Source organism: Caloenas nicobarica, chromosome 1 (genome assembly GCF_036013445.1).
Source record: "Caloenas nicobarica isolate bCalNic1 chromosome 1, bCalNic1.hap1, whole genome shotgun sequence".
Classification (NCBI taxonomy): Eukaryota; Metazoa; Chordata; class Aves; order Columbiformes; family Columbidae; genus Caloenas; species Caloenas nicobarica.
This window is the reverse complement of record NC_088245.1, coordinates 37,196,646-37,485,003: the sequence shown is the minus strand read 5'-3', so window position 1 is coordinate 37,485,003 and position 288,358 is coordinate 37,196,646. Positions and strand designations below refer to the sequence as shown.

Sequence of the window (288,358 nt, the reverse complement as noted above, 5' to 3'; positions counted from 1 at the left end):
GAGAGAATCTATCTCTATAAAATAGGGAATCCATTTTAGTAGGTTGACTGAGCTAGTTGGCTGGTCCTCCCATTGGAGCAATTTGCTAACAGCAGGAGTGTATCCAGCAAAATGTAGTACTTCAAACAGACCTCCCAAGTTGTCCCATCTCTCCATCAGAGAAACTTTTGTGGGGCCTGGGGAAGGGAGAGTTCTTATGTGAAAATAAAAATAAAAATGCCATGTCTAGGTGGAACCTTGGAAAAATTCCACAGAAGAAAATCTCATTATGAACCCTTTCCCTACACACTGTATGGCTAATCTGAAATTATTAAAGAGGAAGACAAAGTATTAGTGGCTAAGGAAGAAAGGCTGGGAGTAAGGGGGATCTGGATTTTTTTTCTTTCTCTTGTTCAGGCTTTCCAGGAGATCTTGGGTGAGAGACGCATCTGCTGCACCGCACCTTCTCCTTGGAAAGTAAAAATTGATTAATGCTACCAGTGTCCCTCTGACTACGATCTGGAGAGATTATTTACTAGGGTTTATAAACATGTCATAAGGAGGAACAACCTGTTTTTTAAACAAACAAAGTAAGTGTGGCACATACTTCAAATGGCTAGTGCAACGCACAGGACAAGAATTAACCTGCAAGCTTAGCTCTAACAGATTTATTATGCATGATGTACAGTGTTCCATCCTGAGATGCTGTCTTGCTGTCTCCATATTTTCTTCAACATACATACACTATAAAATCTCTCTTAGATCAGCTGACTGAGCTATTTATTGGCAGGAACTGAATGTGTTTGGTTGGCAATTGTTTTAAAGGTTTCTAAACCTTGGTAGTTCCCCCAGAGAACTGCATTTACTTTAGTCAATCCTTAAAGCTAACAAGAAGAGAGGTACACAAAGGCAGATTTGATGCTGTTAAAACAGTTATATTGGATTGTGCATCTGACTTGGCTTCCAGGAAAATAAAATGGTTTATATGGGCGTGGGGAGGAGAATAACTTAAAAGTGCAAGTTATGCACCTGGACTATTAAGCTGTTTGTGTTTCTTAATACCTGTTTTCTGTCTCCAAAAATGCACACAGGAGTATTTTCAGATGAAGGACATGTTATAGTCCCTCATCAGTTATACAAGTGGGGCTGAAAAATACCAGGTTCTCTCTATTTCTTTGCTCTAATGCCTGTTTCAATAGAGATATGAGTTCTGGGAGCACTGTATGACTTCATGCATTTTTTTTTCCAAAAGTAATGATAAAGAAGTAACATGAAAGACCAGCCCAAACAAAATCTTTGAACTGGAAGATGAACTAGATAACTTAGATATATATTTTCCTATTCATTTCTATTTGTGCTTGCAAATTTTTGGCAGAGCAAGTGCTCCCCTGAGCTCCCATATGCCCCATTCAATTGGAAATCTCAAAGGCACAACCTTTATGGGCAATTTTTCAAGAACAAAGGAAATGGGAAAACAGCAGCCTGTTTGGCTCTGAAGCTGTAGAGTACCTATGGATCAGCATCACTGAGTGCAAGCAGCTTTTAAATTAATTTTGGTTTATATTTAAGAAAAACATTTGCATACAAACTTGCCAGGATGTGTCTTAGTCAAAATGTGTTGTGGTCCCCTAGAAAGAACCAGAGAGGGAGAATATGAACTGCAACATTCCCTGGGATTCTGCAATATTGCAGCTGCTCTCAATTAAAGTGAGCGGTGGTTTCTAGGGACCGTATCTACGATATTTATCTTCCAACCATTTCTTTATTATTTTGCAATGATTTCATGAATTGCAATTGCAGCTTAATAAAGGAGTGTTACAGTAGTGGCCATATTGTCTGCATATTTCTTCCGTTGAGAATCTCAATACACATTATGTTACTGTCAGAGATTTAAGGTACAGCTATCTATAAAGTACCAGAACATGAACAAGGCTTAAATAATTAAATCCACTACATCCACAGAAAGCACCCTCTATTGAGGGACAAGAGGAGAGAAATACATGAGCTTCCAAGAGCCTAGAGAAAGATACCTGGCACACCACATCACAAGGTTATGCACAGTTGAAAACAGATACAGACAAGTCTTGTATTTAAAACCATATGTAATTGATGGGTTTTCATCCTGCTGCATCATTTTTTCCATCCCTCTTCCTCTGAAGTCAATGGAGGACTTCCATGCTACTTGGTGACCAGCTCAAGCATTAACATGCAAGGGTTTAAAAGGGACATTTTGCACAGGATAAAATTCACTAATCAATTCTAATTCAATCCCAAACAGTTCCTAAAAGTGGGTTTATTAATATTTGTCTGGTTTTTATTTGCCACCTGAAATCACTGGTTGAGGCATATGATGAGCTGTCAGAAGACATGTCTTATAGTATGTCTCTGCTTTGGGCTTCTTCCCTGACTCTGGGTGATTTTTGTAACATTTACCAGCTCTGTGTGAAAGGGATGGTCCCAGCCAAAATTCCTTCCCTCTGCCCTTTCTCTCCACAGCACTGGCAAATCATTACCTCTCCCGTCTGGAGGTACAGTACAACCAGCTAGCACTGTCAGCTGCTGAATAAGGTGAAAATAGCCACCATATGCTTATGATATAGAGTAAAACGGAGGCTCATAACTAAGTATTAAGAGTTCTGTTATCCACACACCTTCAGCCCACATTGCCAGATATTATCCTCTCAGGTATTATTATCCTGCAGCTCAAAGCATCCACAGAGTGGATATCTACTACCTCTCTAGGCTATAGCATGCTCAGCCCCATGCACAGAAACTAGACTATATGCACAGAAACTAGACTATATGAACAGAAACTAGGCTCTATGACCAGAAACTAGACAACAGCAGTACTTGCAGACTTCGTAGAACATGGGTACTTCTGCTGAAGTGACTTTTCCAGGTAGACATGAGGGGTCACAATGAGCATGGTTGGTGAGTCCGAGTTTGACAGACAGCTCACCTTGCTCCTTGGACAACACTACAGGTATGTCCCAAGAATCTAATCAGGCTAATCCCCTGCCAGGACTACAATATTTGTTACAGAATATAAAACATAAAAATCAAAGCCTGTAGTAGGTGCAATCATACAGGAAAAAACAAACAAAACCACCAAAAACCCCCAAACTTTCAGTTTTGAACTGCTTTTAAGGAACAGCCTTGCCAGCAAAACTGCAGAAATGTCAACAAGCCCATAATTTGACCAACGTGAGCTTTGTAAAACTGTACTGGTTTGGTTCACAGAGCTTTAAAGAAAAGGGTTAGTCCAGAAATGTTTCCCCAATAGAAATATAAATTAGCCAGAATACTTGGTCAGAAGACATGCCCATATAATCAGTTATTCCCATTTTTGAATGGTTGAAAACACTCTCTTTTCATATAGCAGCCTCTACAGAAAAAAAGGTAGTGACCACAGGTTACCAGTGAATGAGAGTACTTTTTCTAAACCTAGCAGCCCAAGGTGACTATTGCTAGCCAACTTAATATGGAAAAGATCACTTTTTATGCCTGCGTGATACATTATTCTATATTATCATTGAAACAATAACTTCTAATTACAGCACAGCATATTACAGTTGCTACTCTGCTGTAACGAAAATATTTTGGAAGATGGAGTAGTTGAAAATTTCCCTATTCCGGAGAAAGGGCCAAGCATCAGGACCAGGGAAGGCAGCAGTCTGTGGATCCAGAGAGCTCTGTCCATTCCTCTCATAAGAACTTAACACACTTGCAGCCAGCCCTTGTTAACAAAACACCAGCCCTGAGAGTACGGTTGACTGCTAAAGTGATGTCACAGAGAAAAGCATCAGCATCTCCAAAGCAGCTGAAGTGGTGAAAAGAAAGAAAGAAAGAAAGAAAACAAAAACAAAACCAAAACCCCCCAAAAACCCCCCAAACCAAAACCAAACAAAAAACAAACACAGAGATAAATTTGTGTCAACAGATGTGTTTTACCACTAATGATCATGAAGCCGTGATACAGTTTTAATTACCCAGACTTCCCTTTATTATAATGGCCTCATAAAATGCTGACTGAATAAAAAATAACATCAATATACATAAGATGGAAAGCAGATGGCTGAGATTTTTGAACTAGAAGCCACTGCTGGAAAAGAACAATTGCTTTTGAAAGTCAGTCGCCTATTTGGCTAGATACATTCTTTTAAAATGTTTTACTACATTATTAGAAGTTTTGAAAGAGTCAGATGCCTGAGGAGTGTGCTAACAGATACAAAAACATGAAAGAGTGACTTCCCTTTAAAAATACTGGCCCAGATGCTGTCCTCTACCAGAAGGCACAGACAAGGAGAAGGCAAACTCAGACACAGCCTTGCATACTTTCTAGTGCACCGGAACAAAATTTTGTGCTAGTGAGACTTGATAACAGCATATTTATGAACATAAACTTAATGATAGCTACCACCAATATAGGATTTTTGTACCACGTTTGTTATGGCTTTTTTCTTCAGACCCCTGTCTCACATGGTGCTCCACACTGTCTAGCTATCCAGCCTGACTTTCTGACTCCTGCAAGATGGCTCCAGGATTCCCAGCTCACTTGTTCCACAGTACAACACCCAAAGCACACAATAGAATCAGTTATCATAGTGAAAAATGTTAAAAAAGGATAAAATGCTTCCAAGAAATTCCAGTGTGGCAAGACAAAAACTCGGTCCTGGTTGTCTGGCTGCAGCTGAAAATTGAATTATGTGAGGTTCTGAGCAAATGAAATGTTCCGCTGCAAGACCATCTGCAGAACTCTGTGGAGAAGAGGAACATAGCCGTTTACTTCTCTGAGTGCTATAGTCCTTAATAGGGGCTACTCGCTGATTAAAGCAGACACTATGGAATGCATGATACATGCAGATATTTTTGCTAGAAATACCAATTGTAAACAAAAGAGGAAAACAGGGACAGGAAATAAAAAAGATGAAGCCTCAATTCTTTGGTGCCTCCTTCAAAAGTAAGGTTGGAATTCCATGGATACCAAGCTCCTAGAGCCTTTTTCGTAAGAGACCATAAGTTCTCCAAGAGAGAAGAAAATGAAATGTGGTGACTATCAAGCACTCTCTGTGAAGTGTCTCCACAAACATACTAAGGGATTAGAGATCCACTGGCTTTGAAGAAAACAAAGAAGCCCAGCAGAAGAACAGTACCCCATGGACTAGACCACAGACTCCCCTGGGGATATCAAGGAGAGAAGTATTATTTCTACTTCATGATTGCATCTGAGTTGAAGGAAAAATTCAGATAAGTATACAGGAAATCCATGGTGTCCAATGAAGAAGGGCTTGATTTGATGAAGGTTTGTCTCCTATAAAGCTTGAGCTTATATTTTTTTTACTTGCTCCCAGTGACAGCCCATTCCTCCATGAGTTGAACCTCTCAGGATTCTCTACATATGATTGGCAAGTGTGGAACATGGGAACTAACATTTTCCTCTTGATGCTGTACGTTTCTGCAACAACCACAATGAAGAATATTAAAGAATACTTCCATAACATCACACCCACCTAACCAAATGTAGATACGTACAACAAGGAAGCTTAACTGATTTAATAGTTGAGACTGCTTTATTAGTCAATGGAAAGAAAGTATAAATAATCTTGTTCTAAAGTAAACAGCACAAATAATATTGAGGAATTGTGGTCTAAAAGTATTTCTTTCTCTCCTAAAAAGGAGGGCACCACTACAGGCATATAAAAATAGTTGAGATGAATCCCAAACCTGCGTTTAATGCATGTGCCCAATGCTGACACAATAAACAAAGAGCAACAGGGAAGGCTCTAAATACTGCTGATGAGTTTTCCTGTATAGATAAGCACCCTTGTAAGTTTGTATTTTTGATACAATTACTGAAATTGAGTAGGACTAGTGGTATTTTTCACTCTGATATAGAAATTTAAAACACTGGCATTAGATCTAAACTTCAAACCTTTGCTGCCAGGTACTAAATATACTCCTGTGTGAATGACAGACGTGGAAGAACAAGTCTATCTCAGGAAAGTTGTCAGGGCAGTGTCTGCACCAGGGTGAAGAGAACAGAAAGAATAAACATTGCTGAGGTCTCAGAAAGAGCACAACTTTCTATCAGCATGGATAATTCTCTACCACTCTTAAAACTGGGGCAAAATAAAAGCTTCCCTATACAAACCATGTTTTGGCAAACCTGGCTTAAGGAAAAGAGAAATTAAGCCAGAGGAACTTTCATAACACGAGAGTGACTAACTGAGGATGACCTTTGCAAGGCAACAAAGTTTTAAAAAAACTGTCCCAGGGAAGTGTTGGCATGATTGACTTCTGCCATATGTACAGTACAGTGCAAAAAAAGAACAGGAGAAGCAAAAAGGAGCAAAGAGAGGGAAATTAAGAACAGTCCACCTGTCTACAGATTGAAAACAAAGAAAGGTGGTTCTCCACATGCTGTAGTCACACTGTGGAATTGCATGCCCTGGAATACTGTGGATGGTAAAAGTTTATCACAAAAATTAATAGGGAAAGGAAGCCACTGAGGGCTTTTAAACACAAAGATACAACCCTCGACACAGGAAATCCACAAACTGCAAGTTACTGGAGGCGAGAAGACATGTCTTTCCTCTTATATTCTTCCCTGTGCATTTGCTTTGGCTGCTGTTGGGGGCAGGACACTGAGCCAGATAGACCTTCGGTCTGAGCTGGAATGGCTGCTCCAGTGACTTATCAATGTATTTTTATAGCTACCATTCCACTAAAGTAAGTGTGATTCATGGGATTTTTTTTAAAGCAGAAATTGTATTTTGTCTTAGTTTTGATATTAACAAGCTTTATTTGTGGATGCAGACACCTTTTGTTTGGTGTATTAGAGGTATTGAAGTATAAGATAATTCAAAGATTTAAGTATCTGAATGACATTTAGTGTTGTCTTCTATACTACTACTACTATTCCAAAGAGATGCTTTCAATTTTTATTTTTAAATAGGCTGTTTAAAAGCTTAAGATATATGGCTAATTTTCTACCTCCTGCTGATGGACAAACACACTTAGATCATCACTGGTGTCCCCGTAAGCAAGGCCAAAGACACAGGCATAGTGGAGGGTGAACAATCATGTTCCCTGCAGAGCAAGGTGGGAATATATTGGCAGCTTATTGGTGAAATGATGTCTGCAGCTGCTGCCTATGTTGTGCATGTTCTAAGGATAAGCAGGTTGGTTCAGTTTTGAATATTTGTCAGTCTTTTTATCTTTCATAAGTCTCTCTCTCTTATGGAGAATCATTTAAAACCATTAATAGCTCCAGAAATTCCTTTAAAGAGCTCAGATTTTCCCTGGAATAATAGGGGATTCAAATATTTGGGAAATACAGTTTATCCAAAGGTGGATAATTTTTTTTATTCCAGCTCTGAAATACTATTTAATACATTTCAACAAAGCTAGACAGGTGTTACTAAAAGTACAGAAAAGAATAAACCCAAGCAATTCTCAAGGATTTCATTCCTTGTTCATTTTCTCTGCATTAAGTTACCCAACTCACTTTTAACATACATATTAGAACAGACTGTCTTAAAGTTCACTTGGAATGGAAAAGACCTAAAGATAAAAACATGAACTAGTATAGGAGAAGAGATAGATATGGCTTGGGCCTTTCTAGTATTCTGAACTACCACGTAGCAGCTATCTGGCTTATTTCCTAAGCAAAGAACCCTGCTCAGACAGCAACCTTACAGACATAACCGGTATCATTGCCATCAATTCCCCAGTTACAATCTGTCTCCTATAATCTGAGCAAAGCAACATGACAAATTATCACTAACTCGTTCTTTTTCGCTTGTCAAAAAATAAAAACAAAAAAACCAACCAACCAACCAACAAACAAAATCAATTACTAAATATGCTTTTCATGGCAACCAGATAATTTCTCTCAAGACTCTGAACGTGCTTCTACCAATCTGTAAAGAGTGGTCCTATACTGCAATTGGCCATCAACAGAAAGCAAAATGGGAGGCAATTCAGCAACTTCTAGAGCACCAGTTTAACTAATTGAATAAATTTTCTCATCGGGCCCAGTCATTCAAGAACCTAATGGTAATCAATCCTTGGTGTCAACAGAATTTAAGGAGAATAAGCACTGTGAAGGGCAAATCCTTAAGACGAAAATTAATTCAGGAGCAGTTCCTAAAAAAACCTTCACGAAGACCCATGAAGATCTTGTAAATATTTGGCAAAATGTGAAGCGCTTGGGAAGATTTACATGAGCACTGTAAATGTTTCTTGTCACGGTGAAAGAGCCACCCATTCACATTTAAAGTATTCAACAATTTTGCTGTTTCTTTGCTGTATTGAGATTTTAGCTGTTTCAAGTGGGTGCCTCAACTTGCAGATTTCTAGAATTAGTGGATTTACTAAAATTCTAGCCCCATAATCTTTCCAGTTTCTATTTATTTTGTAAAAATGACAGCAGCCAGACAGTGACATAGTTCTAAGTGTCGTAGATTTACTGAATCTTAATCTTTTATGTTCTTCTTCATACTCTAGTAATTGACATATCTGGAATTTATCCCACTTTTCCACAGAGACAAGAGACTGCTTGGTCCAGACAGACAAACTTTTTAAAGGCAATAAACCAGATCATATTAATTTAAGAATCTCTCTTCCACTTGAGAGTTTCATGCAATTAGAAAAAAAAAAAGTGCCCCTGAAATCTACACACTTAATGTGTTCCACAAAACCCACCAACAATAAACTTCTTTATAAACAATCTAAATCAGTGGCTTCACTTTAACTAGTTAACATATCCTAGTGGTAGGGTAGAACCTCAAACAACAAACATGTTTGCAAGATTTTTCTCATGGATTATACCAAAGTGTCTACTTATATACAGATGTGCTCAGGCACAGTAACAGCCTGCAGCTCACAGCCAATGATCAGAAAGAAAAAAGTTATTTTGTCTTTCTTCTTACAGAATGTATTACGATAGTCTTATCTTTTCAGATTTCTTCATATTCACTTAAAAAATGCTAGCCTATATTTACATGGATAATGAGTTATTATCGTTACGAATGCACTAGTAGCTGCCAACTACCACCTGCATTTCTCTATGACTCTGCTTTCAAAAACTCTTCTAATGGAGAGCTCTAACTACCCTTTAAAACCCAGGAAAAAAAAAAGTATCGAGTCAGTGAGACGCCAGTTACTGAATTCAGAACTCTATCTCACTTTTTGAGTCTCTAAAGGAAAAAGTGGGATAACAGTCCCACTAAGTCAAAACAGGGTCTGAGATCCCAGGTTATTCACTGCTCCGCAGTAGCTCTTTTAGTTGTTTACTGTATGAAAAACTGATGTTGATCAGTTTGCTAAGTTTTGGGAAAATAAGCACCAGAGAGTTCTGGCAGGAATGACACTCTTTTCACTGTCTACACACATGTATTCATGGAAAAGACTACAACCAACAGCTTCTCCTAATGCCATTCCTTCTCCACCCTTTATTCATCTTCCAGCTTCCAACTCTGCCCTTCCAGTTTCTCATGGCCATTCTCTCCAAGCCATCAGAGCAACCTGGCAGCCACCTGAGTATGCTGACCCTTATTTTCTGCTCATTTCTTTTGAAAGCATACCCTTCATTTCTTTAGCAGTGAACAAGAACAGGCAGCTTTCTTAAAAAGACAGTTGCTGTAGCAAGAAGAAAAAGTAACCCGTTGTAAGCGTTCAGCTGTACACAGGCTGTGGAGCAATGTTAAACTGCACCATTTGTGGCTTTTGTTTGAGTAGAGTTTCACAAGGGCCTGAGAAGGGGACTAGAATTACTACTGAAAGGCGTAGCATGAAAAATTAGAATAACAGGTGCATGTTATAGTAGTATTAAGCAGCAACACCTGTAACTGATAGACCAGAGTATGGGACTTCTAATAAATGGACACTGCCCCTCTCTATACTTACATGCTGGAAAATGTCTTTCTAAAATCTGTAATAAATGACTATAGCATGGAAGGCATGCTGGCACCTTTCCAGTCACAGAGTTCTTACCCTCATTTCAGAGTTTGCCCAAAGGACCTGCATTAGATAAGCAAAAGATTAGGGTGGATACAAGTGGACAGAATCTGAATGGGGATGGAAAACAGACTGCTTGTGTGTCTGGAACAACATTGCTGTGGGAGCAACTGTGGTTCCCACACACTAGCAAAGAGTATAAAGGCTGAAAACGCATTGAGAAAATGAGGGAGAGGGATCTTCTGAGGATGGAGCATGGGAGAGAATCTGTGCAAGGGAGACAATGGGAGTGTAGGATTAGAAAGACCAGTACGAAACAAGAAATAGAGGTGTAGCAATCGCAAGGGTAATTTCGCTTGAGAGTAAGCAGGTGTGAGGGTAAATGTCTAGAAGCAGTCTCTGCACTAGGGTTCAGAATGTTGAGGAAGGAGGAAGCAATGCAAAGCCATATTAAAACTGAATAGAAGAGCAGTATAGGATACTTCTGAGTAATTCCATTAAAACACAGGATTTTCTCCCATCCCACAGAGGTTTAGCTGCCTGTCACACTGCATATCATTCTACATCAGGCTTCCAAGTAAGTACAAATTAATCTCTGCATATTTTCAAGAACATTGGTTTGGCCATTTTAGAAGTTGGAAGCCAATAGTGGTGTGAGAGCTGTTTTGTAGATGAAAACTAGCTGGTTTTTGTTTATAAAACCAGTCCATAATGATGATTAGCCTTTTCTAAAACCATTTTTGTAATAGCAGTTGGGAAGTTTGATATTTTCAAATTGGCTACTAAACATATATAATATTTTCATATATAAAAAATGTTGTGGGTGAATCTGGTGCATATAAAGGCAAAGCAAAAACCGCACTGGCCTGAGTCAAGAACTGCAGGCAGATACTGTTCAGAGTTTCACATACAGATCTCAGTGCATCCAAGTTCTTATCTGCAACACTTCAATGTGAGGCTTGGGCAAAGTCCTTGCAAATGGTGACACCTGACACAATGGTTCTGCTCTTTCCTCTCTCTTCTCCCTTGACTATTCCCACTGCCGTCGGTCAATCCAGTCAGCCTGCTCAGCGTCATAAGAGTCAAAATAATAAATATATTCCTTCCTCTACAACATAATCAAAAAATCCCAGCTAACAGAGCTGTAAAAAGTATGGATACTTAGAATCAAGCAATGTCAACTTATTTCATTTTTATTATTGTTCTGAAAGATTTTTGCCTACCACTTCTTCCCTCAGCTATTTCACCCTGTCATTTGTGTTAAACACCTGCTCCTCTCTCTGGGCAGCTATGCCCATACCACAATGATGAAGCCACCAGTAGAAGAACAGCCAGTGGGACTCAGAACAAATTTAAACGCAATTAAAACTGATACCTGAGGAGGCAAAATTAGCCATTGCCATTGACTATTACCAGCGTGCCCTATCCTTCCTAGTATTTTGCATTATCTTTCTCACATACCCCAATATACAGTCAGCTAGACCATATCAGATATTCCTCTGTGCTAGAGTCATAGATCGTGCTACTGTGCTGTAAAGAGTAGAGTTTGCAAGACCAGACAGGGATGTTCATTTGAGTTCAGATCTTCCAGGGAACACACATGACTTGTAACATTCTAATCCCTGGCACAAGCTGGTACAGTCACAAATAGCCACCTTGGCACTCATCTGGCATGGAAAGATCCCTTTGTGGCCACCTTCATAGCCTCTTTGGTGTTTCTCAGGCATCCTTAAGAGATCTCAGCTCATCAGTTAATGAAACCCATGGTCTAATTCACACACCTAACAAGACAAAATTATGCAACTCTCACATGTAAATAAGTGGTTCTCAGGTGAAAGAACTGCCCCCAGACTCAGGCTCTCCAGTTAATCAGAAGTGATGCAAATACCAGCATTCTGAATTGACATTGAAAACCAAATCCAGCAACCTGCAAATGCTGGTGTTTATACTGACTGAAAACCTAGTTATGTCCCTCATTTTTGTTACACCTGTAAATCACATGATTATGTCTGGAGTTGATGGAAAACATTGCAGTGATGTATTCTGATACCGTGAATAAGTTTTCAGGAGAAAAATTCATTTCAGTAAGAGTTTTAACATCTTATCCCTGCTCTTGATGGAAACACACGTGAAAGCATTGGAGTTTCCTGCTGAATTAATTTTTCCTTCTCCAATCTATATGACACATTTCCATTTTAGAATGTCAAGTATTTTATTGTTTTATGAATTTGAATTGGTAAGTTAAAGACTATTCATTCAACACTATTCAAGACTATTCCCTCTCACTCTGAGACGCGCAATAAACCTTGGTGATGTACTGGTTGCAGGTTCTGCTCTTCCTTATAGTCCTTGTTGTCTGCTGTCCACAGGTGTACCAGACATCCAAAGAGGCATCCAACTCAGACAGACAGAGATGCTATCAGCCTGACGTTAGTAAACACTAGCTCAGATCCCTTGATATGTTTCCATCTAAATCAATCTTTCTCAAGAAAGTTAGACCTCATCTTACAATATTTTTAACCTGTAGTTAAAAATATATCTCTGTTCTTTCTGGGTCCTGCTACAGACAGCCCATGACACTTTGCTCAGATTGTATAAATTTGGTTTCTGCGCCTATAAAATTAGAATTTTATCTATTTGTTGGACATACGTTACGACTAAGTTGTCTGTAGGGGCTGTGATTTCCAGTAAGACAAAGGCTTACCGCAGATTTGACATACTGTACCCAGATAGCTCGGTACAGATGTCATAAAACATTACTAGCTTTCTTAAGATTTCCCCAACGCATGACGGAATGACTTCAATACTTGAAAGTGCCATCACATGATCATTTAAGCTACCTGTGAAAAACAGAAGCTATTCAAGTCTTTCTTAGTGCTTTTATTGGTCAGTGGCAGCAATAAGTTCAGAAAACCTCTGTTGACACTGTAACATGGCACCTGAGTGCTACCAGTGCTTCACAAATTGCCCTATAAAAGAGGGCAATTTTAGTAGGTGTGATTTTGCTAAACTTTCAGCATGTGCATGTGCTAGGGTAGCTTGTCAGGCTAATAAAATTGCACTGAATTGAATTAAAACTGAACACTGACTGACCTGCAAGAAGTGTGCACACCAGCTATCTGGTGCTTCCTGTAGCTTAATAGCTAGACAAATGATCCACCATGCAATAAACTATTTTTCCAGCTTCTCAAAGCTGACAATGTTAAGCAAAATGCAATGCAATGCAGCCTCAGGTCTCAAGACCACTGCTGGAGATTGAAACCAAGGAAAAAAATTATCCTACAGGTGTGATCTGGCTCTTATTTCTTCAGAAGATATCTGATATCCAGTGACAGTAACACCTCTTTCAGAGTCTGATCATACAGTTGCCATTCCACACTCTCCAATTCACAACAGTTCTGGAAGCTCAAGAAACTCAAGGAAAAATATCTCTTGTATTTGACAGGAAAAGTAACATATTTTATTTCTGAGTTGATTTGAGTAATTTCTTCTGAGCAAAGAAGTTTAGGAAAGGATCCCTTCAGCAGACACGTCTTCCTCTCCTTGCTCAAAAGGAGATCTCTGCCATAGCAGTTTCACTGCATAGATGTTCCCTCACATGTGCTATTACTCCGTCTGTACCTAGGACTTCCAGCAAACACTGTTTAACTGAAGCAGCAATGCACAGGAAGGCAGAACAGCAGTCATTCCTACGAACAGCTCTTACATACAAGAGGAGTTTCCTACCCTGTAAATCTTGGCAATCTGCAGACAAGGTCAGAAAGAAAAAGGGAATTCAAAATTCACATTTCCACCCACAAATCCCTCTCTCCAAAACCAACAATTCCAGGAAAACATGCAGCAAAATTTCACTAACCTTTCTCCTCAAGTCTTGGAGTAAGCTTTCCGTGTGAGGAGGCTGTATGACTTCCTGATAATGCCAGGATATATACCAGAGCCCCAGTTTTGGTACTAAGTGCTCAAAAGACAAGTGGAAGATACATCTAACATCACGAATAGCAGGACAGAGATCTACCAGCTACAGTTGAGGCACCTCAGGAATATACATGAGTCTTTCCAAAACGAATTCAAACATGGTTTTGTTAATTCAGTTCAAATTCGAATTGCTTTGGACAACAGCACATAACAAAGCTTTCTGCTAAAATTGCTGAATTTAGACCAAACCAGAATCCTTTTAGAAAGTTACCATCATAAAAGAAGATGTGAGTATGAAGGACAGTGGTTCAAGAGGAAAGTAAGATATTGTTGGATGGTAAATAAAATTTAAAGCTTACTTCAGGCCTTCAGAAACTTCAGAAACCCAACACTCCTACACATTTTGAAGATAACCCGTTCAGCTCTAAGACTCTTTTTTTTTTTTTTTCAACTGGCATTCTACTATGTCCCAGTGTTGACTTCTGACTATATTTGTTGTGATCAAAATTACAGTTGTCTACAATGGAAGAGAGCACTCGGTGGTCCCAAAGAAGGATTTGGATCTCCCCAGATGCAAAGCCAAGTCTCCCTCTCCATCTCTCTGCATATACACACCAGTACAGAATCATACCTGAGACCTGCTAAGTCCAGGAAGCTGTGTCAACTGGTGGCACCAGATACCTCAGAGTTAGCTGCTAGAAATCCTTTCTAGGTAGCTGCAGGATAGTCTGCCACCATGAAATTGCATTCTAGCCCCTAAAAAGTTGTCTTAAATTGTGAGCCATAATGAACTACGAAGCATCAGGTTTTATTCTCTGCGCAAACTACGCATCTTTTAAACCATAAACTATAACAGGGGATGTTCTTGTTATCATGTTTACCTCACTTGGAATACTTTGCTATGTTCTTCAGTGTGAGGTGTTGGTGAGGTCTCTAGTGCCACAGTCAATACTTCCTTTTACGAGAAAATATTTTCTTGGGCTGGTTTTCAGTTTGCCATCTTTCACTAGAAATGCCTCTTGTAAAAGATGGCTCCCACTCAAATCCAATATTATATTTAGTTATTTTTTTATTAGAAACTCTCTTATTTGTCTTCTGAGTGGATTATTTCCAGTCCTTTCAGTCTTACTTCAGTCTTCTCATGCTCCAGCCCTTCCGTCACATCTCTGTAATGGCAGTCTCCTTTTGTAAATGGCATGACTAGAACCACATGCAATATTCTCATTGAAGAAAATTAAGTTGCTGATTTTTCTAATGGTATTAAACATTTTCTGTATTGTCCTGCAGACCATTCTTTACTCAACCTACACAGTCCCCACCTTGAAGACTTTACAGCCTAATTAGAAACAAGCCCTTTCCCTGTCAAACACACATGGAAGGTAGGAAGGAAAAATGTGATGTTCAAGCAAAGTCATTAAGATGACAAATTCTAATGTTATGTTAGTTCTGTAATTTTCTTTAACAGAATTGCTTTATTTATACTGGAAATGCTTAGGGAATGATTCTCCATCACCTTTGTACCGTAATAGGGCAGCTGGGCATTCCCTGATGTAGGAAATCCCTGCACAAAATAAGGCAGTGTAGGAGGCCTTCATAGGTGGCCAAGGCGGAAAGGAGCAAGTGGCATAGGATAGGCCCTTGGGAACTGTTCTAACTAGTGTAATTTAGAGCATTCCTGCTCTCAGTTATGCCAGGGGCCACTTTGGCATCAAGTCAACCTAGAATCCAGGGAGATGAAAAATGGCTTAGAGCCACTTTCCCCCTCCCTATACCCTGGGCCTGCACCATGTGTGGTTTGGCTGGCTCCGAGGATCTGGCCCCTACATTTTTAAATAGAGCATTTTAAGTTGAAGTTGAAAAGTGAAGGAGAATGGAATATGGAGAGTAAAAGGAGTAGAAAAGTGCTAAAGGGAGAGATTAAAAAAAAAAAAAAACAGGAGGGAAACAGAATAGGTGGTATTTGTAAGTGTGAAGCAGAGCTCATGTTTAGCAAACTGAAGGAGCACTGAGGAGGTCTGGGTTCACTTCCCAGCTATGCCAGAGACTTTTGAATGTCCAGACTAGTCTATTAGGGTCACTTTCAAGGTGACTATTTAGCTTATTTCCTGAGAACTAACCAGCACCGTCACAGAGCCTGAGGTCAGAAGTGCCTTTTAGCCCTAATTATCTCTAATAGGAACATGTCTGGAAAGAAAGACACCACTGTCTTGAGAAAATCCACAAGACACATGCATGGGATAGCTTTGGTGCAAGGCTGTGTGCATGGTACTCAGGAAAAGATGCTCTGCACTGTAGCTTCTCCTCTGTCATGCGACATCTGACATCCCACTGTATCACTCCATGGTAACAGAGAGCTCAGATCCCACTGTAAGTCTGCATTTAGTGTAGACAAGGGAGGGAGTAGGAAGTGCTTTTACAGCTGGGGGACTCTGAGCTTTCACCTCAAAATGTGCACGTTCATCAAGATTTACTTGGAGTCTCTCTTTGACTTGGTTTCTCATCTGGGATTACTACTTCCTTGCCAACTGTAGTGTGTGTGGTAAGGATGAACTGAGACAGAAAATGAGGTATGTCTGAACTCAATAGCAACAAGGAAAATGGGAAAAAACCCTGAACTGGTGGAACTTCAAACTCGAATTTAAGCTAATCTTGACAAATAGACGAAGGGCAGGTGTCACTAGCATTATAATTCAGAATGTATCCAAGTATTAAAATGTTGCTAAAACTTTCAAATTCTTAGCCTTAAAAAGTGGATGATCTTACTGGAACCTTACAATATCCATGATACTCAGCTTGTGCCACACTCGGCACCACCCTGTGCCAATCGGCCCTCTTGTGCCCCTTCCTCTCCTTTCTTTCAAGCCCTCTTGATATTAGTCATGTACCTTTTACATCCTAATGATGGGGCAGAGAAGATGTCCTTTCTCTTCCCTATTTGAGCTAAGGTGTTTCTCCTTACTCTCTGCAAAGTGCTAGAGCAGGAATGCTGGGCATATGGTTGGAGGTAGGTGGGTTCAAAGACTGATTTCCAGCACCTTCAGTATACCTTGTCCTGTATCCTTTACCATAGGATTAAGGCTCCCTGGGATAAATCCTTCTCTTCCAGCAAGACTCTAACAAAGGAGGAATGGAAGAAGGGAAAGGGAGAAAGAGAGCTAGAGAGGAAGTTTATTTCCCACTTACAGCCCCTGAAATCTTACTGGCAATGCCTAAAATGCTTAGTAGTATCACACTAGTGGTAGGTGATGGAATCTGTTTCTGCAGTGGGTTTGTAGAAGATCCATATGGCATGCCCACCACTACTGCTTGTCCTGCCTAATGGTGGGAGATGATATTCAGCAGCCCTGAAAGCGTTTCTTATCACCTTACCATGTTCCTAAATATTCCTTACTCAGAGATCCTCAAACCCCAAGTTTGAAGTGGTCATCAAACCTCAACCTCTTGTACCTTTCGCAAAACACTTCCCAGCTTAATGGAATACTACCCCAAACTTCCCCTGGGCTCGAGGCCCCTTCAAATCCCAGCACAATTCTCCGTATCAACCCAGCCTAGGGCATTCTGTCTCCTAAGTACGATCCTCCAAACTGCACCAAGATGGTCCACTTTGTGGCCCCACGTTGCTGCCATTGCTTTGCTTGCCTTTCCCCCTGTGCTCTGTTACCACCCCCTCATTAGATACCACACAGGACCAAGCCCATCCCTTGTCTAGTTCTCCCTGCAGCAAAACAAAGCAGAAAGAAGGAGAAAAAAAGAAAAGAAAAAAACCCAAAAACCAAAAAACCCCAGTTCCCACTGGGGCAGCAATTTTAGAACACAGAGTGCAATTATGAAAAGGTTGCCCAGATGGCACCCAGAGGGCGGGTGAGGGGAAGGAGAGCTGTCATCCAAGGGGAAAAAATCAGATGTATGGTAGCCCTATTCCTAGAATATGATTCCTATTCCATGTGCAAATGTACAATGCAACGATAGTTCTCTTAGCCAGCATGGGCTGGGTTAATTGGATGTAAGGAATTTTTTAAAAAATAACCCATTCATTTGATAAAAATCCAATCCCACTGATCACACCAAGTACAAGTATTTCACTAAAAGGCTTGTTCGTAATTGACTGAGGTTCCTGGCTACTTTTAACTCTCTACCATAGGACACTGAAAAAAAACAATCCTGTTGAGAATATGGTTACAATGGAAAACAATTGGCAAATGCTTTTGGTATTTTCAGTTTTTCTTCGTATTTAAACAGAGACGAATAATTTTTTTTCTGAAATAGCTCCTGAAAAATTCACTCTGGGAAAGAAAACAGAAAATTACAATGTAAAGTATGAATAACTGGAAGGCTGCAATCAGCTGAATGGAAATGGGCTTTATAATGTCCTAGCACAAGCACAGAGTGTTGCTATAAGCTCCACCTGTATTATGTGGCCACACATAATATGTAACCATTTTACTACTGCAACACTTGAAGCTGACCATTGCTGACCGTACAAGTGGTTGAAAGGTTATTATGTATGTGGAGCATGCTAAATTATTGTTACTTATTAAAAATAATAGTATCTTTAATTAAGTACTTATCACGAAAACTCTGAGAATGCCTAAAACCCTGTTCTTAGTGTAACACAACTGACACCTCAGGTACTAGAGATGCCAAACTGACTTGCAGTTATCTTTCCACCAAATTCTGAAATCTCTAATTTTGCATATTTAGCTAAGAGAAAAGAAATAGTACGCCACACAATGTATTTAAATGTTTAATCAAGGCATATCAGTAGGCAGTATAAAAAACCAAAATCATTGATCACATTAAGGTTAAATTCAACTTTCTCACAGTAGTAAAAAGTTCAAGATAGAGTGATAGACAGGAGGGGGTGTATCTAGAGCTGATTGTGTGCAGTTTTCTGATGTCTTATCCTGAATATTTTATTTAGAAAATGTAATGAACCATGGTTAAAAATAGTTAGATGCTTTCTCTAGCCTATCAAAATGATGTTCTAATGCAACGTACTTCAGTGAAAGAGCACATTTCCATGACTTCAGATACATCTTCCTAGATGTAGTTTTCACATGTTGGCAGATATGATGGAAGTCCCAGCCACAGCTGGCTCTGAATGGCAGATGTCCACAGCATGGTTATGTATTGTCTTGGCATAATTCGTGCTCCCCCCTCCCACCACTGCTAAAACTGCATGCCATAGTAGATTGCTTGGTACTACACACTACGGAGAACAACCCTCAGCTGGTGTCAAGCAGCTATTTTTTTTATTTCTATAGTAATTTACACTGTAAGCTGTATAGCCCTAAAATCGACCTAGAGAGAAGAAAAAAAAAAAAAGAGGCGAACTACTATTCTATATGTAACTAGAATGCAGCTATTTACACAAGACAGGAGAGACAGAAAAAGTGCAGTCAAGAGCTTGTGTGTTTGACTTGGGCACATTAACGCCCCCAACTCTTTTCCCTCGCTCTCTCCTTCTCACTCTTTCCACAAAGTCTGCATTTTATTTATCGATTGGTTGTACTTTAGAGATCGGAGGGCTCTTTCCCTCACCCCCAGCCCATGCAACCCCCGCTCCTGAAGGAGGAGGAGTAAGAGGGGGAGGAGGCAAAGTGGGTGCATTACGAGCTGATTGTGCTCTTGCCCCGACCTCCAACAGCCTGATCTGCCTTTGAAGTTTTCCACCCCTCGACTTGAAGTGAGATCGATTACAGAAGAACAACAGGGACAAAGAATCTGCTGCTTTACGTGCAGCCACTTTCCCACGATCGGGGCAGCCAGCTCGACAGCAGCAAGAGATCACCACTTTCCCTATGCTCCTCCTTGCCACCATTCAGAAAACACGCAGCCCCCGCCCCAAGCCCTCCGCCTCGCCTAGGAAAGCCGGGGGAGAGTGGGGGGAGAAGGTTACAAAAATGAGTCCTGTTGTTTAAGAGCGAGGGGACTAAGGGGCGGCGAACACGGTCTCGAGGTCTAAAAGGAAACATGAAAAAACACCGATGCAGAGTATTCGGGGCGGGGGGGGGGGGGGGGGGGGGCGGCACATTTAAAGCGCTGATACATTAAAAAACACGGCTAAGTGGCAAGTTTAGTGCAGATGCAAAGCAAGCACGCCCTGCCCGGGTTGCCGCTCCGTTCGGGGCTCCGCTCCGCGCACAGCGGCACACGGACGGTATCACGGAGCCCCCCCGGCGGAACCGGGCACCTGCGCCGGGGACAGGGCAGCAGCCAGAGCCGCCCCCGGGAGCGGGACAAACCTTTTACCTTTGTGTCTGGTAAACATCTTTGTGCGTGTGTGTGTCACTGCCGCTGAGACAGCCTATAAACCGGGAGGGGAAGGAAGGCGGGGGCGCCGGGGGAGTTAAAAGGGCAAAACGTCGTAAATGCCCTACCGAGGCGAGTGGAGCCGGCTCCTTCCAGCCCAGGGCCGGAGGTCCTACACCTTGCCTCGGCCCGCGGGGATCCCCCTCCCCGGGCACCGTGAGGGACCCCCCCCCCCCGTCCCCGAAACTCCTCCATCCGGCCTCGCGGCCCTTATGTCGGTTCCACCTTTACCCGCCACCCGCCGGGCTTGGAGCCTCCCGGCCACCGAGACTCGCCACCTCGCCCAGCCCGAGCAGCCTCCGGGCAGCGCTCACCGCCCTCCCCCGCCTCAGGGGACAGCGGGACCTGCCGGCCCGGCCGGCGGCGGGGGTGGCGGGCACCGGCAGCCGCCGGTGCCACGGGAACGGGGTCGGACACCTCTTGCTTCCCCGGCCCGCCCTGAGCGGGGAGAGCTGTTGCTGAAACTCGGTTTGAACCCATCGAACGCCGGCTGGCTTTTTCCAATGACAAGAAAAAGCGGTTAACGTGTCACTGGGCATCCAGTCCATTCATAAAAAAAAAAAAAAAAAAGGAAAAAGGGAAACGGCGGCCCGGCGCAGGGACCCCCAAAGAAGGAGGCTGCGGAGGGGGGTTTCCTCCCCTTCCCCGCCCGGCCGGGCTCCTCCTCCCCAGACTGCGCGGCGTCGGGGCGGCGAGCGAACGGGACGAGGACAATCAATAGCCCTGGTCACAAATTACTGCAGGAAGTGTTAGCTGCGCACCAGCTCCTAAACAAGATCGATTGCCTTCCACCGCCGCAGACCCAGAGAGGGTTCCCCCCTCCCTCCCCCGCCGGGCCGGGCGGGGGGATTCCGCCCCGCTCACGGAACGCGATGGGGGCGGCGGGGCCGGGCGGCCGCGGTGTCACACACAAACTCGCCTGGGGGAGGACCGGGCCCGCGCCCAGGTGGCGAGGGGGGAGGCCGCCCCTCCGCCCGGCGGGCCCCGGGCTGGGTCGGAAGCCACCCGCGCCCCCGGCTTCGTGGACGGTGACTAAGGCCGCGTCCGCCCCGCGGCTTGTTCCGCGGGGGAGGGCCGCCGCGCCCCCCCGGGCCGCACCCGCGGTGCCGCCGGCTGACACAGGAAGCACTGACTCAGCCCCCGCCGGCGGGGCTGCCCCGGGCCCGCCGCCCCTCGCCCCGGCTGGGCGGAGGAGCGGCGGAGCTGCCCCGGCCGTGCGGGCCGCCGCGGTGCCGCACTCCCCGCGGCCCCGCTCCCGGTCACCCGGCGCGTCTGACCGAGGGGCCGGCACCAGAAAGGCGGCAGCGCCGGAGGTGTTCGTGAAAGGAACCGGGATGGGGGCGACGGCGAGATAAACACATAACGAGCCGTGTTGGTGCCGCAGGCAGCGGTGCAGGCGGGCAGACGGCGATTTCTATCAATGCTCCGGTCCTGCAAAACCCTTCAGTTGCTACTTCCAGTTATTTCACGAGGCGACCGAGATTCGGACCGCCGTGTGCCGGTCCTGCAGGGAACGGGGCTGCCTGAGCTCTCCCTGCTGCTCCTGGTGCTGCTCCCCGAGCACTTGGAGCACTTGTGATGGCTTGAGGAAAAAGCTGCAATTAAAAAAGCAACTATATACCTTCTGGTTGTAAAAATACTCTTTTTACATGGTGGGAAATTCTTTGTTCGCTTTTAGGGTTTGGGGTTTTTGTTGACTATTTCAACATTTGAAATGTTAAGGCAGGTTTAATTTGGTAATGTCTCTATTACTAAAAACGGTAGTTTCATGTCGATAATTACATTAGCTAGGTAAATAAGAGTCCTGCTTTAAATGCGTGCATTTATATAAGCATAATTATACCTCCACTATACATGTATACACTCGTACATCTGTGTATATGTCATGACAGGTAACCAAGTTGCTCACAATATTCATTGTTATGTTGGTTTAGATGAAGATTCATTCTCCCTATGGCGATTAAATTGCAAGTAAGGTATAATATACAATATGCATTATATACATATATTACTGAAGAGAGAAGTACTATAATTTAATCAATTTGTAAAGTCAGGCATACAGTTTGGAAAATACCTAAGTTAAGGGTGCCAGCTTAATCCCAATGCATCTTCCATCTGGGTGGTGGTCTTTTAATTAAACACTTAACATGCTTTGTTTTCTACTGCACCTTCTTGCAATGCATAGGATATTTTTTTGTTAAGCGCTTCAATAGCTTTTTTAATCTTCTTAAGTCTGTGACTTCCTGTATTGATAACTACATGCTATTCAAACCTCACACATGAGATTTTTATGTTATTCTTTCATCATAATATCTTATTGTTAGGTGCATATTAATAAAATCATCTATGCAACATTCTTATGGACTGAGATTTCTGATTGATACTGAACCATCCCAAGACCCAAAGTGCAACTAAATCACCTTAGTGCTCAGAAATTTGTATCCTTCTCCCTCAATGAAATTCCTCATTCTCTTCAAAGGAAGATTCAGAATTTGTCCTCAGTGCTTTTGTGCTGCAGAGATGTGAGGTGTACATCAGCGCAGTTCAGGGACTGGTGTTAATTTACCAGCTCAGGTGTTGCTAGTAGTAATATCACAGCAGCACATTGCTCAGCATAGATTAACCACCCAAGGTAGCACCTTACCCAGCCTGAAGCAAGTTCTACAGCCCATGCTGAGCTGCTTGCTGCTATGTGCCTCCTGCCACAACTCAACACTACCTCACTTAAGGTAGCTCAGCCATCTGTAAGAGCTTTGCTCATGATGTAAACATATATCATATATCTTCATTCTCAATTTTTTTCACACACTATTCCTCTTCTCTGTGGCCAATGTAGCTGTTTCACTTGACCAACTTTCCTATTGCTTCTTCTTCACTTATTCTGCAGCTATTTTTTCAAAATGACACATACACAAAAAGATAATAAAAATATGTTTTCTCATTTTAACAGCAGTGTGGTCATTTTAGATTGATGAAGAAAGCTTGGGCCAAAAAATACAAACACACCTATTACCTGTTTTGCATCATAAGGTTGTCATCCCTGACCTCTGTCATTAGTTTCCACACATAAATATACACATGGTAATACATACAGTAATCAGGAAAAACAAAGCTGATAAAGCCTACTTTAAAAAAAGTGATATTAAAGGCATTCAATGTACAGAACTTTACTACAAGACTTGAACTTGCTGTCACCACGGCACCATTAGTCTACATCCTTAATGTATGTCCCTTAACATACATCTGTACTCAATGTACCTTGTAATTACCTCATTATGGTTAACTACTGCTGACCCCTGTGTGGAACATGTTACCATACAGAGCAACTGTGAAATAGTTAGGGAAAAGCAAGGGGAGATTTTTCAGAACTATCTTACAACTCCATTTACATGGTCTGTGCCACAGAGTTCCATTATCACAGACTTTTCTTCCATGTTTAAGTCAGTGCTATTTCATAAATATTTAATCAACGAACCAAACAAACAGCTATAACATGACAGAGTAAGCAAGTCAGAAGAACTTATCATAATACAAGGACCAGGTGGTGATCAGGCGTGGTCCTACAACTCAAAATTAAGTCCCTGCAATAATACATCAGAACTGTGTTTACTTGCTCAAACAGAGTTCTTTACAGCACTGTTATAAGACATGATTAGCAAACTGTGCCTTACCACAGAGACATCACTTTCTGCTTTTTTTCCCACCCCTGCTCAGTCCAAATCCCAGGGCAGTGTTGCTGTGCACAGTCCTGCAACCTTGGGGAAGGATAACTTATTTCTGCCTCAGTTCCTGTATCCTACAGCCACAGTTCCAGCTCCTAACTTTACCCATAGCACTGACAGAGGGAGCTGGAAACTCAGGCACTGTTAACAATGGACTACAATTATTCACACCACACCCCCAGGAATTCCTCCAGCTCCTACACAAAAACATAATTATGCACTCCTGTCTTCTATGAATATGGGTTAATTTTTGTGTGCAAAATTCCTTCATCCCTGCAGCCTCCAAAATTAATTATCCACCTCTCCTTCCTCTAAACACGATTTGCCTACCAGCATTCGTTAGCTGAGCAGCTATCTTAGCTACCACTATTTCTGCAGCTCTTCTTATCATATGCCTCCTGTTATCGCAGCCCCTCTCTTGTGAAGCGGTGAGCAGGAGAATAGGGCACCTGGAAAGCAAAGCCCTAGGCACCTGGTCCTTCAAAGGGGTGCAGCTGGAGCACCTCTGGGTGACTCTTTTGCCAGGAGGCAGGTAAGAGAAAGGGAACAACCAGCTAGAGGAGCTGCTCCTACAGATCCACTTTATCCCTCCAAAACCTTAAGAGGGTCTGAAATTCTCCAGCCTATGAGGAAAACCATAAGAGCTGGCAACTGTGCTAATGGTTCTCAGTTGCTCGGCTTTCACTCTCATGGCTCTTGTAATGCCATTGTTTCCCCTTGTTCACCGGTTGCCAGGGAGATTTCCAAGCCAGACAACACCTGAATTTCTAATGCTAAAAGAAAAATATCATTTCGGGATTTCTTTATGCGTCATAAAGAAGCACCGAAGGCCACACGCCACTCAGACATGCTGTAGTGCTGGCAGCTGGCGAGCCAAGGCAATGCTGGCTCTGATCAGCAGCAGCTTCTCCATGGGGAGGCTTCCCAGGCTGCTCACTGCTCTTGCCCTACTGCACGACCACTGCTTGGGGAAAGAGAGAAACCAAGGAACATTCCAACCCCTGCTCTTACGGAGACAAATCTCCTTCCTTCTCCTGTGAAAAACCATTCTCTCTCTGGCTCCATTGTTCTTTGCTTCCACAAAATGGTACCAGCCCAGTTTTGATCCCGGTAATGCCAGAGAAAACTGGGGACAAAAGGTCTCTACAGGTGTAACACACCTTTGGCTGCTTGGAAAGATGTGGGAACTAAACCTGGCTCAAATTTAGGAGCTGGGAGCCGGGGCAGCCCCGTTTTCAGCCCCTTCCTCCCTTCCCAGCAGTTGCTGGGAGCAGAGGCCAGAACACAGCCTCCTGGCGAAGGGAGTCGCTGCAGGTTCAGCTGGAGGAATGGGAAGGCATGGGCTGGGCTGGACCAGCATCAGTCACCAGGAATTTCTACATTGAGGAAAAGCTGCGAGTTCTCAACTGTATCACATAGCACATGATTTCTGTGCTGTGTTTCTTTTTTACAAGAGCTTTCCAGAGGAGGTCACCGTTACTTTGCTCACTATAAATTTGTGGACGGTAGTAAGGCCATAATTGTCATATGTGCATCTTGCAGAAGGGGAGGAGGTGTTAAAACATAAAGGTAGGCTCAAAGAAAAGGCTCTAAATGACCACATTTAAAAATTTTCCATCTCACAACTTTCTTGGAGTCTGACTCCTAATGTTTTTATTTGTTGGGAGGGCACTTAGCAGTTCTGAGCATAGTGTTTGAAATAAACAATTTGATACCTCCAGCAGCAGTTCCCAAACAAAGTCATGACCAGAAGTGGGGTCACAGAAGTTACAAGTGGAGTCAGGAGCTTGACAGAAATGAAATTGTTTCCAGCAGCATCTAGGATTGGGAGCCCATCAGAAGTGAAACTGCAATGTTTAGTATTTGCCCATCTCCACTAACATATTTTTTCTGAAGCTCCAGCTCCAGAGCCCAATGATCTTCTATTTTTATGCAGAGGTCAGGGAGCACAAGATCTCTTTCTATGTTGTGGGGAAAAAAAGCATGAAAATGTGGAAGAAATGTGTCCTAATGACTTGAAAGAAATCACCCAGGGTGGAAAGGTTGTGTTGGTTTTGGTTTTGTTTAATTTTTAATGACATGATGTTTCTTAATACATTCAGTACTGACAACCAGTGCTTAGCGTTTCTACCATGTGGAAATGCTCCTCCCAGGACAGATACCACCTTGCACTTTGTAACCTGCACAACTTTGACACCTCGTAATACATTACTCTGTCCGCTTTCAAGATTAAAGCTCAAATGTTCTAGGGTGACAACACATCCATTTTTATTATGGTAAATAATTCACTGCAGAGACAAAAACCTTGTCTCTGCAGTCTCAAAGGTGATATGGCACATATTTATTGCAGTACTTTTCTAAATCATAATGAAAATAATGAAATGAATTTGTCTTCCATTTTTTTCTGCTGCAAAGGGAAGGAGACACATATCTATATCTGAAGAAAGAGGTGATGTCTGGAAGAAAGAAGTTAGTGAATTAGTGACAATGGGACTTGTATCATCTTATGCCATTAGTTTCTTTATCAAACTGAATCTCTTTGGCCTTTGGTTTCCTCATAAGCCAAATGGGAATAATTTATGCTTTACCTGACAGCAACTCTGAAATAATTAGAGTTTGTAAATGCTTTCAAAATCCCATGTGGGAAGTGGAATATCAAAAGAATACAATATATTGATGGTGTCTGAAAGTATAGATACAGATAGAAAGTATAGATACAGAAAATAATTGTGTTATTCTACTACTAGTTTTTGTTAGAACTTTTACTGATAAAATATAATCTTTGCATCAAATTACATGGTTTGGTAGTAGTTTTTTTCAACTCTCTTCCCGTTTTTCAAGGGATACTGTATGTCTAGTTTTGCCCCAGAGCAAATGCTTACGGGTGAATGATGAAATCCTTGGAAATAGAACTTTTTAATGGAAACTATGAGACAGTATGAGCTACCATAGCATCTCCATATATGTAACGTTTTGTGATGTGTGTGTATGTGGGTATTTCCTTAGACTCCAGAATGACTAGTTATTATGCCCAAAATAGCCTTTGTACTTCATTCATTTTTTTTTCTCGACAGTCACACTGAGTCTTTGCAGTCAAAATTTCCTAGCCAGTCATGCAATCGAGAACAAATCAACTGTGTTCACATAGCCAAACACAACTTGTGCCACAAAGGCTCTACAGCTTAGCTATTTCTCACAACTTCCTAAAAACAGCTTCATAAAGGAGGCTTTAGGTAGATGTTTTGGCTGTTACCAAGCCCACACTTCTCAGTCATCTGACCTGCCCATCCCTGGAAAGCCGACCACGGAGGGCTTATCTGGTTATCTGATTGCCTTTGGGGGTGAAGGGGGAGACCTCCAGATGCTAAGACTTCTCATCACCCATCATTACTTTCCCAGGTGGGCTGTGCAAACCTCTCTCTCCATCCAAAACAAGCAACCTACCAATGCCCAAAGCAAGAACTCCTACTTCGCCATGATGCTCTGGCAAAAAGTGGTGCTTTGGCCCCACTTTTTTTTTTTTTTTGAGAAGCTGGGGCTTGCTTCTCCCATGTGTCAGGCTGGGAAAACTGCTAGTGAGTCTTTGGCAGAGACACTGAGCATGGCTCCAGCCTCTTGAAAGCTGATGATTTGCTTTGGGGAGCTGCAGAGGAAACTGGCATGTGCCCCATCACCGGGAGCCGGGAAATGGGAGCTGGGTGGGCAGCACCGTGCCCACCCGCATCCAGGAGGTGCCTCCGGGCAGAGCAAAGGAGGACCAGAGCTGCTGAGAAAACCAACTTTCTTTGTGCCTTTCTTTTGGTGATAGTAGATGCGTAGGAATTAGACAGCCAGACAGCGAAAGGCCAGCCCTGCTTGGCTTTACCACAGGGAGTTGGTGCCCCAATCAATACAGCCCCCTGAACAAGAAAAGAGCGGTTTGCTAATTATTAGACTTTCCACAAACAGTATTTATTTGCCTTGAAACAAAACACATTCCATTCAAAATCCCAAACTGCTTAGATTTTTTTGTAAAGAAAATAATAAAACCCAAAATGGATATTATTCCTATTTGGAAGTGAGTGGTTCTAGAAGTCACCTTTCAAACAAAGGAAACACTGGTGTGTTATACAGCATTAACTGGAAAAAGTTACTGATAGTCCTGGTGGCCGTTCAGGGGTGTGGGTGGGTGAGGGGGATGTTTAAATATAGAAATAGCCATAATTATCATGACTTCTAAAATTAAAAAGAAAAATGAGCACAAACAAAAATTTACAGTGTCAGTGAAATTATTTCACTGGAAAGTGAGGATAATCCATGCTCATAAAAAGCAGAAAATAACTTCACACAGTTGACAGTTTTATTATAGGAACATAGGAAAATGGTGACAGAAAATGATATTTTGATACCGATTGTTTTATTTGTGCCTCTTTCTGCATGTTTTCTTTTCACAGGTCTGAGCTTTTAATATACCCTGACTGTCAAGTAATAAGCAAATGGAATGGTGTGAATTAATTATCTCTTTCATTTAAATGTACATTTTAATTAAGTTTATTGGAGGGAGAATTGACATCTTGAAATGTTCTTTACATTTAAGAGATGTTAAAATAACAAAATCGCTGAAGCTTAAAGAACATCAAGTAGGAATGGCATTTGTTTTCCTTAACTGACTGGGAGGCATAGAAGACTTATCCCATTGATTTTTAAAAGACCTGAAAAATAAAAGAAATTAAAATAGTTACAGAATTCAACTTTAAACATTTAAAATATAATTTTGTTAAGCACTGAGTTTGTAATTAAAAGCAAAAAGCCGAAGTGGTAACTGTAATTAAAAGTGTATTCCCTAAGGGGAATTACAGCTTTCTATACCTAAAAGAAGAAAACTTTTAAAGAAGAGTTAATGGAAGGAATGGTTTATTATTTTTGAGGGTGAAAGGAGCCTTGGTCACTGATTATAATTTTATTTTTACTTGGTTTTAAATAGAACCCTGTAAATATTTTTCACACCTATAGCTACACTGGTAACATGGAGATATTTTCTAGCTTTACAAAAGATCAAAACGATTGACTTTTCCTCTAGCACAGCTTCATCATTAGTAAAAACAAAACAAAACAGAAAGCTGTTATTTCACCAGCTTGGGTTTGGTAAGTGCCTGTTGTGTATCACAGCGGAGAGAGGGAAAAGGTCAAAGTTTAAATTGAGCTGGCTGCTTTGCGGGGTCTCTGAATTCTGCACGCGGGGCTTGCGCCGACCGTTCCTTGCATGCCCCTCGCCCCGGCCACCTTGCTGCCCGCTCCCGCTCCCTTAGCCCTGCCAAAAGAGGAGAGGGGAGCAGGTTTGGCCCCAGCGTAAGTGGGACTCTGTGCCACAGTGGGAATTTGCCGGGGAGAAAATATGCTGCTGGGGGATGGGGTGGGTGGGGGGCAGTGCGGAAGGGAAGCAAAATTGAAGGGAAATGAGTTCTTGCAAATTAAAAGTTCAGTGTCTTAAACTGTAATAAATAAAATACACTTTCTCTAGTTACAGAGAAAAAACCACACCAACACAGCGGATAGCAGGGGAGCTATGGAAATAAGGATTAAACCATTAAAAGGAGAGGAGGAGAAAGAAAGAGGGGAATATAAGAAAGCCTCCAAAGATTCCCTCTTTTCAAGAGGAGAGCAAAAGGCGGTGACAGACATGAGCACAGCATCTTCCCCTATGTGCTTCGTATTCCACTCCCAGGATCTGGGTTTCCTGAGTTTCTCATTTTGAGCCATTTGGGGCCAGAGGGAGCATGTGGGAAAGGGGAGGCAGCAGAGCTGCTGCTGCAGGCTACCCAACTGGTGCCTGCTTGGGGCTGTGGTGACATCCCTCCATGCTGACATCTGCGGAGGTGTGCGGGTCCCAGCCACGCGGCCAAAAGGCAAATTAAAGCAGCTGCTCCTCAGGAGGGCTCTGCCCGGCCGGCACACACGTACCAGATGCCTGCCGGACCAGGCTTCTCACAGATGCCATTTGCACCACAGAGGAGGGGGAAGGTATAAAAGTCTCATAGGCTTGAGGCAGCAGAGCACCATGTTCTGGTCCCCATCTCTAGAAGCATTTACTTATTTTCAGTTGACTGGCTAGTGCATAACACATAGAATCATGGAAAAGTTTGGGTTGGAAGGGACCCTGCAATGAGCAGGGACATCTTCAACTAGATCAGGTTGCTCAGAGCCCTGTCCAGCCTGGCCCTGAATGTTTCCAGGGATGGGGCATCGACCACCTCTCTGGGCAACCTGGGCCAGTGTTTCACCACCCTCATCGTAAAAAATTTCTTCCTTATTTCTAGCCTGAATCTTCCTTCTTTTAGTTTAAAACCATCACCCCTTGTCATATCAGAGCTGACCCCAGTTGGTAACCAGGAATCTGCCTTTCCAGCGGTGAGGAAGCCCAAGTCTTTCCCTGGTGGCTGCTGATCTGGACTAGGCTGCAGGCTGGGTAGCAGGAGGTGGGTGTAAGGCCCCCCCACAGTGAGGAACCTAACTCTCCCAGCCTGGGTAAAAGATCTAACCTCCACTCTGTTAACCACAACAGGACAGCGTATTGGCACCATGGGTTAGTAACCAGCCTCCTGGAGAGAAGCTGAGGGCTCCAGCTGAAGGGAGGCCTTCCTTGTGTTGCTGGAGAAAGCGGGAGGGGAGAGCAGCCTCCCCGGGGTTACGGAGCTCCGTGCTGGCCTCGGGCAGGTCCCCCCGGGGCTGGTGGCCTGTGCGGAGTCCCCGGGGGAGACACCGGGGAGCAGAGGCAGCGACAGGCACTGGGCTCGAGACCTGTATTGCATTGCACTCTGGAGTCAGGGGCTTGAAAACAAAACACTGCACCATGCAACTCTCGGGTGCCTTTTTTTTTTTTTTTTTTTTCTTTTGGCTCTGGACCCATGTCTGCGATTTTGAAAAGGCTTTTGAAGTGGGCTCACTCCTGTTTTAATCAACAGATTTTTAAACAAACCTTTGTACTTTGTATCCATGGTGAAAAATTATTAAAATCACGCTAGTTAGTTGTGATTACACATAGGTCTGACCACGATTACCTAAACTGAACATGATGTAAGGCTGCGAGAAGTTGCTCCTGCAATTAAAACTTTAGCTTTTCATTTAATCAGTTGCTGTTTATCTTGCTGATAATGATGTCTTGGTATCAGCAGAAGGAGTGCAACTCTTATTTCTATTTTTGTAAGACAAATGCCTGCTTCAGCTGAGCTATAGGGCAGGAAAGTAGCTGGTTTGCAATCCTCTTGGTGGCACAGACAATTTCTTCTGTGTCCGGTATTGTTTAAGCACAAAAATTAAACTCGTTGACTTAGTAAACAGGGTATGTGGGAGGGTTTTAGTCATTTATATTCGTGGTAAGGCACGGTTGGAGACTCAGTGCCTTGGATGTGGGGTGGAGTCAAGCAAAGACTAAGGCACAGGTTCTTCCCTCCTCCTGACCTTGGCAGGTTTTGAACCTCAGGGACCTCAGGCCTGTTTTCTTGCCCCTGAAACCAATTCTGCCAGTGTAGACATCTTTAGGTTGCATCACAAGTGTTGTTATATTATTATGCATTAATTAAATCAGGTTTTCATTACTTGTCCCGTAGCTGTTTTGTACAGATAAGCAATGGACTTGTACCTGTGACCTTTAACATCATCGTGTGTCAGGATCTGGATTTGTAATGGCTCAAATGGCTCCTCTTTTAGTAAAAGCAGTGGCGTCTGTAATGTTTTTAGCTTCAGGGGACCCCCAAATAAAATTTTGTTGCAGATTAGCCTGTGCATATGCACATGCACAAATATAAAGCAGAGGTGGGCAATGTCTAATCACTCACATCAGCAGGACCTGCTCTTCAGAGGGGAAACCAAAAGACCACATTTTAATTGCAGTCATTCCCTTTGCTAGAGATGGAAAGGGAGAAGGAGATGTGGGCTCTTGTAGGGCTGCGTTAGAAACCTGCAAAAAGTGTACATTGAGCACCTCTGAATATGAGTCTCATACTTCTTGCTTTTATGATTTTTAAATCCAGTTCAGTGAGCTTCATCCATGAAGTTAAATCGAATGAATCCACAAAGTCTCAGTACTGTGTTTAAGGAGTTAAGACATCTTGCTTTTCCTTATTTTCAAATGCTTTCTATAAATCTGTGTCATGGTCCCCACCTTGGACAGGCAAGCAGCTGGTGGGCAGGGAGAGGCCGTGTTGAATCTGAAGTCACTCTGCAAAGCAGTGACAGCACCTGAGAGCAGGATCTCGGCTCTGCTGGCGCCTGGTCTGCAGCAAGCTGATGAAATACCACGCAGTCCTCAGCTTCTGGCACCCACGGCTGTGCTGAAGCACATTTACCCCTCAGGTTTGCCAGTACAATCATACAACAGCCCCAAGTCTCTGTCTTGACAGAGACTGCCTTTCATTTTTAAGTCTTTTGCACTCTTCTTGCATGACGTATGGCAAATAGTTTAACCTTTTCTTGCTCCATTTTCCTTATCTACCAAGCGGGGATAACACTCACCTCTGAGGACCGTAGGAGACTAAATTCATTAGTGATGGCAGGATGCTCTGAGGTGTATGGGTGGCAAGTCCCATGTAAGTCCAAAGCACATTTAAAATTGAAGAAATCTTTGATTCCATCTCCAGCTGTTTGCCGTGGCTTCCCTGACTCATTAAAAATGTCATCATAGAGGCTCCAAAAGCTGCTGCCTGTGGCCCTTGCTTTTTTCACCAGTCTCCTTTCTTCATTGCATAGCTCACAGTTACGCCTTTTCCTCAAGCAGCTTTCCTCTAGCAAAGCACAGATTTCTCTTCCACTCCTCTACACATGAAGAAAGAATGCCTTTCATTTGCTTGCATGTGAGTTTTCTGGATTTTGGTTTTAGTTTTAATGTAACAGTTTTAAATTGAATAGATGCCTTTTATTAAACCATTATTACATTTTTATATTTTACCATAATCCTGAAGTGGTTACAAAAGGCATTTCAAGTACAATAAAAATCCAGAAGGATTCAACAGTTTCATTCACCTTCCTAAAAAAATTATCACATATGACAGTCATGTTATTTTCCACAATGTTTGTTAGTAAGAAAAGATAATTATTCTTTAAAGAAGATAAAGTTAAAAAATCACAACATTTATAGGGCATGAGCTTTCCTTTTATTTTTGTAAACGCACTTTCAACAGAGCTCAATCTATTTGTAATTACTCAACACTACAGAATCTCTCCTTGGGCAGAAGATTAGATAATAAAGTGTCTACGACAAGCACCAATCTTTAAAAGGGCCAGAGAAACGGCACCTAAGATATCAGTAAGAGCAAAAATTCTACTTGAAAGAATACACTGGTGTTTCTATTTACTAACTTATCAGCTTTGCTTAAATTAACTATGACTGAAGTATGCTCTACCCTTTTCCTCAATTAACTTTTCATTCATTCACCAATTCGTTGGGCCTCACCCTGGAATGAGACCCTTCATTCTTCAAAGAGCCGGGGTGACCTGCTACAGTTAACAACAAAAAAAGGCTGAAATTAAACCCCGAGGAAGCCAGGCTATCTTGGAATTCACTTGCAAGAATAAACATTGTCACTTACAACAAGCAGATCTGCAGATATTTAACAAACCCCTGGGTGCTCTATATAGTGAAGATTTCCACATTTGATGGTCATCTTCTCCACCAGAGGAGTTTTCTTAGGACTTTATCTAGTCAAGAAGTTAGCTGGTCTGTTAGACAAAATAAACCTTTCAGCACACTTATAAGGCTTTAGACAACCCTCTATGTCCCTATCCATTGCAGTCAGCTCTGATATTTTGTTTCATAAAAATCACATTAAAATAATAATTCAAACAAAATTGGGAATCATAATATATGTGTGTGATGGGTCAACTTATGTGTGACCTTTATGTTTTGTAAGAAAAAAAGAAACACACTTAAAATTTATTGTAGTTAATGCTACCATTTCTGAACAAGCCTTGCAATAACTTAGCATTAATTATCCTTTTACAGAAAATATTTTTTCAGATGTCTTTTCAGTAGCAAGAGTGGGGTTTGTGCACTGACTGAATGCTTAGAGCTAAATTGATATCAGCATTACAGATATCCTTACGAAATTAAAATGTGGCTCTAGAGCCAGAAAGTTGGTGAGATTTAAGAAGAAAATTATTTGATCTGCTGGGCTGCTGGGATGTCCCAGTGCTGTTGACTGTGGGTTTTATTTTATGCAGCGGAATGTTCAGTTCAGTTTAGACGATGCAGAGCTGTCTGGAAGGTGCCTGTTGAAAACAGTCTGTCAAAGAAAGATCTCAAAAGAGTAAAATTATCAACAAACAATTTTGGGTAAACTTCCTAATATAGTGTTTCATGTTGCGTGCCTTTGAAAGCTGTTCCTGATGTGTTCTCCTTGGAGGTGCAAGGTATGGATGGTAAATATATTCTCATAACTACTGCGTTCATACAAGGAAGGAGATAAAGCAAGGGAGCAGGAAACTTGAAACAAAATGTGCTAACCATGCATGACATATGTCATGAAAAATGAAAACAGGACAAAAGGAGTGGTCAGATCAATGGGTTTCATGCCAGAATCGTCACAACACACCTAAACCGTGTTCATTGCCAGCGATTACTTTCACGCCCTTTAATGGTAAGACATTTCTTGCTATTGCCTTCGCTGTATTCTGGAGAAGCCATGGAAGATTAATTCTTCAGTAAACTGGAAAACAGAGATGGAGAAAATTGACAGGCTTCCTTAGACAGAAAGGTTCATGTGCCCCAGCCTGTTCTGGGATGTTTAGATACAGATTAAGAGAAAAGTCCACAGTGTGTGATTGCTTGCGTAAGTGTGTGGTAGCTTTTGTTTTAAGACTTTCCCTTTACAGGACAAAACCAATCCATCTATCTATCTATCTATCTATCTATCTATCTATCTGTCTATCTATCTATCTACCCACTTACCTCCCTGCCTGTGTATAATACTGTTGAGGCAGTGGATAAGAACGTAAGCAATGTTCTTACAAGTTCTGTAGAGTGAGCTAGTGCCTTTTATTTTGTGGTGTTTTGTTGCTGTTTTTTAAAACCAACCAATATGGCTAAAACAAAAGAGATAAGTGGGATACAAAGAGTCTCCTTCAAGTCAGACGGCTGCTGGTGGTGGATTGAGCCCTGCCAGCAGCCCTTGTCTGCAGTGGGTTGCCTAAACTCTCCGGCAGAACAGGGGTGTGCGGAACAGATGGTGGGAAGTGTGAAGCAGCCAGAGATGGTGGATTCTTTGGTCAGCACAATTGGATCTGAAAGCAGATGTCTGCCCACCACCTTCGCCGCACAGAGAAAATGAAAAATACAGCAGCACTGGGACCGAAGCAGATTACTTGCCTTCCATTTTAGCACGGCTTGGGTAGACACAATAAGATTTCAAATGGCAGTTTGACAGTGAGCTTTGTTCCTTAAAACACAACACAAACAAGCCAGGAAGGGAAAGTAAAAGGGTTTCTTTTACCCTCTTGCTCCCCAGAACAGCAGTGTAGGGCCAGATCTCATGTGCAGGTCTAACTCTGCTCCCACTAATTTAATAGTCTATACTGTAGTGGCAGTATTAATAGGCCCCGGGGGAACAAATAAGGACTACTGTGCTGAGTAAGAGTTTGCACAGGCTGTGTGCTTTTTATGATATATGTCTACATTTGGGAGGAAGAGTAACAGGCTTGTTGCCTCTGCACAGGCAGAAAACGTTTCAGACTGCACATTTTCACGGCTGACTTGCAAACTGGTTTCAAGAGTGCACTAGCACAGACGTATTAAACACACTCTTGTTTGAGCTCTTTATCCTTTCTTGTTTAAAATTTTATTAAAGAATTAAAATGGCTTTATTTTGATTTCGATTAACCTAGTTACCCCGTATTTCTCCATACAGGTTGCAGAAAACACTATTTTATGATCAATTCAAACTATGCATGAAGAGTCTGTTAACAAATACATAGTGCCAAATTCTTAGATACACAGGACCACTGCAGTAAAAACAAAGGGATTGCACGGGTGGGAATGAGAATAGATTTGGCAAGGAATATGTGGATTCCCAAAGGAAGTGCTATCTTTCATAAACTCTTGAAAACCCATTTTCCATACTCGCCACTCTCACCACCTTCTTCTTATAGACTGGGCTGTTCTGTAAAACCTTAGTTTTCCAGCCTGCTGTGCTGTGCTATTATGGCTGAACGAGTGGAGTGAAAAACAGGCCTGTGAAATTTTCACAGCGCAGCACACACCAACACAAAGTCTTGCCTCGGTTTCAAATTTCTTTACCAATCCAAAACCCAGACAAGCTTCATTGAAAGGTTTGTTAAGGTTCACGAACCGCAGGATGAGTTTGGGGGTGTGCCAAGAAAAAGAAAGGTCTGGAAGAGCGAGTAGAAACTGGGAGCAGATCTACTTTGGGCTGTGCCATGGGCTGGCTGTGGGTTTCGGGCAGGTCGTCCTCCTTTTTTCCCATCTCTCCAGTGCCATGGTGTAACTGCCCGTGTCTCAGGAGTGTTGCGAGGACGAATGGCTGAGAAGCCCTTTAAATAGGTGCAGTCTTATACTAGGACTAGAGTGGACTATGGAGACTGGCCCCCAGTACGAGTAACTGTGCAAAGCCCTCACCAGAAACTGTGACACTGTCAGTCTGCGCTATAGGGACCTTCTCACTAGACTCATTGCAGCAAAGCTCCAGCAGAGACCCAGCTGGAGAGTCCTTTTCCTCATTTGCAGAAGTCATCCTGAGGACAATACATGACACTTTCCTGAAGACAATTTCTTTTACTTCTAACACACACCTTCTCATGGATTTTGCCAGCATGCCTGTGGCCACTAGTCCACTTCCTCTAAGGCAAAGGAAATAATTGTAAAATGCAGTTTACCAAGTGGGACATTGGAAGGACAGAACTTTGGGCTCGCCATGAAGAAGTAGGCACAGGGGGAAGCTCTGCTCCCATGTTCACGGGCAGACCAGTGTGTTTATGTGCATGGGGGCAGGTTCCCATCAGTCTTGCTATAGCTCCTTACAAATCACCATGAAGTCACAAACTGGAATTAGTCTGTTAGGAAAATTCTCAGCCTGGGTTCAGTTTTATTAGGATCATTTAAGTATTTTAGCAATTGCTTTACCAAGGATGTAAGAAAAGATGCTGAGAAAGAAAGAAAAATGAAAAGGCACACATGAAAAACACAGTTAATACTTTGAGGGGGGAAAAAAGAAAGACGAAAAAACCCCACCACACACACACACGAAACAAAAAAACCCCAAATCAACAAACCAAACAACCAACCAAAAAACCAAATGAACAAAAAACCCAACAACCCAAACACACATATACACAAAAGTCCAAATACCGATGTTTTCTTTCAGGTAAGATTCTGTTGCTCTGGATCACAGCTCTACAATTCCATGAAAAATGGGGTGGCATGAAAAGAGACAGTCATCACTCCACTGACTTCAGAGAAAAATTTATTTTAAAGCTGAGTAAATGCACTGATCTCTTTGCTAATCTATACTGCTTTTTGGAGAAATGCAACTATTTATAGTCATGAGATTCCGTGTTAAAAGTATTCAGGTGCATTACAAGTAATTGTGTATAATGAAGTATTCACAGAATCACAGAATCACAGAATGGTTGGGGTTGGAAGGGACCTCTGGAGATCATCTAGTCCAACCCACCTGCTAAAGCAGGTTCACCTAGAGCAGATTTCACAGGAATGCATCCAGGTGGGTTTTGAATGTCTCCAGAAAAGGAGACTCCACAACCTGAGTCCAGGAAGGAATGGGTCAGATCTGCCTGGGGGAACGCTGGGACAGCCTAGTGCCCAAATCGCTGCTGATGGAGCCATCCCTGTGCAGGTCCAAACCATGGTGCCACAAAGCAATTCAGCTCCATGGAAATAAAACTGAAGTACTGCCGGACCTGAGCCTTCTGAAACTGAGGAAGGCCAGCATGAGACAGACTTTTACATCCTAAAAGTTTAAGAATACATAGGGATTTCTACATTACATTTTCCACTCCTTTGCGGCAGCGCTACTCATTACTTCCAAGTGTGAACAGTTATTGCAGTGGAGGCACATACCCCATAAAGCAAATTTCTGACAATGCTGACAAGGACCTTAAAGTACTATGTGGACACTGAGAGGCATACAGATGAAGCTGATACTAATGCCTAGTTCTTTCCTCTAGCACCCTTCTCCATAAACATTTCTTTTTATCCCCTTGGAGACTGAAATCTGGGTGTATCCACCAGAGGTTTGGAGCTGGGGGTCTCTCCAGGAGAAGTCGTCATGAAAAAAAAGGCAACAGACCGGACAGACTAGTTTTCACAGCCATGTGTGTCCAGAATTTGAATACTCCTGCCAAACAACACTTCTGCTGGGTCAATCTCAATTGATTTGGCCTTCACCTTATGTGCGTTAAAGCAACAGGTACAGCATCTGGCCATTTTAGTCCCTGCACAAATCTTTGATATATCTTCAAGGCTTTGATTCATTCTTTCTGCTTTCCCTGATGATTGAGAGTGGTACAGAGCATGCAGCTCTTGCTCTATTCCTGTTTCTTAGTTGTAGGCCTACGTACATCTTGGGTAGTGGCTTTTTTCAGTCATCTGCTATCTTCCTGCCCTCTCCTAGCAGAAAAAAAATCCTAAATACCTTACCTTTTCTTTACAAAACTGTAAGTTATTATTCTCCTTAGGGCAATCTACTAATGTTCCTTCTCATGACTGTTATCTGTCACGCTAAGCTCAGCAGCTACCCCTTTAATCACAAAAGCCAGCAAAAGCATCTCCCTTCAGCCAGATAGCCAAAGCATATCTACCCAGGCCAGCGAACCAGAACACCAACACCTGGACATTGAGCAAGCAAGAGCCATGCTCCCCATGACCAGCCAGCAAGACAGCGTCTACCTGGCCAGACAAGAATCCCAAACCACGCTCTTGTAAACAGCCAGTACAGGCCACACTCTCCTCTGCCGACCAGGAATAGCATCTCCTGACAACTGGCCTGCCAGAGACATGATTGGCAGCCACCAGCAAGACTTGCTCTCCAAAACCGGCCACCCATAGTCTCTGTCTGTGGCATACTAGACGTGTGCTCACCCCCAGCCTGGCCAGCCAGAACCAAGTCAACCAACTGCCGCTTACCCAGGCTTTCCTAGGTTTCTCATTTCCAATGGGAGTTTGGCAGTTGCTCTTTGACCTCCAAGGCAATTCCAGCATCTGTGTCCCAGGAGAAAATGAGGCTGAGGCAATCACATGGCAGTGGCACTTTTCCAGAACTTTAGCCCTTCTCTTTCAGTGTGAATGTTCTTTATGGAGGTGGAAAAGGCCAAAGATCCTGAGGAGCTGTAAAGGATGAGTATGTTCACATAGGATGACACTGGAGGCTACTTGAAGGCTACAGTCCCACCAATGAAACAGGGAAATTGAGCTCTGACAGACCAAAGGGTGTTTCACGATGGGCACAGCCATGGGAGGGGAAGTGAGCGTGTGCCTATAAGCAGCTCGTTGTCCCCCCAGATCTGCAGCCCTCGGCAGCAAGAAGGGCTCCAGGAGGGGAAGCTGGGCTGTGGGAGCACCAAGTAGCCATGGAGGAGGAGGAGGATTTCCCCTCCCAGCCATGCCCAGGAGAGCCCTGGCAGGTGGGTGAGCTCCTGTGCTGACTCCCAGGGAGAAGTGCTGTCAGCTCCCAGGACCTGCCAGAGCTGGACTCTCCCACCCAACTTTGCCCCCGACCGAGGAGCGAGGGCAGGTGGGAACCTGAGTTACACAGGGGTGAACACAGAGCTCCCCAAACTTCCTTCACCACAAAATTCTTGCCTGATTCATCAGCAGCTGAGCATGGAAGACACAGACTGATCAGAAACATGTTCTTGGGAAGGGTGTGTCCAATGCAGATGAAGACGTCTCATTATCCATACACTTGTCTGGACCCAGAGTGTCACCAGCCTCTGGTTTGTCCTTCTAGTCATCCTGCTTCCTCTCCTTCTCCACACTGCTAGCGCTTCCCTGCTGGCTGCTGCTCTCAGAGCCAACACTCGTCCACCTGGGCGGCCAGTAGAGCCCAAAGAGCACAAGCAAGGCATCAGCAGAGACCGAAACCCACCAGTACTGGCTCACAGTGATGAGCACACCTTCCTGGGCAAGGCCATCTTCCTGGGCAAGCCCTTGCAAACCCTGGCTCCTCCACTCCATCTCCTCCATCAGCCAAGCCATCATCTGACTCTGCTTCTCCACATGCTGCTGCAGGGGGTCTTCCACAGCTGTGTCAGTCCAGTCACCCACCCTCACCACATATTGCATGATGCTCAGCACGGTCAGGACATGGGTCATGCTCACAGCCATGGTCTGGAGGTGGAGAAGGGAGAGAAGGGATTCAGTGGGGCTGGGTAGGAGGGAGATGGCAGCTGGGGCAAGAGACACAAGGGTTTGGGAACAGGTAGGAGGTGGGGCGAGATAGCTCAGAGGCAGCAAGGGGAAGATTGGTGAGCACTGTGGGCATGGGGGGCACATCCCCACAGCCTCCTGGGCACTCGCCATGGCTGGCAGCCCTGGGGCACCTCTGCATCAGCCCAAAGTGCAGCACCTGCCCTGCATCCTCACTCACTGCTGGCTCCAGTCCAACTGCAGCAGAGGCTCTGCCAGCTGGTGTCCTTGGTGTCACCCCTTTGTGACTTGTCCTCTGTGCTGTCATGGGCGACAGAGCCCCACAGCGACATCCCATCTGGCAACCATGGCCATTCCCCCCGGCTCTCCAACCCTGCAACAAACAAAGCACAAACCCCCCAGGCCCCAAAACCTCCCCAGAAACAGCAGTGGGGGTGGCACAAGGTCTCCTCTGGCCTCACACTGAGCTCCACGCCCAGCTGAAGCCCCCTATGACTCTATATTTAGTCAAGCACCTTATTTTGCTGTTTAAATTCCATGATTGCCTTTAAGAGGAGCCATGTGGTTTTTGACCACGTTATTATAAGTGTTTAATGTATCTTGTTGTTTTGTCTATAAGCTTCATTTAAATACTGAGAGTCTGCAAAGCCCTACCCACAAATTCCTCAATACCAGGGGGAAGAGAGCTTTTTCATGTCTGTAAAATAATTTTATTGGGTATTAAGATTACTTGCTGCAACCACATTCATTGTGGGTTGATGAAATCAGAGGCTTTGTGACAATCCCATAACAGACACAGCGGAGTGTCAAGATATTGATTACACTGAGCAATTTTGGGCAAATTTCATTTTGCAGCAACCACACCAAGTGGTGTCCAATACATTCAAAAAAGGATTTTCTGCTGTGTATGTCTAGACATATGGTCTAGAGAGGATAGAGAAATACTGGATACAATATTTGCAGCCACTCAATGGGAAACAGGGAATTCTCTGTTATCTTTACTTCATATGGGATGAAGTGAGTCTGTCGCAAATTAAGGTTGTCGAATTACAGTAGATATTGTTCTGATACAGGGCTACATAACATAAAAATTATATTTTTTAAAAGGGTGCAGCAATCAAGAATATCAGCTGCATATTGTTCCAAATGAGGGGTACCTCCAACTTTTTGATACATTCCTGTGATTCTCAGCATTTCTGCAGGGAATAATTCGTTCCAAAATGCATGAGCAGAAGCAGAAAGGTGTGCATGAAGGGGTTTATTTTCATGGGAATTAGACTTGGCCCAGACAAATGAATTCTTCCTGCCTAAGATAAGAACTATGTGACAATCATGGTGAAATGTAAAGCTCATATATTGAACTAGTCCTGCTCACTAGAAGCTTCAGACACCACCTCCATGTTACTGGCTTATGTACATGTGCACATGGGCACATCTGCTTACACACATTCAAACACACCTCCACTTTTCCTGCAGAAAAAAAAACCCACAAGACATCACTATTGTAACTTTCAGGTCTAAATGTCTGGACACGAATAATCATTAAGGCTGTAATGTACATGCAGGGTAGTTCGCAAAAATGAAAGGTTTGCTGTCAGCAGATCCATTAGACACTATAGCTTCACCCTCCAACTTTATACTTTCTTTGTTCCTATTACCAATAAATGCCTTGTAAAACAAAAGAAATTGAAACATAATATTACTTCCAATATCTGTATGATACCAGTTAGGAATAAGTTGCTGTTTATGCCACTTTGCATTTCAGAATAGTTGATATACGCTGATTAAATATGACAACCTATGCAAAACTTGTCAACTCAAATTAGGTACATCAAGTATATTGTTTTACAGAAGATTTTTAGGATACATTACATCATACTTCCTTATCACTTTCTGAAAATACAAGTGTGTTTTCCAAATTCATACATTTTGTCTCACAATAGATCTGTTATGAAGATGAGTATTGCGGATTTATCCCCTATGTAGTGATAAGAAAGCTGAGACACGGGCCTAGATGTTTTCTGTTGTAATTTTTCTCCTGCAATCTAACCAAGTCCTATGTGTAGAAAAATCAATGCCATCCATTTATTCTCTGCACTGTTTTAGACAACATATTTAATGAATTAGCTAGTCTATTTTTACGACGAATAGTCACTGTATGTTATTGGAAGTATGGGGTGTCTGATTCCTCTCTTCCATCTAATATCCTAAACGTTGTAGTCTCATCTGGGAATGTACTGGTTTTGGAGGGTACTTGAAGTGTCTCCTAAGGTTCCCATGGAAAAGACATATATGGAAGTATCTTATAAACTTAAGAAACCACTGAGTGTGGTTTTGTAAGAGTTGTAGAAATCTTCTAGAGCTGTGACATAGCTGTGACCCCTTGAAGCCATAACATGCCATCCTCTGTCATGTGTCATGGGTTCTCTGGGTGTGATAATCACGTTAAATACTCAGTTAACTTCCTAACCAGCAACCACTGCCCAGACACCAGCATGTGCGTGTCTCCCTGACAAAGCTCCCGCAGAAGAGAGGAGCAGAAAGGCAGGATTATGACTGCCACTGCTGATGATTGCTTTCCAAATAAGTCTGTGGTCATTGACTGGGCAAGGCTGGAAAACTTCCAGCACAGTTGTTTAGACTGTTTGACTGGGTGATATATAGGGACTTCTTTCTACAGTGCTGTTAGTGTCTTCATGCTAACGTGGAATAGGATTCAATAAAAATACTTTCACTGGGGGCTATTGAAGCTAGTACTTCATTTTAGCTGAGAGAAACACGAAAAGTTTTTTGGTCTGATTTATTGGTGACTGAAATTCGCCGTCGGGGGCGGGGGGCTGTGCTGAGCTGCTCGGCTCGACCCCCGGCTGCAGAGGGGGCTCCCGTGGGACGCTGCCGGAGCACGGGGCGGCCAGCGCTCACCCTCCCTTTAGATCTCCAGGAGCCTCCCGAGCATTAGGGGGGACCTCACCCCGCAGCCCCCCGGGGTTGGGGTGAGAGCTCCTGAAGCGGCCGCCGGGGGTCACTTGGGGAGCGAGGTGCGAGCTGGCGGAGCCCCCCGGGGCCAGCCCCGGCCTGAGGGCGGGCAGCTCCTCACCGGCAGCACAGCTAGGAGCGCTGGGGAGGGCTCTGGCTGGCACAGCCCCTAACCCCGGGCAGGATTTGGCTGGCGTGCCCCCCCAACCCGGGCCGCCCCGCATCGCCGCGCCGCTCGGCGCCGCCGCCGGGGCCCGATCCCCCCCTAGCGGCCCGCGGGGGCAGCGGGGCCGGGGGCGCTGCGCTGCCGGGGTGCGGGGAGGGCTCCGCCGGGCCGGCTGCAAGGTGAGAGGGGGGGTTCGGTGTACGGCGTCACTTGGTGAAACCCCCGTGGGCCTCAAAAGCAGAAGTCGCGCTTGCTCGTTCTGCCGTCTGTGTGAACTGCACGGGCGTCTCAGGCCGGTGCTCGCTGGAGACAAGAGAATACCGTAGAAATAGAGGGACGTTTTAGTGGAAACTGAAGAACCTAATTTTGAAAAACACATTTCCAATTCACCCTCCATCGCGGGCTCGAACCTGCACGTCCTACCCACTCACGTTCAGATTTTGTTTAAGACAGACTGCAATGAGGCAGAAACGGCTTGAGAGAAAACGTCCATTTGAGAGTGCAGGAGTGCTTATGTACCAGGAAAAGGAGACGTTACATTTGATCCTACATATGTTTTTATGTGCACAAATAAGGCATGCTGATGGCATATGGATTTCCTATATTTTCCATCTATAAACCAAAACACAAAATAAAGGCACACAAACACACAAAAATAGACAAAAAAGAGTGTATGGATAGAACCCACAGTGCTGGGCAGCTGAGGGTCTTGTCATGTAAGTATAACACAAATATTAAAAAGTAACCATAGCCTCTTCTTTGCTTTAATAAACACAACAGATATAAACAAACACATGAACTGAGAAGCCTACAAAATACAAGATAAAATTTTTGGGAAAAAGGCATTTGTGAAAGTTGTCAACAACATAACAAATTCCCCACAGATACTGAAAGATTTGCAAGACCGTGAATGTCATAAAGCTGCCTCATTTCCTAATTTGCTTGTTTTTATCCCTGTCACAAAAATGCTATTTTAAAGCTGTTCTACAAAGACTGTTATAGCTTGTCACAACTTTTTTTTTTTTTTTTTTCAGTTGTAGATACCAAAAATGATCTCTGGGGAAGCCCACCATGCTTTGCAAACAAGCAAATATAGTAGTGGCAAACTTATACGTATATCTCTTTTCCAGTAGAAAGAATGCTTCCCTCTCCATCAAATCTTTCCTGGAGGAGTTGAGTTCACTGTATCAAGAGATTTGCAGAATTTGTAGAATTCTGGATTAATCTTATCTGGAGAGTATACCAATCTCCCCCTTTGTTCTTTGTACTCATTCTCTTGACTTCTTTGCCTGACAGCTGCAGCGCTAATAATTTATCGGCACAGTCACCTCCCTCATACTGATTGAGCTGAGTCTTCTTCAAAGCCAAAGGAGTGAGCCGTTGTATGGCATGTGATACGGGCAGCACGCTAACAAGGGGGATGCGGGTGAGCTTCAACTTCTCTTTGGTCATGAGTTCATGAGCCTTGTAAAGCTGCTGGGCAGGGTAACCAGCTAAAGTGGAGATTTAAAAACAATACAAAAACCAAACCAAACCCACAAAAACCAAACTTTGAAACGAGGCCAGAACATCTTTGATCTAAGGCAAATTTGCACTGCTCTGTTACCCTAAGCTTGCACTAAAACAGACTTAGCTGGCAGCAGGAGAGTGGGCGGAGGAGTTGCCTGAGCGGTGTTGGGTGGCAGAGGTGTGTTGCTTGCTACCATCTCAGTGCAAATCTCATTATAAAAGGGATGAGTCTGAAGGCATTTTGGCATCTCCATGATCCAGGTGCAGTAGCAACCCCTTGGAAATACCAAGCATCGGCATAAATGACAGCAGCCTCGAAGCTGCTCCAAGACTGCTCCGTATTTGGGGCAACAGAAAGGTCATTGGGTTGTACGCTGGGCTTGTAAGTGAAAGCAAAGTTTGAGACCAAACTGTGTTATCAGACAAATATACAAACTCGATTCACTCACATCTGGAAGTAGCAGACAGCCAAATATATTCAGTATCAAACATTTGGGATGGGATAGTTTCCTCTGAGTGTCCATGACCCAGGCTACTAGTGATAAAAGGAAATTCACTGTATGTGAGCTAGAAGTTATTCTGGTGCCAAATTCCACCCCCTACTGTTCCCCCTCCTCTTCTGTGCTTCTGCCCGGCTTCATGTGAAGGCTATTCAGTGCTGAGCCAAGCTTCCTTTTTCCCATTTGTTTTGCTGTTCACCTTAATGTTTTCCTTTCTCTTTGCATCTCTTTCAAAGGCTGAACGATGTTGTATATGCAAACACACTCAGTCTTCCAGCCACTGGTGAGAAGACCTCAACACATTTCCATTTTGGTCTCTAGCCAGGCAAGACTCCAAGACAGCAAACTCATCATAGGGGAGCAAGAGGTGGGCATTAACATGACGTCTGGTGCCCTCTTAGACCCACCATGGTATCCACACAACAGCCCAGGGCTTGCAGCTATGGCAGAGAACTTAAATCAGACCTGTGTCTTTTCATAATCACATCTAGAGACTAGAGGAAACACCTTAGGTATCTGAAGAAGCAGCAGATGCCACAGGGAGGCAAGCTCCCAGCTTGTCTGTTTACCCCTGTGCTGGTGTAAATCAGAGTAACTGCACTGCCTTCACAGAAGGTTTGAGCCCCTAGTTTTGATCTTCTTTTTAAATTATTCTCCCAAATTAGACCTGACCCAAGCTCAGAGTCGAATCAGCTGAGCCTATCATACATTTTCAACTGAAGCTGGCCAATTATGTAAAGGTTTCGTTGCAACCACAGTTTTTAGTTAGACAATGACCATTCTTGAGAGCATTTTCCCATTTTTCAATAGAAATTTTGACAATCAACAATATCAAAAAATGTGGCCATCTCAAACCCAGTGCTTCTCTTTGAATAGGAATTTTAAAACACTGGGTTTCACTTTAATCTGAAGAGTCACCTTTTCTCTTTTGCTATTTCCAAACCAAAACATTGGTCGAAATGTGCCCTGTGTGTAAAAATGTCCCACATTATGATGTTTTGTTTGCTTTTTAAGAGAAAAGATCTGTTCTGTAGCAGTGCGATCACTAAATCCAGTGGCTTACCAGGGACCTGCTCACATAATGGTTCCCTGGTGATGTGCAAGCCGCTTTGAAGGGAGGGCTGCAAACAGCTTCCAGCAGTGTTAAGTGGAGATAATTTCCTAAGTTCTGGCATGAGGGTATTCACACTCTGGTTGTCGTGCATCCAGTAGTGGATCATCAACACCTTGTTGACTGAGTGCCAGCATCTGCATCTCCTGGTAAGACATAAAAGCAGGGCAGGGCAATAAGAGAAGAGTGCAAGGTGGGAGGTGATGGAAGGATGCAGACTGAGATGTCTGACTGGGTGAACAGGGATGAACAGGGATGAACAGGGTGAACAGACTGGGTGAACCAAGTGGAGGATGCGAGGGCCTGGGTCATGGTTTGATGAGATGGGGAAGAACAGTGTTGGATCCCAGACTGAATCTAGTGACGAAGCAGAGAAAACACCAAGTCTACTCAAGCCCATATGGATGAGCTGCCATGGGACCAAGAGCTGCTACTGCCAGGGATGCCTTGTGGCTCTTGGTGTGTATGTAAACTACATTTGGAAACACAGGTTAGACAATCCCTAAGTTTTTTTAACTCATCTTCTTAACAGAAGAGAAACAAACTATACTGCATTTCTCATGGAGCAAAGGAGATGATTTGTTCATCTGCTTGTGCTTACCGAGTACCATGTGTTGGTAAAGACTACATATTCATGCCATGGTTTTAATTTCCTCAATAAACAATTTCTACCAGAGGACAAAAATAGCTTTATAAACCTTGTCCCTGTGTTAATGTGGGCAAACTGAGGTGCGGAACTGTTGAGACCTGAGGTTTTCCAAGAGACAGAAAGGAGTTGGGCACCCAGCTTTGCCTGGTTTCCCCGGGAGCTGTGCAGCTCAGCCTCCTTGGAAATTCCAGCCTAAGCAATTTGCCCCAGGGTCAGGCAGTGAGTCAGTGTGTGACGTGGGAACAGAGCCAAGCTATCCTGACTCTCTGTTTCCTATCCTAACGACTGGACTACTCACAGGATATTTGGTCATGCAGATCTCATTGCACAATATCTTGTCAGCAATGTTTTGCCATGAAAAAAATGTCATCCCTAATGGCACATGGGATGCCTTGAAGATAGAAATAGTAAACCCAAGCCATTCAATGTATTCAATACTACAGATGACGCATCCCACGGTCAGATCTTATTACAATCAAACATTTGTGGTGAAAGGACCAAGATGAAATGATGCAGTCCTGATAAAATGGCGATTAAAGACCAGATGTATGCACCTGGAAAATGAGACACACTGCATTAAGTATCAGGCCACAAGTATCCCATTTCCTATTTGAGGTCAGATCTAAAGTCAAATGAGATCAGTTCTCATGCTGAGAAGACTCTTCTCAGTCTTAAAAATTAACATAAAATATGAAATAATGCAAGTCTGGTATTCATATAGGTTCACCTAACCCAAAGAAAAACATGCTACATTTGTGTATGTAAGCTCAGTTAGCCAGTGAAATAAATACAGAAGTGCAGCCAGAAGAAGAGTTTGAGACTATAGATGAAACTGTCTCTAGTATACAGAAATTAGGAAGTTTTAGTCAGCTATCTGTTCGGTTATATATATATGAATTTTAAAAATATTATTTCAGCCCTTGCCCACTCAATTATTGCACTGAAATAAGGAATTGTTATGGATACCCTTAAACTGCAGGTTCAGCTTTATAAATTATTTTAAATTTAAAATGAATGATATAAATACAATGTGTCATTTTCATTCTATGGGAAAATAAGAATCCAGAGAATTAGTTAATAGTACAATACAGTTCTGTTCTTGATCCAGCAGTAAATAAATACAACCGGAATTTAGAAAACAGTTCTCTTGGTATTCTATACAAAGACTGAACTTGATGGAAGCTTTGCAGTGGGATGTCCATTAAGCGAGGATATAATCTATCACCTTTCCATTACAGTGTCTTTAGCTGGAACACAAGACCAAGAAAAACACCATTTTGTCTTAAAAATAGCCACAGTCTCCTTCAGAAGCAGATTACACTGAGCTACAACAGACTCTCTGGATGGGGAAAATGTTCCTCATTTCCGTGTGCCCATAGCCTGTTAGCATTATTTACACCATGTGACTTCCTAGATACTCGGAGGAGTGGAGCTCATTCTGCTTAGTGCTGTGGAACATGTCATGAAAAAAATAGTACCTGCCTGCAGATATATGTTTTACGCTTACACTGCGCTCCTCTGTACTGTTTTGACAGTGCAAATCTGTTCCAGCTGCCATTTTCCAATACATTTACAATGCCATAGTTTGCTCCAGGGTACACGAAAAACTATAATGTGCCTTTTAATCATCATGTACCACCAAAGATGGGAAAGTGGAGCAGCCAGCCAGTCTTGTCTTTGCATTCAAGTGGGTAGAAGACACTGCTAGATCATACCTTTGCGTGCATTTGTGCCTACCAGAGTGTTTAACAGCTTCATTGTCAAGTGAGTCGAACTACAAGAGCCATCCTTCCATTCAGCAAATTCTGTTCACAAAGAAAGGTAAAGCCCTCCAGTGTAGCTGAAGCCCCATGATAGAGAAGGGCAAGGGGCCTCTAAACATGCTGGGAATGTGAGCAGCCGGCTCTGAGGAGAAAGGCTTAGGGCAAGCGCTGATATCTCAGTGTTGATGTCTTTGTTGCTAAAATTACAACTCAGGAAATAAGCATATTTGGACACTAACACAGATGAAAAATGCTTCTAGGCAGTTCACCATTTCTTGGTAAGCTTGCCTCTTCGCCAGGCTGCCAGCTCTGTTTTGAACACGTGTTGCTTCTCGTCTACGGCCTTCTCGCCTCCCTGGAAGTCAAGTTTCAGCCAGTGGTGGCACAAACCTAAGTACAAGTGGGCTGTATGAAGGAAACAGTCATGCCTTCAGATGCAGATATCCCTGAGCAGTACTGCTGAGCGTGGTCATACCAGCTTTAGTGAGCTTTACATCCAGCCACCCCCCAGAACTTTGTTCTCATTCCCATTGCATTTGGATTTGAATTGTCAAAACCATTTGAAAAGCTTTCAGTAACCTAGCTCCTGCTGAGGAGAGTTGCCAGGGAGGTAGGCCAAGCTGGCAATGAGCTTGCATGTTAGACATCTGTGGCCACTGATCAGGACAGACCAGAGAGTCTGCTGAGGGACATGCAGTGGCAAGAACTGACCGCCAACCATCTCCAGAGTTGAGGGTGTGAAGGCTGTAATTGCTTTTCCTTCCACAAGCACCCCGAACAGGGTGGCCTGCCCTGTGATTGCACCTCTCCGTTACCTGGTTTTGACAGGAGACCTGAAGGTCAGAGGTCCTCACAGGATCTGCCAGCTGCTATCCAGAGCAGATGCTGGCCCAGACCTGCTGCAGGGGAACCTCTCTTGGGAGACCTCAGTTTCTCCTAAATGGGAGATGACAAAAACTCATGAGGAAGACCAAAACCTCAAGCTGGGTAAGGCTGGTGGTACTTTGATGTTTGTGTCCACCCTGTCTGGGCTGGGTTATCGTAGATGCTATTTGTGTCTGGATCAACAATGCAAATAAATCTGCTTTGGTCAGCGGAGCAGGTTAGTGTGAACCTCCATTTTTCTGCTCTCTACCCCTCCGCTGATTTGTTGCGCACTTTGTTCTCTGCTTCCAGCTTTTACTTCAGATTTTCAAAAGACTCTAAGGTTGACTTAGGACCCACTTGAGTCACATCACCACCATGATATCACCACCCTGACTCACCCGGTTCAGCTGTATTCTATGAAGATAACAGAGCTTACAAAGCCTCAGATGAATCAAGTAAACAGAAAACATTTTATGAAAGGGATTTCAAATGAGATTTCAAAGATAGCTTTAATGCTGTATGACTGGCGCTTGGGCATGTGATAACAGCTTACTTTTTACAAAGCATTTTTTCTCAGAAATAGCATGATGATGGTACAGGTGATTAAAATGTTTCCTACTGCCTTGACCAGAGACAGAAAATCTCTCCTGGTAGTCCCTATGAAATATATAGATCTCATTTACCTCAGTAGCATTTCAACATCCTAGAAAGTATTCTATAAAATCCCTAAGAAATCCTTCGCCTGCAGTAGTAAGTGGAGTAATTTCATTTAACCTCAGCCAATGCTGGCTCTGGGTTTGCTGAAGGTGTGGACAAAAATAAATACACCAAACACAATACACATGGCTAAAACTCAGTTGAAGGCAAGTAGGTAAAAAAAAAAAGAGTTGTCCCACTTTCTTCTGACAGGTTGGGGCAAATCTCACGTGGGTATGTATATCTGATTTGTAATCCAGTCCTTAGTTTGGCTTATTCATTGAGAATGACCTGTTTTTTCTTAATTTTATCCCCCCCTGAAATGAGGGGTTTGTGTAACAGCTACACAGAACAGCTGCTTGGACTATGCATAGGCCAGTTTACATTACCCCGGTTTTTCTTGAGAAAGTCATAGTTTAAACAAATGGTTATGTCTATTTTAATCATTTTTGTCTTCTTTTGAAGTGTTTTTTTCAAACATTAGCTTTTTTTTCCTTCAAAATCAAGTTTAGCTTTATAAATTGGTCTGCTCTGTCATGTCCCATTTAAACACAGCTGTTACTACAATGTAAACATAGGTTTAAAAATGTAGATAAACAGTTACAAGAAAGAGGGCTTCAAGTGTTTTTAACACATGGTCAGCTCTTGCTTACTTGATTTTCCTTGGTTTAAAATTAGAATTCAAAATACACGCTGTATTTCACAGATGTCAACCCTTCAATAATAACACTTACATAGTGCTTTACATTTGCAAAGTGATGAACAGAGAGATACCAACTACTAATAATCCAAATGCCCCCATGGAAGAAGTGAGCATTATTTTATAGGTGGCGAAATGGAGTTACGTTGGTTAGAGTAGGAAACATTTGCAACATTTTCCTACCCTTGCAAACAGCTCCAGTCCTGTCAGCGATAAGAGCTGTTGGAGTCCCGCTAGTGCTGCAATTACTATATAGTACTTCTTTATGTAGCAGCAGCTTGTTGGAGCACAAGGCAGGGACCAGGGCTTACTCAGTGGAACTAAACAGTTGGTCACTGTTCCAAAAAACACAGAAAATAAAATTAGTGGCGAAAATTCCCAGTGTCGTTATACTGGTAGACCCCGTGCTGCCACAAGAGACCAGTCAAAAATAACCAACAACATTTTAGAAATGAAATGGCAGGGCCAAGGTCACCACCAAGGAACGCAGTGGCTGAAGTTCAGAGTGGGATTTAAAAACTTCTCTTCTGAGACCGTAGGCAAATGTCCTCTCTGGGCAATATCACCTCTCTTTAACAGAGCTATTCTCTTTTCTGAAAATTTTGCCATTATGTTCAGCAGCTGGCCTTGCTGGGACATTACCACCCTGTTAAAAGAACGTCGGTCATGTAATGACAGAGTGCACACGATTTTAATGTGAATACTTCTGTGAATGAGGGAACGGGCTTGGGGATCATAAATCTGAAGTGAATGTTTTCCTTTTAATGAATTGAGAATGACTTCAAACTTAGGAAGTACTAAAATAAAGTGAAATTATGAATGAGCTCTCCCTTCATGGTTATCTCTAACAACCAAAAGTAAAGTGTATGGTATTTGTGCTGCATTTATATCAGACAAGTGGGAATGCCTACAAAGCCATTAAAAGTCTAGCATAAAATATTATACTGTTCATTTTTTCTACAAGACTGCATACTGGTTCCCCCAGATGTAGTTACACGTGTGCTTTCATCCTGAAAGCTCATTTTCAGATACTTAGAACTATGTTAAAACATCACCTTTTTGGAATGCATGTTTCCAGTGTTGGACTGAACTGCTTCAAGAAAAATTAGATAGGCCTTTTGAGAAAATGGGGAGTGAAATATTTTGTTTGGGGCACTATAAAAACGACTTGTTTTGCTTTTTTAAAATTGAGAACAGTTGCTTCTTAGGAAACAGAACTTCTAATTTGCCCTGAGTGATAGGACTCAGCGTCAGATGTCATCCTCTGTGGGAGCTAAGTACCAAGATCCTTCTTGAGGCCATGGTCCTCAGGTTGTAGCTTAGGTCCTCTGAGACGATCAGTTGTGAGCTGGCCGAGTCCAGAACAACATGTTTTTGGGTGCACAGTAGATTTTGTCACATAATGGGCTATTGATGTAGGAAGGACTTTTTTTTTGTAGTTTAGGCACTAAAACATGGAAAGACACAAAAGATTAAGACTCATTTCACTTCAGCCATATTATAAAAAGGTACCTAAGTTCAGACAGTCTGTGGTCAATGGCAAGTGACAGGACACCACTAAGGGAAAGTTTATCTTAAAAAAGTGTTTCAAAGGCAGAGGAGGTGAATCACTCCTTAGACGTAGCCTTGGTGAAATAGAGAGCCAAAATAGTTAGCTTTTAGTCAGCTAAAACTCCTGAGATAAAAACTACTTTCATACCAAATACTTATCAGCAAAATAAAAATAAACCTTATTTCTTCACACACCCTGCAGTCCCTGCGGCACATCCTTTGTTTGGAGTATCTATAGTGTGTAATATGGAAAGAGGGAAGAGGAGGTCACTCTTATACATAATACAGAGCATAAATAATATCAGTTTTCTGATATTTCATGCCAGCATGTGAACCGAAGGGAAATTTCTACCCAGTAGTTGCTCTGCTGTTAGTTTATTTATAGTCCAGTGCCAGAGCAAGCAGTAGAAAATGGACTTTCATTTTTAATTAGTGGATGCTTTAGAACAACCTCGCACCTCCCCTCCTTTTTTTGTGATATGAAAGAACATGGATTTGTAAAAGCTGTATCAAAGGAGAGAGTGCCAAAAGTAGGCCTTCTGCTGCGTACCTTGTTTACAGTCATTTTTTAGAAAAGCCTTCCTTTACTGAGCATGAAAGTTGTGCCGACTGGACCACTGAACTGCTATCTAGCAAGTAAAGGAATCCCTTGCTTGATTTATTTTATTACATACATCTAAGTAATTCAATACCATTCACTGTCAGGCCAAAAAAAAAGACAAAAAAAGGGGAAAAAAAAAAAAAGGAGGGAAAAAAGGGGAAAGAGGAGGGGAGAGGAGGGGAGAGGAGAGGAGAGGAGAGGAGAGGAGAGGAAAAAAAAGAAAAAAGAAAAAGGAAGGGAAAGGGATGAACAGCTGGATATTGAGCCACCTGCCTCTGAAGACATCAAAAGCAGCTGCCCATTCATCCATATCTTTGCCCTACCACAACAAAGGCTTTTATTGCAAGGCCATATGTTTTCCAAGTCTCACCCACAACACACTTTCTTTCAATATGATGCTCAGCACCTTTGTTGATGGGGCCATAGAACCAACCCCAAAGTGACCCTTGCCGCTTTGGACTAGTGGACACATATCGTACAGATGTTTCCCTGGTTCCCAGCCATACCATGGCCATGATCTGACCCAGGGTCATTCTTTCAATTTGTAAAAGAAACACACGTGTCACACATATCTTCTGCACTGTCATGAAAGCAGCTCCTCTGTGCACCAGGGTACACAGGCTCTTTGGTAAAGAATAAGGCAAGAAATTTCATGTGTTAAGTTATACACCAGAGGGAGTCCCATGAATGTAGTACAAACATCCTGATATTACCAAAGAAAAGTCAATTTTAAAATGACAGGTCTTGAGTACTGTGGTCCATATTTCACACTGTAGATCCTCCATTCTGCAAAAATTCACATCCACCCAGCTTCATTTACCCTGCACTTTCCATAAGCTGCCAAACTCAGGGGCTGTTGAAAGTGAAATTGCTCCTTACATTTTTTTTCCAGGATGGATCCTCATCTATTTCTCATCGAGAAAACCATGTTAAACTAATTTCATGTAGGTAATATTAGATAGTAGGTTCCATCTAGGTTTGCATGAAACAAACACAGTTCTCACATTTAGAACTACTTCAAGAAAATATCTGAGATTTCCCAACCAGTTGGCCCTATAGGATGTGTATGATGAGGAAGAGCCCTCCTCCTCTTCGTGTTCACCCCATACATTAACATGCAGTTTTAATGTCAGCCTGTTTGCTGAAAGGGTTCAATTTAATAATTTGTCTCCTATTTTCCTCTATCATAATTCCTTTCCCCCTGCCCCTCTGGAAATGTTACAAATTTCATTACGGAAGACCAGCCAGTCCCTGCCTTTTCACCTGTAATCAAGTCGGAGTTTTTCAGCTTCTCCCTACAGAAATTACATCCAGAAACCTGCCATTTACTTTCTTAATGACTTTGGGAATTTAATTCAAATCAAGGCTTTGAACTGTGGAGGAGGTGCAACAGGTCAAATGCAGTTCCTGACATTTTGGCAGGTCTTCTTTCCCACTTTTTTACCTTTTTTTTTACTTTTTTTTTACTTTTTTTTTTTTTTTCAGTTGTATAGATTTTGGTTTGTCTTTTGCATTTCATCAGACTATTTATAGAATAGATCCCACGATGCAGCTGAATTTTTTTTTCTTTCAGTAACATAATGTAAAAAAAGGTAGTGCCCTCATCGGAGGCAACTCTGTTAATTAGAGGAAAGGCTTGTATTGTGTGAACATTTGATAACTCTGGCTGTGGGCTGAGTTGCTGCTGCTCTTTGTCTGAGAAATTCAGAATCCATTAGGCTGATAGCCACTGTTCTTCTGAGGAAACTACAGCCCTTGTGGCCCTTCCTGTTTCCTTTCAACATTCCTAATGTGATAGTGGAAGAGGATATCCTAAGGTCAGACATTAAAATGTAAAGTTGTGAGGTGATGATTAAATGGGAACACAGTGAAAACTTCACTCTTCATTATTTTAATATAGTCCAGCCTGTGCTGATATAATCATTTCCAGCAGATATTTAAGGTAGTTATAGAAATGATGAAAAGAAAGGCCTTTCATTTATTATCTTAATTATATTTTGTATGTTGCTTTTTTTAAATTTTATTTTTCTTTTCCCAGAGACCAACATTAAGTGTCTGGGTTTAAGTCTTACAAGCCCATTTTAAAAGACAGTAATATATTTTCAGCTCTGTATTGCTCTTTGATCTTTTGAAGTACAATGCCTCACAAAGTGTTATAGCAGTGGCCATTTCAGTTGAGATTCATAAACATTTTCCATCATAATTCCATTGTTCCATGGCCTTGTAACCTTCTGAAAAATCTCTTTTGGGCTGAAACTGTCCATTCGCATTCACTGCCTGATGGCAATTAGTTTTAAAATTGGGGAATGATCTGCCTAGCTTTTTTTACTTATGGGAAGGGTAAAGAAAAAGAAGCAACATGTTTCCCTTGATAAGTGTTTCTCTGAACACTGCTACAGCAAAACCAGCTGAAATATTAATCTTGAACTTCTTCCCATGGATTGACTGCCATTAGTTTCTTTACAGTGCATTATTCTTCTATATCAAACCATACAGGTAGGACAAGTGACAGCTGCCAGGTGCAAGGTGCTGGTGGACGTGATCTCCCAGCTTGCAGGGAAGTTATGATTCAGCAACGAGAGAGTTCAGCAGGACTGCTCCTGGGCTTGAAGACAGACACATGCTCACATAACTTCTGAAAACAGGTTGTAGTTAAAGGGCAAACCCAAACAACCAAGGCAAGCTCCCACATTAAAAACAGCAGAATAAAATAAAGCATTGTGCCCTACATGGTGGACGGGGGACACTTGGGCTGTGGCAGTCTTTGCTTCTCAGCTGCAAGGGAGGGGAAGGCAGAAGAGGCGTGCAGGTCACATTGGCTAAAGTCATATGCCCTGCGTGCTAGCTTTACACTTTCAAGAACATTAACTCAGCCACACAGGGAGAGCTTTCTGTTCCTGGTTTCATAATTTAAATGCCCAAAGTATTAATTATTTGCATTTTTTTTAAACAGAGACTCTTAAATATAGAGGATGAGCAGATAAATTACAGTTTGTGGTTGGAACCTTACTTTTGTGTTTCCCGACATTTTGTAATTATAACCATTCATCTGTAGCAAAGCATCAGTCCAGGCTTTTTCCCTCCATTTAATTTTAGAGTGAGTACAGAGTGAGTACAATAACCTTGGTAAATTAAAATGTCACATGATTTCCTTTCTGTGAGCTGAGCGGATGTGTCTGCACAGCTCTAATGAAGGAGAATTAGTACAAGAATGGAGAGCTTGCGCTCCAAGCACATCAAAGCCTTTCAGTGTTTGTAGAGTTAATGTGCAAAAAACACAAATGCTATGTGAAATTCCAATTCAAGTGATGCATTTAGACGAGTTGTGGTCCTCTCCTATCTGCTATTAGGTCTTCATCTGGAAAGAAAGCACAGTGGAAGGGGATGGAAAAAGCTTAGACAGTAAAGATGTGCTAAGATTAGGCACATCAGTAAAAGCTTTGAGACTGGTCTCTAAGTTGTTACACCTGGCTGGGATTGCAGTCCTTTGCCAATTCATGTCCGGCACTTACTTGGAGCATGAGCTAACTGTGGGTTTGTGCAAGAGGTCATGAATTCGTTCAGTTTTAACTTCAAGTCTGGTATTTTTGCTTTTCCTTTAGTATCTTTAGGGCTGTCACTACATCACCTCAAGGAGAGGGAACAGACTCGTGGCATTTTGAAGAGACATAGGGGACAGTTGTTGGCGAAGGCTGACCTCTTTCAAGTCCCATTACATAGAGTCAAAAGCTCGCAGCACTTCCCAGGAAGCGTTCAGCAATTTGCACGAATGGATTCTCAGGATCTAGGTCACCTAATGAATTTTAACAGAGCGGAATCACATTATGAATGGAAAGCACAAAATAGCAGATACTTTTCTTTATTTAAACTGGCTGCCTGTAATTTCTGAAGTACAATTGACTTCTTTCAGTCCCAGCCCTGTTGCAGAATTGTGTGGGGATGACAGAAGGATTTGGATAGTCGAATGCGCAATTCTACTCCAAAAACTGGCTTCAAAATGGCATTATGTATTAATGATTCCCAGAACAAATTTGTTCAGTTCACAAGTGAAAAGCTGAGGGGTTTTATATCTGCCAACTCTGCAAATTCCCCCTGGGACGTGAAGGTCAAGCTTGCGCTATTTCCTTCTCACACATCATCATCACCGTCATCATCAGTAATAAAGGTTATGAGGACCAAACTGTGCCTCAGTTACGCCTGTGTAAGCTCCAGTGTGTTTCACGGGGTTACACAGATGTAAGGAATTGTCCTCCTGTGGTTGCAGAGCCGTGCTGCATGGCCAGCATTGCCCAGGGACCTGCGTGTGGAAGGGGCTCCAGCCCCTTCTCCCATGTCCCACAGCACAGGGGGGTCTGGCCCTGCAGCATTGCCTCTCGTTCACCCAGGTGAGCCCTGCAGGGATTTGTGGATAGAGTCAGGCACCATGCAGGCAACCTTGCCCATACGAGTGGGGAAGGTCTGCTTGTCAACGCCATGGTTGGATCCAGCGTGGCAGCCAGGCCCCAGTGCAGGTGCCCAGGACCCAGTCCTCAGCTACGCAAAGGCGTTAGACCTCGTGTTTGCCATCCCAATGCCTGAGGATGCCCTCTGGACCACAGGGCTCAGACCACAGGCTCTCTTTTACCTTGGTCTCATGCCTGTGTTGCAGAGCAGCTCCTATAGCGCCAGTCAAATGGATGCATAAAGGAGCTAAATGACTTCCCACAATTTTCTGAAAAGAAAGGCAATATTGGAATGAGATTTAACTCAATTCATAAAACAGTGCCTAATAGGGAGCAGAGCTTCTGGGGAAAGAAGTGGGTTTTTTCCTGAGAAATGCTATTTTTGCCACTCCTCAGAAGAAGGCTGTACTTCAAACCCATCTCAGTGTGATGGGAGCGACTGAAAATAAAAGCTGGCCCGAGACACAGCGTCCCTTTTCCATCGGAAGAACCAGAGTATGCTCCAACATTTTGTAAGGGTGTCCCAGCCGACACTTCTCTGTGGAGAGACAGCGCTGGACAAGGCTGAGCAGCCAGGCTTCCTGTATAGGATTTCAGGATTCAACTCTACGTGAGTTCAAAGTCTTTCCATAACACAAGTGCAATGATGCAAGTGAGAAAGCAGGTGGCTTTGTGTGCTTGGAGAGTAAGTTCAGGGGCATTTTCAACTATGTAATGGCTTTGTCTTTTTATGTTGCTTTGTATTTGCTGTCTACCTGATGCAGACTGTGCTTGGGAGTAACTCCAAAGGCCTCATTGCAGCCACACAGGAAGCAGTAAAAGAGGAGAACTAGACCATATATTTGTGAAATGCTGGGCTTTGGGGGGATATTTTAAATTTATTGCTTCCCTGGTTTATTTTTTGAATATTGCAGGTGCTTGGATAGTAAGACCCATCTTCTAAGCAGCACAGTCCACAGCTGACAAAAGCTTTTCTGCCGTGCTGTCTCTGTACCCTTTTGCCGCTGGGCTGCTCTGGGGACAGCAGAGTTAAGCTGGCATAATTTACATGGCACCAGGTGTGTTCCTAAAGAGTGGTAGCAGCTTTCCCAGTGGATGCAAGGGGTTGAGAGGCTACCAAAATCCTCACAGCTGTGGGCCCCTTCTCTTTACACCCTTGCCATCACCTCCTTTCTCTCTAGTGTGCCCTTGGCACTGATGCTCCCACAGGATTGTCTCTGTGCTGCCTGACCCAGAACAACTCTTTCCCAAGCCAGTCAGATCCCCTTTGCTCTAAGTGCTTTTGTATGAAAGGATTGGAGCAGAGGTGGGAATTTCATTTTTGTACTAAGGCGTAATCTTGTCCTCAACTTTTCTTTCATTCGTCAAGCTTCTACCTGTGTGAACTACGCAGGCGTTTGTGAACAGACACCCTGCTTATCTACTCAGGGTCAAATTACTCTGTTTGTATCATGAGATGCCAACAAGATCACCATGAATTGTACAATACAGTGGGAACACAGAGCCTCTGCTGGGAGAAGCTTGTGTTTACAGACAAATTGACAACTGTGGGAGAAAACAGCCATAGAAAGGCGAGGGGACTTACTACGCAGCTTACCCAAGGCTGCACAGTAAATAACTGTAAAAGCTGAGAGTAGAATCCAGTTTTGCTTCTGTACTGGTATCCCACTCGCTGAAGATAAGGATCAGGAACCTCTTTACAAATTACAGCGTTTTTCTATATAGATCGCCTTTTTGCTTTGTAATAAATGAAAACGTGAAACATATACTAAGGTTTAGGGTTGATCATGACCATCTCATATTCTTCTTGGTCTCAAAGAGGTGTGCAAGATTTAGGTGTAGCATATATACATTGTTATCATTATTTGTGTATATACACACAGCACGTGTGAGCTATGGCTCATGGAAGCCCATATCTTCCTCATAATTTTACACTGCAGACAACAAGCTTATGCAAGGGTAATAAATGCACCTTTTTTTGATAGCTTTTGGCCACCAAAAGCACTTTGAGTTTCTTGAAGTCTGCAGCTGGGGACAGAGAGGATGTTGTCCAGCTTCTTCAAGCACATTTTTTATTTCACACATCCTTGGTGGTTATGAAACAACCAGCCAGGCTGCCCAGGTAGCCAGGGGCACTGTGACTTAGTTCCACAGGGATGATAGGTGTTACCTTGCTGTCAAGGAAGGAAAGCATGCAGGAGAGTGAGGTGGTGTTGTTTACGTGCCACAGGGACCAAAGATCAGGTTTTCAGAAGGGAAGTCAAGCAGCAGAGTGAAGAATGCAAAGATACCTGCCATGTACTCCTCACAACCTCTCATTAGTAGTTCTCCCCGCAACAAACTTGCCCCTTGCTCTCAACAGATACCCACTTACAGTGGTTTACAGCCAGATAACTTACAACACCATGTTTCCATCTGATGCTTAATCTTGCACAAGATCATGTGATAAGCAGGCACTTTATAACATCATTGAAATCCCCTACAGAGTAAACAAAGGGACTTTGGTCCAGCTGCTTGCACCTGACGTGACAAGAGCCTTTTCTTTAACAATATTTTTTTTAAAAAGGCAAAAAATCCTTTACTAAGAGTCTGTGTTAGTCTCATTTGCTTGTTTAAATTTCTGCGGAAGCCTCTATTTCTACTTGTAGCCTTTAGTGTTATGCCCAGGTAAGACTTGGGTTACTATTTTCTTATACAGTAGGTTTCACTCTTACATTATCTGATCAAAGCATCTGGTAATTGTTAACACCAAGCATCTAATGACTGCTAGGAAGCAATTCTGGGTTAAGATTTATTTTCCTCTGGGAAGTGCTCTACAGATAAGATTTTGTGATTATTGTCATTATTAGAGGTGTAAACAATATCACAGTGGTCCTGGGTTCCATAGTGTGCTTTAGAAAATCACCTACCTTTGCACTGTTTCTGATATGCTGGTACCATGGGTACCCTTGATGTAAGCATTGATGTACCAAGACAGATATTTATACTCTCTTGTTGTCTCCACTTCCTTTGAACAATGCTAGATGATGTTAACAAGGCTTGTGTCCTCTTCACACCCTTGCACCTGTCTACAGCAATCCCTTCTGGCAGCATTCTGCTAGATCTAACTTGTGTCATGTTGGGTGCTTCACTGAAAATTCAGAGAATTATAGGGCTTGCATGGAACTCAAAGGATCCTACACCCCAGAAATGGCCAAATGGGGGCCCAGAGGACAGATCCAGCCCACCAGAAGAGCCAGATCATATCACTACTCACCTCACCTCAGGGGAGTCTTCAAGACATAAGCAAGGGCTGGGGGGCTGGATAAGCTGTCAAACCAACCCACAGTCACTGCCTTTGGGATTCCTCACTATGTGACCAGACAGGCATCCCTCAACTCTCCTTTCAAAATAAGATCCATGTATCAACTTGTATCCTTCACAGATTTTCACCTACAGGCAGCGACTGACTGGACTACATTTGCATGACCACATTCTGCTACACCTTTTCTCATGTCATTCATTCCCTCACTAGTGAAAAGGAACATAAATTACCCTGAGTTTTCTGTCAGTTGTTTCATAGACCATGCACTGCTGCCTTCTGCAACTTTGTGGTCTACAACCAAGTTGGTCTTTAGCAATGATCATTCTAGAAGTGAATGTAGATACGGCCTTATTCAGTTATTATTTTAATCTAGGACTGTAATTGCAATCCTTTTCTGTGTAGAATAAAGTCTCTAATTCAAGCAGAAGACAGAACCATCATTTACTCAGTATATTTTGTGGATTTCACATTTCTGTCATTACAGTTCCTAACAAGCCAACGGTTTACTTGGCTTTTTTTGTTTGTTGATTTTGAGAAGACTGGAATTAATCCATACACACACATTTATTTATATGTATATATCCATATATGTAACTATATATAAAAATGTGTGCAATTTTTACATGCAGTATTACAGCATGCATGGTTCCCTGATAGTTCACTGTTAGGCCTTTTAATTGTTAGATGAACATCCCCTCCAATGTTTCTGACTGCTTGGTCATTACCTATTTTTTATTAGACAAGGCTGCATTCAAGCATCGCTTTATATGATGAGTACTGACTTCTACTCCCTGGGAAAGAAATGCCTCAGCAAGCAGGAACCTCCTCAGTGTGAAAACAAACCTCATGCCAGCTTGAGGCAAAGCTTCTGCAGTCCCTCCAGCAGCCCAGCTGGCTGCTTCCCACCACTTCTCCAAAAGCTACCAGCCACTTTTGTCTCCTGCTGCTTCAGAACTCCTCATTCCTTCTCTCTGTGGCTATGAGTATGGTGCCTGTGAAGAGATGCTCTGGACTTCAGTGGGGAGGGAGGGAGGGCAGAGATGGAAAAGGACTGACCTGGTCTTGTCAGGTCCAGGTCTGCACACCTCCACTTCCTCCTGGCACGTCATGTGGCTGATGTCAGGTAGACTGGAGAACCCTGGTTCCTCTAGCATGGTCCCAGCATTGCTGGGCAAGGGAGGGATGCCATTTGGAAGAGTTTGTGCTGCCCCATGCACTGTGGACAAGTTTCTGCATGTGGCAGAGGAGCATCCTGGTCTTGCTGGGCACCAGGGATGGCTGCAGATCCCAACTGCCCATGCGTTGAGGTGGTTTCCAGAGCTTCCTCTGTGGTTCTCCTCCTCTTCCTGTTCCATGTGTGTTTCACAAGCTCCTTGCAGAAAAGGTGGGGAGAGGCCAGACATCATGGAGTCTCTGACCCTGGCGCAATTAGCCCTAGGGGTCAAGGGGCCACCAACTGACATCTTCTTTGTCTTGCTGTCCTTGTCAGGATCCCTGGCTGAGGCAGGAAAGCAGGGGTTATATAAGCAAAGCATAAAAGCCATTGTTTTCTGGGTAATGAACAGATCAGGTGAAGGCTGTTTCCTTTCTCCCATCTGCTGCATTGTAGACCCTTTTAGACAGGACAAGGGACTGCACAAAAACCAGGGACCAGCTACCTGTTTCAGTATTGTGTGGGTCTAATTCTTTAATCCTATGCCATTCTTACTAAGTGATCAGTGACTGACTGAAATGAAAAATCACAAAGTATAGATTTTAAAAGAGCAAAACTGGAATCACTTGAACCATGGCTGATTAAAAAGGAGGAGACTAGACCTTCAACAACAAATGGATCAAATTTAGCCGGTTGTAGGACTGACATGTCTCCGGTGTCGACTGCAACAAGAACCAAATGTTAATTGCCTGACACTATTAAACACCTCATCAACTGTGACTTAAGGCTCTCCCCATGCATGACTTTGGAAAAACAAGGCTTCCTTTATGCTTATCCCAGTTTCATGATTTTCAGTGAACCTATTTTCCAGTGCTAACAGAGTGAATATACTTTGTTGGTACCATTTTGCAGCCTGCTTCTGATGAAGCACAGAGAGGAAGCTTTCGCACAGTCTGGATTCACTAACTGGAAAAAGACTTGAGACAAAGCTAAATGGCACCATGTTTTCCCAGGTCATCATGGAGCTCTTGATACTCTTCAAGAGACCACAAGGAATGGTGGTAACATACTTTGTTTTCAGAACTCTCAGAGGAAGGGAGAGAACAAGAAAATTCTGAGAAAAATGCTAAGTACAATATATTATCTTGCCCACAAGAACTTGTCCTATGAAGTCATTATTCAGAACAAGATGAAAATACGAAGAATTTGACTGCAGCCGTTTTCAACTGGTTTTGTTGGTTTTGTTTTTGTTTGGTTGGGATTGTTTTGTTTTGTTTTTTTTCTTAAGCCAGAATATTATCCCAGGACTTTGAAATGGCTGAGAAAAAGTCAAGTCAAATTCGCAGATTCTGTTGCGCTGCTTGAGTAGTAAAGTATATTTCTAGGAAGTTCCTAGGAAAGTGGCACGCTGCTGTGTTAAATAAAAACCCGACTTATCCAATGAGGGGCAATTCTATTTCTATCTGCAGTATGGAGGTGACACAAAGGCTTGTGAAGGGTTTGCTGCAAGACAGCCTGTACACTGGCAGAGATAATTATATCTGCAATTAGAGTAATTTCCAAATCTGAATATTGACTGCTATTGTGGGTCATGCTCTACTGGGGTTTTTTTGGCAATCTGAAATTGTTAAGAATAACCACAACTCATCAATATATGTTGTCATGGGCAGGCTATGACCTTGCCAAGTATGCAATGTGATGTGAAATTAGAGCTCAGCAAGGGTTGATATGGCAACTCAGATGGGAAAATGCAAAGGAACAGATACTGATAGAATTCAGAAAGTCTGAACTATTGAGCAGAAAATGCATGGATCATATGTTACAGTCACAGAAGTTCTATAGCCTGGAAAATAACTTTTTACTTCTGTTCATGCACCAGATCAGACAAAAATTATTCAAGGAACAAATCCATGAGAAATTTGGGAGTGAAATGACTAGCTGAATTTTAAAGGTGAATAAAGTTTCCGTGAAGATATCAAGACAAAGAGGAACTCAAACACCTATGCTGAGAAAATAAACTTTACAGATGCAGCAACTCAGAAAAAATTAATTGTACCTATATTCAACCAAGATGTGGTGATAAGGTTTACATCATTGTTTAAAATGATGAGCTTCTCAAAATAACTCAAACTGTAAAATAAATAAGTGTTCGATGAGGTATGTTTCTTATTTCAATCAAAATCAATTGATTATTTTTGCTTACCCTCTTGCAAAATAACTAGAAATTTCCCAAAAGATAAATGGAGATATTCCAGATACAGGTCGGAGTTTGTGCTCTTGAGAAACTAAGTTCCAGGGAGACTGAAGCTGGATGAAATAAAGATAAGAAGTTAAAACTTAATCCACAGATTACATTAAATCCCTGCATCGACATCATTATTTCGAAGGGATTCTACCTTTACTTAATACAATTTTAATATTTTACCATACTGATTTTAACTTTGCTTTATATAGATATGTTCTATGTTTAGCCAGAATGCATACCGTCTGTTTTCAGTGCAGATGATTAGAATTATTTTGGTGGGACCCACTGCAAAGGACAATTCTAGTGCTCAGCATGGAAGGAAAAGGTGGTTTCGGTTTGGTGTAGGACAGTCATGGCTCAATTACTGCATGATTTTATAAGTCTACCAGGACAAAACTGATGACCTATAGCTTACAGCTGCTGTAGGAGAATTGTTTTCAAGAAATAACACAATCAATCATGTGCTAGAACTTTTTTAAGATTTATAACTCATGTATTTTATTAATACTGAAAAGCATAGTATTTCAAACAGTAGTTTTTTAACACGAGTAGTCTGTTTTTGACAAAGTGAGATAATCTCATTCTCTTCCATACTTGGCCTCCCCTTTATAAATAGAATCCCTAAATATTGAGGAAGATAGTAAATCTATTGTCCCAGTCCCTGTGTCCTGTGTCCTGCATTTGTATCTGGAAATACAAAGTGAAACTAAAGAAAATAAAAATATTTCCTCATCTGTATGGCTCTCATTCAGCTATTCTCAGTCAAGACTATTGGGTGATGCTGTTAAATGTGCATTTCACAAGCAGCGATGTTTTAAAACACTAAACTCAACTGTTTCTTGGTATTACGGGTGAATTGAAAAGAATATTTGGAAAGAAATGGGTATGGTCTTGTGAGCGCCAAGCACTACAACCTCTCACAAAGCTATTTGCAAAAAGCGAAGCTGACTTTGATTTTTACTATCCAGAATAAAATAAGAAATACAGGGGAGAAAAAAATAAAGATTAAAAGAAAGACACAATGGGTAATGGCATGTGCACTGGATTTGTAAAGTGCTTTCTTTTTACCAGGATGTTATCTGCCATGTGAATAAAGAGTTGTGAGTACAAACTTTACTTTTATGTGCAATAAGTCAATTGATTTGTACCATTTCTTCAGCTTGCACAATTGTTCTACATCAGAGAAAATACACCCCCCTCTAGTTGGGCAGTAACTGCAGCCAGCACCTCTCTCATTCCAATCACATACCTTTTTTTAGGCAATATGTTGCATACAAAGAAAGCATTGTACTTTCATTCCTGCCAAATGTGATACAGCTTACAGGAGACAAAAGAGCAGAATGGTTCCTTTTAATAGATCTTGAACCTCCAAGTAAATATATGGAGGTTGCTCAAGCGCTAACCTCTGAAAACTGAACCCTGCAGCTTTGAATGTAGTAGCCCAAACAAACCAAACTCTGCAGAGCTTGCCCAGCGGTAATTGCAATAAACGACATACAAGAGCTCCCAAATATTGGTCAACCAAGCATGGTGTTGGCCACCCACCAGACATCTGACAGCCACTTCTGATCTGCATACAATGGCGTGCAACCAGCCTGTGGCTGGTGGGGAGGAATGGTGGCAGCCCAAGGGACAAAGGTGGCTTTCCTCAGCTGGCTGCATGGGTCATCAGCAGAGAGGAGCCACTGGGGGAATGGTGGACATCTGTGGATCACATTTGGCCTCTAGACCTCCCCTGGTGCTCATACATAAGGAGTCAAGGAATAATATATACACAAGTCACGGAGAGCAGTAATATAATGGAGCACAACCATTGTATCCAAAATAAACAAGACTAACAGCACTTTCCATTCAGAGAGGTGCTACTCATAGCAATAGGAAGCCTTTTATTATATTTAGAGCAAAATAGCATAGGGAGAATATGGCACATGGAGAAGAAAACCATTTCTGTAGAGAAGGGTCTGCTCCCATTCACATTGAAGTCACTGACAAAACTACCACTGAGCCTTCCCAGGAGGCTGGTTTGCCCCAACATCAGCAGTGACTCTTGCAAGTAATAAGCTTGTGCATCATCACGGCAAAGCTCGAGTGAATCACTGATGGTGAAGGGGGTAATTCTCAGCAGAGAGGTCGATGTACAACTTCCCAAGTACCGGGGAGCAATTCCCCTGTTGCCTCCACTCTGTGCTGTGCTCCACTGCCTTCCCCATAAAATGTGTTTGAGCACATAAAGCTGAGCTCCACATGTGGAGAAAGGTTCAGAGGAAAAACAAAAGCTGAGTTTTCTTTCAGGATTGCCAATATGGGCAATATCACTTATTTGTAGCTATTACTCTGGTTGACAGGAGGCTAGGGGGAAATAATACCGGCAGAAATACCATACCCGATGAGAGAACCCCAGCTAGAAGGCAGTAACGAAGAGACCAGGCAATGACGGTATATAAATTAATCATGAGTGCATGACGGGATGCTTTGTGCAAAAAAGCAAATTGTTATTTTTGGACACATTCCGAGGGAACCTGAGTAAATCAGTGACATAAAGCATTCCCCTTTTCACAGCTCAGGACTCAGGCATGAGACCCTGGCTCATGTTGGTGAGCACTTACTCACACCAGCAGTCCCACTGACTCCAAGAGCATAACTTATAGTCTGTTTTGTTCTGGGCCCCTTGGTTCAGAAGAGCTAGTGATAAACTAGGGCAGCCTAAAACCCATTGACACAATTGATAAAAAGGTCAGGGGCCATGACCTACATGACAAAAGCAGGTAGACTTTGCTCAGGCTGGAAAAGAGGTGACAGTGGGCATATGCTTTTTGTCAGGAGATGATGCAGGTGTTAGTGAATGATTTAAAAAAAACCCAGAAAACCAAAACCAAAACCAAACCAAAACAAAACAAAACCCACTCTCAAACAATAATCCCCCACCCACACCATACAAACAATAAAACCCAGACAAACCCACAAAAAAAACCCAACCCCAAAACCAAAACACAACACTCTAGAAAAAAAGTTCCATGAAAGGGAGAAAAGAAGGTGCAATAATACCATTATAGTAAAACTCACAAGTGCAACTGTATCAGAAGGTCTTTAAAGATATATTCAGTCAGGCAAGAATGAGTATACCTTGAGAAATCACCAAGGTATATACAGTCCTGCCTGAACAGGAGCAAGACAAAGCCAGACCTAATACTAAGGAGTGTATGTTAAACAAATGTAGCATTGAACTAACGGTATTAAAAAGTGCTACAAACTTGTCCCATCCAAAACCAGGAAGGCACTCAGTCACGGTTCCCACACTGATTTTGTCATAATTAAACGACTCTTGCATGTCAAAAAAATGCCAAAGCGGTTGTATAAATAAAAACAATACAAATAAATTATTAAACAGCAACAGCAATTGTAACAATTTCATCACCAAGAAAGAAAAAAACCACATTTTAATACTTTCTTGATGTAAGAGGGAGGCACAACAAGCTAGATTTCAGAAAGAGGAAATCACATGCTATATTACTGATATGCTGAAGGGCTTGTGACTGCAAAACCTACTAAATGGTGGTCAAGTTGATTCACAAACCTGAATATAACCAGGCTACTTTTAGACTGGAGATTTACACAGCATTAAGACTCACATAAGTTTCACTGTGTCTTAAAAGGTACCCACTATTAAAAAAAAAGGCACTATTAGACTGAATATTGTCACAGGGCAGGCAGAACTTGAGTACTGTAAATAAGTTATAAGCCAGCAGAAGAAAGGTATAAAAATCCAGTCTCAGGGCCATGCTTCTCCAAGTTGTCACGAGATAAATGGGGGAATTACTTAAGCACATAGCTGGAAATCACTTTTTAACTCTATAGCCAACTCAAGGCTTTCCAAGTGCAAGGAGATATTAAAAACGATGCCAGTATTATTAACCTGATTCACAGTCTCCAGATAAGTCCATTCTAGCCAAGAAGACAGTATATCCAGTAACAATATTTCTGTCTTTCCAAAGTTGAGGACAAGACACCCCTAATGCAGCCAAAAAGCAATAACGTTCAGACATTCCTCCATAGCTTAGACTGAACTTGCAGTGTCCACATGAAATACAAAACGAGTATTGTCAATAGACTCTACCTTGTATTCTATAATGATCTCCCCAGCTGGCTATACTTTAGGAACATAGACAGCAAAGCTGACCCATATTTCAGAGTCCTCAGTGACAAGTCCAAGCAGCCATCACCAAGAGTGTATTCCAGCACTCTGAAAGGACAGGAACCACCGGAGAGCAGCTTCAATTAAAACTGCAATATCCCTGGCTGCTGAAGCAACCCTCGGTGATCGGATATATCACTAGCTGCCAAGAGGTCCAACACAAGCAAAGTAGCTTGGAGATTTTGATCTTACGTAAGCAGGAAACAATTTACAGCTTCTCATGCATGACATTGACTCCAAAGACCAAATGACGGAAGAGCATCTGAACCAACATCCCTTGAGGTGGAAGAATCACTGTCTTTCTTCAAAAAGGGAGTTTTAAGATGGGCTGCAGCTGGCAAGTACTCCATAAGAAGAAGTGATTTCTTGAGGTCTGAGTAAAATGTCCATGTGTTTTAAAATAGTTGGTGTTTTGCCTTCAGTAAACAATGTGTTAATAATGACTGTGCCTTTGCACTTGCCTTAAGTAACTGTAACAAATGGCTGTTCTCAGGGTATGAGAATGTAGGAGCTGGCCCTACCAGAAGTTGACCTGAACCCAAATGCATAACAACAGTCCACGGAAAACCCAAGCTCCTGGTTAAAAGAAAAAGCTTGCTAAAAGCCAATTGATAGTTTCCAAAATGAATGTTAACAAAATATTCAGAACACTTTATAGAAGGTAGCTGTAGAAAGTGATACACAACGTAATGCTATGGCCACTTTCATGTCCCATCAGATTCCAAGATGCTTTTCAGCCATTTCCTCTCCAGGCTGTAATCCAAGTGTTCCACATCCCCCTTAAATGCCAGTTGCTTATCAGAAACTGGGAGGCAACCGAGTATGGTGTAGAGTTCATGAGTCAAAAGTTTCCCTTATGAATGGATCATGGCTACTGATGAGCCACTTTCCTACCTAGATGAATAAGTTCCGTCCATTTGTCAGTAGAATCAAGCACTGGGAGAGGTTGTCCAGAGAAGGTGCAAATTCTCTGTAGCTGGAAGTTTTCAAGACCTAATGGGACAGAGCCCTAAGCAACCAGGTCTGAATTCTGTGGTGACCTAGGTTTAAACGGGAGGTTGGACTAGGTGACCTGCTGAGGTCCTTTCCTGTCTGAATTATTTCTGTGACTTGCACTAGTATGAAAGTTACTAAAATGAAATTGATCTGTTGTGCTTGTAAAGCCATACTGAAAGACCTTGATGACAGCATTAAGAGCAAGGAAGAAGACTTGCCTTGTCATGGATGAAGTGGCACTTCAGAGAAGATCTCAGAATCAATGGCCTCCATACCATGAGTTGAAGCCTGATGGGCAACCCCACAGCTGCTCACAAATACCATGGGTACAAAGCTTGAATTAAATCCACAGGGCACTGGTTGCCACAGAGGGAATCTAAGTTGTGCAGAAATCCCTTAAGGATTACCAATGCCACCAGATCCCCAGGATCATCTGAAAATTTGTCCTGTGCATCTCATGGTCGTTTCAAAGGTAAAACTGTCAGTTTTTGGTCTCTCCCCCATCAAAAAAAAAATGGCCGAACACTTCTTGCCTTGGAGGCTAGCAACCTCTAATGCTGTGTGTCTATTTGCCTCTCCCATGCTCTGCCAGACTGCTAAATCACCATTTGGAACAATAGGCACTGCTATAATGTTGTGAGGCGAGAGGTGTGTCACATGCAGATCCAAAAATATGTGGGTAATCTGCAGTGCTATTTGTAGCTGTTATACGTTCTCATGTTAGCATGTTTGGGTCTATTCAATATTTAATTTTTGAATTCCTCTAGGCTAATACCACTGCTTTGAAATGAGACTATGACTTGCCTAATACCATTAATTTTTTTTTACTTCAGCAAGCTTACAGACTTGAGGAGACAATTTGAAAAGTCAATTGAAACAACAAGAAAATAATTTATTTTTTTGTCAATTTAAGATTCCTTGCCAAAAGTTTGAGAAAGAATCCGGAACATTGCTCATTTTCTTGAACAGATTTTTCTTTATTTTTTTGGCTCATAGACAGAATTCTAATTTCAAAATATTTTACCATAACCATGAAAAGCAGGAACATTTTTAAACAAATGCATTTTCCATTAAAAATAATGTGAAACAGGTGAAAACTCTGAGAAAAAAAAATAATTTTGACAAAAACATTTTTTCATACCAACATCTCAACACTTCCTTGGTGAGAATTCTTTGTGTCTGGAATTTACTTCTGATATACACGGTGTAGGAGAGGGAAGAATGAAGCTCTGGTGTGTATAGCACTGTCAGACATATTGGAATAACCTCAAAGGCCTATGAATGAAAATCCCAGTCAGACTGTCTCTACAGGAAACAGTCCATTCAAGGTCTGGATTCCTTTCAGAGAATTTGCTAGCAATATATATCAGCGTTTATCAGTAAGCATTAAACAAGTCTTACAGGTATGTTACTGGCTGTTTGTTAACGACTAGTACAAGACTTTTTCCAGGGTCACTGGCTCCTGGTTTGACTTTCATGAGAGCAGAGCCAGTCAATCTCTGGGGCATGATAATGCTTCATCTCCTGCAAAAGATACCGATTTATCACTCAGCTCTCCAAGGGAGTTGCAGCATGCTTGGATTGCGACAGTTACTTTCTGATGTCTAGAATTTAATGTGTGATAAGTTACTGTTTGCATTTACGATTGGAGGTGGCTTTTTTGGTTTTCTTACCTAAGTTAATCTTTGATTTGTCACCTGAAGGCTGGTTTTATTTTCCAGGTCCATTTGGAAATATGTGGAGCCCAAAAATATTAAAGAATTCCTAAGTCTGGGTTCGTTCCTCTAGGAAAAAGTGCTTCTAAAAGCAAGCAAGCAAACAGGAGGCTGGAAAACCATCCTGTCCTTCACACAGAACTAGGGGCCAAGAATCCCTCAGCTCCAGCTCTCACACCCAGGTACCTTTGCAGTCTTGGACAAGCCACGTCAGTACAAATGAGTGTTGTTTACATATGCACACAGGAGAGTAAGTGGGTAGAGACCCTTCTGACTCCTGATTACTACAGGCAGCAATCTGTTTGTTTTTCTCGCTCTTCAGGGTGAGCAGGTTGTATCTTTACAAGGATCCATTCTCATCTTCCCTTTAGTCTCCCTAAATAAAGACATTTCTGATTTTGTTTGGCATAATGCTAATGCCAGCACATTTCTTCAGTACTCCCTTTCATCAGTGTCCTCAGCTGCAGGCAAGAGCTGTGATTAACCAGAGAAAATACTTTGGCAGTGCCCAAAAATGCATACTATTTACTAGACCCTATTTTGGTATCTACGCAGAAGAATAGTTAGGATTTCCATTATTTGAAACAAATTATTTATTGAATTATGAAGATTTCAGTGTCTGACTGGTATCAGTTATTACACTGCTGATGTAACCTAAAGAAAAATCAGAATATTCAGCCATGACAATTTTTCTACCCCTGTCCTGCATTTGTTGCTTAAGAGTAGGAGAACTGCTGCAGTGCATCACACTGCTGAACGTCTTACCTGGCAATGGCCATCAAAGAGTACTTCATCACATCGTAAGAAATGAAACCTCTGCAGTTTCAGGCAGTGGCTGAGGGACACCTTTATCTGCAGGTTTCACAGGATCTCAGAATGGTTTGTGTTGGAAGGGACCTTTAAAGGTCCTCTAGTCCAATCCCCCTGCAATGAGCAGGGACATTTTCGACTAGATCAGTTTGCCCAGGGCCCCGTCCAGCTTGGCCTTGAACGTCCACCTGGACAGTCATTGTGAAGTAGCCATCAACAGACTCCAAAAGATTTGTTATAATCCTGGTGTTAACCCATGTATACGTTCAGTAGCCACAACATCCTTGCGGCAGCAAACTGCACAATGGCATGAAGAGATTTATTTGGTTCAATCTGGTTCTTTCCAGTCAGTTCATTGAAGGCCTCCTGGTTTTGGTTCGTGGGGAGAAACAAATAATAATATCCCACATACCCCTCTCCATGTTTGTTTTGTGTGTGTATGTTTGTCATATCTACCTTCAGCTGCATCTTTTTCTAGTTGAAGGCTCTCAATCTGTTTAGTTGTTATTGGTATGTTTGTGGTCTTGTGGCTGCTTATGTGATGCTGCGTTTCTTTGTAATGTTTCTGTTTCTCATATGCTGCTGTTGAGATGGCTGCTCTATCCCGCAGGTGCATTCAGCATGGATTTATCCAGAGACACAGCTCTCTGGCTGTTCCTCTTGAGTGATTCTCACCAGTCTGCTTGTTTTCCTGGCTCCCCAGGAGGCAGATTCCTTATTTTCTTTGCAGATCGAGAAAAACTTAATATTTAGTGGCCTGGAGATGCACTTGATTTCAGCCCAGAATACAACCGCCTCTTCTCTGCTCACTGTAACCTCCCAACAGGAACCTTTGTGTCGGTCAGAAAGGAAGACTAGCAGGCACAGAGTACACTTTATTAAACATATCAGAGTTGATTGGCAGGTTTTTGCTTTACGGTTCCTACAACATTAACAAAATGAGCCGAAGGAGCAGAATCAAACAGCCTGTAAAGGATGAATCATCTGTTGGCAGGCAGCATTTGATTGTATTTGCCACAGTGTGAGCAAAGCATACAGGCTGTGAAGCTTCGGAGAAGGTTGAATTGCATATGGTCACCGCTGGGCCAAAACTGGTCTCTGCAGCGCTTGCTAACTGTATCACATTCATCTCTTGTCTTTGGAAATTCTATTAATCCTTGAAGCACCAAAGAAAGTACAAAAGGTTTTCATTACATATAGGTGAGTGTATTTCCTTAAGAAGGTTCTTGGCATCCTGTGGGAAGTAAATGAATCACTGGCTCCTGTGACTGCTGCATAACTACTTATTGTTTTATTGAACAAGAGAGTAAAAAGTCACATAAAGCCTTGCATACTATAAATGGCCAGGGTATAATTCAGACCTGCCCATGTGCACATTAATTTACGCATTGGTCTTTTTGGAAAAAATGTCTACTGAATAAATATAGCTTAGGCTGAACACTTGAACCTTGAACCACGAATGACTTTTTTTTTTCTTCTTTTTGTTAAATTCCAGTTGCCTTTCCCCCTCCTCCTTTTTTTTGGCTTGTGAGTTTTTCAAGTGTAGAATGAAACCATTTGCTAACAAGGGGAGAGAGAGCTAAGACTACAGAAAAAGTGCATACATTTTCCAAAGTCATTAAGAGCAACTTTTGGCACTTTCCATATATGGGACATAAAGCTCTATGAACCTAATCCTTTATCTCCAGGTTCTCTAACTGATTTATGTGTTTACTTATGGTATTGTGTGTTTTCTCCAAAGAGCACAGTCTGGTCTCTTAAAATTCATACGCAGGAGACCTTTTTTACATCAACAGAATGTTGTGAATGTCAAGAAACTGCTACAAGCTCCTTAATACTTCAGCATTCCCGGAGCCTCAGTTGCATATATATTTTTTGGAAAAGCCGGATTTTTGTTTCTTCCACAGAAGTACATGTATCCTACAGCTTTTCGTGGACTTTTCTGGAGCGTCTTCCAGGGTCCAATCCCCTATGCACCAGCTGTGAAGCACTAATTGCCCTGAGCGATGTTGAGCACCTGCAACATCCTCCGAAGTTAATGGAAATAGCACGTGCTCAACATTTCTCCAGAGGGTGGCTAAGAGAGACGGGGAGTACCCTGGCACTGGTAAATAAACTGCAAGCGGAGGGAGGCTCTGAAGGAAAGAAAATGAGCTGAAGTTCCCCTACATCCTACTTCTTTACAAGTCCTTGTTGAAGCAACAGGGAGCCTTTGTGCTCTGTGTGGCTGTGCTCCTGAAAAACCTTCCGCACTCCCGAAAACCAGGCTGCCCTCAGGACTGGCACTTAAGGGAAGAGAGATTAAACAGGCAGAGAGGTGCCTGCCAGCAGTCACCTCAGCAGCCTGGAACATCCCCTGCACTGCATCCCTGCACAGCATTGCATCCAAAGCCGCCTCAGGGCTCCCTGCTGAACAGCTTTCTGCGAAATATTTCAGGAGGTGTTGAAGATATTTCAAGTTAGAGGTATATCTACCCACTTCTTATTGGCCAGAAAGCAAAGGAGAAGCTGACTGTATTCTTTAAATAGCTAATTTCATTACGCCAGCACAGCTGTGGTGGTCCAGGCAGCTGAGAGCACCTTGGAAGCACAAGCTCTCTCAGTATGATCTCCACAGACTTCTTTCATGAAGAAGACATCTATCATTCCTTGGATGATGACCCATTGGTACTCTATGCAAAGGATACAGACACATTGCCCTATACAAAAGTGCTGACTCCCCAGAAATAACAAAGGGAAAGAGCTAGGAAAAACATAGCACGTATTAAGTGTACTTACCAGCTGGCTGGGAAAGAGTGAGAAATGGCAGCAACCAAAAGCAAAATAGTCACTTCAGGGCCACAGCTTCACATCTGTGTCAAATATTAAGGGCTAGCTTTACAACAGCATGAGCAAAGCATAGTGGGAAAAGATCTTTATAGAAATACTTCCTATAAAGATGCAGTAAGACTCAGGCAGTAATTGCGTGCCAGGCTGTTGCTGGCTGGTAAAGTGATGGTATACTCGATATGTACATGTTTCACATAGGCAATATATAACGACATGAACAGCCTATATAGCTTACTTGCTGCTTGTGGCCCATTAAAGAGAAAAAAACCCAGCCACCTGTGCATTGTGCTGTTCCACACATATGCCATAGGCATGTTTTCTTCATGAGTCTCTCTCTCAAAAAAAAAAAAAAAATTGCAGGGGCACCACCTTTCAGATGATTTTGTCAGGTTCTACTTTTCAGAAAAAACTGCAGGAGGAGTTCTTGGTCCTGGAGATGAAATTTGTACAGGGAGACTGGTTTGCTGCTTGATCACTGTCTTCTATGAAGAGGCTATTGAAGTAATTTATAATGTGCTAGAGACAAGTAGGTTGAAACTCATGTCACTTAATTGTAAATGTCTGGTTTGCTGACTGCTGGACTAACTGGTAAGTACTTGAGAGTGCAGCTATGTTAACATTTCAAACTGGATCTGAATAGTACTTCTGAAGTGAATCTCCTCATTTCCATCATTTTTCACACTTTGTTTGCATTGTGGAGTCCTCCCAGAGTGTGAACACTGGATTCCTTTTGGATGAAAGCTAAGCCAGGAAATTATCTCCAGAGAACCATCAAATACGGTCCAACTGCTAATGGGCATTCAGGTCACAGGAGCAGACAAGAGCTAGTCCAAAATAAAAGCTCCAAATGTGGATGTCAGGTACTTTACACCAGCTGTTTCACACTACAGAGCTGCTCCTACTGCTCCTGTGATGCCTGATGTAGACATAGCCTGACATTCTCTTTGTAGTCAGTGGAAAGAAATGGGTATGGTATGAGGTTTTTGATCTGTGTTACATATGTGCTTTAGAATGAGTTAAATTATACTGTGGAAGTGTCTCTTTCACTTCATCCACCATAAAGGGAATCCAGTTGACACACTCAGTTGTGGGTGAGTAATGTATAAAAGAAAACATTTTTTCAACTGAATATTAGCTCTAGAGTGTTTGAGTAGATGTCTTTTGCCACATTTGTGTTTTAATGATTTAAAGAATAAATACATTAAATTACAGACTCTGAAATTTAGGGGTGCCACTTTGTAATTTTGGAAGATGCATGCAGGTGCTTTTGGAAAAAAAAATCATAGCAGGTTTTTATAGCTGTAAAATCATCTTTACTGGCATTACAGTCATTTCTGTAGCTGAATTGTCTCAGTTGTAGAATGCTTTTATAATAACCATTTCATCTGCCTTTCATCTTATCTCCAATTTATCTTCCCTTTCCTGTATGTGAATGAACTAGAAAGGTAATAACAAAGCAGGAATGACCAAGGCTATGCTGACATACAGTTAACGCTCAGCTTCTGTCATGAGTGTAAAGATATGCTCTCAATCTTATAACATAAGATTGCAAATAATATTTCTTACATTTCACTGCAACTGGTTTCCAATAAGCAGGAGAAACTGCTTTCCAGTAACTAACCAGCAGGACAATTTGATTCACATGGGGCCCATTAGAGCTAAAGAAATCACCTTCCCAGAGCAATCTTGTACTGCAGGTGGATGAAAGTCTCTCTACCATTTGATAGTTATCAGGCTCTATGAATAAAGTGCATTGGTGTCTCCTCCTTCCAGATCTGTAGGGGATCTCCATGAACCTGGTAAAAGAGGTACCAACACCATGTGCACAAGTTTCTCCCCTTCCCATTGCAGAGCTCAAGCTGATTACAATATCTTTCCTTCAGGGCTCTTTGACAAACTTTTAACTCTGTGTGTGAAAACTAAGTGCATGACATCAACTACAATCTACGTAAAAGAAGAGAGATGTCATATAATATGTACTAAAGTGTGATTCAGGTCACATTCTACAGGCTCAGCAGAGACATGAAAAGATTTCTCCACAGTCTCCATTGCCCATACCTTACTTGAACCACACTGGCAGCACGTCTCCTTTTACTTGCAGCCATTTTAGGATGTTGCAGGTAATGGTATGATTATTTGGTTCTTCCAAAATAAATTATTCAATGGAAGGTTTGCCTCTCTTCATAAAGATTTGCATCAGCTCTTTATTTTGCAGTTTTCTATGTTCTCTATGTCTATGCCTTCTGAGGTATTTGATATCCTGAGATATTTTGTTTTTTGAGTCAGTGAAGGTACTTTTAGCTCCATCAAGTGACAATGGCGATATTCCCCATGCTTTGCTCATGATGCATACAAAAAGCACTGGGGAATCAGGTTCCCCAGGTTATCAACACAAATACTAAGATTACATACTGAAACCCTTTCTGCCTTTGATCCAGATCTGAGCCAGAAAACCTTTCCATCTGTTAAGAAATACATACTCCATTTTTATAGTGCTACATGTGAACTGCTGCCATTTCCATGACAATACTGCGGTACTGTGAGCAATGGCAGTATTTGTGAAGAGGACAGCATTCCCCGTGGGAATTTTAATTTCTCTCTTTAGATTTACTTCAGTAAACAGATTTTCCTCCATGTATCTCTGGAGCAAGAAATCAGTGAGGTTTTTCCCACGTTTATTTACAAAAATGTTGGCTCCATTCAGTCTAAACTTCTCCTTGCCACCCTCAAAAGCTGTAATGCTTTTCACCAGTTTTGAGTGAGCGCTGGAGTCCTGAACAACTCACTGCTCTCCTAGGTATCATGGGTGCTCTGGTCACTCAGCACTGAAGCTGAAAGCTCAGCTTGGCTTTACACAGCTATGAGCACCAAGGGAGAAGAAAAGAAAGATCATGTTCTGTGCAGCATTTGGCTAAATCAGCCATGTGGAGGGGATGAAACTGGGAGAGCTGCTGGAGAGATTCCTCATTTTCATTAAAGAATGGAAACGTGAACAGGTGGAGCCCAGAGAGATGCATCTGAGAGTAGGGCACAATTGGAAGGAGTGACTAGAGTTTTTATTGATAATATAAAAATTTTTGCTTCTCTTCTTGTAGAACAGAAAGAACACCTCATCTTCATCAGGAATAATCCACTTCCCTCACTGAGAAAAATTACTCAGACCTCTTCCTCATGGTTTATTCCCTTGCAAACCCAATTATTGCCTTGGAAAACAGAGCGTGTCCTCCCATTGTCTCTTTAGCGACAGAATAACATCACTGCACGTACAGAAAACTCATCTTAGTCCAGCTAAGTTCAGTTGGAGAACAACTGGCTTAGATCTGCTCCTACTATTAAGGGAGGAATGCCTTTATTTGTATTACATATGATGATTAGTTCCAATTATCTCTGCAGAGCTTTAAATAAACAGGGACTTTGGTGTCTGATTAAAGAAATAATGAGCTCTGAGTTATTTATTTCATGTGAGTGGAATTTAGGGAAATTCCAGATTTGAACCAAACCCCAAGAAGACACGGTCCTCCCCCTTTATAAGGCATGTATGCAGTTTCTCCAGGCCCTACCTGGTCTTTCTCATATGGTGTAAACCAAGACAGCTTTGGTGGCATTAGTGAAGCAATGCAAGTTTCCACCAAATGAAGCTCTAGATCTGTTTTTCCTGCCTGCCCGTAAGAGTTCTTTTTGCAAATGGGCTCTTGCCATGATTGTGCTTCCCAAAAAGGACACAGCAATGCACTCATGTGCATTTTGCTGCCACCCTGAGAAGTATTTTGCCTTCCTGAGGAAAAGGCTCTATGCCAAAGCTTCACTGTTCCGTGATACAGAAGAGTTATTTCCATACCCTTCATATTTTTTACTGTCAGATGGATTCCCTGCAGTAAACAGGAGACATGCATATGCACACAATCAAGGCTGAGCTTCAACCCCTCAGAGAATCAACAGCAGCCTTTTCATGGACTTCCAAGAGCTTTGGATGAGCAGAAGCAGTTAGACATTTCCTTTACTGCTTTCAGTCTGCAGCAGAAAGATGTTTGGGGAAGACTGGAAAGACATTGGCACAGCAAAGGAGTAGAAGCACTATGGTTGCAATCTAGACAGACTCAGTGGCAAGATTAAGATTTTGGTATTGACCACCAGAGAGACTAAACCAACTTAACAGCACAAGGAACTGAAGAAGTATGCTAGGTATTTCCCCAAAGATTAGCTACCCACGTTGCCATTGTAAGGGAAGGAAGGAAGCTTCATGCTCTCTAACAAAGCTAGAAATGGATCGTTAGAAGCAAGCAAACCTCAGAAACCTTGACCTGCCTGAGACACCAAGAATTTCCATGCGAAAGAGAAGAATGTGCTAAGGGAATGCACCAATGTTACCTCAAATTTCCTCAGAAATTCCTCAGGAAAAGGAAGCCTCAATGTGTAACTAAAAAGAGATAGTAAAACTCACATAAAATATCCACTGGGGAGAAAGGTGGAAGGAAGCTAGTACGCATGGCCAAGAGCTAAGGGGAGAGACACAAAACCCAGCCACTTCATCTGGCTGTGCAGAGGCGGTCTATGTCAACATACTATTCCCTAGTTGAAAGAGGAGCTTTGACCCATTCTGGAGGTTCCCCAGAATCATAAAGGAGCTGAGAAAGGAGAAGAAAAAGCTCTCTAGAGTCTTCTCTCCTGAGCTATATCTTACAGCTGCTCTGTAGGAGGTTGCAGCCTGCCCAGGACAGCCAGTGGATAAACCACACAAGTGCTGCTCTGGTTACTGAGGAGAAGGTCTGGCTCAACATGCCATCATTTAGGTATGAGGCATATGGGGTATGCACAGGAACAGCTGAATCCTAAATTTTAGCCTCAAAGATATTTTAGTCTCTGAGACCAGTCTCACCAGAAATCAGAGGAACTCATTTCCTGAGTCACTTTGAGTTCAACTTTTACCTCATACAGACATTTTCCGAATGTTTAACCATCTCTCGATCTTTAAAGTGCATGCAAATCTCACCTGTTTGCTGTGCCTTTTGGATACCAGGGAGATTATGGCAAACGTTGGGGAATTTAATGTCTATTTTCATCTTTTTGGTGAAGTGTATGTTTGTGTGAGTGGAACTAAGGAGATGTAGCTGGTAAGATTCTTCTATTCCAATATGATTAGAACAAGAGACCTATGAAAGGTTTTAGTTAGTATATAATTTAAAATTTTAAATGGACGTTTTCCCTCCAAGGATCTAAAAGTTAACAGACTGCAGAAAGAAACTTCTCAGGAGTGCAAATAAAATTACATTTTGACATCCTGAGGAGCAGGTCTGACCAGGGCAGGTCCCTTTCTACTGTGGGAAGTGGAGGAGAAGGAGGGGGCACAGACAGGATGGTGAAGAGCCCTGGAGGGCCAGTATTATTGCCGCTATGGTACATGAAAAAGTTTTGGCAATTTTGGGAATTTTTGCACTGAATAAAGTCAGGTCTAGGCAGGTCATGGCCACTTTTACCTCCTCTCTACTTTATTGCTACAAGCAGCTTCTCCGTTTGTGATGCGCCAGCACAGAGAGACAGCACTCAAACCATGGCACAGTAGGTTAGAACAGAAGATGATCAAAGACAACGTTCTTCTCTTTTCCAAAGAGAAGAAGAGGAAGCAAGGTTATCAAAGATGAGGTGCACAGCACAGCCCTTGCAACATTCACTTTGCTTCCTGATTTCCTTAACCTAGGAGCAATGGGCCAGCAGGGTGAATGAAATCAGTGAAAGCTCTTCTTGAAGACCTGAAGTGAAAAACTGTGTCACATCAGGTTCCATGGAATATCACCCTATGCCGTGTAGTGAATTGTCTGCATGTGCTGCGGACTTCAGACTAGAAAGAGCCCCGTGACTTTCCTCTGCTTTTAATCTGCAAAATTATAATTCACACACCTGGTAGCTCTTTCGAGGAGATGAAATTTGTTCCACCTTTCATGCAATTCCCCCTTTCACACTTAGAAGAAGTAATTTGCTCTCCCACCAGTGATGTAGTTCTTGTGAAATCTGAATCTCAACCTTACTTTTACCCACTGTTGATGAAAGCCAACAGCAATCTGTTATTTCTGCATATTATCTAATGAGATGCATGAATGCACTTACCGTTTGTATAGTACTCTACCTCTTCTGAAATACACTGTGATTACACACAAATAACTCATGTGCTGCTCACATGAGATGGAGCCTAGAAACCTAAACACATCTAATAGGTCTTCTTCTGTGCAGGGGCACAGGTCCTTTCTTCTAATTTTTCTGCGGAGCACAATGGTTTGGCATTCAGAATGTGGACTGTGCAAGACAAATGAAAAGCCACAGTTTAGCATTAGCTTTCTCTTACGTTCTAAGGAGTAAAGGTATTTGCCCCAGATTCAACACCACTGTTCTGGGTGGTGATAGGGGAGGACAGCATGGGGATGCTGCTCTTTCCCTCCACTCCCTACTGTGTAGCCAAAGCTTGGCAGTCCTACGGCCCACACGTTTAGAGAAAAGCTGTGGTACAGAGGTGGAAGGACCGACACAGCTGTGGTATGGTGGAGGCTGACCAAGGAACGGCTCGGTGCAGGGGCCAGGACGTCTTTTTCCCCATGCCTCCCTCCTTCCCTGAGAAGGAAGCAGGAAGCCAGAGTAGGGGCGAGAGGCTGAAGTGAGGACAGGCAGCCAGGGAGGGGGAGAGCAGAGGAAAGGGTGCTTGGCAGAAGGAGTGGAGTGAAGACCAGACAGAAAACAGAGAAAGCGAGGATTTCCATGTCTCCCTCTGACACACCAGCACAGTTCATGAGAAAGACAAGCTTTTGATAAGGAAAATATTTTATTTTCTTTGTTAACTTAAACATTTGCAGACCTCTGAGATCAGAGAAACAATTTGGGATGCAATCACACACTCAGACAGCCATCACATTAAAGGCAGGAATAAGCACAGCAATATTACCTCAGAATTATTTTAGCCATGAGCGAACAGGGTAGTCACCATACTGAGGACTGGGGGATTACAGATGGGATCAAGTGGTGGCTCATAAGGCAATCTTGTCCTTGAGAGCAATTTCACACCCTGTAAGCGCTTGAGCTCATCTGCAGGAGATCCGTCCCCCACAGGCCTCGCTGCTATACCTCCACCAGATGTGACGGCCCATGGGCAGCATCTGGCACTGCACAACTCCAAAAGCGAGTGCACCAACGTGACGTGAAAATCCACATCACACACTGCGCACAGTAAGTGAAAGCAGAGTGCCGCAGGAGAGGTGCAACATCAAAAAGCAGGCTGCCAAAAAGTGTAATCTTCCTTCAGGAAATTTATTGCCTGGAGGCCTTTGTGCTATTGCCACATGAAGATGTTTGCTGCTGGGGAAGCCACTGGCTTGCCCCAGGTGCAGCGGGCATGGTTAGGGTGCCAGGACACTCCACAAGCAGACAGGGGCAAAGCAGAGGCATCTGCTTCTCCTTCCCCAGGAAGCACAAGCGACTGCACACCTGTGTATGGAGACACCCCACTGACACTACAAGCCCCACCACCCTGGTAGTCCTTTTCTTGCTTTAGCTTCTCTTTAAGGACTCCATGGGTACATCTCCACGGTGGGCCACCCCTGCAAAGTGGGACAAGAGCTTTTGCTTCGTGCCCATGGAGAGGGTGCAGGGGGGTTAGGGGTGCAGCTGGGGTGCTGGCGGGACAAGTCCTCTGGTCTCTGTCCCCTACTGAGTACCACCACACAAAGGGTACTTGTCCAATGAAAATGAAAAGGCAGCCCCCCCACCAGCTGGGGACCAGCTCCAGGTGGCTCAGAAATGCTAACGGCATATAGCCTTGCTTCTGTCTTTCTCATTTCTGTTTTTACTAACCTCACACACACAAAAGCTATTTTTAACCTCCAAAAATAAGTTTGTAGGAAATTTTTTCCTATTGGCTAAAAGCTGTGGTGAAATGACTTCATATATTGACTAGAGTTTGGCTCCAAACATGTTGAAATATTTGTGTGAGGTTTGTGTATTGGGACCCAGCAGAGTGCCGTACAGGTTGATGCAAGTGATACACTGGTTGCCACGATACTGCAAACGTTGGGATCTTTTGACCGGCCCAAGCTTGCCTCAGTGCACAAAGCACTTCTTATACCTGGCCCCGAGCAGCCCAACCTCACACTAACGAAGGCTGAGAGTTCGTTTAGCTCATTGCAATCTGTGGATCCCAAACATTTTACAGCAGATGTGCAAACCCCTTTAGAAATGTCACATGCATAGATGGCTGTGCAGTGCATATGAACTTGCTTTGCTTCATCACTTTTTACACACTTCTCACAAACCCTTGGCTCCCAGGCCGAAAAAATACAGATTTCAGTTGCATGCATCATTTCGGCTTTTTAATGGCTCCTCTTTGCTTCACTGACCATGCTCGACCAAAGGAAATGTGGCTTGTACTTAAACTCAGACAGAGGAGAGTTTATTTGCTTCTCCTTCCAATTTCAGGTGACAGAGGAGATGCCTACTGTGCCACAGAGCCTGCTGTGAAGTTTTTAAGCTGAGATTACCCCTGGATGGTTGGTGCTGCCAGAGCCAGCTTGGGTGTCAGAGATGTCTGGAGGGCACGCTGAAGATCATCCAACCTGCGGGGCTTGGGGCTGCCCCATGTGGCTGGACCATCTGTCCCCAGCACGCATGGGGTGACATGGGCCACCCTGTGCCAGCCTGGCTGTTTGAAGGCTGGGACACATCCGTGGTGCCGCAAGGCAGGGGAAGGTTGGGAAGTGTCTTTGGGAAAGTGGTTGCCTCCGGAGCCATCCCCTTTGCACGGTGGTGGAAGGGATTGGTGCCACGTGGATAGACCTTGGCACCAAGTGTGTGTCCATCCTCTTGGCCAAACCATCCACATTGCCAGGCTCAGGCCAGTCTGTGGGTCTGTGCTCGCAGTGACACGGAGGCTGTTGGCTGGACTGGTCCTTGCACTGCCAGGAGTGTCGCACGATGGCTGGGAATAACCATGAATGATCCTTTTGTCCCCTTTATACTCCTCCCCTTCCTCACACCACCACATACATATCCTCAGGTGGCCAAGGACCAGGGTATAAATTTGCTTCTCCTCAGTCAAAACTTCCACTAATTTGATCATGGTTTTGCCAAGGAAGGAGTAAATATGGAGCAGGGGCTTTGGGGATTTAAGCCATAGAAGTGAGAGTTGGAGAAGCCGAGGCTGAAGAAAATTTTTGAAGCAAGCGGTCAGATCCAGGCATCCTGGCTCCTTCCTATACGTACTTCTGGCTGAACCTCCACACCCCCACCTCGACATCCCCTCCTGCACAGAGCGCAAATTACCAAGTGCCGGTGGGGAGACCATGGGGCCAGGATGCTCACAACATCCTGAGTTTCATGAGGGCCAAGTCAGCTCTAGGTCAGGCCAAGCAGCAAGGGTTGAGAACCAGCTTTCTACTTATGACCCCATACACTGTGCTGTGCACAGCTCTTGGTCCCAAACCTCTGCAACACACAGAGTATGCCCTTATTGAGGCAAGCTGGAAATTTCACACTTCTGAATGCAAAAGGGGTCACTTCATACAATTCCCCCATTTGTGCAGGTCTATTTAGTGTTGGTGCCAGCATACACATATTACCAGGTACAACCTACATCCTTATCTTGTGAAAATTCAGACGCTTCTTGTCTACCGCCTGAAAACTTGAGATTTGTCTTTTCCATATAAGATTTAATGTCCTGTCTAGGAGCAGTTTAAATACCCAAAGGACTGGGGTTAAAACCAGCTGAATGACCCCCAATGCAGTCTTAAAAATGAATTTCCTGTTCCCTCAGGTGGAGGAGTCCTTTTCCTGCATCTGGGCCAATGAATTGGGCACCTTATTTCTCTCTCTCCTCATTTCCCCATTAGCCGGCATGTAATAAAGCACCACAGGCATCAAGCATGATTTAAATCACCACTTCTACCCCGGCTCGATGTGCATTTCTGTGTAAGACGCTTTTTTTTCCTTGCTCTCTTTTCTGTTTCAATTCATCTCCCTCACTCAGGAGTATGCTAGTGAACACAACGGCTTCAGACTGCAAAGATCTGAGACTAATTTTCTTATTCTGTTTGAATAAATGGCTGCTGGCTCTTACAGGAGCAGGTTAGCCGTCTCATGTGGTTGTAATCTCCTTAATTCTCAGCCACAGAGCTCCTAATGCCTGTTGTATAAATAATCCGCCTTTCATATATGGCTGTGTTTGTCCTTGTTTAATTCTTTTTTTCTGCATATTTGTCTCTAAAAATGCTGACCCTGGGAGGGTCCCCTTGTAAATGTGTTTTTCTAAGTGTTCTAGTTCTCTTTGCTCAGGTAGCTTTTACTGCTCCCCCTATGTCCTACCACCAAAGAGGAAGGGAAGCCTACAATACCATAGGAAAAGAATAAATTTCTTGCTGTAGGAAGCAGGGTCCCTATGGCCATGAGTGAATTTTGGCACACACCCTGCACCGGCCAAGGGAGAGACTGGAGAATGAGATCCCAGTTTGATGCTAGCCTCTTCTGCAGTTCAGGATATATCATCTCCCATGCCTTGCTCCTCCTGTTGTCCTTAGGATTCTTGGGATAGCACGCAGTGAGTGCTGCGGAAATCTTTCAGGTGTCCCCAGGGATGTATGGCTACCAGGGAAGCTAAACATGTAGAGCTCCAACAAAATTTACAACCTGTTGTGGTGTCTTTCCATCCCAGTAAGCTAGGCACTGTGGTTATTCACAATAAACCTGGTGGCACCCAAAACATTTTTGACTTCTGTCATGGTTATTATGGTTATTCTCTATCAATATCCAGGAATTAATCAAGTCCGTTGCTCCATTTCACACATTTCCATAAGGTGGAGTGGCTGATTTCTCTCTCTGTCTGGATACGGTTTCTAGAAAGTGAAGTGTTGAGTCCTAAGGATGGAAGTTCACAGTCGCCTTAAATCTTCTAGCATAAGGCGATGCTGCCGTCAGAGTGGGAGCCATACCCCAGGTCCCTGCTCTTGGGACCAGCCCTCTGCCAGCACCTGCCCTCACCAGCCAGGCGGCTCAGCAGCTTCGGCTGGTGCAAAACAACTGTGAAACCACACGGCAGGGTTTAAGTGCTGCTCTGATGGTCTCTCCATAGGCAATCCTGACAGTCTGTTAGGGTTTCTTGGACGAGAAGTAGATGATTTTTTTACAGCCAAATACTACTTGTGGATGTGAGCCAGCCAGTGGGTTATGCATTCACATTCAATAAGGCATTTTCAGGTGAGGCATCAGCGTTTCTCAGTGTAAATCCATGTATTTGAACACAGCTAGTGAGATCTAAGGGTCTCCCCAAATGCCTACTACAATTGCCTCTGTAGAAAAACCTGTCTCTGTTTGGAGAAGTACAGATGACACCCTGAAGTATAAAATGAAGCTGCTCCTATATTTATTTCTTTTCAGTCGTTATAGAGATACAAAGAAAACAAGATGTGTAAATATTCTGCCTCTGAAACATCATAGGAAATTGCTGCCTGTCAGCTATATCATCTTTTGATTCATGGAGTGACAGTCACCTAATTTCACCAAGTCACCTGCATGGTATGGATGTTGCTGAGATGATTGAGCCTCCAGGTTGTGCATCCTCTACAGGGACGGGTTGCTGCGGCCAGGATGTGGCCTCCCGCATCTTGGGAAAAGGTTTCAGGGAGATGTCCCCTCCTTCGGTTACACATGTCAGAGGCATCCATGGAGAACGGCAGGAGAGACGTTGAAGAGCATCGTTTCAGTGGTCACAGACCCTGCCATCTTTAGGCCTAGGTGAAAGCTGAGAAATAAACTTTGGAAATGACAGTTTGAGATTTAAATCCCTAGTGGAGTTAGGGTAAAAATTTCACATTCAAATGCTTTTGTGGATCTAACACCCAGATCTTTGAAGGTCTAAATGCAGCACACTTGATAACTGTACTTGGCAATTCGTTACAGTGTTGAGAACCAGCTATGTACAATAAAATACCTATCATATTCTATGAATGATAGGGATTTTATGTATAATTTTAGCACTTGGGATGAAAAACCATGAGCACGAGGAAAACTGATGGCTATCCACCATGTCCTTTTCATGACACCATTCTGTCAAGCATAAATTGGCAACACATTTCAATTTACTTACTGTCCTGTCTCAACTGTAAACATTCTGAATGGCTTTAAACACTCCAATCTTGCCACGACATTGCAAATCTAAGCCACAATAATGACAAGTGCAAGTATTTTGCAAGCTGAACAGCATTAGGGTTGTTCATAGGCAAAAGATACGTAGCAGAAATTAAAACTTGGTAAAGTAAACTTTGAAGGACAACATACTTCTCCTTTTAATATTTATTGTTAACTCAAAGGCTTCAGGTTAATTTAATTTCCTCCCAGCACACGAATCAACAGTTTGACTTTTCTAGATGCACAGTTCTGTTCCTCTGAATCCTAAAAGCATATTGTTTACATGACATAATCAGCAAGTGAAAATGATCTTGTTCATGGAGGGTCTGGTTCCCACAAAATATCCACACCCTTCCTTGCTCATGAATTATGGATGTCTGGGGTCTGCGCTCTACCAGAAACTTGGCTGGGCTATGTAAAACCATTTTCTGGAGAGTGCGTTTTATTTTGAATGAAGCAAGCAGGCAAGAGGCCAGTAGGATTAAAATGGATTCTTTATTTAAAACAACTCACGAAACACAGCAGCTCCTACCATTTTGTCAGTCTCCCCTATTTCTCTCCAGATCCCTTTTCCAGGCTTCGGCTGGTGCTCTCCAGTACAGTCTGCATCTCTCAGGGGTATCAGGGGGTGGCTGCTACCCACGGCTGGTTGCCACCCAAGAGCCGGTGGACATGAGAACAAGGAGACTCTTGTGGGAGCCCCAGCCGCCGAGTCACTGGATTCGTTATCCCAACCCTAGCACGAGGAAGGGACATCCATCTTTCTGCTCCTTCAGCTTATGGGAAATAATTCCTCCAGGTATAATTCGGAAATACTGTGAAGTTTTAATTCTGTACCTTCATAACAAAGAGCTCTCAGATTCCCTGATGAAAAAGGGAATGCTCTATATCTGTCTAATAGTACATTGCATCCAAGGCTCCCCGAATTTATCACAACAGTATCAACAGAAGTTTATTGAATACAGGCAAAATAGTCAATGAGCCCCATCCACAAGAGCTGGAATAACATGAGGTACTCTGGCAGTGCTGAGAACCGTCCTGCTTGACCAAGCACAATGCAGTCACCTTCTCCATTCTTGGCAAAATCTACATGCGTGATCTCCTTTAAGTCACTGCAACATTCTTCTACTGGTTGACTTTCTCTGGTGCAAACTAGAGAAAATAGCCAAACCTGAAACAAGATGTATGGACCTCCTTTGCCAAAGAAGAGGTAATCTGACAGCAACAAACAAACAAACTCAAGTGACATGAAAGATATTTAACTGAGTATTGTACAAAATACCTCTAGCTACTATGAAATTTAAAACTGCCAAATCATTTAGCTATGACCTCTGACAGGAGAAATTAAGTCTGTGGCTCAGAGTCCCACTCCAGTTAGTGTTTAAATGCCAGCTGTCCATCTGCTGCCAGACCTGGTCAGTGCCAGATCCTGCCCTGTGCGCATGTTAGCAGAGCTGAAGTGTTGCTGAGCTCAACCAATAGCTACCCTTAAACCCCTGTGAAGGTGCCTGCTCCTACCTGCTGCCCATTGGGTCCTCACCATACAGGATGCCTTCCAAGGCCCCTGCCCTGAAAGAAGAGACCGTCCTTTTGCCCCCCAGAGAGCCAAGAAATTACCTCTCCCAGACCAAAACCTCTTTCATTCCTTGTGGCACTCTCATTACAAAAGTGGCCTTTCCACCTCGTCAATCACTGCCTCTTTTTTCTTATTTTGTCTTGCCATATTCATTGCTTATTGGTTTACTCAGCTTTGAGTTTTACTTGGACTTTGAGTTTTACAGGTTGTCAACACTGTAGGTACCACCTCTTGCAGAGCGCCCCGCGTCATGGGAACCACATTTGCTGCCACTCTGTGCCACTCCCCATCCCGAAACTGCCTCTTTCCTGTGCTGTATCCCACAGCTGGGGCTTGGATGAGCAGACGCAAGCCCTTCTGGGCTGGGACAAATGATTCTTAAAATGAGGGGGAGAAAAGGAGAAAAAAAAGCAAGAGCCCTGTTAGCTGCAATTGGCAGCCACTGTGCATATAGGAGGACCTAGACAGCTCCAGAAAGAAAGCATTTCTCTGTGTGCTTTCCAAGATTTGTTTTGAAAAGATGCCAGGCAGAGCTCTGCAGAGCTAAGTGGAAGTAGCAAGCATGATGGTGACATCTTTAAACCTGGCCGGATACCAATGGGCTTTTACAGGGCCAGAGCGATAAGGCTGGTAGAAGATTATTTTCTTGTTGTTGTGAAATCACATAGTCCTTGTTCTTGATAGCTGTGTAGGTATTTATCCAAGAATATGTGTTAAAGAAATACCTATGTCGCTGAGACAAGAGCAGCCACCATAATTTATATGAGAAGGCTGACATTGCAGCATTAAGTGAAAAAAAAGTCATGACTTTTGCCGTTTTTAAATCACCTCTGGGCAAGATATCCAGTCAGACATTACCACAGCCCAATTAACCTGATAAGAGGAGGGACAGCAGTTGACATCCAAAAATACACAACCCTCTCCCCTTCCCTTGTGGGGAAAGAAAAAATAATGAGAGTGGGATTATAAATTCGTTATCATGTCTATTAATAATCAGCCCAAGGGCATGCAGAAGAGACCTTTTGACAAAGCAGAAATTAATAAGGAGTAGTTTAGGGAGATGCGCTTAGAGTAGACTAGAATTATCTTTGAAAATGTTTCCCCCCTCCCCATAAGATGCTTGGAATTGCAGTATCATCTGAGGGGGAAATATGGCAAAGACTGCCAAAAAAGCATCGGAAGAAAATTAATACAGAGAGGAAAGGCTGAGACAAGATGGTTTTCCAAAAGTCACAGGCTTAGTGTTCAGAATTTCTCTAGTTCAGCCTTTGTCCTACCAACAAAAGGTGCTGAGTAAAAATAAACTATCTTCTTTTTCTACTTGCAGATATTACTGAATTGTATGTAGTAACTTATTTCCTACATTACATACTTTTTTGGCTTATAAGTGAACTAACATTGAGCAATCCACCATAGCACAAAAAAGTATGTCCAAAAGGGTCATGTCTCCTACTTCTTTTATTTCTGCTCTAAGTGATGAAGAAAATTCTTTTGGCATGCAGGACAGAAGGGCCAGCTTGAAGCCTGTGGAAGTTAATGATGCTTCAAATCAGAGGGAAGAAGGGAAGGAATATTTCGGAAAATAAGTACATGCAAAAAATCAAAGGTACTAGAAGTCACCACTAGACACGGGAGTGAGAACTGGGAGTTAAGGGTGTCCAGTGCTCCAAACAAGTGAGAAATGGAGCCAGGGAAGGAGAGGAGGAACAGGGCAATACTTTCAGTGGCAAATTACATCCTGGAGGTATATAAATATCCTTAGACAGACATGGTCAAGAAAAGGCAGCAGACAAGAAGAAGACCTACCCAAGAAGACAAGCAGTAAGACATGCTGATGAAATGATGTATTTTCCTGGTGTAATGCCACTGCTGCATATCCTGTTTCCTTCTGGTCAGTTAGGTATGTAAAAACCAAACAAAACAAAGCAAAATTCACTAGTGCCTTTTGTACTTCAAAGTGGAAAGAGAGGAAACAGAAAAAGACATGCTGGTTCCAAGGGTACACAATAAATCAAATTGTGTAGAAAAACGGAGGCTTATGAGGGTCTATTACTGAAATAAATTCTCTGTGCATGACAAAGCTTCCTAGCTTAACGCTGTCACTGATAAAAGGTACCTTCTCCCATGTACATTAAATCCCATCAGAAGCAGTCTTGTAATCACACCACTTAAGTTATTGCTTCCTTTCCAAGCACAGGGTAATCAGGAGAGTGAAGTGCTCCTGCCCATCATATCGTAGCAGCAAGGGTGGCATTACACAAAAGAATGGCTTCCAAACCGTCTACAGAAAACATGCTCAAGGGACTATACCTGACAGCTGAACACAAGTATCAGCTTGCTGTTTCTTTAGGCAGAGCATCAAATGGGGTGAGTCACCCTGGAAAGGTGGGAATAGATTTTAAGGAACCTGGCAGGCATCCCCTGGTGAACTGCACAGCAGCTTAAGACATAGGAGTCCTTGTGCTGCTGCCTTCCCTCTCCCCTGGAGAAGACCATACCCACAGCAGGGACTGTGTGCCCACACTGAACCCCAGTGAAGGAGACTGCTCTGCAAGCCGTACTGCCTGTGGTTCACCGTGCGCAGAGCCACAGCAGGGCTGCTAGCTGTGAGCCAGGGCTGAAGCACACCGAGCGGGGCTACCGCCTTTCTGGTAGTCTCTTGCAGCAGTGTCAAGGCTGCAGGACTCTTCTGAGATGTTGCTGGCTGCAAGGGCAAACAAGGCGTGTGGGCAGCCTGAGCCCAACCAGCATGGATGCCCAGAGCCGATGGCCCAGAGGCAGCTACATGACCACAGCAGGCTGAAGCCTGCTCCCTGGTCCGGTACCTCACGGTCAGAACACACATATACTCTAATTCAGGAGCGACAGCAGCTTTTTGTGATTTAGCTTACACTGTGTGGGACAGGGTTATCATGTCTGCTGGTTGAAATGTATTTCAGTACATGCTTCAGTGTACATGATTAAAGACAAGTCCTTAGTGTGAAGTAGCAGCGCTTGTTTGTTTTGTTTGTTTTGTTCATTTTGTTTGTTTTTTCCCCAGGACTCAAAGCACTACTATTTTTTCCTATGATATTTGATGAGATAAGACTAATGTGAAGTAAAATAATTGCCTTACAAGAAGACCCTAAGTAAGAACGTTTATGTACAATTGCATGTGATAGGCTCATTCTTTAAAAAAACCAAAAAACAAAAACCCAAAACAAAACCAAAACCAAAACCAAACAAAAAACCAAAACACAAAAAACCAAAACCCACACCAAACACCCATAAACCAAACAAACTAAAAAAGAAGGCTTAAGTGCATGGGAGTAATCATTTACATGAGGAAGGGAAAGGTGGGCCACCTTTAGTTTCTGCAGTGTGAAATTCTGTGTCTTTTCCTGTGTCTGTGGAATTTAACACATATTATCACTCAAACTGTGACAGATATGTTTTAGCACAGCAGTAAAGAAAGTCTTCCCCTTTCTATCTGCTCTCCAAGATACTGTGGTAACACAAACCATTCCTCTCTCCATCTGTCTGCAGAGCTCCTCATTATTAACTGTAATTCCCAAGGTTCAGGAGTGTCTTCAGTAACCTTGGAAAGTCTTGTTTTCAAACTCAAAATGTGGTTTCTTCCCTGATCCTTCTTACATCCCCCTCTTTAAAATGAAAGGCTTCCATTCATAATTACCCTTTCTTTCCTCCTCTTTTGCCAGTTTTCAGTCCAATATGCTCATTGTCCTTCTATTCCATGACTTCAGACCTTAGACATTTTAACCAACAGTGGAGAATGTTGTCAAATGCTTTCTGAAAAACGGAGTCTATAATATCCTTTCCCCTTCCTTAGCAGGGCAGTAATTTCCTCAAAGAATTCCAACAAATTAGTTAGGCATGATCTCCTTTCCCTGAATTGATGTTAGCTGTCTTTAATCAAGCTCTGCTTTTCCAAGTGTTCCCTATTTGATTCCTTAAAGGAGTTTCGAAGTCTTTCCCCTCAGTGCAGTCAAACTGACAAGTCTGATTTTTCCCAGTGTATGGGGAAGCTGTCTTCTTAAGAAAAAGAGGATGAAAAATAAATGTCCAGTAATTTCAGCAGGCTCCCACCTAAAGACACTTATTCCCTCAAATTTTTAAGCACAGCTTTAGCTATCAAGTCGGGGGATGCATACTAAGAAGGTGAGGGTGAGAATGGAGAGGCACAACACCACAGATGACAACTTTGTATAACTGGGTTGTGTATTTTGAAAGCTGGGAACCAAATAACAAGTATTTCTGATGAAGTCTGAGCTTTGCATGGATAAAACTCGTGTCCAAGTCCTCTTGCAGGCAAACAACACTGGGACCCACACCAGCCTGCAGCACTTCCCCGTGGACTTTGCTGGGGAACATCTGTTGGGATGTGAGGTGTTTGTGTTAAAGCCTTCAGTGCATTTGTGTATTTATTGAGGCTTTGCAAGCTGTCCCCCAAACCAGGCTTTCACTTCAGGTGTGAGTAAACTGGGGAGAGGGGATGTGGGAGATTATCCCCCTGCTGGCATCAGCATTGCCAGCCTGCGTGTGGCTCTGCACACGCGTATGCTGTGGTGCATGATCTGGCTTCACGGTGGCACGAGCCTCTCCCCACGCACTGTTGAGAGCAACTGCCTCTGTGTTGACACCATTTATGTGCCACACAGCGCCATAGCCTGTTTCCCGCTCTCGGTGTACATTTGCTGGCCATGGCCAGTAACCTCTGATGGCACTCGGGACCAGCCCTGAGGGGCAGGCAGACCACAGCAAGGTAGGAGGCAGCACCCCCACATTGGGACCTTCTCTGCCCAGCCTCACCTGCAGTGCCCCAGGGCAGGGTAGCATGGGGACCCTGGCACAGGGCACTTGCCATACCCTGCCACTCTCAGGTCTGTGTTTGGCTGCTTCTGTGGGCAGGTTTCACCATAATCTCTCCATAAATCACACCTTTCTGCAGAGGCAAGCTTAATTCCCACTGTTCTCCAGGGACAGAGCTGGCCCAAATGCGGTAGGAAAGCTGCCCCAGGGAAGGAGACAAAGGCAAGACCATGCATGGTGGCCTTGCACCTGGCCATTGCAAAATGCCCCACACATGTAATCGTATCTGAGAAAAAAACCCCAGGGGTTTTCACCACCACCACTGGTAAGAAAAAGGAAAATAAAAGAACATCAAAGAAAAGAAGGAAGTTCTGCTTCTTGTGAAGTAAGAGATCTGCTCCAAGTCATGGCAAAAAGCACATCCCATGATACTTTACATTTAGATACAAATTTGAATTGTATGCACTACACGTTTCTTAGATTCCTATCTCTGCAAGTGATACTGTATTGATCTAAGTTTAGCAATAAGAAATCTCTGTATCAGTAGGTTTCTTCCCAGAGTGAAGACAATTGCTGGATTCCCCTCATTTCTAAAACAAAACATTAACACAGGCTGTTCTGAGAACACATCATTTAGTGCCCGAAAGGAAGAGATTCTGGTGGCTGCACCTTTCACAGGTAAAGAATACACAGAAATCAGTAATTAACAGTTTTAGTCATTGTGTTTTAAACACAAGATAGCCCTTAAAGTTGTTCCTTATGTTTGAGAGAACAATATCCACTACCTAGTTCTGACTTTTTGTCCTCTTATTTCCTTTTTGTCACCAAGCACTAGTTATAAAACATCCTGAAGAGAGACTCCTGGATCACTAGTTCTAATCTGCCAGCATCATAGGCAATTGCACTAAGTAATCCATTTCATAAACTCTCTCTTAAAATCCTCTTCCTCTTCAAACAAAGAAACAAACAAACCAACAAACCCCTCCCCCTTGAAATAAAAAGACAGGTTATTTGCTCCTGGTATTCCTACAAAAGACTACTCAGAAGTTCATCTCTCTGCTATTCTGATTTTCCTTCTTGTTTCTAGACTGCATTTTTCATGACCCGTTAATGTCCATTTGTCTTTGTGCTAAAATTTTCCTTTGACTTAAATATATCGTCTTGTTTCCTGAAGGCCTCCTTTCCTTCTTACTTTCTCTTTTTACTGTTCTCCTTCATTTCTTGCTTCTGCTCTCTCTTTTGCAAAGTCTTATCTCATTCATGACAGATTGTCTAGAAAAAATGTTGATGGATCAGGCACCAAATTTCTTCCACTGGGCTGAAAGACTCTATAATTAGTTTTGAGACATTAGGAGGGATGTGACTCAGATACATCAGCTGAACCTCAGGTAACTGACCTTAGCTTGTGGCACATGTCAGGTAAATCATACCACTTCAAAACTCAGCGGAAGGGATTAAGACTAATATTTGAGACATGTTAGGAGCATAAGCATGGTCATTCAGTTGTGTCGCTTAGACCTGTTCTGGAACAAAATACAGCAGATATCCCAGCTTCTGTAAATCTTATTCTAATTTCGGGGTTTCTTCATTGCAGAAGTGATAACAATTAACAAACTGAAAAAGGCAGCAGCCACTCCTACCTTAAAGTGCATCTCCTGGGGCCAGTACAGGGCCTGGCATAACAAAAAGGGCGAAAGTGTCAGCCCGACACTGAACACTTGCTCACATAGTCAGAGGACAGGGAAATCAGGGGAGTGGGAACCGCAGCTGGCCGCTGGTGATTCCCAGCACAGCTCCCTCCCCAGCCCTGGCTGGAGACCGGGAGGGAGGGGGCAGCTGAAAGTGAATTTCATGGCATTACCTGGGAGACCAGACCATATTAATCTTATTATTAATTCCTGCAGTGCTAATGAAGGACAAACCTGCATGACTGGTGATGCAACAGAATAAGGGCACTTTTAATTATATTTATTTACTAGTTGGAAAATATATCATGTATTGTCCTGGTTTCATGCAACAGCCAAATAACCCTCTCCTTTTATAACTGGCAGCTTTTCACCACAGTGGCTGCACTGTGCTCCAAGGACGCCCAGTGCATCATAGGGAACCCAAAAGAGGAGGAGACCCACTTAACCTCTGACATTTCAGCCCCATGACAGCTCCAACATGCAGCATTAACTCCATTACTAAATCTCAGCCCAACTTAGAAGGTGCTTCCAGATCTCCTCCAGAAACAACAAAACATTGCTTTTAGAAAGCCAGGAATGCTGGTGTTTTGATGGGCCGTTAAAAGACACGTACTGCTACAATTGAATCATTTGCCTGTCTTACCAAGACCTACAGCAGCTTCTTCCTTCTATCAGGTTTGACATTTTCTGATAGATTCCTGATCGACCTCGCATTACTGCACCTGAAAAATGTATCCTTGCTACATATCTGACATCTTATTAAGATCCACATTCACTCTCTGTTAAATACCATGATTCAGCTGATTTAAAACACTCTGGGTTTGCCTTGAAAACAGGCCTTCAGTTAAAAACATGCCTCCTTTTCCAATTTCTTTTCACAGCCTGCTTTCCAATGCTGACTGCTAGCCTGGCTCTCGGTAGGCCACTCCACGCCACCCTCTCCTAGTCCTTACTGGGACTCCACATGAGCGTGGATGTGAGGACAAGGACCTGGTTATGCCTCTTTGATTCCCACTGTGTCCCTTGTCCTGACTCAGCATCCTGGTGAGAGCAACGTGATGGCTGCCGTCACTGTCGCTCACCCATCTGGCGAGGTTTCCCTCGCAGTTATTTGCCTTTGGTAGCTTCAAAGAGCACCAACACCACCTCCCTGGGGTCTACCAGATGCAGGTTAGTGGCTCCCTGCTTTGTACTACGTGCCCATTGCAAAAGGTCTTTTGGAAGGAAACCACAGAGAAATGAACTGTAAGTGTATACTGTCATCCTTCTTTGGTGGGCTCAGGCTCACAGCACTGTGAGCCTGCCTCAATGAAAAGTGATTTCTTAGCTGACATTCGGGCATGTGGAAGGCTAATAAGTGCTTGCACTGCTTTTCAGCCAACGAACAAAAATCAATTGTGGTTTATATCTAGTCTTTACCTCCATATGCACCGAGGAAATAGTCACTGGTATTGTCCATTGAAGTCATCTGCATTTTTTCCATGTCCAGTCAACTCTCAATTTTATTCTCAATAGACTAATATGGAACATATGTAAATTGGACTGTAAGAACATATTTAGTGCGTTTAGTTTTGAAAAATGAAGTTATGACGAACAATGAACATCAAGGGGGAGGGGGAGAAGATGTCTGGGAATATTTTTATCAGGGCACAGCTAATCCACAACCTGGATGCGCTGCTCCCAGGTGACCAAGATCTGACTGGGTTTCAATCACAAATGTGGCTCCTTTCATTTCTGCTTTAAACCAAAGTGAGCTTGAATTCTCTGGGCTAACCTACATCTTTTTCTCATTGCAGAACTTGGCACTATGCAGTACAAACAGCATGCCTTGCTCGAGGAACTGCAAGAGTAATGAAGGCTGGGGTTTTTTGAGCCATGCCTGAGATGCATTAGCAAAGCTGTGGGGCAGTTCTCGCAGCACCTGCCCGCGCTGTTCCTGGCGGCACTGGGAGCTGTTGGGTTTTCCTTTTCCTGATCCCCAGATGAAAACAACTTTTCAAGAGGCGGTTCTGATTGCATGTTTGATTTTGGCAAGTAATGGCTGATGCTTAGGTGGGAAGAAAAATCATCCTTCTCTTTTCATTGCGACCTCTCTACCTTAGTTTCACTCCACATCTGGTCCTCTTAGCCCATGCCTCTGCCTCTGATACACCTTTTCTTCTCTTCATTTCTCTCTCTTTATAACTTATCCCCCTCTTATGTTACCACCTTTCGGAACCATAATAGCCTAACGTGATGTTTCCTGCTATCATTCCCTCTTGACCTCACCTGTGGTCCTGGTTGCAGCCATAATCTCTTTGGGAAATGGACTTTCCACTTCCTCCTTTTTGCATCTGCTGGACGTGGGCTCCAGCCCCGGTTGTTCTGTAGGCTAATAAACGTGACTAAAAGTAGTGATAACAAGTAGCAAGTTCACTCCTCACCTAAGTAGTTCCTACATATGTCAAGTATTTTGCTTCTTTAGAAATTGCATATCCAATAGCAGAAAATGGGAACTAATCTAGAATATTATATGCTGTCAATCCAAGGGACAGAAGTCACCTCACCTGAGTTGCGCTGCTGGCCTGACGCAAAATTAATTTTGAATTTAAGAAGAATGAATTTTTCATGAACCGTTCGAAGATGAAATTACTGAAGAAATGAGTGAAATTTTTTGCATAACAATCAACAACAAGGAAGTCCTGAACTGATCCTGAAGAGTTTGCAAGTCAAAAAAGTGCTGAACTTCATCCAATAAATTATTCACTGTGAATTGTTCGCACAGCTGTGCTCTACTTACAAGGGAAGTTCAGGGGGTCTAATAATCCCACTTCATGCAGAATATTTTGTTACATGGGGAAAACAGTAATTCAGAGGATGCTCAATTTTCACACTCTTGTAATAAATTAAGAAAATGTTTGATTCTGGCATTTGTGAGAGAAACAGTTTATTTTTCTTCAGTGCCATGAACTATCTCAGAATAGTTGTTTAATGGAAATTATCAGCATGGTTGCCATTAAAAATCAGCGTTGGTCCAGCAATTACTACACAATCCCAAATGATGTAGTAGAGGAAAATACATTTATCCCAGAGACAGTGTGTGGTAACTTATGGTAAAAGTTGCTTCTTTAGGAGCAGCTACCACAACTCCATCTGTTTTAGCTAAAATAACTGTCCAAGTGACCCCAATTTCAACTTTATGAGACTCATATTAATAGGGAATCTGAAGAAAATGAGCCAGAGTTTAGCTTCATGTCACTACTCACATTTTCAAGCTCTTTATCAAGTATCTCTTAAAAGTGTCCTGTATGCTAGAGCTCCAAATGCCTGTCTGTAAGTGATGGACTCGTCTTTAAAGAAACAGGTCCACTTAATGTGTCCAGCTACAAACATGAGCCTATTGGTGCATATGAACTAACATGTCACCCTGTGATTGATGTTTCCCTATTACTCTGCCAAAGTACATTAAGTTAAGCTCCTTTTCATCTCCACAAATAGTAGGGACTACAGATGGCTCTCATTTGTAATCCTCAGGAACCAGCACAACCGAGCGATGCAAGAGGGTGCTGGTACCCATTGCCTGCCTGAAACAGATTAAGGAGGTTTCTGTATGGAGCAGTGTTACAAGAATAAAGTAACATAGCAAGTAATAATGGAAAGGAAGAGATGCTGACAGTGGCTGTGGGTATTAGCAAACTGTGCAGACAACAATACTTTCTGAGCAGATGCTTGTATTTGGTGGTGAGTATTTTAGCAGCGTGCATAACTCAAATCTGCATGCTCTTTGCCACTCATCTCCCATGTGCCATGATCAATGTGCACCAGGGGAAGCAACATCCACTGCTTTGGTGGCATCCTGGTCCTGCTGAAGCCCATGGCTAACTTACTGACAACAGTCATGGTCAGAATTTCATCATGGACTGGAGCTTGTCGAGGTCCTGGGTGAGAAGCAGCAAAGGGAGTCTAACAATTGCTGAGCACCTCTCAAAGTGTTGTGTTTTGTTTTGGTTTTTTTTCTCTGCAATGTTTGTATAGGGAGCTTGGGTGACTTGGGGGCTGGCCAGACACCTACTTCTTAAGCTCACACCAAAAAAATCGCCTGAGGCTTTGCACTCAGGCTGTTAGCTGGAGGCTCCCGGAGTAGTAGTCATGGCTGCAGTTTGTCAGGGGAGCTGCACTCTGCCAGTTCTGGGAAGAGGAGCCCTGAGGCGGGCTGCAAGGCTGTACCAGTTCGGGCAATGCAAAAAGGCCAGGAAACCAAATATTTGGGAAACTGAGTGCTGAAAATACTTTCCTCAGGTGGAGATAATACCAGCCCTCGCAGGACACCTCCATGGCATACCTTCTCAAAGGGCTACACTGTGTCAGCAGAGAGAGAAGAAAGGTCCTGCACTACCTTCACTGGGATGGAGGGATGGGGACAGGCAGGACCCAGGCTGCTGGACTCTTTGCTTAGGGTTGTACACACAACACCGATTGAAGCCCGTTTTGGACACGCCATATGTGTGTCTGCTCGCCAACAGACATGTCCTCTTGCTGTCCTGAGAGCACAAGCCTGCAGGGTCCACATGGGCCAGCCCTCAGCTCTGGAGCCTGCCAGGGCTTCTGTGGGAAGAGCAGGGGCTGGGAGGGGGACGCGGATCCCCCTCTCCCATGGGTATCATTTTACGTCACGTCAAAGCTATTTCCATCTCTCATGTAGAGGGAGCGTGTTGTAACGCAGATGGTCATCGCTTGACGTGTATTACAAGAGTGAATTTATGTCGCTTCGCTTTTTAAAAGAAGAGAAAAAAAGTGAAGAAAGCAAACGTGATGGTAGTTTTTGGTGAGGGATTTGCGAGGTGGGAGGTGAGCTCTCGACCCGACAGTGGCAGCCGTGGCTGTGAGCAGACGGTGCCGAGCGAGGCTCGGAGGCAAGACAGGAAGGGAGCCCCAGCCTCCAGACGGCACGAGAGATAACCACCATCTTTCCAGACATCCTTATCTGCTCCGGCGAAATGCTGGGACTGGCTGACGGACCTTCTCCAGGGAAAGCCGCATGAAACTCCTCGGAGGTCCACGCTTAGCTGGGAGAATGAGGCTGGTGTGGATCTGCGCTCAGAAACTGCAGAGACGGGGATATCTGCATCTTCTGCAGGGCTGCCTCTTGCAGCCACCCAGGAGTCTGGCTGGGCTGGATTCTGGCCGTGTGACAGATGAACCGATACCATTCTTCCACATTTTCACATGGTGTAGTCTGTCCTGACCGAGGCTGAGAACAGCAAGGTCCTTCTGGAGCTGGTGCTGACCTCTGGTGCTGCCTCAGTTTCCCTTCTGCACCACTCACTGCCAGCCCCATCAGTGCGATGTGCTGCAGCTGGCCCCCAAAACCCAATATTTCTGCCATGAAAGTCACCATACAATATGAACTCCAGGTCTGGCTGTTCATCCTGGGTATTGCCATGGCGACATGCCTCCCAACATCCCTCCTTTCATCATGTTGGTGGTCATCACCTTGCATGTTCCTCACTCCTTTCTTGCCTCTCTGTGCAGAAAGAGATGCACCAATGCCTGGGATAACTCAAGAACATCCCAGCCTTCCTCTTCCCATGTCTCACCCTGAGCAGGCACACACAGCCTCTCTGTGTGTCCCCAAGGACAGGGAGCAGATTCATGGCATCTTGCAGCCCTGGGTGGATTTCTCCTCATCCTGCACCCGCCTAGGATGCCCAAGGAACTCAGCATCATGGTCATGGTTGACAGCTTCCCACCACCCTTCACCACTCATGTTTCTCTCTCTCCTGCCCCCACCACAAAGAGTCTCGAGACCGGCTTTCAGGGAAGACAGGAGAGTTTGGAAGCTCTCTCTGAGACAGTGGGGGAAGAAGGAATGGTGAGCAGGGGAGGGGAGAAGATGAAGTGGTGGGAGAATCCGGAGGCTGGGAGCACAGTCTGGGCAGAGGGTGACTCTGAGGTAAAGGGCTCTTCCCCGCTTCATGCTAAATTGCAAGTAGCTTTTTCTTTCCATTAAATAGCAAACTTCATAGAATTACATAAACTTTCTTGTCAGAGATCCAGTCTTGGATGTTGCATTCAATTTACTGACATATCTTTATCTTAATCCAGTTGAATTTAGATAAGACTTTTTTCGTTATCTCTGCAGATCCGAGTGTCTCATCCCAGAGCCAACTGGATTTTCCTTTAGAATAAAGCAGTTTGTGTAGTAAAATACATTTTTCAACAATCATATTTATAGATTCCAATTAGGACAAGGTTGAAAATAATGATACAGTGAAAAGATAAATACACTTGGGTGGTAACTAAGTATTGAATACACAACAGCAAAATACACCAGCGATGACACAGGCATGTAATTATGCAAGCAAAATATCCATATTCGGATTATTGACAGAGTGTTATATTTGTGTGCATAAAAGCATGCTTCCTTCTCTTATCTGGAAAGGCTATAGGTTGAACTTATGCATCTGCTTTTCAAAACAAAAAAAGGCTCCTGAAATGGAACTCATTAGTGCAGGATGGTCTATATTTCCAGGATATCTGAAAAGGTAGTAAAACCAGAATTACTCCCTTCTCTTAAAATTTAAGTTTTGCAGATACTTGGATGTTTCATATCTACAGAAAGAATGTTCCCTTTTTGATACATATAGCTTGGTCCTGCAGCCACTCCGTAACCATATGGAATGAAATTGAAAACAAAAGCCATTTTCATATCTGCTGTCAGTCTTCATTTAAAAGGTGGAGCTGAGTAAACCTTCCTGTTCACTTTCTCAAGAATATTCCTGTGAATAAAATTTTGTTTGCCATGGAGTCAAACAATTGTAGGCTTTCACATGGGCACAGTTGGTACTTATGTGGCCATGTTCACTCTCTGGGTTTAGAAGGCTTGCATGGAGAATCAAGTGTTTTAAGCTCTCCCTCAGCAAAGAGGGAGGTAGTAGGTACCTTACCGAAGAGAAGGACGAGACTCTTGGAGAGGAACTACACAATATATTCCCAAAAAGAAACCAAAATGTGTGGTCTGTGCTGGTATTATATGCAGTACTGAAGGAACTCGAAGGAACCACGCGGGAAAACTTTTATTAATATTTTTAAATCTGATTAACTCACTTCATTTATTGTATCTTCTATGAGAAAAAAAGGTGGGTCTTGCCCCCGGTATTCCTTTGTGTTAGACAGAAGATGCAATCCTGCTTTTCTAAACAGAAAGAATATCACAAAAAAGGATCTGCTTTCTCGTTAATCTCCTCAGAGGGCTTAGCTCCTGTGGTGCCACAGGATTCAAGGGCACAGGATTCAAGGGCATCCTGGAAGGCGTCTGGGCCAAGGAGTTCAACCACGGTTAATTCTGGAGAGCAAGGGACAAAAACTCCTGCAAAGCACCGGGGGTATGTAGAGGCTGATGTTATTGGACTAGTAAGTGGTTTGCCATAAATCGAGTCGGACTTTTCTCATCACAATTTTTGTTCTGCTGAAAGAACCTGAAAAAAATATAAAACTATGTCATTTCCAATGGCACATGCAACTTCCACTTTTTATCAGCCAGTAGGTAACCTTTGCAACATTGTATGTTCACTGTGTGTCACTGTAGGAAAACAAACTCACATTTGCAAATAGTGTTTTTAAAAGAAGTGGAGACAAGCAGTTCACTACAAAGTTATTGTAGCTCTATAAAGAGTTCAGCTTTCCCCCTTACTCTCTCTCTCTCTGCTGAAATCTGTTCTAGTTCAATGCATTTAAATGGAGTCTGAATTTTTCTCTCCCAAGTCTCTGTTTATAAATCTCAAATGCTGACATGAGCCCACAGTTTTTTCTCTTACCAAACATGCCCTTTCCGTAGGATGCGGGTTTTTTTCCAGGGGCTAATGCAGGATTTCACACAAACGAGCCAGCCTTCTGCATCCCAGTGCCTTATTCAATTTCTGGATCATCTGCTCGGCAGCAGCATTTGAGCTGTTCATGGAGTTTTCTAGCATCCTGCAACCTCCGTTGGGTGCACCGAGGCTTTTATTCCACTGCTGGTTTCCCTGCTATGCTGCCAATGGCTGACGGCACACATATTCCCCCCGAGAGTGTGATGGACTGTGTATAGTTCACCAGGGACATCCTGGAAGTTTGTGAACCGATGCAGGAAATATTGTCAACTATGTGTTAGTGATATATCCCAGCTCTTCTCATGACTCATATCTTTAAAGGTTTCTTGTTTGTTTTATTTTTTTTTTCTTTTCTATTCCAGCAATTGGTGATGACTGGAGCAAACCAAATCTGGTCATTAACCAATAAGGATTTAGTTTAAAAATATCTTAACTAACCAATTTACTTTCAGAGGACCAATTGAGAAGTCATTTATTTAGTCCGTATGATCATATTCTAACAGGATACTTAATTTACAGCTGATTCATCATCGTGCATCTTTAGAAAGGTGATGCCCCAAGGAGTTCAGCTGCACAAGGCAAGATGAAAATCAGCCATGAGGAGCCGTAGGAGGAGGAAGAGAGGGAGCGAGTGGCAGCACTGCCTGGGGAAGGTGCTTCTCCCACACCATGGGGCAGCTTGGCCTCCCTGAGCTCCCCAGCCCAGCCCTGCGCCTGGTCCTGGCTGCGGTTGGATGTGTGTTGCAGACAAATGCATCTTGCATGCTTACATGTACAAAAACGTCTGTCCCCAGCCTCCCTGCAGGTGTGGTATCAGGCCGTTCTTCAACACCTCCAAGAGAAAGACCTGACAGTGAAAGGAAGGACCTTTGTCTCCTGCAAATCTTCTCCTTGGCATGTTTGGAGGCAGTGCAGTGGGACAAAGAACACTAATTAATTTCTTCTAATCAATCAGCCTTTGCTAATGAAGTGTGAGCAGCTTTCTCTCTCCATGTCACTAAGGAAAAATGTGATTTATCCGCAGCTGATTTTACTGTTGCTTTACCAGACATGACAAAACAAATCAGGCAAATAGATGTGACTGTTGAGCAGTTGTCCATCGCCAATGGGTGGGGAAACAAAAGCAGAAGCAGAACCTCTGGCTTCAGCCTGGGGCAGCATCACCTACACCAGCAGCCCTTTGAGCCCGTGGGTGCAGCAGGGCACTACTTGGTACCATTTTTATGAAATGTTGTGCTTTCCTGATCCCATATATCTATCTGCAGCAGGGAAGAGGGGCTGCCTACACAGCCCAGATGTCTCTGGGCACAGGAACGAAGCTACTTATAAAGGAGCCCAGATTGCTAAAGATGTTTTGGTTGTATTTTAATTGACACTGACTTCAGTGCAGTTAAGCAGCCAACTATCTGGAGGAATTTGGTTCATTCCATCCTGGCTATGAGATATTCGCCCACTTTTCCACCAGTCCACTCCTGGATTGCAGCACTGTGGTGCAGGATCACCTCCGCCTTTCACCCTCAGACACATGGTGTGAACTGTGGGACTGTCATATGCAGGGACAGGAATTGAACTCGATGATCCTCGTGGGTCCCTTCCAACTCAAAACATTCTATGATTCTATTTAATTTAATTAATGATTCTATGCGCAGGCAGCGTGGGACCTCAGGCTGGGCTGAGGACTCGGAGTGTACCCACAGCACAGGAAAAGGAGGGTCTATTGCTGTTAGAAACACACTGCTTTAAAAACAGCCAGCTGCTTGCTGATACCTGGAGACAGCCACCAGCTCTTCAGTGGCAATTTGATGTATTTATGATGGTTTCATCCAAATTATTAGTGAATCAGGATGAACAATACATGAAAAGATATCCCATAAACTTGGTGACGAGCTAAAGAGACTGACCACCTTCTCACTCTCTTTCTAGCTTCTGGATAAGTCCTATTGTCTGGACAAAAAAGGTGAATTTGGGCTTTTGACAGATACTATACCTTATTTTGTAAGCACAGATATTCTGTAAAAGGAGTCATTTACCAGGACACAATAAATCTGTTACAACTTGTTTGCTGGAATTCAAACTGACAGGCAGTGTAGCTAACTGCAACTTCCCAGCTACGCACACAGTATCCCAGATCAGAGAAAAATCCACAAACCGTGGAGAAGTGGTTAAAGCTATGATAATTGCTACAGTCATGTATTTTCTACCGGCAATGAAATCAGCCTATAACTCCTGTATGGAAAGAATTATTCCGTACTACTGCCCATTGTTCTGCATCATTACCAGGAAACAGGGTTATTACAAGATCAGGTCTCTTCTGTTAACCCTGGCAAAGAAAAGAGATACATTTTGTTTTTAAAATATATTAAAGAAAGAAGAAAGTAAACCTTTTCTGATCTGGTAAATTGCTACTGTACACATTCATCAAAAAGGAAAAAGTCTTTTTAAAGGACATCACAGGCACAGCATGAACCAAGCAAAACCAAGGAAAATCAAAGTTAAGGCAGGCACTGTGTGCTCAGCTAAACCAGGGATAGTATATTAAATCTTTTCAAGAACACCAGAGCAGAGCTGCTCTGTGTAGCTCTGCTAGGGAGCAGCCACATCCATTATGGACTTTTAGCAACCACCAAGCGCAACCCCAGCCACAGCTCAGTGAGCTCCTACTCCGCTGCTGCTGTGGATGTCCCCTCTCTCCAGCTTTGATGGTGGCCTCCAACCCGTGGTATTTTTGTGCCATGAAGCTCAGCACCTGTGCTAAAAACATCTCCGTAGCTCAGGAACCAGAGTTCCCTCCTGCAGGACACACCTGCAGCTAGAGCTGGGGTCTCTGCGGCTTTCCCAGCACTGGGTCAGGACTGCTGTAATATGTTGTTCTGATACATTAACATTTGGGAAGTTTGGGTTCATGTTTTTACATTTAGATGAATTATACCAGTAAATAACAGTGAACACATGCTGTAGATTTTGCTGTAGTATGCACTTATACACCATTTGTTGTATTATAAAAAATAAAACAAGTAAGTCAAGGTGACAGTCATTACACATGCTTTATTTTATAGAAGTGGAAGGATGACATTAAAAGGAGACAACAAAGAGGTCATTTTCAGCATCATTAGCTCCCCGTGTGACATTCTTTCTGGGGCATGGGAGGAGATGGAGCTGTTTCCAGTCTATTCCATATAACGTTTTTTTTTTAATCTGCTCTAGTCATCATTTTCAGATGCTTTTTGTTGTTTGCTGCATGGGAAGTAGATTTTCTCTCTACTGCCACAAAACCATAAAAAGGAAAGACTGCAAGATGAGTAGACAAAAGCTTCCAGCCTCTCTCACTGAAGTGAGAGGCAGGGCAAGAATGGGCAGACAGGTTTTCACCACATGGACGAAACTGCCCTGGCCTGTGTGGGGGCAAGAGGAGGTGCAGCAGGTCCGGGGGTTGCCCACCCTGCCTGCATGTACCTGAGTACCGCGGGTGGACTTTGGAGACGCTGTGCTCAATTGCCCTCTCCCGGGAGCCCCGCTGCTCCTCAGCCAGGTGCCATGGGCTCTCCTGCACCAGCACGGGGCATCCTGCCCACGTCTGTGGCTTGGCCCCAGGGCTCATAGCTGGAAAATGGGTTATCCTGGGCAGTGGAAACACCCTTCTGGGCACAGTACTCAAAAAGCTTGTATCCCACCTGGCAGGCTCGCACAGTCAGCCAAATTTGCACATGTACACCCAGCAAACATGCTCTTTTAACGCCTCCTTTCCTCTCGCCAACTCCCCTGCCACCCCCATTGCCTGTGACTGTCTGTAGTTACTTGGATGTCGAATTAGAAACATTTAATATACTCTTTGATCCTTCACTAGAAATGGTAGCCCAACACATTTGGCTGTTGGCAGATTGTGGGGACTGTATGTACAGGCCTCTAAAGCAAATATCTTTGGTTTAGTATAGAAACCCAGCTGTGCTCGCACACGTGCCATGGCGCATACTGCATTGAAGTGTGATGACAATTGCAACTGAAAACACAAGATGCTTTGAAGGCCTTGTAATTGAAGCAAAAGAAGAAAAGCCTGGGCTTAAAGCCCATAGTGATCAGTACCAGGCCACGCACTCAGCAGAAAACTGCCTTGTAACCGGCGGCATTTTACAGACTTTCTAATTGGCTTCCAGGGCTGGTGGCTGTTGCTTGTGCAGATTTGGAAATCAGAGCCATGTGGGGACAACCGAGCTGCTGAGGTCTGTGCTGCCTGGGTCTGCCTGCAGCCGAGTGGCAGCAGAGGCGTCCCCCAAGGGAGGCGAAGCAGGGGAAGGAGGGCTGGAAAGGGCAGGCCACTATCTGCTGCTGCTTGGGAAGGTGCCTTGCCACACCAGTGCTCTGCATCTTGGCCAAGGGAATGGTGTTTTCTGCTGGTAGCGATGGTTTCATGACATTCCTATGCCTTTTTGGGGTGGGAGACTTTTAACAGAAATTCAAGAGGCCGGTCCTGCTGCTGAAGCTGCCTGCGAGCCCCCGGCAGCCTTGGCTGGGATGTAATTGCCGTGCCACCGGCCAGCACAGGCCTGTGTAATGGGGATTTTGTGTTTCTTATCTTGCCTTATTTGGCTTTCCACAGATGAGTTTACTCTTGCCCTCTCCCTGTCTTTCTCTCTTTCTCTAAATACATGCCTGTACATACCCTATAAGTATATGTAGACCAAAACACACTCATTTATATAGTGTACTTGTGGTAGTGTTGGCTTATTTCCCTAGATTAAAGGACTACATGCTAAAGATGCCCATATATGCTTGAATATTTACGCGATCCTTTGGCAATTATTTACTGGCAGTCTGATGGGCTGAATTTTATTTCTTGCTGGTAAAATTTGGTGTCACCAACTTAAACTTGCTGTCCAGAGACCTGGGAAACTAAATGTCGCATGTCAAGGAGCAGGAAGGACTAACCTCTGTGCTTACCAGAGCTTACCAGGGCTTAAATAAAAGAGGTTTACAAGAAGAGCTGAAACAGAGAAGGGAAACACAATAAAGCAACAGCTTGGAAAATCTTGTGAATCTGCCCAGACTCAGAGAAAACTATGGAGAAAGTTGCTCTTCTTCACCTGAAATATGTGTGGATTCAGGGAAGGCTGCAGTATATTCCAAGCAAAGTAATCGCACCCTTATGGCTTGGCAGAAAGGCCTGAGATATCTGTGCTAGTATTTTTATTAGATTCAGACTAACACTATCTTGCCAGATACTTACTGCTATCAGTATTCTTCTTCTCCTCCACCACTTCTTCGCCACCACCCCCTCTCTGTCCAAAAATGCTCCAAAGTACTCCAGCCTTTCCAAAATAAGGAGTAGGAACACGACGGTGTCTCTTAGAGACATATCTGGGTAGTCAGATATTCCTTCCCAGAAACCCTCCCCATTTCCTCATGTTAACTGAGCCCAAATCTTGCTTTTCTTCCTACCTCTGCTGGCCCCTGGGGCTTCTGGAACACAAGTACTCCATTTCTCTCAATTTTTAAATGCAAATATTTTTCACCAAAAGAAAATTCCAAATTTGGTTGCAACTGGCAAAGAAATTCCAGCTGGTGCAGTCAGCTCCTTGTGTTCCTCCACCTCTGGCGAGGGTCTGTCTGGAGCTCTCCCAGACCAGTTGCCCTTCTGTCTGTCCTGTCAACAGCTACCAGCACTGAGCTCTTGCCTTTTTAAGGCTTCCAACCCCCGGATTGTTCATATGAATGTGGGGAAAAAAAAAAAAAAAATATATATATATATATACACACACATACATGCATGCAGGGAGCCCATGGGAAAAGGGAAGGAAACAGAGAATCCTCTGACTCCCCACCCACCCACGGATGCCCTGAATTCAAGAACCAGTATCATCACTTGAAGTATGCCAATAATAATTTTAAAAGACTAAATGAGGGACATCGCACAGAGCCTGTGCACTGTAAACTAAAGGCACCCATGCCATGGATGGTCTCCAGGGAATCTCCACATTGAGATGAGACTCATTTTGAAGGCATGGCCAAGCTATGCCATCTCTGAGGTTCAAGACCTGTCCAGAGAAACCCTCGCTGGCCCCAAGTTTGAAAAGAAGTCTGCTAGCAAGAGGTCTACTAAGCTGTGTCTTTGTTAGCTGGCCTGTAGCAGAAACCACAAGGCTATGACAATTCTGACTGTTCAGTCACTGGAAAATTATACAGGACCAATTTTTTCCTACTATGTTTTCAACCCCTTTGTCAGAATAGCTTGAGGTCATGTGCCCGGTTTCATTGTTTCCCTTAAAAATACTAGTTCTATATAACAATATCAGTCTTGACTTGTCTCCATTTTCATAGAGCTTTTTTTTATAATTAACAAGAACATTAAATCAAGAGAACACTTGTTCAACATTTCAACACATTTTTGTCTGAAGTGATTCACTCAGCTTGTTTTCCTGGAAAAGGTGTTTTCTGGGCCTGTAATCCCCTAGGTATGTGTTTCATCTTCCAATATTGAGCTGGTATGGACACATGGAAATAAAATCTTATCTTCTTGAATAATATCTAATACCCTTTCCAGAAAAAACAATAATGATTTGGCACCTCTCCAGCTATTAATGCTTTATGAGTAACTCCTCAATATGCAGAGTTTTCATCCTTCTTCAGTACAGGAACAAAAAGTCCCAGGCACACGAGGCAGGAACAAAAAGTCCCAGGCACACCAACCCATTTGCCAAGTTTCTCAAGCACCACATCATCATGTATTCCATAGGTGCTCATTGTCATAACAAAGATCATGGTATATTCCTTGATATTTATGTGGCTATCTCATGTAATTCATGAGCTTGCTTGCTTTTTCCTTCTCTCTTTGGATTTTTACTTCAACAACAGGTATGAACTCTATGCATAATACAGGGAAGGTATTTAATACACAACCGTTGCTCTATCACATGCAAGTGGTTCCTATAAAGAAACCATCCATCACTGCTATATAGTAAGCCACGTCTTTTTCTGAATGGTCTGTCCTTGTGAACTGACAAATGTGCAGACAAAGAATATCCACTGCAAAACAGGGAATGTGCAAATACTGAAGTTACTCCTGGAAGAGTTATTAATTTGAGATAAAACTATTGAAAGTGCCCAGAGAGCCTATGCATCTAAATCCCCTTTTCAAAAGCAGATGATGTCTAGAACAGTGAAAAGATGTAGATGTCTAACCAAGATGTAGATGTCTAACCAACACAAATAACCTAAACCCTAATGTGGTTGCCCCAGACCATGTTTTAGATCTTCAGCCCTTCTGTCCCATACGAGCTGCATATTCATGCTTCCATTAGTGACATCCCCTGGGCTCGTATATATCGATAGGATCACCTCAGAGCTTTTGAAGCTCACTCTTATTTCCCGCACAGGTTAATCTCTTTGATATAGCTCCCTTCTCCCACTGGCGACTGGTATGAGAACAACTATGGTGTCCAAGACCCATAAAGTTCTTCACTGCCCAACAAACCAACATGGCTCCTAACTAGTCAGGAATTGGAAATTGATTAATGGTGGTACATCAAAAAAATATGTTTAATGAAAATATTTTTGATTCTGGAAACTTTTGCCATCCCCAGACTGAAGCTTTCTTGGCAGTCTTGCAGGTTGGTTGTCCCTTGGCAGAACCTGCTAGGCAGCAAAGCTCTGGGTCAAGACTGGTGGCTCCCAGGGTCTGCTGCACAGCTGGGCATGTGGCAGGTCTGGAGGGACAAGAAAGAATGGGACTGAGGAGCTTCAATCCACCATACATCCCAGGAGCAGTCCAAGGGATGCTGCAGAGATGCCTCTGACACCTTTGCACTTCAGACTTGGCAGCCATCTGCGAAGACACCACCCCCCTGGTGAGCATGTCTGCTGCATTTGGCTTCAGAAGAAGTGGAAAACAATCTTTTGAGCTTCCCAGAACAAAATATTTTCAGAATTTCATTTCCACAGAAAAGGTAAAACTTTTTTAGGCTTTGTTCCAATCCAGAACGAAAACCATCTGGAAATGTCAGGATTTCCCACAGAAATAAAATGCCAAGTTTTCACTCACACTAGCCTTAAGTCACTATTTTTAAAACCATTTTTAAAATTTAATAATTCATTCCCAAAGCATGGGAATATTGCTAAACATTCTGTGGAAACTGTAGCTTCAAAGGCCTTGTTCCATATGAGGATATTTCAAATTTCTGCACCCACATTCTTCACCTGGAAGTCATCTCATCCGTGTGTGTCTCCCCATGATTGTGTGTTACACTACTGTGTTGTGGGGCATTTCTGTCCAAGTGTGGAACTATGACAAGAAAGGGAATGTCACCCTATCTGTTCAAACTAGAATTAAATGAAATTTCAATGAGCAATGTGTTACAAAAACATAATAATTTGCAAACAGAAAGGATGTGTGTTTCTCTGGACACCAGAGGGAATTTGCCACACTTTTCCTGATAATATAGAAGGATGATGTACAGTCAGGTCCTTTTGTATGCATGGGTTTCTTAATTTTTCCTTGCACAGATGTGATGGGCTGACCCTGGCTGGATACCAGGTGCCCACCAAAGCTGCTCTGTCACTCCCCTCCTCAGCTGGACAGGGGATATAAATAAAAGCTCATGGATCAAGAGAAGGATGGGGAGAGATCACTCAGTGATTACCATCATAGGCAAAATGGACTCAGTTTGGGGAAAATTAATTTAATTTATTACCAATCAAATTAGAGAAGGATAATAGAAAACAAAACAAAACAAAATCTTAAAAAACCTTCCCCTCACCCCTCCCTTCTTCTTGGGCTCAGCCTCACTCCCAAATTCTCTACCTCCACCCCCCGAGAGGTACAGGGGAATGGGGAATGGGAGTTGTGGTCAGTTTGTCACATGTTGTCTTTGCTGCTCCTTCCTCTTTATGGGGAGGGCTCCTCACACTCTTCCCTTGCTCCAGCATGGGGTCCCTCCCATGGGAAGTAGTTCTCCATGAACTTTTCCAACATAAGTCCTCATAAGCTGCAGTTCTTGATGAACTACTCTAGCATGGGTCCCCCACAGGGTGACAAGTCCTGCCAGCAAACCTGTTACACTGTGGGCTCCTCTCTCCACAAGCCCACAGGTCCTGCCAGGAGCCTGCTCCAGCACAGGCGTCCCATGGGGTCACAGCCTCCTTCAGCATCCACCTTCTCCAGAGTGGGGTCCTCCATGGTCCGCAGGTGGGTATCTGTTCCAGCTTGGACCTCCACGGGCTGCAGGGGGACAGTGGTCCTCACCATGGTCTGCACCACAGGCTGCAGGGAATCTCTGCTCTGGCGCATGGAGCACCTCCTGCCCTCCTTCTCCACTGGCCTTGGTGTCTGCAGAGTTGTTGCTCTCACATATTCTCACTCCTCCCTTTCAGCTGCTGTTTCACAGCAGTTTTTCTCCTTCTTAACTATGTTATTCCAGAGGTGCTACCATCATCACTGATTGACTCAGCCTTGGCCAATGGCGGGTCTGTCTTGAAGCTGCCTGGCATTGGCTTTATTGGACACAGGAGAAGCTTCTAGCAACTTCTCACAGAAGCCACCACTGTAGCCCCCGAGCTACCACAACTTTGCCACACAAACCCAATACAACAGAGTGTGGCTCCTGAGCTATTGGTGCAGGACCTGAACCCCTCCTACATGCTTGGGGGCTCTCACTTGCTCCCATGTAAAGCGGCCCTATGATGTTACGACAGCTGCATGTGGACATTTTATATCCACTTGCTTCCTTCACATGCAAAGTGACCCTGCTGGCCTGCTCAGAATGGCTGATGAGAAGTTAGAGAGTGGCCAGAAAGCTGGAAGTATTAATTTCTAATGCTCTGAAAAACCACCAATTCTCATAAACATAGAAGGCTAGAAAGAATCAAGATGTTGCAAGCAAGTAAAATCCTTTCCCTTTCAATAATTTTGCCTGAAATTTCGTACATTGTCCTTCAAGATGGCAAAAAGCCCTGGCGTCTCCTGCCCTCCTTCTGCGTGAGAGGAAGGAACCTGGCCCTGCAGAGGACAACCTCCTCCACGGGGATCCAGCGGTCAGTGAGCTTCGCTTCCCACTGGCCAGCGGGGTCTCCAAATGTCTCCTTTCCACCTCAGCTACATTCTCCACACTCCTTGTTCTGAATTGCTATGTTGTGGCCTGCACAGGTAAGAATCTGGATATATAAACGCAGAATAGGGCTGAAGCTACAAAGTTTTTCTTTCTCCTTAATTCAGGAAACTAGATATTGCAGTGGACGACATGAGTCTCACGTATTTATCATTGCTGTCTGGACATAATCACATGCTTTTGCTAAAGAAGATCCAGATTCTTTTGTGGACCTTCTTAACATGCCTTAACTACCAGCTTCTTGATACCTGCAAGTGAGTAATTCTGCTTGCAATAAAAAGTAATCTCCCAAGAGGCCCTCTGATCTTAAAACAAATGCTGTTTAATTCACCACTCATTAGGAGTGCATCTAGATTGATTTATTGAGCACTTCTGACCCCAAATCTTTTGAACAGCATTCCTTCATGATTAAACAGGCAGTGGATTTGGGCAACACTTCTGGCAGGCAGACTGGAAGAACACAAGTGATTCTTAAAAACATTCATATCATGTAACTTAATGAAAATATACTACATGTTGGCATGCACTTGGCCCAGACCAGAATGGATATGTTTTCTAGCCAAGGCTCAAGTAACTTCTATAGTAAATATGGCCAGAACAATTCATTACTTATACATTTGTGGTTGTCCCATCTTTGTGTATTTTGGAAATATGCAGTCACATTCAATCAATCAGAAAAATGGCAATATCTTTGGGTCCAAAGGAAATCAATGTTTTTGGTAAGTAAATGAGTCTGTGGCAGCAGAAAGTATTATATCCTCTAGAGGAATCAGTTTCTACTTGCCGCTTAATATTCAAATAACAGAGAAATGGAAAAAACTATCCCGAAAGTCTTTTATAAGTGACTGGCTACAGACAAATGCTTTCTAGATGAGAAAAACAAACTCTTTTGCTAGTCGTACCCAAGTAATTACAAGCATGAAGAGACTTGGCCTCTGTTCTTTGAGCATGTAAACAAAAAACTTTGAACCTTGTAATAAGAACCAAGAGCACAAAATATAACCTCCTGCCATATGCCTTGCCATTCTCATTTGGCTGCAAAAGCAGGAGGAATCCATGGTTGCTGCATGGAATAGGCTGTTGGCTGCCTGCCTTGTTTGGCCAACAAAGGCATATGCAGTAAATCTGGTATGTGCCTTCTCTTCTGGCTTCTGCTTAACAGTAGAGTGCAGTATCTGGCTTGTCTCTCCCTGCAGAGATCCAAGAGCAGAGAATTTGCCAGAATATTTGCATCTACGTAAATCATTAAGAACAAATGTTGCTTTAGGTGCCACTCAAATGCTAAGCAATGCCGTCAGTTCTCATGACTTCATCAGAACATTCCTCCCAAAAAGTGAGCTATTATCTTTAATCAGATCTCCTGTTTGCAGGAGATTAAGAAATTGGTGACAGGCTTGGTTAGTGATTTTTGAGGATGTAGACTGGGTTTATTGCAATCAACTTTATGCACCAAATTTCCAAAATCGGGTGTCTATTTCCAGTGGGCTTCCTCTGTGCATAGTGGAGAGCAAGGGCTCCCTCAGACAGTGAACTAGGAGACAGCAGGAGCTTACAGTGATTAAGGTCCTGAAGTAGATGCCTGTTGCTTGGAGTTAGTAAGAACTGAGCAGAAAAGACCTACAATGTTGAACACGTGTCAACAGTAAGGATCTGACGGCACAAATAGAGGATTTTGCTGTGCAGTGTAGGCAGGTTGCTGTGAGCATGCTTCATCTGGGACATGCAGAATCAAAGTTTGGGCTGGCTCCTCCAGCTGTTGCATCGGGTGTCAGAAGGGTCAGAGAGGAGCATCCCTTGCTCTGTGAGCATTCACGTGGGTGGGAAGGGTGAGCTAGTTGGACAGGTACACACATCTCCCCAGGCTTCCCTGCACACAGGCTCCTGAAATGGAGTCAGGTTATCCTCATCAAAGCATTGGTCCCAGGAGAGCTGACCCCTCCACAGGCAGCTCCCCAGAGCATCTCCCATATGATGAAGTTGGGCATGGCCCCAGCTGCTTGCGGGGGTGGGTGCCATGAGGGGCAGCCCATGTTTCTGTAGTGGCCAGAGTGGGTGGCTCCGAAGCTGGCCATGCTTCCAGTCCTGCTGTGGCATGCCCTGCTCCGGTACGGTCGGCAGGCTCTCTCCTGAGACACGAGCAGAGGGGAATGGCAGAGAGGAATGGAAACTGCCCATCTCCACACGCTGTCCCGCCCAGGGAACAGGACTTCTCTGTAGTGCAGGCTGGGGAGGAATCCTTCACTCAGTAGGACCTCCACACCCGAGCGTGACACAAAGCCATTAATTACCTTGCACTGCTAACAACAGGTGACAGAAAAAGCTTTATATCTTACACCTGCTCGCTGAAAGCACACGGAAAGTTTGTTCACTCTTCTGAGACCTTTCCAAGGGGCCACACAAGTGGTGAGCTGAATAAAGCCAGTTTCAGCCAGATCTGCCTTTCGCTTGGGCCTTCTGGATGAAAAAATATGTGGTACATGAAAGAGCTCTTTGAAGTGACTGATGTTGATGCTGCAGCACATTTGGGCGAGCGCAGAGAATACCACAGCTGATGGTGTTAGGAATCAGGGGGGCTCTTCCTCCTCACACAGGGAGAAGCTGAGGATATCCGAGAGCTCTTTCTAATATACTATATGTCTATATTTAAAGGACCGGGTAGATTTAGCTTCTGCTGAAAAAGGAGATGGGTTCATGACACGGGGCTGAGGGAAGAACAGCATCTGCTGCTTTGCAGTGGTGCTGTGTCCTGTCTCTCAGCGTGGCTGCGTCGTTGAGCCCACCTTTCCCTGGGTGGCTGCTACAAATTATTCTGATGGTGGGGTAGTTTTCTGACATTGGAAAATGTTCTTCACAGATGTCAGTGAGTGGATTTATTTTTAACCTAAAGAAAATTGGTGATGTAGGGTCTCCAGAATAAAACATACAAGCACCTACAGTAGATGATAATTTTAACAGCAACTCAAAGAGCTGCCAAATGACATTTCTTCTCTTGGTGGTGAAATAATTAATTGTGCTACAGATGGAGTCTTCCCTGTAGATTCGTTGTAAGGTAATTTGAAAGAAAGGGAAAAAGAGCATCATGAAAAAATAATAAAGAGAAGAACATCAGCTTTGTGTCATATCCAGAGCCACTGGAAAATCCACATCATAAAACAGACTGAAAGTTTGTGCAGTTGATAGAGCTTTCTTCGTATTAGGAGATATTTTAAGTGTTATTTAGAAAACAAATGTTTAGTGTCTCAGGCCAAAGGTGTAACCAAGAAGAAAATCCAGTCTGCCTCCTCCCATCAGACCAACAGGCAACCACCCCACCACCCTGCCCCAGCTGAACTCCTCCCGGAATGGCTCTGCTGGCTTTAGGACAAGCAGGTAGAGGTGATCAGTGGCACTTTCTTCTGGGAAAGCAAAGGGTGCAGAGGATGGGAGCTGGGTGACCTGGCAAGGTACTGGCAAAGGAGCAGGATGGGGCTTGTGCGCGAAGAAGCAGCAGGAAAGCTGAAGAGTGAAGAAGATGCATGAGGTCACCTTCGAGCCCTTTATCCCTGTCACCCCTTTAAAAAGGGAAACTCTGGGGCATAAAGGAACCCAAAGATGAATCCAATCTGTTCAGCTGGAAGCGTTTCTCCATTCATAAAGTCACGAATACTTCTCAAATATTTCTGTGTGATTAAAAAGCGCAAATGCAAATACAGCATAAGCTTTGGGATATGTGATTAGGACTGTAATAGTTTTACTTGGCTTTTTAAAAAATGGGCCTGATCCTGTCCCAGTGAACATGATGGGAGGTCAGTTATCAAGCCACAGCGGGGAAGATAAAGCTCTATTTGAGTTGCTATTTTTTACTCTTAAAGTTACTCTTATTGGGCCCAGCCCAACTTCATCTGAAGTCAGTGAAAAGACTCCTGCTGACTTTAATGGGAGTTAGATTGGCCCTATTGTCCTTTGTTGAGTAAAGTAATTTTAAAAGGTCAAGAGGTGAATTAAAACAAAAAGAAACAACTACATCGATAAGCTTTATTCAATGTGCTCACCTTATAGAGAAGAAGTGTTGTCTTAGCTGGTGAAAGTAGTTCAAACTAGTCCTTGTAGACTCCGACAAGGATAACAAAGTATGGTCTTACTCAAAAAGACAAGTGGAAATGAAAATTGCTGAGTTCTGATTTAGCAATCTCCCAGTGGCTTCTATCTGCTCAATTTACAAATAAAACAGACACCAGAGTTAGAGCCTAATCTCAATGAAACCAACCTTGTGCTGATGAATTTCCACTGACTTTAATGGACTTCTCCTTGATACTTGAATGGATTTATTTTTGATTGACGCTGATGTGAGAGCTAAAATAAGATGCTGTGTTTATAATCACTATGGCTAGGGTTCAACTTAAACTATGGACGTCTTGCTCTGCTTTCAGTGTGGTCACTTCTCCACTTGCAGCTAAAGAACCTAGTAGCCAAAGTGGCAACAGAAAAATGCTGAAGGAGGATTAGTTAATAAACCTGTTGATAGTGTAAAAATGAGCACAGGCGCAGCTCATTTTCCAAAAGCTGCCTTGACTCTGAAGGACTAAGAAGATAAAAAGGAGAGAAACCTACAGCATGTTTTCCAGTTATGCTGTGTGAACCTTCTGGGTTTTGATTTGTGCTCTGGTCCCCCTCCAGCTCTACAAAAGCAGATCACAGGTTTTATCACCACATAGCAGATAAAACTATCAAATGAAAAGTTGCTATTTTTACACAATACCTTTTCAGAGTCAGTAGCATTGTAAATTATAGACCAATCTCCCTCAGAACAGCTCTCGTGCACCCGCTGTCGGAAGATGCTGTTGGCAATCAGCTCCACAAAATTTTTCTTTTCCAGAGTATCTCTCTTCCAGGATGCATTTTAGGATCCAAAGAGCATAAAACATGCTGAATTTCCTGGGAAACAGCTGAAGGAGTTTGGTTTTGATTTCTTTGCATTGTCCTTCTAAATGTTTCATGCTGTGAAATTCAGATTGTCTTCTCTGATATAGGCAGTAGCAATAGGAAAATTAAAGTGTACCCTTCCCCCATAATTTATTGCCATTTTATATATTAAAGAAAATCTCTAGCAAGCTGAGATGAATCAGAGCCATCTTTCCAGCAGATGGTTAAATTGAAGGGAGAGAAGGACGGCTTCATTGGGCTAATCCAGGAAAGGGAAAAGCCCTCTGAGCAGTTCCCTTTCCAGGCAGGTTAACAGCCCTGAGCTCAGCAGGTTCTGACCATCAATAAACTAACCCTTTCCTCCAACCTCACCTCCTGCTGGGCAGGAATTCAATGCATGAGCAGAGGTCAGTGTTAATGCCATCTTGCTAAAGGCATCCAGCTTTCATTCACAAAACAAACCACTTTACTGGGTTCAGAGGGAAAAGGAAGCAACCTAGAAGAAAAAAAAAATGCGCAAAGATTTTCTATTAAGTGAGAATCAGTTTACCGTATAATACCAGTCTCAAAAGGGTTGAATCAAACATTGATATAATATATCGTTAAAGCATCTTCTTAAGTGAGAATCAAGGAAAGATTATTTTGCCCATGTCTAAGCTTAATGGCACACTTACACAAATAAGATGAGAAACTACAGCTGCAGTGAACACTTGCGCTGCCCGCTGCAGTTTACAGAACAAACATTTGGGATCTATCTGGCTAATCATGATATATTTTTCATGTGATCATCTGTTTATGCTTCTTTGGTTTATATTTCTTGGGACTGGGCTGTGTGCCAAGGGGCTGGAGTCGGCAAACACCCCCTCAGCCCCGTGGGACCCTCGGTGGGACCCTCGGCCACAGCTGCTCCAGCCCCACATGGGAACAGGCCCCCTCCACGCTCCTCCTGCCCCCGGCAGCCCATCCCTGAGGATGCAGTGCTGCTGGGAGCCACGCAGCTTAACCCCTTCTTTTCTTCCCACAGCCCCTCTTGCGCTGGAGCCATGGACTGGGCATGCATATGTCAGGACATCCGCATATGCTGTTTAGTGCACATTTTAAGCAAAAAATCGCACGGTGCCCTGGGGTAGCTCGATTAGGAGGCGAGACCAGCGATGGAGGCACACGTTTCTACACTTCTTTCAAAAAAATCCTTTTTTTCCTATGTGGTTTGTGCTCACCAATCCCCACTGGTCAGCAGTAGCGTGGGGGACTTGCCGGGGTCGCTCACCATGTCCCCAGAGGCTCTGTACTGCGGTCTCTGCACCAGACCACCCTCTCAATGCATACATGACTCCCACGGCTGCTGTGCCAGGCGGAAACCTCCATCTTTCAGCCATGTGCATCTGCAGAGGCTGCGCTTTCCACCCCGGCTATCTGCCCTGTGCCTCCCCGTCCGCAGTCCCACAGCCTGCTCATGCCCCAGGGTCAGGGGCTGATTTCTGCCCTCCTGGACCGCAGCCAGCAGGACCAGACTGTCCTGGTCAGACGGTGGCCCAGATCAAGTCACTGGAGGTGCTGCTGTGCCCATCTCAGCCCCCGTGGCCTCCATAGACTGGACTCAGTGTGTGCTCCTCCCTAAAGAACAGGTGCAGCAGCAACCTGTTGCTACTTCGACAATCAGATCGCCAAAGCTGGAGAAACAAAATCAGGGTGAAATTTTGGCTAAGGACTCTGGAAAGAGGCCAGCTGCATGTGAAAACTTCTGTTTCTCTCCCATAGAGGGAGCACAGCTTGTCCAGAAAATGCTGAAGCAGATGCAGTTCTGTAGCGATTGCAAAATTAAGAAGTTAAAGGAACCAGAAATTAGTCAAATAACGGCCTATGCCTCCAGCTCAAGGTAAAGATGTTTTTTAGAAGTGTTGCTGCTGGTGGTCTGGCCTCCAGCTGTGATGCAGCGCAAGTGGGGTCTCCTCAACATCACAGCACTCCTGCCAGGTGGGTTCGGACCAGGACCTTAGGATGGTTCTAGTTTTGGCAAAGAACTAAACGACTTTGAGCCCCTGCCCAGAGTGGCTGGGATCATTCTGTACCTTTGCAGGTTACGGCACTTCCCTGCAAGCACAGCTCTGTGTGTGGAGCCAAAGAAAGTACAACAAGGAGAAGAAAATACAGAATGAACCTGGACAAGGCCACAAACATACAGCTCCATAACAATGACACACACTGTATCTGGTTACTCTGCTGATGGTCACTGAAGCTATCCACTTTCTTGATTAACAGCCAAATAAATAATACCTTGTTGCTTCTTTCTTCTCCTTCAAGTAATTGTCACACAGCAGCCATGCAGCCGCAAGCCGCAAGCTCATACAGCAGATCTGGGTCCAGTCCCATGAGGAGCAGCGCCAGCTTTCACCTCCAGACACAGCAGCCCCGAGCCACCTCAAGCTCCTCACAGCTCTTTCTGAGTCGGAGAACCAGGGTCCCATCCAACCTAGAAAGCAGTCAGGCTGCACTTCAGCTTAGCAGAAGCTCTGTGTTTTTTCCACTGTTCAGTTCCATTTCCCAGCTATGACTGTGTTTAAGCAATGGTCCTGAAAGACTTCTGCTGCTTGGAGTAGGTCTATGAGGTAAGAGGAAGCTGGGAAGACCTTGAAGGCACACACTAGGTACCCCTGCCCATTTCCAGCCTGCAACCACCTCCTCTTGAGCTGCAACCTTGGTAGCTCTCCCAGCAGAAGCAGAGGACCTCAGGCAAGATGCTGGGGCAGAGACATGGGGGCTGTGGTGTGTTCGTGCCATGCATCCTGCGGAGGTACTCACCCCAGCTCAGCCAGGCTGGGGGCTTGTGGGGTTGTCACCTCTCCCAAACGAAACTTCAGCTGGGACCATGCCCTTTGCTGTGACAGTGGCCGGAGACCTCATGGGTCCTTCTGTGCACACGGACACCGTGACTCTGGGGGTCTGGCATATACGAATGGGGGCTGTTATGCCCTGCCTGCTCTCCCAGCACTGCAGGATTTTGTGGGATGGACATCATCTTGGCACCCAGAGAGCTGTAAGCAGAAGCTGTCTCATCTACTCTCACTCCTGGCAGAATCCAAGCCATCGCAGGCAGAAAACAGCTCCTCCCCACATCCATCACCAGGGGAAAGACAGCCAAAGTCGCCCTACAGAGCAGCCTACTCATCTGGAGAGAAATGTGTGTGTACTTTTCAGGTGGCTCAGACCTAAGATTCACGGGGCTCTGCAACCTCGGTGGCTCCCGGCAATGGCCGAAAGAGCAGTGCTGCACGTGGGACTGTCATGCAAAGCAGAAGAACGTTAAATTCCTGGTTCAAAAGGGTGAGTGAGCATTTTCTGTGCGGTCTCTACCTCCCTGAAGATGTTTGCTTTGCTCCTTGTGCTTCCCCTGTATTTCCTTCCTCTCCATTTCACACCATTAATACGTTAGGCATAGACTAGCGATGAAACTGAAGAAATGAAAATGCAGTCTCGGCAGCAACAGCTCTCAGACTGTGCTAGGAGAAGAACAAGGTAAGATGGGTGGTTGAGAGAAGGGAGCAGTGCGCCTGTCTGGTTCGTGGTCTCCTACAGGGAAGCCCAAGTGCAATGGGCTCTTCCTTACGCCCCCATGGTGGAACACTTAGGTCTGTGAGAACACCTTGCAGGTGCAGCAGATCGGAACCATGCAGATTCACCATGCACAATCAACTGCCATCAAAATTACTGGTATGCGTCCGAAGTACTACATAGTATGGCCAAGGAGTAAGACACGGAAGCACAGTGAGGGGCTGTCAGGAGGAAGTCACTGTCTCAGGCTGGGATGTCCCAGCTCACACACTTTTCTAGAGAACTTATTTTTCATCTTGTCTAGAGATGGTTACATAGTGTAAATCCTCTTCCTTGTTGTTCACCAGCATCACTGAGTCTTTCAGGGCCTGGAGGCCTTTTCCCTGTGATGAACGTGGTAAGTCCCATGCAGGTGGCGGGGATGGCTGAACAAGAACACAGTTGGTTGCCAGAGAGGCTGGTGGTTGCTGCCTTGGCAATTTTTCCCTTCCCCAGCCATTTTTAGGCAAGCCAGGATGTTCCCTTCTCTCAAATCTCTACCTAAAAACACAAGCCCCAGATTGCTTAATGTTCTGGGTGTTGAGGGAATTTCAGTTCCCTGCAGTGGGACATATGTCTACAGAAACTCTTTGTAGTATTTGAGACTTTCTGTAATATTCAAATTTTCTCTCTCTTTCTACAATAGCAACACGAGAAAGTGCAAAGCCTCACATATCTGATGATTGCACAAGTGGGATTTTGGGGGGTGGAAATTATTTCAGTCTGATCTTTCTCCATTATTTTTTATTTAACTCTACATTCCTCAGTTCAGCTCTGCTTAAACGAAAAGTAGAAACAATGATGTGGCCCTTGTGTGAGGAACAGACTTGGAAGAGACAGTCCCTGGGAGAGCGCAGGTGCTGGTGGCCTCGTTTTATAACAAGGGGACTGATATCCACCAGTGTCTGGAAACGCCAAGTACATTCATACAAAAAATAAATCTCATGTGAAATACAGGCTTTTATGGATCATCTAGTAAAGATGAATGGTTTTTGTATCATATTGCTTACTAGGAAATAAAAAGCAAAGTGCACTGACAGGGTGCATTGACAGTGCCTTTTCTTCAGCAGATTTTTATGTGTTTTCCAGAGTCTTTAATTCTCTTACTTCAGAGTCCCTCTCACTGTGGATTTATGACATGTTTCCTGCCTCCCTCCTCCTCGTCTGTTCCCCCATCTCTCTTACTTGAACTACTTTAAAGTGACACGTTGACGCATATCCATGTGATGAAAGTGAGCACATAGCTCCAGACCCAACAGAGCATGTTTCTCTGCGGCTCGGTGACCCCGGACCAGCCAACACACCCTGACAACGTCTGAGCCCAAATGCAGCAGACAGGCAGAGAGACACCCACCTGGCAAGGAAAGGCCGCGAACCGGGAGATGGAAAGGCTTGGCCCGCGTGGAGCAGTCAAGATATTGCCTCTTTCAGCCCCTCGGATGCCTCCTTGGGGCTGCTGGGTGAGAAGTAAAACTTTTACTGCTGTTAAGTCACAGCACATGATGGCAGCAGTTTGATGGTCCCCTCTGGAATAATTACCTTCTGGTAACTTCTGTTACCCACTACAGAAGTACTCACCTTAAAAACCCAAAGCCACCCCACCACCCACCAGCGCTGTCACCAGTGACACACATTGACCCCTCCACAACCTCCCTCCTCGCCCTTCCTCTAAGCTCAGGCTACACCTACTTGATCAAACCTCGAGTAAGGGGGACACACGGCCAGCATCCAGAGTCAAGAGCAGAGGGTGTCCCCTGCATGCCCATGCGTGCCTGGGGACTAAAGCAAGGACGGCAAGTTAAAGATTCCCTGCTCTCAGCATTACTGCCTGACTGACCTCAGATGGTTCATAACTGCTTTCGTGCCTTAGTTTCCTCCTACATAAACACTATGAGTCTATCTGTTTCCATGGCTTTTAATTTTCTTCCTTTCTCCCTGTGTTCCTTCCCCATTCTTACAGATTCAGCTCAATGCCCAAGAGCATCTGCATTTGCTAATGTTTTGAGGTGAAATTATTTGAAACGTCTTTTGAAGTCCTTCTGCTTCTCAGTGCACCGCATCTCATAGAGATGTGAGATCTTAGCGCCAGGCCCAGATCCACAAGTTAGGCACACCAAATGCTGTAGGAGATCGCTTCCCTCTCCCCACCAGTGCACATCCCTGTACCCTGCCTAACCCAGGGGATCCCCTTCCTCACTAAGACACGCTTATCCTTAGGGCAGCCTCACAACTCCGCAAAAAGTGAAATGCCGAACACCTTTACAAACACAGTGTTTGTTAGTAGCTCTTCTCAGGACGCCTGTTCCCAGGCAGCCTTTCCAAAGGATGTATTGAGCAGCAGTGATCATTCATCCCACAGAAACAGCAACACACAGCAACTTGCTGCCTTTGCCTTCTGCTGGACTGAGGCTTTTGAGAGATTTGCAGTTTCAAGGGCTATGCTCATTTACCTTTGAAACAATATGGCTGCTTCCTGCAGCTTTAAAGAGGCTGCACATAGCCTGGCTACGTCGTCATAGGGAAATTTCTTGTTCCTGGTCAGTACAACCAGAAGTTAAATCTCAGACGTTCTCTCTATAAATGCTGAATCCAGAAAAACTTTATGGTGTCAGAGCCTGGAGTTTCTCTGTCCCATAATCACCACATGGAGGATGCCAATGCTATGTAATGTTACAGCTATTAAAGCACTTTTCCCTACCACTAGAGTAAAAAAAAAATATATAGTATTTTCACCATAATGCTTTCAAGCATTAGAAGGAGTTTGCTAGCTATTTATATACATGGTGAAAGAGCAGTAAAGTTACATGCTACAGCACAGCAACTTGTCACCCCCATTAGGAGTGACACGTTGTCCCCACTGTCCCTTCTTCCAGTCCTCCCAGTCCTTGCTTCTCTTTCCCTCTGCACTTGGCTACTGGATCAAGTGCTCACCTCACTCTGTTGTCAGTTCACATCACCAGACCAAGTGACCTGCTTCTTTTTGGCTGAGTTAGTCTTCTGTGGCTTCAGAAAGCTAAACCACATCAGCACTGCTACAAAAGCACCAGCGTGAGGGAATAGCAGGAGTGGGGGGACAGGGGCAGAAGGAGGGCGTGCAGGACCAGCATCACCCAGCAACAAGCAGCCAGTGATGGGCCAGAGACACACTCTTGTTCCACCCACCGTCATTCCCATTCCCCTTTCTTCTCATCTTCTCTCTTACAGAGTCACGGAGCACACAGCACTGCGAGGGGTTTGGCAGGATAAGGCCCTCACGCCACGAGAAGTGATGTTTTTGCCACATGCAGCTGAGCAGTCTCAAACAAACGTGCTCTGCAACATCGCTCACACAAATGGCACAGGGCTGCGGAGGCACAGAGGAACCATTTCTGCAATATGCTGTCAGCTGGTGAGAAACTCAGCAGGAAAGAAAGTCCACAGCAGCTCCCAGCTGCCCTGGGCTGCAGGCGTCAAACCTACAGGCAGCCCTGCTGACACGATACAATTGTCCACAAGTAGAGTAGCCTGAATGGCACCCTTTGAATCACAGACTTTCAGGTCTCTGGCAAATGGAAAAGCAGACATCGATAGATGATGAATATAGTGAGGATTGTATTCTAATTGGAAAGAAGACGTATATTACCTTGTACTGGATCAAATAACACGAAGGATTAAAATGGCTGTGCTGAATAATTGAGATCCCAGTTGTATAATTTTTCCTATCATTTTAAAGTCATGCCACGGAACCAGCAATATTCCACTAATAAAAAAAAAAAAGTTACTCATAAAAAGGAAAAATATCAAAGAGCCATCAGTGAATAGGAACATTAGAGAGAGAAGCAGAATTTTCCCACTCTTCACCTTTTCATGTCTGCAAGTACTACTCTATAGGCTTTGATTCTTTTATAAAATTACAAACACAAAGAAATTAATGATGAGCAGCTAGTGTACTCATACAAGCACATCGGATTTATGGTGATGCTGGTGACTTTCTCTTTACCTTTCCATCCCCATGATGCTGCGTGCACTTGAGGTGCTGTGCTGCAATACAGAATTAGCAAGAATTGACAAGGCTCGACTTGATAACCAGAGAAACAGCTATATCCAGTTGTAAATCTGGGGGTTCAAACCAGAAATATTTGTGGGGTTTGGGCCAACTCCATCTGAAGGGATTGCTTTCTAGATCTAGGTGTGAGTAAACAAATTCCTTCATACTGGGGCTGCTTGTCCCCAGTACCACACAAAGCAAGGGGCTGTAACCATAGGCACATTCAAAGCCTCTGTGTCATACTACTAGTAGCTTGAAATTCAGACTACAGCCTCTTTTAAAAGATAGTATTTTTCCAGAAATGTTTATTTTAAGTTTAGAGCTGTTATTGTTATTTCTTCTCAGTGGTGTAAAAGTCCAGTTGGAAGAGTTTTCTTTCCTCTGCATTGAGGTTGAAAATTCCTGGAAAGCCATGACAATATTCAGCATTCATGATTACACAGACAGACATATTTCATGAAAATTGCATAGGCCTTTAATACAGGATTATGAATGAGCTCTAATGTTGAAATTATATTAGATTGAATTTCAGAACGTATTTAACATATTTCCATACAGCAACCTTGGGATGTCTTTTCAGTAACAGTGATTATTACAGGCAGGCTGTTTTTTATGAAAACATTTGTTCAGGGTGGACAAGGCTTCCTGAAAAATGTTGTACATCTTTATGGCTGACGTTTTAGTTGTTTTGAACTAACTTTTTTCACAGCCAGAATGAAATGTTTCACCATATAATTCTTCATGCATGTCTTCAAACACACCCGGAGACTTTGCTGTGAATTTTCTGAACTGTAACACCATCTCAGGCATGAAAACGCTTTGTGGCTGGAGGTGAGCATTTTGTCCCAAGTTATCCTATTACTCTCAAAATATAAATATTCTTAGCTAACGTCTGGCTTTTAAAAGCAGTTGTTGCCTCAGCTGATTTGAAGACATCTCTAAGTATCATCTTGTTAACAATCCCAGGCTTAGTCTTACTCTTGTACAGGCCTCCTACAGGTGACTGCCCAGCCCGTGGATCTTGATAAGGACAAGCTGTTTGATTGAGTGGACTGGAGTTCAGATTTTTCTTTGCATAATGGCAAACACACTGAGATTGCACATCGCCCAGGACAGCGCCTGCATTTGGAAAGCAGAAGTTGACAACTCACCTTTGGGACCTGCCTGTGAGAGCAGTTTTCCCGTCTGTCCCCATGGCGCGGCTCAAAGATGCTCCCCTGGAGCAGCGGCTCAGATCTGCCATTTTGTCCTTTTTACCTCCCTTACGAAAAAACATCGGAGTTAGTATTCCTTTTTTTGGAATGTCAGTGGTTTAAAATGTAGTTAATTCAGAAACATGTTTACTTGGTAAGGCGATTTACCAGATTCTCTGCTGGCGTTGCTGGACTTCTTCTCCATATTCACTCCCTGCCATGACGAGCACCAGGACTACTGCATTACCTTCATGCTGCATCCTGTCACACGGGTGTCAATCGGAAGTAACCCTACAGAAAACACTTTAATTTTAACAGTGCGAGGCACTGAAAGGCTTTCCCTCAGTCATTAGCAAGTTCGATAGCTCTCATTAGTCCAGTTTAGTCACTGGAGAAGTGAGATGTGTTTCCTACACTGGTGGCATAAACGCTCCCCTCACTTTTATACTGCTGGAAGAAATGTGTATTTTCAGGGCTAAAACAGTAATCCATTCACAGTATGCTTCTAAAACCGACCCTATTTTATTCACCTCTCTTAAATGGTCAAAACTGTGTAACTGGATGCCACAGGCTCTATACTCCTAACACCTAATAGAGATTCTTTGAAGAGATGTTTTGAAGACATTTGAAATAGGAAGCTCTGTGCCCTATCCTCACTGCTGTTGTGAAACTCTAGGTGAGTCCACATAGAAGTGGATTTTTATTGCAGTTTAACATTTCTAAACACCATTTTGCTGGTTAAGAATGGACTGAATCATCTAAAACTGACTTTTATTTTTGCCCTCTAACTTGACCCACAGAATGTATCTACTAATTAAATGTCAACAGGAAACAAATGTCTTCAAGGAGGGAAAGTAGTTATCTGTGGCAATTTTGGTTTGCGATGAAAAAAAAATCCACATACAGAAAGTCACATACATTTTAAACTGTTATATACTCAGGCATGGCCACTCAGCTAGGGATGGAAATGGCAGGAGACACACGGTTCCTCCAAAGCAGATTCAATAAGGTCTAGGAGACCTTTTCAGCTGAGCTGTCCTCAAATATGACAAGTTCTGTGGGCTTGGCCACTTAGCAAGGAATTGTGCATCCTGCTCCATCAGCCTCAGCCCTGCAACACAATTGAAAAGGGAAGCAAAACTGTTATATAAAAGTGCTTCTATTTGTATTAACAGTAGGAACCTTTCACACTGTTGTTTTTCTTGCTACTCAACTTCTCAAAGATTCATTTCTTCTGTTTTTCCAATAATGACCTAGAAGGAAATCTGACATGGAGAAATCTCTGTAGCCTGAACGGTTGAACTAACTGAAAGATGAAACAAAATACCCAAAGGGAAGAGGAAAACCTACCACCCCACTGGCATCTGGGTGTAGGAAAAGTGCTGCTCCATTATGACCAAAACGCTTTCAGATGCAACTCACTACTGGGCACTGTCTCAGCCTTTCAAGAAACCACTTTCCACTGTGAACATTGACTGCAGTCAATGCAAAATATTTATTCCTCTCATCTGAGGATCTCCCACATTTGAGTTTATAAGTGAGAATACCAAATATCATTCCTGTTGCATGTACGTCAGTCAGCCCTTGGACAGTCTCCCTCTATGTCATGGTGTCAGTAAGGATGAGTGAAGCTGCCCTTTGGCCAGACAGCTGTTTGGTTTAAAACGTTAGATTGGAGTGTTGCTAAAAGCACCTCCCACCGCTGCTGTCCTTGTTTTCCAAAGTAAACAGCCTCTGGCGTCTTGTGACCTGAACAGCCCCAAGTGTCTGACCTTGAGAAACAAAAAATATTTTATTTTAAAAGAAAAACCTGCAGTCTAAATGATTTGGGGCTCTGCTTTCCTTCCTCAGCAGGATGCTGGAATGCCCAAGCTTTGGTAGGAGCTGCTTACACACCACAGACATACACAGGAGCATATTTGCCCTCTAATGACATATTAGGCAATGGTTTTGAGTTGGCAAGCTACTAAAAGCCCTAGCCAAACAAAGATAAAATTGTAATTTATCAACACAGAATACTGAATTCATTGTCACTGGTGACTGCTGGGACTGGTGGCAGCCCACAGAGCTGAGGTTGGCAACATGGAGACAACAAATTCTAGAGATGGCTTAGAATTTTCTCACCTTTGGAAAAAATTGTTTGGATTTTTTTCCTAGAAATTGTTCAAACTAGGAACAAGACCAAATTACCACCTTTCTCAAAATCCTGTACAACAGGGCTGAAGCAGCAAAGGCGTATGGAAACACAGTGACTGCAAGGATCTTCTGCGGCACATAAAGGAATGTGTGAAAACAAGGGCAGTAAGGATGCAGGCACAGAGGCAGCCGGGGACTGTCTAACGAGGGGTCAGCAGTGCTCTGCTTTAGCTGGTACAGACCTTTCTTTCGAGACCTTGGTCCACAGTTTTTAGGATTCCTATTCTCTGTACTAGTTATGTGGAGGAGTAGAGTTTTCCAAAGGCATCCTATTCCTATGAAAGATTTTAACGAGTCTTGAAAATATTTTAAGTATGTTGAGGAATCTTTCTCAGTAGACCTTTGTCCTTTCCATCCCTGCAGATTCAGAGTAGCTTTGTTTCACTGAAGTCAGTGGTGTTAGACAGATACCGGGATGAGGTTAAGAACTGAGACCTATTTTAACAGGGGTTCAGAAGCCTGTGTTATTTTAATTGTCCTGAGTCAGGTGTGATCTCACAGTGCAATGATGGAAACCCATGTAATTTAAGACGAACGGGAGGGGCAAACAGCAAGGGGGAAAATGCAAATTCCTCTTTCCCCTTCCCCACCCTCCACCTACCCTTCCATCTCTTGACTGCTCCCAGGATAGAAACTGACTGCTCTTACAGCGAGGAATCCAATCTCCTCACCCCGTGCAGCATCACCGAGGCTCTCAGGGATACTGACACAGTGTTTTCTGTGAACCAGTACCCGCATCAACTGATCTCACAAAAAACCAGCAAACAGCTGAGAAACCACCAGGGATGCGGGCTGTTACCGACCCAGGCCATGTGAAGTGGTGTTCTGGAGGCAAAAGGATCTCTATGCCATTACAGACCTTCTAAGTTTCCCAGTCCCAGGGGTGTACTTTCATGGGAAGAAAAACCTGTTTCAGATCATGCCAGATATTTTCTGCACTGCCCAGCAGTTATACCTGAGGATGTTCTCCAGATGTTCGTGTTTGTATGAAACATACAATAATAAAGTTGTAAACTGGAGGAGACAATACCCAGACTGCAAGAAGAAGGGCTTTAGGGCGGCCTGGAAAAACATGAAAATTAACTAGCCCACACACAAAATCAACTTGTCTGCTTTAATAGGATGATAAAGACATATTTTGTTTGCTTTTCCAAAGAACTGCTACTTTTCCCAGCAAGTGGGCGTACACAATTTGTCACAGTTATTATATTGCCAGTAGGTGATTGCTTGTTTTTTGGGGAATAGATGTTCCTTCCACCTGGGCAGACAAGAAGTGAGAAGTACAGGGTCTAAGTCAAGGTGAAGCCACAGTTCAGACAGTTTTTAGGCTACAGTGAAGAAAACAAAACAAAACAAAACACCACAACATTGTCTTCAATGACAGCTATTGAAAAAAACAAATAAGAAGAAAATCCTTGTGGCAACTGAAAATGGAGGGGATGGAAACAGATCCATTGCATTAGGGCAGTAAAATTTCCTGGCTAAAAGAAGTCGGACTCCAGGTATCATCTGTACTGAAACTATAAAGAGCACCAAATGAGAATGTGCTGGCTAAGACACCTGCGGAGTGAAATGTCTTCAGTGTTTGAAAGCTGTCTAACAAGAGGTGAATAAAACTGGAGTTTGACACTGGAAGCTTCTTCTCTCTTCTTTTCTGGAACCACTCCTCATTTTCTGTTGGCTAAGCGAAAGGTCTGAGAAGGCTGGCTACAAGTCCTCGATCTCTGGGGAAGGTTTCTGAGTGTACTATTTCTGCTTAATTTGGGCTGCTCAAGCAGGTCCTGATCCCAAAAACATGTGGACATAACTGAGACCTTTCTGCTTAGTGCTTTTAATATTACACCGGTGGCTCATACAAGGATTTCAGAACGTCACGTGCCTAAACTGCTCAGAGTTTGTCTTTTTCAGAGATTTCACTGATTGAGGTGCATTTGGAAGTATTATCGCACATTTTTTAAAAAAGTGACTGTAAAACCAACATAGTTGCTGACTGCTGTCATGGCTTTGATCTGAAAAGCATAATCAGGCTCTGTGGTGTATGACTTCTCTTTATAACAAAGCAGGAGCAAGCCAGACTGGAATGCGGCTCTTTGAATACACAGGACTAAACATTTTTGCAGGTTTATTGTGGGACCTGTAGATGGCCTCACTTTAATAGTCAATAAACCGAGAAGTATTAGTTCAGATTGTCAATGAGCTAAGCAATGTTTTGTCTTATTCTACTGAATTTGGCAGCTGAAGAAGTAGCTTCTAGTGCCAATTAATACTCTGTCTTTTGTCCTGTACACAAGTGGGTACAGAGCACGCTGATTTTAATTCTGTTTTATTTTCATCTTTATATTTCTTCAAGGGTGGGAAGAAAGAGGGCATGATTTTGAAACGATTTTGAGTTAGGATCAGTAAAGTAGCCTGTATCATGTATTTCACATCCCCCCACCAGACCACGGGTGAAGGAGCAGAGGACTGCTGGCCACTCACTGACATTAACCGCAGACATTTTATAACATACTGAACAACAAGAAAAATTAATATACATCACATATTCTGTTAGAGAAGGTCTAACTTCATGGCTTACCAAGTTTGGCTGGGAAAATGGACTGCGAAACAAGGCTAAGTGAATTAAGACTAAGACTTTTCAGTACAATCAACAGACTACCAACATCCACATCCCCACGTGGCATCATGTTTGTGACAATGTGTTCTTCAGTGTCACCCCAATAGAAAAGCTGACTGATGATGTTCTCTTATTTAACTGAGCCATTTAGGGGGTGAGGAAGAAGAGGAAATACAAATAGTGCCACAGAAAGCTCCACCTTTGTCAGCTGTTGAGAGGGCAATAAGCTCTCACATCTCACGCCAGTACCTTAGGCAGGTCCTATCATGTGGGCCATTAGTATCACTACCTGGTGTTGGGCAAAGTTGCGTGCTTCAGTTCCATCTTGTTTTTTATCCTGAGAGACGCCAGAGCCTTCGGACACCACTTACCTGTGAGTACAAAGAAGAGGCCAATGCATTACTTCACAACAAGCTCCCTCTCCTTTCTTGGAGTGATGTCTTTGCTGCATAAATCCAGATGGCAGCCCACCACCATCCATGTGGGGAACATGCTATAGCTACTGTCGTAAGACCCCGGTTTTCGCCAGTTCACTTACACACACTTTATTTTTTTTTAGTGTATGAGAGCTGATACAGCTTGTGAAAAGGCTTACTGTTAAGGTGCTTTTAATATATGGAAGCCATCTAGCTACGATGATAAGAGAATCACAAAGCGTTTCATTAACTGGCCTCACATCGCTGATTGTGCTGCCACTGCTTCTCCCACCCTGCGGCACCCAGGGGAACAGCAGGAGTGGCAGGGAGAGCGTCTCTTACCAGAAATTTCCCTGTTGTTTGAAGCGGTGGGGTGTACACTTGTCTTAGGCACAACCGCACACCAAGCACTGCAAAGTGCAGCCTGCCCTGAGCCGGACTGGAGCATGGAGCTGCCCGTCATGTCTGCTGCCAGGCCAGCGGCAGCAAGAGGACCGCACACCTCCGAAGGTCTGCCCTGGCACAGCACCTCTGGGTGCTGACAGACCGGCCGCCTTCTGCTGGGGGTGCAGGGCAAAGCCACCGCGGGGCATCCAGCCGCATCTCATTTTAGTGGGTACCAGTTAGTCGCTTGTTTCAGAAATACCCAACTGTTACAGTTCTGAGAGGGAACTACAGTGGGTGGGTGGGAGGGCGAGGGCTACGAGGGATTAATTTTTGGATTAAAAGGGATTATACTAAATTTGTAAGACAAGTGTTCAGTGTGTCATCTGTCCTAGGACCCTCTGCAATGTTTGAGAACAATTCGCAACTAATTTTGATGTCACACTCTGGTTCCCACAAACATGAAAGCTGGTTTGAAAAGAGCCTGCGATCTCCCTCACCGCTCTCTTTTGAAAGCTTCTGTAGAGCTGATACACCAAGCAGCATTAACCTGCTGCCCATGGGGCATTCCAAAGCTGTATCCTTGGAGATGAAACCTTGACAGAAACCAGCTTTCCACCCAAATTCCTCCACTCCAGACTGAGCCCGGGCAACATAGGGCTCCTACAGCACACCTGTGACTCACTGCATCCCACACTGTGGCTTTCGGAAGCGGTGAAAACTTCTACCAAGTAAAAGTTGAGTCTTCTCTAAGCATTTACCCTCTCTGTTGGGCCTGGGTGCTTGCGATGTTCTCCTGAAAGCAGGTAAGTGCAGTGACACATGGTACCTGGCAGTGCTGTGTCCCTGCCAGAAACCTGCTGGCTACATAATATGCACAGCAAGTTAAGGGAAAGAAAAGTCAAAGCAGTTCCCTAAGGCATGCTGCAGCTAGGGGCGCAAAAACCTGCCATAAGGAAGGAGAACAGACCTCTTTATAAATAAATTTATTTTATATTTGCGTACAACAAATATATGAAAACAAATTTAATTTGAAAAATGTATACTCGATTTCTTAAAAGTATTGAACTCTCTTAAGGAAAGGTTTTAGTTATTAAAAAGGTACCGAAGGCTAAAATTACACTTGGATAATATATGTGTGTGTACGTATATATATATAAAAAACATGTGCAGTTTTATATATATATAGTATATATAAATAACATGTGTGACTTACATGATATTTTAAGGTATGCTATTTAAACATCTGAGTAACAATAGAGATATTATAAAATATAGTTTGCTATTTCTACGCAGTTTGCATTCAATTTTTATAAGCATCTAGACAGTGCAAAATTTAAACATACAGAAATATTCTCCTATTATTCTATACATTGTGTTCAGCTCCCAAGTTTCCTTTGTCATGATGATAACCAGACTGAACCAAACTTGGAGGGTTCAATATTAGCCCTTACTAGCACCTTCTAAGAGCAATAAAAGGAAATCTGTCTTACCTTGCACTGTGCTGTGGTACAGTTTGCGCACAAGACAGAACAATGCATTTCCTATGTTAAATGGTCTAACTCCCAGAGATCACATACACCTCACCATATTGACTCATTTCACTGCACTCCATATCCTGCAAAAATAAATCTCTTGTAGGACAGCATACATTACTGTGTACTGAAGTTTAAGTAGTATATTTCTTTAACATAAGGCAGGAATATACTGAAATTTGATAACACTTAAATCCAACAGCAATCTGGAATTAAACCACATTTATGTACCACATTTTTATAGATGCTGCCTTTTTAATGTTTATGTCAGAAAATGTGGTAGAGAAAATCTACTTTTCTTTAAATAAAAGCAAGGGATAAAAGCAGTCCTTCTAGAAGAAATTGCTAAAAAACCATGGGAACGGGAGAAACTCAACTGCCTCAAAACACCAAAGGTCAGTCTGCACAACCTTTCCTGCAGCTGATGAGCAACTCCTTGCGTGATATCTAGGGGAATACTCATCTGAGTAGGTGCTCACTACAGCAAAGCCTGAGTGTTTTAGCTCTAAATATTTATCATCCTTATTGGCATCTATTTGATGTTAAGGTATTGTATGCTTTTTTCATGTCTCTAACGTGTTGCTAAAAAAGGCAATTCTGACCATTCCGTATGCTTTTACGATAGCTGTATTTTAACCGAAGGATGTTTGTACTTTAGATAGCATGTTTATTATCACTGACATAAAAACCTCAATCCTGCTTTCATAAAAATCAGTGGTTGCTCTGCTCCTACTAGAAATAAAATTGGATCCAAATATGTTAGTCACAAAGTTTGCTAATAAAAGTGAATACTATATTCATTAAATCTCTCGATGCTTAAAGGCAAAGTGGTGTTAGCAAATACCGTACAGTCTATCTTAAAGAACAGCATTATGCACAATTCTAGACAAACGATTACTCAAAAAAATCTAAAAACAGCAGTGAAAAACGTCTGATGGGACAGCAAATTTTGATGTGAAAATTTCTGGAGCTCTGACAAGCTTTTTTTCAAATCCATTTCTTAAACCAATCCCCTCACACATGTCCTACGCTGCAAATGCACAAATTAAAGGCTGTGGCCTTGTAGGCAGTGTGCATCCAGACCAGCTAATCTTTAAAACTGGATACTTCAGGAGGATCTCCCTCTTTCTGCTGCATTCATTCCTAAACTTCCTTTTAGCAGAAACTGTTGTGTTTCCAAATTCTTGTGGCAACCGACAAGATAAAGAGCCCAGTGTCATCCCTCATCTACTTCACTCCTCAAGTTTATCTCTGCACTTGTCCATATAATTACCCCCTGCAGATTTCAATTTTAATTCAGATTTGAGTTACAGTTGCTGAACACGCCTCACAAAAAGACAAAGCCTCATTAGTAGCTCACAAAAACGAGCCTTACTAGTGAAAATCTTGACTTAAATGCCAAACAAAGGGGAAAAATAGATGCTGAGACAATGTTTACATCCTTTCAACCACACCCTTGGAATTTTGGCAGTAAATTAGCCAAATGATGGGCTTTACATCTCATCCATCTCTCTGAGTTGGGAAGGACAGCCATAACTACAAGTTTTTGCAGGGTGCGGCTGATGCAGGGAGATGGCTGGATACACATGACCAAAGGCTGCATGCCTCGCAAGTCAGAACAAAGCAGAGATGTGCTAGGAATTCAGGATTTTCTTATGCCCAGAAGTTTCCTACAGACTGGAGATAAACACAAGTCCCATCTCCCACACAAAAAGGAATAGTGTTCAAACCTACAGTAAAACAGCACCAAGAAGAAACTAATAACTAATTATGCCAAAGCCTCTCGATTTAAGGATTCTCCGAAGCAATCTCAAATAAAAGAAAGGAAAAGAAAACCTGTGGAGTCAGTCAACACATTTTTCAATCCAATTATATAGCAAATGCACTGGCAGGCAAGGCCTCAGTTCCGAAAAGGTGAGGAAGAAGAAGGATGGTGCAAAATGCTTTCATAAATTTAAACATTCTTAGGATATTAGAAAGCAGGCAACTTAGAAAACATTCCTTGTAAGCTGTGTGGGATCAGCGCAGTTTTCAGCAGGCTTCGCTTCATCCTACAGCTCAGCTTTGCCTGTTTGGGCAGGACTGGCACTACCGCTGCCTTCTCCAGCGTTGTTCTTGTCTGCTGGCTTGAAAGATAAGGAAGCAGAGTTTGTGCAGTACCGTTTGCCAGTTGGGCGAGGTCCATCGTCAAAAATATGCCCCAGGTGAGCACCACACTGAAACAAAACACAACAGAGCATCACTGTGTCTCTGTGCAGCTCAATGGCATCACTGTGATGTTAAGCAACGACGAGCAGCTGCTTCCAAGGAAGCACCCTGGTGCCTATATCGCCCTTTCAAGTGGGATTTACAACCTACATTTATTGGCAAGAGTGATCCAAGAAGATGATCTTCTGAGATACCACGGGCGCCTAACACTTCAAGCTCAAATTTCCTGGGTGTTTCCCGTCGTACCACTGCGTATGTTTGCCTGGGCCACTATTTCTGAGAAGCCGCTTGTCTCTGTAATGATCTCATGGCAGGAGCTCAGCTAAAAACACGGTGGTGAGAGCAGCACTGTCCACGTTTCACTTACTGCTGTAAGGACAGCTGTGTAAGAAAAGGGGCAGCCCGAGCTCTGGGCCCTCCTCAGCCTGCAGCCATCTGTAAGCCCTCAGTAAGAAAACACTAAACCTCTCAGTGATATCGGCAAGGACCTAAAGCAGTGAAGATATTCTTTGGAGTACGCCCTCGTACTCTTTTTTTTTTTTTTTTTTTACTTTCCACAGCCTGGCACTCTTCTGAGCATCAGGGTCCTGGGTGCACTGCTCCTCACCCCTGAAGGGGATGAAGCTCATCCACTACTCATCTCATACTACTTTCTGTAGTACGGAGGAGATAGGGACAGGTGACCAAAAAAGACCTGTAGTGAAGATATGTAAAATACTTCTGAATGAATAATCTTTAGCTGAGAGTAGTTATAAATAGGAATTATGTTGAATTTGCTTTTTGTAAGGAATATGAAACCACAGGTGGCCGGTTGACACTTTTGTTCTGCATGAATCAGCCTCAGATACTTGCAGTGGTCGTCAGAGTGAACACTACTGCTCCTGTCTGTGAAAAAGGTAATCGTCCCTTGCTTTAAAGAGTACAATATTTTGAAGAAGCTGATCCAATTGATTCTTATTCAAAAATTAGTATTGCTATCACTGCGCATTATGGCTGACAACTTATCTGGATAATAAGAACTTCTTGTAATTAGTCACTTAAATTCCACAAGTTCATTTTTACAACCTGCCATGAGAAATAAAAAAATAAAACCTTGCACTAGAGAAATATTTATCTTGAACAGGAAAGTCATGCTGCTTTACCGAAGAGCCTTGGTCTTTCAAGTCAATAGCCTATCCCAGTGAGAGCAGAATGGTGTAACTGAGATCACAGGGCTGCTTGTGGGCTCGCAGTCAGACAGCAGAAATTAAAGACTGCAAATTATTCTTAACATTTAATTAATTCATAGTAAACCAAATGCATAGAGGCAATACTGATTATTCCAAACTGTGAATGAGTTAGTGATGGCAAATCTCTACCCTGCAGTTAATGTGTTGCTAATGTTCTCCTGCTGTTATGGCCTTTAATTCACCAAAGCAGTAGGAAGGGTGTCTGTAGAAGCAGGTAAAGTCTTTGGCTTCAGGTTAAACTCTCTCAGAAGACTGAAAGGCTGGGGGAGGCTCTCATGCCAGCTGGGAGGGACAGAAACTCTTCTTGTTTAATGACAGCTGAACCAATAATCCTCACTGATGCCAGGAGCAGGACAGGTGGGCATGGGAAGCCTCAGTGCTCCAGCCCATCCATCCCACCTGCGCAGCCCCATCCCAGGGCTCCCTGCTCCCAGAAAAGTGTCACTAAAACAGCCCTGGCAGTCCAGCGAGGACCCCAGTAACAAATGCGGGGGCTTCTAGGCTGTGATATCAGCAGGACGAGCTCCCAGAGGTGGTGGGAAAAGGCATGGGTGACTTCGGGTTAAGCAGCAGCTGCTTGGCTTTGTGAGGAAGGAAGACAACACATGGCAAATAAGGAAAAGGCAAAGGAAAGTTGCACGGGAGCTAAAGAAGACAAAGCTTCAAGTCTTGTTCCTGAAAGACTGCTGTCTTGCCACCCTCTCCTCCATTCTCCACTGCTTATTTTATTTCATTTCCCTTTAGACTGAAGACCTTTCTTAGGCAGTTTGAGCAGAAAACCTGAGCTGTTTCTCAGAGTGGGGTCTCTAACAATGAGGCGCTTCACCTGATTATAAAGCTTTTCCATCCCTTGGGGGAAAAAACAAACAAACAAACAAACAAAAAACCCCCAAACACACAACCACAACCAAACCAAACAAAACAAAACAAAAAACCAACAAAAACCTAAAAATCTTAAGTGTTCCAGAGAGAGTATTTTTCTAAATGCTCAGCATCCTAATTAAATCATCTAATCTCAACTAAGAATGCTTCAAACCCTCCTGGCTAGAAGTGTCAATCTTTTCCAGATTAACATTTAACCAAAGATAAATCATTGCCTCTCCACTGGACAGAAACAGAACAAGAGAAACCATAGAGAGAAATGATCTGCAGGGCTAATATACTCACATGCAGACTAAAAAGACAATCTATCAAAAAGGTTTTCCTCACAAAACCAGAGAAACTGTGTGAGAGTCCAAGGTAGTCTCATTACACTTTCGTGTGATGGCAGAATCACACCAGGATTGGATTACTGCAAAATTTGTTACCTTTTGAGATTACCTCTCACCAAAAATTTATGTGACGATTCTCTCCGTAGAGGACTCTACAACTTATCTGCCCTGAAAAGAAACGTAATTCAATCCTTTGTATCACAGTATAAGAAACCTGGCCCTCAGCTGAGAGTACAAAGGATGAATTGATTTTGCTGTCCTCCCCACATGTAATAGGTGACGACCATTTTTCTAGGACATATATACATGTCTGCAAAGCCTCCCAAAAAGAAACAATCATCTGTTGCGGCCTTGCACATAAATATATTGGGCAGAATGCACTGAGATGGTGAAACGGTTAGGGTAAAGCATTTGAAGTATGTGTTTGGGAGCAGCAAAGGGGGGTCACTGTGAACTGTCAGTATGCTTGGATCTCCCAAGCCTCCTGGTTCTAATATGCCGCTGGGAGGCACGGAAAGCAGCTTGCAGTCAGCTGCTGTAGCAGAGTCCCAGCTATCCATGTGCAAACAGTACTTCTGTGACTACAGAATTTTATTGATATGTACGGGTACAAATAATAGCTAGGGAGACCTCAGGGGAAGGGACTCCTGAGCAGGAAAGAGAAAAAAAGCGAGACGCAACCCATTTTACAGTATTCCTCAAATGCATTTGTAATTAACTTCTATCTGTCACTAATCATTGACCTTTTAAATATACCGAGGTGATGCATTTCCAAAAAACTGTAGAAGTTATTTCTAGGATAATGTCATGAATGTCTTTGATTAATATTACAGCAACTCCCCCGCAGTGTTTGCTTTCTATAATGGGGAACATTAAAAGAGAAGTTTTTTATTCTCTCAGACAGGTGGAAGGACCTTTAAAGAAAAATCAACTACTTTTTCACCTGCAAAAGATTAATAAGGTTTTGGGTGTGGGAGAGGGTATTTCCCTCCAGTTCTACCAAGGCCTGCCATATCAATCCCGCTGCTTTCCAGGCTGCAGTAAAACTGCTTGGGTTTTTTTTGTAGCTGCATGTGCACATTCCTAGGGCTCCGAGGAGGCGAGGAAATAGTTTTGTTATGGATACACAATGCGGCGGTATTAACTGAGCTGAGCGATGGCTGCAAAGACGCTCACCACTCCTCAAGCTATTTTCCTGCATGACTTGATCATCTGCGGGGTTATTGCCCCAGGAAGCTGGAGTAGCTGGTAGGAAGTTGCCATTGGATTATATAGCAACCTTGGTCGTATTTTTTTCTTAATGCTTTAAATTCAGCTTTTGGTTTTGCTTTACTTTTATGGTGTCTGCGTGTGACTGCTGCGAATACTGCTGGCCTCAGGCCTGCTAACGCTATTTTGTTTGGCAACAGGCAAACGACATTCCCAGACTCCTTGGCCTGACCACAGGCTGCCTTGGGCTTCTCTCGGGTGAAACCAGGAGCTCTGGCCATCTCTTGAAAGGTGTCAGCAGATACAGGCTGAGGAGGTTGGCAATACGCTGATTTTAGCACTACTCAGGCCTACTAAGCAGAGCTGAAGAGAGTGGGTTGCATTTTTTACTATGCCAGTAATCACTGGTGAAGCATGAGATCCCTACTCTGCAGTCCTATCGCTACCTCGCTAGGGAATTTAGGGACATGGATGTTCCCAAAAAGTGTTAAATGGATCTTTTAAAGCGTATCATCAATGTAAACACTACAGAATTAGGTAGTACACGTGATATATTAGCAGACACACTGATTTGGCCATTAACATGTCGGGCCAAACCCTCTACCCAGACTGAAGTTAATAGATTCTCCATAAAGATAATCTTGCCTCTTTTTGAGAAGCTTCTTCACTCACCCTGAGCATTTATACACGAAGACTGCCTGACTAGTAAGGATGCATATTGTCAAGGATTAAATCAGTTATCCTGCCACCAATACTGTCTGGAAAGAGAGCAGCAAATTATCACTTCCCAAATATAGCTGCTGCTTCTCTCAGGAGTTGGAGCACGTGGAGCTGGAGGACTCCAAGCTGCTGGGGATGTCTGCCGAACGCCAATGCAGCAGCTTCTCCCTTTGCTAGGTAACGATAATGCCATTCCCTTCACAAAGCGGAGGGCAGCACAAAGGATGAAAGTAGAACGAGACAGATAACGGAAAATTTGGGCACATCTTAAATGACTATTGACTTCATTATTACGGCAGATGGGATTGTTTGAGGCAGCCATTAGGACTGCGCTGGGAATGAGTGTTGGGAATGAGTTAGCACGGCTGCACAGTAATGCGCAGTGACGGAATCAGCACACAGACAGTTGCTCCACTGCTTTCGACTTCCCTCTCAACTGCTCACGTGTGGAGCCAGTCAGGCTCAGGAGCTCCTTTGGAGGGACCCTCTTCAGGAAGACAACTTGTGTAGACTCAGCATCAAGTCCAACCATTTATATCTGCTCCGTTAAATCTCACACGAGACAACGATGTGCATTCCAACGAGCCCTTTGTGCCTTCAGCTCGTTCCACCCAGCTGTTATACCTACGACCCATTGTGCTCTCTCACAATGATTACTGTTTAATGGAACTGAAAGGTTTGCAAATCTTAGGAAAAGTACAGCACACGGTAATGATTTTTGCAGCCTTTGCCATCGGAATGGTCCGTGTGTGCTATAAACTAACCTGACTGCAGGATATTTCAATCCGATGCATCCCATAGGAGAAATCATCATTGAAAGTAATTGCATCAGGACTGATCACATCATAGAAGGAAGGCCAACCTGGAAAAGAGGAACGAGATAAGTAAGAAAAGGGGGCGCTTTCATGGCAGATGGCATTGTAAAAAGCAAGACATAATCACGCTTTGAAAAACGTTTAACTCACTCCACGGCCTGGAAACAACTGAAATGGAGATTTTGGATCGGAAATCACTTAGATACTTTGGAAAATTCCCCCCCTAAATACAAAATTGTTTACAGGCAAGGACTAAGCTGCCACTAGCTGTCCATCTTCCATCTCAAGAGAGATTCCTGCACTCCACCGCAAGAAGACGTAGTAGCGTAGTTCAGGCATGAAGGTGGTTGCTCAGGTAAGCCAGACTCAGGCTCACCATCTGTTTAAAAAAATCACAAATTCCGCCCTGAAGACAAACAGCGAGACATTATGGAACACAGGTGGTTTTGCTCTTGCAGTGTAAAGGTACTTTCAAAAAGAGTTGGTAAGTTGCAATTTTAGAGCCCCAAAACCTGCCTTAACCTTTGCCTTCACCAAGGCATGGTCACACCCAGAAGGATGCGCTCAGACGCTGACCCATCACACATCAGAAGCTGTGAGATGACTACTGTTACGTCTAATTTCAAGACAGTAATGAGTGCTTCAGATCAGCCATGGGCAGGTGGAGTCATAACTATGCCATATGCCTACCGGTAGATGGTCTGCATGTGATCTGCATCCAGGACAAAACAATCGCACTCACTGACACACATGTTCAACACAGCTGCTAGCTGGGATGGAGCAGCATGACCTGACACCAGATGATGATGAGGTGTACACCTGATCTACCAGTAATGGCCACTTATCATCCAAATAATGACCTTCCACTCTTTAACTGTTTCATGCCAAGTCTCCCCCTCTCTACAACACAGGCAAAAACCAACACAGATCTGTTCGGTGTCCCAGCAGATACCCATTACACAGCTGTAAGTTTTCAGCCACCTCTCAATAACCTGTCATCATATGCTCCATTTCCTGAAGCTGGGTTCCCACATAAGAATCTGATAGGCTTCAAGGTCATGTCAACATCTACCAGTGCCCATCTGAAATCCCACCACCTATCTGTCCTTCTCATTCAGTCTCTCGTCAAATATAACATGCACAGGCAGCTCTTGCTCTCTGTGTATTACACACACGTCCATGTATACAGAACTTCCTTGTTTCTTCTAATATCTGTTAAGCATTTGCTATTGATGATTTCATAAAATGACTTGCAATAAGCTAATAAGAAACATAGCAGCAGCTGTGAATCACTGCATGTAGATGAATAAAGGATGTATATGGCTTCCCATAAGTAAAGTGAGTAAAATTTCCTATACAGTAAAAGGAGGTGTAGAAGCTATCACATTTTCTGAATGTAGATAAAGGAAGTGCGTAAACTGGAAAAAAATCCACCTGTCTTCAGTTGTATCTTAAACCACTAAATATGGAAGAACACTTATCAAGATGCAAATATAACAGGCCTATTTTTTTAAAAAAATAAAAGCTCAGAAATGTATTTCTTTTCCTTTTGGGAACACCTGTATAGTAACATTCCTAAGCCTGCGACCTGATGGCGTTGCAAGCCTCAAGTCCTGTGCTCCCAAGGTGCCTACTACCATCACAAGTGTTTCCATCTTTTTTTTTTTTTTTTTCCCAAAAAAGTGCTGGAAATGGAAGAGTTGCAGACACCAGACAGACTGAGGAGCAAAAACTCCGAACAGGGAAAATATCCCATAAGACAGGAACTCAAAACAGTGCAGCAATCACAACTGTAAAAAAAAAAAATATATATTTTTTTATATAAATTCTTGCTCTCATGCAAAATATCCCTTCCAAACAAATACCTTCACAAACAGAAAAGGAATAAATGTATGACAAATTTTGCAAAAGGGGCTATCCTGTTGACAGAAAAATTGATGTCTCCTAAGTGGTGCCCCCTTTCCAACACTAGTTGTCATCTTCTTAGCTGGGCCTCTGTCTAATGAAAATTGAGCCTGTCAGAATATTTGTAATGAAGCCTTTTTAGTTTTTTAATTTAGTTTTGCAAAACAGACATATTATTTTGCCCTTGTGTGATGGCAGAGAAGTTCCTAAGAGGGAGCTCTTTGGAGTAACCAACTATCTGATTGTGTGAAAGCCTTTGGAGGAGGAACACTTCAGTGCTGCAGAAATTCTCAAAGACAACCCTGCCTCCTCCGTAACAGCAATAAGGGGGAAGCTTCAAAGGCTGCTACACAGAGATTGAAGCAATCTGTGTCTTGCTGAGAAAATTATCCTGTGAGAAGGGTTTGGAGGAGACATGTTTATGTCAGCTTTGACATTAAAGAAAGGCCATCCATCCTCCTTTCTCCAGACTTTTCATTTTGGACTTCCCATTCACCACAGAAAAATTATTTGCTTTGGATGCACTCCATGCACTTTTATAAAATGAAGTCATCTGAAACCTATATAAACAGGCAAGCTCCTCCTAAAGTAGCCTTTGTACCCAACTGGAGTGACTTCAGTTTTAGGCTGTCAGTTCATGCTACACGTGACACGTGTTCCGAAGGCTCCACCACTGCCACATACAGTCCCCAAGACAGGGGCTTTGCCTCCACAGTGTGGACTTTTAACTCTCAGTCAAGCCATCTCTATTTGAGTGACACGGCGGGCCAGGCACTAGAATTACTGTGACGACCCAGTAATTCCATGGGAGTCGACTGAAAACTGTGCAAACTCTGCAACAGAAAAGGTCCTGAAGGGCACAGTGAGACACGCTGTCACTCTGTTGACCTTGAGAGGAAGACAAGTGAACTGCTCATTGAGTTGATGAGCCAAATTCACCAGGAAAATCAATCCCCTTCTGCTGCCTCATTTCCTCTCCCGAGCTAAGGTGGAAAACCCATTTGATAGTTTGCTAAGCCTTCTCTGGCCATTTTCTCTACTTCAAAACCTGCCAGGAACAAGCTGCAGAAGCCGTCTGCTTGCCTGAACCTCAGGCAACTCCCAGTGATGTAGAAAGCCAACCAGATCCCTGTGAATTCTTCATACAGTCTTTCTGTCTTTCTAAGTGAATGACCCAGCAGTGGCCTTGACTTTGCAAGCCCCAGGCAACTTCTGCTGTCTCACTGGCTGCCGCTCCTCCAGTCCTGTCCCCCTGCGCACCCACCTCTGTCCTGCCGTAAGGCTGCGAAATGGCCAACTCGCTCTGCATTTTAGACAGCTCAGCCTGCCTTCGGAGGCTATCTGGCTGCTTGGAAAGGGCACGCTCCTGCAGGAATCGGGGGGAAGAAGCCCAGGTTGCACCTCTTCTGCTGAGCTGAGAGGGAGAAAGAGTCACCTTTGGCAGGGCAGCGGCTGAGCGCTGGAAGGAGACCCTCTGCAAATGCTGGTGCCGAGACGCAGCCCTCCGCGGGTGATGGCTTTCTGTCAGGTCTGGCTCAACACGTCTGATGGAGCCACTGTCTTTGGAAGGATGGTAAAACATAACAGCTAGGAAGAAATAGCTGCTGGAGGAAAGGGGCAAAGGGTAATTGTGGGAGACAAGACGGGGGTGGGGGGAGCCTCTCAGCTGAGTGAACAACTTCAAATGACATTTGTGCTTTTTTGTGTGCGTGTGTGAACAGCAGCTAAAGTTTGTGAATACATTTATCCTCGAATGTAAAGTTTAGTTCGAGGGAGAGTATGACACAGTAACAGTCAGCAATTTTTATCACATTGAAGACATTTAAAATGGGCTCATTCTCATCTTCACTATCACCCTGCAATCGCACTGGCAATATAAAATTGCTTTAATATAAAATGGCCTGTTTTGTTTGTGCTCACCCTTTACGTGGGAGTCAGGCAACTATGTCATAAGGGCTAGTTTGTGGTACATTAATAAGCTAGCCAGGGAGATGAGTAGTTTTCAGATATATAGCAAGTATCCTTTCTTGGATCTAAAATACACTAAATAAAGCAATGAAACTTTCTTCTGCCAAGTACTTAAGTGAAAACCATGTGTAAACTGGACACTACGCTCCATCCTTTATGAGTAATAGAAAGGATCTTACACTGCTGGGTGTCACACACACTGAGTCATGTCCCGTTCTTCTGGGACATCCCCCAAATATTTTGTAAAAGCTGCAAGGCATTTCTAAAATTCACCCCACGCCCCCTCACTAAAACCTAACCTCTTATTTTTCATGATGGTCCCTGCTCTGGCAAAGAGGAGACAGCAGTTCTTGCCTCTTTGTCTAAGATGCTTTCTTCAGCACAGAGACGGCCTGGAACTGCCCAGGGCAGCCACAGTGAAGAACGAGGAGGAAGGGAAATGTTGGCTCTGTAACCTGTGCTGGATGCTGCTTTTGCAGCCCTGAGCACAGGGTTTCAAATCATTCAAAAGAGGCACCTTCTTTCTCACTTTCAGACCTCCTGTTCTAAGTACCTGATGGAGTCTGTATTACTAATGAGCTGCATTAAGGCAGGTGCCTATACAGGCAGTGGGCACAAGGTGGGTATGACAACAACACAGGCAGCCAGCACACAGCAGTCCCTGAAAGCTGACAAACAGAACAGGTCTCCTCCTTAAACTGAGATGCCAAAGTAGTTGTAATGCCTGAGTAAGGCAGCAAGAGCAAACAGCATGCCCACAGTCCAGCCTGCTTCGGGCATTCCTGGTAGAGACATGAAAGCCCAGGAGGAGGAGATAGATTATTTCTTTCACATTAACCCAGGATGCTCTAAAGCACTTCATCTCATGGGCTCCTCCAGGACTCATTCTTGGGGCAATGCTGACCTCATACAAAAAAAAGAAACATTTTGTTCCCATAAACTTTTGGAAAGCAGACCAGCTGTTGACTGATTGATCAATTTTAGAAGCATCTCCAACCTCCTTCCAGTTTTGGAAGTTTGCACACATTTTGTTGTAGTTAGTTCTCCAACTTCCTAATAAATGGATGCAAGCACTTAGACATCTAACCATTAAAATATGAGTCTATAATTATTTGCAGAAGCAAAACGGCAGGCTGCTCTTGAAAATCAGCCCTGCTAGACTATTTTTTCTTCCTCTCCTGAACCAATACTCCTTTTGACATTTTTTTGAACAGCACAATTGCAACCTCAAAACATTTAATGCTCTGGCATTATTCTCATTTCATACACCTGCCGACTTGAGACCTCCACAGTTTTTCAATAATCGTGATGTCTGTAGTTATGTTTTTCATTTTAGATACCAACGAGATTAAGTTCAACCTGCATTTTATCATTCTTTGCTGTAATTATTCCAAGCATTTACTTCAGTGAGTTATTTACAGATGGAGAAGTAGGGGGAGATGGAAGATGTTAGAACTACCAAATGGCACCAGATGGAAAAGAGGATCTTGACCTGAAAAATACCCTGTTTCTCTGATGTGCTGTATTTTTAGAATTCTGATTCCCTTTTAACCCTATGTGGATTAATGAAAACCCAAAGGCTTTTTAAGGTAGAGTCTCATCATTTATCTTCACTGAGAAGCCATATCTGTGTAAAAACATGAAGCGTATAGGATTTAAAAAAAAGGTAATAAAGCTTCTGCTTTGAAATTGTTGTAAAGCTGAAGGGCCTTCACTTTTTTCTTTCTCACAGGTTTATTGAAACAGAATCTGAAAGACACAGGCATCCACAGCTGTAACTTCTCACATACAAGTTTAATGTAGAACTACGAAGTGACATATTGCTATTATGTAGAATGCCTGCGCAAATATAGGGCATTTTTTTGCCAAACATCCTGGGTTATTTTTCATACTATCTCCATGACAATGAATGCACAATAAATATTCTTACTTACAAATATTTTACCATCAGGTAACACTACTTTCAGTGAGGTTCATTTAATTTACCCAAGTGTAGCTAGAAACAGAATCAGGCACAGAAACATTTTTGTTCACCAGCAAATGACTTTACATTAGACACGTATTCCACTGCAAAGAAAACAGTCGGTCCTTTCCAGCACCATCCAGATACAAGAAGGATGAGATGGTCCTGTCTTTCAGCAGAACATGCAGAGTGGTGGAGTGGTAAACAGGTGGGGGGTGGGACAGGGGGAAACAAAGACAAAATGAAGCTTAATTTTGGAAGGCAAAGTAAAGAGAGGGCTTATATCTAACACGCTGTCTCTAACAGCAAAGTTGGGTTACCGCAGCAGGCAAATACCACTCTGACAGAACAGTGTGGGAAGGGAATTTTACAAAACAACCGAACTTCTAACAGCAGCTTTTATGAGACAATCGTCATCTGTTTTTTTCTTTATGTTTCTCACTTGGGAAATAAAAAAGTGAAAGCCATAAATAAAGGTGGTATTTGTTTTCTTCCACTACGGCACTCTGAGCATCAAAACAGCTTACTATGAAACGGCATGTGCAATCCAGATTTATTTCTTTGTTACTGTGAGGAGGATTTATATTTGTTTAAAATGATTGTTAAGGGAGATCTGAAACTTTGCATCTACAATTTCATTTGACATCTGAATTTTTCAGAACAAGAGTGCCCCTGATGTCTCCTGAGCATGAAAGCAATTAATAACTGTACCAAAACACTGCTATTGCCCCAGCTGCTTCCTTAGTCCTTTCACTGTGCTCTAAATACTGCTAAACACAAGCCGACTCTTCTAGAGCTTTCGTCTATAACAGTCCCAACATCTCCAATGTCTGGGCTGCTGCTAAAATCAACAGGTAGGCAGGAGCTGGGATGTTCCTCAAGTCTTCTTACAAAGATTGAGTTACTAATGGTTTCTTTCTTGGTTCAGGTTCAACAAAACTACTGAACCCAACTCACTTCCTCCCAAAGGATGGGTCTCTCCCCTCATCTGAACAGTGTCTCTTGTTACTTTAAATCATGGCTAATGTTTTTAAAAATATATCTTACACATAAGTCAGCTGTAGATCTTCAGCATCAAAGGAACCAAACAGAATCATGTGAAGCAGTGTAACCTTGAGCTATAATTTTAAAATGCCATCAAGAAATGTCTCAAATAGTTCTTAAAATTTACTGTTGACCTAGTAACCTCAGTCCAAAGCATTTAACTTTGAATAAATGTTTTTGTTTTCCTTCCATAAGCAGTATTGGTAAAACAAATGTGTGTATTGCAAAACATCTTGCAATCAGTATATCTATGAGTTATCTGTGCAATTCACTAAAATAACTAAAGCTTTCATATAGGATGAGTAAATCAGGATAGCAGTAGAGCTGGCAGACCTTACGATGGAAGTGATTTGACAAAATTGGAATCCTAATGCAGTGTGTTCACAGAGAAAGTAAAAACCCAGCGAATGCAACCTTGTAATAATCAGCATCTGGCACTGAAATGAACAGCAGTCACAGATGAAGTACATATTTGAAAAATTTGTCATGGGTGTTTCAAGTAATGAACATCCACAATTTGTTTGCTGAAATATTTTCCTGTAGTATTGTTATGCATGTCTGGGAAATAGTTTGTAAAGAACAGCCTGAACTCAGTTACACACTAAAACTGAAACTACAGAGGTGGAATTCTGACAGAACTATTTTTAACTCAATAAAAAAGCTGTCTGTACTGTCTTCCTTTTGCAGTTATATTCCTTCTACTGAGCAACATGTCTCCAGCACCGAGTGCTCTGGCAGACAAGCACCCTCCTCATTACAGCTGGACAAACAGGCTCTTTACATTGCAGTTATAAAGTTCTGGAACAAGGGAAAGAGTTATTACACTGATTAAAACAAAAAATAAGACAAGGCCCCCTTACTTGTGTTTACTTTAGATACTGAATAAGATGTCTTGGTGAGGGAATGTAGTCACAAATACCTAAGAAGGGACATAATTTTCTTGGCCATCAAGGAAAGCTTTTGTCAGGATTTGGGCCAAGACTGGGGCAGTTTGCAGATGGCAACATCTGCCCAAGGTCGACAGAATAGAGTACTGAACAGCAAGGTGAAGACAGAGCCACAAACCACCAGGTTTGCTGTAAGGGCCATTTGGCCACAGGACAAGACTCCGCAGGAAGGTGGGGTTTGGCTCCTTCTGTTGCCATCATGAAGAGGTGGAGAACACCCCCTCCCCGCCCTTTGCCTAACATAACAGTTTATCCACTGAGCCAGTCTGTAAAACAGATACATTTCCAGAGCAGAATTTTCATCCCAGTGCAGGAACATCTCATCATGAGCTACAGGCTCGTCAAACCCCGTAAAGAACCTTGCCATGAAGCCCTCCTTCACCTGGAAAGTGCAGAAGCTACTCACTGCAGCTTCATGCAAAGACTTCTGAGGTACTTCTGTCACCTCGGACACGGTACCCAGGGTAGCTTTACATTGCCCTTTGCCTAAGACTTTGTCTCTACAACACATGGCTGAACAACGCACTGCCATGAACAAAAGCATGCGACAGCTGTAGGCACTGCAGAAAATCCTGAAAGAAGAAAAAAATTAATTATTTGTAGGGTTAGATTGTTTTGAGTTAGTGTTGGGCTGGTGGGGGGGGTGTTTAAATCTTTATAACAACCTCTTATGCAAACAAAAGGAGGTAGGTAATAATGCTGACTAGAAAATAAAGACCTTTCTTCACAGAAGAGCCTGACAAAAACGATATACATGTGCACACACACTCCCCCACACTCCTTTTCCTTTAAGTCTTCTGTGGAAAACTTCAGCTGTACTTTGAAAACTTCTGAAAATTGAAACTATCGAAATGGAAAAGTCCATATTTCAGATTATAACGTTCACCTTCTGTTTTGCTTTCTGTTGCAGTTTCTAAAGTAAAGCATGCCCTTTCTGCTAAACCCCATATTTTCTTTCAAGAAAGATTTCAAAGGAAAACTTTTCATAGCCATACTACGGAGCCAGTGACACAGTCCAAGGAAAGAAACAGCAAAGTGCTTAAAAACAATCTCATGAGGACCTGTTCTCCTTTAGTGCTCTGCTGGGGGAATCACCCAAAGCCTGAGCAAGCACTAACACGGCTGCTGCGCAGACCAGCTCAGCACAGGTCTCTTATTTGCTCAGGTGCCCGCGCCACTCCTTACATGGGCACCACTTAGATTTCTTCTGGATTAGCCTTCTAGTATATTTTTTACTTGAACAAATAATTTAAACAAAACAAACATACCATATACAAACTGCCCAAGGCATGGAAGTCATTTTCAACCTAAGCTAAGAGCATTTCTAATTAGGCACAGTAGGAATGGTCACAGTGGAAATTGATTATACTCACTAGATGTTTTTGCAGACAAATAATATTGGTTTATAAACACCCAACTCACTTCAGGGTCTTGTTTTCTTTTATGCTATGCTAGGTAAAGAAATACATAAAAAGGAGTAATGGGCTTGGAAAAGAAACCTGATGCAATAAGCAAGAGGAGAAATAAGAGAAGACTTAGAAAGAGTCAGCAAAAAGGAAACTGGCCAATGTGCAGGAGAAAATTGGAGAGGGGCAAAATGCTGGGAGTGGGCATGCAGTCCTCTGACAGAAGCCTTCAGCATCTCAAGGAAAACACTCCATCCCCGTGGGGGTTTGTCTCCATCACACGGTGCGTCCCACAGCACCAGGCCAAACGCAGTCCACATCATCAGCTGTGGACACTCTTCGGGTAACACTGAGCGCTGTGCCGCGTTTGTGTGTCCCTGGGCTGTCTCCCCTGGGCCATGCAGATGTCCCGCAGCCCCGGTGGAGCAGACGTCCCCACCACCCTGCCGGGCCACAGCCCATGGATGGGGGGGTCCCTGCAGCCCGGGCACCGCCAGCCCGACCTGCAGCCCCGCGGGCGGGCACGGCGGCTGCTCGGACCCCCGGAACACCTCAGGTGAGAAGATGCTGTGTCACGTCCCGCTGTTCCCCCGCTCCAGCTGCCGCCCGAAGGGCTGTTTGCGGCGCGGGGGGGCAGGAGCTCCGGCCGCGGGGAGCGGCTGGGCCCGCGGGGAAAGCCCGGCCCGCCCGGGGGTCGCGGGTCCCCAGCCCCGCCCGGGGGTCGCGGGTCCCCCGGCCCGCCCGGGGGTCGCGGGTCCCCCGTCCCGCCCGGGGGCTGCTCAGCGCCGGCGGCCGCCGCTCGGTGGGGGAGAGCGGCAGGGCCCGCGGGCAGGGCGGGAGCGGCGGCAGCGCATTGCCTTGTCCTTGTCTCCACCTGCTGATTTTATAAGCAAATATACTCGGGGAAAGTAACCATACAAATAAATACATTTGCCGGTTGTGGGGAAGCTGCGTTTCAGGGCACATATCTAGGACCTCCAGCCGCAGCCAAGCCCTGCGATCTGGGAGAGTTGAAAAGACTAAAAACATAACGGGTAACCAGTTTGGTTGTTTTGGTTTGGTTTGTTTTCTGCTTTTTCACGCAGACTTCAGGAAAACAAGCATGGTGCCATTCTGCCGCCTGCTTCCTCCAGTTCAAAGACGTTCAAAGGCACCAGCGAGCGTCGAAACGGAGGCAGATGAAGCTCTTGTGCAAGCAGGCGAGCTGGCACCACAATCAGTCGATACATTTCTGGAGCTCACATGTCAAAAAGCATCACCTCCAATTCACTGAACCCTTCAAAGAAGCACACACCAGGGCCCCAGCCTAACCTGGCACTCGCCCTCCTCAGAAAGGACTAAAAAAAGGCAGGGAAGGGATATACAAAGGCATTTCTCATCAACTGCTAAATGGTCCAATATACTCGTAACCTTAGCTCTGTGCTTTATAGCAAGTGAGTGATGAAAACCTGATGGGACAGGCGAGCAGGCTGCACTCTGAGCCACGACGGTGCATTTTTGGAATTGGACAAAAATATTCTGGACACCTGGAAAGGGCATGGGCAGCAAGGGCACATACTTGGGGGAAAGGAAGAGTTTAAAAAGATTAAGAAAAATTTCTGATTAAGATTTTAAGAGGTGAAGTTTTGGCACGGATCAGGTTTCCTGAGAAGCATGAATCAGGCTCTGAGCTGGCTCCTCAGATGCTATTTGGAGACCTCAAAAGCAGAATAATTTAGAAAGAAACTTCTTCAAGGAGTCCAGCTAAAACTACAAAGACATAAAATTCCAGTCAGACACAGGAAATTCTTAGGGGAATACAAGAATTTTATGAGTCAGAAGATAAAAATCCCTCTGAATACCTAACTAAACTAATCTAGTGAAGTAGTCATCAAGAAAGGAGTGTGATGAATCTGTATGTCAGGAAGGACAAATTTAAACAAACAGGAAATTGAACAACCTGAAGCTGTTTTCAGTTTTATTCCCTGTGCCCGCTCGTTTTCTTCTTTAAAGGTGCATACCAAGTCAACGGCTGCAGAAGCTGCCGTGTGGGTCCGACAGGACTATTTCATTTTAGACGAAGTTTGCATTTAAAAGAAATAAAATTGCCTGGCTTCCTTTTGCAAAGTTGGGAAGTAATTTATTTATGATTCATTATTTGCGCTGCTGTAGACCCTACAGGCCACAGTACAATCAACCCACTAATCATTACAAAAGAATACAGGGAAAGACAGTCCTTGATATAAAGTTTATAATCCAAAATTTAGCTTCCTCTCTGGCATGCAGAAGTGAGGCTAAATGCTTCCTATTAGATATTTTACCAATGCTGGTAGCTAGAGAGAGGCTTCAGTCCTAAATGGTACAGCTAGCTCCGGTCCAGCTTCGCGCTGGGGCACATGCTTAGCTTTTGACATGGAGAAGTTGTCAGAGAGGCTTCCAGAAAGATCATCACATCCATAAGGGTCTTGACTTTAGGTACAGAGAATTTCAAGACCAGCTGTGTGAAGCAATTTTATACAGAATGCTGTCTCCTCTACATTACGGAGCCAGGCGGCAGCTACACTTAAAAAAGAAGGGGTTTATGTATGTGCAGTATTGCGTCTTGGATGCCTTTTACAAGGAGTGAGGAGCTTTTTCAATTTATAACCTTTTTATTACAAATTCTCTCATTTAGGAAATAAATTTTAGCAAATTGCAACTCCTAAAACTTCAAAGAGTGCTACTTTTCTAACAATGTTGCTTCTATACTAAAATTAAGTTTGCATTAAAGCTCTTCTGTTACTTCATATTTACTTCAGCTTGAAAGAAATAAACTTGTACAGAAGACAGATTTGTTTGTTTGTTTGTTTCAGTGAGTGTTGTGATTTCAAATGTCTTCATTCCACAGTGGACAAAAAGAAAAAGGAAAATTCTCTTTACACAAGGTTTCCTCCAAAACTAGTCTTGGGTTAATTGTTTCATTATACAAAAAAATCATTATAAGAAAACAAAAATACTTTATTCTAATTTTGATTTTTGTATGTGTGTGTAGTATTGCATCTTGCATGCCTTTTTCATGCTAAAAATTTCTGAGAAAAAGTTGTGCTAAAATAATTTTGAGACGAAAACAAAAGCTTTCATCCCAAAAAGACAAGCCACCGGCACAGCCTAATGTGCTGCTGTAGACAGTAAGTCAGGCATATACTGAACTGACTTCAAACTACTTTTTTATAAATTAGGGCACTGCTTAGTTTCCTATCTGAACTGCCTGTCTAGATCCTCCTATTTGGGGTTGATTCTGGACTCCACTTAAAATACTAATTGTTTATATTAAACAGACAAGAGAATGTGTGATGTATTTGAACTGTCAAAAGTGTTGTGAACAGCAGCAGCTGGAAGAGGAATGTTTAATTCACTCAGTTACCCCCAAGCCTTTTAGAATCCTGTATCAGCAGCTAAATCTTAGTCTTGCAGGCAAGAAAAACAGGGTATGAAGGGGTAGCACAGCAAAGCTGCTTCTACAGCAAAAAAAGGAGGGATATGCAAAAGCCATAGCATTGCCATTTTTCAGTCAAAATAGAGCATCACTAAATCTACAACAACATTGATACATCCGTGAAAGCTGTGCATGTTTTTGTGTGGAAAAGCTCACATTTCATGGCTTCTTTCTTGTGCTGTTTCCTCACAGTTAGCTTATGCCTGAGATGTGATGCAGGTAGCGACGGGAGATATCACTTGAACCATTTGCTATACGATACCCTTAAAAAAAGGAATCTTGATGCTATCAGTTACTGTAATACTCTTAAATGTTCTGGACAAGAGGTCAGAGGCTTGTGTAGAGCTGTGAGTAAGGGTAGGTTTCCTCCCCTGCACAATTTATTCTCACAGGGCACCTCAGACACATGCTCCGGACACCTCCCCCACAATAACTGTTGCAGCATAACCTGGTGCTGGGACCCGCAACAAGGGTAAGAGTTGTTACTTAAGAGAAATTAATAAAGGCATTGCTAAAGAACAGGACCAAGTTGTTTTCAACATTTATAAAAGCTTCACATTTTCAAAAGTAGAAAAAACATCCAACCACAATGATACTATTTTGCGGATTTCCTTGAGGAAATCTTCTGAGTAAACCAGCAAATTAGCTGCACACAAACAAATGATCATTCTAATGTCAAGGGAAAGGAGGGTCTGAAACACTAAATGAAGAGATACACAAGCCTGTGCAAACTGCTGTAGTGCAGGTTTTCCTTGGGAGGCCTGACTTCAGCCATGTGATTTTGGGTCTTTTTTTTTTTTTTTTTTTAATGCCACATTTACAGAACGGTTTTGGCACGCTCAGGAAAGGAACGCTGTTTTTGTTCATCCTATCCATCTTTTCCTTGTCCAATTGCCACTACTGTATTTGTGGAAAAAATAGACCCGACAAGGTGTAGAATAATGCTCCGCATTCAATGACAGCGCTGTACCTCATTTCACTTTAATATTTACTTCAAAAGTAAACTCTGCTGAAACCTTGCATAAATAGCGCCGAATGAGTTTGCAAGGTATTCTGAACTTACTGAAGCAAATTCGATTCACACATCTAACACACAGTTGCTTATTTGGTTCCTTACTGCCAAGACATTTTGCCAAGAGAGCCCTGGGATGAAGCAAGTGGGGAGACAGAAGCAGGTGAGGCTTGACTGGAATAAGAATTGTTAACAAAACAGAAGTTAGCCAGCAGAAACATAGTCCACACCAACTGACAGTAAGCAAGAATAGCAAAGCTGAAAAGTAGCTGCAGGCATAGATTTTAATTTGATTAAATTGTTACTACCGTATGTGTCCAAATTCTCATTTTCAGCCTTTCCACTTTCTTCTGTTCATTATTTTTTCCTTATGCTGCAGGAGATCTTTCTTTTCTTTTTCACTCAAAAAGGCAGCAAACTGGGTGTCTGAGCTTCCTCTCAGGCAGTGTGTGTTTGGGAGTGTGAGGTCAAGGAACCGTAGCCCTGATTAGACTGGATTCTGGAAGGAGCTGCACAGAGATTTTGTTTAGGTTTGAAAGATGAGTTTGTGGCTCATTCTAAAAGTAAAGTCTTACAGAGACCTTCACCAGAGAAGGCAAAACACAAAATCTTGACAAGGGGTCAGCAGGAAGTCTTCCATAAAAACAGGTTTTCAAACAAAAGAAACATGAAATGCTTGCTTGCTGGAATCAAATGTTTTCATAGGGATGTCTCTGCTTCACCAAAGACCCACTCAACCCAGAACAGCCAGTAACTTGCTGGTCGGGAGGTCCAATGGGAGATGCACGGGAGGCTTCTGTTCTAATCAACTTCTAATATTTTGTATGCAAAATGGAGAAGCTTTAGCAAGGCTGACTTAAGGGAAAGTGTCATAAGATGGTTGAAGCAATCAATCAGCTTCCTGCCCTTCTCCTGCCACTGCTCTCAGTTGTCCTGGTTCTGCTGCTTCCTCGCCATTCACTGGCTCTGGTGTCCATTTGTGGGGAGAAAGTTCAGTTCACTAAACCAGCAGAAAATTATTCAGCTGTTTTTCTGTGCTAGCTAGCTGAAACAGTTAACTTAGAGAGGTTAAACAACCACTGGAGGCAATGCAAGGCCAGGGCAAGGAGTGTAAGGATGACAGAAATACTGCTGTGATGACTTACTGCAGTGTCCCCGATTGACAGAAACTCTACAGTTAGAATAAGGTAAACCTCTGAGTTCAGCACTGACACTACATCTTCACACTAATATCACAGAAACATGACTGTAAGCTGACTACATGAACAACAGATTTGACTGAAAGTCTGCTTGAGGTCAGTGCCTTTATAATTAAAATAAGCCTGTAATCCCTCTGTTCCAAAGATCTCTGTCTCAGCATTACAAAAGGCAAAGTATGCAAATTTAGAATTTAAAATACATTATCTGGGTTATTATCTGGGCTAAATCTTTTCTCAGAGAGCAGGTAGCAGAGGATGTGCTTTCCAGGAAAGGGACTGAAACATACTGTACTTTTCATTCTCTAAGCATGTTGTGAGCATTTAAAACAGATCACTCAAGAAAAGCTACACTATGGCAGTTCCCAACCCTATCTTGAATATGACAAAATGTAACCTTTGACACCAAGCTACACCAGTACTGATCCAACTCTATTCAACAAACTCAGACCTTTTTTTAAATGCTGCATAACTCCCCACAAGTACAATGCCTGTTTACTTAAGTTCTGAGTGGGCAAAGCGGATTTAGCAGCATTGCAACAATGGAAGTTGCAGGGATGGGGAAGGACTGGAATGCTGGGTTGCTGGGTTTTCCTTCTCTACCCTTCACACATTCATCAGATTGCAACCAAAATAATGCACATTCTGGCTATGGAGCAGGGGAGGTCTGCTTTGGGTCACATAAAAGGGACTGTTCGAAGCAGAAACCTCCACTGAAATTTAAAGGGCATCTAGTACCCTGAACAGTTTGCAGTCAACCCAGAAGCCTTCGTGTGCTCCTTAACTTCTTCCCAGCTCCCCAGGAAGCTGAGGCACATCCACGGTTTTAAGTACTCATGCTGTAATGCTATCACTCCAGGTGTTCTCAATAGGATTCCTTCCTATGAAACAACTAAAGAAGTAAAATATGGTCCAAATCTCTGCAGGAAAAGAACAGAGCCAACAGCGCAATCTGATTCTGAAAAATGACTTGGTTCCCATGCCACAAGCAACAGTCCATAAAGCATCTCACAGAAAACCCAAACAAGCCTTGGAGCTTCTGGCTTTAGAGCAAGAACTGGAGGATCTGGGGACCTCCGACCCACATTCCAAAATGGACCTTAAAAACAGACTTCCCTCCCTTGTAGGCAGCTTAATGACCTGCAGATTTTCAGTACAGGCCCTATCTGACATCAGCTTCAGAGCTTCACCTTCCGTCAGAATAAAACAGTTGTACATTTTAATGTGAAACGGGATGGTGTTTCATTTGCACGAGGCACCATCTCATTGATCTGTTGTATTTTTGAGAGAGGAGGTGGAGTGGGGAGGAGGAAGAATTCCTACTTTGTTGTATCCAAAACAGCCTCAGTAGCAAAACTTTCAGTGTTCGACCTTTACACTTCAGCGTCCAGCACAGGTATCACCACGTTTAATATTGGTTTCATGCTGTTAGTCCAAGCGACCCATTTTTTTAATCTACACCCTAAGACATGTTAAGTCTAAAATAGTTGCAAAACTATGAATAGTTTTCTAGAAAGACCTGAATCAAAGTGATCACCCTTTGGAGAGCTGTGAGTGCAATGACTGATCATCTCTATTGTTGGCATTCCCAGACGTCACTGAGGGGGTTCAGCTGCATTGTATCAGGGCAGCACCGAAAAGAAAGGCCATCACAGCCGGCTGATTGTGCAATCTAGGAGACCAACCTGTGGGTACCAGTAATTAAGCATCCAATTAATTTGGGCCTGAGTTTTGAGTTGATGGCAGGTTTGGGATTTTTTTTTTTTTTTAGTTTATTTCTAAATAATAAAACTGCCTTAAACAGCAGTCTCTAAGGGTCTAGAAAAATTTTTGAAAATTTCTCAAATTTTGTAAAAAATTTCGACTGGAAAAATGGGATAATTTGGACAAAATTCAAATAGCTCAACTGTTTTTGACTCTTCGTTTTGAAAGCATATAGTTCAAGCCTTTGTTTGAAATGTTTCCTTTCCAATTATCAATTTTTGCTAAAAAAATCTGAGGGGTATACACCCTGCTCCAGTTCGATACATTGAAAAAAACGAAATCTTTTATTTCTGCTTGCCAGCTTAAAGAAAACTTCCCTGGACCTACAAGTCCCCCACCTTGTTTCCATGTACAGGTTTGGTCCCCAAATAAAAAGTCTGACTGTTCTCACAGTTCTAGCTGTGGCTGCCCCAGCCTCTAGGACTAACTTTAGCCCCCTCTATTTGAACATTTTACCACTATCTACAGTAAAAATGTATAGCAAAGGCCACACATCCATACAGATATGTAAACTGGGTGAGCAGGGCAAACAATAATTTTATTTGCAGCTTTGTACTAGCATCTTTCTGCTGCCCCTGTGTTTAACAATTGACTTTTCTATGTCCATCCCATGAGATTAGTCTTCTTATTTTTTTCTTCACTGATCTTTATTAGATCATTTCAATATTTACCCAGGCTTCAGTAAGTATCGGTTCTTTTCCTGAGAGTGTAGCATTCTTCACTCTTCCTTTCAATGTGTTTTAAATACCTGCTATCACTGCTGTAACTCTAATTCCTCATCATTCATTAGTTTTAAAACAGACTTGCACAAATAAACCACAACATTGAGCTAATGAGATATGGGTGGGAAGTTTCTGTAAATACAGCCTGAATTAAAGGTAGAATGTCTGCATAACTTAGATAATCTTATTCTTTACATTGCACTGAAGATGACCCTGAATGCCCTTCATTTATTAATCTTTATTAATTTGAAGAACACCCTGCCTTACTCTTTCAGCTTCTTTAGCAGACCACCTTTATGCTTTCAAATATGAAGTAACATGCTCCTATCCAAATGCTAAAGTAGAACTGCAGGCTGTAATATGTTTGATTACTTAGGCATTTTAATGTTATTGTCCACTTCCATCTGTGCAAGGTTTAAGCCTGGCACTGGCCAATACAGTTTATGAAAATTTTAAAAAATATGCAAGAACTATTGGCAGAGGAACAAAAGAAATATACTGTTACTGCTCATACAAATTATGAGAAATTCATTAGAGCTCAATCATTTGTGGATAAGTAAAAACATTCTTAGAGGCAAAATGCCCACGGAAGTCCCATGGGTTTCAGCTTCTGAAGTTTCCCAATAACCCCCTTCACTGTGGGAAGATGAAGATGGGAATGGATGGACAGAGTCTCTGTATGGTCCACCCCTTTGTTCTGATGAAGGAAGATCAGATCACCTTAAGGCCAAGGGCATTTAGATGAAGGTCTGCGTCTTCACTCTCACCCAGACACAGTCAAGTGTGACAACGTGGGTCTCAGACTTGGACTTGTGCATAGTCTTCACAGGAGGTGGGGAGGTGGTCAGGAACTCATTCCCTCCTCCACAAACAAGAGCCCAGGAGACGGCATGTCCCACTGGGAAGTCTCCTGGTCTGTGACATGTCCTGGCCAGGAGAAGGTCCTTTGGGCACAGACCTTCCTTGTGTGAGAAAGCAAAGGGGAACATGAAAACCTATGTTAACGTATCATTAAAGAAATTACTTCTACAGAGGCTAGAGCAAGGGAGTTAAGATTACAGTTCTGCTTTGTACATTTCTCTGCTTTTTTAGGAGTGGGACTTACTTTTTATATGGTCTATACTGGGACACCTGGAACCAAAGGAATAAAAGCAGCTGCCAGCATGGGTTTCAGGATCATGCTGTTCTTCAACAGTAAAATGCAGCCCTGTTTAATCACACTGTCACAATGACACAGATCCGGGTACACTTGAGATATGCCATCGTTGTGGGGCAAAGGAAGAGTCTCAAACATGCAGACAGTAAAGAAAACAGAATTATTTAAGGTGAGAGCTCCTATAATTCTGTTCTCGAGAAAAGCCAGTTAACTGGGTAAGTGATGGCCAATGTAACTTCAATTTGCCACAGTCTAACACTAACTCATGACCTAAAGCCCAGCTTTGACAGTTCTCTTCTAATCAGGGATTTCTTTCTATCCTTGGAAGCAGGGAGAGGTGAAATTTCAGTGAAATACTGTATCTTTCCCTCTTGCCTTTTAAACTTGTTTCCAGAGCCCTAATGCCCTCAACACAATATTTTATGCAGGAGATTTTTCATTCGCCCACACATGTTTTCCACCACTCTTCAACCTAAATATGTCTTAATCAGTTTCCAGATATTCGATCAGCACTGACAATTGACATTCAAAATCCCACCCCTCTGCAAACCTGTATTCCTGGGACTCCATTTAAATCCCTTAAATATAAAGTGTGTAGCAGGGCAAAAAAAAAATCACTGACTCAAAGGGAGAGAATAGTATGGAAGTGAATATATGAGCACTTGGAAACACCAGAAATCTTATGGGTAGACACTTTTAAAATGAGAACATAAACAAGGGAATTTTGTTCTCATGACTAACTCCTTGAAAAGTAAGAGGCAGAAACAGAACACTTGTATTTCTAAATTTTAATGTTTTAAAAATATACCTTTCAGTTTTTGCATCTGCATTTATTGTGTCAGGTGTCCTTAACTTGGTTAGAATGGTTAACACAGACTCAAAGACTTCAACTTTCTAAATGCTCAAGAATCGCAACATAAAAGCAGCAAAATCTCTGCCTACTGAGCTTTTGGAAAATTCCACATGCTTTCTGAAACATGAAAAAGACCAGCTTAATATTTGGACCCTAACTGAAGCTAAATTTAATACATCTCCAACATTTTTTATTCACTCTCGTTACCACCTCTCTTTCAGTTACATATTTCTCTTCCTGCCCATGAATGGATGAACAGTGGTGAATGATCTATTTAAAAACCACATTCTGTCAGCTTTTTCACATCTGACAATTCTTAGTCATAACTCAGGAGGAAGAGCTGAAAATTGCTACAGTTCTCTGGGGTAACAATAACTGGAGACACATAAGCAGATTTGGTGTTTACAAAGAAAGGTAAGAAAAGAGAAAAAAAGAAAGGAAAATGGGAAGGGAAAGGAAGGGAAGGGAAGGGAAGGGAAGGGAAGGGAAGGGATGGGAAGGAATGGGAAGGGATGGGAAGGGATGGGAAGGGGAAATGAAAAGGCATACGAGTAACAGAACTAAAATAATCACAGGTAAATTAATCCTTCCCATAAATAGACTGCACCCAACCTCTGTGTACAGGTGTTTTACTGACATCCAGCAGAAGAACTTGAAAGTAATTGGGTAGCTCTCCTCTTAAATTTATTAATTTCTCCCACTACACCTCCACGGTGACAGCTGTGGAAAGTGACTTGGGGATCACACCCACTCATCCCCAGCTCTCTGCACATCCATTCCAGATGGAGATGATCTCTCCCAACTTTAACCATAACAGTTCCATGCCCAACTCTAAAGGTGATGGGCACTCACAAGGGTGACTCAGTGCACCCCAAGACGGACTTCTCCAGCAGAAGGGATGAACCCCTCTGAGGATGTTTATATCTTCCAACTGACCCTGGACGAAGCTCAGAGGAATATGTTAAGGTAGATGGTTACAGTTAAATATGATGATCCTGCTCCCCCTGATATGGCAATCGCTTGTACAAAACATCCCTCCAAATGCAATGCTGCCATTTCTCCAGACACACAAGGACTGTGTGAAAGCTGGACACAGAGATAACCTGAAAAGGTTATTATGCAAATAATCAAAGCACATCAGTTGCTACAGCTAGTAAAGAAGAGCAAAGACTAGTGCTAAGTTAGATGCACCAGGGTTTATTCAGCACAACCAATTGCTGAGAATCTGGATTTTGTGATCTTGATAAGCATGGTATTTGGAGAAGGGCACACAGATCTAAGGTTGTTCAGACACCCGAACCATGGCTGATGACAAAGCTGGGACGACTTACTCTGTAAAGAACAATAGGCAGGCATGACAGTGCTATACCAAAGAATAGAGAACGGTAGTTCAGCCTCTGATGGAAAACAAGGTTGCCAAGACTCCGGATCAGATCACATGGGGATGCAATTCTTTCCTTGCAGAAATACTTGTAACTTAATTCACTGTTGTCTGGCTTAAGACCTGATTGTGCTGTCCTTACTTGCATAAAACTCAGTGCAAATTGTGTCTGACTTAAACTGGCAGCATTAGACCTCATTGGTGTTTTGACTTAGAAATTAATCCTAAGCAGATGGGTGTTCACATGTACAATGGCAGCTGCAATGGTATGACACAAACTTGTCTACCATTACATGTTAAAGGCTGTCGTTGCCACTAAATTAAGTCAACAAAAGACAAATTAATGTTCTTTGCTTCATACTCAGATCAACACTGTAAAGATTTTGATGGTGATCACTGAACATGCCAGCTTGATTAAAAGCAGCTTGTATTTATGCCTTTACTTTTAGCAGTACAAAACCTGAAATCAGTTCTGATAAAAGACTAAGATGTGAAATAGTAAAAGCTGACATATCTTTCATATGGTTAAACTTACAGCTCTATATCAATGAAAGAAAAACATGAAATATTTTAATCTTTATTGAATCTTCTGTTGTTAAAAATTATCACTTGGCTAGTCTGCACAGTCTAATGACATGAAACAGGTATTTTTTTTCAAATAAGAGATTTCTTCCAGTTTCAGCTAATACTGGATGATATCATTCTCATCATCTTGTATAGAAAAGATGTTAAGGTTTTTTTTTTTACCTTTGACAAATCCAGAGGGAAGAAACAAAACCAGCTTTCACCTTTTTCTTGTTCAAATTCATGACCCCATAAGCCACGCTAATCAAAACAGACGATATGTCATTTTGGACGACACGCACTTAGCCACAAAGGTACTACCCTTAATGAGACATGGCCTAAAACCAAAACAGGGAAATGCACTTCATGGTAGTGAGAAAATGAGAAAAAGAGTGGACACATTGACCATAACCATCCTGTCCTGTTGAATTCATCAAGGCACGCAGGCAAAAACTACCTCTTTGCCCAGTGCTTGGCTGCTCACTGTCCCATAGGTAAGCTATTGAAATCAAAGGAGCCATCTGACACATAGTGTATGGATGCTGAGGTCTTGCCAAGGTCTTGCCCTCTCATCTGTCCCAGAGGTCGATGAGGCTGGCAGTGTGGTGCTTGTCCCAGTGGTTTTACACAACCTTAGATCTCCTCTGGGCCCAATTCAGGTCACAGCATTGACAAGCACATCTGGATGGCCACAGCTTAAATGATGCTATTGCTGGCTCAAGTTGTTGCTGTCCTTTTTGAAGCTGTGGATTCCTCTCAGAGCAGGAAGGGAGAGCCACGGTAGATGAAGAAAAGCATCCTAAGCAATTCTTCTCCCTTGGCCAAAACCAGGGAGTTTGGTTAAGTTTGGTTTGATTTGGTTTTACTGTGAAACTGAAAAGACAATGTGAAGCAGCTGCCAGATGCTGTGGATGAAAAGGTGGGAGTGCTCCTCAGCTGAGGAGCCACATTTTTCATCATCTCCCTCTGATTCAGTAGGGCATCACATGAACAGAAGAACTTCCCTCCTCCATGAGAAGTCAAGTAGGAACTGGATTTTAGTATCTCACAGAAACTACTCTGCTTTCTCCTCCTTTGAGCTGGTCGATTTTCAAAGAGGTAGGGAAAAAAAAGTGGTCTGAGGAGCAAGGGATGCCTTTTGATGGGACAATCGATGCAGTGATCCACCCAAAGAAGGGTCTAGGAATTATGGAGTCAGCATTTGATTTCCCAGCACAGCCTTAGTTACTGCCTAAATCAAGGAAGGACCCCAGCCCCATGTCCTCAGCTGCTCGGCCTCCAGAAAAATAAAAGATGAAAATTTTTGTTATTCACCAGTAAAGGGAGCAAGAGGAATTCTCAGGTGAGTGGGAATAAATGAAAAGGGAATGGAAGTACTTAAAATCTTTTTTTAAACTTTCCCAAAGGGTAGAGCAGAGACCTGCAGTGGAGACTCAACGTGGACCTCTAGAATAAGCAAGGCATTTACTGATTCGGAGTAAATTCAGGCATATTGGCAGAGAGATACAGCTTTAAAAGAGACTACTTTTTAAGGAGGGAAAATCAATTTCTCCTAAGAATCCATCACATCATATCAAATATAGTATATATTAACAAACTGCTTATTAGAATTCATCAATATTCACAGGGTACTGTCTCTTTGCTTTCACCTCCTTTTCCCTTCAAAATCAGTATTATTTCCACAATAACGGAAAATGGCATAGAACTGATCCATGACGAGTGTAGATCATCTTCACTTCTCATGGCCTGCAGAACAGATCAGACTGCTCAGATTCTTGCAAAATTCAAACTGATTTCATGAACTGATGTTGACCAGAACATTTAACATCTTCCAAGTCCCACTATTTTAAGTGTCATTTGCATTTTCAAATACAAGTGTTTTCTTCAGAAATTAATACATGGGTGAATGATCCTGTGATAAATAGGTAAAACCTGCTTTCTTAGACCTCTATCGCTGATAGGAAAATTATTATTCTTAAAGGGATTTTGGAAGTTTTACATTCTATCAGTATTTTCTGTCCTATGTGCCTAAACCCTCGGATTATACTTACATGTCATTTAAACTCCACTATTATTGCATATTAGGCTTTTTTAGGCCTTTATCTATAGCCACAGTCATACATTCTGCTGCAGAAATCATGCTGTTCAATTAGCTGAGAGATTTTGGACCTGGGAAGACCATTTGCACGAACTGAATTTCTTCTGCACAGAACTGAGATCCCCTTGACACAAATTTTGTGGTACGGGTCACTGTGTAGGCAGAGTGAAAAACTCTAATTCAGTTGAACACATTTACCATGTTGCCTTTTATATTGCTTTCCAGAGACTTTCTAACATAACTTCATTTACTTAGTCTTAAAGGAGACACTTTGTAAAGGCCACCCATTATTTGATGCTTACCTAAGAGGTGATATCAACTGAGGAAGTCTTTCCACTGCACTAGGTCTTGGGATGCCTAATAGCAAGAGACAGGTCCTTCCCTGAAAAGCCTTGCCATGTACACAAACAAGACAGGCAATGGGCAGGAGGAATAAGGTGTAGGGAAAAAGTACTTTGCCCAAGGTCACAGAGCTGTCAGACATGCTGGAACAAGGTACAGAATCAGCAGATACCCATACTAACATTAAAAATATGAAGCAGCCATCCTAATTGTGTCCAAACTTGCACACCCCAGCTATTATACCTATATACACCCAGATGGATGACGATAGCTTCTGCACCAGAAGCCAATAGAGACGTGAAGAATTCTTGTATCCTACGGAATTCTTGCATCCTACAGAATTCTTGCTTCCTGGCACCACGCAGTGAGCTAAACAGTATCCCATGTTGCCATTCTTCAAAATCTCTGCAGAAGTATGTACATGATGCATAATGCCGTAACACTCCACTTACAAATGAATTATAGTTCAGCTTCCAAATTACAAAGCAGACAGGCAATTTCCCCCCCCACACACTTCATGGTTTAAGTGAATAGAGTACTAATAAAGCAATGAAACAATACAACCAGAGCTCTACATGGTGTGGGTAAGTTGCCTCTGAGCTACATAACTCGTTCAATGAGCCACAGCTGTGACCAGAAACCTCCCTCCTTGTCCATTCTTGTGGCTTCTCTTGCACATACTCCATTTTTGGCTAATTAAATGGGGCTATGGCGAAGTTAATTATCACGGTTAGTCTGTAATAGGGTTAATTTGACCGAATGAATTGTTATTTAAAAGGAACAGAAAAACTCTTTACGAAGTTTGTAAGTATAGGCGAATTCAAGAGTATCTCCAAAAATCTACTACTTTGTCCACTGAACAAAACTCCAATGCAAGTAGCTCTTGAAAAGCAATTAGGTAGCCTTGCTCAGTAAAAATCTGCACAGCGATTAACAGTTTAAGCAAAAATCACATCATTTTTCTATTTAAGAAATCCAGCCCTCCAGAACAGTAAAGATGTTATGCTGCTGAATGTTGCTAACTTGAAAGAGCAATTTGCTAACTAACAATACTAACTCCCCAATAGACCAAACCTATCTGAAGCAGCTTTACTTACGATGACTAAAAAATACTCAACCAATCTACTTCATTGTTTATAATTTGACTGAGCACCACAGTTTCCAATTCTGTGTAATAAAACTATGATTTATATATTACTCATGTCTTCTCAGACTACATTTGCCAAATTGTTTCTTAAAGACAGCCTTTTTTAGCTATTTGTAATGAAATACAAAATAGAAAAGATTGTATTTAGCACTTAGAAAGAAGGGCAAAAAATTTCTCCTAAATAAATCTGATGAATTTGTTTACATTAATGACATTAAAATGGAAAACCCAAGTCTAAATATTTTCATTACAGGACCAATTTAAACACATCGCAAGATCCTTCTCAGCAAGATCCTCAGAGCAAGGCAAGAAAGAAGCAGCAATGATTGTTAAAGTATACGTAAGATAAAAATAGAAAATTTTATTTGTCTTTGTTGATATTATATTCCTGTCTCCAGGAGCAAGGCCCTTTCACACACAGCTCTTCCCACATGGGGACAGGCAGTGCATGGTGCACGAGGGCACAGCGAGCACGTGTGCTCACTCGCAAGGGCAGAGCATTTTTAAGTCCTTGCCCCATTAATGACAACACAAACAGGATTTTTTGGAGGGAGGAATATATTATCCAAAAACCCCCGCATTACACAAATTATTCGCACTAGAAAGATTTAGGGCTGTTGTGAGTCAGATCAATGCTGCTGACCTCCACTGGTAGATTCATGGACCTAGCTTATGGAAATGAACAGGCTTCCTATTAAGCTACTTTGACAGCTGGGAAGAATCATGCCAATAATAGTGAGGAATAGCCCAGCTCAGCTACCAATAAGATGAACAGAGAAAATGAGAGAAAAAGACATCTGCAACTGCAAAGCCAGCATTAGAATCTGGAAAGTTACACATTTGGAATCTCTGGCAGCTGACTGCCTTCTTCAAAAATCCTAGACAAGCAAGCTCGCTTGTACACTTACAAGATTTTTAATCAGCCCTCCATAAATTAAGATGTTGTTCTATACGTTGAAATAATTCGACCAATTTTGCCATCCTTTACAAGACATATAAGAGCGGGGCGATGGTCAGTTATCACAGGCCAGTGCGGCGACAAGCACATAGTTCACTGGGATGTACCCAGGAGATGTCCCAGCCATCTATACTCCAAATCGCATTGCAGTATGGCCCCAAAAATATTCAACAGATGGTTCAGCTTGCATCTGGACCTAAAGGCTCATCTCGCTGCCGAACAAATATAACAGACCATGCTTTCCAGCTATTGCACCCCTAACGATCTGCTTGTAGAGCCGTTAATGCCAAGAACAAAATAGCACTGACAAGTAACGACAAGTAAGATCATCTGAACTGCTGTTCTGCTTATGTAGTTGCTGTCTCCCACTGTCTCTCTGTGTCAGCTCATGCACCTTTTCAAGAATTCATGTGCTGGTGGTGGCCAGAGAGAAAGAATTAATTCCTCATAGTTAAAAGAGACTCTGCTCAGGTCACTTGCCTCACCCAGAAAGCTGTGGAGCAACCTTATTCTTCAGTATCTCAGTTGATTTTGCCACTTTTCCCTGTTACAGACTCTGCAAGAAATCTTCTTACATTTTTTAATCAAATACTCTGGTTGTAGGGTGACTGATTAACTTGTCAATATGATCTTGTCATGAACACCAAATGTGTCTTCCCTGTTCCTGAAACCACTCAGCCTTGCTAAGAAGAAATTAAGAACCGCTCTATCGCAGCATGGGTGAATAAGCTGACGTCAATAACATTCAGAAATTGATTTGTTCATTCTGTACTTAGATGATTCAATTGATCAACGGATGATATTACTAAGTGCCCTGCTGCTTCAGGGACCTAAGGTTTTGAACAAGTTAAGTTTCTTTTGAGTTTTCCTAGCAGCAAGTGTCAGTAAGAGATGCTCACTTACAAGATGGCTCTTGGTTTTCATTTCTTTCTTACTTGAGCGAAGAGTCCCTTGTGCTCTCAATAGTTGCACCGATGACTTTCATAAATTGGAACTGCTGACAGGCTAAGGGAAATCAGGGTTGATAACAAGAGTTTGGAAAATCTATTGCTGAACATCTGGCAAGACAAATTTATGAGAGGAAAACATGTGGCCACCCCCAACCTTATAATTTTCCTCCAACTGTTCTCCGCCACCTGTGCTGAATCATGTAGCCTGGCAAGTTAGGACATCATAGAGGCCACATTAAGGGAATGATACCAGTAAACGTAAGAGGTGAGAAAGGAAAGGATGGCAACTTTGATGGGGATAGAAGAGTGACAGCACTATGCAGTGCTGAGGACATGGGGATACACTCATTCTGGTGGAAAATGTGATGCGCAGAGAGGAGAAACAACCTGTGGAGTCACTGGCTGGCACTGTGAGCCCAGACAAGACAGGCGAAGGAAATTCCAGGAACTGTCGGGGGCTCCTTGACTTGCTTTGTGTTTGACTGCTGGGGCAGCAGGGATCCAACAAAAGCTCATGTGTAGATGTCTCTCAGCACAGCCTCTAGCTGCAGAGGTGGCTTTTATAGCTTAATTCCTCATACTAATTGGAATGCTTCCAAAGTATTGACACAAATGGTGATAGAAAATCACATAGGTAATCTCTACATTTCATTTGATATGAATAGAAGCAGGGAGACAGAAGAACGGCTTTTGGAGATGCATCTCTCGTTTTGAGAGAAGTGGGAAGCTGGCACAGAGGATGGTGCAGAACACAGCTGAAGGCAGCGTGTGCCCCTGGGCACTCCTCTCTCCTATGCCAGGGCTCGGATGTGTTTCTACAGCACGGTGCTGCCACAACTGTCACTTTATTGCACCCTGCGCTCTCTGACTTCCTCCATCCCACTGTCTGAGTGACATATACATAAAAGAGACTCCACTGGAAGCCAAGTGTATTGTACGGGGATTTGTCCTTTCTTTTTAACAAAGAACAAAACTCAAATTTCTTCCCCTTTGTGATTTCACTGCCAACACTATCACTTGGATATCACATGGCTCACCTCCACAGTGACATGCAGGATACACCAAACATTACAGAAGATGCCACAAGAAAGCTCCAGCCCTCCCAGTAGGTAGTAGGAAACTCACCATTACCATTCCCTGGTGACCAGTGAGCATGCTGAGACCGTTGTTTGCATTTTCTATGCTTATTTGTCTGTTGCTAAAGTGGGATTAACAGTGTTCAGCAACAGCTTTTCAGACCTACAAATTCTTCCTGTTATGGAAAAGCATCATGAAGACCTATTTTTCCCTAAATTAAAAAAAAATCTTTCATTAACTGATTATTCCAATATAGTTCTTACATTCTTAAATTCTAAAATTTGCTAACCAAGTACATAGCACAAGCAGCATTTTAGACACTGCCAAAATACTAATAATTAGAACAAAATTGTTTCAGTTGTGGTTTTTGTGGTTTACTTTGTTCCCTAACAGATTTTGAGAAAAAAAAATCCTACAACCTTTTTTGCTTTCAAGTACTTTTTCAGGAAAAAAATCTATTTTCAGTACCAGTGTAATTCATCATATTATGACAGGAAAGCAAAATTGTTTCATTTCATAAGATCTTCTAACAGCACGAAGCTAACCCCATGGTCTCTGAGACAGAAATTCTGCCAGCTATAGATTTATAAAGAATCAGCAGAGAAAAAGAAGTTTCTCAGATGGAACTGTTAGTCATGATGTGAAGAATGTGTGTCCCCTACAGATGTTATAGCTATTTATATGATAAATCCCGATCATCACTATAGGAATTTTACAGCCTTCTTTTAAGTTCATGCTCAAGTTCAAATTAATCTTTTTTTGACAATGTTTGCCTAATATTTCAGTGTTGAACAACATTTCCAGGGTTACATTTACAGTGAGTGTACTGGGCACTTTTAAAGCTGTATTCCAGACTTTGTACTTGCTTCAGAAAGACTTCTTTTAATTCTTCGGTGCTTCACAAATTTTTCTAGGAAAGACGAGTACAGTAAGCATTGATAAATGCTTACAAGGGCACATCTAGACTTGCAAGTTCATTGGAATTAACACTGGGGTTAATTTAGAGCACACGACAGGTTGTAGAACCGCTCCCTGGAAGAAAACATTCATTCTAGAATAAAATTACCTTATTCTCATAGTCAACATTTGATCTGTTTGAGTAACATGAGATAAACGAGAACAAAGCATGTTTGTTCCAGTTTGCAGGATCATCGGTTTACTCAGGAATCACAGTCTGGGGAATTCAGAATGAAACGAGGGATATGAAAATACCTTAAGGTGTCTCTAAGGAACTCGAGGTTGCATAAATATAGAGTCATCGGTGTCAAATAGCAGCAGCCCTTTTAAAACCAACGCTACATTTACACACTTCAAAGGCCCACGTTATGCAGAACGTGGTGCTACATAGGTCACCGCATCCCCCCAATACCAGAGAAATATTTTTTTATGAGGATGCCTCTCTGCCATCACCAAGGCATCCTTCCACTCCCTGCCTACACCCTCCTGTTCGCTCACATGCAGCAGGAGGTCTGGGCTTACTGTCTGGTTTTGGAAAGCGATGGCAAACTCTTAGGTGGGGAAACAAAAATAGTGATGTTTTATTTGGGTGACACAAGTTGACTTGATATCAGTATCTCCACTTCTCCTCAGCTCTCTCGTATTGGGAATAAAAGACAAACTCTAAGTGCTTGCACTATCTGACTAGAAAGAAAAGCTTCTCGGTGGAGAACTGAGTTCTATCCCTGCAAAGGGAAGGCTGCTGTACTTTTCACAAAGATAAGGGTTTTTTCAGCCTCGGCCATGAAATGTGCTTTGAGGTTATGGAGTTTCTGTGACTTCTTTTTTCTTAAAATGCCATTTGAATTGTGTGCTTAATCTGTTTTTTCTACTATCTTTTAACATCTACCCTTGGTTGTTACCTGAAACCTGTGATAAAAGAGGTAGCGCTGATGAGACCAAGGCGTTAAACCTCAGTAATTCTCAGTTCCAAGTACAGCATTTGGGGCAAAGAACACGAGACCAGGAGCCCAGGTTGGCCTGGACAGCTGCACACATTGGCAATCCACAATGGATCACCATGTGAGGAGCCGTAAAAACCTTGGGGGTGGCCAGGGTCCCATGACAGGACAGTCTGAAACTATTCCAACCAAAGCCTTCCCCAGGGATTCAGGGGAAAGGGATCAAAAGCGGAAGATGAAAGTGAGGCTCTGCAGAGAAAGGAGGAATAAATCTAAGAAATTCCTCAGACCTAGACCTTCCCATACTGGATCCCTGACAGTATACAAAGTGCTTTGATGTTCTTGGTACTCACTGATGTTGACACTCAGCAAAACAGTGCTGCAGAGAATTCTGGTGTGCATCCAGGGAATATTTAGGTGCAGCAAAAAAAAGTGGAGACAGAGAAGATCTCGGGTCTTTTAGTCTTTTACTGCTTATTGACATTTATATATAAAAATATTTGTGTGGTCTCCTGTAAAAGGTCTTTACTTCCAAATCCTTTTGCAACTTCTGTGTATTTTGTGGTCTTGGGGAAATAAAACTCTCTCAGGCGTTCACAAGGCCAGAGCTCCGGCCTTGTAAGAACAGTGCCTAAGGAGTGTCTTCAGAAGCACAAAGCAAGGAGAGCAACTCTAGTCCTCTGGTCTTTGGGCAACTGGGCTTTCCAACACCCTTGTGTGAGAAATAAGAGACAAACTGTGCCCAGAACGCAGACCCAAGCTGAAGGAAAACAAGCCTGTGGAGCTCGCACAGATCAAGAGGAGCCATTTAAAAGCTCATGCTCGCCCTACAGAGTCCAGTCACAGAGGCCTGGTGACACCGACTGAGCCGGCATTTGCCACAGCTGCAATAGTGCCAAACTTTTACGGCCACCCTGTGCTCCCTAGGAAATACCAAACCCCTGTGGTCACCACCCAGGGAGAGCAGTGCCCCTGACAGGAGAGCAGCTTCGAAAGAGAAAGTCAGAAATCTCTTTGTGGGTTAATCCACCAAGCAAATCAAAGCTCTGCAGAGAGCATTCTCCCCTCAACAGAAAAGTGAGACGTTTGACACTCTGCTCCACACCTTACTTTTGGGTGATACTTTACTAAAAGCAAGGGGGTAATGGCAGACAATGGGTGAAGCTATCCCCCCATGTAAAACCGTTTTGTCAAGATCCAAGAAGCAATCTTAGAACAGCCATCATTCAAGCAATATTTAAACCAAGTAACCTCAAACTCACAGACTAAAATCATAATAGAAGCAAGATGACTCAAGTATACAAGATGTAGGAATTGGCTATATAAATGCTCCCTGCTGTAGATTTCACTCCCATATAGTTCCAAAGATAAAATCTAATGTGGAAAGAAAAAACAACGTAATACCTCACATTTCAAACCCAAATCATGTTGTAACTGGGATAAAAGGAAACATGCTATTTCATAAATACACTGATTAATATATATAATAAAATTCATGTCATTATAAGCAATTACAATCACTGCATTAAGCAAACTGTATAGAAGATAACATTGGCCTAAATACAAAATTGCCATAATAACATCAGGTTTTCTGCTTAAAACAGTCTTTTTCATCCTAACAATTTTGAATGACCTTTTCAGGCAATGGATATTTCAGCTAGCTTCTGGACAACAGACTATTCTTAATTTACTATTGTTTAACTTTAAGGAACACCCAGGAATAGTTAACTGAATAAATAACAGTCTGGTATTAGGATATCTGTTTTTTCCCCAACTGTTCCCCTGTTTGCTGTCCTGTGTTTTCTGTCTTGTTAGATACACATTAACCTGTTAGACTGACCTTCACTTCCCTCCCAATCCCTACAACACATTAAAATTCTTTAAAAAGAGGACTTGAGAGAGATTGCCTTTTGGTAAACCTCCTAAAGCAAGCTCTACAGACTGGTCTGGCATGCATTGTGTACATGCATCTGTCACGAAAATTTGATGACAAATCATCTGTTTCCTGACAGATAGGCTGCACTGACTTCAAATTCCCATGAAATGTCTTTGTCCACCAGGAAGAAAAACATTCTCCTTTAAAGCAGTGATCATTCTCAAACTTCACTTCAATCCTCCATTTGCTTTAAGTCTGTACTATCATTTATTTGTACTATATTTTTTCTGGATCAATTAAAGCCTGTTGCAAGATACATCTTCCTGATCATCTTTTGGGAAAATGTAAAGAGACAGGAACTAATGAAAGGAATGAAAACAAATGTTTCACAGTAATAATGCTGTTTTCAGAGGGTGAGAAATGAAGATCCTTTTTAAGACTGACCTACCCCAGTTTGTTTAAAACTAAACTGAACTTGAACTGATAAACTACTCTTTTGAGATTAACCTGAATAGTGTACATTCAGCAAAACACTGTAAATCTAAACATACCTGAATTGGAGTCAAACTTTGTTTCTGACCTGCAAAAGAAAATAAAAGGATCGTAAGTTACAAGAACTGCTTTATGCCATAAAAACCATTTGTCAGACTGATCACTGAGCAAATATCTTCTTTAACAAGACTGTCTACATCTGTACATTAATACCTAATGCATTCAAGTGGATTTGAACCCAGATAATAACTATTATCTTTAACATTTTAGGTTTTTTACAATGTAGAGCTACAAAGAAATTTTAAAAGACAAATCACAAAATGAATCCAGAAAACAGAATATAAATTTAAAACAGGATTAAATTATATGCTGTGAATCCTGCAACACAGTTGTTCCTATGAAACAAATATTGTTTTCATTCATTTTCATTTTTGAAAAGTCATTAAGAGGATTTAATTTATTCATGAATGTTTCCAATCTATTTTTGAAGCAGATACCGTTTCATTAATGTCATATGTATTGTATCCAATGATCTGTACTTAATTGTACAACATCCTAGGAGGGTTTTGTTTGTGTGTGTCTTCAATTTACTTACTCTGCACATAGGAATAAGCAGTTTGATTTTCTTAAAAGTGGAAAGCAGGGGGTGGAGGAGAGAGAGAGAGGAAGGGAAGCAGACCTAAATTTTAACTTGTTTTAAGTCTTTGCAAAAAGACAATAATGTGTGCATTATGCATCATTAATTTTGGTTGTGCACTGCAGATTTTTCTCTCTCTAACAACTAGTGTTTTTTTCTAAGGGCTTAGCACTTAGCAAATGAACCCTATAACCTGTATATTTAATAAAAGGAAGAAAAAATTAGCCCTTGTGGGAACATCATGTTTCAGATATAGGTTAATAATACTTGTAAATGTAGAAGCCTTTGAAGATCTCAATTCAACTGTGGGAAAACTTAAGTTGGGTAATTACTCTCAAGATGCTGCTGATGTGCTGTCAAGCAGAATTAACCCTATGACTAGGCCTATCTACACAATCTGCTATAAGACAGCATTGTCTGTATCGAGCTCTCAAACCAATTAATGGGCATGTTCCAATCAGATTTATATTGCCCACTAACAATGAGCTGTACACATGGTCATGGCCGTCACAGCAGGACACAAGGTCTGATCAGCAAGAGACCTGTTAAAGGATGTTACGTTGGCAGCAAAATGCATTTCCCCAGAAATTCTAAGGAGGAAGTACAATGTTGGATCCTTTCACATTGCATCAGGGAGAGGATGTATTTTGGGAAGTTACAGTCCTCGTTTTTTCAAAAATAAATTACCGAAGCTCAAGAACTAATTGCAGATTTATTTTCTTTTATTTTATAAGCTTGTACATGCAGGTACATGTAGATGTATTTTACACATACTCTATGTATTTTATATAATTGGCATTGTAATCCTGTACCAAAGGTCTGTGCTACAGCCAACAAATATCAAACCAATCACAATATAAAAAATGAACATGTTCACACCCTTAGTTATAGTTAAAGCCATCAGAAAGGAAACAACTCTCTTCTCCCTTCCTGCTCATTCTCCACCTTCCCCCAGTGCTCACAATCTTTTATGTCTTCAATGTAACTCTCCAGTGATGAATAGATGGAAGGGGAAAAAAGCATAACTTATGTTCCTAGTTGGTGCTTATAAAGTGCCACCAAAAGCACAGAACAAATAAATTACGCTGCTGATGTACAATCACTGCTCCTGTTGGCAGTGTATTTCAGCTGGCATTTACACCCCACAGGATGAAGTCCTCACTCCACGAAAGGTGCATGTTGGTAACTGGGGCGGAATTCCACCGAGTTCCAGGGAAATCCACTTGGTATTTTATTTACAATATTCTCCTCAAGCTGCAGTATATTTGTCTAGACTGTTCTCTCTTGTTCATCACTGTATGAGCACCACCTCACTACCTACATAGTCAGAGACAGTGTATGAATCTCAGACCCATCTTCTGTTTATTTCCACAATCAACTTTTTCGCTGCCTAAATTCTAGATAGTTCGTGTTAGTAGGTCAAACAAAGACCCTGGTTCTCAGCCTGCATGGCTTGGCATGGATATAAGCACTGCAACTTGCGGCATCAACAAACTGGCCCAGGGGCCAAGGTGGCAGAGAGGACGTGGGGAGGAGGGTCACAAGGGTCACTGGGCACTGCAATGAGTACCAAAGTTTCAAACAGTCATAAATTATTGGGCAACAAATCAGGGAACTGATATGGGGTGATAAATGAATAGAACTTTGTCTGGCAACAGCAGAATAGCTATGAAAGAAAACACAACATGGGAGGTAGCCCTAGGAGCCAGCACGAGGAGAAGGGTCACCTGCGTTATGGTCACCATGCCACTTTGGGAAAACAACGCAAAATTTAGGACACAGTATTACAGAATTGTTAGAGATCTTAGAAAGGCACAGAAAAAAAGGAAGGAAAATAATGAGGTATCTTTGGCATTGCAAATAAGCAACAACTAGCAGATGTGAGAGAAGCACTCTGCAAGAATACAGTCTCATCTTGACTACCTGAAGGACTGGCAAAGCTTCCAGCAATTTCCATGCAACCAGCACTTTTCCTCTAGATCTTCCAATATTTACATATTTTTCTTGACAGAATGCTAGACAAAGATACTAGAAACTAGTTGCACGTAGGTATTAAAAATATGCCACTGAAAAACAGCCAATAAATAGGATAAAATAAAATGCTGAAGGTATGTTCCAAAGGGATGTTCTGCTACACACAGAAATACTCACTCTGGCTCCTTTATACTTTTAAAACTACATTAACTAGAAGGAAAAACTTCTCTGTACATTGATTTTTATCATTGTACATATTCCAATATGCAACTTAAGCATCCTACCAAAAAAGATGCACCTTACAGAGCCAGGCACTGACTTCACAAACTGTCTTTTATCATCAATCACACCAAGAGGGGAAAGAAACCCCAACAAACAGCAAATAGCTTTCTGCATAGTTTCTCCACTTTTGCCCCACAGGAGCACTCTGAAAGTCACAGAATCATTCGTAAATATCTTTGGAAAGGAGTCTATATGCCTAAAGAGAACAAGAGGATATTTATAAAGTGCTTTCCATTTCCAACTGCGATATGACTTAAATACACACATCACATGGTAATCCAAATGCCAAGTAGTTCGTCTACTCACACACAATATGCAAGGAAACAGTGAGCTACTGGAAAGATTTAGCTCAGGATAAGGCACCACAATACTTTTAAAGATCCCAGACATAATTAAATCAAACACAAACTGAGGCCGCATCTGGAGTACTGTGTCCGGTTCTGGGCTTCTCACTTTAAGAAGGACATGGAAATACTGGGGGGAGTCAAGTGGCAAGCTACGAAGATGATTAGGGGTCTGGAGGAAAGACTGAGAGAACTGAGTCTGTTCAGCCTGGAAAAGAGAAGGCTGAGAGGGGATCTCATCAATACTTAGAAATATCTCAAAGGTGGATGTCAAGAGGATGGGACCAGACTCCTTTCAGTGGTGCCCAACGATAGGATGAGGGGCAACGGGCACAGACTGAAGCACAGGAGGTTCCCTCTGCATATGAGAAACTTCTTTACTTTGAGGGTGCCAGAGCAGCGGAACAGGCTGCCAAGAGAGGTTGTGGAGTCTCCTTCTCTGGAGACATTCAAGACCTGCCTGGGCACATTCCTGTGCGATCTGCTCTGAGTGAACCTGCTTTAGCAGGTGGGGTGGACTAGATGATCTCCAGAGGTCTCTTCCAACCCAAACTATTCTGTGATTCTGTGAAACTATAAAATATATGATGGTCACTTCATCTGTACTGCAAAGAGGCGCAGGATTTCAACCTGTTCCTTTTAAAAGGCACCGTAAACCAGATGTTCGTACTGCCAACTACTGAGAGAGAGAAACAGAGTAATGATAATCACCATGTGTTCCTATAGTGCGAATTTTAAACTACTGCTTCCCAAAGTAGGACTGAAGTGCAGTTTTTCGGCCCCACATACTATGGTGTGACCAGACACACTACAGCTGAAGCTAACACAGATCTGCTATTGCCAGGGATGTGGGCTTTTGGCAAGGAAAGGGCAAAGAGAACTTACTGCAGAACCTCTACTCTTGTGTTACAACTGCCTTTTTCTTTCACCCTTCTTCATGAAGTCTTTTTCAGGTTTATTCAGGTTTTGTTGAAGCCCAGCATTGGGAACAGCCTTTGAAAGCCCCACGGCTCTCTCAGAAAGCACCTGATGAAACCTCTGCAGTTCTGATCAACACTGAAGAAGTCATTGACTCCTCTTGGTTTTCTTACACCTCTGCACTAGCAATTTATACCAGGTTATTCCTTTGCAAGGTTTTGCTTCAAGGATGCTAAACACAACACTGGTAGAGCCAGACATTCAAAATACTACCCTCTGAAAAGGACTTTGATTGCATAAAGATCTGTTGCAGTTGTAAATACAATAGGTGCAGCTTTGGTACATCTTCATTTTCAAAGAGCTTTATTCCATATTGGCATGGGCAGTTTGCTGAAGAGACAAGGATCTAGCAGGCTCCTGATGCAATCCAAACCAACCAATCTCCCAGCCCAGGTGACTGAGCAGAATAAAATCATTCCTCTTTCTTTTTCATTTGCCCCCAATAGTACAGAAAATACTGAGTTGGGAGTATCAGTGTTCTTGGCTACAGCATTGGTAGCAAGATAAAGAAGGCCAGGACAGAAATGCTCAGCTGTGAACAAGTCCCTGGACCCTGTGCGGGCCTTCGCGTTCATGGGGACTAGCGCTCTCCTAGATAGGACCTCAGCAAGCCGCACGGCAAGCTCAGGCCAGGGATCATTCCCCACAAGCAGGAGGAACCAGGCCCCTCTGTTTCAAAGCAGAGGAATTTAGGCTAACAAACATGAGCCATGTCTTGTCACTTGCCTTTAGGGCCAGAGAAGAGGCTTCTGTCCATTTTATTTACAAGTATGGACACAGTCCTTCTGAAAATGCAAAACCATTACTTGGAAACAGTCACTGATCTTACTCATGAGCCCAAGCTCCAAATAACAAGGCAAGCTTCCAGAAAGAAAAACACAGCAGTATTCCAATGTAAAAATTAATACCTGATGTAACTATATAGGAATTTATGAGACCTGCACCATCAAGGAATTGGGAAGCGTTAAGAGCCAAGTAGTTCCTCAGGCACGAGAAGGAGCAAAGCCGGGCTTGCTGCTGCACTGTGGCCAGGGGCTAGACCCTGTGGTGTTGAAAGCAGCAAAACTATTCACAGGTACTTCCCAGAGCTGGACATTCCTAATGCCTCTCTCTTGTCCACCCCCATGTGGATTCTCTGTTATAATACAATAATATATATATTATTTACAATAATATTATTTGCTATAATCCAATAATATAGTTGAACTCTTGTTCAGGTCTCCGCTCACAGAGGGCTTCAGTGTGATCTCTCTCCTGATTTCATGAAAGTTTTAAGAACTTAATATCTTTGAGGTTTAATAGCTACTCCTCTGCCAAATTTGACTGAAATTGAAGTAGATTAAATGATACAGTTTTATTATTAGGAAAGGATTGACATACAGACAGCACGATGCTATACACCTTACTTCCTCAGGAAGCCTGGTTGAAGACGTATTTTTATTCTCACTTCCCTAGACTACAGAAAAAAGATGGATCCACTATTGATAGATGCTGTGACAATTTCTGTTCTGCATATTGATGAAAAGCCAAATTCAAAAGGAGCATTTTAACATTGTGTTAGTTGATTATTAGTCTCTGGGTGAGTTGCGTCCTGTGTTTATTTTAATGTAAGAGTTAAAACCACATAAATACAGGAATCGACAGCCTCTGCAGTCATAATCCATAACAATCCTCTCTACCTGATTTTTATTTCAGGTACATACATACACATAGTAAAGCATAATGTAGGTTAAGACTAGCTGAAAATTAGTTCTTCCAAGGAGGGTGACTGAAACAGTCAATACAAAGCAGTGTGAATGTGAAACAGGGGCAATTATGTATCAGAAGTTTACATACAAATTTTACAGTTAAAATACCAATGACATTCTTAGTAAAATCAGTAGAAGGTATCTATAAATATCTCTATAATGATGGAAAAAATTTGCATTTATTTCCTCTCATTTCTAAGTACCTTCAACAATGATTTGCAATGCAGCCATGCTCAGCAACAAGTAAATCAAAACAATATCACAGGCTCGACTCGATGAGACACTGAAATATTTAATGTTTCAAGTCCCCTTTTCCTTCTTTTTTGAATCCTGACACATTTCTCTTAGGAAATCTACATCAGTATTTGCCTTTTGGAAAGGATACTTGCTGAAATGTACTCAGCCTCGCAAACTGTGAGATCCACCATATCCTTTTACTTGTTTTCACTGCTGGAGATGGCATCCCCCAGAGAACACAAGCAGAAGGAAATCTCAGGTTTGCTGTTGTATTGGCTTGTAGCCGGCAGTCTCATCCGACTTGCTCCTTGCCAGTGACCTCGGCGTGCAGTGATTCAGACATTGCCTTGCTACATTTGTGGGCAGCAACCAGCTCAGTACAATGGAGCTGATCGACTGAAAAAATAAGAGTAGGTGGCTTGTGGATCAAGAAAAAAATGAGATTAAGTGTTTTTTTGTTTTCAAAACTTTCTCTCCTAGTCCTTAACATAAAAATCTTTCCAGACTTCCTTGCTTATATGGCGGTAGAGAAATGAATGTTCAGCACCAGCCAAGAAGCTGCCTGTTAGAGGATATTAAAAACTACCCATGAGCTGATTAGGAGTGCAGAAGCATTTGCTGTAATGACTGCAGCTCCTCTACTTGCCAAGCATCCAGTGAAAGGAGCCTTTCCCTGAGAGCCACCCAGCAGATCCACCCAAGGCCAGATTTGTACCGTTCTTGCTCCGAGGGGCTCTTGAGGACCAGGAGGACAAAGTCCTGTTCCAAACCACTACAGAAATTAGTAATCGCCAGGTCAAGCTCCAGCGACAGCCCCAGGCTACAGCTGTGATAAGCTTAGCACATTTTCAGCATTCAGGCAGGATTAGATGTGGATTCAGCATTCGAGTACCTTCAGATATGGAAGATGCCATGGGCTGTATTCACAAAGCAACTTTACTGCAGGGATTGCAGTAAATACAGCATTCATATTGATGGTCATCCTCAGAGGCGGACTAAACTGCCAGATTCTAGATGGCTCCAAGGTAGATGAGCACTCTCCTGTTTTCATTTTTGCTAAGGTGATTAGGACTGCATAACAATTTGTCATCCAGCAGTGACACAGTAGCCTCAAAACAGAAGCTGATTTCAACCAAAAACTGAGTAAGCAAATGGAAGTCAATGCTCAATGATAAGAATGTTACTGATTTGTAACTTCACCAGCTTTTTGTAGGGGACAAAAAACTGCAAAAGTTCTTGCAAGTTTTAAGATCCTCAAGCTTCCCGGAGCTACAAAAAACCTATTAAAATCTGAGTTTGGATGGGAACCGTTTGGTAGTACTGCCTACTGACCAATTCCTACACTGCAAAAGCTTAACTTACTCCAAACAAATTTTACTAAACAGAAGCTATTGGTTTTGACACACAAAACTACAAGTGTTTTGAGAAAACGGAGAGTCAGTCAGGGCAGATGAAGTTGCTCAAGTGGTTCTATCAGATCTCATTAGAGATGCTACAGCAGTTACTTCACATGGGCTCTCCTAACCATATAGCCAGTCCTGAATTGTCATTTGGCCTGCTCAAAGGATACAAAGACTATTAAGAAAGCTTAGAGGCCATTAATTAAGCACTCAGCACCAGGGCAAGGAAATTCCTTGTATAGATCTAGCCCGGTGACTGAAATCCTCCCGTGTGTTGTGAAGACAAGAGTGGTATAATGCTAATGGCACTGCAGCATTGCCCAGCCACACTTTGCTTTTCTCATGATTTGCTTTTGGATGTCTGAGAGATGTTGAGACGACCTGACACAGTCCAACAAAAATCAAATGAAAACATGACAATGAATAAGGGTGTTGCTATTTCTCCCAGTGCATGTTCAGAAGAGCCAACACCATTACCAAGAATTCCTTCCAGGAAGCAATAAAGGCAGCAGTGGGTGATTTATGAAGACTTGGCAATTCATTCCTTGGCCCTAAAAATTGGAAACTGACACAACAATAATATTTCTTTTTTTAAAAGGAAATCATTCTCCCAGGCTTCCCAGTTGCCATCTATACCACACCTTTCTCGCACGGTCCTGCATGTGGTTTATTAAATATGGAATAGATCCTCTCCTATGGCAATAGTGTGAGTTGTGGATTTCACTCTGGTCTGTTCTAACCTCCTTTTGCCACGGCTGTGGACAGAATGGTATTTTTTGCATAGTGTACAAGAAAATGACTTGACAAATTAAAGTAGGTGCAGTCTTGCAAATACACTTGGCCCTTAGAAAACACCAAGGATTTGAGTGGCGTAGGTGCTGCCTTATGAACTGACACAGAAACACAGAACCTTGCTGCATGGGCTGTCCAGCCATGATAAACATTGCTCACAACAAATGAACAGGAGCAGGTACAGCTGATAAGCATGAGGGTTTTTTCTTTGGCTGATTAGTTTTCTATCAGATCGATGTGCTGCATCCAGACATGCTCCAGTCACACCAGGTGAGGTTCCATGAAGGGCAAGCCATGAAAAAACACCCTAGAGAAAGGTGGGGGGAGCAGGGCTGCTTCTTTTTGCATAAGCCTGCAGCTAGATTGGAGCAATTTTAACACAAAACCACATAAGGGGTGGCTTGCAGAAAAAGGAGGTCCTTGAGATTAGTTTATTGTCTCTCCCATTTATTGCTTTCTTTAGGCGGCTGTAGTGGGATGTAGGAGACTGTCTGGTGTGAAAGTTCAGAGATGGAATCATTAGATTCAACGTCATGATTATGGATTTTATGTGTGAGGCACCTTTGATTGTGGAAAAAGTTAAAGTATGTTATCCATAAAGCTTGGGAGGTTTCTCATAACACTAGTACAAGCAGGTAGATGAAGAGATGTTAAATTCCTAATTGTTTCTTTTATCTTTCCTGTGATAGAGACAGAGTTCTGTTTTAAAGACGTACCAAAACCCAGGTCTTTCATCTGGAGTGTAAAATTCATGTGTTCCCTGACCTCGTGTGTCACATGGTAATGAAACAACGTAAATCAGAAATGTTAAAAGTTGAAGTTTGTTAATATTACTGCTGAAGCTCCAGTCTCTTTCCTGGTTAAACTGACAGGTCCATAGTCCAAATATATATATTTACAGACTACAACAACACAAGAGAAAAAACTAATGGACACCCAATAAGAAACAAATGGAAATGCAAGCTTCAGATTACTATCTGGAAATAAAAAATAAAAAAAATATTTTAAAACTACCACAAAACCAACTTGCATTTTTAATGTGGCAATGGAGTTTCTTTGTATTGTACTACCACCTTACTCCTAAGAGAATACTTTGGTGATTTAGCAGGGAAATTTTAGCAAACAGGATACATTTTGCATTCTCTTACCAATGTTTCCTTCTCACTTTTTTTAGCTGTATGGGCTGAAGCAGTCACCAAGATACAGGAATGTATCTTCCTGAGTTGAGGAAGACATTATATACTGATATTTTGAGGTCAATAAACAAAAGAAGATGGACACCTATCAGCCTATCCATTTGTTCCTAACCTTGCCAGCAATTTCAGAACAACTGGTTGAATTTGATGTAGACCAGAGGTGGCAAGAGCTCACAAAGCCACACAAAGACTTTGGGGAGACTGGACTAAGGCCAGTCCAGCCTTGGGACACAACCAGCAAGGTGTTTTTTTCAGGTGTTCACTGGCCTGGGATTTATTAAAAATAAAAAAACAACTTTCCTCTTTCCCTCTCTTTCCTCCCATAAAATCCATGGGGAGTCTCAAAGAGAATCTGAAAACAGGGACATTTCCATATAGCTCATTTCACACAGAGAAGTCCAACTCATTAACTCAGAAAGTCAAGACTATGCCAAAGCATACTGCGCACTTGAGATAATCACAGGTTAAGTCTCATATTGCAGTATTTTCCCGTATTAAATGGATTGTGAAAGCAACTGGAAACCAGTTTACATTCATTTATGTGAACTATTGCTGTCCAAATCTCACCCCACAAAAAACCTACTCTTTCTCCAGCAGACGATGGAAAGGAAGCCAGTCTTGAAGGCAGAAGGTGAAATCCTGGCTCCATTGTATTCATTTGCTGAATCTGAATTGACTTCAATAGAGCCAGGATTTCCCCCATAAAGATTTAGCAATAGTAAGCAGGGGACGTCTCAATGGCAGGGTAGAAAACCAAGTAATGGGGACTTCAGATCCCCACTTTGTAACCCCACGCTGGGCACCACAGTAACACACGACATGAGAATATTGCCTTGGCTAAGTTCATAACGATCAGTTTTCCAACTCAAAAGATTCACGTTATTGCTGAAGTTTCTGCAGGTAATCCTCCTAACTCAAGGAAGGAGGAATCAAACATAACAGAGATGAAATGCTTCTTTTGTCTTTACAGACAGTCTCTTGAGAACAACTATCACTGCCACATCTGGTGATTCTGGAGCTACATCAGTTTTATTTTCCTTTGTAACCTATTACTGACCCAATTTTCTCTATTATTAGCTCTATCCTGACCATCCTGCTTCATGCTGCTTTAAAGGTACCTCTCCAAGTGAGGGAGCCTGAGTCAGTGTGAAGGACAAAATGAGTAAAAAAATCAAATTCTTCATCAGAATGAATACAAGCAGCCAGAAACACGAAAAACCACATAAATAACTGCATCTGTGCAGGACAATTCAGTGACTGAGATAATTCAATCAGCACTGCTTCTAGCACCAAATTTAGGGCTGTAATTCCCACACTACTTCTAAAGAGTATTTTTCGTGCAAGACATGAAAGTTGTTATTTCTTTCTTAATCATTGCTTCTGTTCCTAACCTAGCGCTTCATGTGCACTAATTGGGATGCATGAAGATTCAATAAGTAATGCTATTTTCCTGAATTTCATTTTCTTAACTGCTTGAGTTCTAAAAAAGCACCTACTTTTTTCTCCATTATTGGATACAATGCTGTAGCATGGGTGCAGCATTGCTGGTCAGGATCCAGGTATTAAAGCTACCTGTGAGTAACGCTATCAGCCAAAAATCATATCTATCAGTGCAGTGAAATACTGTGTTAAAATTACTTCACATGGCTGTATAAGAAGAGGGAAAAAAAAAGAATTACTAGTTTTTACAGACAATTACCTATTTCACCAGAATGTTATCTTACTATCTTATTTCTTTACTATGTTTTTATCTTTACTGTAATACTAATTTTGCTATAGCACTATTATTTACATTGCTTTTCATGTATCCCTTGTCAATTTGAATGACTTCAATGATCTTATACAATTACGTAAGTACCGGAGTATACACAAGATTACATGGGAACACAACACATAAACTAAGGAACATAAATCTCAAAACTGTGTTTAGCATACTCACTTGAATAAAGGAGTCCCACAAACAACACATTTGTATATTCCTTGAGCTTTATGATGTGTGTACTCCCCCTCAAAGGCACTGGGAAAAAAACAACACTACATTTTAAAAATAAATAAAGGAAATTTGGGGGTTTTAAAAATTATTAAATTAGCTAAGACTTTACAAAAATGTTACAGAAAAAAAAAACCCACCACCACGATTTAAAAGTTGGCAGTTGTTTTTTATTAAAGGCAGCAAATAAAGCAGGCACAGGAAAAGGGGAATGTCCTCATTAGTGTGCCTCAGGTGTTATGTATCATGCAAGAGGAAGCGAATTGTCCCACAGTTCAAAGGACAGAACAACAACAACAAAACAGGAAAAACGGGGGGCCTCCCCCAATTTGGCAAGTGAAATGCAAGTTTTCATAAACACGGGCCGTTTGACACGTAGCCCAAGCTGAGGCACCGCTCTCGGGCCTGTCTTTGGGCCACGTGCGGGCGGCGGGCCCGGCCGCGGCGGGCGCGGTGTGAGGCGCGGGGTGCCGGCCGCCCGGGAGCCGCCATGCCGCGGCGCTGGGGCAGGGGCGGCCCGCCACGGGCTGCCAGGCGACGGGGGCTTTGTAGCTGAAAATGAAATAATTGGTCCACGATTTCAAGCTGTGAGCGCCTTATATTTTTGGTTGAAAAGCAATATTACAGCTTTAAGGGAATATTTTTCTAAGTTAACAATCTAAAAGGCTAGGAGGTCATTCATCTAATATGAATCAGCTGCGCGAGCCCAACAAAAAGCCTATGTGCTCGGCAGCTTGTTTTTATTATCCTTTCACCCTTTTTATGAGGTCCAATTTTTTTTTTTTTTTTTTTTTTTTATAAACAGGATTTTTAAGAATGACCTAATCTCCGATTGTTTGTGTGCATTAAATCACGTTGTTGGTCCTGTACACAGGAGTGAGGAGGGTCGGGAGGATGGCAGGGGCAGAGGACGAAGGGGGCCGGGGCGGAGAGGGCGGTCGTCCCCCCTCAGCACATCCAGCTACGCGCCGTCAGGAAGGTGCTGCTGATTAAGCCGGACCCCACGTGCGGCCGAGAGCCCTTTGCAGGTCATGAATGAAAACAAGCAGTTACATCATTAGTACGTTCAGAGCAGAGGTAAAGCCAGGGCCTTATGCCAAGCTCAGTGGTATAAATTAGACAACAAAAAATGGCTGGGCCTTGGCAAGTTACCTTCATGCTGGAATCAGCTGAGAGAGACTTTATTCACTAAAAACAGTCTTGGAAGCGAGTCTTTTTTTTTTTTCTTTCTTTTTTTTTTTTTTTTCCTCCAGGACTCAGGGCTGGCTTCCAGCGACTAAAGCCATGTGAGGGCAGTTATTGAAAATTTTTGACATTCCAACCACAAATGAGCCAATAAATACCTTCTCCACATGTGCTTCAAAAAGAAATTGGAGTGGGGTGGAAAAGAACTAAATTATGCTACCTTCTTTCTGCAGCCAAAACGTCTATACTTACAATGACCACCTTCAAAACTTCAGCCTCCTGGCACGGGGCCATTTCCCTCGTGGTTCTGCTTACTGCGATGTCTTCCAAAAAAAGTGTACCTAAACCGCTATTACTACCACACATTTTGTAGTAAACTAAAAACAGACTCTAAACATGAGCCCGGTGACTTTATAAGACATGCAGTGTTCATTAAAAGAAAAAGTCACACAAGACCCCTGGCCTCGGCCCCCGTGCTGCAGATGCTTGTCTTTGCAGTGGTGTTAATTTGTAGGGGTTAGTAAACAAGTGCAGAAAACCTGGGGGAAAAAAAATAAAATAAAAAATGCCCAAACCTTGGCGGAAAAGGTGAGGAAGCCCCACTAAGAGGAGAGGGAGAAAAGGAAGATGCCTGTGTTTGGAGGACTGCGTTTCCTTCGTCCTGCCTTACCTTTCGGTCCCCTTCTCCTGAGTGACATGGTACTGCAAGGGTGTCAGCCGCTTCCTCAGCTCCTCCTGGGAAAAGACCACCTTACAGTCCTTTTTATCCCTACATGACCCTGCAAAGGGAGAGGATATGGGAGAAGGAGCCTTTTTAGCTTAAATCCTGAATAATTGCTTTGGCAGATGGCCACAGCATAGCTTCTGCATTCACTTGTCAATGACCAGACCGATCCCTAATGCATGAAGAATGGCTCAGCTGAACTGCAGCTGATTATTTCCTCAAATCCAAGTTTAAAAATGTATTTTGCTTGACTGCCAGGTGATTCCACTGGAGCAGTGGCCATGTGCTACAGCCAAAGCCCTTCGGTGTGTTACACACTAAACTGTTGCACACACACTCATTCACAAGAAAGTAACGTTTTTCCAACCATTTAAAAAAAAAATCTGCAAAAAAAACCCCAACGACTATGGCTGAGACGTTCTTTACAAGACATCTATATTGGAGACTTATGGTAATGGGCATATGATGTTCAGCCAACAATTTCATTACCCTTTAATGTAGCTGAAAAACAATTCTAAATCATAGAATTCCAATAATAGTCGCATCCTCATCCTTTTACTTTATAACATTAACCATTGTATTTTTTCACTGTTGAAGCACTAGAACTGGAGCCCTGAGGAGCAAGTCATTTCCTTATGCACAAAGCTGTACAAGGTTAAACAATAAACTTATCGTAAAAATTAGGCTATTGAAATTAGCCTCCTTTGAAAACCTCATCTTATGTTTTGCTTAATTCACACAGAAAATCCAAGGAGTACATAAGGATTACTGTAGGAAAACATTTGTATAGTGCAGAAATTCACACCACATCAGGAAAGACAAAACAACAAAAAGTTTGCTTTTGAGAATGAAAACTCCCAAAGTAGTAACAGAAATTGCCAAATATACAAGTAACTTTGATAATTGCTTGCAAAAATTAGCTGACAAAATACAGCAGGGAAAAAGCACTCTAATTATGACAGTAATTCAAATACGGTACAATTAGAAATAAACAGTCGCAACAAAAATATTTTTTGCTAGTAATGTATATACACTCATAAAAAGACCAATTGTGCTCCCCAAGTAAAGGGAACAGAGCTACCCATCTGTATGTCATTTAGTACAGGAGAGGCAATGGCAGGTTTAAATTACATGGTATTGGATTGCAATTTCCTAACATTGGATGCTTTTCTGCTTTTTTACCTTGAGTCATTACTAAGGAGTGTTCATAAAAAGTAGCTTAAAGCACAGATGCTTGCAAATCATTTAAGAAAAGATGTTTCTTTCTTCCTCCCCCTCTTCTTTTCTCATTTTTTTAATGTGTGGGGGTGGGTGAATACGGGACAGAGAAAAAGAATAATGCTGTTGGTCACTACTGACTAACCCTAGGAAGTATTTTCAGGAGGAAAAAAGTAAAATTGAAAACATCTGATTGAAGTAAACAGTGCAGACATAAAAAGCTTTACTAGTGAAAGAGAGGTATTGAAAAGCGACTTTATTTCATAGATTAGAAATTACTTTTGATCTAAACATTCTTAAAAACAGATTGTTTTCCACTCTGAGCCATCTCATTAGCCGTGCTGCAGAGCCTTCGTTTTAATGGCAAGCTTTGAAAGAGCGCTGCTGTATGCCTTTGTTAGCTTCAATCTTATTTGGGAGAGGGATAAAGATTTCATTCCAGGTCTCTTTGTTTGTCTTTCAAGAACCACTAAAGCAGTATTCACACAAATTTTGCAGGAATGTGCCCTGTGCCATAGCTTACAAATTATTTGGTTTTGGTGCACTTAAAGGTCACCTTCCAAATTAGCAAAATTTTCCTACATCCTGGCTTTTCAACCTTAAATGTAAATATTGTTTCCTAACTGTAAGTGAGGTTTGTTCTTTATAACATTTGGTTGCTTATTTAAAGATGTCAAACTTTGGAGGTTTTTATTCTCCGAACGTGGAGGGCTCTAGGACTAATAAGTCTTTCAAAGTATAGCTAACAGAGAAAGGAAGCATATGCATTATATAAATAGCTATTGTTATGTTGGCATTACACAGCTCAGAAAGAAACTGTTTGAGAGACAGTCTTTCATCTAAAATTTCAGTATTAAAAAGTAGCGTAGAGAGCAGCAAAGACTCTTACAAATCAACGTGTCTTCACCTTTAAAAATATCTTGCAATTATTTTTTAAAAAAATTCTATTTGCTCTTCAGATGTTGCAAAAAGGCAAACTAAGCATAACTTCACTTTGGAAAAAGCCAGAGAAAATAGAGAATGTTTTAAAGAATGGTCGGTATTCCCTCTTTACTCTCCTTGAATAATTTTTCATCTGTTTTAGAAATTTAGTGTTCTTCAATTAATGGGCTCACTATCTGCACAGGAAAATAACTATTTGATCCACAACATAGATCAGAAGTAGGAAGCATGTTAGAAAAGCTTTTTTGTCCCTATTGTTTTTAATAATTAACTGCGTGTTTCACAATACAGGCAAGTACTTATGTCTACAGGGGAATTTTGCCAAACTGCACTGGGGTAAACTGCAGCCTACCCCAACAAAGGACTCTCCAGGTTTGTAATTTAACGGAGTATACATCAGCAAAAAGCTATAGTTGCACTACAAATCATAAAGGAAATCCCTTGGTCTAACCCTCAGCATTCAAGAACAGCCCTATTCAATTAATTGCACTTACTACTTAACTGCTAGCAACAAAAAAATAGCTTAGTAAATTGATTGCACTGTTTCTATATTGCCAAAGAGCCAAGGAGGTAAAGCAAGACTCACCCCTGACCGCAGAAGATGTCAGGATATGTTATCTGAAACAGAGCTAGACCACAAGCCTCAATAAAATGCAATGAATCCTAAAAATTACTGGATGAGATTTGAGAAATATAGTCCTTTGGTTAGGAAAAAAAAAATTACATGCAAGAGGGACAAAAGCGCTCAACTTGCAGTATAAGAGTGGCTGCTTCTATTTTTTCAACTGTTCCTTTACGGCATATATGAGATGTCTGCTGCATTCAAGCCAAACATCTTTATCTTGGGAGGGGATGACATAAGGCTACACAAATACATGCCCAGTATGAGGGAAACTGCCTCTAGAGTAATGCAGCTGTTATATTGAACTCATTATTAAAGGAGAGAAATAAGGTGCAGGCTGAGCACCTTCCTCAGCCTGGTTGCCCAAAGCGGCCAGGTCTGGGCTGTAGAAAGGGTTCCCATACAGACAACAAACTTCTTTGGCAACTGAGGCATAAAAGCAGGCTCACCGCTCATTTGCAGATTATACAGTTCAAGGCAGAAGAGAAAAAAGGTCATCAGTTTTACAAATAGCATGACACCATTAAAGGTGAGGCTAAATTAAATACACTGTGAGGATAACAGAGTCTAGATTAATTAGATCTGTATTAGGACTCTGAATTGGATTTCACTTGCTCTTCAGAGGTGATGCTCTCTCAGCAATGACTTCTAGAAGAGCCCAGAACAGCTATGTTCCTAACTCCAGTTAGATCCCGCTGTTAGGAGAGGTGAACACAAGCCTCCAACAGCAGACAAAATTCCCTTTGCATTCCATTGTGGGACTGGAGGCCAAATTTAATGTCTCTAACCAGCACACCTCAGTGCGTTTGTTGGGGTCGGTGCTCATTAGAAGACCAGTGCAGGCAACTGTTCCACAAACGGACACCAGTGTTTCCACACGAGGCCGCCTGCCTTCAGCCTTTGCCAGCAGTTGCCCTAAAAGCCGCTAAGATTCCAGAGCAGGATGGAAGGCTTTGTGAAGAAAAGGCCAGGCTCACAAATCTTAATGCACAAACATTTTAAAAAAAGCTGAGGAGAGTGAAACAAACACTAGCACAAACCCCTTCAGACTCTTCATGGTGTTCCCGTGCTCAGGAATGGCTTTTCTGCAAAGCAATGCAGTGCACACTGCCATTTGCTATTCACCCACAGCCTACGGGCATTTCAGGGCTCAGCTCTGGGGTCCTCTGGACAAATGAAGTGAACAGAAAGTATTTTCTGGGTGTTGACCTGATAATGAAGACATTAAGCATCTCACCTCACATATAAACTCCAATTTCAATTGCCTTTTCAAATCTGTGGTTCATAACACAGGCATGTGCTATTTCCTTCCACATAAGCAATCACAAGAAAACTAGCAACGAGCTACGTCCAGACAGATGGACACAAGTTAGCAGACCATTACTCCTCACCACTCAGCCCTTCACCTGCTCCAGCACGCTGGAGGGTGGTGATTATTGTCTGACATGCCCTGAAATATCATGGCGTTTTGCCTGATGGCTTTCCCTCTTCAAATAGTCTTTCGAACCCCTGAACGATTTTCTCTTACGTTTTGTTGCTTCCTACCACTGAAATTAACTCAAGATTTCAACTGCGTGGAAGACACAGCATACATTTTCCCCCTTCTCTGCATGCTTATGTTCCACTAGCATTAATGGACAATCATGCACTGAGCACATACCATTAAGACTTCCTGAATTAAATACAGAAAGATCAAATATTCCAGCAGAGCACAGCTATATAATAAATTGGGCTTCTAGTTTTCAGTGCTTTTTCTTTTAATATAGCCAAGCAGTTTTTCAGGGGTGTTCCGGCACATTTTATTATTCATATGCCACCCCAGCCCCAATCCTGCAATGTGACCTGTGTGGGCAGACCCTTGAGAATACACACAGCTTCAACAACTACATAAGGGTCTACGAATGTAAATCAGATTACAGGATCTGGCTCTAAGTATACATCTCTCCTTCTCAAAGCCTGTCACCTGACGAGTGGGTCATACCTTAGTCACCGATGGTAAATTATCTCAAACTGACATTAAGAGGAATCCTGCAAGGTTAAAAAATATTTGCATATATTTCTTTAAATAAATATCCTTACATACACTATCACTAATGTTCAGTATTATTAAAAGTGGAATCTCTCATTTTTATTATTTCAAATTTAATTCACACCATTTATGTCCTTGTTTACAGTTATGTTTCTCTCTGTGCTTAGGAAAAGACAAATGTACAACCCTCTGTTTCACTTCTGTTAGTCTGTTCTCTACAACCTCTAGTCCACAGCCTTGGGAGAATGCCCTAGCGTCCTCTCACTGCAATCAAGCCAGGAACAGCTCATCTAGTTAAAAAAAGGAAAACAAAAAATCTTGAAAATGCAAATGGATGCAAACAATTCTATTGGCTTGTAAGGTGGAAAACACTGTTTTACAAAACCTGTATTTGACATGATAGATCTTTTTATAATCCCATCACAAGCCATTTTAAATTACATAAGCATGGTGCTGACTAGGATAGATGCTGCAAAAGATCTCTGAAATGTGGGGAGGTAAAGTTTAAGTAAAATCCAAACTTCCTCATTAAAAAAAACCCCTTGTAAATGTTTTACATGTTGAAAAACAGATCTGTGTTTTTTCTCTAAGGGATGGCTCCTCTGCTTTCTCGCTGTAGGTAGCTAACTCCCACCCCCTGTTGAAATACAATTTGCAGTTTCATGCAAGCATTAGGAGTAATGGGGCAAAGACCATTTCCACTATATTGTGCATAGAAAATCCAAAAAGGAGGGTACCAGGACAATAGTTAAAATTTTGGGTCAAATGCCAGGTTATATCTTAAAAGAGTAACACCCCAAAATTAATTGTATTTAAAAACAAAACAAAACAAAACAAAACAAAAAACAAAACCCAACAACTTATTAATACTTAACACCCAGAATGGTCACATGGCCACAAGGGAAGGGCAAGCCCCTTCTTTGCAAATTCACAAGCTTCCCATGCAATACCTAACAGACCTGTCGCATTTATTTTTTCCACCTGGTCATCTACATGGCTTGTGTTTCATATAAATGTATATACTCTGAGTCACCATAAGAGCTCTCCTGTGTATGACAACAAACTTCTCAAGCACTAAAAAAACCCAACTATAAACTCCCAACTAATGCATCTCCCCTGTGCACCCATTTTCTTTCCAAAGAAAGTGGTACTGGAACTCCCGTGGTCCCAGTACAGGCAGCATCAATGGGAAGGGAAGCTGCCTTGTTGTTTCCTCAGGTCTGCAAGTATCTTTGCAGCAGGTTACGTGGCCGAGGTAGCCACACAAGCCAAAGAGACATTCCCTGGAAAAGAAATCTGAAGCTGCCTCCCCTCCCTGCAAATGTAAAAAACATTTCACAAAAAGACTGAAGTGTATTGTGAAGCGGGGAAGGGGGAAGAAAAGCAGCTCCATTTGTCTTCTCCAACGATGTCTACTTTACTTCCTTATCTCATGTTAATGAAATAAATGTCACTACCAGCCACAATCTTGGTCTCACAACCTTTCGAAACTGAGGACTCCAGCTGCACCCTTCCCTGCCCGGTGGAGGTGAAGGCAGCTTCCCCTGGCGCTTTTCAAGCTGTCATCTTCACCAGCACTACAGCCGTGGGAGCAAGCGGCTGCTCAGCCAAGGTTGGTGAACAGAAGCAGCTTCAATTAAGTGGAGCAAAAGCTCATTATGTTATAAACCGCCACTTTTGTTAGCCTTTCTGCTGAGATGGCCAAAGACAGAGTACACGGGGCAGCCGACCTATTTGCCTTACTCTTGGATGCAAACCAGACAAGACAAGATCAAGATCTATTGGTGCAGCAGCAGAGGAGAGAACATTAATAATGACGGATTCCTCTTCCTCTCTCCCCAATCAGATAGAGAGACTTCTGTTTTGCTGATATGATCCTCGCACCTTTCGCAGCCACTAAAGTTGTTTAAATCAAAAACGAATAAGGCAAAGACACTGAGCACTCTGTATCTGGTCAGTAGATTTCTGTCAGAATCAATAAAAGGGTGCACAACATATGGAAAGGCATTTTATTAACAGCAGAATTAAGCTGAATTTAATAAGAGTGCTTTATGCTACCTTTTGCATTTAAAATATTTCAGTAAGCCATCAAAATAAGTTTATTCACACAGCTTTAATAAAGGTTTAACCCTGCAGCGGAAACAATTAAAAAGTCAGCATTTGCCAGCGGTTACCGCAGCGCTGTGTAGCTTATTGTGGCATTCAGGCTGTTGCTAAATCCTCCTGCTGCTTCCTCCACAATAGTGATGTGTGGCCTGTGAAATGAACACTGCGTTTCAAGAATCAAGGTGCCGCAATCTGTATTTGGGGTGGGGGTGGAGAAAAAGGAGCAGGGTGGGGAGAGGTCTCTCTTCTCCTCCAGTTCCCCGCAACAGCCCAGACCTAAACCCCTGCAAAACTCAGTCTGTCTCCAACTGTACAGGACCCCTTTAAGCAAAGACGTAAGCAGGCACAGCCTGCTCCGTGGCCTTCCATCCCACATCTCCAAGCGTTGAGGGATGTACCCAGTATGAGGACAGGAACAGCTGGAACACGCTGTGCTCCAGCTGTTGCTCTGCTATGGCCACCATGGAAAACACTGTTGCCCCCTCCCCTCTCAACTTGCTTCAGGACTAAAGGTAGAGAAGCAGTCAAAAAGGTTAGTAACCGCCAACTTCTTTCCCTAGCGGACCTTGCGGACTTCCCTGTGTTTCTGTAAAATTCAGCCATGCTTTATGGGTCAGGAAGATGGGGTCAAGCCCTAAAAAAGGGCTTTAAGAGGACTTAGTCAAGCCCTTCTCCTGCTCTGCTGTCCTTGGGAGTCCTTGATCTGGGCCAGGGTGTTGAGCAGGGAGATCTTACCTGTGGTGGAGAAAGCTGCCGGCGCCAGAGCAGGGCTGCCAGCAGCTGCCGTCCCACGAGAACCTCTCCTCTGGCTGGAGCAGCGGGCACCTCCGTCCCCCAGCCACACGCCCCTCCCCAACACAGCTTCTTTTGAAAGAAATCACAAGATGAGACACACGTTTAGCTTGGAACTAAGAACAAACATTTTCTGCTTCTCAGCCATCTCTGGGACAGAATTCCTCTCTACTCACTTTCCCCCAAATCACAATCTGTGCTGTAGCAACCTGTGGTTAACCTAACAGTTAAGCTACAATAACATCTGTGTCACTGGTACCTGACTCACAATCCATGCTCTCTAGACCCATTCAAGGTACCATCAAATTCTACACCCCCTAAGCTGCCCTCCATCACTTCCAAACACACACCCTCACTGACTTCAGCGTTCACGTGTCCATCCCCCTAACCTGCACCTTTTCCTGCTTGCCCTCCCTCAGCTTAGCAATATATAAAATCTCCTGCCTTTCTGTGTGCTGTCATCTCTCCTTTACATCACCTTCTTCTATGCAACCTTCATCACGTACTCCTCAGAGAAAGGACAAAGCCGCGGACTGCTTTTAATTGAAGGGAAAAAAGTGAAGGCAGTCCTTAAAGGACTTCACAGACCTTCTATGATAAACAGACAGTCCAATAAACAAAAAAGTAGCTTTTCATGGGAGACTTTAGAACACAGAAACACTGTTAGTGCTGAAACTTCATTTTTCCATACCCAACTAAGCAGAAAACGCAGTAAGCCTGAGCTGCAGAGGGCACAGGAATGGAATGCAGGAAATTTATGAGCTCCCAGAATTAAAACATTCCTGCAAGAAAGGTAGAAATGGCTTGCGGTGGGTCCTTTATGGGAGCAGGAAGGGAAAGCAAATGACCTTAAGAGATCTGTCAGGGAACACATTAAGGAACTGGCTCTGAAATATCACATCATCTCTGTGCTACTCAGTGCCAGAGTCACTGAGGAGCCTCGACCCAGACGAGGCAGGGACAAGTGACTTCTGTCTATCCAGCAGATGAGGGAGAGTGCAAAACTCTGCCAGAACAAGGAGTTAATAAGGGGGAAAAGGCAAGGTACAAACAAAAAGGGTATATTAACAAGGAGTTTCTCGTCTTCTTTATGATCCCAACTCTTGCAAGCATCAGGCACAATAAGTGTATTACTCCCAACGGGATATCTACAAATAAATTTCATTCTAAACTGTATTAAATAAGACAACCTAGATGGAATACTATTGTACAAAAGAAACATTTGTAAATACAGAATGATCAAATATATATTCCCATTAAGACAGCTAGATACACAAAGATAATTTTTAAAGCCCATTTTCAAGCCATTCAAAAAACATGATAATGTTATGCTCTGTTATGATAATGCTACTATCACATTATGATAATTCCACTATCACATGACTAGGAGGCAGGCATGCACAAAGACGTTTGTATAATAATGGCACATGAACAGCTTCACATGCTATTTACTGTTGCGCTCACATACTGCCTGTTTTCAAGACTCTTCTCAAGCATTTATCAAATTCCTCATAACTGCTGGGAGGTAGTGAACTAGGTAATTTGTACAACTGTATTTTAAGTTAAAAAAATCAATTTTTGTTCCAAATAGATATTTGATTATTTTTTTTAAAAAATCAGTGTCATAGAATTGAATTTTAATTTTTGCCCCCCAACCTGTTCTGAGGAACAAGTACATTCAGCTGAGACCTTGTATGACGTATTTAAACCCAGAGCAAATTTTTATGTTCAAGATATAAACCCCAGAAAATAGGGATTTATAATGAAAACATTGACAGGCATTTAACCATAGCCACACTAGCAGGTGTTGCTATACAATGTATCGGTCTTACTTTTATTTTCTTTCAGAGCATGTGAAGAGACATCCGTAACAGTACATCTTTGGTGATACACATTACGGAAAGCTATGGGAAAGTTATAACATACATTATGGAAATTATATCTGTAAGCATAAAAACATGCAACATGAAACATTTAGACATACTTAAGTTACACAAAGTTTGATAGCAACTACTGTACTTTGAACACAGGAGACTAAGGTCTGTTCTAGACTTTTTGTTGTTAAAGCCAGATCTGGCAAACACTACACACAGAGGTAACTCCACTGACACCAGCAGCTTGAGAGTTCAGAGGGACAAATGCATAGGAATAGCTCATGTATGTAACTGTTTGCAAGATCTGCTCCTAATAGCAATCCTTCATGTCAACAAATTACTACTAAAAATCCAATTCTGAAATGTGGTAATTTTTTGTTCACTAACAATTCATTTCCATTTTATGGAAAGACATTACACTGAAACTTGGAATTAATAAGAATTTAATAAAACAAGTTATGAGAAACTATACTACATACATTTACTTAATAAAGACTTGCACCATATGCCCAGCACCATCTTCATACAGATGTATTGTACTTTAATCTAATCCTAGAAAAGTATGGTTTCCTATTAGTAGTTATTTTAGTAATTAAACACTTCAAAACAATTTAATATTATCTAGGACTTTATTATTTCATATAGAAAAAAATCCCTAAGTCTACCACTGTAATTTCTTCATCATTACTTTTACTTAACTTTACAAGCACCATAATTTTCTTAGATCTACAGAAGAGGAAAAGTCAAATTATCTCATGCAAAAAATGTGATGTAAGCAGCACAGCATTCAAAGTGTTAAAGAAATAAAGGATTTTTAAAAGATATTAGAACCCATAATAATTAAAAGACATAGCAAAGCAAAATAAGCTGTCTTTTTACTTTATAGCGTGGTGGTCTGCTACAGAAAACTTATGTACATGGAATCCGCATAGTCGTTACTTGTATCAGTTACGTGCTGGTGTTCACTAAAGCAGCTGAAATCATTCTTACATTAAAAGTTTGGAGGGTTTTGTTGTGGGTTTAGGGTTTTTTTAAAAAAAGATTGAATTTCTGTGAACTAATCCTGGCAGGTGCTGAGTGCATCCTACATTTCCAGAGAAATTTAGAGCATTCAACTCTAATAAAGGGGCTGAAGGAGCAACACTTCTCCATCGCACAACAGACACGATGGAGCTGTAATCACTCCTGAAAACGAAGAAACCTTGAACTAACGTGAGCATAGTTTGCGTAGGCGCAGAGATTGACATGATTTTTCCCAAAGCTCACACTTTTCTCGAAATACTTGTAAATGTTCCTAAGGTCTCAGGATGTACTTTATGTATGAATGACTCCTAAATGGGAAGCTTTTCATAAAGTGCTAAGCATGCACAACAGCATATGCTTAGTGCCATCTACTGGGAGTGCCTGCCTGTGCTCCAACTTTACAATGTCGGCTATAATGTTACAGGGGCAAACCGTGCACCAGGTTTGCACAAACCGAAAGGTTTAGTCCTAACTGTGGATTAAAAAATATTTTAAAACACAATTTGGAAGAATAGTTCCACACTTCAGGTGCTAATATAGAAAGAGAGCAAGTGAAAATGCTTCACGAGCACAACTGTTAATTCAGTTTATGAATAACCCAGCATAACTCGTGCATGCTTACAAAATAGTGTTTCAAAGAAGAGGCAGGTCACTCCTGTTCTAAGATACTTCTTAGTATTACTTCGTCCATATAACTTTTTGGGGAAAAAGAAAAAAAAATCACTTGCTTCTGATCTACAACTACCACTTCATAATAATCATTTCTTTGCACTACTTTGCTCCTTACAGGAAGGACAGAGGTTCCATTCCAAGCGTAAAAACCGAAGTGATACTTTCATTCGAGTCCTTTTCCTGCAAATATTTAACTGCGTGGACTCTAAAACTGCTTTTGAAAACCAAATTTACAGCTCTGCCAGCACTTTGCTCCCTTGCATTGAACGAACAGGGGTACCAGAAGGTTAGAAAATCTCCTTCCATATGGAATTTGCCATTCCACCAGCAGAAGACCAAACTCCACACCTCTCCAGACTTGACGTGGACACAGCACGGTGCTATGGTTGCAGGGCTGCAATTCACACAGAACTGGGCGGTGGGAAAACTACTAACTCCAAGTGTTGTGTTATGTTATGAAAAAGTCATGAGAACTTGGGGCGTTTTCTGTGTATTCAAAAGTTAAAGTCACAGTGCACTGTGGCATTAAGCAGATGTTGGCTCTCGATGTCGTTCCCATGTTTAATTTGATACATGCTTTATACTATTTACTTGCAATCCCCTCAATACACCCACTTTGCACCAAAAAAACCCCAAAAAAACAAAAACAACTAACCAAAGGCAAAACAAGTCTACATTAATTTATAAGCATCTGGGGAATTTAGATTACTCTTAAAATATGTGAGATACGTGATTGTGTATTATTTCACTGCTAGCAGATGAATATGGGTTTATTAAACATATATATATATAGATAGATACAAAAAGTAGCCAGTCAGTGGAACTCAATCTATTAATGTTTGCACAGTTGCGGATCGAAGAGACAGGAATAAACAGCAGTGTTATGAGCTTTTTATTCCAAAGTGTGACTACTGGATTGTGTCAGAAAAACAACTTGACAAAATAGCTAATGTAATGCTTCGCAAACAGACACACAATAGAAAAACTCTCCCACAGCCTGTGTTACTAGCTGATCAACTTTGAGATCTCATTTTCAGAGCAGGAACAAAATAGCCAGCAGACTGACTGCCCCCATTTTAAGGTAGACACCAGCAATACGAGCGTGCATCCAACGGTCCATAATGAGGGCTAAGGAAATTTGCTTACCCTGTATTTTTAGGATTTTAAATCTGGCTCAGCAGCAAATATAACAGGAAACCAAGGTCAGGCTGACACAATGCGGGCTATTCTCTCTCTTCCTCAATATGTGGTTGCAGCTCCTATCTAGGTTAATGGGAGTTTTGTGCACATGTGGGGGGAAACAGAACAGAAATGCTACAAAATTGGATGCAGATTTAGTTCAAATAAAGTGTAATCAGCTTTAGAAAAATCCGTCAGCTTGAAAACTGATGTCTTATCACTGAAAAAATCTTTAAAACATCACCTCCACATGCTTGTTAAATATAGCTCTGGGAAAAAGTGCTCGTAACATTTTGCACGCTTATGAACCAGTTGTGAGTGAAATATAGATGCCCAAGCTGGTTCTTTTTTGATGCTTCAAATACTGATCAGCCAGGATTGTATCTTTTTTTATTTGATTATCAAGAAAATTCCTAGTAACGTTCAAAATTATCTCAGTGCAGCTTTTATTTTCTCCCACATAACCATGTACACTGATATTACTATGCAGACATTAGATACTGTTGCTGTTTAAGTGAAAAACAAAATACTTAGGTTCAAGGTTTGCATGATATAACCAATTAATGTAGATGGAGTCTTATGGCACCCTTCACAGGCCTAATAGGAGATCCTGGACCTTACACGAAAAGTGCAGCTGCATCTGGGCATTCAATTGCAGGTTTCCATTTAATTGTCTAGAGGAATGTCACATAACTAAAGAATATGCTGTCAGAGGAATGTAAGAATTAAGTTTTAAATTCTGCACACTTTTTGTACATGATTTTCTGTGCAATGTATTTGTTTTATAATAAAAATGTAAAAAGGGATACATGGAATGTAACTATAATATACTGCTAAAGATTTTGGAAAGTATTTTTAAGTCCTTTGACTTAATAGTAATCAATACGCTAAATTCTTTCATGCATCTTTTAAAAAATATATATATAAATGGCATTTAGTAAATTATTTCAAGTTTAATTCTACTATTTTTACAAAGAATTAGGAAAATAATATAAAATTTAAGAGGAAATAAGTTGGACAAAGAAGTCAGACAGCATTTCCAAGCATCATAAAATCTCGTATACGAAAACCCTCACTCAAGTCAGTGACTTTTATCAAACAAAAAACTAAACCATCTTCTGGTTCAAACGAAAATTTAAACAAACCAGAGCAAACCATAGCACATAGTTTCCTGCAGCAGAGACACCCATTCCTAAAAGGGCCTTCATTACGCATGACACAACAAGCAGCACCCATTCAACCTGAGGGAAGCCCACAGGCTCGCAGGGCCACTGGCTGGCTCTTTGTCACCAAATGCAGCAGGTTGAATGCAGACATCACTGTGATATCCTCACCAACAAAACCAGAGGCAAAGAACAGGGGCAAGAGCTGAGTAGGGAAGAAAAAGAAAAAAAAAAAAAGAAAAAAAAAAGAAAAAAAATATGAGAACAAATTAAAACATCAAAAATGTTAAGATACATTCACAAAAAAACAATGCTTACAATTTTATGAGACCATCACATGGGAGTACAATTCTAAGTGCACTTTTCTTAGTATGTTTAGCCCAGTTCTGACACATCCACCCCTACTATTTTGATATATATTACATAGTATTCAGTGAAGCAACTTTCTATGCTACCAAGCGAGAGGGAGGGGGCATGTTTACAGAAGGCATTCACAACAGCTGCTTTAGATAGCAAACTTGGAGCAACTCAGGGTAGCAACCTACATAGTCTCAAGTGAGGAGGTACCGAGGGATAAACCTCAGGACCTCAGCTAGATAGCAGGAGCCCTGCTTTGAACACCCAGGAATGCCTGGCGGATCAAACATGTGGGCTTTTCTATTTATTTTATTTGAAACGAAATCACACTCTGCAACATTTCTGAACAGTGAATGCTGGAAACCAGTCATTGCTAAAAATTGTTCTTTTGATGACTTGTTTGAGGAACGTGACATTTCATTGTAATAAACTTGCCAGATATCTTAAAAGCACAACTTCTTTTTTTTTTTTTTTAAGGCAGGAAAAAATTCGCATTGTAAACTGTCCATGAGATATATTTAAACAATCTTCCGCCCAGTTTAAATATAGCAAACACAGAGATGGCAGTGGCAAGATTTTATTTTAGAAGGATTTAATGCATGAATACTAATTGTTTCATTTACCCACGACGGGAAAGAGGAAACGCGGCTGCCCGGTAGCCCCAGCTCGCTTCAGGAGAATATGTGGCAGCGGGGATGGGAGCAAACCCCACCGAACCCGAAAACGAAATCTCTCGTGGACTCTGGTGGGGGCCGGATCAGGCCCCAGGTCGCTACTGAGCAGCGGGGCACAACTCCCCGTCTCCTCCCAGGTGTCCTCTTGCTTTTTGGCGTGTGGCAGCACGAGAGCTGCAGGACGCTGGGTCCAGCCATGGCCCAGAGCAGGGACTTGTCCTCGGGCATCTCCCCGACCTGGGAGAACCTGACCACGGCATCACCCCGAAGAACAAGCCCGCAGTACCCGGCCATACGTATTACGGAACACTCTGGGGTGTATCTGACAGAAACCTGCTCGCATTAACATGCTCGAACCCCCGCTGCGAAACCCGAACATCTCTGTGCTGCTGAACGGCGGCAAAGTGGGGGGGGGAAGGTGAGGGCTACACGGCGGACAGCCCGAGAGCGCCATTGCACAGAAATAAACCTGTCATTGTCACAATGACACGGGGGGGGTCACAGGGACATGGAGCGGGTCACAATGACATGGGGGACACAATCACATGGCGGGGGACACAGGGAGGCCACAGGGACATACGGCGGGAGCGCGCACAACAAAGCGGCGCTCCGCCAGCCGCGGCGCCGCCTGGCGGCCCCGTCCCGGCATCGCCGAGGTCTCCGCTGCCCCGCCTATATGGTCCCCTATAGGTCTTCGCTGAGCCACCCGGCGCGGGCAGGCGCGGGCACCCACCGCGCACGGCGCAGCGGCGACGGGACGCACCGCGCCACCTCCCCCCGAGCAGCCCCGCGGGCCACCAGCCGCGCTCCCGGCCGGGCCTCCCACACCAGCACCGCGGCCCTCCCCTCCCCTCCCCGGACCGTAACTCCCCCAAGTGTAAACAGCTTAAAGGAAATTATTCGAAATTCCCGAGGATTATAAAATAGATCCTGACCTCTTGAAAACGTCAAGTATTTCAGCGTTCACCAAAATGTTGTTATTTAGTCTCGAGTATTCATAAAGACTCAGAGGATATATAAGTCCTGAAAGCCCAATAAAATAGAACTGAGTGTTCATGAAAGTATTTTATTGCAGTTAAGATTTTATTCTTTTATTGCTGACGTTTTGATCGCTATTTTTATTTACTCTGTATGGTACAGCAATGCTCAGTAGTTTCAAGCAGGAGGGGACCTCCTGGTGCTAGGTTCTGTACACACATCAACAAAGCCCTTGCCATGGGGAGCTTGAAGACCAAGGTTAAGAACTGCTGGCAAAGGATCAGTAAAAAGAGTAAAGTCAATCTCTTTGCGATTAATGCATTTGGTTTGGAGGTGCTTCACACCCCATCTGCTGATCACACAGGTGCAGAGAAAAGGCTGGTGGAGAATGACAGGAAACATCATTGTGACAGGTTAAGATCTTTCCACTGCTCTTTCTGCAGCAAATGCAAACCTGGCCCCAGCCTTCCAGTTCAGGAACTGGGGCTGCGTCTCCGATTTATTAAACAGGCACAGTCAGAGCACGACAAGAAACATGGGAAGAAAACATCATCCTGGAAATACCACTGCAGGTGGCTTAAGCGCCTGTGCTGTGCATACCCAGACCTTTCCAAGTTAAGCAAAGACCCCGTGCTGGTGCTGGAGATGCCCACCCAGCCCCGAGGGGACCCAGTCACACCAGCACTTTCAATCCAAGGAAGGGGATGCTGCTTTTCTACATCGTTTCTTGTTGTTTGGTGCGTTGGTTTTGGGTTTTTTGTTTTGTTTGGGTTTTTTGTTAGTTTGTTTGGTGCTTGGGGTTTTTGTTGTTGTTGTTTGGGGTTTTTTTAAACACATGCTGCTTGCTGCACGGCCTGCAACACCCAGGACACTGCTGGCTCCTCCACAGCTGTCCCCCAGTGTCACCAGATCTCTTGGAGCCCCTTCACCGCACTTCACTCTTTAACTTTGCACAACACAGGCCAGCGTGGATCTTTCATCTCTCTGGCTCCCCGAAGATGGACAGGATGCTCAGAGACAGCCTGTAAATCTTACCAATATAGATCATACAAATACAGCAGTAACCATGTGGACTTGAGGAGCCTTTTGCTGGGATGATACACATTGTAACTCCAGGAAAGTCTTCCTTTTAGGATGCTGATGTCCTAACGTTGACATACACCAAAGTGCTGCCAGCTTTTAAGAGCTTCTATATTGTCAATTGCAAATGTTCACAAATCACAAGTTCAGCCCCCAAAGAAACACAATCTGTTAAAAAGTAACAGGAGGTCTGTCAAATTTGTACTTCGGAAATGAAGAACTTTGTAGGTACTCAGGTTATGTTTTCTCAACCTCTGTCTGCAACTAGAGAAATTTCTTTGGGGGAGGGACAACATGAGAGATTGAATTCTGATATTATCACATCTTGCTTTCAAGAGCTGTAAGGGAAACATCAAGGGTCTCAAGAACTGATAACATGACTGGTTTAAGGTTTTCCATACTCAGTGTTTTTCCTGACAATTCAGGTCCAGAATTCCTAAAACTACAGGAGAATCCCAGCTCTCACAAGAAAAATGTGAAGTTTTAGCCCTTTACAAGGAAATTAAAAGAAAAGACAAGTTATTAAGGGAACAATCATTTTTTTCTTGCACCAATAATGAGATCTTAATAGTGTGAAGCTTCTACTTTTTTTCCAATTTCCCTGTCCGCACTCCCAAGCTTCTGGCCCCATTTTGAGGGCAGGAAACAATTAGAGATAGGTACATGCTAGCCAGAGAGCTGGGCTCTTATGTCAAGAACTTCTGTCATGGGAAAAAGCAAAAGATCAAAAATATTGCCACACTGGAGAAACCCAAACAACCACAAGTTAGAAGACAGCAAAGGCCTGTGAGTCTTCTATACTCAAGTGTTACATTAACAGTTTAATTTTAATTTCTATTTATTTTGTTGAGTTTCTCCAGTCCAGAAATAAGTTCAAAAAGTTGTTTTGCAAAGCTTTTATTTATTTAGACAGAAAGCAAACTATAACCAAATGTTTCACTGATAAAGCTTAGTGCAATATTTAACAGATACATTTATTCCAGCCGTAGCATTTGGATATTTTTTTTAATTTGGCTTTTGCTCACCTAAAGCTGCTGCCAGTCAGACTCAGTAGACAGCAGAAAAACCACCAGGCATTGCAGGAACAAAAAGTCCAGCCTAGAGAGAACCACATGAGCAAGTATTTCAGTATATCATGGATTTGTGTCTGAACAGTTATTTACTCCCTAATCATTTTCCCTTAACACATTCTCTGCCAATGCCAAAGCCCTTGGCCTCTCCTGCTCCCTGCATTGCACTTGGTAGTTTTTAGGGACTTTACAGTAAATATCTTCGGTTTGTCATGATGTGTGCTGAGGTGGGGGGTGGGTAAAGGCAATGTTTAATAGCTTCTAAGGAGATGTTTAATGGGGCCTGGTCCAATAACCATCACCCAGCTGCGGCAGGAGACCAGAGCACAGGAAAACTTTTCAGCAGGGGGATGAGGACTGCTGGCTATTTATTGGAGAAAGGAAAAGGGAAGAGTTCCAGATCCCCCTTCCAATCCAAGAATATCTCTGATCCTGAAATTAGTACCCTTTGCAGTGCATGATTAGGAAAGTCAGGCACCAAACTCTTCTCTTTAGTGACCAGTGACAGAATCCAAGGGAATGGCAGGAAGATGTGCCAGGGGAGGGTCAGTTGGACATTAGGAAAAGGTTCTTCACCCAGAGGGTGCTGGAGCACTGGAACAGGCTCCCCAGGGAGGTGTCACGGCCCCAAGCCTGACAGTGTTCAAGAAGAGACTGGACAACACCCTCAGACACGTGGTGTGAACTGTGGGGTTATCATATACAGGGACAGGAGTTGGACTCGATGATCCTTGTGGGTCCCTTCCAACTCAGGGTATTCTATGATAAAGCGTTCTCCTCACACACATAGACCTCACTACCTGGGCTAAGAATCCTTTCTGTCCTGGACTACCAACAAACAGCCTGCTAGGATACCAAGGCTGCAGCCTTCAGCCCTCAAAAGCTACACATCCTGTAAATATGCATTTGTGCTTTGTAACTGTTTTTAGACAGCAGCATGCTTCAATGTATTGTACTGTATTCGAAGCATTCAGCAAAAAATTGCAAAGGTAATTGACAAAATCTTTGAAAATTCACCTTTAAAGAGAGATTTTTAGGCTCTGGATTTTCATGTGCTTGTACATCCATTGATAATGCAAACAAAGTGTCTTCACAAGTTTGAGATTTGCTATTAAAATACTTTGCAAAAGCTTGCTGTCTGATGAGAGTAAAATACTTTAATCATTAACAGCTAACAAGCAGCAAAACATCATAAAGATAATTTTAAATATAAGCTGCTCAAAGGCTTATTGAAGAAGCACAAGACATTTTAAAAGAAACTAACTGTGCTAGCCTTACAGGTCTACAAAAGTACCATAGCATTTAATTTACAAGCTTGTCCGCATATACCTTTCCCCTCCCCCATACAATACCAGCTTCTCAATTACAGCCACAAAAAACAGAAGTATTTGACCTGAATTCCCACTTCACTTCTAACACTCCCAATTGAAGCATGTTCTCCATAGCTGCTTGTCCTGAAACATGCAAAATGAACAGCAATCCAATCTGCTTTTAGTAAGTTTACATTGTGCCCTGATAAAGGAGGCTATTACTGCCATACCTCATAATATTTGAGTGGAAAACCAGGAAACGTCAAGCTTTAAACTTGGAGTCAGTACTGCTATAAGAAAGGAGCCTAAAAAAACCGAAGTTCGAAATCTTTTTGCTTTCTTGAATTTTACATATTTTCCTGTGCTGGATTTTGGTTTTAAACACTTCCCATAGCAACTGAGTGTATTTATCATAGAAATTCAAACCTAAAATATACACCTTTCTGCAATATAAACCACACAGTCTAACACATAAGAGATTTTTAAGTATGACTTTGGATGTCATCTGCTTTAGGATACTGCCAGATCCAGCTACAGGCATTTTAATGTCCCTTACCGGATGCCTAACAGAGGAGTGTACTCAGTATCTCCTAAGATGAGCTGCAGTGGTTGGGTGGGCTGGAGCAGGTGTGTGCCGGCCTGGGACACCCAGCACAGCACCTGCTGTGGCTGCTCATGCTCGAGGGGCACAGGGCCCCCCCAATCCCACAGACTCTCTTCATCACATGAAATGGGGTAACATGGCCCAGTCTATTCATGGGGTAATGGTTTTAAACTAAAAGAGGGGAGATTCAGGCTGGATATAAGGAAGACATTTTTTGCAATAAGTACGGTGAAACACCAGCCCAGGTTGCCCAGAGAGGTGGTAGATGCCCCATCCCTGGAAACATTCAAGGCCAGGCTGGATGGGGCTCTGAGCAACCTGATCTGGGTGAAGATGTCCCTGCTCATTGCAGGGGGTTGGACTAGATGACCCTTGAAGGGCCCTTCCAACCCAAACTATCCTATGGTTCTAGGAATGTTATTGACATTCTAGGAATGTTATTGACCGTGGGGCACAAGTCTGATGAGGAGCAGTTGAGAGAACGGGGCTGTTTATCCTGGACAAAAGGAGGCTGAGGGGAGACCTTATCGCTGTCTACAACTACCTGAAAGGAGGCTGTAGCATGGAGGGTGTTGGTCTGTTCTCCCAAGTAGCAAGTGATAGGACAAGCGGAAATGGCCTCAAGTTGCACCAAGGAAGGTTTAGATTGGATATTAGGAAAAAATTCTTCACAGAAAGGGTTGTCGGGCATTGGAACAGGCTGCCCAGGGAAGCAGTTGAGTCACCATCCCTGGAGGGGTTTAGAAGACACATAGACGAGGTTCTTAAGGACATGGTTTAGTGCCAGAGTTAGGTTATGGTTGGACTTGATGATCTTGAGGGTCTCTTGCAACCAGAATTATTCTATGATTCTATTATATCTTTTTGATATTCTAACTGGGAAGCTTCAGTACCAATATCTTCTATATTCAGCATTTTAACAGCTGGAGTAGAGGAGGAGGAAGCAAAGTCTCGAGGTTGAGATCAGACAAAGAAATAGAAGAAAGCAGGAAAAGAAGATGAGGAAGGATCAGACAGCATGGAAGCACTGCTCTCCCTTTAGCGGCAATGTACATTCTCATCTGCTTACCTTGAGTCCCCACCCTACAATACACAGTGACAAGCAAAGCCTTAGGGACGAACCACCCTCCATATTCCACCCTTGGGCTGCACGTAAGTTTCCCACTGAGGTGAACTGGAGATCTTTTTAGGAGTGCAGTTTTTAGGCTGAGCTTTATTACCCGAACTTTGCTCCTTCATCTAAGAGAGAGATGAGATTACCGCAATAGATTCTAGACTACTGTGCAGGCTAAAACAATTATCTTTCTAATAAAATAATCATGAAAATCTTGGAAAATAAATCAGATTCTGAAACCTTTGCACACAATTCTGGATAATTTCACTGATTTCAATTGTTGAGAAAAAATATGCCAAGTAAGGAGGTAGAGCTCCATATGTCTGTGAATTTGCATCTATATTAGAAAAGTTATCCAGAATAGAAAAACAGTTTGTACTTATAAAAGGAAAACATTACATCTGAGCAGAGAAGAAATATCTGTATTGAATTTTAATTTAATTACCAAATTCAACTAACATTCTCTTTTTGTATGCTGAACTGGCTGCTGCATTGCGCCCCTCTCCAGCTAGAGAAAAACCAGTTTGGCAACAAAGAGGCTGGTGTGCTGGTGTAACTGAAGCCCAGAGGTGTGTCCAGGGACCAAGTTCAAACAGCCTGAGATGTGAGAGGATAATCAAAACAAAGAGTTTTTTAAAGGTTGTAGCCTCCTGAAAAGTAAGACAGGGGGAAAAGAGCATTAATGCCTCCCTGGTCTGCAACTGCTCCCACGGAGGAAAGAACTGCGAGGCTGAGTTCTCCTTATTTTCCTGCTTAACACACAGCAGGGCAGCCGTACTGGTCCTCTCTGAACAGCCAAAGGACACGGCCTGGTACAGTGGGGATGGAGGGGACATCTGTGCTACACTGAGTACAAGGGGAGGAGGGAGTTAACTGATCATCTTTTAAGTAACACAAAAATTAAGAGGGTCCTTGCACAAGGGACTCTGGCTTGGTCTTTAGGGAGGGATGTAAATGGAAGGAGACTTCATTACTGTAGAGACAAGACACCGCAAGCCTTATGGGCAACAGATGAAATGGGAAGAGAAAAGTGGAATTGCAAAGAGCCAAGAAAAAGCAGAGAGATCCCAAGGAGAGGAAGAGACGAGGCCACTAAGGAGTCCCCATGCCTGGGACAGAAGAGCATCCTTGGCAAAGGGCAGATGGTGGTGAGTCCTTAAGCCTTGCAAGCACTCACACATCTGTCATTTCCAGATTCTTTCCCAATAGTTATGACTGCAGATACTTCCCAAAGGAGAGTAAATATAGGTCAATTGGGATTTTCCCGCATCCATTCCTGCTCCTCCCAGGTCTGAACCACTAAAATAGCTCTGGGCTGCACTTTCATTTTCCCTGCCTTGGTAGCCTGCCAGCATGCAGCCCATTCCTTTTACGGCAGTGAGTTTGTAACTGCAACAGTCGTAAACTAATCTTAAATGGGTCTTTCCTGAGAATCACGATCCTTTCAACATCTTGAAAAATATCTAATCTTTTCCATCCCAGGCAGTCCTCTCCAGCGCAGTGGTAAAGATTTAATTGCTTCTGGTGCTCACATGATGAGATACAAGTGTTCTGGAAATAACCTTTTAATTTAACAATTCCTACTGGCAAGCCTGAAAGCTTCTTGCATTGCTCACCGATAAAGGATTCATTTTCAGTACTAAAAGAAAAAATAAAGTTTAAAAAGTTCTGTTACTGCTGCGGATGGAGCTATCCAAGAGCACCCTAGCACTGAAGGTATGACACCTGTTCTTACTATGAGGTCAATTTGAGCAGGTATGCTCTCCCTTGCCACCAGTATTTGCCTTGTCAAGCTTACCAACACAGCAGAGCTAGCAAGTTTTCTATTCTCTCTGGTTTTAATTCAGGACAAATTCCATACATCATTTACCAGAATGTGAAACACAACTTTCTTTTCTAGCAGCGAACAGAAACCCTTCAACAGGAATTTCTATTCTGCTTTTCTGAAAAAAACCTGTGTACTAGTTTTTAGTTCTCAAAGAAAAAAAGACTAATTTTGAAGATTAAACAAATAAATCATTTGGAATTGGAGTTCTTTTAAATCATGTTACACAGTGCTCCATAACTCAGCAGACTTCTTCCTTGGCTTACAAAGCTTATTTGCCTGGTTAACAATACACAATAGATACGTGATACGAGTTGTTTCTCTTACGTAGAAGAGAAATAAAAATGAAGCAAAGAGAAAGCCTCCAGATGAGAACTGGTATGACTTAACAGGACTTCCAACCTTAAACATAAAAAAGTACACTGTCTTGAGAAGAGCACTGTCTCACTTGTTCCTAAAATGAGAGGAGTGAAAACCAGCCCTGCAGCCGTTTGCTGAGGATGTTTCTGTCCTGCAGGGCACAGATGGCCTGAAGGAAGCTGACACTTCAGCTGCACACAGAAGCTGAATTCTGAAACATCGCAGATGAGTTAAACTTGATGACCTTGTTTCATGAGGCACTGTAAGGAAATGCAGAAATGACACTTACTAGTCCACTGAAGGAGGCAAGGTCCCGGACCACATCAGAGCTAAAACCAGTTGTGATTTCAGCCATGGTTTTAGCATGTGATGTAATGAGCTCTCAGAGTAAAACCTGTATCAGGGAATTAAAAAACCCCAAAGAAACTATGCTCCCCGTCACAGCAGCAAACTAAAGCATCTTCGACACAGGATCAGATGCCACGGGGTTATTACAGTGTACATAGGAAATTACAAAAATATAATCAGTCTACGGCCAGCAGATTTTTAAGATATTTAAAACTCTTTTAATTGACAAGTAGTTGATGCTTATATCCATCTACATGTATATGCATATAATGTGCCTATAAACGCCACACATCCTACTAGAAAATTTAACTTCTAGTGCAAAAGACCGACGTAGACCCACATTCTACTGACATCAGCCTGTGCCATTTCATGCAGCATTAAATTCTTCAGCACAAACCATTTGGAAGCTGAATTATAAAAATACAGGGAGATAATTTATTACAAGAGAAAATATAATTTTCAGATCAGACTGTGAACCAAACCTGAGTTATCATCTCATATTTTGTAAAGACACTCATAAGTAAAGCATCGGGTTTATAAAATTTAGTTAACACCCCTCTGTTAGGCAGCATAACCGCATTTCAGACCAATTCAGGTTGGCTGTTTCTTTTTTTATCTTCCCAGCTACTAGAAAAGCACTTCGACTCAAAGACATCGGAGCTGCCCATCTCTCCTCCCCAGTCTCCCTTACATGGAAATTTCCTGCGTGGCTCCCTCTGAAAACCAATTCCGCCCATCGCCACAGAGAGGAGCCATCTCCCTTCCATAAAATCAGATATTCCACCGTCTCATGAGTTCCCCTTCTAGCAACATCCTTCAAATAACATCCTCAGCACACAAAAGTCTATGCATACGTCAAGGGAATAAAAACACTCTTTAAAAATGTACCTTTGATCACACAGACTGTGTCATGATCGTATGCAGAGCAGCTTTATGAATATACACGAAAACCTCAGCCTTTTATCCAAAAATAGTTAAAAAAAAATTATAGCATGAAGAAATTCTGATACTGCACAAAAAAACCATAAAAGAACGGCTCACACGCTGTCATAGTAACATTAACAACTCTAAAACCAAATAACTTTTATGCAGTTGAAAAAATAATTTAAAAAATATCTAATCCACAGCAAAATAAAATTCCATCAAGTAAACCAGAAACTCCTATGTCTTCCCTAATCAGTGATCTAGTTTTATTTTTATGAATAGCAGTGAGAAGACACTACAGCAAATAAGAGTATTTATCGTTATACTTTAAATATTCTTCGAACTTACAGTACAATCAAATGTGTTAATATTGAACGTCAATGACTGAAAAGTGAGAGAGCAAAGAACTATTTCTGTCCTAACAGCAATAAATTTGATTCAAATATAAAGATCATTTATTTTAAAACACTGCCCAAGGTGGATTAATTTAACAAATACTTTTATTGCAATGTCTGTAACACCATTTTCTCAAAACAAATCTTCACTTGGTTAGGTTATCATTAATTATGTTGATTAGTAAAAAATACATAATATTATACTAATTTTTCTGCCACTATTTAATAACGAGTATTATATGTATATCTACTTGTATTTAAGTAATTACAGGGATAAAAATATTTATTCAGGACTCTCTTTCCTTCTCAAAAGAGAAAATGTCCAAAGTTTTTTTTCAATGAAAAACATTACTTGGAATCTATGTGAGCTGAATTCCGATTTTCATTGCAGTGCAGTTTAAAAATGCACAAACATAGCTTTTTTTTTTTTTTAATTAGCTAAATATATTTACACTGGGTGTGCAGCACAAGCATCTGCACCTCCAGGCATCCCGAAGCTATTTTTCAGTTCACGAACAAAAGTATTATTAATTCAAGTTAAATATATTACTTTAAAACTTGCTTGATTAATTTTCTTCTCTTTTCTTCTACTTCAAATGTCCAGAATGTGAAGGTGTCTCTTCCACCTCTTTAAAATGACTGAAAATATTAAACCTGATAGCATTCCAATTCACATTTCCCAACCCTGAATGCAGTCAAGATGCAAGAGACTCATCCTATACCTGCCAGCTGGACTTGTACCCAAGAGTAATAATGTAAAACCTTCCTGTGCAGCAAGCAGCACTTACTTTTGGGGAAAAAGGAAACAAACAAACAAACAACAAAAGCACAACAACAACCTCCCCCCACATAAATACTTTCTCCTGCTCTGTTAGCATAAGCCTACGACAGGGCTAATATTAGAGCTATCTCCAGGGTCAGGTCCCGCAGCCTCGGCCAAAAGCCACCTGCGGGCAGGGGTGATGCCGCCTGCCTGCTGATGCTGGGGCTGGATCAGCCCCACAGTCCCGCCCAGAGCCCCCCAAAAGCACACGCCAGGGCTGGAGCAGCCCTGCAGTCCTGCCCAGAGCCCCCAAAAGTACATGCCAGGGCTGAATCAGCCCTGCAGTCCTGCCCAGAGCCCCCCCAAAAGCACACGCCAGGGCTGGATCAGCCCACAGTCCTGCCCAGAGCCCCCCCAAAAGCACACGCCAGGGCTGGATCTGCCCACAGTCCTGCCCAGAGCCTCCCCAAAAGCACACGCCAGGGCTGGATCAGCCCTGCAGTCCTGCCCAGAGCCCCCAAAAGCACATGCCAGGGCTGGATCAGCCCACAGTCCTGCCCAGAGCCCCCCCAGAAGCACACACCAGGGCTGGAGCAGCCCCACAGTCCTGCCCAGAGCCCCCCAAAAGCACACGCCAGGGCTGGATCAGCCCACAGTCCTGCCCAGAGCCCCCCCAAAAGCACACGCCAGGGCTGGATCTGCCCACAGTCCTGCCCAGAGCCCCCCCAAAAGCACACACCAGGGCTGGAGCAGCCCCACAGTACTGCCCAGAGCCCCCCCAAAAGCACACGCCAGGGCTGGAGCAGCCCCACAGTACTGCCCAGAGCCCCCCAAAAGCACACGCCAGGGCTGCCCGTGGGGGGAACAAACCCAGCCGCCAAGTTCATTCTCCTCTTCCCTCAGCCTTTTGCTAGTTTCAAGGCTCTGTAGTTCAGCTTCCCATCCGGACCGATATTCTAAGATAAGTTGGGACATTTTCTTTGCATAATCTGTTCTTAAAAGCGACATCTGTTCCACTTGCATCAGCAGAGGCAGCAGCACAGCACCCGCAGGCCAATGCCTGCTGTCAAGAACTTCATTAAGCCTTTCCTCAAAACACAGTGTGTTTCTGTCCTACTTGGACTCATGCTCAAAAAAACCAACCAAACAAAAAAACCAAACAAAACAAAACAAAAAACCACAAACAAAACAAAACAAAACACCCCCCCCCCAAAAAAAAAAAAAAAAAAAAAAGAGGAAATCCTACACTTAAAACATCGGGAGTCCCTCTTTCCCCTGACATTTCACATGACTCTCACTGACACATTAGAAATTGCTCAGGGACTCAGCTGTGTCCCCACGGTGCCCTCGGTCCCCAGCACAGGACCGTTCTCCTCCCACAGTTCACTGCAGAGCATCTCAGCGCTGAGCGCACAGCCTTCGGCACCCCTTATCGAAATGAAATTACAACAGACATAGCAGCTCTATGTCCACCCTAAGGTTTTTTGAAAATTACTGGTTAACCAGCAATTAACCAGCAATTACTGGTTAGAATTCTGATACATTTGTTTGGAATGCTATTTTTATAGCATTGGTATACATACACAGAAAGATTGTCATTCTCTTACACTTCTATGTGTACATAAATAGATATTCACAGATAGAACTTCTCTAGATGTTTGCAAATTTTATGTAGTTGCTAGGCAAAACAAATAATAAATAAGTCATAAGCTACGGTGAGTTAAACCTACCTGCAAATTTCACTACTTGTAATCAAATACAAAGAAAGCAACAGACATAACAGATTACCAGTCTGGAAATAGATTGACTGCCCAGATGACCTTGCATGACAGTATATTTGAGGGGAATTTTTTTAAGAAACAACAGAGGTAATAATCTGAGGTAGTTTCAGTGACTCATTTCAAAGCATTCTACCACTGTTGCTCAGACTTTCTTCTGCACACACATGGTCAGCAGAGCATGAGAGTCACTTGGGTCTGTGCTGAACTATCTTGTCAATGAAGATGTGAGGGTTTTTTTGAGAGAGAGAGCTTTATCAAAAGATATCAAGCTTTCCTTCTCACTCTTAGGAACTCACTTCAGGTGCTTTAGCCGGATAAATAGGAGACCGGTTATCAGAAGTTAGTCACACCAATGTTGAATCACTATATTCCCAGATGATGGACCTACTCTGTGTCTATAACCTTTTTCTGAGGCTGTTCTTCCTCCTCTGCCAGATCAGGAAATCTATCCTACAGGGCTTGTGAAACGAACTGGGGCCATCATTCAGAAAAGAGCAAGCACCATTCCAAAATCTGAGGAGTAAGCTGACAATAACTATTTTTATAATAACAGGAGAGAAAAGAGCGACTGGTGAACTACAGGGCTATAAGCCTACCTTCAACAGCCTTTGAAACAAATTACTAAACAGCCCATAAACAGGGAACTGAAAATTAGAAAGCAGCAAGCCACCAAGATGAACTTGACAAAATCTAACCTCAATGTACTTTCTGTCTTTCTTTCTATTCTACAGGCAGGAGGAAAGCAGCAATTCCAAATACTTTTTGACAGAGCAAACTGGAAAAGCATCTTCCTTCTGGATCAAGGTCCTAGAACATGGGTGCAGAGCTTCTTGAAAAAACACTCATTCAGTGCTTCTCCTACTGACTAGGGTCAAAACCCAGCAAACAGGGTCAAAACCCAGCAAGTAGCCTTAGTAAAGCTGCAGACACCAACCTGCAAGGAGTGTGAAGCACTTTAAAGAGCTGAGCAGAACTCAAGACGGTCATAACAAATTGGAGAAATGCTCAGAAATCAGTGAGATGAAATTCAGTACAGCTAAGAACAAAGAATCACATTTGGACTTTAAAAGAAATCCTCAAATGCACAAAACCCAAAGGAAGAATACCAGACCAGCAGCAGTACTGCAGAAAAGGATGTCAAGGTTACAGTGACAATATATTGAGCCAATAGTGTGATACTATTTAAAAAAAAAAAAAAAAGACGACAATCTGGAGTTTATTAAAAAGAGAAGTATAATACATAATAGCAGGGGCAGGGGAGGAAATCTGCTCTCTTCAGCCAGCATTGAGGTACCAGCTGCAATACGCTGCTGCTGTGGGGCGTAGGACGGGACACACACAATCAGGGACAGCCCAGAAAGTGGTTCAGAAAACAAAATCCCCACTAAAAATTCTAAGAACTTGGTTTGTTTGGACTACAAGAGTGACTGTGGAAATGGGATAATGCTCTGAAAACCTGCATCTTGTCTTAAATGGCATTACATCACCCAAGTATTACACTGTCTATATTACTGTCATAGTTATTACTTGCTTGTCCTATTTTAGATGAAAATGTATTACTCTGTAATTCACCTGTAACAGAGCAACAAAAAAAGGCTTGTTTTCCCCGAGATAGCTACTGTATTTTACATTTTAAAGGACTTTACAGGCAGAGTCTTACAGTCTTGCAAAGTACCAGTTGCGATCCTTCTCAGGTCAACAACCGCTCAAATACTTTGGTACAATTCAGCACCTCTCTCATGTTCAGAGGCAAGCGGCAAAGATGCCTTGAGTTTTTGGATGAGGGATGCCAGGTTCTGTAGAAGATTAGAAACCAGCAGTGTCTGGTTGGTCCCTTCCTGAGTGAGCCACTAATTTGCTACATGAGTCAATGGACATCACGTCCCTGAGGTGTTCTTGCTTTCAAGTAAATGACCAAGCCCACAGAACAAGTATGTACACAGACAATTTGGTTTCTCTTATGAAAAGAGATTTTAAAAGGTGTGCTGTCAGCACAGAGTACCTTTCCACTGTATATACAAAAGACATAATGAAACACCGATTTTAATCCTGAAAACAATACAAGAAAGCAAGTATACAGTTTAAAAGTACAGTACCCACAAATGGTGCTGATTTTCCTGCAACCATTAGAAAGCAGAGATGATGAAGCTACAAAAAACCCAGATCACTTTATTTGTGGAGTTTCTGCATTTGCGGTTGGCTGATCTACCTCAACTTTTCCACCTGTTCCCGAGCTGGCAGCCCGCGCATCTGTTCCTTTCTTACTCCATTTTCTCCAACAAACCTGTGCTGTGGCTACTGCTGGCGCTGTTGGAGTGAAGGAGCAGAAGTGTCATCAATCTGATCTGAGAGCTTTGGTTTCAGCACCATTAAGACTGGATCGGTGCACTGCCGGCCGCTCACTAGTACAAATTTGACTCGAACTGGGTATAAGTCATCACTGCTCATCATCGGGACACATAAGGAGGGACCTGCCTTGGTTTTATGTTCAATATCAATCTTCCTCCCAGCAGCACCACGGTGACAATCTGACCCAGGTGGCAAAGCCTGCTTGTACAAAGTCAACCATTTTTCTTAGCCAGCATGAGGAACTACAGTGACTTTACATCAAACCAAGACTTGCTCTTGCACCAGCTGCAGGAACCCCGAGGCCAGGCTCACTACGCTGTCAAACACCCGCGGCACGAACTGACCACGACACTCCCGCGGCTCTCACCCCAGCGCACCCACCACATGGGTCCTCAAAGTGTTTAAAATCACCTGGACGCCCCATGCGTGCAGCTGGCGGCGCAGCCTCGCCTGCGGATTTCCCCGACAACCACGGAGCAGGGAACAGAGAGGAACAAGAACAGGGCAACCCCTTGGCCAGACTGAACAAACGCTTTCTGGGCTGTTTTCTTTTGGTGACAACTGGCACAGACCACATTTCCCCAGGAAGCTGCTAAGGTTCCTTCTGTTGATTTTTTTTTTCTTTTTTTTTCCTATTTTCATTGTGTGGTTGGAGTGAAAGCGGTGGCATTTGGCAGCTACTTTCCATCGGTGCTATTGTTATGCCCTGGTAGAAGGGATTTGTTTTCCGTCAGATGAAACGCAAAGGCGTTGTCCCTGTTTGCAAGAATAAGGAGTTAAAGAGACTCCTGGGGAAATACCTCCAAATGCCATGCATAATGTGACTCTTAAGATTTCTCGGATGTGGTAACACTTCCCAACAAAACAATGCGTTAGCACACTATGTACGTTTTGCTAAGCTGCTGCCCACATTTCAAAGAAATCATTAATCCTGATGCTCAGAAGCTACTGAAAAGAAAAAGCGAACTGGGGAGCTCCGCAGAAGTCCCGTCCTTAAACTTTGTGCAACACTCAAAAGCTAAATCATGTTTAAATGCAAGACTTACTGTAAGGATCATTTCCACTGCTCACCCTAAATAAAGAAGTACTTATGCTACTAATCATCTTACAAAACAATGCTAAACTATAACTTAAGTCTGTAAAGACAGCAAAACCATGTTAGCACCTTATAAGTTTAAGCATTGTTCTTGTCTGTTTTGGGTTAGCATCATTCAGTTGCTCGGGTCTTAAAGTCCTTACTGAGAAAAGCCTCTTTATTCCCCATACCAGTTGCTAGATTTTGTGGTTTTCACATAATGCTATTGGAATTGAGGTTGCTAAATGAGAACCAGAAGGCTAGAGCTAAGCAGATAAATGATAATTTCCAATTACCTCACCATAAATGGGGTTCCCAAAGAATTCTTCTACCCTATTTTCAGACAAAACACTTTTTCATAGATTAAGGACACAAAAATCCCTGTTAAAACCCAGAATTACATTCTTCATCTTCTGGCAGAAGTTAATGATGCAATATGTGCTCCCTTCCCTTTCTTAAGTGGTTGGTTGGAAATTACTCTTAAAACACTGCTAGCTTGTTATACATTCACAAATTTCAACAGAGCAGGACTTAAATCTTTAGTTTTGTGCCTTTTTTTCCCCAGCTAGAACTTTATTAATAGTTTACTGAGAACCTAAGATCTTTCTGAGGCAAATGAAGTATCCAAAAAGGCAATAATACAATCCTACAGAAGGGACAAGAGTGAGGGAAGGGAAAGCTAACTTGTAGCCACTTCTTACTCTATGAGACCATGAAAAAAATGCACCAAAAGCTGAAGTGTTTTTTGTTGTTATGTTTTAAAGACCTCTGGCTTGTGTAGAGAAAGTAGCCTCTAAACAACTCCATGTATGGACACAAATATTCCAGAGAAACACCCTATTTCCATCTAGCCTTGGAGTCTGTTCCAAAACAAGCTTACCAACTTCAGAGTTACTCAGGGAAAGATAAATTCGTACACGACTTCATTCTACATTAATTCCTAAACACACTGTCATAAATACACCAGGAGTTTGCTGGTCCATTTTTCTGGAGTCTTTTGGCTAAAGGAACCTTTAAACAAATCAGGGCTAGACCAAGCTAAAATTAGGCTGATTGTTTATCCCACTTTCCCATCAGCTAAAGCCTCCACAGCTTAAGTTCATAGCCTGGGTGCTGCTGAAACTCTGGCTTTCAATGAAAAAAGAAAAATAATAGAAAGGGGGAAAGAGGGTCATATTCCCCACCTATGACTAATATTATATAATGCTGCATGTTGCTTGAGTATTGCTGTGTAATGAGGACACACTCACGTGAATTATGCAGCTCAACAAAGCCATCTCAAAATGGGATGGCTTTACTGCATCGCGAGCTTGTAGCGATGCCAGTCAGATGCAGACAGCAGACTTCTTAACCTTCTGGCTGAGAAGATTAAATCCTTAACAGAGCAACCTCCTCTCTCCACCTTCTCCCTCCTATTCCTCCATCTTTTAAAGTGAATAACAAAGGAACCTTCAACATTCCACCTAAAAGGGAAATTTCATTTTCTGGTATTTCTAATGTAATCAGTAGGCTGGACTTCCAATGATACAGAAATAAGTATCACCTTACAAAGCTGACAAAACATGAGTAGGTGAACAAGATCCTCCCATACCTTCATAAATACCAGGGCAAAAGACCAAATATCTTCCTCATGTGCCAGTTTCCCTTATCGAACAGCTGTAAGGAAATCTTATGGTACGTACAAACATAAAAATATGTATTAACCAAATCCCTGTGAGAGCATGTAACTACCACCACTTGGAAAAATAAGCAAGGTCATGCAGTCAAAAGATTTTATTTTTGTCCAGGATCAACTGCTTTATATGGCTTTGCTACCAAATATAGAAACATTACCCCATATACAAACGCACTACTTTTTAATTAAAGACGCTGCTTTTTTGGGAAAAATAGAAATATTTTTTCCTTCTAAAAGATCTTTTCAAATGTGCATTATAAAATTCCAAGAAACATCAGACAGGAAAAGGACCAACCAACCACATTCTGGACTGAACTATATATGGCTTAACTCCACTAACTTTAGTGGTTTTGAGAAATCAAGGCAGAACTTTATTAAAAAAAAAAAATCTTTCCTCTCAGAATTCTAGGATTATTTAGTAACTCTGATTAAGCTATTCACCATATTTAATTCCCCACATAAATTTTAAAAGACAATTAAGAAATACTGTTCTAAAATAAGCCATGTCCACAGGCGGCAGGCGATTCTTTTAGAAACTATGAGCAAACGTCTGATTAAGATGACAAGCCACATGGAAACTACTTCCAGAATCAGACTTAAAGGGCACAGTTACCAACCAAATTTGGCAGACAAGGAATCATGACGAAGTGCAAAGGCACGCAGCGGCGCAATAAAAAGTTGGGAATCATCATTAAATAAGACGGCAAGCACTTGTGTCAATTCAGGGAGGACAAGAACATAAACAGGACAAATCCTAAGCATTAAACACTAGATTCTGAAGAATGGCTCGGTGCCACAGTGCAAGGGGAGCCGGCTCTGCCATTTCCAGACCGCTTGCCATAAACAAGCCGTATCAATAAGGCAAGTATCTGCCTATGCAGATATTGCATTCCGACATCTTTCTATCAAGAGAGCACAGTTTCAGAAGCATTTTAATAGTAACAACAGGAAGCTTAAAAGAGAAAGAACTAAAAGCATGACCTATATAAGGCTCTATTCTTTCCTAAAAGCTGCATTTAAGGTCAGAACTCTGACAGAGGGCTGACGTTTATCGCTAGATAATAGTAGGCATCTAGCCTTATCTGTAGATACCCATTATCAGATTTGTTATTTTTAGTATGTGGTTACCCCTATTTAAGATAACTGCGCCTTCAGAGAGTCTTTATGCTTAGGGGATGATGACTGGAATTTCAGCTCAAGCAAAAGAGCCAGCATTTATAGCAAATTTGTCAAATATTACAGGAAGTTAACTGAGTTTCATTTCTATTTCCAGGAATATTAAGATGCACCGAGTACAGCTGCATTAACTTGGAAAGGGGGCAGCAAGAAACAAATTATCCTTTATTCTTTGCATCGACTACATTTGTCAGTAGTTAACAAAAAACAAACCCGGCAGGCGCGCACATTGAGCTCCCTGGGAAAAATACCCTCAAATCTGAATGCGTACGTGAAGTTTAAGCTTTTCCGACCAACGAAGCACAATTTACCGACCAGGCGACCGCAGCAGAACTGAACTAATTACGCACTCGGTCAAGCGCTGCTTCACCAAGCCAACTATTCCGCTGTACATCCCAGAAACTATTTACCTCGTTTCTGAGGCGGCAGCAGCAGCGACAGCAAAGGGCACCCGGAGCCGCGGGTCTGCGCGCCGTGTTCGCGGGTCCCGGCGCCGCGGCGGCCCCGGGGACGGCACAGCCGCACGGCCGGGATGGAGGGAGGGCAAAGCTCGCCGGGGCCCCGCTCCCTCAAACGGAGACCAACCCCAGCACAGAACCCGCCCCCCGCCGCGGGGACCCCGGCAGGGTCTCCCTCAGCGGGAACCGGCTCCTCGCCCTCCCCCCACCGCCCGGCGGCCGCCCCGCCACCCTCCGCCACGGCCCCAGCAGGTGCGGCCCGGCCCCCCGCGCCGCCGGGGCGGCTCCTCCCCTGGCCCCCGCTGCAGCCCCCGGCCCGCCCTCCCCGCGGCGCGGCGGAGGGGCCGGCGGGGAGGCAGAGGGGCAGGCGCCCGCCGCTGCTCCTACCTGCGGCTCCTGCGGCGGCCGCCAGCGCCAGGCAGAGCGCGGAGACGAGCGGCGGCGGCGGCGCAGCGCGCATGAGGAGAGGCCCGAGGGAGCGAGCGAGCGGCCCCGGCCCCCCCCCCGCCCCCCGGGATCGCAGTGACGGGCCCGCCGCCCGGGGAGCATGACGGGAAATTCCTGGGCACCGGCGGCCAACGCCAAATATGAACATGAACCGCGGAGACACCCGGCCCGGCGGAGCGGGGAGCGGCCGCCCCCGGCACCGCTGCAGGGGGAGGCCTGCGCCCGGGCAGCCGGCGCGAACTCGCTCGCCTTTAATTTAAAGGGTGCGCCCCGGACAGACCGCCCGAGCACATTCTCGCCTTTTTTTTTTTTTTTTTTTAAATTAATTTTCCTGCTGTTCCGAAGCGGGCGGGGAGAGCCGGGCGCACGGCCCCGGCGCCCCTTCCCGGGGGGCGGCAGCCCCGGCGCGCCCTGACCTACCTGCGCGCAGCCCAGCGCTGTGCGCCGGCAGCCGCGGCGCTGCGGGGCGCGGCGGCTCCGGCCCGCGGCTCCCACTGGCGGCCAGACGCCGAGTGACTGATCGGACTTTGATCACAGGCAGCGAAATTAAGACGGCTCTTAATGCTCCACTTGTATATACTCAAAAAAAAAAAGTAGAGCAGAATTGTAATAAAATTCTCCCTCCTCCCATTCTCCTTCCACAAGGAAGAGCTAGAAGCGTGTCCATAACAGACTAGCGCACCTTCTTTGGTCTTCCTTCCCCACAACCTTTCAATACAAATCATCACCAAAACAATTTTAAAACAGAAGAGTAAAATGACAGAAGAAAAGCCTACGCTTTGTTAGGCTATCCAAATCCATTTGAGGACTTTTTCTATCTCAAAATACTAGAAATAAGCTGCAAACACCCCATCAGACAACATCACCTTCCCCTGGACTTAGAAATCAAGGTAACACCCCATCTCCCCCTCTGTGACCTGGACAGATGTCAAGCTGACACATTCATGGGAAGCTCAGCTGCATCTGTTCAGCTTCAAATCCTAACAAACATTAAAAGTTAGGTGGCTATGATGAATTATTTTCCCCTCCTCATGCCCTAGATGAAAAAAAGTACTTGAACCCAACAGACATCCAAATATCCAGAAGGTGAGACACATATAAAAGTCCCTAATAAACCTTTAATTCGTGTTTGGTTTTGTTTTTTGTTTGTTTTTACAGGACAGGGTGACAAATTACAACAAACATCTGATTTTTCTCTAATGTTCAGGTATTATACACATTCCCCTCTGTCTTGCAGGAAGGGATATTGGTCAACTTAACAGTTCAAGGTAAAATAAGCTGCATAATAGTACATATTACAATAATAAAATGTACAGTGTTTACAAGAAATATATTTCAGAAGCAAGATAGATGCATTTGCATCGAGGCGACCTTTTAAAATGCCACAACTATTTTTACATTCACTCTTGCAACAGGTCACAAGATGGGGTGTCACTAAGGTCAGGTTAACAAATCACTATGATGCACATCAAATACAACATTAGTTTATATACATATATATAATACATATACATGTATATTATACATATACATATATGTATATAGTAAAACTCATCAAAATCTACCAGACCTGGCACAATCTACTTACCCATCAAAAATATGTACTTGTCCTTGGTAAGTAGAATTCTGCATGGCTGATTATATATTATATATACTCATTCATTAGCATCTGAGACATAAAACTGAGGATTTAAAATTTTTCAGTTAACAAACTCTCCAATAATAAACATGGTGCCCACAAAAGCACAAAGGTAAGGCACAATAGGATTTTCTGTTGCAGAATAGTGTGCATCATGTTTACTTAACCGTAATAAAAACGTGCATTTTTTGTGCAAGTTCATGCTGCAAATCCATCATATCTACAAAGTGAATTTCAGTAAAATTTGTGGGACTGGTGTGCTTCCAGTCTCACCTTCTACAGGATATTCAGCTGGATAATGATAAAACTGTTGTAGGAGTGGGGATTAGCAAAGCCAAGAATCTTAGATTTGCAACTAAGCTTCTCTGCAACAATTTTGTACTTCTAGGTAAATGTTAGTAAGTCTACAAGCCTGGAATCACAAAATGTACTGCCAGCTGTATGTCTAGTTCACATCAGCCAAAATTGTTGCAAGGAAGCATGTACCTTTTAAAATTTTAACAGGTAACTGGTTCATTAAAACAAGTTATAATGTATTGGGAAAGTCGCTTAATCCCAATGGTATTTTGTCACAGCCCTGGCAATTGTAATAATAAATACAGCTTTTCACAAAATATTTTTCCAGTATCTGCCAATTGCTTCTTTATTGCTCACAAATTTGAATTCATTACAATTGGTATCAGACCTTTCACACAAAATCATAGTCAGGTATTTTAATATAAAACCTATAAAAGATATTTAACCTGTATCTAACACTTCAAGGTATTTGGCCTCTTGTCATGGTACAGCCAAAACCATATAAAACATTAGGTTTCGAATAAAATAGGAAGCTTATTCACTGCTTCAATGCAGACATTCTCACAGAACACAACCATTTTTGCCACCACCAGCATTTACATTTATATACAAAGTCTAGTACATCCGCACTCAGTTTGTTCTCCCTCACACTTATATGCAACCACTAATGCCAGATTAACTTTCCCCATACCCTAGCTGCAGAAAAAGATCCTTATACAGCAATAAAAAACTAAAATTGACTGAAAAAGAAATCTTAACTTATTCACCATCAGGAACTGTAGGTTGTTTGTTACAAAATACCCACAAGATTATTTCACAGGAAACTATGGAAAATACAGGAAGTCGTCATTTCTCCATGCTTTCGTATTTATCAAAAACGCTTCTTGGTGCAAAAATACAGTCACCACATCTGAAAAACATATGATGAAGTTGGTATTCCTCATGCAAAACTTAAATGCGTTGGTTTACTATAGTCACGGAAAAACTTCCTGAAGCAATTTTTTTTTTCTTTTGTCAGCTCAGTATTACTGCCTCATTGCTAAGTCCCTTTGGAAACAAGATTTCTGGAACGTTCGAACTTTTATTTAATTCATTAAAGTATTACATACAAAAAGCACTAAAAAAGGAAGACGGCAGCCAAACAGGAAAACTCCTGTTGCAAGTAACAGTCCTAGCAGTTGTAGAAAGTCTTCTCAGGAACTTCCCTGAGAATTAGTTGTGCCTGTCCGAAGACGCAGATGTGACATAGAGTTCATGTGTTTGTTTGATGGCTTCAGTGGAGTGTTACAAGTAAGAGCCTGTGGAAAACGATGATGATATCGATCTAGCCGCAGGTATTTTACTGTTACCAGCTTTCCTATGAGGCAAAGAAACAGGAAAAGAGAAACCTCCTAGTTCAGCATTATTACATTTTCCTTCAGGACGTAATACACACAATGACATCATTACACTGAAATTGGTTTCCCAGTTAATGACTACTAAAAAGATCCAGTTTTTGTTACAGCTCGATACTTTATATATAAAACCCTTCACCACTTAAAATAACTCCAAGTGCACCCATCTTGTCATCTCCACCATGTTTGTTATAAACCCCCAGTTCTTACCATCAAACCAGGAGCCATGTAATGCCTTGAAAGCCTTTCCAGCATACTCTGGAGAGAGACACTTCACATATACACAACCCTGCATTAAGAAAAAACAAACAAACCACCAAACCCTTTCTTTAAGTCCAACATACAAGGATGAACAAAGCATTAGGATGTTACTGCAAAGACACCTACCTCACGTGAATTTTTGTCAACAGCAATATGAACAATTCCATCATTATCACTACATTTCTCCAAGATTGCTTCTTGAATTGCTAGGTGCCAGTGATCACCTATTTCCCTATGCAAACAATAAAAAATTTAATTAAGCACATCATTTTTAAACATTGACAACAATCTCATCCTTCCCCACCGAGTCTGGTTTCTCTGTAACTTGACATAATTTTCTGTTACATGCCTTTGGGACAGATTTAGTACTTTAGCAATCGAATATTCAGTAAATCAGGTCTTACGGTCCACATTAGAAAATCCAACACTAACCATCAAATGGAATAATCTGTAACTGAGGTGGGGGGGAGGTGTATCCTGCCCTTCCAGCAGCCTGCCATCACCCTCCTGTCTGAAATCACAATCATAAACTCATCTTCTCACACCTGCTCAGAGACACTGGCCATCGTTCCAAGGAGAAGGCCACTCCTAGGCCATTCATACTGCCGTGGAAGAGGAGCAGGAGAAGCAGGAGAAGGGGCTCTGCCCCTTTACTCAGAGGAAAAAAATGGACCCTCCCGAAAGAATACAGAAATACAGATGGATAACTGGTTTTACTTACATAACTGGATCAAACATATTGCGAATCTTTAGACATGGTGTCAAGCTGTTCGGTGGTGAATTTCTTCTATCTAGATGAAATGCTACAAAGAAAAATAAATTTAATAGCATTTATTGACAGGCATAATACCATCTAGTTAACAAGTCAACTATATACATTATAACTTTTCTGGTTTTACTCAAAAGAATACTTTCCTTCATACATGAAAAGCTTCGAGCAAATTAAGTTTCCCACAGTTGTGTTCTGCACTGAAAAAAACATACCACACTTAACTGAATTTTTTAGATTTACAACTTGTACATTTTAAAAGATAATGCACTCCCTTATATCCAGGCCATAGTACATGGAAAGAATTCAGGATATTTAAAAAAATACCATACAGATGAAGAGAAAATATTTGCATTACATCTCCATGAAAAGACAGATATCTTAACATCTGGAGCACATTTTTTGAGCTGCAGTTTAACCATTCAGTTTTAACTACCCGATGAATTTTCATTTCTTCCTTTTGGGGCAATATACTGCCCATCTAATTAAGAAACAGGGAGACGCTTAGATGGATGTTGTATTGCACCTCTATTGCAATAACAGCAGACGTAAGAAGAAGATGTAAGAAGCAAAATGGAAGTTAAAAGTGACGGAATAACTCTTTCAAAGCTGAATGATCCCACGAAATGCACTCTGAAGTTCTAAAATAAATATTAACTTCTCTAAAGTTCACAAGTTCTGCTTGTGGGAGTCGCAACAGAAGACTGCACCATGAGAAAAGGAATAAAGGAGCCCTTCAGATTCAGATAAGGTAGTTCCACACCTTGAGAAGGGCCAACAAAGTAGCAACAGAAATGGAAGGGGATAACTTGGTAAAACAACCTCCAAGGCTTGAAGGAAGTTTTGCTTTGAAGACTTGGGATGAGTAGATTCAAGAGTTTAAACATATGATTAAAGATCTCGACAAGACAAAATGATGTTCCAAACTGATGCTAACGCTTCTCCTTTGGAATCCCCACTTTGGAAAAGCCTGACAGATTCAAGATGTTACGTTCCAAGTGTTAGAAGTCTCAGTTTTGGGCAGATGACACTACATGTCAGTGCTTCTTACTGCTGATGTTTTAAAATTAAAATCTTGCACGTATATCCAGAATACATGAACCACTCTTCTGCATGTCACCAAACCAAAAACCCTGTCATGCAGAAGAAATTCAGTCATATGGAAGACATCGCATGTGAGAGGCAAGCACTAACCAAGAGAAAATTCACAGTCTGCAGATATGGCGTAGACAAATTTGCACCTTAAGAAATTTCTGAGGGGAAAAAAAAAAAAAGATTACCAACTAGAAGAGGTGGCCTCCAAATCTCATATGGAACCTACCATAAGTTCCCCAAATAACTAAAAATGTTCTTATTAGAGTATACACACACAGAGTCCAAGTCACCAACATCTGTAACAACTGTTTTTCTTCTTAGGAATAGATTTCTAAATATGCTGGTGACACTGCATCTATCTCTGAGCTGCCTATAGTTTAAGGACAAGTCCTTTTTCAATAGCACATGGTTTTGTAAAGTTTTTTGCCCTTGATTAAAAGTTATACGTAGGGTACACAATAAAAACTTTACAGAACTAAGCAACATTGAAAAATAAATGGACTTACCTTACTCATGTAGGTTGGCTCCAGCAGATCAAGGGGAGGGTGAAATGTCACCAGCATATTGTACACTGGGGCACCACACCATACTGGAGAAGGTGATCTGGGGTGGCCTAGTCATGGACCTGGACCTGAAAAGGTGTGGGGTTGATGAAATTATGTGCTGATTATTAATAGCTAAGTTTATTCAGCACATGGTTTTAATCCAAGGATAGAGCATGGTGAGGTTATTTGCAGAGACCCTAGGTCCAGAGGATCAACATTTCTGCAAGCTGTTTATGAACTCCAAAAAAACCACATTGTTGTTTAAGGCAGCAGCTACATCACTGAGCTATGCAAAAGTAACTATATGGGGAATGTACACTTCAGTGCAGATACCTATAGAACCCAAGCTTTGACTGCTCTAATTTCTAATAATCTTGATGTGCTCTTGATTGGAAGATCTCAAGTGCTTGCAGAGATGACTTCAGCAAGAGCACACCATCAGCACTGGCGCAAAACTGATCTTCTAATAACTTAGTGTAACATCATACTAGTAGAGCAAGTGGGCCCAGGGCAGTGCAGTACATGAAAATAAAGATTAATTCTGCTTTTTCTCAATATCTCAAAGTTGTCATAAATTAAAGTTTTGCAACTCAGATGGAGGTTTTTGTGTACAAGGAAATAAATGGCCACAGAAATCAGAGATGTACAAATAAATGCTAGCACAGTAATAAGCATTAAAATGTATGCTAGAAATGGGACCCAAAGGAGAGGCTAGAAAAGACACAGGCAAAGAAAAAGTAATGCTGTACCTACACAGCACAATTCAAAATAGCATAGTTAACAGATGTCTCTTGAAATTCATTACACACATGTAACAATTAATTCGCCTCCCCCTGCCATGTTCCTCCCAAAAGAGGAAGTTTAAGCAACAAACCCATTTGACTGAGAAGTTACACTGGCATGGAGCATACAAAATATTCTCCTCCCAATAAGAGCGCATGCAGGCATTCTTTTGGGATACCAGTCTAAACTACACCATAATTAACTAAGCACCTCACCTGTCATTTCTTTTCCTAAATACATCTCAACAGTAAAACTTGCAAGATGAGGGTAAAATGGTAGAGATGAAACAGGAAAGCAGAAGCACAACTTTGTGCAATGAGTCACTGACAAGAAAATTTCTAGGACTTTCATAAATTCCCCTTTGGGACTAGTGAGCAACTTCAAGAAAGAGATGCCACTTTGTATTTCAATCATAATGTACTTGGTTTTATTACCTTAAACTGAATATGACTGTATCATTCCAGATGCAAAGAACAGCAACAGCTAAAAGTGAGCGCTTTCAACAACTTCTTTATTGCTGTGACTGGAATATGTCTATGATGGAAGACTTTGCTCTTGCACAGACTTAAAAATTAACATCTAAGAAATAGTATACCTTTCTAAATGTCCTGAATTACTACTGTATTTTTGCAGTGAAGGGATTCTCTACTATCACCACCATGGATTACAAACCAGCCCAATAGATGTGGATTTGATGCAGCTGATAAGGTTGAAGACTTGCATCAAATATAGGTAACCATGTTTTTGTAGAACAGATTTACTCACATTAAGCCACAGATACCTGTAATTTATTAAGCACTAACCCTTCTTATCAAAGGTAAGAACGAAAAGATGAAACATTTAGTTGAAAATGTTGAAGCTACACTCTTTCACACAACACAAGGTTCTTCAGTAAACAGGAAATCAAACTGAAAAGAAACTGAAATCAAAATACTACTAAATGTTATAACCAGAGGAGAGTGTGGTTGACTTGGGGTTTAATACTGTCAGGTTCAGTTATAAAAGACCAGCATGGGATGGATACAGCATTTTACAACAAGCATAAAATATTTTCCACAGTTAAGAATAGAGCTGCTTTTTTAACATGGAGTCAGGATTATATTCTCACAAGCTGGGGAGGAGGGGTGTCATTCATCCAAGGTAACAGGTTACCTTCCACGCTGCAGGATGAAATATCACCCTAGATGTGGCACTTCAGAGAACCTCTTTATCTTATCTCCTGAGCTGTCAAGGAACTTTAGCTACTGCTGTTAGCTTAGCTACATTGGAGCTTTGCCTACCTTTTTTTTTTTTTTTTTTTTAGAGCTCCAGTTATCAAAGGCATGATAGGACAATAGTATCTGTTCTTTCAATAGAAAACTGAACACACTAGAAGTATTTTTTTTTTACCCACTGATTTAATTACACTTTGGTATGATCAACATGGTTTTTCAGTTGACAATTCTCTCATCAATTGTTTTCACAGCATCACTTATATTTGTCCATCATCCTACAATGAGTTTACCTTTTTTTTTTTTGACAGATACATCTAATCTATCCAGTAGGTAATATTTCACAGGAAGTCCACCCGACTCTATTCTGACCCAGTAAAATAAAAACTCCCAAACTGTCTGTCAAAACAAGCTGCATCCTGAAGGACCTGGCAAAATGCCACAGTGATGCTTGAATTCTAGATGCTAACAGACAATAGAGCCTAGATCTTCGTGCATGCTACAGGTCCCATTTGTAAAATGCACGCTATCGTCTACCAATATCCTAGTACACACTGACGGGTCAAGAGGCTTACTTTTTCAATTGCATATACTCTAGTTATTGTGCTCTGCTACAGAGCACTACCAGATCGCAGAGGGAAAAGAGGGGGGGAAAAAAAGTGACCTTGAGATTTATTCAGAAGATTCAAACCCAACAGTTCATTCTGATTTTGTACATATTGAGTTTGCTCAGGATCTAGCAGTCTTGAAGAACAGATTTATGAACTTCTCAAAACAGGAGGGCGAACTTAGTTCCAGTTGATTTATACTTCCAAAAATGAAGAAAGCGACACATACATGTAGAATTCCTAACAGCAAGAAAGAAATAGCTGTGCAAAAAGTAAAAGACTTATGTAATGGAACTATTTCCAACAGTCATAGGAAAACAAGGAATGCAAAATAGAAAGAGCCTTTGCATGTGAAAATTAGCATTCCCTGCTGACTACTGAGGTATACAGAGCCCAAATGACCTATGTAATTTCAGCCACTCCTATTTCCATGCCCTTCTGTTAGAGCTAAGAACTGCAATTTCGGTTCTTCCAAGATCTTTCATGAACTACAAACATAATAAGAAACGGAGAAAATTTGCTATAAAAAGGACTGAAACAGGACAGGTCTTAACATACCCTATTCAACAGAAAGCATAAAGTCTGAAGTACATACCCCAGGCAACACAGAGCAAAAAGCTACAGCTAAGAGAAAATTATGCTGTCCACATTCACAATATGCTTAAGTAGGTACAGATGCTCAAAATCAGGTGGGATCTAGCAGTAGCTACTACAGCTGCTGTCTTTCTAGGAAGTTTTGGAAACTACTGTTCTGCTGGGAGTCTTGAATGTATATTCTATACAGCAAAGCAGCACCTGAGCTACCACACACACTGAGAAGTCTTTCAGATGAAGGAAAATCCAGTCAGATTTCTAACACAGGACAGAATGTTATGGAGTGATCTATATGGTAACCAAAAAGGACAAGAAAAACTGAGAGCAAATAAGTAATAAACGAGAAGTTCCAGAACTCAAGTGTCAGGTTTCACAGCCGGTACTGAACAATAAACTACACAGAAGATTCAGCTTTCTAATATACATAGTTTGCAGAAGCTACATTCAACTTAAGTGTTTGAAAAAAAATCAATCATAACAGTATCACAAAGATGGAACATAGACAGTTGTTGACAAAACCCACCATTTCTGCACTGCACCTAAAGCACTTGTGCATCCGTAATGGACCATGTCCTACAAGGAGAAGGCTCTGCAACTCTCAGAATAAAGTTACCCTTCGCACTAAAATCCTGAGAAACTGAAATCATGCAATACAGTTGTCACAGCAGAATTTCAGGTTACTACTACTACTACAAGGCAATGACTGCTGAACCTCAAGCCTGTCGTATTATTTACAAAGCATTTTAAAAAAAGAAGCCCTCATTTCCAAGGAATGACTTAAAGTGGGAAACATAATGCTAAAACCAGCAGCATAACTTTAGGTATATAATGATATCCCAAAATAACATTTTACATAGACAAGCAAGAAATGGGTCCCAAGACAACCAAGACCCTCATCAGATAATATGACAAGTATCTGCAAATGTCTCAAAATATTTGGCATTTCAAGTTGACAAAGAGAATTGTTCGGTTTTGCTTTGAACTTACAGGAAAGCTAAATTTAAGACCTGAGGGCTGGAAGCATACATAGAACTTATGAAACATGCAAGTGGACTGGGGCAAAACCAGAATGTTAGCAGTACTTTTATTTGGGCGACCAAGCTTGCTACAGTAGAAATGTTCCAGGCCACAAGGAAGCTCTGTCTTTGGAAAGGAAATAATCACATTGGAAGGAGCTACTTTAAACTGTACCCTCTTTTATAGGAAACAATAAAAATATTGTTTCTTACAAGTAAAAATGTATACCAGTAAAAAGCAAAAGGAAGCTTATTACTACTTACATTAGCTAAACCAAGACCAAAATTAGCATATTCCAGAACTCCAGATGAGATCGCAGTTGCTTGCCAGTGGGAGTTTTTAATTTAAGTGGGACTAGAAAGGGCAGAAAGTCTATTTGTTTTTTTAACTAGGCTTTTTTCAGCATCTAGTTCAATGCTGTAGAAATAATGCACAATACAACCTTGATAACAAGCAATTTAAAAAGCTGAACTAAAAACTGGAGAAGCAACTACTCCCTCCTCCCTCACCATCAAAATAAACTGATGAGTTAGAAACCAGGATTCTGCACAGTATTTATTTCAGTCCCACTGGAGAGATAATACAGCATTACAGAATAACATAAGGCAAGACAGACTCTAAGAGTCACAACTTTTAAACAACTGGCAATTAAAATTTGACTTTAAACATTTACCTTCCAACTCATTGATACAAATGACTATTTTTTTTATATTGCAAGCTAGAATTCAAGTCTTATAGTTTCAAGTTTTCATTGAAACCTCATCCCCTCAAAAAAAAAAAAACAACCCACACACCCACAAACCTGAAGCTTAACATGAAGGAAAGTAGAAAGAAAAAGTAGGAAAAGATGACAACTGCAGACACACTCGATTCTTGCCACATGGCTCCATAACAGAAGCTGAAAAGTGACAAATCACTGCAAAAACCACGTATGACAGCCTCCTCTACTAAAGCAAAGGCTTTGCTGCACCATAGAGCTTGAAATACAAATGCAGCGTAGAACAACATTTATGACATAAATGAAGCAATACTAGCAGGTGCTCAAAATCCATGTTCTGCTGATTGAGGAGTCTTTTGTCCTAGCAGTTTCCCTTTCGAAGTAAACAAACATTTCTTCCTCCAAACTCTTGTCTTTACACACCTGACTGATAACAGGAGTAAACTCAAGCCTACAAGCTCCAATTTACCTGCTGTCAGACACAACCAATTATATTACTTCAAGTAAGACATGTCAGAATTTGACCAACTAAAGAGTATTTCTTTTAAATTCATTCAAAGGAACAAGCAACTCACTTGGACTACACATCCTCTGCTGTATTTCTGCAGTAGCTATCACAGAAAAGCTCTTTTTGCTTGAAAACAAGGCAGACACTGAATGCACAGAAAAACTAAGTCTATTGAACAACAAGATAGAGACATAGCTCTGACAGTTCACAAGAATACTTAAAGGTGTGAGAGAAGTCTTTCATGTTCAATCAACATAATACCATCTAGAAGCCAGATACAGAAATTTAAACAATTATATTTGCAAAATATAACTAAACTTCAATACCTTGGCCTTGCCACACTTTGGATGGTATTACTAAAGTTTTATCAGATGCTGCAGAAGGTTGCATCCATTTCCAAACCAAGAACTCAGCACCGCCTATTCTTCGTGTCTCTGTGCGAACTCTAGATTCATTTGCTGCCAGAAAATCAACTGCTCTATTCCAGACTTTCTTCATTTTCTTCCTTAAAAATTGAAGCAAGGATTACAAAGTTAGCATTATAACAACCTGCACAGCTGACATCCAGCATGTAAGAGAAATCCAATGTTTTTTACCCCCACCTGAATCAATAAGAATCTCCAAAATAGTACACAACGCAGCCTACTGAAACTAACTTAATTAATTGACCAGTTTGTTTTTACTATTTTTCCTTACTTACATATAAAGAAATTCAGTACTTCCAGTGAGAACATACCTGTCCTGAGGTGGTATTAGAGAATCACGCACGTGTAAAATAGGCATGTAAGGCTGCAAGTCTTTGTTTTCAGAACACGCCTCACTGTGACTTCTTAGAACATCTGAGGATACCATAAAAAAAACCTGGTAACTATGTAGTTCATGCAAACATCGAGAAAAACATCAATTCTGGCAATGCACAGCTACCCTGAAGACCCCCCCCAATTTCAGTATTTAGGGTGGTTTTGGCATTTTTGAATTATTTTTCTTCCTAACCATGCTGAAGGCAAATCAAGAAAACTAACCACACACAGTGCCTTCAACTACCCCAAATCACCCTGGAATAAAGAAAGAGTTCTTGCAGTTCCTCTTGAATGGTACTTTTAACTGCTAGCAAAGACAGCCACCTTTGAAAATGAGGTGCTTTCCCACCACCCCAACAAAACTTGATTTGCAAACAAAAAAGGTAGGAAAAATGTTAAAAACAGGAAAACAGCTACATTTGTCTACCATCTTTGTATTTATGATGATAGCCATGCACGAAAGTAATAAGACAAGTAAAATTTCATCCCAAAACAGAGCTTAAAAACTACTGAAAACATTGTGGCTTCAAGTAGAAAGGCAATATTTGAGAAGTCTATTATGCATTCTCTTTTAGTGTTATAAATTTCTGCTCAAAGTGACTAATTAAAAAGCTGCTTTTTCTATGAAATGCCATTAAGGATGGAACTGAGACCTAACACACATTTTAGGAGTACGTATTTTAGCTAAAGATGGCTGAAAAAACAGATACAGAAAACAACATGTCTATACTTCTAGTCAAACATCGCATTTATATTTGTTTTCAATAGTAAGATGAAATACCACCAAGTCAATGAGAATTTATTACAGCCGTGCTGATGTTTTTCAGAAATTACAATCTTTATACCAAAAGCTTGGATGAGGTTTAAAGGATTTTTTTTTTTAAAAAAAAAGAGAAACAAAACATATGAACCACACATTTGACTAAGAGCTCTAACAGCATGGTGACTGACAGGTAAACAGGCAGAAAACATAACTGAATTAATATTAGTACTTTGAAAGCTTATACAGAGGTGATACAGATAGATGTGACTCAAGAAGCCATACCTATGATTTTTACCACCATATCATACATTTGCCTCGTTTCTTCTTCCTCTTTTGCCCAACGGTATTTCATGTAGTGCAAGACTCCCCAAACCATTGCTACACCTGCATTAAGATGTATAATACTCTTTAAACAGTACTAGAACATTGGTTATTTAACTAAATTTATAGCACATACTTGAGAAGTTGGTTGAATTAGCTAACATTTTGAAGTACTTTAAGTTCAAAGCTAGTGAAATACACTGTACTCGCTATCAATATCTTCTATTTTACTAACGCAGCAACACAAAGTCTTGAACTCTGATGAGCAGTTACCTTTAAAAAAACATGTCATTGTTTTAACAACAGCCTGGTATCCCATGACTGTGGTTTGAAATTTTACCCATTCTTGAAGAAAAATAATAAACCAATTCTATTGGAAAAATTCAAAGTCATATCAGAAGTCACATAAACTGACAATTAGAACATGTTAAGACTTTAAAATGCACAATATTAATGAATTCATAGACAAGTCACATGCTTTAGATATCACAGAATCATAGAACAGTTTGGGTTAGAAGAGACATTAAAGATCATGTAGTTCCAACTCCCCTGCCATGGCAGGGACACCTTCCACTAGACCAGGTTGCTCAAAGCCCCATCCAACCTGGCCTTGAACACTGCCAGGGATGGGGCATCCACAGCTGCTCTGGGCAGCCTGTTCCAATGCCTCACCACACTCATGGCGAAGAATTTCTTCCTTCCAGCTAATGTACCTTCTATTAAAATGTACCCTCTTTCAGTTTAAAGCCATTACCCCTTGTCCTATCACTACCTGCCCTTGTAAAGAGTCCCTCTTCAGTTTTCTTGTTGGTCCCCTTTAGGTACTGGAAGGCTGCTATAAGGTTCTGAGTGTTCTCCAGGCTGAACCACCCCAACTCTCAAACTAATTAACTTGGACTGCTTCAGTTCAACTACAAATTTGTATTTCTTGCAACAAAGTACTGCATGCTCTTTTTCTTTAAAGATTATTCCCAAAAAGGACAATCTACTTCGGAAGGCCAGCAGTCCAAACTGAAAATAAAAATCTTATTCTTTCTTCTGTCTCAGGCTGAGGGCAACACTACACTTGTGATCTCTTAACAATTAAAAACCCTACAAAACACAAACACCAACACCACACATACACAAATTATAGTTTCATAGTTTGTTTCATATACCAGTGATCCCAAGGCAAAGTTAACTGGTACATCAAAGAGACTGAAAGACACCATTTTAGGCCACAATGGGTGTCAGTTAATGACAACACATCTAACATTCATACAATAGTTTATTTTTGAAAAGGTGCTCCATATTAACCTTAATTACAGATGAGAAAGCTGAGACATGGAGTAATTTACTCAGTTTCATCTCTGCATCTCAATTCCATGCTCGTATCCACTATTATCTGAAAGATGCCAATCTGGGACAGTTTGCCCTTGATTTTTTTGGTTTTTCAAAAGGCTAGTGAAGGAGATCTCAGGTCTGCTCATAAGCATGAAGTTGTTAAGATACTGGGATAAACAATTTATTAAATATTCAATGGGTGCATGAGATGAACTCTGCATCTTCAGTATTTGTAACCAGCCACATGGAAAGAAGTGTCTGCACTCAGCTGCACCGCATTTTTATGCTGCACAGTTTTCAGCACGGTTAAGGATTAAATTAATTTGAAAGAATTTGAAACTTAACTAGAGAGCTGTCAAAGACTAAATGAGTAATTCTTACTGAAGGATTAGATACATTTTTACAACATAGCCACAGAAGTAAGAATTTTTTTGTGATAACCATGTTGGGTATCCAACTTTTCCTAAAACTAGGAAAATCATCTCTTCTGTAGTTATGTTTCCAAAGCTCCTGTACCAACAGTGAACTAGCCTCAAAATTAAGGCTATACTGTCTTTTTACTGGAATTTTTGAAAGCCACAAGGTATTGCTTTGTCGGGGAAAAAGACGGAGTTCCCAAGGAAGGATTAAGTTCAGCTGACAGCAGATGATAGTAACTAATGTGAAAATACAGTGGTGCAACAGAGCTGCATTGTAATCAAGATACTGGTAGAAACTCCAGGTTTTATGGTTGAATAAAAGCTTTCTCTAAACATGGTGTTTACTTTTCCCCACGTACTTACAAGTTATAACAAAAAAGTTAAATTTTTAAAATTAACTTACCCAAAAGCAATATTGATAATCTGTGAGTTACATTAACAAACGCACGTCGAAAACGACACCTGAAAGACATCTTTGGACTAGTGGATTCCAGATACTTCACATCTGTCACATTAGTGACATCCATCTCATCAGGGTCACTGCTGAGACACCTATTCAAAAATATACAGTATTAGTGAAAAAGGATCAATTCTGTCAAAAGAAATAAAGTTAAGAAATAAAGACCACTTACTTTATGCCAACATCTTCTCCACTACTCAAGATCCATTGTAATGCTGTGTTAAGTACACTTTCATATTCTGGATCTAAATTCTGCCAAAAGACAAATACTAATGAGTAACTGCATAAATAACCAGAAAGTTATCACATCATGATAAAATTCAAAGACTGCACAGATTAGTAACCAAAACTATGCGATTTTGTTATTTATTCTTCAGAATTTGCACGAATGTTCACTACAAGTGAATCTATACACACTATGAGCAGCTATCAGACTTACTAGCATAACTTAAGGACTGTTTGAAAACTCACACCACACCCGTTGTTTCACGAATTCTAATCTACAGCAAGAATTATTCAGCCACTAGGTGGTGCCCATTGAAAATCTACTTCAAGAGTAAAACTGAAACTAGATAATATACCCAGCTGACAATGGGTCCCATTAAAGCAGTTCAGGTCTTTTTTAATTATTTTTTTTTAAGAAGCTTGAGGAAAATCAATTTTAACTGATAGTTTTGCAAATAGTCCAGTGTTTGTAGTTCAAGAACTGATATTACTATACGGAAACAGACTTTTTTTTTAATTGGTTGGTATCAACTATCATAGGAGAAAATTCACGGCTATCTGAGCTAAGGCTGTCCCCATAGTTCATCTTGCATGTTCTTTTGCAGAAAAAGAAAAGGAAAACCAGAAGTTACTATCATATTTGAAATTACACTCTCCAAAAAGATTTATCTCCATCTTTCCTTTGAACTTCCCATAACGTAACTGGCCTGGAATTACAGGATAAGCACCTCAGAAAAAAAAAAAAAACAAACAAAAACAAACCCAGTAACTATTTAATTTTCACTTTGAGAGTAAAATATTAAAGTTTTATCACTGAACATTGAAATTCTGCAAAGGAGTTACATTTATACTCGCAAAACGAGGAACTGGAGGGTTAAACAAGACTTCATACCAAGTGACAAATTTTCATATGAAATTTGAGCTTATCAGAGCTAAGGCGGTTGTTATGATAACAGCTGGCATTCTTTCAGCACAATAGATGGGGAAGACCCTCAGTTATCTGACATCAACCTAATTTTTTCCAATGTATTCTCACAATGCACTGGGTTTAACAGATATAGAATAATACTGCCAAACGATAAAACAGTATTACCAGCTTCTTCAGGATGCTCTTAACATTGTCCCTTTTTGTCTACTATGTAAACATTTGCCAAAATGAAAGATTTCTATAATTTGTATATTTAAACTCACATCAGTTTAACTCCCCCCTCCATACAACCAAAGAAATCTTATACTCTCTCAGCCTTTTAAAAGCTTCAAGTAGTTTTCCACTGAAGGGTACACCAATGTGGGCTAAAATAAACCCTACAGCTGTCAAGACGAGGCAAGAGTCATCTTTTATTTGGGGAGCAAGGTAGGGGAATGACAGCAGAGAGGATGGGATTTCATAATACTGTATACCTATCAAATTAACAAAAAGGCCTTTTTTGACCACTTCTATTTAACGCATTAGTGAATGGTGTCTCCGTACAGCAGTTGCCTGTCAGGTCCACTGCACAGATCCATGCATCAGCCTCTCCTCCCAAAGAAAGGAAGACAGTATCCTTTTCTACAAGTCTCGCATCAGTATATTGATTTTTGGACAAGCTTCTAGAGATCTGAATTTCATAAACTTATGATTTTTGTGTTGGCCAACTGTTTCCATCAATTCACATTATGCCCTGGTGTTTTAACTAAAGTGAAAAAACTTCACTTCCATCACAATTAAGCCATTTCATTCACTTTCCCTCTCCCCCAAAACCTCACTACATCCCCAAATAACAATCATAAGTAGCACGTGTTACAGATATCAATTCCAAATATTTCCAAACAACATTCAATATTAAGTCAAATTTAATCAATACACTAGATATGTAATCAGGCCTTACAAGTTGCAACTTGTATAAATGTTACATACAACCAATGAAAAATACCACATTTGCTTACTTTTAAATATGCAGCTGCCTCCTGGACGGTAAGATTTCTTTGAATAGAGCTGCCACATTCATGTTCCCCTAGTAAAATAAAACTTCCGTTTATTTCGATCTACTTATTATTGCATTATATAAAATAAAGTCATCTAAAAAAAACAACCAACCCACACTCTGGACAAATTTCTCCTTCAAAAAAAGTTTAAAAAATGGAAGATTGTCACAGCTAATAATATGAACAAATCACATCAACACACAGGCACTGGTCAGAAAGTACATTTTGGTATTTACACTGAAATTAGAACAAAAGCCAATATGAAGAAATCTCAAAAGGATGTTACAATAAAAGAGTTGCTGTACCCTGACTCAACTTCTTCCAAATAATTTCCATTTACGCTGAAATTCTTATATTTTATACAGACCAAGTTAGTTCCAGTTGCAATGTATCCATAATAGCATTTCAGGCACTATGAAGCTACCACATTTTAGATTGATTCCTGAATATGCACAAAATCCCAATATGGCCTGAAACTGCTGGTTTTACCATCCTCCTGATTCTTTTGGAAAGTATGCAGAAGTAGCCAGGAAATAAGGTATTATATGTATAGTCAGCCCTCACAGCCACATGTCATCATCTTCCTGATTTTCTTTGCTAAACTGAAGGTACCCGATTAATGAAAAAAAAAAAAAAAAAAAAGAGAAGCAACAGTCCTACCAACACAAAGTCACACATGGAAAAAGTCTAACACCAGTTTTATCTGTCTCTAAGCCATCATTTCTGAAGAACTGTCAGGGAGTGGCAAATGACTTTTCCTGACCTTTAAAAAACAAAAAAAATCATCTTAGCATCTATAACTACAATTTTACTGTGCCAAAACAAAGTAGGAAACAACAAATCCAGTCTTTTCCTGGCTGAGGGTTACACCTGCCTTACCTTCCTGAATCTATGCCAAGCTGTATTATTCCCAAAGCCACAGCAAGGCTAGGAAAGTTTAAGATATTAATGCATATACAAAATACAAACTTTTTCTTTTACTCCTACAAGGTCTTTAAAGTTGGAATTACTCCACACTGGAATACCCTTTAAATGGAGCAACAACACAAATGAGAACACTTGAGGCAATCTGAGTAAAAATTAGGAAACACTAGCAGGCTATGGAGAAGCATCTTCCTGTCTAATTCACAGTAGGGAGTTGCAAAGAAATACATGTTTTTATGATGCTAAAGCAAAGTTTTGTTCAACACACTTCAACAGATTTAAGTGAATTTGGCCTTGCAAGCACATCAGCATAATAGGGATGCTCTTCTCTTACTGTTGGGTTGCAGAGGAACAGGAACACTGTTTTTAACAGTGTTCATATGCTGTCTGGTCTAGAAGTGCTGCTGGAACTAAAAGCCTGTGTGCATGTGCATACATTCAGTCAAGCACTGAAAAGAAAAGACAGTACTTTAAAAGTGGTTTCACTTGATAATTAACATACAACACCTTAGATTTTCAAAGTGCGTGAGTCTACTGTAATAGCAAAACTCCAGAGATCACTGGTGTAAACTGACGTGGCCTTTGCCAAATTACACTGAATTCAGAAGTCAGCACAACAACTGGAGTTATAGGCTATCCTTGTATGTAATTTTGGCAGACATTCTTTTTGTGCAGCATAAACTCTACAACGTGTAAATTCACACGTGTAATCATCAGTGATTCCATGTTTCAAGATTAGCAGACTTGGGACAACTATGTATGCTACTCAGTCTCTGCTTTAAACATAGTGTTTTAAATCTAGAACTGATGGAATAAATACAACAAAACCAAAATGTATCTGTGTAGAAGCCCTATCCACAACCTCAATCAGGTATTATGTTTTATGTCATGAGCAAGTCTGATAGGTATTCATCCATTTAAGCTTTTTTTTTTGTTGTTCAGTAACACCTAAGTCTTCCTGAGGTCTTTCTAACACAGAAAAAGCACCTCAGTCATAATTTGATTGACCAAAGCAGCTTGTGAGAGCAGTGGATGAGATTCTTCTGCTTAGGAACTTTTGTTTGTTTGCTTGTTTTTTAATTATCTAGATAAGAAGGAAAACCCCTTTATGAAATAAATACGAAAGACTAGAAAGGGTGAGGCTAATACACAGAAAAACAAACAAAACACAAAAGCAGAAGATCTGATTGTGAAAAATGAGTTTTTAAAAACACATTTCAGGATTCATTTTGCATTTTCAGTCTTATGAGAACACAATATTACCTCTTGTAAGAGGACAAAAGCTCCCTTAGATGAGGGACTACTGTATTACTTCAGTAGTTTCAAGTTCTAATCTTACTTGCATTCTTCCAGGAATTACATTTATGCAGTATGCAGCCAACACAATAACTTCACAGATTCTGGTCTCATCTTCAAAAACCAGCCGACAACTTCCTTGCAGTCCTGCTTCTGAATTTTTTTCAGACCGTATTCCCCCTGAACAAGTTTAACAGTTAAAAATGCCTTTGCTGCCTAAGCTCTAACAATGTCTAAGTCCCATCAGTTCAAATCGCCCTCATGCAAGGCTGGGGGGGCGGAATAAGAATCACTTCCATCTTGCCTCCCACTCTTGAAACAAGAAAGCTAATCAGTGTTACCGAGTTTCAGCCCTGTACAAAAAGCTGTTGGAGACACAGTTTCTCATTCCAGCCCTGCTATTGCTAAGAAGCATTTAACAGCTTTCTTCTGAGAAACTCATGAATTTGAAAGCCTGCAGAAAGTTAGGCAATTCACAAGTCAGACAACCTTCTATTTTACTGCAAACAGCAGGATATTCCTATATGCCATTTCAGTCACCGCTTTAGCTAATAGTTCTGCAAATGAAGGCTTATTTTGAATAACTTTGGTGCAATCATTAACCACTTGGCTTGGAAACCCTCTTTCCATAGTCTGAGCCAAAAATATTTCCCAACTGTTCCATTTGAGGCCCTATATCCAGGAATAAAACTGAAGCAGAGGCAAAAACCTTTACACAGGTCTGCTGCAAGATAGCTCTTCGCAAAATCTGTCCCTCTGTTAAAATGTCTACTGCAAGCTTAGCAAAAGTATGGATCTTTGCACTCAAACTTCCCTTGGGCACGGATCACTTCAGTTTCAAGTGCAGAGAACCATTCCGTTCACCTTTGTAGGGAGGCAAGAAGTAACACATCCCAGCACAGATCACGAAATTACCTTTTAGCTTAAGTTCAACAAGAGCAAGTGCCAGATTTTGCACCTGGGACATGACAACCCTGGCTGTACATACAGACTGGGAGACAAGATGCTGGAAAGCAGCTCTGCAGAGAGGGATCCGGGGGTTCTGGTTGATGGCAGGTTGAACATGAGCCAACAGTGTTCCCTGGCAGCCAAAAGGGCAACTGTGTCCTGGGTGCATCCAGCACAGCATTTTCAGCCGGGCAGGGAGGGGATTGTCCCGCTCTGCTCTGCACTGATTTGGCCTCACCTGGAGCACTGTGCGCAGTTCTGGGTGACACAGGATAAAAAGATATTAAGCTGCTAGAGAGCGCCCAGAAGAGGACTAGGAAGCTGGTGAAGGGTTTGGAGAGGAAGCCGTATGAGGAGCAGCTGAAGTCACTTGGATTGTTCAGCTTGGAGGAGACTGAGGGCAGACCTCATTGTGGCTACAGCTTCCTCATAAGGGGAGGAGGAAGAAGGGCAGGCGCTGAACTCTTCTCTTTAGTGACCAATGACAGAACCCGAGGGAATGGCAGGAAGATGTGCCAAGGGAGGTTTAGGTTGGACATTAGGAAAAGGTTCTTCACCCAGAGGGTGGTAGAGCACTGGAACAGGCTCCCCAGGGAGGTGTCCCAGCCCCAAGCCTGACAGTGTTCAAGAAAAGATTGGACAATACCCTCAGACACATGGTGTGAACTGTGGGGTTGTCATATGCAGGGTCAGGAGTTGGACTTGATGATCCTTGTGGGCTCCTTCCAACTCAGGGCACGCCATGATTCTATGTTAGGTTCCTTGGGCAAGCCACATAAGAAGTTGAGTTCTCCTCAAAATACTAACAGAAAGAAACTAAAGCCTTGGTTCCAAAGAAACATTTAAGTCTGTTCTCACAATTGTTTTCAATACAGAAAATAAGTCAGAACAGCTTTTCCGTGCAGGCTAGAATTCTTGAAACTGACTTTTGTTTGGGCATTTATCTTAATTTACGAGTTGCACCATATACAGTTAACAGAAATATTCAGAATTTTAAGTATTTGCTTTACAATGTAAATCATTAAAGTACCAGAATCAAAACCCAGTGGAAATCTAATACTTTAAGGAATACATGAATTCAGCACAGATCTCTAGCTCACAGCTTGATGTGATACAGTCAATAAATCCAAAAAGTAAACAGTGTATAACATTTGTTTAGCAGGTCTCATGCTTCCAGGTTACTTGCAGCAGGACACTAAAATAGGTAGCTGAAGAAAAGCAAGAGCAGAACAAGTGTTGCAAGAGCAAGTGAGAATACCTGATCTCCCAAAGGCAAATTTGACAGTTTAATAACACTCAGAAAGACTACAACTTGCTAAGTAGTCTCTAAATCACTGGTTGGAAACAGCACAATATCAATCACGCAAAGAACTAAATATTAAGGAGAGCAACAGAACAGTGAGCCTGTGACAGCAATCACATACAGTAGTTGACATTTGAAATAAGTATTAAGCAATATTAGTGTTTTGCCAGGATTTTTCTTCCAGCCATGGATTTATCGGTAAGCCTTATTACATATGGAAGTCTAATTCACCCCTGCATCTCAAGGACCCATGCTGTCCATTAGTTCAGAAGGAAACCGTCTGACAGATCATTACTTAATGGAGAATACCAAGCAAAAGCAACATCTAACTACAAAAAAATTCTTTATGTACAAGAAAGTAGTGTCATACACACAGGTAGCTGGCTGTTTCTTGTGGATATAGTGGTTAGGTTTATTCATTTTGCAAGCCTAACTGAAAATGGACTACTGAAGTCTTTCCATGAAAGACCAAGACATCCAGTAATTAACATAGGCCTGAAGGAAGTCTAACTTACATAAAGCACATATTATGGTTTAGGAGAAAGTGTTAGGCACTGAAATACATCCTGTCTATAACAAGTCACTGCTTTGAAGAAAGGGTGAACCATTAGGCAAGAACACAGGAAAACAAACTTCAACTCAGAACTGGATGAGTAGATACTGCTTCTCCCCCTAGTTTCTTGTGAGGCAAGGTGTTACTCACCATTGGTTTGGCAGACTAGTAATTCTGAGAACAGTGATGCATTAAAGGCATTCTATTTTTATATAGGATAACTAAATCATTTCACATCATATCCGAGCACCACAGTACAGAATAGGCATCTACAGCTGGAACACAGTATATTAAGGCAGATAAAACTAACAAACTGTTATCCTGACCTTTTCTTCCTTGAAACAACTTTCAGTGTTTCACCTTCTAAAATAAACGCCCCATCACTTGCTCTCTAGTTGAAGTTGACAAGGCAAGAAACTAGCTCAGTAAAAGAACTCTAACAAACCAAAGAGGGCTAGAAACCAAATTCTGAAGTGACCATCTACTTGGTAGTCACAATGTTGAATAAAACTTAACAGAACAGCCTCCTGCAAGTTTCCAGCCTGGCTTTTTAATATTAACACTTTTAATATGAAAAACTGATTCATAGCCAAGTATGAAATAAGAGAAACTTTTCCAAGTATGTGACAGAGAGACATGAAAAGCACCACTTTTACTAAAACTATACTCCTTTTCAAGTGGTGCACTGTGTACAAGATCAACACTTTTAAACCCTACATAGCAGCTTTCTGTGTTCTATGACTTTTAAACCGCTTCCAGATATTGTGCCAGGTCTACATCAATATGGTATTCAAAAATGGATGTCAGCCTTCTTCCTCTCATACCTTAAGAAACCTGGCATTGAGGATAACTTCTGTCTAAGTACAAAGGAATTAGGTCATTCTTCAGACTGCATGAAAGCTATTCTGCTGAGCAACCAGGTAATCTCAAAATTCAGCTTCAGTTTGGGGGATCACCTAACCAGAAAGTATAGCTATATTTTTTGAAAGTAAGTACTGAAGATTTTCCTGGCCAAGAACAGACTAATAGAGATTAACGCACCTGGAGAAGAAAGCAGTCATCTTGGAGCACACAAATTTCTCTCGTAAGGCAGACAGATAAACATTTTTGTAAGTGTACATGCACAGAAGTAAGCCTTAGCTAACAAAGAAAATTCCCTTTCTTTCACAGATGTAGAAATGAGGTGCCAAACCTTTTTATCCAGGCAAGTACATTGTTCACTGTATGGCCACAATGGACCAACTGACACACTGAGAGAAGAGCAAACTTATTTTCAAAAAGAGGGATAGAAGTAGCAGAAACCCATTACTTCCACTTCACACAAGCCAGTGCTCTACTATGCACAGCTATGGGTCTTGCAAGACATTCCTACACACCACAGTTTGGCTATCCCACATGGAAAAACAAACAAAAAAATCTTTTGGTTCCAATGATTTATAGAACAGAATTATCTATTAAGTATGAAGTAGTTTTGAAACGGATAAAAATGTAGAAAGATGTAATTGACCTGTGAAAGATCAACACTGCAAGGCATTCAGAGTCAGAAAGCAACAAAATGAAGACTAAAGCAACTATTACTTTTCATGCACTCAGGTTAAACATAATTCTTTTACATTAATCTTTAACCCAAAAAATTGTGAACAAGAAGAAATGTGTGGGTTTTGTCTAAACAGCTATTTCATTCACTGTGGATAGTGTAAATGCTCTGGAAACAAAAAGCTTCTGCAGGAAGATGACTCTTGCAATTTGAAGGTATTACAAAGCTGCTCAAATTTCTCACATTTCCTCTAGAAACCTGGCATATTAAATTGTCAGCCTCCTATCTTACACGGAGTTGTTTCAACATTTTTTTAATGTTTGAGAAGTGTGTAAAAGCCTTTTAGGAGAAACTTGCTGTTGCAAACCAAATAGTTGGCACAAAGAACAGTAAGGCTTAAAAAACCAAAAACTGAGGCACTGCCTCCTAAACGCATTATGAACTCAATTAGCAAGGATGATAAAAAAATGGCTTAATAGCCATGAAATAGGTTCTGCTATAACTCACACTCAGGAGATGACAAAGTTATAAACACAGTCTTAACTTTACCATTTCCTGATTATGATGTGTAAATATCTATGCAGTTTAAAGATGTGTTAATTATGACTCCAGGCAAAAGAACTGTATTTTTTACTTTGAATATTCAATAATTCATACTAATCCTAAACATCATCTCTGACATATTACTATACACAGCACTTTTCATTACTATATAATTAGTATGGTTAAGTTGAACTGTTTCGTCTAACAAGGCAATCTTGTTCAACCACTATTGTTCTTTGTATTAGCAAGCATTTTCTAATTGTTGCAAAATATTGTTTTTCAGACATATTTCCACTACAGTGAAATAACTACCTTTAAAAGAAATATATACTCCTCTCCATACACGGCATACTTACACATTTTCATGAAATCGTATTAATAAACAATTAGGAAATTAGATTAAAAAAAACATACAGGATCAAAATATTCAACGGCCTATCCTGTTTAACAAAAATATTGCAACAAAAGGTACTACGCTGGTGAAAAAGGCAGTGTAAGTGAACTAGAAATGGGATTTCTAGTTTCCCAAAACAGAACGCTAAATGGCTGTCAGGGCCCTGGCATATACCAGTTGTTGCAAATCGCTATCTGAGCGTAGACTTCTTTGTAGCTGTTGCCATAACACTCTTAGTCACAATATTTTTCAAGTGTTACCTGCTACTTGTGCCAATTTATCATGAAGTGCATATAGGCTGTTCATCATGAGATTTATTTCATCTTCCTAAAATTAGAAAAACACATTAATGTTAAAACAAACATTAGCAGAGATTCATTTTCTTCCATTTAGCAAAAAAGATATTTATATACTATGAAAAAAAATAAAAGGTTTTCACACATACAGGTGGAAAGCTGTAGTGTTTCACACACCAACAAGGATGCAAGCAATAGATTTTGAATCTAAGTATTCACAATATTGATTCTTCAGATCTTGATTGAAACTAAACTAGATTGCAGCCTGGACTCTGATGGATCTGCCAGTTAAAACTGACAGCCCAAAAGGTTATTTTAGTATTACTAAGAGAACAGTACAATGACCCAAAAGAAGTTTGGTGGGTGGGTTTTTTTTTACATATCCACTATGTAAAAATAAAACGCTTTTACTCTTAATAAATGTGCAGTGACACTTCATAGAAGCCACGCTAAAGAACCATCTGGTCATATTCCCACATAAAATTCACAGCAAAATAAGATTTTTTGCTGTCTATCTTCAAACTACAGTAAACTAATTAAACAAAATAAAACAAAGCTGTGGACAATCTTGTTGACAGCTCCTGCATATGCCACTAGTATAAAAAGCCCTAATTCCCAAAACAAGCATGAATATGAAATGTCATATAATTGTTACTTATAGGGGAGTTAAACTATCAAGATATTGAGCAAATTCATTGAAATATATCCAGAAACATTTTATATTAGAATGAATTATTCCAAATATGAAGATAAGGAACCTGAAATTAGATACACCAAGTACAAAAGGCCATTCTAAAACATGTTTAGGTGGGATTTTAAGTTGGCTCTGACTCCTGGGGCAGAGTCAAATGGCTGAGGTAAGACTAAAGCCTTTATTCAGAAAATATGCAAGGAAAGTAATTTTCCAGTTTGTGCATCTGCTGATTATACTCACACTGAAAAAAACCTAAATATACTTTAATTCCCTGACGCATCAGCACTGCCTGAAAAAAAAATTAAAATATGAATGCTATTTTTTTTTCCTGTAAGAAAACTGCTACCAAAAAGTAGAATACTTAATTCATTGATCAAACATTTGACAAATTTATTCCCATAGATGGTATGAACAATTATCAGCATCACTTCTCCCTGTTTTGGTCCTACAAAACTGTAACTGAGATTAACTTGCTGTAGTTGGTACTCCCCAGGAAAGTAACCAATTTTATGAACTCATTTCCTAGCTGGAAAATACTGAGCATGGCAGAAGAGGAAAATCAGTCCTCTACCGCATACAAATAGCAGTACTCCAAGTTCCATTTACTTGCCTGTAAGTACACCCATGACTTCATTATTAGCTACACTGAGACAGACACGTGAAACATGTTTGGGACCAAACTCTCTTTTCTTAAATTAATGGTCAGACCATGTAAAGGAAGGAACTGAACAGTATAACCTTCATAGCCAATGAGCAATCAAGCATGGAGCAGGATTACTATGGAACGATACACAAGAAACATAGAAGAAAGTAACATTAAAATGGGTTCTCAAGCTGTCAAGTGCACAAGACACATTCTCTCTGCACTAAAGTAATTCTGAAAGAATCCTCGGAATTTATCTCACAAAATTCTATTTGTTCAAAAGATTCAGAAACATTTTCTGCCCAAGTAACTAGCCAAGTCTACCTACTTAAAATACACAATTATTCACTTTTGGAGGGCTCAATCCTAGACGAAAAGAAAATCCCACATAATTATCTTGCAGTACTTGCTTATATATGCTTAGCAAAAGCAGAACACTATGTTTACAGTCCAAGCAAATAGACTGAAGGCCAGAAGAGAACCACCAAAACACATATTGCAGAACTAAGAATAATACAGATACCTTCAAAGGTGATATCTCAAAAATGGTTATCCCAATATTCCAGTTGAAAAAGCGAATATAGGACCAAGTAACAGAACAGAATCAAAATTAAAAAGACAATCTTTTAAATCCATTTCCTCGAGGAGGTTAACAGTTGCTTTTCTATGGCACTAAATAAGATCCTGGAGTTTCAAGTGAATCATCTCTTACCAGCTGCCCTTTCAAGGTTAGGAAGCCAATGGTAACAATTAAAGAGATAAACTGACAAATTTAGCCTCCAAACTTACACCACCACCTCATAGCTCTACAACACAAATTATGTAACATTTCTTTCATGCAACCAGCGTGCCACAGCCAAATCATGTAATCCTAGTTATATTGCCTGAGATGAAAAAAAATTAAAACATTAAAGTTGCAAGAAGTGTGTCCGTCTCATGCAGAACATTCTGAAACTGCATCCTTCTGAACAGATTTATATTGGTTTTATATAATCATTTGACAGACTAAAAAAAAATCTCTGTTTTAAGTGGTTTTACTTACTTTTATTTTTGGTAGTTCTTCACTGAAGGGATTCTTGACTGTCAAAAAAATAGAAAAAAATTAATTCCTTCTAGAGTCTGAAAATATTAAAAAGGTATACCAACACTGTAGCTTTATGACAACACTGTAATCTTTAGATAAAAACAAATGAGTCTGTAATATGACAAACAACAATTAGACAGCTATCAACCTTTGACTTAACTCCACATTTGATACTACACTATACTAGCTTTTACATTAAACCAGAATCTTGTATACTTGCAGATTTCAAACCGTGTTTGCCACTTGCCCTCCTGCTTTAATGACTCAGTTGCATTGAAATAATAATTTAAAGGTTTTACTATCTAGTTAAAAGTAGAACTACTTTTTACTAAGCAATAATCCATACCACTAAGTTGTACAAGTCATCAGCATTTTCTATTTTGACAAGAGATGACACACTGAAAGTCTAGATGAAAAGTGCAGCGCGATTAAATTACCAGTCCTTCTTTTCTAAATAAAAGACTTCCCACATCTCCTGAAAGCATAAGTTTATTTATTATATTCCCCTTTGTTACAAAAACATATTCTTCAATGAAAAGAAGCTGAAATCAGACAAGTAATCTGTGCTATGCTTCCCCTTCAGACTGACCAGCCGGTAACTAAAAAGTTACCAAGGCATGATGCAATCACCATTAAAGCATATTGCCATGCCTTTCTAAGCCACAAACTCATTCCACCCACAGTTTGAGCTCATACAGAAACCAGCAGTTCTACCTGCTATTCAAACAGACAATGAAGGTGCTACTGACCATAGTTCACTGAGCACAAACACAAAAATAATTTTTAAAAAGTGTCCCAGGAAACCTGACACAAAATTGAAGGTCTAGGTTGTTAATGTCATCACACTGACGCTGAAAGCACCCCAAGAACAGGTACCCTCTTAAATAGGTACACTGCTCCATATATAGTTCTACCAAAAGTAGAGTTCTTCCAAACAAAAAAGGGTACTTTCCACTACTTCTAGGTCTGGTGTCTTTGCATAGAGAATCTGGAATAAGTCTCAGTCTGTAAAGAATTTTGTGCATTTTGAAATCCTGCCGTTCAACCTTCTATACCAAGGTACAGTAAAAGACAAGTACCATCTTAAACAGTGACCAAAATATGCATATCCATTTACACGATATAATTACACCCAGCCCCCCACCCCAGATATTGCAGCCATTTACACAGCATTTCTGCTTGCATCTGAAGGTAACTCAGCAACAGCCTCTGACAGTGCTCGCCAATTTGACTTCTTTTAAGGCACTTCCATGGGTAAAGATATTCACACAACATCAAGAGTTGCCTCCCCAACAGTCAACTGTTTTACACTTACCTTGACTCCTGAACCATAACCATGATTATTAAGCTGAACAGTTAATTTAATCATAAATGGGAAAAATAAGAGGAATAGAGGTGGACACAAGAGATCACATTCATGGCCAAGATTTCTCATTTAGGACAAATGAAGGATATAAAAGAAACTAAGGACCAACTTATAAACCAGGGGTTCCCTAACCTTTGCCAAGTGTAATAGCATCTGGACAAGTAACTGGCAAAAAAAATACATGTATGTATAACAAAAAAATAATTATTTGTAAAACAATGTAATTTTTATTACTCGCACAAACTTCCGTAGCACTGTTGGCAGCAGTCAGATACGGCAATGAAAATGCTCTGAGTGAAGAAGAAAGCTTGACTCTGAAACCATGTCCATGTGCCAGCTTCCTTTGACACCGCAAATGAATAAAAAAAAAACCACCACAACAACAAACCACACACAAACACAAAAAATCCCACCACACACACAAAAACCAAAACCACCGAAACATAGGGACTGGTTTTCACAGACATCTGAACACTTGATTCAGGTATCAGATTAATTAAACCTGATAGAAGCAGAAGATGTTCAAGCACCCTTGTAAACCAAACCCTATACCACTTTATGATTTCATTCTACAGGTGCACATTCTCAGACACTGCCTACTAGATTATCAAGCTACCAACTTTACAAAGCTTTTCTGTGTTTCATTCATTAACTCAGCAGAACATTCCCAGTACACTAAACTTTTAATCTGAATAGCCTAAAATAGAATTAGAGAAACACTGCCAAGGCTCTAGATGACTGCCAACCTTCCAGTTTGATCATTAGTTATCCAGACAGGATAATTATGTAATTATGGGCTCTTCCCAAGGTCAATCTTATTGAGCATACATGAAATCTTGATTACGTCATTTTAGATTGGAGGGGACAGGGAAAGGGGGGGCATGAGACACAAGTGTATAGACTTCACTATACCTAACAAACATAAATTTTAGCGCTGATGGAAGCCATGAACACATACAAATGCAATACTTCATGCCCGCAAAGATGCAAACTGAAAACTGTCAGCTGCAATTCCACATACACTAGGACAGTACAGCAATTGAGTGAAAGCAACAGGGTTATTACACTCAGACTTGCCCAGCATTACAATCCCAGTGTAAAGTCTATCTCACATGCGAGCCACTTCGTATTTGGATAAATTAACACACTGAATTTACAAAGCCATACAGATCAGATGTCAATGTTTGCCTCTCCTTATCATAGAATGTCGCGAGTTGGAAGGGACCCACAAGAATCATCAAGTCCAACTCCTGACCCTGCATATGACAACCCCACAGGTCACACCATGTGTCTGAGGGTATTGTCCAATCTCTTCTTGAACACTGTCAGGCTTGGGGCTGGGACACCTCCCTGGGGAGCCTGTTCCAGTGCTCCAGCACCCTCTGGGTGAAGAACCTTTTCCTAATGTCCAACTGACCCTCTCCTGGCACATCTTCCTGCCATTTCCTCAGGTTCTGTCATCAGTCACTAAAGAGTTCAGTGCCTGCCCTTCTTCTTCCCCTTGTGAGGAAGCTGTAGATCACGATGAGGTCTCTTCTCAGTCTCTTCTTCTCGAAGCTGAACAAACCAAGTGACTTCAGCTGCTCCTCATACGGCTTCCTCTCCAAACCCTTCACCAACTTTGTAGCCCTCTTCTGGACACTCTCTAGCAGCTTTATAACTTTTTTTATACTGTGGCTCAAATTCAGTGGTTAAAGTTACAAACAACAGAAAAAATTGACTCTCTCTCCAAAATTATCTATCACAAAAACTTAATCCTTTTAATTCATTAACTACCACTATAGGATTTCCACGAAATCCCTCTGAAGTTCATGATTTTATAGCAAGTTAACCAATAAGTGAGATACTTTTTATGTAAGATGTTAATATAGTTCAGGACGCCTGACGTCTTAAGAGGCAACTAAGCTAAATGCAACTACAGCAATTTATCACCTGCATATGCAATTAACAACTCTTAATCAATCTGCATCTATTTACCACATAACCTTGATTAACTTGAGTTAATAAGGCCACTCCTTAACTACTTCAGTAATTCCTGTTCTGAATCCACCCTTCTTTCTTTTGTCCAGGATCTAAGCTCTTACCAAATCCTCCTACTTGCTCCAGCCACAGATGTAAAGTTTTCTTCTACGCCAACATGTCTAAGGTATTTCAATATACTACATCAACATTATTAGTTCAAAAGTTTCCTGACAGTTCTTAAAATATATCTGTATAGTTTTGAGAGTAACAAGTTCTTGTTCTACCAACCTAAGCATTAATTTAATAATTACTAATAGAAGAGTTTCCTATGTGACAATATCATACTTTCAAGTCTCCTCCTCAAAAAGGGTTCAAGACAGCAACAATCACCAGCCTTGAAAGCTGTCTACCCATCAAGCTCACATTTTTATGAGCTTCAAAGAAAAATTCTCATCTACTTACACTACAAAGCTAAAAACTACAGGATAATTTTCTAAACCAGGAACCTCCTGACTGTTGTCCCAGGGGGTCTTCTCTCCAAGTTAGCCAGCCACATCCACTGCCCTCCAAAAATGAGGGATGCAACAAACTACTTGAACATGGCAATCTCATCCAGCAGAACTCCCCAGACAGCAGCATGGTGGCTTTACCGGGACACATGGGAATAGTAACTGCAGGATAAAAGAGCAAGAGTATTTTCACAGAAGAAAAGCCTTAAAAATTTGACAAAGGGAAACATACCAGCTCTCCCAAAACACTGTAATAGCTAAACATTCTGCTTGAAAGTTTGATACACTGGGAGAAGAGCTTTATTCCTGGCAAGGAATACTTTTTGGCCAGAGTACTCTTTGGCCAGACATGGAAGGAAGCAAAAAGTAACTACACTAAGGGACATCATCTTCACATGAAACTTGACTTCAGAACAGGAAGGCATATGTTATTCTTAATAATCGATTTTTTTTTTTTTAAGAAGTGATCTTATTTAAATGCTAGCTAATCAAGAACAAGACAATAAGATTACCAAAACACCTGCAAAAGAAATCAAAGCAACATACAAATAGTGTTCTGATTAATTGAAACGACTACTAATGACCCTTAGAAAGAACTAATTTACACATATTACTGTCAGGACAAGCTGTAAATGACGACTTACAGACTACTAGAATTCCTCACAATGGCAGAACTGGTCAGTCTCAAATAACAAGAAGTCACCAACACAAAGCTAAGGGTCACAGCACAGCTCCAAAGCATTCCAGTCAAAGCTGTCAACACAAATGCGCATACCAAGTCATCACAGATATGCTCAATTTTAGGAAAACAAGTGCAGTCAGTGTCAATATACAAGGTTAATTTTTACTAGAATACAGAAGCTTTCATCTTTAAAGCAACAATAAAACCACTCACCACCTCAGCCTTCGTTTTCCTCCCTAATACATTGGAAACAACTGCAGACAGACAATATTTACAAGGGTTACGTTTTCTTCAGTGAGATAAATAGGGAACACAAAGTGGGATTTCTCCTCTTTTTCAAAACATGCTTTAACAGACATGTATTTGCAGCCTAATTCCAGATGTTCAGGAACACACAAGTCACCTTTTATAGTTTCTTAATGGGACAAGTTCCAAGACTGACCTAGCTTCAAAGGCTTTCATACCTGGTAAGACAACATGCACAAATAAAAATACTTTTGCTTAGGACATAAGCTAGAACCCCATCACTAACATGGTACAAAAATAAAGGATTCTGTTACCTTCTGGTCACTGAACTAGGATGCCAAAAAGTAGCTAATCCTTCCGCTACAGCTATCTCCTAGATGCCATCATGCCTTGTCCTGCACAGTGTTACCATTCCTGCAGTTTCAGTATTTGATGCACTTCAATAGAAAACATCAAAACTGTAGTATGAAGAAGCAGTCACACTGAGACAAGCCAGGAATTCAACTAGCCCAGAATCCTGCCTCCACCAGTAGCAAGTTTTACACTTTTCAGAGACATCTGTCCCTAACTGGAGGGAAGAAAAAGAGAACAGTGGCAAAAATTAGTGTCAGAGCAGAACAATGTGAAGTATATGCCGCTACTTCAACAGAATATTCTCCCAGTCATTTAAAAAAAAAAAAATGCACCTCAGAAGCTTCCTGTGACAGAAGTGGCTGGCTACTTCTCTTCCTAAATGATCAACTCCAATGTATTTTTCCCTACCAATTTGTCTAGCCTCATATTAACCCCAAGCAAGCTTTTAGCTTCAGCAACATATGGTCACAAAGACTTCCACAACTTAAACGCGCATGTGTGAAAAACCAGTTTCTCTGCTTACTCTGAGCTTGCCACTTGATAACTTGAGAAACTCCTCCTTGTATTAGAGGAGACAGTGAGTAATCAGAACCTACTCACTCTCTCCATAATACTCATGCCTTTACTTCATTCCTGTCTTTCCCTAGGTCCTCACTCCTCTACACTTAAGAGCCCTATTCCTCCTTGCTATGAAAGCCATACTGTGCTTTTGATCACTTTACTACTCTCTGAACCTTTTCGCAGCTCTGCTATGTCCTTTCTGAGGCTAGGGATCAGAGCTGGACACATAAAGGAATGCCAGGGATTATTAGTGCCATACTGACATTCTCAAATATATCCTCTCAAATACACTTTGTTCTCAATTCTCTTCCTAAAAAACAGAAAATCCTACCATTGTGTTTCCTTCTTGACTATTACTGCATATTAAACTAATATTTTTACAGAATGATTGTAATGCCATAATTTGTTTCTGAACGTACAGAACATCTGATTTTACAAACAAAAAAGTAACTTCCAATACAACTTTAAGGAGCCATAGCTGCAGAAACAAGAATGATCTCAATTAACCTGTTGTAAGCTTTTCATTTTTCAATGTTATGATACCGAAAGTGCCAAATACATCCACACAAGGATTCAGAGACTGTACGCTGCACCACATGCTTCCAAGCTAGTGACTTCTGCAGAAGAAAGAATGTCCCTCCCTGCAAACAGGAAAGTACTTTTCTCCTCCCCACCCACCATGTCATAAGCAGACTACTCCCAAAACAGCAGCAGTATTTTTTCCAAAATTTGTCCTGTAAAGGTGTGTTCAGCAAGTGGATAACCTAATGCTTTCTGTTAATTTTTTTTCTTAAAAAAAGCCCACCACACCAAACACACAAAATCCCACACAACACACCATTAGCTGGATCATGTATTGTTAACAGAGGAAGCAACAATACTGGAAGGACTGCTATCCAAAATGGGCCTTGAGCCCAGCCTTTTTCTACATGACCTTGGAAACAAGTTCTCAATAATTTTACAATCCAAGTACTTTCAACATCAACTAACATATGTAACTTTTATCGATAAGTTTGAGATCAAGTACTAATTCCACTCATTGACATGCTGCGTACATGTAAAGGACAATTCTAAAGCATTGTCTCTTGAAGCTCCCCAAACAAGTTATTACAGGAAATAAGTTCTTCCAGAGCTCCATCTTTCAAACAGCTTAAATAAAATAATCCTGCCTTTATTTTCCTCACTGTAATTACTCAATGCTCAAAACCAATGAGCAGTTTTGCATGGCTTCCACCTCCAGATTGCACTAATTCAGGGAGAAACCACTTTCAATCAGTAGGCTAAATCTCTGTGCTTTGATATTAAGACCACAAGTCATACATCAAGCTGTGTAAGCCCTTCACTACAGTTCATCTTTGTGTGCTTTGGAAAAAAAGTTTTTATATTTCTAAATCAGTACACCATTACAGTTTGAATAGTCCTGGGCAATGCCAATTTTGAACAGCAGCACGATCTGCCACAAGAATTCCAAAACCAGCTGAATCTTTCCAGTCAGTTTTTTAACTGCCACAGTTTAGAGAGCTTTTATTGATAGTTTTTCCCAATATCACCTGAATGCGTTCTATTTGTGAATAGGTGATATACAAGTTGATGATATAACCAAACTATTCCATAATCACTTAATAAATAACAAAACACCAAACCCCTCCTCTGAAAGAACTAAAACTATCATATTTGTGATAGAAAATGTAACCGAACTGAAATGTCTATTAGCCCTGAAAATCGCAGTCTTCATTATTTTAGGTAAAAGGGTGGGAAATACCAGAATTTCTCTTCAGAGGTCTTCACTGCTTCTTCAAAAAACCTCTCCATATTTTAGCTGTGTCACCTCTTCTAGAAACGCTCAAATCTACTCCTGCCTATTTAAATACTGTTTAGAAGAGACCTGAATGTTTAAAGATGCTCTTGGCAGTCATATCAATTTGGTCCATATTTAAGAATAGAGACTAGTGTTTTGAGAGAGCTTCCCATCAGATTATTCAGTCTCACTAGGGAAAAAGTAGTAGTTTCATTCTAGTACTGGTATTAATGATTGAAAACCTATAAATCATAAGTTTTGTGCTTAAAAGATTAGTGTAAAATATTTTAACCTGTGTAGTGCCTGTAGCTATCCCAGCACTGCAAAACTGAAACAACAGTTGGCTATAAGGCAGTTCTTAAGAATGTCACTTTTTTTAAGCAAAAAGCCTTAAAAAACAATTCCAGAACTGAAACAGTTGCCAAGACATCAGAGCTGACTTTAGAGGAAGTTTTCACTACATTATTGCCACATTCACTCCATGAATACTGCTGTCAGCTAGAATCTACTGTACTGAAGCACCCATTTCAAATAGAGTTCATTCATATCTCAGACTGACACTTGCAAATATTAACAAAGAGATTGGCTTGCTTGCTTTCAGGTCTCCTGTTTCCTAAACATCACCAGCAAACATAACAAGACTCAGGAAAAACAAACAAACAAAAACAAACCCACAACAAACCCACCTACAGAAAACCCAGAGACCTACAGTACAGACACTATTTGTTTCAAAAGGAAGAATGTGCAACCTGCCTGTGTGTGTGAAGAAAGCATGGAAGGGCACTTTTTCTATTAGAAGACACTGAAAAATCACTGTGTGCAACAGATGAAGGAACAAGTAAATGAGTCCAAACAAGAACCAATGCAGCCACACCAAGAAACAGAACAAACTTCAGAACACCACTATCAGCAAGAAAATATTACTGCATTTTAAGTCTCCAGTTCCATAGACAGATGAGAAATCTGGGCAGGAGAAACTCGGGTGGTACTCCATAGGCCTAACTCAGTGAGGCAGGGCCGGGGGGGTGGGAAGATGTATCAGAAATACCAAGTGCCAGTCACCAAACACTCCAGACAATACCTGCAACTGCTATATCCATGAGAAACTGATTTCCACCCTAAATCCTCTCCTCTATGCATACATTAATCTCAATGAAGAGTACATACTCAGTACTAGAACAGACTTAAGGAAGAGCAACTTTGTGGAATGCTAAAATGACTCTCACAATAAAGTATCCTCCTCTTCAGCTTTATTTCTACTGGTATATGTTTTATAGCAACAGAACTTGCATGCATACTCTTTTACATTATATTACAAAGCATATTATTTTTCAATGAAGAAATAGTTTGCTCTATTAGGAAAAAATAGCTCAAGAGAAGTGCATTTGCTACGCATTGTAAAAATTAGGTAATACTACATTCTTTGCACACAGTCTCCATTTTAGGTTGGTGTTTATATATAGGAAGAAAAAACACACACACTTGAACTGCTTTTATCAACAGTTGCAAACAATTATCAGGAGGAACATTAGACTTCAGACATCTACCAGCATTTTACAATGGGTAGAGAATACCCCCACTTGCAAGATAATCGCAATAGGCTTCTGAAATACCCCTTCTTCTATGCTCCTTCCCAAATATTTTAACTCCTTAGTCTTTATAAGGTAAAAATACCACCCCATGACTTTGATAACTGAACATAAATGAAAAAAAAACCCAAGATATTCAGAAGCAGGGGAAACTCTACCTTGAAAACACAGAAGCACAAGCAGCTCAATATTACATTGGGAAGTGATCTGCTTTTCTCAAACCCCAAAATTCAAGATGGAAAGCAAACTCAAAGCAAGTGCTATTATTTAAGAATCAATGGGAATCTGCAATTAAACACTAAATCTGTCACTCTGCCAAGGGGCCCGGTCTGGACAGACACATGCCTGTGATCTCATACAAGCAGAAAGGATTCCTGTCTTGAAGAATTTCCAGTGTTGAAATACCCAGTTATAACCTCTTCTTCCACAAAGACTTCAAATGCGAAGTATTAGTAATATACTATAATAGTATGAACAGTTTACTGCATACAAAGATAACATTCAAATGGAGAACACTGTCAGGAAAACTCGTAAGAAACCTCCCATTTACAAGAGCAAAGACATTAAAAAAGCCAAGATAAAGATCACACAGGGATTTTTCATATTTAAAAACGGGGTTCTACTGTGCCTGTCCTTTTAACCATTCAGCACACATTGGCTTATCACTGATTGCTGCAGTAAGAGCAGCAGAACTGCTGAACAATGATCCATACAAAGCTTGAACGCAGTAGTAAAACTCTGCAAATCGGTGCACTGGTGTATTGCAGGGAGAAAGAAGAGCTTACTCTATGCAGGGCATGCAGAGGTAGCAGCTAGCACATTTGTCATGACAAAGATGAGCCTTCGCAGACAAAGCAGCAGCCAGCTCATCAGAAGTATCTATATTAGCTAAAGAGAAGGAAAACTGCCCACCACGTACAGCAGAAGTTTGCAGAGCTCAAAACCAGGATGAGCTCGGCAGTAATTCAACACATAGCAACACGTGACTGGAAATTAATAAAAATAGGTAATATTCAATAGCTCCCATTTTTACTCAGCTGAACTAAGACTCTAAAGGGTTGACTAACCTTCCAGGCTGTACTTGTTTGATAGCACATACTGACGGATTCAAATTAAAAAAATATATATTATTTGAAGGGAACAACTGGACTACCACAGAGTCACACATCACCATTGTCCTTATATATATGCCCTGCCATTGGCTCCTATACTCAGCTGAAAAGTCTGTCCGAACTAAGACTTCCAATATTGTTATTATAATTGTTTGTTAATTAAATAGGTTACATCTGTTAGTTAAAGGGTCATGTCATCAGGTCATGGATTAAGCTGATCAATCTTCCAGCTGTACGCTATGCACTTTTAAGCCAGGTGGATCTAGAGAGGAGAAAGAACCTATCTTAGCAAGAAACTCATCTGCCATATAGAAACAGGAAAAAAAAGAAAAAGGATGGAAAGGAAGACATGACTCTTACTGAGATCTCAAACAGTGAGAACAATAAAATCTTAATACACCATTGGCTCTGGGTAGATACATGAGAACGCTGTAGAAACCAAGTCACTACACAGTAGTACAAAGCTAGGTGCTTAAACTATAAAACAGAGTTTACAAAACAAGGTCTTAACTCTCCTTCCTCAAACCATTTATCTCCTGCTTAAGGAAGCATAGCTGGCCATATAATATAGCTAGTAGTCTGATGTCAAGGTTTGTGTAAGAAGCTCAATACATTCCCATCTCCTGAACAGCAAAGAATATCACATGCTAATTCATTGCCTCACAGAAGGGACAGGCAGACCCTATTTGGCCTTTGGTCTTCAAATCACCAGGACAGCTCCTTCCCCAAGGCTGCTGCTTTCATGTGATTTCCCTCCACAGTTTGCTCTCCTTCCAAATGAATGACTTTAATACCACCCATCCCATTCAGCAGAATAAAACAAGTCTGGATTTAACATACCATTGTTTTTTCTTTCCCTACTTTGTACGCACTTGTACTAAATCTGCACATTTTTGTTGTTAGTTCACAAGCAGCACCTTTGGTTGAAGGTCAAGAAAAAAAACACAGCATTTAAAGCTACAAATAAAAAAAGCATTAGCCACTGCATTGTCCAATTCCAAAGTACACAGACACATTAGCAGCAATGTAAACAAGCTAAAAAAAAAGTCTACAGCATTTCTGCAGGGAGTACCACCTTTGATGGAAGTCAAACTTAACAGCTGTTGGTCATAATATACTACCTGGGATCACCAAGTCAGACTGTGCATATACACCTGCCCATTCTGAATGAATGAGCTCTCAGGAGTACTTAGAAGGCTGGTATTTCTGGTTTTCAGTGAGAAATTAAAAACTACTAGCTCAAAGGACACAGTACAGACTGTACAACAGTATGGCTCTTTCAAATGTTCTCAAGACTCCATTTTGTTGAGTTTATATCAAAATGAATATGTGTTTGCCATATTATATACAAAATACGAGGTACCCAAACATGATTATAACCTGTAGATACAGCTCAAATTCCTCATTTCCTACAGTGATTTAGGAACACCTTTATCCAAAGCTACTTTTAGATAAGCAGTACTTCACATGCTTACAGATGAGAGAAACAAACCCCCAAAATAAGTAGTGAGACTAGTTTCTTGTTCAGAAGGAAATTGCATCTCTAACCTCATTTTCTTAGCTAGTGAAAGTCTCCTCATGACAGCATAATGTTCCTTTGATTAAAAAAAAAAAAAAAAAACACAACACACACAAAACACCCACCCACACCACACCCAAACAAAAAAGAGCCTTTTTGACTTTTTTCCTTGAAATACCAGAAGCTTCCTTAGATCATACACCAGGGGCAAATCAATACAAAACCAGACTAGGATAAACCTGACATCATATTCTCCTCTTCATTTCCAGATTCCACCAAGGAATTTCATAAATATTTTCTTATTTACAAAGTAACAGTAAACTATTCCCAAGGAATTTGCAAGAACGATAAACAGCACAAGCAAGACTGCCAGACTGGCCTTTCCCCAATAATTCTGTTTGACTGTGGATTGCTGCAGCCTGAAAGAAGCCTCTCATGAGTCTGTCACTCAACAAAATTAACAAATACCCTCTTTGGTTGTCTGAAGCACGACACCTGAAAAAGAACAAACAGCCCACTAAACTTTCAGATACAGGTCAATGCCAGAGATGAACAGAAAATTTCATAATGAATGTTTTACCATTTCCTAGAAAATAATCTGGGGAATTAAAAAAAAAAAAACCACACACCACACAAAACCACCAGCCAACCACACACCACTATGAAGAGTTGTTTCAGGCAACACTAACAAAACAAACAAAAACAATTACACATCAACCTTTTGACATTTGAAACCCCTAATTCACAGAAAATGCTACATTACTCAATACCTATTGACAGGTTCAGATTAGTTCTATCTAGACTTCTGTACTGCTTGACCAACAACATCTACACATTCAGAGAAAAATTTGTTTTATGAAGTTGCACTGTGAGATATGAGAATAAGGATACTGGACATGAGACGCTTGTGTTGTGCAGCTTGATGATGCTGAACAGACAGTGAGATAAATATTACTGAACGAGTGTGCTGTGGAATGTTTTATTGTATAACTACATAGTGAAATGACGAGTATTGAGGGGACAGATGGTTAAGGTGAGTGGCTTTGATACGCAGCATATTAAAAATATTTAAAAACTAACATAAGCAGTTCTGAAGTCAATGAACAGTCTGAGGCTTCTCCAATAAGCAATTCGGAGATTTAACTGACCTTCAAAGAAACACCTTTCTGTGGAGAAATGGAAAATTAAGATCTAGATGTGGCCTTAAAATCAAGTTTGGAACAACACTACATTTAACCAACTCATCCCAGCAGTCCTCTCATGGTAAAGTTTTGTTCAGTTGACTGCCTGGCAAGGACAGGCAATGTTGCATTTACCCAAGATGCCCTGAGTCCAAGTACGGAAGTCTCACGTACTTCTTCAATAAAGAAAAGCTTAAGGGGATGTGATCTGTATATGAACCCTGTATTAAGACTTAATAAATGCCATATGAAGGAAGCTTAGTATGTATATTAAAAAAATTATTTTCTAACAAGCCATCTTCCAATTTTAGATTAAGCAAATGGCCTTCTCTAAGACAGAGAAAAACTGGCCTAGGAATAGGTCTACAATCCTTCATTTATGAACAGACTTCTTACTTATGTAGCATATCACTAGAATTCAATGGATCTTGTAGACTACTTAGTAAGTTTTAATGCCACTTAATTCAATGTTAGACCTCTCTTTTTAATCCCCTACATCTTCTCTCCACATTAAACAGCCTTCTATATAATTCAGTTTGTCACTCAGTTCATTTAAAGCATCTAAAGCAAAACTCTAAAACAGCACCTTTATTCAAAATTCCTGTGTTACAGTATGACCCTCAGCAAGCAGAAAATTATCCTTTCCCCTGCAAAAAGGACTCATCTCTGCAAAACACCAGACATAACAGCACATCTCCAACAAACTACACCCAACAGTCACACCATCTTTGCCTGCTTCACATTTAGTACACATCCACACTCACTTGCTCCTTACCCTCTCACCCTCCACAGTAGACTGTGACACACAGGAAAACAGAAAAACAGCACTAAATAGCATTGTGGGAAGTACAGCACAGTAGCAGGGAAAAGGCAACAACAATAAGGATACTGGAGAAAAGGAGCCACCAAAACACAAAGTACAGCACTTTGGGGCCATACAATTTTTTTCCTAATTACAAATAGCACCTCTTGGTGAAGACAAATTTCTTATTCATGCCATGATATGCTCAAGTAATCTAAGTATACTTGATTCAGTTTCCATCTCCATTACTTGAATTTGTCTCCAATTCTTCCAGCTAGGCTGAGAATCTTACCGAATGCACAGAATTGTACAGAATCCCTAAAGGTTCTAGGAGAGAATGCTAGAAATACCTCAGACTAGAAATGTGTGAACCCAAAACCCTGCTTGACCTGGGTCGAAAAACTGTAGAAATATTGAGACAACATCAAAGCAGTGTCTTATCTGAACAGTCAGCTGCACAAAGAGGCCATACCTGCATGGAGTCAAAGCATCAAGTTTGTTTTCCTATTCCCCATTTTCGAGGGACAGCACACTGACACCAAGTGCAAAGCCTTCATGTCATCAGTTTCATCCAGGAAGTTGTCTGGTTTTTTTAAAAAAAAAATTTTTTACAACAGGCAGAGTCTAGTTGGAGGCCTGTATCTAGTGGAGTGCCTCAACGGTCGGTACTGGGACCAGTATTATTCAATATATTCATCAACAACTTGGATGAGGGAATTGAGTGTACTATCAGCAAGTTTGCTGATGACACCAAACTGGGAGGAGTGGCTGACACGCCAGAAGGGTGTGCTGCCATCCAGCAAGACCTGGACAGGCTGGAGAGTTCGGCGGGGAAAAATTTAATGAAATATAACAAGGGCAAGTGTAGAGTCTTGCATTTGAGCAGGAACCCCAGGCTCCAGTATAAGTTGGGGAATGACCTATTAGAGAGCAGTGTAGGGGAAAGGGACCTGGGGGTCCTGGTGGACAGCAGGATGACCATGAGCCAGCACTGTGCCCTTGTGGCCAAGAAGGCCAATGGCATCCTGGAGTGTATTAGAAGGGGGGTGGTTAGTAGGTCAAGAGAGGTTCTCTTCCCCCTCTACTCTGCCCTGGTGAGACCGCATCTGGAATATTGTGTCCAGTTCTGGGCACCTCAGTTCAAGAAGGACAGGGAACTGCTTGAGACAGTCCAGCGCAGAGCCACAAAGATGATGAAGGGCGTGGAGCATCTCCCTTATGAGGAAAGGCTGAGGGAGCTGGGGCTCTTTAGCTTGGAGGAGACTGAGGGGTGACCTCATTAATGTTTATAAATATGTAAAGGGTGAGCACCACAAGGATGGAACCAGGCTCTTCTCGGTGACGACCAATGATAAGACAAGGGGCAATGGGTGCAAACTGGAAAACAGGGGGTTCCATTTAAATTTGAGAAGAAACTTCTTCATAGTGAGGGTGACAGACACTGGAACAGGCTGCCCAGGGAGGTTGTGGAGTCTCCTTCTCTGGAGACATTCAAAACCCATCTGGACACCTTCCTGTGTAACCTCATCTGGGTGTTCCTGCTCTGTCAGGGGGATTGGACTAGATGATCTTTCGAGGTCACTTCCAGTCCCTAACATTCTGTGATTCTGTTGACCCAACATCAGATGTTTTAAGCTGCAGCAAACCTTCTAAACAGAAGGAGTCTAAATGAGATCAGCTTTAAGTCGTGCAGTGGCTCTTTCATTTGTCCTCACTTCGACCAGTATGCTTCTTTCCATCAGTAACACTTCCCCTTACCAAGTTTCTCTAAATCAGAATTCCTCAGTGGACAGAAGCCATCAAGGTTACTTTGATCAGTGGCAGAGTTACACCATATCTTCATTTATTATAATCACAGCAAAGGCATTACCACCTTCTCCCACAATCCTGGACCTAACAGCAGCAACAGCAGGAGCCAAGAAAGGATGAGTAAGGACAAAGGTACTACTACTGAAGTCCTTAGCAAACATGCGAGGCCCCTGAGAAGTCACTTTTTCTTCTTAACATACCTTGGTTTCACAATCCCTTAACCAGCCAACTTACTCCCCTCAACCTACCACAAATCACAACAGACAACTGATTTTTCCAGAGAATACAAATATCAACAAGAACTTTAAAGTTGTAAGGAATATATGCCTCATGACTACAATGGACTCTGTTTCTCCACAGTATTGGAACAGCACTTTCATCAACAAAAACTGATGTACTCGCTTATTTTACTTGCCTAAGCTTTTCTGTTAAGTGACCAAACAACCTTCTCAAACAGCAGCTCTTGCCTGTTCACATGTTCATACTATTTTTGAAGCACAAGTCTAGAAGCACGACAGGGATCAGTTCAGTATGACTCTAGGGCTCCTGCCAGCTTAGCTGGGTAAGCAATCAAGCCAAAGTTCTGCGACCTGCTACTCCCACACGAAACATGGATGTCAACAGGAGTTAAATACACATGATTTTTTAGAAACACAATTGGTCCCCAAGAATAGAAAGACTGCAGGCCTGATCCTCCTCTCATACTGGGATAATTAAAGATTACGAAACAGCATAAAGTGGGGCTCATACAATGCTAAATTTAAGTCCTTTGGTACCGTGGGCTCTTCCTTAAAATATTTCCACTGCATCCATTATCACCGTATGCATCTAAGCAGAAAGAAAACTGCATCGCTCCTGAAAAACACTATTAAGAGTTCTTAGTAGAAGGAACATGAGTTTGCTTTTTGCTTTCCCACTCCTTTCTAGTCTGCAATGCTTTATAAACAAGGAAAAGTTGAAACCATATCTTCTTTCAGATCCTAGATCACCCTTCATTTTCTCACATCGGAAACCAAATTTTCCTTTGAGAAAACTACCATGCACTATGGAATGGAGTGCAAACTTTCAATCGGTTTTTGATACCTAGTGAAAACAGTTCCTAAGTGAGCTCTTCTACATCCCTGCTCCCCAGGTAAGTAATTTTTGTTACAATTTCTCATTACTTACTTCACAAAAAAGCATATCCTGCAACGGTAAAGTTGAAAAATGTCATTGTAATAGTATCTAAAGTCATAAGGAAACTTCTGTGCACATTGGCAAACAGCAGCACATTTAAGGTATGAATGCCAAGTAAGTTCTAAATACTTCAAATCAAGTATCAAACACTGCTATCTCCTTAAAAAAAGACATTCTGAAGCTGCATCATTTTTTTTCAAATTCTGATGATCAATTTTCATATTTATACTTTATACTACAGATCTGCAGCAAAGGTAAATAGGCTGTTTATTAGCCTTTAGGAAAGATCTGAAGTTGTCAGCTAAGATAAACTGTTTTGCCCTACATAGCAATTATTTGGGCTTTCCTGGGTACAAGTCTTGGCCAAATTTGTTCCTCGTTTTTAAGAGTTATTTCTGATACACCATAAGGAAGACTAGCCATATTACTCGACTATGTCAAGAATCCTAAGGAAACTTAACTATTCTGCCTGGCTTTACCTTATGAACGCGGCCTGGGATTTTTTTGATCTACTGATCTTGATCCAAAACTCAAACTACAGAAGCAAGATCCACTACAAGAGAGATTAGTCTTCAAAATGCACATCAGGATTTTCTTTTGTATCACCTAGAAGATAAATCCTTGCTAACCAGTTTAAAGCAATATACAGAACATGCAACAGAGCTATATGTTACTATGTCAATAGAAGAAGTTGTTACATTATCAAATACAAGTCAGAGCATCACTTGCAAAGCTCAAGCAACATTAATAGCCACACAACACACGAACTCTCCAAATCTTTTAGTTTTGCTTCCTCCCTTTACTGCCTTCTCTTCTACAAATATTTCTTATTCAAAATCAATTTTTTTTCCATTAAAGTTAACACTGTCAAGAAGACAGACTTTTCTGAGAACATGGTTTTAGAAGGCAAGTAGATTTGTAGCAGTTATCTGTGAAATACCACGGCACTTTAATAGTCATTTGCAGGTCAGTGAGCATAACAGTCATCTTCTTGTCTTTTACAAAGCAAGTCTAACTTCTTAACAATTAAATTCCCTGCATAAAATTTCATAGAAGTTTTAACACCTGAGAGATTTAGAAGTCGAGAACAAAGAAACATCAATGGAATAGAATTAAACTTTAGAATTGTGATTTGCATAAGCTTCCACTTGCAATATACCCAACTGCTAAGTCTCCCTAAATTAGCATTTCAAAAACACAAGTTGAAGCAAATATAGTAAGGATTATCCTCCCAGCAGTTGTTTTGTAACACCTATCATAGAAAGACCAAAAATACTAGCAAGAGATGTCACTTTCAAAAGTCTCTGGTAATAAGAACATAAGATATTAAACAAGACCTACCCGGAATTTTCAAGATTACTTTTTGGTTTTTTTTTTTTTGCTACACAAACCACTCTCCAGGTAAAGTACCTGAGCAGAAACAGTGAGAGTAGCTTAAATGCAACCTATTTCAGATTACAACCTTAAAGAGCACCTGTACTGGTGCCCTGATATTTCAGAAAGAAAACCACACCTGATAACAACATCTACTGATCTGATATTGTTATCAGCTTTCCATGAAAAATAACTTCAGAACTCAATTCAAGGAGCAGGCACTTGAGATGCTCAGCATCACATCAAAAAACAAAACCAAAGAAGTTGGAAGAGACACCCAACTCTTCAGGGTTTAAAGAACCCTAAGAAATAGACAGAAGTCAATTCTACCACTTTCCTGACAAAATACTAGGCTGGCTTGCTAAGAAGTTGATAAAATTCCGAAGTATTTTGAAGGCAGGTGCAAGCAAAACGTGCTTTACAGCAAGCGCCACATGAATGAGGTTACCAGCACCACACCCAAACTGATCTCTCTTTTCACATACACCACTGTCACAGAGAGCAAGCATAATATGCTATTATGCATTAGTTGGTCTTGTATGTAAGCTTCAAGAGTAGTTTAATTTCATTGGTTTACAATGCTTTAGGAAAAGTCCCATAGATATTGATCTGCTTTTTAGACAGCTAAATGCCTGAAAACCTTACCTCAAGTGACCATATGTAGGTTAGACACAGAAGAAATAGCCCCGTTCTGATTTATCTTTGAACATTTTATGCCGCATGTGTGGAAAAACTAAAGCACTTCATAGCTATTTTAGAGCTGAAAAAGAAATCATTTGGACATTATACATGATCTAAGTGACAATCCTCTTCTGAAGTTTTCTGCTTCCCATTTCTCAACTGTATTTTACCTGGCCTATATTCAACCCCAACACCTAGTTATAAGCCTCCCCAACTACAAGAACGTCCCCTGTTCTCAGATTACAGCCTGACAAATATCCTAAGTGTTGATATTGGGTGTACTTGGTGATAAACCTTTTTCAATGTGACACACGTAACATTATTTTATTTTGATTGCATTTCATTTTAGGTAATGAACAATTAAGGCAACCAACACTAAGCCCATTATGCACCATTCCCTGAAAAGTTAAAATAAGAAGCCATCCAAATATATAAATGTCATTTTTTGTTTCTTATGTAACTATGTTTATTACAGAGATGGGTACAGTGCAACTCCACTGAATCCTAAAATCTTTTATGATAATAGTTTGAAGTCGAAAATAACTGAGTTTTTCACAATCAAATCACTCTCAGCCAACAGAATCTTACCTACAGCCATCTAAAAGACAGATAAAACCCAGTGTCCAACCACCTAACTGAAAGGTTGTTTCTTTAGATAGGCCATTTTTTTAAAAAAAAATGTATGAATCAGTTCTGCTTCTATAAAGAAAACAGACAATACACCCACACAAGCATCAGAGCCAAAGGACTCACTCAGATGATGTTTAAGTTTATGGAAGCATCTAATAGAAGACAGGGTTCTTTCCTGTCAGTCTTCATTGGCCTGTCCTGTCTGTTCTTGCCTGTTCCACAGACCTACTGTATTTTCATTGCATATGGCCATTTGAGAAATAAGAATTTAGTGAGCAAATGCTGAGCATAAGGGCAAGGTAATTCCCTGCTTATTCCCACATTACTTAAAAAAAGCACCTGTTCCTGTTCTTACCAAAGGAGATAGCCACAAAACCTGCTGTTTGCTTCTTCCAATGGGCCCTATCCCCCCGTTCCCATTTGTTGTGTTGCAAAGCCCAGGGCTGTGAGGAAGGACAGATGAAGTGTGAGTGCCACTGCCAGAGCAATTCTCCAGGAAATCCACTTTCTGGAGTTTCACTGAAAAAAGAACAAATAGGAAGAGGCCAAGAGATGGCTTATATTGAACTATCAAGCAACACTGGGCTACCAGACCTTTGGCAGGGCAGCCTAATCTAAGCAAAAGCACAGAAGAGAACCATTTTTCCTGTATATCAGTTCCAGCTGGGATAACTTTTTAGGAGCAATACACAACACAGTGATGCCACATGGTCTGTAGGAAAACTCACATATTCAAAGCAAGTTTTCTTCCCAGACAAAAAGTTCATAGTGGATTTCTTTTCACAGTATTATTGCTATCTGCATAGCTGAGACATCCAGCTTTATAAATTAGCATGGTAGGTGAGTTTTAACTCAACCACTAAATTTGACAGTTTGACAGTTTACCCCAGAAGGCTGACAGACCTTCTTCCCTATTAAAAAAAAAAATTAAATTTCAAGACCAGGAAAAAAAAAATCTAATACATGTTAGTAGAATTACACTACTTATCAGTACATACAAAAATTTATGTATGTCTCTAGCAGTTACGGACAGGAGCCGACCACAGAATACAAGTACTCCCAATAGCCACACTATACTGTATCTAATTTTAGCACACCTGCATATGTTCACTGCCTTCCCAAAAAATTAGTCTGAAGAGCAGTTAAGAGCTACTTGGACAATTAAACCACTGCAACTGCTTAAGTCCTTGCTGCTACCGTCCTTTCTAAACACTAAATCCTTTACTCTCCCCTCCAAACAGCGCAAAACAGAATTAAGAACTACTCTGCTACCATAATGTAATGAATAATGTTTGAAAGGGAGGAAAAAAACCACACCAAAAAACGAACCCACAGACCTGCCCATACTGCTATTTCTGCCCTGTACCATCTAGCAGATCCCAATCTAACTGTGGGATCACTCCTTATAAGGCACTATTAATATATACATGCCTGCACAATAGTATGCAAATCCTCTGCTATCTATATGACAAAATACAGGCACATGTATACGCTCCACATGCCTTCCTCAATCATTTCAAGAAAAACTCCAAGTCCCCAAGGACCTTCTAATGCTCTCATGTCCTAAAACTAGCTTTTTGCATAATTTCATTGCTCCTGATGAGAAATTAAGACAGCAATGGCATTTTTCTTTCTGATGTTAGAATCTCCACTGTCCATTTCAGAGCAGCCAAGAACTGAATTAGCATGAATCACCATTCTTAGGTGGTATGTTTCCATTTTCGTACGGTTTGTGAATAGAAAATGGTAGTTTCTAAATCCATTCCAAGTTGCTTTCGCATATTAAAGAGGCTTCCAAGTAACTCAGGATTAATAAAAGAATGCTCCGAAATTCAAACTAAAGCACAAGAATACTGCATATATAAACATACTCTCAACTAAATTTAGAAAAAAGTACTTATTAGAAAACAATACAGAATAGGTCCAGCAGTCACTGCACAAAGTTTGCTGCAGCGTGTAACATCACCTCAACCTAGCATTCTTTTCAAGTCTCAGTGCACATAAATGAAAACAAGCTGCTTTATTACCAAACAACTACAGTCAAATCTTAGCCCTGCAAGAATACCAGGTATCTAAATGTGCATGACCACTTCTGCGAGATTAACATAAAGCCTTACCTTGTCAATTCTCTAGTAATCATACATCTGCTATTGAAAAAAACAGGTACAATTGCTTTGCAAAGAAAACATGGTAGAAAACAAGGTATCAACACATTAGAGCAGGGAATGCCAGGATTTGAGCTTATCCTCAAATGTCTTGCAAGCTTATTATACCAACTTGCAAGGTATATACTTAAGGAAAGACAATTTCTCTGTGCTCCATCCTATATAGAAAGATGGAACCCAGAACTGCTCAATAAGGGATGTCTGAGCACACAAAGGTGAATCAACAGTTGTACATCCAGTTGCAGAAAGAAACTGCTCTTATCCTTCACCTAATACTTACTGTTGGCTCCCACATCCTCAGCTACTCCAGAACCTCTCATTCTCAGGTATGTGAATCCCAGTATCAGAAAGAACAAGCATGCAGCAGTTAAGAGGAACATGGACAGGTAATGTGCACTGAAGCCTCCAGTGGTGGATACCTCCTCTCTTTTGAACTGTTGGAGAAGCTCCTCCTCGGGCTCCGAGAGATTCTTCTTGTAGGTGTTTTTCAGGTAGGTATGATTTGAACCCGTATGATTGGAGTGGTTGAGTCTAAGGGAGGAGGTGGTTCCACCCGGGGGAAGGCTGTTAGTAGCTGAATAGATCCTGGATTCAACATTGTAGCTACCAGCAGCACCGCTGAGAACATGATTATTGGTCGCTTTCCTAATGGTGCCTGGAGGGTCAGTGATTTTACTGCTGTCCACGTCCGCGAGCGGTGGTGGCAGCAACAATACTGTTGAGGATTTTTTTGGTAGGCCAATGCGGTATCTGGGGCTGGGAGGACTAGAGTCCAGATTTTCACATCCTCCTCCTCCTCCCCCCGCCGCCGCCTCCTCCTGATTTCTGCCCCTGTCTAGACTCCCGGCAGCAGCCGCCTCCGCCGCCGCCGCCCTGTCATTCGTTACGATTACACCAGCACCACAGCCTCCGCCAGCCCTTTCTTGGCCCGTCTCCATCACGCCAGCACCGGCTGCAGCGCATTTGCTTGTTATGAATGGAGCAGGAGACTTGCTGAGGCTCCGTCTGGGCCGGCGAACTGCAGACTCCTCCTTCGGTACCTGCTGCTTGGCCCTCGCCTCCTCCTCCTCCTCCGAGTCAGAGTACTTGTCCCTGCTGCCGCCGTAGGAGAGGAGCCGGTTACCGTTCACGGTCCGGTTCTTCCACCGCTGCTGCTCGCTCTCCGCCTCCTCCTCCTCTTCGTCGTCCTCCTCTCCCCCGTCCTCCTCGCCGTCCCCGGGCTCCCGCACACCCAGAGCCCCCGCCGGTCTCCTGCCCGCCGCCCCCCACCAGGCGTTGGGCTTCCGCCGGGCCGCCTCCTCCGGGGGGGAGCTGTTACTCACGCCGCAGGCGCCGTGGGGGGCGGCGGGCCTCGGGCCGCGGAAGAGGGGTGAAGCCCGCTCTCTCCTGCCGCTGGCGCCGGCCTGGCTCCGGGGACTGGTTTCCACATCCGACTCGTCCGAGCTGAAGCCCAGCAGCACTTTGCCGCCCCCGGCAGGGGGTGCTGCGCGGCTCCGGCTGCTCCCGGCGGCAGCCCCGGGGAGGTAGGGGCGCTCGGCGCCCACCAGCCGCGCGCCCACGCCCGGGGCCGCTCGCCCGGGGCCGCCGCCGCCCGGCGCCGCTCCGGCCCCCGTGTTATTGTTGTTGCTGTTCCGGGTCTTGTTGGCGCCGCCGCGGGCCCCGGCCCGCTCGTCCTCGCGCAGCTTCTTCAGCTTCTTCAGGTAGACGGGCCGGGTGCTCTCGGTGACCGGCCCCGGGGAGAAGCCGAAGCGCCTCAGCTCCGAGAAGAGCTCCTCGTCCGTGAGCTGCGCGGCCGTCGCCATTTTCCGATCCCCCGCCGCCGCGGCGTTTCCTACCCACGCGCCGCGCTCCCCGCCGGAACTGACGCGTGCGCACTCGGCTGTGGCCTAGACCTGCCTGTCACCCCGCGGTGCCGCCCGCCGGGGCCAGACGGGGGAAGGGGGGCCGGGGGGCGGGGCCGCGCCGCGCCGGCGGCCCCTCCCCCACCCCGCCGCCGGCTGGCGCGCGGGGGGCTGGCGCGGGGGACGCTGGTTACGCCGCTCACGTCGCTCCTCGCGCCGCGGTGGCGGGTCCGCTCCGCGTCCCCTCCGCGTCCCCTCCGCCGCCGGGCGGGGGGCCCGAGGCGGGGATCCCGCGGCGGCGGGCGCCGGTCAGAGGCGAGGAAGGGCCCCCCGCCCCCGAATGGCCGGCACTCCGCAACTCGCGCGGAGCCTGCGGGAGGCCTCCTCGCCGGCGGCCGGCGTACCCCCCGCGGGGCTGGGGGCGGCGGAGTCGCAGGTGCGAGGGGCAGAGGCGGCTGGGGCTGTTGGAGGTCGGTTTTGGAGCCGGAAGGGCAGATCTGGCCAGAAGCGCTGTTATGCACGCCTGTAAATAGACGTTAAAATAGGGAACTGCTGGAGAGAGTCCAGCGCAGGGCCACGAAGATGATGAAGGGAGTGGAGCATCTTCCTTATGAGGAAAGGCTGAGGGAGCTGGGGCTCCTTAGCTTGGGGGAGGCTGAGGGGTGACCTCATTAATGTTGTAAATATATAAAGGGTGAGTGTCACGAGGATTGAGCCAGGCTCTTCTCGGTGACAACCAATGATAGGACAAGGGGCAATGGGTACAAACTGGAACACAGGAGGTTGCATTTAAATTTGAGAAGAAACTTCTTCATGGTGAGGGTGACGGAGCCTGGAACAGGCTGCCCAGGGAGGTTGTGGAGTCTCCTTCTCTGGAGACATTCAAAACCCGCCTGGACGCCTCCTGTGTAACCTCATCTGGGTGTTCCTGCTCTGTCAGGGGGATTGGACTGGATCTTTTGAGGTTCCTTCCAATCCCTGACATTCTGTGATTCTGTAAAACATGTTTGCCAGCTGAATGTCACATTATTTGGGCATAAACTACAGTGAGAGGTGTCAGACCGAACACCCTTTAACACCATTTTCAGGCTATGAATTTAGCCTCACAGCGGCTGAAGAAATCCAGAGAGCCTGTGTGTGCACTATCGGGCCCTTCCCAAAGGTGGCAGGCAGTGTGCTGGGTGAACTTTCCTCTTTCAGAAGCCCGGCATCAGGACAAGGCAGCTGTGAGGAGATGGATGGAGTGTTAGGGGTTGAATTTTCTGGGAAGGTGCATTCTCACTGCCAGTGGTTGAGCACCACCTTCAGTAAGTTTTTAATTGGATTTGTTTTGCTCTTTTCTCAGGGAAAAGACAGTCTTTCAAATACATTACAGTTGAAACTATCACTGTAACTATACACAGAAATGTCTGCTTGTCACAATGCCTGTGCCAATATAAAGAGATGTCATACTGGCGTTTCTCAGACCAGAAGGTGTGTACTGGTGCTCCTGGATTGCCTCTTCAGCCACAGAACTGACAGACCTCATGTGGAGGCTTCAAAATCTCCTTCTGACTGGTGTGTCTGTACCCATCAATCCCGAATGACAAAACCATGGACTTACCTACTGCATATCGCATCATAAATGCAAGAGGCTGCATTTCCATTTTGACCTATCTCTGACTGGCGTTCTAACACCATGTGCAGAAGTGGTCCAGAAACAAGATCCCGCTGCTGGAACAGTTGTACATTCCCCCTCACAGCCTACTGTGGTGAGGGCAGCATGGATGTGCCCTGCTAATGTCAAAACCGAAGTTGCTAATCTTGTTATTGAGGAAGCTCAGGTGGCTGTGGGGCAGCTATGTGCCAAAGATCAAGCCAAGTCTACAGAGGCAGAAGAGTGGCTTGAAGCCATCTTTCATCATGATGATGATGATGAAGAATGGTGATGATTAACTTCTCTATCCCAGCCTCCATTTCTGACCAACAATGCCTGGGAATGCAGAATGTGTCCTGTTGTTCATCTAAGCCTCCTTTAACACAACTCTTCTGAGGCTGAGAAGCACTAGAGAAGCGTCTGTATTACAGGTGTGCACTACATGGCACCATGGTGCGCAACCTCCTCCTTGTTTCCCTGGCAGAGGAACCGTTTCATATACAGCAGTATTGTGCATTGGAGCAATGCACAAACTCCAGCTGTAAGGAAGGTTACACTCGACATGAACTTCATTGCACATTAGACCGCTAACATAAATGCACCTGTTGTGCAAATGACCTATCTCCCAATCTGTAGTAGCTGATTGTTATCCCACATACCATGAGAAATGCTTCTGACATTCCACTCCTCTTCAGTGAGAAACAACCACACCTTACAGAATGTCATAGAATCATAGAATAATTTGGGTTGTAAGGGTCCTTGAAAGTCATCTAGTCCAACGCCCCTGCAATGAGCAGGGACATCTTCAACTAGCAGGTTGCTCAGAGCCCCATTCAGCCTGGCCTTGAATGTCTCCAGGGATGGGGCATCTACCACCTCTCTGGGCAACCTGGGCCAGTGTTTCACCACCCTCATTGTAAAACAGGTCTTCCTCATATCTAGTCTAAATCTTCCCTACTTTAGTTTAAAACTATTACCCCTTGTCCTGTCGCAACGGGCCCTGCTAAGAAGTCCATCTTCATCTTATAGGCCCCTTTAAGTACTGAAAGGCTGCAATAATGTCTCCCTGGAGCCCTCTCTGGGCTGAAACCCCCAACTCTCTCAGGTTTTTCTCATAGGAGAGGTGTTCCATCCCTCCGATCATCTTCATGGCCCTCCTCTGGACTTACTCCAACAGGTCCATGGCTTTCTTATTCTGGGAGCTCCAGAGCTGGACACAGTATTTCAGGTGGGGCCTCACCAGAGCAGAAGGCAAGAATCACTTCCCTTGACCTGCTGGCCACACTTCTTTTGATGAAGCCCAGGATACATTTGGCTTTCTGGATCGCAAGTACACATTGTGGGCTCATGTCCAGCTTTTCATCCAGCAGTACCCCCAAGTCCTCCTCCGCAGGGCTGCTCTTGATCCCTCCATCCCCCAGTCTGTATTGATACCAGGGGTTGCCCTAAGCCAGGTGCAGGACCTTGCACTTGGCCTTGTTGAACCTCATGAGGTTTGCATGGGCCCACTTCTCAGGCTTGTCCAGGTCCCTCTGGATGGCATCCCATCCCTCAGGCCTGTCAAATGTACAACTCAGCTTGGTGTCATCTGCAAACTTGCTGAGGGTGCACTTGATCCCACTGTCTATGTCACTGATGAACACATTAAACAGTACTTGTCCCAGTACGGACCCCTGAGGGACACCACTTGTCACTGGTGTCCATCCAGATACTGAGCCATTGACCACTACCCTTTGGATGCGACCATCCAACCAGTTCCTCGTCCACCAAACAGTCCACCATTGAATCCATCTCTCTCCAATTTAGAGAGAAGAACATTGTCGGAGACTGTGTCAAAGGCCTTATGGACATCCAGATAGACGACATCTGTAGCTCTTCCCTTGTCCACTGATGTAGTCACTCCGTGAGGGACTGTACACTGTCTTTGACCTTCCTTTTTCTGACTGACATACCTGTAGAAGCCCTTCTTACTATTCTTTGCATCCCTTGCCAAGTTCAGCTCCAGCAGTGCCTTGGCCTTCCTGACCCCATCTCTACACAACTGGGCAGTGTCCCTGTACTCCTCTCGGGATACCTGTCCCTGGTGCCACTGCCTGTGCATTTCCTTCTTGCCCTTTAGTTTGACCAGTAAGTCTCAACACAGCCATGCCAGTCTCTTCCTTTCCCAGTTTCTTACACCTGGGGATCAAGAGCTCTTGCACTCAATGGAAAGTGTCCTTAAAGATCTGCCAGATATTTGGGATACATGCTTGAGTATGCCCCTTCACATTCAGTGTTTGCCTCTGGCTGCCTGTGACGCTGGCCAAACCAAGAGCAGTCAGTCCCAGATCAGATACCATTCTGACAAGTGCGCTTCTGGCTAACAACCTCTTAGATACCTTCCTTCTATTAGAGGAACGCATGCTGTCCTACAAGAGTTGAAAGTCCTGTGATCTTAGCAATGCAGCTCATATCTTCTGTCTGTTTATTACAGCAAGGGCATGAGTTAGTTTATAAAACTGTTTACTCAGCAGCAGGAGGGCAGTAATTACTATAAATTGTTAATAATTGAATCATCTGCAAAACTATAGCATGTAGATACACAGAACAGCTGACTGAAAAGTCTGTATATTCCAAGTCATGCTTTAAAATCAGCGTGCCAAAGTGTTTTGAAGTGTTTCAAAAATATATCTTCTGGTTGATACTGAAGTAAGGATATTTCCACTACCAATCCAAAATCTCCCCTGTTCTTTAATAGTATACATTAGTATCAATAATGTCAATACCTCATTAGTATCAAACCTCCACCTAGTAAATTTTTAAGTAGATAACTGAAAGCAGATTTTTAAAGGTAAATGTTGACTGCAGGGAGTGTGGAGACTGTTCTTTGTCAGGAAAAAAATGGTTGTTGCTTTTTGAATAAGACATTTTGGTTTAGATTTTCCCTCTCATCCTTAAAGGACTGGTGCTCTCAGGAAACTGCCAGTTCTGCATTGTGTGAAAAGGTGTTGTTCAGGAATTTAGCAACCATACTTCTGTCAACCTCATTTGGACTAGGATTTAAAGTTGTATTTTATACCTCTCTTACCTTTTTTCCCTGATTCCAAGTTTGTGTGATGTTTATGTATTTTTGTAGGTAGTTAAAATCTATTAATGACAGTTGTCTTTCTAAGGTTAGCAGGTCTCTTACTGCAAATTTCTCTGGTGACTGATGCAACCCAGTCTCTATACAACTCACTGTTGCATACCTGAAGCATTTAGAAATCATGAATCACATCTAAAAGAAAAATGCTCCTCTTGTAAAACTCACAATATTGTAAATACTGGTGTAATTTCATCTACCTTTTGATTTTTGAGCCTTATGGAATGCTCAAATCACATTCACATTCTATTATGAATGTGATGTTAATAAACATGAATGTTAATGAAGAGTAGGAATGTGATTTTCCTTTCTTTTTTAATAAAAGTGGAGGTTGTCACACAATCTCAGAACTCCAGGAACTAGTACAGTTACTCTTAAGACAGTACACAGAGGCAGAAATCACTCTACACTATGAAAACAAACTGTATTAGTCTGCTTTTAAACATATTTACTCTGATTTATCCAGTTGTTTCAAATACTACATGATGAACATGAAATAATGTTCTGCTTATAAAACTGAATGGACTTTTTACTAAGAAAACTAGTTTTAAAATATTATAGTTGCTGCCACCATGCTAGTTCTGTGTAGACAGGCTCACTTACATGTCCCTCTTTTAAGTTCTTATTTCTCCTCCTTAACAACTTCTATGCAAGTTTTTGTAATGAGAGCGAATACATCTTTTTTAAAGTTAATAGTGGTATACTGGTAATAACGTGTACCGTTTGTTTATGTATTGACCATGCCGTTCTGCATATGAGCCTATATGTTTTGCTGATACATCTTTTGCTGATACGCTTTTCTTTCCTAAGGGCATCCTATCAATGTCCAAAAGGCTTATGCCATCTCTTGCCTTTGCATTACTGTTTATTTGTGGCCAAGATGTGGGCATCGGCAAGGTATCAAAAGCTCATACTTCCCATTTGGTGCTCGACTGTTTGCATATTGCAAGAGTGTGAGCACAGTGTGCCGGGTACCCCACGTCCTGCAAAGAGGCCATGTGTTTCCTGGTTACAATCCTTGCCTAAGTGTCACATGGTAGTTCCACTCCCACAAAGTGTGTGACAACCTGCTGTGACTGTGCAGTTCTTGTCACTAAAAGTGAATCATCTTAGTTCATAGGTCTGAGACTTTATAAGGGAACGGAATCCCCTTCTGCATTTAATACTTTGCCTTTTATGTAACCTATACTGATCCGTAGAATAGTGTGTTCTCAATGGGATGCTCATCCCTGATCGGGTCATATAATTCCTGGCTCACTTTATTATGTCTGTATTCCTGGGCACTGGCCATTTTAATGGGACTGTTGGAGGCATTACTGCTGACTCCGTATGTTGAAAAAAAAATCCACAAAGCAGAACTCCAAATCCTTAAGACTGGTTTAAAAGAACTGTATTTATTTTAAAAGGAGAGATTATTTAGATATGAGCTTTTCATTAAAATTTGCTTTACAGGTTCAATTCTTTTCTCAGGAACCAGAATGGCTAGGTATATTTATTTTAAAACCTGAACCTGAGCTGTCCAGCTCCTCAGGAACTGAGCTTAATGAAGAACGGCAGCTGTCAAATGACAAGGGATTTAATGACAAAGTGCGACAAAAAATAATAATTTAAAAAAGCTAATAGGAAAAGAAACAACAATAGAGACAAGGGCTTTAGACATGAAACAAAAAAATAATAGTGGCTAAAAGCTGATGTGTATTATAGTTGAGAGGCCTATCCTGGACTTATTCACAGAATCACAGAATTGATTGGGCAGAAAGAATGGATAAATCTCATAAGTAGGACAGTATTAAAATGTCACTCAGCTGTTGGTCCCTAAAGCCTTCTTGCCCTGTTATCTTATGTCTCAGAGTGATTGTTGCTGAAAGACTGCTGGATGCTGTAATAGACAATACTAAGTAGATGACAAATCAGTTGTGTAATTCATTCTCTAAAACTTTGCAGTAGATTACATCCAGAGTATTTTGTTTAAATTTGAAAAGGAAAAAACAAAGCTGAGCTGGGTGGTCAGGCAGGATATTTTTCATATTGCTTCACTACTCGTGACATACAGAAACTCTGGATAGGTAAAACAAATATTTGTGACCCAGAATTGGCAAAGGTACTTCTACATACATACAATGCCTTACCAGCACAATATTGGCACAATACACTATTCTGTCTTTCGAGCAATGCACAATCATGGCAATACACTATTCTGTCTTTTGAGCATCTACTTTCCTATTATCAGGCAGCCATTGCAAATATTTTCAAGATCTAAGGAATGATAAAAACCAGAGATGCATCCTTAATACTGGGAAGGGATCCTGTCTATCTGAAATCAACAGAACCCTGAAAACCTGAAGGTACCTCATTTCCTGCATTCCTATACCTTTCTTTCTTACGGAAATACCTGTGAACAACTTGTAGGATGCAGACATGTCGAATACACCTGACAAGAATTTTTGATCGTGTCCTAAACAACCTTTAATATAGGTGTAGACGTGACACTCAAGCCCGGGACCTTGTAGTGTTTGATGGCAACTTGAAGAGCAGTGTAGACATAACCACAAAGAGCTCACTGATTACTATTGCATCCCTGACTTTAATCCAAGGCTAACATCTCGAAAAATTATGTTTATTTCATTCATCTAATAATGTTTAAAAGAAGAGCCATCATTCATGGAACAGAAAAAAATGAAGTTTACATTTTACATTTTCATTTAAGGCTAATTGCATAATGCATTTATTGTACCACAAAGCTCTAATTTCAGTTTATTCAATGAACAAGCAGAGCATAAATAGATACAATAGACAAAAATAATCAAATCAAAGAAGTTCAAAATAGGTCCACCATTCTGCTTTCCATCCATGTCATTAGGCTGCTGCAAAGCACCAAATTCGGTGTGTTCCAAACATTTATCAGTATTACTGTCTATGCTTGTTTGGTACTTGGAGATCTGACCTATTTTCCTTGCTGTCTTGTACCTGACACTGTGCAAACACCAGAGAAGATATTCCCTGTGTCTTGAATACACACTTGCTTCCATTACCTCCTACCTGAACTCCAGGCAAGATGCATAAGCCGTAGAAAATGCCATGTTCAGAAACAAAGCACTTGTACGACTCAGCAGTGCAGACTGCCACAAGCATGACAGTCTGCTCTCAGCTTCTTATTGAGTGTTGAATCAACCCTTTTGTTGCGAGTGCTTAGTGGTGTGGGGCTGGCATATTTAAAAGATTTCTTTAAGCTGTGCAATTTCCACTGTCAGTAACTCCACTCACATAGAAAATTTCTCTCATAGAGGAAGGAAGAACTTCCATAAGATCCTCTCACAGACAACAGGAACAAGGTCCCACTGGCCCAGAGGACTACTGTTTCCTACTCCAAGTACATGCCACATTTTTATAGCTTTGTTTTCTCTTGGAAAAATCCGGTATGTTATCCACATCTCCATCTAAAGGCAGCTCGATCCTACCCGAATCAAAGCTGCTGTGTCACACATCATGTGTGACACTCTAGCATGCCCTGCACACTCTGGTTGTCTGCCACATGTAGATGACATGGTTGTACTCAGTTTCCCTCAGGGAGAATGATGAACTGAAAGTTTTCCTTTGCCGCTGCCTAGATGTCCTCCCCAAACTATTCTGCTAATGACTGCTGCCTCATTGCTTCAGCCTCTACTCTGTGGGGCATGACATGGCAGCAAGCCATGGACCGTGTGCATCCTTCAAAGGTGCTGAACTCAATGTGCTGGGTCACTCAACAAGAAACAGCTGTTCCCAGTGTTTGAGCAGCGCATGGCAGAGCGGACCAGGTTCCACCACTTTGAAAGGCATCTAAGGGGTCTGTCCTCTGCTCAGGAAAAGGTGGCTATAACCCCAATACACATTCTCCCCCTACTACTCCTCTTGGGTTGACCCAAATGTGAGCAAAGTAAAGGGTTCTTCAGAGCCAGGCTCCTTTATCAACACTGCTGAGCGTCTTGGTTGGAGAATGGAGCTAGCAGTGCCAGGAACCTGATGCCCTGGTCCCTCAATAGTGTCCTCCAGTTGGCCTTTTGTTCTTCATTCCACATGCTTGTTACAGACCATAGTTTTGCCTCTCTTCTATGTCAGGCTTCATATAAAGGCTGGATCCTTCAAGACCAGGACGTACAACGTAACATCCTGACCAAAAGTGTTATTTAATTTCTCAGACCAGAGATACATCTGACAAGCCACTCTCGGTTATTGTTCCTGAACTGGAAAAAAGATGTCCGTCACCTTCCTGAACTTGCATTAGAACTGCAGTCCTTTTACTGTAAACTGTTGGACCAGCTCCAAAATTACTTCTGGGAAATCCTCTCACCAGCAAAGCCCTAGTCTTCTCCCTGCATAGCCAGACAAGAGCAACACTTTCTGCCAAATCTCCAGCTCACCTCCTCATGCTTTTATGACAGGTTGGGCTAGAGCAGAACGCGTCCATTTTCTTGTGGAAAAGAAGCATAAAAAGGAAAATTCAAAAAAAAACAACAACAACAACAAAAACCACACAAAACCAAACCAAACCAAAACCACAAACCCACAGAAATACAAAAGTGAGAAGATACAGTAGAAATAGGAGAAAGAGTACCAAAAAGAAAGAAAGCAAGAGGAATAGAAGAGAGCAGAGGCAACAGCAGAAAGTAGTAACATCAAAATACACAATAAATTTAGAGCCAAATACTGAAATGACTGCTTCGTACCACATGTGGCTTTGTAGGACAGTGCAGAGATGTTCTTATGAAGAATGCTAGAGGAAATGTTTTCAGGAGCTTTATGTGCAAAGGGGATGAGGTGAGGCAGGGGAAAGAAGGTGTTTTTTTCAGCTATTCATGCACACTGTGTAGGGAGTAATAGGTGGAGGAGAGAATTCATCCACACCATGACTTCATCTGGAGTGCAGACACTTGTGCTCCAGATGTCTATGGAAAAAGAAAATAGCATTTGCAAAGCTGAAGAACTGGGGGCCCATAATAATAGGGTACCCTATGAGCAACAGAACAGAGCTTCCCCTAACTTATCACCTTCTGACATCTATGGACACAAGTTTACCCTGGCTAAAATTAGTCCTTGTGAAAACTTTCTGGGAAAAAATAAACACAGCAGGAAAAATAAAATATTATCTAATATGACAGTGCATGGATCAAAAAATTCTCTCTTGAGAAGAACCTGTGAGAAAGAATGAACCATCCATGTATGTGGCCAATGTATTAGTGTGGGGTTTCCAGCCAGTTGTGATCTTAAAAAAATGCTTAAATTAAACATGCACTTCAGTGTTAGCGGAATAAAGGACCGAAATTACTCACATGAAGTCATAAAGAAGATTGTGGCAGAGCTGTAAACTAAGTTAACGTCATGAGGGCATCAGGCAGGAAATGAAGAGCCTTGTTCTTTGCTCTTGGCTCTGCCACTGTCTTGCTGTGTGGCAAATCACTTCCTCTTCAGGTGACTCAGTTTCTCCTGTAGGCAAATGCAAATAATGATTCATCCTTATAGAAGTCATTCAAGAATGAAGATGGAAAATGTTATAGAAGAGCAAAGTAGGAATTCCATTCCAGTGCTCTCTACAGCCCATCCTTGGTCCTCTTCTTCCTGGATTTTTTGCAGAATGATGTCTTTGTTACTGCAAATGGTATTTGTTAGAGATAATAAAGCTGCAAATTATACAGCAAAAGCATGTGAATGAATTGAATGCTGGGTGATTTCTATTATATACTATAAACAAACAGAAGATGCGCTAAAATAAAATTATCTGTGTTGCAGAGTCAGTCACGCAAAAAATGAAATGCCAGTTTGCTACTCATATGTGACTATGTAATTTTAAAAGCTGTCATAATATAAGCAGAAAGAAGGTGGGCATATATTGTTAGACTCTTAGAGGTGTGCTGAAACAGGCACAGATAGATGAACAGAATGAGAACGGTTTAGATCATAAAAGGAAGATTATAATTTTAAAGTCCACAATCTTGTTTACAGCAGAGACAAGAAAGCATATAGCAGTTGAAGTAAGGTGCTATAAGAGGACAAAAAGCAGCACAGGCCTTACTTTGTAGGTTGTTACCCAGAGAAACTGAATTAACCCTGCTACAAGCTTCAAGAAGTTAAATGGTGAAGATATGCAAACCAGAGTTTTCAAATGAGCCTTTTGTAATATATTGCTTATCTTCGAAGTGTCCAGGTTCAGATATACACAAGACCAATTTTTGGAAATGCTAATCATTCACAAATCTGAACAAAATTAATTGGAAAACCATCTAGAAAAATATAGGAGGGAAACTTTTCCGGTTAAAAAACTATAATAGCTATTATTAATTAATTGAATGAATGTTTTCAATATCATACATGCATATTTGCAACCTAGTGTACACCTACTATTTGTTATAACCAAAATCTACAAACAGTCAATTAGCCAGCTGTATCTTAAATTAACTAAGATGGTACCTTCAAATTAATGCTTAAATCTACATTTTACATATGCAACTGAGCATAGATAATTTAGAAATGATGTTTCAATTTTATTTATAAAATGTTTGAAACCCTCTGGCATTGAGAATATTGTGCAATCTCAGTAAAAAACAATGTCCAATAGGTCTTGAGTATAATTTTCTTTTGCTCCAGCCCAGGCAAGTTTTCCATGCTCCTTTATGCATCCTAAGCTCAAGGAAAACTCCATGCCCATTCTTAGATACATCTGGACCTATTTTGATTGCCTGAATGAATATAAATATATGTATGAAGCTGAATTGTTCCATGAAAACAGTAGTTGCTTCAATTGCTTCCATATATTTTTTTATGATGCTGCGACATTTATTTTATATCACTGCCTTGTAATTCGGTTTTAGCTTTCTTTTATAACATATCCTTGCTTTCCATGGCTTTTTTACTGGCTCTCTCTGGAGCATTTCCTATTTAAATTATCATTTACTGAAACTATGCTTTAGGGCCTATTACTCCTTACTCCTTCCCCTAGGAAACATTTTACTATGCACAGTTCAGCATTTTTTACATCATTTTACATCATTCATATTGACATTGTGTTGGCTGTATGAGTTCCCTCATTCGTTCTGTTAATTGTGGAAGCCTGAGCCCTTTTAAATCTATCTGCAGTTGTCATTAGGACTTTCTGAAGAACTCATGCCATACAAAAGTCTCTAAATATATGTTGTAGATAATGTATACATTTTAGCACTCTCATTATCCATCTGTTGCTCTCAGAATTCATATTTTACTTCCAACTATTCCATAATCTCACATTATTTCTTCTCCTTGTGACATCTGGTATTGCTGTAGTACTGCAACTTATATAATGAATGGATTGCTGAGAATACATACAAATTCCAGATACTCCATCACTCTCTTCACTGAATCCCTTCCTTCTATGTTGTTCTCTGTTGGATTTATTAGTCTTAGCATATCCAGTCTGATTCACCTGTTTGGTACTCACTGTGGGGTACTCAGTACTACATGAACAATGCGATTCAAGGACATGCTGTGAACATTAGCCTGTTAACAAACACGCTACGAGGTTGCAGTTCTCACTCTGCTTCAGGTGTTGCCTGTGTAGTTTGGAACCAAAAAGGCTCTTGCTTGTTCTCTACAATCTGCTACTTGCGTAAAAATATTTCTGGGTCCTGGCTCTTGAGCAAACCTCCATCTCCAGGAATTAATATGACAAACAGAAATCCCGATGTTGAGCTCCCTAAGCAGCACAGTCCTCTTGTATGTCACGCAGGCACCCACCATCACTACCTGCCGTCAACGTGAAGTAAGAAGTCCTCTGGAGTGCCTGCTGCTTTCAGTAGAAAACCAGCACCAGATGTCTGCAGAGATACAGAATTGTCTTATTTTCTCAGGATACCCTATTTTAATTAGATAATTTTCAGAGGTGTCATGAGTAAATATGGAAGAACTTTAATACAATTTAAAAGGTTTGTAATTACTGTATTTAATGCCAGGCATGTCATATTCTCTTGCTGATTGGATCTCTCATAGTTTTTGAATTTGCCAACACCCTGTCCTTCTGCATCTGTTACTGCATTTCTTCTCTCAGCTTTCCTTCCTGCAGGCTGAGGATTACAACCCTTGGCATCTAGTTTCTCAACTCCTTTACCCTTCATTACCAAAGGGACTGAAAAGACTTTGCTCTTAGTCCAGATGTTTTGATCCTCTGTATCCACTCCCACACGAAACCGACCTCTCAGTCTGCCCCATACCAAGGCAGCAGAAAGTCCACAAAGATTTTATTCCCTCATCTGCAAGAAATTAAGCTTAGCAAGTCTAATAAACTTTACCAGTTAGAAAACAAAAAGTGGCACAAGAATGCCCAGGGAACAGAGAAATTAAAACTTCTACAGCAGAAAATAATTTGCCGGAGAAGGAATATTCCACAATTTGAGAATGCGAGAGGCCCTAATTATAAGTTCACTATTTTCATGGTATAGTTCTCTGTTGTTTCAAATCACCTCAGTGTGTCATTTTTTTCCTCTATCTACCTTTATACAGCTCAATATACTTCACTTATTTCTAAATGATGTTATGTTACACAGCTGCAATCATATTGGGGCATGTAATTATACCTTTGTCTGCTTCCCATGTAAGCAGAACTGCCCCATGTCCTGTCTTTGACTAACATGGGGGGGTTGAATGGAGCTCCTAAAAAGTATTCCTTCCAGGTTTCCTGTGTGTATGCTCCAAGCTCTCTGGCTGCATGGTAAGGAAAGCAGCAAAACTAAGGAATTAAAGGGGTTTTACTCCAAAGAGAAAAGTAACTGTATTCCTTTTCCTGTAAAAACATGGCCAATAGGCTGTGTTTTTTAAAAAAAAAAATATAGTGACAGGAAGGAAAGCTGACAAATTAGCAGCTTCCCACAGTGTCATACTCCTGACACCACCTGAAATTCACACATGTGAAAGGCACAGTCCAGGCAGCCCCACTCCAAACATGAACTTGTCGTTCTGTCGCAGCTCTGCGGCGTGGCTGCGCGGGGCGATGCCTCAGCAGCAGCTGCACAGTCATTCCAGGAAGATGCGGGCATCGAAGATATAGAGTGAGACAGAAATTCTGGGCCCATTAGGTCAATGGCAGTTTCACCACTGCCTTTATATTTAGGCTGGGTTGGCATCTCGTGTGCCTGACTCATATTGTACCGAGCCTCTGAACTCCGTGTCAGGATCCCTGCCCTGCCCGCTCTTGCTGCTCTGTCTCCTTGCCAGTTCCAGCATGGGGAAGGTTTGAACTGGGACATGAATGGGGCCATGTTCCCTTTTCTTTAGCACTGTTCAAAGTATTGTGTAGTTTCTCATATAGTATGTCTGGATCCTGCTCTGTGTACTGTACAAAGGCAGCAGGAGAATGCAGTTGTATGGCTGTGCTTCAAAAATCACATAATTTTTGGATTTTGTTCTCCCATGCAGTTTGATGCTAGAGGAGAACATATGGCTCAAAGTGATTTTTCCCACTTTACAATTCACATATTCTTTACCATATGTGAGGCATTATTTCATGCTATGGCATATATAATCCCTTCTGTGTCTATTCTTCCCTACTGCAGGGTAGACAGTATAAATTTTGTCTTTCTGCTCTTAAGGCATTGTCACTCTGCTGGTCTTTTCAGACATTGGCTGTAGGTTTCCATGAATGTTCCTTAAGTATTTTGATGTGCTTTTTGATTATGTCCCTGAGAAATTTTAATGATATCTTCAGTTTTAACTTTGATTCTGTAAGCGCTTAAAGCTTTCTTGCTAGGCAAGTCACAGACCACTTGATCCGTTATCAAAGAAGCTTGCATGATCCCATAGCCACAGAATTTCAGCTTCTAATCTCCAGCATATGACAGATGCATCAAAGGCTTTGTGGGCAGCTACATTCAGCAACAAATCATACAGCTCTCCTACATTTCATTCCTTTTCAGTGAGCCATATTTATCAAATCTGCCCATTATCTCCTCCAATAGATGTTAAAGTTAAACCCTCTGAAGCCGATGTTGCAGGTAAGTAACTTTGATGAAAGAGAGAGCTTCCTTTGGTACAACACAAGAACAATTTTCTAAAGGATGAATTTTCGTCAACTGTTATACATGTTCTCTGTCATTTTTAAGGTAGAAACTTAACTGCATCCACTCCTCTCTCCTTCTTCCCTTTCATTTTACACTTTGCTGAGATCTTCTAGCTTTCTCTCTAAAATCCCACTAAATTCTGTGTCGCTTAGTGTGACACCATGTCCACTAGAGTGGAACAAAATAAATCCCAGTAGCTCTTCATAAGCTCTAAGACGATTTTTCCCGAACAGGCATAAACAACTGAGACTGTTGAAAAAGAGCTAAAAGGGAGTTTATGCGAAAATGGGCTGATGAACAGTACTGGCAATCTCAGAGGGTACTGAATCTAACAGACTGGGTTACTATAGTTCGCATCTGATGATCTGTTGATTTTCCATCTAAGATCCCCCTGCATTTGGGGACATCTAGGGAAAGTAATTCTATTATATGTAATAATGCATGAGGCCAGAGTGCAGTTCTGTCATGGGCAGGACATTTAGAGGATGTCTCCTTTTTTTTTCCCGCTCTGCTGCTAACTACTTCCAATAAGATATTAAATATGCTTTGGGAGTATATTATACTTATCTGCCAAAACGGATAGAAATCAACTAGTCGATTCACAGAAATTGTGAACGTTGTGTAGATGTTGCTTTCACAGGAAGCCAAGATAAAAAATAAAACAATGTTCTCAAAAAAAACTACGGTGTGGCCTTGTTAATGGCACTTGCCAACATACTTTTGAAAAAAGTATTGCAAAGGTAACGAACAGCTGAAGAAAG

At 42.1% G+C, this 288,358-nt stretch overlaps 2 protein-coding genes and 1 long non-coding RNA gene across 3 annotated transcripts; all 3 read right to left on the bottom strand.

Annotated features, from left to right (window-relative positions):
* Positions 1 to 126,050: 126,050 nt before the first annotated feature.
* On the bottom strand, positions 126,051 to 127,172 carry LOC135984879 (uncharacterized). The gene is made up of 3 exons (XR_010605725.1): positions 127,084 to 127,172; positions 126,874 to 126,983; positions 126,051 to 126,124 (listed from the first exon to the last, which is right to left on the bottom strand). It is a non-coding gene; the product is annotated as an uncharacterized LOC135984879 (long non-coding RNA).
* A 6,400-nt stretch (positions 127,173 to 133,572) lies between these two features.
* Positions 133,573 to 221,643, bottom strand: MSRB3 (methionine sulfoxide reductase B3). Its single transcript, XM_065658266.1, is given in 10 exon segments — positions 133,573 to 136,276; positions 141,402 to 141,499; positions 173,685 to 173,713; positions 185,153 to 185,230; positions 187,059 to 187,167; positions 194,765 to 194,893; positions 196,654 to 196,725; positions 200,811 to 200,937; positions 221,436 to 221,547; positions 221,549 to 221,643. Coding segments are annotated over 10 exon segments (1,014 nt in total). The 3' UTR covers positions 133,573 to 136,111.
* Positions 221,644 to 222,608: 965 nt separating this feature from the next.
* LEMD3 (LEM domain containing 3) lies at positions 222,609 to 272,787 on the bottom strand. The gene is made up of 13 exons (XM_065634544.1): positions 271,222 to 272,787; positions 249,384 to 249,421; positions 246,969 to 247,035; positions 239,172 to 239,239; positions 237,193 to 237,272; positions 236,964 to 237,112; positions 234,780 to 234,881; positions 233,671 to 233,773; positions 233,261 to 233,439; positions 225,808 to 225,889; positions 225,213 to 225,318; positions 225,036 to 225,114; positions 222,609 to 224,788 (listed from the first exon to the last, which is right to left on the bottom strand). The coding sequence occupies exons 1-13, from the start codon at positions 272,741 to 272,743 to the stop codon at positions 224,625 to 224,627; spliced, it is 2,739 nt and encodes a 912-aa protein (XP_065490616.1). The 5' UTR covers positions 272,744 to 272,787; the 3' UTR covers positions 222,609 to 224,624.
* Between the last annotated feature and the right edge of the window lie 15,571 nt (positions 272,788 to 288,358).

Excerpts from the sequence above, each read along its gene's own strand:
- LEMD3 (XM_065634544.1), bottom strand. The coding sequence starts at position 272,743 with ATGGCGACGGCCGCGCAGCTCACGGACGAGGAGCTCTTCTCGGAGCTG. Across the intron at positions 237,273-239,171 it reads AGGCAGCTGCATATTTAAAA|AATTTAGATCCAGAATATGA; the intron begins GTAAGCAAATGT and ends GTCTTTTGGCAG. Across the intron at positions 224,789-225,035 it reads ACATGGCTCCTGGTTTGATG|GAAAGCTGGTAACAGTAAAA; the intron begins GTAAGAACTGGG and ends TTTGCCTCATAG.